We start from the raw sequence: 243,793 nt of genomic DNA, 5'->3' as shown, positions 1-243,793 counted from the left end.
TTGTTCTTTGGTCTATTAACAACGTACAAGGTTTAATGGCTTTGTGCTTCTTCGCAAATTGCATTCTAATTGCATACTTTAAATGGCTTTTATTTAAAAAAAAGGAAATTGAAAAAAAAGAACAATTTAGAAATATAAAAGGCCCAATTTCCTCTATTTCTGGAAGTGATGATTTCACCCAAAACAACGAATGAAAGAGGCAATTAACAATAATACTAAAGTGTCTAATGATTCTAAGAAGACCTTATTTTATGCAATTACCTGAAGGGTATTCTACAATACACATCACCGACAGCTTGAATGAAGATGCACGCATCCTCTCTATTCTGTTTCCTAATTGTCTTTTAAAAAAATGAAAAGAAAACAATTTTCTTTACTTTTCTTATTGGTCTTATTTGATATGTGCATAATATCAATTATCAAACAGGAACCTGGCTTGAGTGGCACAAGTGGTTAGCATAGCTTCCTTTGCCACTCTGAGGCCTTGGGTTCAATTCCTGGGGAGTAGAGTTTGTACGTTATCCGTGTTCATTTGGGCTTCCTCCCACAGTCTAAAGGCATGCTGGTAGGTTATCTGTCTTCTGTATAATAGGCCCTGGTTTGTGTACCCTGCAATGGACTGGCAGCCCATCCAGGATGTTTCCTGTCTTGCACCCAGTGCCTCCTGGAAGAGGCTCTGGGCCACCATGACCCTCAATTGGAAAAGCAACATTTTCACCCATAAAGGCATGCAGTTTGAGCATTATATTTCTGATAAAAAATATAAAATGTTCAAAACAATGTGTATAAATAATTTGTAATTTAACAAATAGGTACTGTACATCACTTAAATGGAGTGGACACTTTTGAAAGGCACTGTATAGCACTTTACATATACTGTAGGAGGAGACCCCTTTTCACCCAACTGTGAAGTGCAGCACCCACCTGGATTGCAGCAATCCTGTACCCTACAACACAGCAGTAAAGGCGGAGAAGTGAGAAATTGCTTCAGCAATCTAAACGAGGGGGAACTTTATTCCAGATTTTGCTAGTCCAGAGTGAAATTTAGAAAGGGAACCACAGTTAACACCACTACTCTTTTAAACAGTGCTGTGGCAGCTTTTATCTGAGCTACTGTAGCATCGATTCATATATTCAAACTAAAACATCAATATGCATACCACTTGTAGAATAATTTATTTAATCACAGTTACATTGTTGCAAAGGTTTAGTCATAGGGGTGAGAAAACTTAAAGACGATTCTGAATTTTGTACTACTGTGTGTTTATTATAAAAATATCTGCTTCTGTGACTTGTTCAAAAGTAATACATACTGTATCTTTATCACATTACAGCACAATCGCCCGAAATCAATTTCACATCAGGACACTACAGAATATTCAGCATAAAGTTGGAAACTTATTTAAAGAGAGAGTGACGATGGCAAGAGTTAAACAAGAAGGACAGGTTATAGTAGAAATGTCAAAGCATTTATGGATTTTGAAGTCTTGGCATGCACCTTAAGGAACCATTTTCTGGGACTTGTTATTATTGAGGCCTCAAAACAAATAAAATTTTAACCTACCATTTTAGATTATAAGTTAAAATATGCAATTTTATGATGCAGGATTTCATAAGCGTGTTTAAGCATGCTTTGGTGGGTAATGTAAATAGCTTGTGGAAAGGAAAACAGCATCTTGAGCCCTACAGGGATGTTTCTTAAAGAGTCACAGCCGTTTTTCGTAATATAAAAATACCTTCAGGGTAATTAAGAAAGTTCCATGTATCTGTAAGCTATACTTTTCCCTCCTTAATGAAGTTTAAACTTGTTTGGGAGAAGTATCACATTCCTAAACAGGCAGCTGTGGAAAATTTAATTTCCTGGATAGGATTTTTCTACTGAAATGCATTAGTTTCTTTATCCTGCTTCTTAAATGTGGCTGATTCTTATTGGCTGAGAGGAAACAGAATTATTTCACAATACATTATTTACCAAAGGATGTTACAATCTCATATACAGTATACATACCTTGGTTAACCATTAAGCTTCACAATTTGATATACTGTAAAGAAAGCATTTTTATGTATTATTTTAGTATAAAGTAATAAAGTGGTGTTATCAAGAGAGATCAAGGGGAGTTAGCTAGAGAGAAATTTGATTTTGAAGCTTAAAAGGACTAATTTACCTTCTGTGTTAAGAAACTAGAATTATATATAACAAGTTGGAAGATAATTGGCAAAAGAGTTTTGAAACAGGAGCAGTTCCATTGCTAGCTGTGTTTGCCAAGCAGCTGATAAACTGATATGGCTGTGAAAATTCCGAAAACTGTTGCAACGTTTTAGGTACTAATGTGATGTAGCTTTTGTTGTTGGTGAAATCTGCAAATTTCAATTAAACTTGTGCAGCTCTTTCCATGAAAACAAAATTGAAAAGGTATTCAAACACGCGGGTATAAGCTGGCACAGAACACAAGTTTTGGACCACTAATGAAATGTCTAATCTGTCCCAGTTTACCTGCTTTGTATGTATTTAGGTCTGAACCCAACCAATTTCAAAAGTGGAGAAAAAAATCATTGCATGTGTTAGGCAGAAAATGATGTCAATAATAAGTAAACAAGTTTGCAAAGCTATAAAAAATGCCAATAAAATCTTTGACTAACTGAACTGACAGGACTGTCTTTCACAATTATGCTTTTAGAAAAAAAAACAAGGCAAAAATGGTTTAACAATTAATAACATTTTAACTGTATCGTGTTTTCTTCTGCAATGTGAGGTGGATTTACACTACTTTAAGTCACTGCACAACAATTCACACCACCTGCAAGCTATAAGACTATAAGAAATATCTCCATTGCTGAAATAGTGTCTCCATACCTCAAAATCAGATGTACACCCCAGTTGTAAGGATGACATTATTAAAAATATTTAAAGTCCCAGAAGAAGGTTTAGAAGGTTAAATAATATAACGATATTCTCAAGGTCTGCAATCACATACAAATCCTATCAAATACCTTTGTTTATATCAAATTAGTATGCATTTTTAACTGTACAACACCTTGTAAAAGTTTAAAGACACTTATAAATAAATAGTATTCTATTATATGAACAATTTTGAATTGGTTTGTGGAATAGTGTTTATCAATAGCAAATACAGTCAATTAAATTCAAATGTTTATTATGTTGTGAAGTGGCAGGTAAAACTTTCAGTGGAAGCATTTTCAAAATGAAATTACTTAGGTCTATGTAGTGTTACAGGCATAAATTAAGAATATGACAATTGTTTTACATTTTCACACTATTTACCAGGAAACATTTTAAATTAATCAATTAAACAGAATAATTCTTCATAATTAAACAAAAACATTTTTGTCACTGGAGAGATCTGAATTGAAATTGTATTTTTATGATAGGATGCAATATCAGCCAAGAAAAGAAAGAGAAATGGAATTGAAATAAAAAATTACAAAACCTCTTTATAGCCATTTTACTGTATCTTATTAAATTTAACCTATTCAGTGTTCGCAACAATAAATTAATCAAAAAACTAAAAACTACTGCCATAAAAAGAAAATTATTTCAGAAAAGGAGTGTTTAGTTTCATACTACACATTCAAATGTAAAGAATAAGATTTCCATGGTAAGCAGGTTCAAAGTGTCTACTGACATAGTACAAAATTAAATTTAGACCATAAAAATTAAAGAAGGCCTAAGGTTCAATTCAGAAGAAATGGAAATAAATAAAACATGTCTTTTATCATTTTAAAAATAAGTCTTTCCACACTAACCCCGTATATAATTTTCTAGTGTCCCAAAGAACTTAAATTGAAAGTTAAAAATAAAATAATTGGACACACATTTCTTTAAATATCTGCTATCTGTACATATGCTTCAACTTTATGTCTTAAGGAAACAAAAATCACAATATTCCAAAAGTCATTAAATCACCTTGTTAACCATCATACAAACCTCTGCAATTCATCTCGTTTAATATACTTTTCAATTACTTCCAAATTAAACATTTGCTGCAGTGTTTACACAGATGTATCCTATACAGTCTTTGCAATTGGATTAAATGCACAGTGACATCACTCAAGGCATGGCTCATTTGTACTTAAAGACCAGGAAATGCATAGAAGAGGCTTAGGGACTATTCTAGGCACCAAACCTTTACACACAGTATGGAGGCAAGGTATTTGAAATTCAGTGAAGAAAACATTAACCAAGAAAGTACTGTTGCCTTGAACATTTTTAGGAATGCTCTTTAACCAGATTTATACATATAATGTATCAATATATTATTTATTTTATTTGTGTAAAAATGCAAAATCAGGGACATTTGTGATTAAACAACTGCATAGCAACTCTAACAGGTACCACTACCGTGTTTGCTCCCATTCTGTTTTGCTTAGAAAGCCATTTCTTCTCATGATTATCCACATGAGATGGGACTCTTGCATAATAATGATACTATTTGCATTTGCAAAGCTGCACGATTCCCACCTATGAGTGTAACTGCAACGCAGTAAAATGTTTTTTTTTTAAATGAAATGAAGTTAAGAAGAGTATTGTAATACAATATATGTATTATAACACTTATTCCACAACCACCTCTTTGTCCATTAGATACTCGGCACATGCAGGTCAGTTTGTATCTAGCATCCAGCTTTCATGAGAGGGGAATAAGGAGGATGCTTGATATATACTCCTCTTTAATTCCCAAATACATGAGAAAAAAAGATCTGCTACTCTTGCAGGAAAAATTCAGGGTCCTGTGATATTTGGTCCACTGCTACGACGGTGAAAAAGTGAGAATCATCCAGCTGATGACAAAGTAAAACAGGAACACAGGGTACACCACAAGAGCTTTGCGATTTGGAGGCTGGCTGTCAGCCAGGAAGGCTGTAGATGCTGAAAAACAAACCCACTAAGCATTAGTTTCTCAACGTATTGGGTTTCTTACTGATAATGTCTACAAAGCATTTTAGTGCATACAAATACTTCATAAATGTACATCTTGATACTTCTATCTTTCTCTTTGATTTTAAAAGAAATAAGGCATTAAGGTTCTGCAACTAACCCAATGGAATGTGTTATGAATGATTCTGTTGAGTACAGCACCATCTGCTGGGAAGACTTTGAATATTACAAATATTCAGCACTAACACTACTGTATCTTATGAAATGCATGCTTTTTGAGTCTAAAATAATGATAGAACAATACATTTTTATCCCTGAAAATAATCAAATAACCTACTTACCAAATGTTGACCAGCCAAATGAAGCAAAGACTACTATGAACCGAACTATAAAACCAATGTTGCCAGAATTCCCAAGTAACACCAGCCTGCAGACAATCATGGCAACCGTCAGAGGCATAATACAATACCCAAGCACACACAAACTCTGGAAGAAGGAACTATGGAGGAAAAGAAAGAAAAAATGTACAGATGCAGGTCAGCTGTTATGGGCATTCATTTACCGTGCTGAGATACTAATTATAAAACTAATAGTTTACCTGATGAAACAAATGACAAAACATGAAACTCTTTCAACACTTATTCTCAAATGATGAAATGTTCAATATCCATGTGTGAAAATGTAGGTGAACCTTAGATTCAGTAACTTGTGGCGTCTCCTTGAGCAGCAATGTATGCAACTAAACTCTAACGATTGATTAGTCTCTCATCTGTTCAGAGGAATTTTGGCCAATTCCTCCTTACAAAACCCCATCAACAGGCTCTGAGGACTGCCAAAGATTTTCTCAGCTCATGGCATGACTTGTTTCCACACACTTGTTTGATGAAGGCTAAACTCATAACATTGCAGATCTTTATATGGGGTGGGGCTTTCCAAACTCAGACTTTAAGGTTTACCTAATTATTGAAACACCTGATTTTAATTACTGTATTCTCTTAATTTAGCTAATGAAGAAGGCTATCGTGGTAAAATAATGAAATAATGAAATTTCCCCGTAAGTTTTTTATGGGGTTCACCGACATTTTCTTGGCACTGTACTTACTCTTATTAAATGTCCTGCTTTTCATGCACACATAGAGAGATGGAATGTGTAAATACTGAATGTGAATTACAACACTTGGTACTTACATGGTACCTCCTAGTAGCTTAGAATTTAGTGTAATAATAACAGATCCAAACCAGATGATGACAAACACTTCTGCAAACTGGGGCCCTCCATCATCTTTACTGTCTGCAGACCCTCCCTGCAACATACTGTACACACAAAGGTGAAATTATATTTTACAGTTTCTATATTGTGCTCTTTGCCAATGAAATGGCACAACACAGAAGGTTAACCCTTTTAGTTCTTACTGAAAAAGTAATAATAGTGACACACTATTACATTAAAATTATCCTGACCCATATCTAAATTTTACATTTGGTGTAAAAACAAATTGAGAAATCAGGCCTGGATTCTTACTTATGTTCCAGGTGAAAATGACTAACTTATCAGTTCAGAACTTTTAAAACAGTATTCATTGTCTGCTTGGAAAAAAATAGGAATTGTTTAATATAAAAATAATAATAAGACAATAATAAACTGTTATTGACTTACAGAGCAAGTGTGACGCACAGCAGCAAAGGACCCCATAAATCCCCTGAAAGCAAAAGGGGAAAATGTATGCAAATTTCATTACATGCTGAATGTTAAGATATTTATTTGCAATGAAATATAATTCTACATGTTTTAAAAAACTGATTCAAAATGCTAGTCAGGCATATTCTACTTATCAGTACTAATACATATGGAGCCATAAAACACCACATAAATCAAGCTGTTACAGAGGTTCTGGCCACACACAGACGTTCCAGATGAAAGCACTATAAAAATGATGCCTGTGCTCAAAACTCCAGAATCTGCCTGGGTACCAGGAAGATAGTGAACAGATACTTACTGAATGACTTTTCCTGTAGTCCTGTTTCAGTATGTATTAGTGCTTAATAATTTTTTATCTATCTTTTTAATATTCACATCACATATGCTAAAGATTTTGAAATGAGGAATGGAGCTACACAAGGCTAAGAATATGTCCTTTATGCTTTATGATTTAATACATCCTTCATTTAATGTAATTATGGTGGAAATATACTACAGGCCAGTTAAAAACCAAAGACGAAAGTTCCAACAACTCTCATATTTGTGACAGTAAAAACCATCAGCAAATTATAAATCATAAATTGTTCATCTTTATCTTTAAATTCAATGAACCGTTTTTGATTTTGGGACAAATACAAATTGTGTTTGTCTTAATACTCACAGGCACATGAATTAGACAATTCACTCAAAAAATTATACTTACAGTCTCTAAGTAATGCAGAGCTTTTTTTAGGATACAACACATGAACAAACTTCTTCCCAACTGCCTTCAAATCTCTCATCTGTACAAATAAAGAAATATTTTACTTTAACAAAGACTAACTTAACAGTCACTAAGCATAATATTACATTAAATCTAAAGCATGTTTTCAGAGGCAAGTAATGGATAACTGCCTTCAGAAGCTCAACAAATTTCTGTTACCTTCCCTGGCCAGGAAACATCTCTCATCACAGATAAAATCATACAAGACAACTAAGACCAGACAGCAAATATTCCAAAACAGGGTGGAGTACATATCACATTGTGTTCAGGCTGTTCATGGTCTTTCAGGTGACCAACATAATATTTGATAGAGGTTCTTCAATATTTTATACAGTGAATGCAATTGATTAAACACATACAATTCATACGTATTATGTCAGGAATTGCATTTCTTCAATTTGTACAATCCACAAGAGCTGTTCCCACAAATAAATAGGTAGGTTTCAAAATAATTGCAAACTGACATTTTAAAGCAGTGCAACTGATTTGCCAGCAATTAGTATATCTGATGGATTAAGCTTCATCCATACTGGACAAAGATATGTGAAAAGGGTCTACACTAGACATGACTTGGAAACAATCCATATAAAAATATTGCAATTAACTGCAGCACTGCTCATGCATTCATATGCTACAGGAGATAGGCTACTCCAACAACTGTTTGCACAACTACCACTGTAATGCAAACAAACTGTATTTTACTGGAAGAACATGCATTACACTATGTAAGTATTTGAACCACTTGCTCAATTATATTACAGTACCATTTAACAGACTTCGCTTTAACGGATTTCAGATGTGATGCACAAAATTGCTTGTTTGGTATGCTTTAGCAAATCTTATACAGTATATTTATTACATAAAATAAAGATAGCTTGCACATTCATGATAAAAACGGTCAATGATCAATTCTAACTGCCTGTGCTGATCGTTATTTTTAAAACAGTAAGTCAAAAGATCCAAAAATATATTTCTCATATAATAGTGTTTTGGGGCTGAAAAATGTCACTCCTGATTTAATGAACATTTGGCAATAAGAGACACCCAATCACTTCTATTAGTGTGTTAAACTGAGCATTTACTGTTTCCATGTATGCAGACATACATGCTATCAGTAGTATTAATAATACTGTGATGATAAAAACTACTGTTATAGTTTCAATAAACTTAACTACTGTAAAATTACAACTAAGGAGAGAGATGTTCTAATTTTATACAAGAAAATAAGAAAAGCTGCAAACAGCGGGATTCTATTTAGGTAAAATTACTTGGGAAGCTAAACTAAAACAAAGCCAAATTTGATGGCTGGGCCATGGCAGATGCCTGCCAGATGGTCAGATCCCTAAGGATGTCATATATGGAATGCTACATACTGAGAAGGAGTCCCTGGAAAATCAATAACTTTCCTTCAAGGACATGTGAAAGTGGAATACAAGAGTGTGATAAAAAGAGCTACCCTTTCTATACTGAAAACCATAAGTCTTGATGAAGACATTATAACCTGAAAGCACGCCATAAGAAGCACCAGAAAGCAGAAGAAATACGATAGAAAAAATAACAGTTGCAGATTGACAGATTTTACATGCTCTTACTACAACATTGACTGCTACTCTCATATTACTCAACCACCAGTGCTGCTCCAGCATTTAGACCCTAAGCACATACTGTTGTCTTCACAGGCTTGGGGATACCAATGGTCATAACAGGATACACAAAATTAAAGAATTTTGAAGAGTTAATGAGCTGTGTGCACGCCTTTTATTATGATACAATAACTTACAATGGTTTCTTTAACAGGCTCATCAAGTGTGGAGTACTCATCATCTTGTATTGGGGAGCCAACTGGAACTGTGATCTCTCCCTCCACAGGAATGTCTTCTGAGATCGATACATCTGAAAGCCCTGCAAACTGCAACATGTGCCCATAGAGGTCCATCAGTAGGATCATTCTATGTCATATCAACCACATTTCAGTTCTGGGTGACAATCAGCACAACAACAATAACAAGTAGATAGTTTTAATTTCATTAGTTTATCATAAAAATTTGGGGAAACTTTAAACTGAAAACTTCTAAAAGCTGTTTGGATATGATAATAAAAAGCCAGTACAGCACTGCTAGTAAACTTTTACACCCAGGGAGATTTTTAGTCACGGAACACAAAAAACAACACAAGTTGACAAAATATCGTCTACTTTTCATAGTTAAATCGCAGCTGTCATCAAGGGATCTTTTTAGAAATGTCAGATTGGTAATAACATGTCACATGTAATACATAAGAACAGATAAAAAAATAAAACATTTGGGGATCTTTATTCCTTAAATATATTTAGGAAAGATTCCATCCATATACTTCAGAGAGATTGCATTTTTAAGGATATTCTAGCCCAATTAGGAGAAAGGAAGCAATTCACATATGAAAAGAAAAAAATGTATAAGTGTTTAAATAGAATACTGTATCTTGGAGTGACGATGACACCCCCTGCCATACGCAGAAAAACGCCCTCCTTTCCCAAGAAGACATGCTTTAAAACTTTTCAATCTATTTTCGTAGGCAATATAGACTTATTGCATTTTGCCCCCATTTCGAAAGGCAAACCTACAATATTCCCCAATTCTTATTAGACCGGTTCAATATATGTATTTAACTGATCATTACTTATAGATCTTTAACTGCGCAACGCTTTTCTTCCAAAGAGAATTGCAAATATTCCCAACAGGTGTACTAACAAATACTTGCATTTGGTACATTTGAATATATTACTCTGAACCCAGTCTCTAGAAGATTAATTAAAACAATTAAAATATCTTAATTATTATTCTTTGGTTAAATAGACAGTCTGCACAGAATAAAATATATGGGAAAAAGAGCCTTCATAACAACCGAACTAAAAACAATTCTATAAAGGCCTGTCTCTGAAAACAAACAGTAAAGCCTAATGTTACAGTCCATGGCGCTTACACTTTCAGACACTGTTAGAAAACAGTGGTGCCCACCTTTCATGTATAAATTTGTTAGATAATGATGTAAAAATGCTTCGTTTCTTACCAGAGGTTTGTTAGATTCATTCACTTCCGCCATTTTTGCTCATCTAAGCTACGTGGAGACAAACATGTTGCGTCATCAGAAGCGACACTTTGTGCGCCTTCTTTTAAAAACGTCACGTGAAAAAGATCAAATGGCGCAATGTGCATATACAACCACGGGATGGCGTGTTTTTACCAAAATAAACCACGTTTCTTAGGAACAATGCTCGGATTTAAATATTCAAGATGTCAACACTTACCTTACCGATGCGCTATGGCATGCAAGTAAGACATATAATTCAAAGACTTATGATTTAGTTTATATTCGTTTTTCTCTAAAGAAAATCTTCTAGAAACCCTCTTCCTTTTCAGGTTTTTGAAAAAAAAAACGTAAATATAATATTTTAACTTTCTAGGTCTTTAAGCATCTCAAATGATCAATGCTTGTGTAACTTATTTGCTCAGATGTTATTATTGATAAACATATAAAACGTTAAATTCATTTAAAAATGATTTTGATAAAATCTTAAATACGAGTTTGTAAAAACCATGCATTGATGAAATTAATTAAACATAATTCAGCTTCAGCAGTAAGATACTTGTCTTATGAAGAGCACTAGTATTTAAATCTGTACAGAACATCCCCTGACAGCTAACCCTCATTATAGTCTTCATTGCAACTTAAGATGGTTACTGTATTTATGTGGAATTATCTTTACTAAACTCATTGGCAGAACACTAAAATAAAGCACGGAGGTACTTTATTCTACTATTGTAAATTGGTCATGGCATAATTATTTCCTGATAATCAAGAAAGAATCAATACAGTATCAATCGTGATGCAGTAAGCCAGTCGGTATAGCCGTTATATTTTGCTAATGGGAAAGTCATTTGTAATGGGACAAGTCATCTGTTTGTAGTCCAAAGAATACTATACACCACAAGTCTTGCATTTTTTTAAAATTAACATTCTAAAAAGTGTGATCAGCATTTTAAAAAAAAAACTTCCAAAAGTGTATAGTTTAAGCACCAAGGTTTTAATATGGAACTGGCACAATTCCATGTCCGGGCCTTAGAGAGGGTTGTCTTCGGGAGTCCTCCAGCTCCAGGATAAGAGACTCCCCCGTTTAGGAAAGCTTTCCTTTCTAGGAAAAGTCGTTGCTATCGCTTTAAGGCAGGGCTGCGGATGTGAGATGGGGAGGATCGTTGCTCTGCCCTGCCTAGATCGTATTTTCTTCATTTACTGTACCAAATCCCAGAACAAGGAAATCCTCATGAAACACGGGAATTCTCTCAGAAGGCGTTTAATCCGAAAAGTGGAATCTTAACATCATACAAGCCTACCCTATGAGAACTATATTGGTCTAAGCGTTGCTGCTTAGCCACATTTAGTAAACCATATCTGACATGTGTTCACGGCAGAGAAGGGGAGTAGATCTGTTACAAAACTGGGAAAATGACTGGATGCACTTGGGAAGCTAGAAGAATGTACAGACGCACATTGCTTGCATCGACCTTTGGTGGGAGAGATAGTATGTGATACATTCGCAGAAGAACTGCAAACCGGTCGGGAGCACACCCGACTCCAGTTTTTTCAACTCTTTAAATCTGGGAAGCCATCTGGAGAACATTGTTATTATTTTGAGAGAAAAAAAAACTTTTACTTGCAACTGCAGACTGAGTTGGCGGGGTTGGATTTTGATTAATAATAAAACAATTTTTTCATTAACTGCAACAATGGGGCATCCTCCCTTGGAGTTCAGTGACTGCTACTTGGACAGTCCGGATTTTAGGGAGAGGTTAAAATGTTACGAGGCGGAACTCGAAAGAACCAGCAAATTTCTTAAGGACGTAATAAAAGATGGCAATAACGTTATCAGTTCAATCAAGAGTAAGTATTCAATGATATTGTCTATTAATATAGTACGCCATTGTTGGTCTAGCTTATCAAAAAACTATTTGCTTGATTTTTCTCAGGATTTTATTTTATTTTTACGTTTTACGATATCACATACGTCTTCTGATTATTGTGGTCAAATAATAATAACAACGATTAACACAATGCTGGTCTTTTTCTGCATAATTTCCAGTTAGTCCGCAGCAGGGATGATGCGCCAGCTGTCTCTGTTTGCCTATTGTTTTGGTCTGCAGGGACATTGATTTTAGAAGCTTTTATTATCAAAGCGCAGTTTTTGTTACAGAACAAATTTAGTTAGAATCGTTAATACAAGTCAGCAAGAGTGACCTTTACAGAACCCTTGACGTGTTTTGTTTGTGCGAACAGAAAACTAAAGATTCTAAAAACAGCCTTCATCCAGTGCGTAAAGGTACCACCGACCTGCGCAGTGATGTAGAAATGTTGATTACAAAAAGTAGTTGCTGCAATTCATTGGGATGAGCACAAATGGCACTGACTATCCCACCGATAATCATAATGTATTTGAATAAAAGACTATTATGGACAATATAACAAATCTGAATCATTTTCAAAATGCCTCTTACTCCTCTTACTCCTTTGTCCAAAACACCGTTTCTATGAATGAAACGTTATTTCCAAGGTGAAAAATTAATATATAAATTAGATTCTGCATTGTCTATTTGTATTATAATATAAAGTTTTAAAGATTGCTATGCTTCCATAATAAGCAGACCTTTTGCATTTTGTATTTGCACAGTTGTATAACCACAGACCAATAACCCTCTATTATTAACATTTTGTGGTCTAGAAATATATCTAGGTTTGCAGGATACTAATGAAGACGTATAAGCCACTGTAACAAGGAGTTGAATGCTCCTTGACTTAAGTTTAAACAATGAATCATATTTGGATACTGTAATTAGATTTTTTTTTAAACTGCAGGTATCTCTTGGGTAAGTTAAAGGCCTCTCTAAATTTAGCTGAAAAGTTGGAGTAAGAGTACAGTTTGCTTTTAAGTACTGGTTTCAAAAGTGGTACAGTATATTCTTAAACTAGAATGTGTGTATTATGAATACTCTGGGTTAGATTTTCTAAAAGTCCCTGAAAGCAGTAAAAATGAATTTATACTACTGTACATTACGTTGTAAGCAAGGCAATGGCAATTAGGAGAAGAGAAAGGTTGTTGGAATCATCTGCTGTTTGTGCATGACATTTTAAAAGTGGTCTTATTCATGTAATCAAAAAAAAAACTTCAAATCCTTTCTGACATTGTTGCTCTGGACACAGAACTTAGTACATGCAGTTCTGCTAATTTACTGTTTCAAATAATTGATCTTTTAACAGGCAGGGAAAGATTATTTTGTGTGAAAGGGTACAGAACTATGATTAACAGACAAATGAAACTGGTTTGATATGACAAAGTACATCACAGTAATCACACTCTTGGATTCAAGGGACATTAGTATTTGGTTGTGTAAGTGCAAGACAACAAATAAATGCTTGCTAGCTTGCTTCCCCACCACAGCAAAAGAAAAAGTAAAACTGAAGTTTTCTTTTGGACAGTCATTCTATATGTGGTCTCTGTCGGAGGCAGGTAGTTACAGTATGTGAATGGCTGATTGATCAAATACCACATTCTTCAACCTCCCCAATCCATGGAGTCAGTTAGATTTTCACTGAACAAATATGAATGAAAACAGACCTCAGTTAAGCCTTGGATTTACATTGATCTGCATGCTAAATGTCTCAGAATATAACAAAGTGTGTCTTTAAAATGTCCTGATATTGACACTGTGTGAATTTTCCACAGTATCTTGATGTAAATGAAGTAGATGTGCTACTAGTCTAGTGAGAACACTTCATTATTGGAGAATCACAAACAGCACTAATGCAATGTTCAATGTTGAACTAATACTTTGTTCTGCTACCCTCTACCTATTAAATGGTACAGCATCTGTTTAATGGAGGCTCAGGAACTGGATTACCGGGTTATATCCTTTGCAGGAATTGAGTGAGGATCCTCATGTATATGTGCATTACACAAAGAAATATCAACAGTAACTGTTGTTACAGTGGCTTTAAGTCCAGACTTTATAAAATAATAGAGTCACATCACGAGCCACGAGTATGGCTTTTTCACATTATTATTGCTTTGTCTTTGTCTTGTCTGAGTCTAAGAAAGAAATGTGTTAGTTGGTTAGTGCACAATCTTAAGCTAGTGTTCACTGTGGTTTGTTGTTATTGCTGGCTTTGTAGCTGTGAAGACTGTATTTCATAGAATTGCACAGACCTGATAACAGACAAATAATTACTACTTTATTGAAAAGCAGTGTTTTACAGTGACAAAACACACCCATAATATGTACATTTCTTTCATCTGTAAGAAGCTCTAGCAAAATATTCAAACTTTGTGTAATTGACTAATGTCCTTTAAACTTTAAAAAGAGGGTGCTATATTCCATTTTGTCAGTTTCATCAGATGCTAATAAAGTTGAATTTACATTTATTTTCCTGTCATAATGTACCATAAATTAATGAGCCTCTTAGGGTTTGTGCTTTTTTCGATTTCTTATTTTCTATACCTCCTTAGCACAGAGCTGTGATGAGCAGTTGCTCAACAGCAGGTAGTTCTGGGGAGCCTCATTCCATCCAGTTTTATGTGTCTTCTTTCAATGGCTTATTATAATGTTAATGTGAACTACTGTAAGTCAGTCAGTAGTTGGCCCGATCAAGTAATTGCAAGCATAGGTATAAACCTAAACCCCCAACATCAGAACATGTGGGCTGTCTGGCCTATTTGGCAAAGTATTGAGACTTCTGCTATACAGTAGTACTGTAGAACCTGAATCATAAAAGGCAAAGACAAGCTATCCTACAGTAATTCCTGTAATTACTGTAACTCATTTCAAAATGCACTTTGGACATAAGCTTTTTTTGTTTGTCTTTTATGTGCCCGGAGATTACAGTGTGTTATCCAGTTTTAACTATTTCATATTAACCTGAAAGTGATTCACACTTTCCACACAGAATTCATTTTCTATGCCACTCTGATCATGAACTCTTTTCTTCTGCTCTGCCTATCAAGTAATAAAATTCTGCGGTACTCAAGAAAGATTTATGATGTGTTCATATTTTCATGTAAAATTTTAAATCACTGGTGGTACTGTAGCTATATTCTAAAAATAAATGATATTGAGAATTGCTGAATTGCTTTTTCTTATCTTATTTTGTCAGAGGAAGTAATGCAATTACCTTGCTTTTTAACCAAATACACCTGGAGAATGCTGCAGCTTTTGTTCTTGACTAAGTACACAAAAAGCAGAAAGCTGCAGCCAACAATTACAGGATGTGCTGGAGCCACTGTAATAGTGTTTTCAATATATATATATACAAACATTTGTAAATGGTCAGCTACACGATGACTCTTCATTATTATTGAACTGGGGTAGTTGATACTTTTCTGCAAAATCTTTTATTAAAGTATGCTGTAGGAATATGTGCAATGTTAGAATGAACAGAAAGTTGAACTAGTCTTCTTTCTGTTCATTTCAAGTGTTGTGCATCCTTGAACATATTACTAAATTTATGCTGTCACTTTTAGGATCATTATGGATGCCACAATACTATATATACGATTAATATTTTAACATATAACTGTATGACTTTGTTAAATTGATCAATTTTTGCACATATTAGTTTTGTTGATCTAAAATTTTGACTTTTTTAAACATGCACTTATTGTTTTGAGCAGGTACTTTCACAGAAATATCGATATTAATTTAATAATATTAATACATTCACGTACAAAACATGTGTGAAACATTATTCAAAAGCCATTGGGTTATCTGAGTTAAAACCAAAACAATTTAAAGAAATTGACAGTGCTTTGCAAAATGATTCAGACCATTCCAAAAGTTTTACATTTTGTTGCCTTAAAGCTTTCTTTAAAGTCATGACTATTTGAAATAGCAATTATTTCCAAATACGTACACCTCCCTCTTAAAAGTCCGTCAGTCAGGTAGTGAATTCCAAGCCAAGATTCAACCATGAAGATCAAGGAGCTTAAGCTCAGAACAACTCAGGGATTAAACTGTGTAAAGGAACAGAACAGGAGAAAAAGTATTCCAGAGTTCAAATGTCTGAAATGGGAGAAAATGTCAACAATATCCCAGTCACCCCACAATGAAGGCTTGTATGGAACTGTAAAACTCATATCTTGCATGGGATTTTCAGCAAAGTACCTACAGTAAATTATATTGCAGGCATGTGGCAAAAGATTTTGTGTTCATACAAAACAAAGTTGGAACATTCTAATCTAAATAAAAGCATTACATCTAACTCAAACCCAGCATAGTTCATCTCTGTCAGATGTAGACCTGCTTGTCATTAGCAGGGATTGAGAAGGATCCCAAGGGAAAAATGGATGGAGCAAACTGCTGACTAATCTTGGAGGAAAACCTGTTTTGGTCTGCTAAAGACCTAAAACTTGGATGCAAATTATTATTAAGTAGGAGAATGACCCAAAGCTTAAAGCAAGGCCAAAGGTACACTGCAGTGTCTTAAAAATAGGAAAATACATGTCCCTGAGTATTTCAATGTCTTGACTTGAATACTACTGAGACTCTATGGAAAAACTTGAAAATAGCTATCCATAAGAGATCCTTGAGAGAGAAGCTTGAACTAATCTACCAGAAGAGTGGGCAACGCTTGCACTAAGATGGTGTGCAAAGTTGGCAGGGATTTAACCAAGATGTTATTTCTCTTTAGTTTTGGCTGATATTAACTATACCTTTAGATTGAGCATTCAGGCTTTGAATGTACAGCCATATTAAGTTTGTAATTTCACAAAAATATACATTTCTGTAATTTTACAAAATTGAACTCCACAGGAAGAATTTGAATACTTTTGCAAAGCACTGTGCAAATTGTTTATTCTATGATATTGACTTTCAATAATTGCAGACACATTTTGATTTTGATTTCAATGGTTTTGAGATGTTTCATTTCTGCTTTTTTTAGTCATTTGAGATGATCTAACCTTTGCCATGAATACTTCTTTTTTTTCAGTATATGCCAGCTGTGGAGGGACTCTTCTTTTATCTTTTTGCTGTTAGTTGCCAGATTGTTGTTATTTTAACAAAAATATGGTAAATAATGTCTTTGAACAAAAGAGATTGATTTTTAATTACTGTATATGTGACTAGAATTTAAAATATTCTGCTATTGAATTAAGTAAATATTAAGTAAAAATAGTTAGCATAAGTATCAACACAAAAGTATAAAAAACTATTATTACTGTATATGTTTGTGCTCAGTGCTTTTTTCTCTTTTACAGTATTAATTTTTCTTTCAGTTGATAGCTGCCTTTGGTTATCTTTGTTATCAAAACTTGGCAAGATAATCATTTGAGGAAAACTGCAAATTGTGAATATATTTTTCCATTTGTAAATTCCACTAATAAATGTGAGAATACATCAGAGTTTATGGAAACAAGAAGATGTATACAACTCAAAAAAACATAAAGTCTATTATTATACATTATTACTATTATTCTATATATACATGCAATGTCTGGGAGTGGTTTTCCGCTGGAATATTTTAATTGACATTTTCCAAAATACCATTTACAATCATGGAACAACATCACAGTAATCGTGATATTATTTAGGTGTAGAAGAAACAAACAAGAAAACAGTGTTCTGAAAATTAAAATTGCAAGCAGAATAATGGAAAGATGCTATACTCTCTGAATGCTGTCTTTTGGTTTCATTAAGTAGAATTTCTCTCATTCTGTACTAAAAGTATTTGAAATGTTTGTGGTCAAGAAATTTCAAAGGAAGAAAATTGTCACCATAAAAATAATGGCACCATCTGATCCTGTTCTCCGTGAAACTTGATTTTATAGAATCCATGTATTAGTAGGGGTACTTGGCTTAGCTGATGCTGGCCTTTTGCCTTCAACAAAATATCACAGAGAGCAATTGAGAGGGAGTGGAGTTTGGTTTTGAAACACATACAGACGTCCTTTGATGATGAAGCATTTTGTTTCAGATCCTGTAAGATTTAAAACAGATGTTCTATGCATCCCGCAGTAGCATATACACAGCGATTTACTAGTTAGGAGTCTGTTCTGTGCTAAGTAGAACAGTGACTACTCTGCATCAAGGAGTCATTCGGTTTCCTACCGCGGACATACTTCATATTCTAATTTACCTTGTAAGCAAAATAGCAGGCATTGTAATTATTAGTATTTTATGTTGCTCAAAAAGATCACCTGGCAAATTCAAATGTATAAAATGCCTTTTAATTGAAAAGTCTATACAGTATAAGAAAGATAAGATGTCTGAGAAAGAAGTGATTGGATTTATTGGATTCTGGGGATTACTTACTGTACTGTACTTTTCTGAAGGAACACTGGAAGACCATACAAACTCCACACAGAACGTGACCCAGTGCAGAATCAAACCCAGGACCCACAGCTTGTGAGGCAGCTGTGCTAACTGCCACACCACCATACCACTCATATTCTCTTTATATGTATTTCCAGGAAATGTGGCAAGCAGATGTATTTGAACATAGTTTAAGTTTGTTACTCTCCAGATGTTTTCTAAGCCAATCAATTAAGGATATACATAAACAGTTGGGAATCACTCACATTAATTGCATTATTGGTGATGTATAGACTCTGTGGTTAAATGCCACCTGGTCATTTAAACAGTAGCCTAAGGAGGAATTTCTAAACCTGGCATCTGGCATAGGTACTTTAGAACCCCATCCTACCATTTAAGAGTTGAAATTGTTTAGATAAATTCTGAGGGGTTCAATAAGTATGATTAATAAAGAGCTATATACTAGAATGAAAACCAAACATTGACACAGTGGTACTCCAGGACTGCAATTGCGAAAAGCGTTTCACATGATGGTAACATGCTAAACTGTCTAATGAGACCCACTACTGTATGTGAACTGGAATATTGTGGACTTTCATGTTTTTCTTTTTCTCGCAAGGTAGCATTACTAGGTTCATCATCTACTGCCAGCTGCAGGGATGGGTTTATGAATAAAGGACTGCCAAACCACTGTGGTTATATGCAGGCAGTTATTGAAGGATGTTTCTGAATTAGTGTACATATAAATCTAACTCCTGACTATTGTCGTATCTAATAAACCCCACAGTCTTTTAAATTACTGCAAGGATATGGATTAGTTTTGGCTCTTTGTGTGACGTATGGGATTGTCATGTCATTTCGTTTACCAAACCGCTTTATACCCCATGGTGTTGCAGGAAGCCGGAGCCTACCCGGCAGGCAACGAGCGCAAGGCAGGGTACACCCGGGACAGGGTACCAGGCCATCACAGGGCAAGTGTAAGCCAGTCATACATGGGGACAATTTGGAGGCCATGGTAAAGGCCAAGGGGGGACATTTGGCCCAGACACCAGGATAACTCCCTACTCTTGCCCGGGAATCTTTAATGACCACTGAGAGTTAGGACCTTGGTTTAATGTCTCATCCAGAAGTCAGCGCCCACTACAGTATAGTGTCCCTGCCACTATAACGGGGCATTAGGACCCACACAGACTACAGGGTGGTCCCACTAACACCACTTCCAGCAGCAACTATAGCTTCCCAGGAAGTCTCTCATCCAGGTACTGACCAGGCTCAACCCTGCTTAGCTTCAGTGACTACCAAGTTGAGAGCTGCAGGGTGATATAGCTGTTGGCCTATGGGATTGTTTTGTTTTCAAATCACAGAAGGGTTAAGTAGACCACTATATGTATTCTTTTATGCTTTCAGTAAAATTACAAATAAAAAGATGTATTCTATCAAATCAGTATACCACCAGATTGTGAAAAAAGTTTTAAATATTTTCTTGGCTGTTTTGAAAACCAAAGATGTTAGGTGGGAGCCATTGTAAGATAATAATAATAATAATAATAATAATAATAATAATAATATTAAACTTTATTTTATAAGATAGGACACAATTACAATTACAACAATACAACAATAACAATAGAGGAGACCGTGGAAGGTGGTACTAAGAAGTGCAGAGGGGTACAGAATGGAACCAGTTAAGTAAAGGCTTTTCTGAAGAAGAAGGTTTTGAGTCTGGATTTGAAGGAGTTTAGAGAAGGTGACTCTCTGATATCCTTGGGCAAGGAGTTCCAGAGCTTGGGGGCATAGCAGGCGAAGGCCCTGTTGCCCATACAATGTAGAAGGGCTTGGGGGACAGTAAGGAGGGCAGAATTTGAAGAGCAGAGGTTGCAAGGTGGGGAGTAGGGCGATAAAAGTTCAAACAGGTATTGAGGTGCCAAGCCATGTAAAGCCTTATAGGTGAGCATGAGGATTTTAAAGTCTACGCGGAATTTGACCGGAAGCCAGTGCAAGGACTCCAGGATAGGAGTAATGTGAACACTTGCACTAGACCTGGTCAGGATTTTGGCTGCTGAATTTTGGACATACTGCTGTTTGTTCAGAGTAGATTTAGATACCCCAGCGAGTAGAGCATTGCAGTAGTCAATTCGAGAGAATACAAGTATGTTGATCAGCTATTCAACCACAGTTAATGATAGCATAGGGCGTAGTCTTGCGATATTTCTAAGGTGAAAAAAATATGTTTTCACAGTATGCTGTACATGTGGGTCGAATGTTAAGCCAGAATCGAATATAACCCCAAGGTTTTTCAATTTTGATTGAAGCTCAAGTACAGAGCTATCTACAGATAGGGTTACAGGACTGGCTTTACGAAGTTGATGGGGGGTACCAATAAGCATGACTTCAGTCTTGTCACAGTTAAGATGAAGGAAGTTTTGAGTCATCCCAATTTTTAAGTCAGAGATGCAATTAGATAGAATAGAGACAGCCATATCAGTGTCAGGTTTGGTATGGATGTATATTTGAGTATCGTCAGCATAAAAATGAAAGCTGAGGCCATGTGATCTTAAAAGCTGACCAGGTGGGAACATGTAAATGCTGAAGTGCAAGGGGCCCAGTATTGAGATGTTGTATATGAAGGCAGCTAAATTAAACTTTTCAAAACATTGATTTTAAGCATTTTCCAATGTGAATTTGTAAGTCTTTTAAAATTGTTTCATGGGCTAATAAATTGAAGATCACATTGTTTTAGATAAGTGCTTTTTTGACACTAACAGTAAGTAAGCTTTTAAAATTATCATGACTTATACTAAAGGTAAAATTATTAGGCAAACGTTTCATCTTTCAGCTCCACTGTTTGTCAGAGAGATGGGTTTGGGGAGAAATTAATATTATATACGCATGTTATATCACTTCTTGTGGTCTTAATTATAGTTTGTTTTATGCCATCATCTCGACTTCTTTGATTAGATTGCATCAATTATCCCTCACTGTTGGGGTTTAGTAAAGACTGAGCCTGTGCAAATGTATTTGAATACAAGAATAAGTCCCCACTTCCCCCTAGTTTCAGTAATCATATCTTTTTTCCAGGAAGTAGGAAAGCCTGCTGAAATGTGTAATAAAAGTGCCAATTCCTTTTTTTGGAAATGTTCATTGAGTCATCATTTCCTGTGGTTTTTCATTTTTCACAACCCCCCTTCTTATAATCATTACAGTGGTTGAATATTGCAAGTTATCAACTGTCCCACAAAATGCACTAAGTTGATTTGTTTACTCTATTCAAATTCATTGAAAGAAAAATGAACAGCCTTAAGAGCCTTGGTGTTTTTAAAATGTCCACTATTTTCTTCCTATACTGCAGTTCTTGAGACTTTTAAAATGATGTATTTATATGTAACATTTTGTTTGCTTATACTTAACATTGTCAGGGGAACCATTTTGAAATCCATGTGCTAGTGAGAAGTCTGCTTTTAGTGAAGAGAAAATGGTTTAAGGATACACACCAGGCTGTGGACTAATGCTAGAGATTTTCACATTCATTACATAAATACAGTACACGAGGAAATGTTTAATTGGATCTCTTTTTCTTTGAGAAAGGTTGTGAGAATTATGCTTCCTGCAACCTAAAAGGCTTACCAACACCCAGAAAGAAGTAAATAAAGAAAAATCATGGATGGATATAATCTCTTCAGGGAGTGTACATTTTAATTGAGCCTAATTTGTAGTGCATTCAACTGATGTAGGTTTTGTTTTGTTTCTTCCATGCTTTTTCAAAGTGCAAACTTTACACATTCATTTTCTGGGATTCAGCTTATGTCCATTGCATTCTGTAGGCTAGTCCGCCTCCTTTTTCATATATCAAAAATGATGAAACAGTATTGTCCTTGTTTGCCGTCATCCAGCAGAGATTCCATTCCATAACTCATTTTTTTTCCCTTTTCATTAGTGTCAAGTTGCAACCCTGGAAACAATATATTTCATTGTATCTGAAACTAAAAGAGATGTATAAGACATTCATCTAACAGCCTCTAAGTTGCAGTTTCTGATACTTTTTGCTTGATTAACTAGGAAGAATCATGCATCTTAACTGATGCTGAAATCACAGATCATTTTTGATCAGAAATGTTATGGTAATTTCCTTTAAATATATTATGGAAAGGAAATGAAAGTTTAAGTAACCTGTTTAAAGTATAATCACTCACACTACTGCAGCAAACTTTTTATGCTGTATACACATATCCACTTTCACTTGCACTTATAATACTTTAGGCTAATACTGTGAAAGGTATGCTGCTTTCTCGCAAACTTATAGTTTTTATTGAAATTTTAATGTCCCTCAAATGTAATTATTACTTTGCCTATAAATGTGCAGATAGCTTTGGATTACATCTGAAGGTGCCTCTCTCTGCATCCCAGAAATTCAATAACACAAATCTGAAGTGGGGAGAGAACCTAAACGTGACCTTTCGATCCATACAATCCACAGTTTTAAAGGGGTCCAATGGGATTAGTGTTAGAGTTCAGTGCTGAGAATAGTGTATAGAATGCCATGGCAACGGTTTAGTTTCTTGTCTATAGAAATATATTGCGTCATAAACAAAACATATTTCTGTGCAGTCTCACTGATGTTTATATTTGTTTCTTTGGCTTTTGGAATGAGTTTGGCTTACCAGTTGTCTCTTGAAATGCTCCTTAGTGGGAGAGGAAGTAGATGATGTCATTAGTGCACTGTAGGATGTTTTCATACTTGGTCTACAAGAGCGGTAGAGCAGGTGCGGGAATGCAGTGCTCTTTGTTTGTGTTATTGAAACTTTAACTAAGATACAGGAGTCACTTTGGGGGTTGAATGTGAAACCATAATAAAAAGCCAACTGAAATGCCCAGCCGAAAAAGGATTGATAAGAATAAATGAAAATATAAAAACTCTGGATCTCTTCTGAATCTGACTAGAAAGAAATGTTCTGGTCTGCAAGTTGTCTCTGATATTTTGAAAATTTATATTCCGGTGTGTTTCGGAAACAGCATACAGGAGGAGAATCTTTCACATCTGTCTGTTTCATTATTGATTCTCTGAAATATATTTCAGGAAAAAAAGCACAAATCACTGAATGGTTTTTAATCTGATACATGTTTGTTGAAGTAAGATCCAAGTGATTAATGTTTTAAATCTCTACATTTTTATTTTCAAATAGGCACTCTACTTCTGTTCAACAGATCAGATATCTTTTTATTAAATATATATACTGTGTATTTTATCTTTAGCTTTTATGTTTGCAAAGAGACACGTTGCAGATGAAGACTTGGTATGTGACAATTTAAAGCATCCTTTTGAAAAACAAATTCCATTCTGACAGCTAGCCTAATTCCACAATGATAAAAACAGTTTAAATTTGTTCCTTTGCTATGAACATTTGCTGTCCAGATACACTATAGAGTGAAAGCATGTGCTGTGCATGACTGGAATAAGATGAATAAAACTCCTAATAGAATAAAAACTGTACAAGCTGTAATCAGTTTTTGTTTTAAATTATGCTTTGTTATCATAGGGCTGCATATTTAATAGAGACATAACAGATATATCAGTAAATTGGTCCTGAAACACTAAGGAGCTATCAGATCAAACAGTGCTCAGAACTTCAATGAAAAGATAGCAACTAAGAAGAAATAGTTTTTATTTAAATCCTTAACCTCCTTATCAGTTTAGTATAAATGACACTTTACTGTTACTAAATTGTGCATTGTTTATGTTATTGTAAATTGATTATTACATGGTGACTGATGAATTTAAAAAAAGAATGATGACTGATGAATTAAAAATGTGGGTTTACTGTTGGCTGAGACTATATGTGTAAACCCAGGCTGTGTTCAGATTATTGCCTTGTGCACTTCATTACCACTATCAGACAGATGTGAGATTAAGAACAAGCAAATTCTTCAGAAAAACAGTGCTTAATTTTAGGTTCATGCAGTTATCGGGCAACATTTCTTAAATACATTTTATGATGCAAAATCAAATGCACAGGAACTATGACTCTACCTTGTAGCATGTTATGACACTGGAATAAAGGGAGTTTCACTCTTACATAATGTGAGCCACCCTATTGAATACTTTTTCAAGTTTGTAATGTTCTTGGTATGGGACTTAGACTTACAGCAGCAATTAAATGTCTTTTAGCAAGCACTGACAGAATTAGCACAATGCTTAAGGCTTTTTAGGCTGTGCCTTTCTATATTTTGTATATTGCATCCCAGGCTGAGAACAATCAGAGGTGTTCCAGGAACTCAGATTTGTATTTCAAAGTTCTGTAATTTACATAATTGGGCTACTAAAGCTAGGAAGTCTGCAATAATCAGAGAGCACAGGAGTAGAGAAACCAGCATTCTGTAATTTATGCTTAGTTATCTACCGTTTTGGAGAAATTCCTCTAATGTCCATTTGGGATGTGTTTCAGTACAGTGCTTTCAATGATAAATTGACTTCATCCTTATGCCAAAATGAGCAGATGGATAGGGTGGGACTTTGAATCCTTTTGGCCTGTCACAACTTATAAGACATTGCTGCCTTTCTATTTCAAGTTGCCATTACAGTTCGTGTTAATCCTTCATTCTGCTCTGACAAAATCAACATCTTACACATTAAGTTACCCTTGAATCCACGGTGGAATAAATTTATGACATTGAAAGCAAAATCCTTTTTTCACCACTTTTATTTCTCATGTGTTCATAAAAATGTGTTTATCTATGCATTCATAAAGAAGCAAACTTTGTTAACTTGGATGTTTTCAGTTAGGATGTGTGGCTGTGACTCCACTGCAGAATCCTCTTATATTTGCCTGAATGAATGACAGAAAACCTTCATTTCGGTTTAACTTTCTCTGTTCCCTGGCTTGATTGCATTGTAATAATATCATCAAGACTGGCTTGAATTAACTGAGCAGTTTTTTTGCGACAGCCTGGTGCCTTATATGAAATAACTGGGCACGGTGGTAGATTCTTTGGGGCTCTCTGTTGGTATTAACAGTGGAGACAAATAATCTTTTCCATTGTCTCTGCTTAAAATTGTTCAACACAGACAGGGGCTTTGGAATATATCCAAATCCCAGCATGTTCTGATTGTATATTACTGCTTTTATGACTTGCTTCTCCTAACACTGTTAGAGAGCAGTCAGTATTACAATTTAAAAGAGAGTTTTTTGTCCTAAAAAACAGTTTATCTATCACTTCGTTGTACATTTTGGCATGTGAAAGCTACTTAAGATTGGTCCAAGGCCTTCATTTGTTTTATATTGCTTTTGTTAAACATTCGCTCAAACTGGGGCCTAGTAAGGGGTTCTCTGTCGTGAAGCCAGGGACTTGCTTTGCAGCTGCATCATGGCCTGTAGGCAGATCAATTCAAATAACGGCTGCACCCCTACTCTCAACCCAGCACATACCTCCCTTTTTATTTTGAAGCACCAGTTTGTGGTGTACTGAATGGTTGATTTGAGAAAATAACCATATTATTTTTTTACTCTGACTGTTTTGGGGTTTAGTTTGCATAGCTTTACAGTTTCAGATGTACGTACCTGTACTGTTGCATCCCTGTTTACAAACCATAGTGTAGCAGAGCTATGGATAAAAACTATACCACATGGAGATTTTCTGAGAGAAACTTGATCAGTGCAAGAGGGAAATTTAGAACTAATTTAAATGTGCTTATGTCTATCAAACAATTTGAAGGAACATCTCCAAAACAAATTATTATGCCATTGTGACAATAGGTCAAAGAGAGCACTGTTTCATCAAAAACATGTAATACAGCTGACTGTACCAGTGTTATCTAGAAAATGTATTCAGTTCTTTATGATGGAATTGTAGTGCAGAAAGTGTAGCCAGATATTTGGGATTAGTACAGAACTACAAGACATACTTTCACTAGTATTTTAATGCTACTGTTGCAATAATCTATTTAATCAATGTCAATTTTAATGTACTCTGCAAATTAACATTCTGTATCTCTTTTTTAGATTATTCGTTGGCTGTTCAGAAGTTCTCTCATACCCTACAATCCTTCCAGTTTGACTTCATCGGTGATTCACTGACTGATGATGAGATCAATATTGGTAGGCTAAAACACCAACTGTGCCCAGCACTGTAGCTTGAGTGTGTAAAGGGATAGTGTATAAAGCTTTATACATATTGAACACTGGCAAAGTCATGTTTTCTAACTGCATTATTCCAAATTTATAGCACTTAAAAAAGGCAAAAAAGAATAACTTTTGTGAAACTGTTTTTTTAATTGCCTGTGTGCTTAAGAAATGTGAAACACATTCAATTGTTAAACGTTTCCATACATACAAAATACCTTTACCTTCACCTTTGCCTTCTCTTTGTGTATCAATACCTTGTTGTGGTATAAACCTTTATAACAGTTCAATTTTAAGAGGTTGTAGCTCTGATCCTTTTAATGTATTTATTTGGATAGACCAGTGGAATAACTGCTGCTTTAATTCATGTGCCTTTTGGATCCTGATAGGAAACTTCCTTTTATGTTGTAAGATTGATATAATGTTTGGCAACACTAGTCTCATATATTAATAATGGCTCAGGAATTCCTGCAACAACATTTGAGTATAAATGTAGATCAAAAGAAGGAATTAAGTGTTTTTTCTTCATATTGTTACTTCTTATTAACGTATCTAGACATAATATAGGTGGGTCTAAGGTTACCAATTTACAATCTAAGATTATCAGAAAACACAGATGTTTTTTCTTTGAAATTTAACACCAATTTGAGAACCCTCAGATCACCTTGACTACACCACATAGGCACTTTGAAACTAGATTTCTTTTTTTGCCCTTTTGGAACCCTTAATATAAAAAGTTGTTTTAAAGTATTTAACCATGTTATGATAAGCTTTAAATGCCACAGTTTTTGCTTCATTGCATTGTTTTAATGATTTTAAATGTAAGGTGTAGCATACAGTATATTTAATGATATACTGTTTGTAGTGGTGACTATAACTATTCCTAGCAGGAACTAATCCTAAACTATTTGTTCACGGATGACCTTCCTTTAAATATTTTAGAATGTAAGAAATAGTATCATTAATGTAAAATAAACATATAATTTGGTCTCTTTCCCAGCGGAGTCTTTCAAGGAATTTTCTGGGCTTTTGCAGGAAGTTGAAGATGAAAGGATGATGCTGGTAAGGCTTCATGAGTGACAGAGAAACTGTCGAATCTGTGAAGACTGTGAATCCTACATACTTTTCATTACTACAGTATGTTGACAGTAGAGAAGCCTTTTTCTTAAAGTGTTAGAACACTCAAGTAAGTAGGTCTTAAAATAAAATGTTAGATAAATAATGAATGCTAAAAAAAGTTAAGTAATTAGTAAAGTACCTCAAGATTCTGTACTAGGACCACTGTTCATCCTTATCTATATCAATGATCTAGATTCCAAATCTATATTTCTGGAAAACTACTCAATTTTGCAGAATGTGCTAAATTAGGAAGATTGGCAAACTGTTATACAGTATATACCGTAATATAGTTTAATATAGTACATATTTTAGAATAAATATGTACAATTTTGGCCAAAATGTTATAGAAAAGATATTGCTCTGGAATCAGTCCAGAGAAGAGCAACCAGATAATTCCTTGTCTTAAAGGAATATCCTAAACTGACAGGCTGAAGGAACTGGATCTTTTCAGCCTTGAACAGTGAAGATTGTGTGGGGACATCATACAAGTATTCATAACTTCAAGAGTATTGAAAGTCTCCCAACCAGTTTCTTCAGAATGAAACACAGCCCAGAGGACACAACTGGAAATTACATGAAAGTGCATTTAATACTGAGAACACAAGGCATTTCTTTACCAACAGGGTCTTGGGAGTATAGAACAGGCTTTTCAAGTTATTTTTCAAGAGTGGTTAGACAGGATACTTGGATCAATTAGCTGCTCACTACCAAACAGGCTAGGTGAATGGTCTCCTCTTGTTTGTAACTATTCTTATGTACTTATTTGTGTGCAACTGTTTATAGATACGTCCATTTAAAAAGGCTGTCTAAAACTCTTCCGAGACAAGTTCATTCAGTTTTGCAAATTAGCAGTCTGAGATACACACAGTATGATAATATTTATCTGGCAACATTTTCTTCAATCACAGTGGAGTTCTTAAATAAACCTGAGGGTTTTTTTTAGACCAGTAACACTTTGAAGACAATTGTGGAATTGTCCACATCTATCCTTTTTAGAATTTCGAATTTTAGTGCCTTCATACTTGCTTTTGTCTTTTTGTCTTGAGAGTTTAATGTTTGGAGAAAGCCATTGTAATTTTTTTTTTTGCTTTAAGCTAAGAAATGAATGGAGCAGAATAAGATCATTCTTGCTGCCAAATAGGACTTTTTTTAAATTGTAAAGGGAAGCATATGGTACTTGATGCTGTTTTATTAGTGGTGAAATGACACTTAAAACATGGGTTTATAATTTAATATTTTAGATTATAATTCTCACCATTGTGGCCAGTGAAGCATTGTCTGTGAAATAACTTTGTTTCATGTAGTTTTATTGAAAGGATTATGCAGACATTAATCTCTGACTTTGGCCAGACAAGGAAAGTAAGATATTCAAGAAGCACTACATTACTTTAAACTATATTTCCAGACATTGTACAGTTAGATATCAGTAGAAATATGCATCTTTGCAAGCCTTCCTACATTAGAATATTCAAGCCCCTGCTGCCTGGGTAGTTCCTTCAAAATCGCAAATATCATGAACTACAATAATGTGATATTCTGCCAGTTGGTGTGACTCATACCATGTGGTAAATTCATGCTATCTTTGCTTTTTTCTACCAATTTCATTCTGGGCTGTGGTCCATGTGATTCAGTCTTTCTGTTTTCTACTCTGTTGTGTTGCTGTGCTCAGAAATTCCACAATCTCTCAGAAGATGAACAGGGCACAGACGAAAGTGGTCTCCAATGTTTTGCTTGCTTTGCTTTTATCACATCTATCTTCTTTGCATAAAACGCAGTCATCACTACCCCCCAAACACCTTCCCTGCACACACACACACAAATTAAAAAACAGCTGCCTCCTGGAGAAAGAGTGTTAAATGTCTGGGCATGGAACTCACATTACCAAGGTAACCATTTATGTTGAGCTGTTATTACTCAACCTTGTTCTTGATTTATACAGCCTTCTTTTTCCTTCTAGCAGACTTTCTTTCACATATTCTTAGCACTTACTCCCACACACACCTGTCAAAGTCAGCATATGATGACATTTTCCCTTTCCAAAAAATAAAGGGCAGAGTTTCATCGCAGCTTACGTAGACTGAATGTAAATAGAACAAGTAAATTTGCATTTATCTTAACAAGTGGTAGATTATACAACAAGCTGCAGCTGTGCTGTCAAGAATATCATTCCAAATTAGGTATTTATGGAATCTGAACTTTAAGTAGTCCATTAAATATAGAAAGCAGCAATTGTGCCACACAAATAGAATTCATAGGGGAAGTTTTTTCTGATGTTGAGAAACAATGACTAGTGTGACCAATTGAAGTACAAACAGATGTACAACCACCAGATGTAAATAAAATCTGGTGGTTTTATATACTGTAGCAGTATCTAAGTTAAACATAGTAGTATAGACGTTTTGAAATGAATGGGGTACAATCCTGTGAATGTAAAAATATTACTGACACAAAAAACGTTTTGCTGTCATTAAGCTCTAGAAGAACTGCATTGTTTAATACTTTGTGTTATTTTTCCTATTTCATTTGAAGGTGCAGAACGCTTGTGATTTGCTGATTAAGCCCTTGGAAAAATTCCGCAAAGAACAAATTGGAGTCACAAAGGTAAGTTAGTCTTGTCAGCTGCACACCTAATATTTAAATTAAATATAAATGGCAGTTATGAGGAAATTATTACCGGTTACAGAAACACACTATAACAAATCATTTTTTAAAATCTTTATGTAAAAAATGTTTTTGAATGAGATATAGCCAGTGATAATTGAATGAAGTCTTAATGCACAGTGTTAAGAAAGAAAAGTTTCAGATGATGATTTTACAATAACCTAAGAACTAATCTTTTTTTAAATGAAAGTGCAGCACATTCTCTGCATGACATGTAGGTGTGATGACTAACTTCCCTATAATGTAAAATGCATTGTAAACTTAAACATCAAATTCATTGTTTTAAACCGGTAACACGAGTTGGCTGCCGAAGTACAGTAAGTATGAAGCAAACATTTGCACAATAATAGGGATTGTCTCATTACCAGGAAAAATTATGAATGTGACTAGGCTATATTCAGCCTGTTAATATCATTTATACTAATTTCATTAAAACATCTTACTTATTAAATATCAGCTCTAAACAGATATAATATTGATATAATATTATTTCTCTCATTGATCCAAATGTAGGCAAAAATGCAAATATTCCTCTAAGTACATTTAACTTTGAGTCAAATTGACATGCACAAATTTTCTTCGAGTTAATTTTCAAATCAGTATAAGTGTGTATTCATCATAAATGTTTAAATAGGCCTACTTCTGAAAATTAAATAATATAAATACTCCTGTACTGATTATGAGGAAAACAGTGAAACATGAAAGGCTGAAGTATCCAAAGGCTGCAAAAACTGTGGTACAAATTTTAAGGTCAAGGTTGCCATAGAGGCTGAAGCATCCTTCAATTATATGATTGAAATATTTGTTGTTGCCAAAAGCAATTTTGGCTTGTGGTGGAAAAAGTGCTTCTGAATGACCACTCTTGGAGGAAATTGTTTTTTGGTCATTTTGAAGAAAAAGGGTAACAGGTTGTAGAACATATAATAAAACACAAATTCATTTGTTTATTGAGATTCCAATCGTAGTGAACGGAAGCCAAATACCACAACAGTAAAGATGTTAAGGAGATGTGAAAAAACAAATAAGCTGAACATAAAGTACCAGAATATCTATCAAAAGTTAGCCTTAGACCGTGGTGTGAAAGATGATATGGTGAAAGAGCTGCTGTGATATACTGTATAAGGGTTTCAATTATTAAAATTGAAGGTTAAATGAGAAATTCACAATTGTGTAATAAGTTATTTTGTCAGTTGTGAAATTTGAAGTTTACATTGTGTAAGTTATAATGTACTTACAAAATGGTTTCATGGTGGTTTATGTAAAATTGTACATCTCATCTCTTAATTTCACTTTTCATTAAAATGTGTGATTTGAATAGAAGCGAAAGAGCATAAAGAAAACATTGTTATACTGTATGAAAATGTAGAACTTGTTTGATGTGAGGGTTAATTTGATTAAGACAATTCTTAAGAAAAGCAGAATTCCAGCAGTATAAAGGCTTTACTCCCAAGAAGACGGATGAAATCAATCTTTGCGAACTTTTGTGTAGCTCTTTCCCATTTTCCTGTTTTCACCTTTAAAAAGAAATGCAAAGGATCATCTATTTTCTAGTGCAAAATGTTTGTAAAATTAATCCAGCAAAGTGTCCGAAAGTATAAAAACCTTTAAATACGCTGGATTAGTAAAGAAACATTAGTAATAATACAGTATGTGCCTTGAGTCTTGTGTGTTCACATTATTTTGGTACACACTTTGCTTTACTGCTAAGTGCTATACTAGAATAAATTCATATTTAGAATGTATTGTATGAATAGTAAAAAGCTACATAATCAAAAAGGTTAGTATTTTTCAGCAATTTTGGTTATTTTCTGGTGCAATTGTGTTTTGTCTAGGTTTTTATATAATTTGTAAGCTGTCAGTACTAATTGTACATACGTATGTACAGTTACTATGGATTGTTGGGGGTTTTGGTGCTGAAGGCTTCATTTCATCTAAATTAAATAATAGAAAGAATAAAATTAGGCCTTCATACATATTTTACTTTTACAATCTTTTTATGTTTCGTTGTATGTTTGGTTGATCTAAAATAAACTACTTCTTTGACACACCCTGTTGAAGAGTGTGATAAACATAAACTTTGATAGGCAAGTGTTGGTAAAACAAGCACACAAAACAGCCATAACTTAGAGATAGTTCTCTTTTTACAGTGTGACAAGAAAAAAACAACAAAAAAAGCCTAAGCTCCTTCTTCACACCCCTTCTATAGTGCCGTAGGGCAGCTTAGCTGCTTATTGGCTACAAAATACAAAACTCACAAAAGCTCCATCACTCAGTCAAGTCAAGTTACTTTGCACATCAGAGGACGCCCTCTGTCTCCAGAAGGCAGAGGTTGACTGACTGTGGAACCAACTAGTTGATCTGGTGACTGAGGACAGCAGGCCATTTGCTACAGTTTTCTGAGGAACATGGTTCAGACATGAGTTTTCATCTTGTCTTGTCAAAATGATCATAATGGAAAACTCTGAAATTTTTCTGATTCTCAAATCAAATCTTGATTTGAGCTATGGAGACTTGTACTGAGAAACAATTAAATGCCTTTTCTTTTTCATTTGTTAAAAATAATTTTAACATTTTAACATTTAAAACTGGTGGTAGATTTTTTTTAATTATTCTACTTTCAAGATAATGGTAATATAAAAATGTACTGATAGTATTACTCTTGGAACATTTCTCTGAAAGATATTGGACATCCTTTTAGACTCTTGTTTAATCTGTGTGGATCTACTCTAATATGAAGGTGCTGAAAGGATTCCAAGCCATCGGGAAAGTAATTGAAAATGAAATGAAAAACCTTGAGAATGTTTAGTCCTTATTCTTGTAGCGTTTTTGTGTATTACGTTGTGTTTCATAATCTCTTTTTTCTTTTCTCTACTTATAACTCACAACTTCACATGATAGTATGATGTAATTCTATTCATATAATCATTAATTGAATGATTAACTGAGAATGAAAGTGCTCAACAGTTATTGGGCAATGCTGTTACTGCATGTTACCAGTTCAATGGAGTGACCCTCTGACAAAATGAAACAAGGCTCAGTTGAATGCTTATTATCTCCATCTGGAAGCAGTTTAGCTTGGTTAAAAACTGGAGAAAATGACAAAGTACGATGCAGTGAAACATGGTGTATAGCTTTATTACTGTCAGCTGTTTTTTTAGAATAATGTTCATCTCTTGCTTTGTCTTGTTTTCTTACTGTTCTGAATTACTGCACCCCTAGTAGTGACTGTCAACCTTTCCTCTTTTTGCTCTTAAATTAATCACACCAACATTCTGTGTACAAATCGTGCCAGAGAAATAATTAAACTAGTGACTTTACCATAGTCATAGTTTTGCTGGCTTTGAGAAAAAGTAATAGATACCTTACAAGGATTATAGCCTTATATTTTGGTACCTAACTGGCAAGAGCAATGGGAAATTACTGCAACGATTAATTCCAGGGAGAATGAAACCTTATATGATTTATTATTCTAAATTGTGGAAAACATGGGAAACAACTAGTTGCCATGGAAACTTCCGGCATCCCGGTATTGGTATTCAAACTGTTGTACAGAAAATAGTTTGATTAGATCCCTCTACAGAGTGCTCCTGCCTGAACCTTAAAATAGATTGATTGTCATATAAAGTCTATATATTGTATAATATACTGTATAGTCTCACAATTAGTTCAAAGGTGAAGAACACCTGTTTCTGTCCTTGAATGTTTGTTCCATTTCAGGATGTTGACTTTTGATATACACATCTCCGCAGCAGTGTGGCAACATTTTATGAATAAAGTGGTGTGTCATCAGTTGATATTAGCATTGATAAGTATGTTTAGCTTCAAAGGTTGTTTTCTATCTTGGGGAAGTGAGACCATAATAAAATTAAATCTATTTTAGTTCAGAAAAATAGAAAGAGAATGGGTATTCAGCATGATATAGACTGTTTCCGTGTAGCAAATATTGCTAAGATCTATTGCTGTCTGTCTGTTTCTTATAAAACTCATAATTTTAGAAAAAATTATAAATGGTTTGTCTGCCATTATTGCATTTTTGTATCTTTGACTTTGAAAAAACACCAAATGCATTTAAACATCTTTACTTCCTGTATACATTAAGGATACTGCAGAAGCTACACATTGATAACAGCTTACTTCCTCCCTGCCTGTCTACCCTGTTTTCGCTCAACCCCTCTGCTGTTTGCAGTCTGGAAAATGGCTTCATGCCATTCTCTCCTCTAGCAGAGGACTCATTAAAAAAGCTCTAAACCTGCACTTCTCCCTTCATTATTTGAAGATTAAAAACCCACAGGCAGCTAGGCTGCCATTTTGGGGGTTTTCTGGGATATAGATGAACTTGTTTTTGTGGCCTGAAGAATTTCCTTGCTAAGTGAGGGCAGGACAAGTGGAAGGAAAAATTTTAAATTTAAGCTTAATAAATAAACATAATTCTGTGTGACCAGCAGCCTTAACATTGCCTTAACATTGAGTTTCAGTTAACTCCTAATGAAAGTCCTTTAGTTTTTTTAGTGTGAAGAAAACACACAAAAATCAATGTTGTTTTAAGTCTTGAAATATGCAGTTTTTGGTTGTGTTGCCTACAAATGTTGTGAGGTTTTATGTTTTAAGTATTTCCTTGTATTTTCTTTTAACTGAGCTCTTAAATGATCCTTTATTGATGTAAAAGCTAGCTATTAAATCTTATTAAATTATTTTTATTTCCAAATAGTGTGGAGATGACAAATTACCAACATGTTTATTTATTAAAATTTAGTCTTCATAAAGACAATCCATAACCTGAAAAAATATTATTTCAGTTAAGGTTGTAATTAAGTAACTAAGAGAACACAAAATAAAAAACCTTAATGCTTGGATGTATCAGGATCAGAGCTCAATTGTCATTCAGTAACAGAGTATGCACAATATTTTATCTGCTTTGCAGTACACTTTGCTGAAAAACCTTAAATTCCTTTTAGTTCTTGGCAAAAAACCTACTGGGAGTTTCACAATAATCTGGAGGAGAATTTTGAGTTAATCTAGGTTGTGTTCCATTGTACAATAATACTGTTGTTCTCTCCAAGCCCTGTGAGTCCTGTTTAGTAACCTCTGCACTAAAATCCTCTGCTTTGCCTAAAAAGCCTCTCCTAGGTGTGGTATCAGCTCAAGCAGTGTGTAACAACAAAAGCATCACATGCAAATGATCTTGTTCACAGTATAAGAAAAATTCCTAAATTTCAAATGTATTGATTTTCTTTGCAGCAAATTACTGTGTAAATTATTAACCTTTTAAGACTTTGAAAGTTCTTATAGTTTGCTGTTCTGGTAACCTAAAAGTCTACACAAAATGGGAAGTGTTTTGAGGTTTGTGTCAGCTTTTCTCTGATAAAACGGTAGAGTTTAAACACTTACTGCCAACAATGCTTCTACATTCTGCAGGACATGCCTCTCTGTGAGTTACTCAGGTTATCTCTGTCACTTTGCAACATTAAATTTCTTAAGAATCCATGTTAAATCTTTACAGAATAATATTAACAGTTCTTTTACTCCAGTTACGAATTTGTTACTTTTGTCCTTTTGAAAATGCTACTGTAAAAGTTGCCAGTATTTTGTTTTGCAGGTGCTTTTTCAGGAAAGGTGTGCCAGTAGTAAATATGTAATCAAGGCACTCTCATCAGGTACTGCAACAGGGAATGCAAAAAAGCCAGAAGAACAGTCAGAGGTTGTCTTTTTTGAAGACACTACTGTTTGTAGAAAGGGAAGTATATGTGACTGTAAAAAATAGGTCATAGACAGAGAAAGGGATAGAGCATTTCCCATGGATTTTCTGCGCCAGGCCTCCTCTTGGGTTTGGGAGGCTATGGGCTCATTCCAAAGGGAGCTGAGGCTGCTGTGTGTTAATCAGCTGCAGATTATGTGCACATAACTGCTGGAAATAGTCAAGACATGACTGCAACACTGTCCAAAATCATCAGCAGAACTAAATAAAAGCCAGCTTTGAATGCTTTTAGGAGCTGCTACAAAAATTAGGGAAAGAAACTGAAGGATTTTAACCATTTCTTGAAAAATTCTGCCACAAAACTAAATATTAAATAATAAATAATAATAAGTTACGGCAAACAAAAATCTTATTCTTTGCCCTTTTCACCGCAGGATTATAAACTTTAATTATGCATTTGAGTTATTTGGTTTGGTCAAAAATAGAAAAAATACTGTACATCTGTCTCTCTGAGCACAGGTTGAAGACATCTACAGACAATACTGAGACAAATTCTAAGACTCGCTTCCTAGACATCCATTTTAAAATTATTTGGCTGTCTTTTTTCTGTAAGAAATTTATATTCTGAGGTCTGTGTGGAACAGCTATGTGGAATCGCTAAGAAAGGAGTGTGGCAGCAAGAAAATGCTTCAGAATGCTTTATGATTTCCTACTATTTCTTCCTTTAAGAAAAAGAAAGTTGTTATGGTTAATGACTAAGAGTGGAGGAATGCTCTTTCTTCCTTGCTGGCCTCTGCTGCTCAGTCCACTCCAACAGCAGTGTCTGTTTATACACGTGGAGCTGTTGGCCTGGGCTCGCAGATCAGATGATTTGCCTGTGAATCCCTGTCAATAACAGGCCAATTTCTCTGAACCTGCCAGATACAGCAGCAGGAAAGGGAAAAATGTGGCTCTTTTCATGGAGACTTCTTGAGCCAGGCTGCGGGCTCCATGGAAAGCATATTTAAATAAGAAGAATTCTGTCAAATGAAAGCATTATTATGCTTGAACATCCATTTTTGAATGTTTACCGAATCTGGAAATTTTGGCTGCACCTGCATCTCTTGTTGCCCATATACATTTATAGACTCAGTTTAATGTTTTCTCAAGGATTCTGTTAGCATCACCTTTTCTTTTCAGAAAGTCAGCGGATTCCATTAAGCTCTTGCCACGTTTTACATTTAAAGAATTAGGTTTCACACTAGATGAACAGACAAGCTGCTATCTAAACAGCTAAGCCTAAACTATTTCTGAAAGGCCTCCATCTGTCCACTTTAGAGTTTTGAATTATGCCATGGAATGGGAGGAGACTCAGATTCTGTTTAAGACAATTGGTGTATAAATAATTCAACCCAATACCCCCCCTCTTTTGTAACTGTAAATACAAAAAAATGTATTAATGTAATAGAAATTATTTCTTACAGCCCAAATGTCTTTTTAATTACAACACTGAAGAGCCTTTTCTTCTCATCTTGTATTTTCCTTAAAATGTACCTTTTATTCAATTGTTAAGAGGAGCTGTTCCTTTGCTTAACCACACGTAAACTGTGAGTTTTTGATTCATGGTGTTTTTTTATGTAACACTACAGGTAAAAAAACACCCAAATAGCTAGATGTTTCTATACTTATAAAAATGGCTTCATTTACTTAGGTAGGTAAATAACAGTAACAGTGTTATGTTAAATAGTACTGAAGCATTTTTTCTGTCAATTTGTTTTTTACACACTGTATTTTGGTTTTCAAAAGATATGTTCTGAAAAAAACACATATCTTCATAGTATAGTTAGACCTAGGGGTGTTTATTGTAGCCCTATGTGTTGAAGCATATCCTTTCCTCTTCAACAAAGAGTGAAAATATAATATACGTACAGTACATTACACACATAAACATTAAGATACATTCAGTAGAACACTGTAAATCGAACATTAAAAATAAATACATAAGTGTGATTTAGGATATACTGTAGGCACTGTTGTTTTAATGTACCAAAGTGGCTACAACACAAAATGTCAGCAGGTGTAAAATTCTGATACCAACTAGATTTTATTTCAGAGTTGTATAATGGAAAAAACGTAAACAAGTTTAACTTTTGGTGATATTTGTCTCTTTGCAGGTGTTATGTTATTTTGTAGCTGTTATCCTCATTAGATAAATAGGACATTTGTAATCAGTAGTTTTCACTGAAGTATTTAGAAATTGTTTTATTTTGTTAATGTCTTGAATTGTTCCTCTTTTATCACTGGGTGTTAGATGTGTTGTAATAAAGAAGCTCTGATGTTCCCTTTAAATGCTTTGGTTAAAGACAAAGCCACAAAAAGGTTTGAGGTTATTTTAAAGCACGCATATTTCCAGTTTTATGTTTTTAAATATTTCATAATGTACATTTTTGTATCTCTACAGGTTATAATAATACGGTTATAACAATGGCATCAATTTTAACATGTAAAATCCCATAATGTTCTCCAAGTATACGTAGTGTTTTCTAAGTGTGAAATTCCAATCGTGGTCAGATTAATAATTTCACAATACTTTAAGATATTGTTGTCATATCTAACAGGATTGATGTTGTGATAACACAATGCAAGTTTTAATTGTTATATCTAATAGAATTGTTTACAGAGATAATTCAAAAGATCCTATGCATCACAGCCAACAGAACAAAAAGGCACTTTTCAAATTACAGTGCAAATGTATCAAGAAAGTGGTAATTCAGCTAGACTATATCTAATATTGCTATTTTGTGATATCCAGTTTTTCTGTTACTCGTATATCTGTAGTTTGTACAATAGATTATCCTTTGGTCAATATTTGTTTAAAATTATTGCAAAGGACAATACGCATACATTCAAAATGCACTTAAAGTATTACACTTTAATGTAGAGTATCCCAGTGGTTTGGGAGTTTGATCTGGATTTAATTTCACAATGGCATGCCTTCATGCAGGGATCCATTTATACTCTATTTGTTTTGGAGCTTTACCAGGATGTGCCAGTTTCATCCCACCTATCATTGCTGACTATGTTAATTGGTATTTCCAAATTGTCACTGTGTGCTTGTGTGAATCCTGCCATGGACAGCCTTCAACTCTCTGTGAACTTCTATTGGAATGAAGCAAACTTGAGTGACGGATAGATTTAATACTAAAATATATAGTTTGATTGACAATAAGAATGTGTACTTCATTTTAAATGCATTGGCAACCTGTAAAAAGTGAACAAAAATGGACACAATTAAACTAGAGAGTTTGGCTTTGTATTTCAGGAACGAAAAAAGAAGTTTGACAAAGAAAGTGAGAAATATTATTCTCAACTGGAAAAACATTTAAACCTGTCTTCAAAGAAAAAGGAATCTCATCTACAGGATGTAAGTATAAACATTTGCTAATACCTCCAGTACATACAGCATTATGTGTGTATTTTGATTAACAGGTTTTATGCTGAATGCAGAATATTGTGTAAAGAAGCCATTAAATCACTAATTTAATGAATTTCACTTTTTATCATCAATAATTGCTTCATTTGATAGTTTATGAACCCCATATTTACTTATCGCAATGAGATAACAATATTAAGTATGTTATGCAGCCTTTGAATAGGTTCTTAAACTTTTCATGAGATGTATTGAACTACTATATTCCTCCTCCTCTGCTTGTGATCTGGCCTTTTAATCTAATACTATTAATGTTCTATTAGAGACTGCGATGACCAATTCATAATGCTGTTTTAGGTTTTGCATTCTTAAACATTTGGTTGTTGAGCATGTCTGAGTAAGACTTGATATGTTATCCTGTTGTAAAGTCCATTTGTGACTAGGCTTAAGTTTCTTGAATAATCCGTTCCTAAATTCTAACTTAGTACATTAAGATGGAAGACATAAAACACAGAAAACAACCCTTAAGCAGAATGTTTAAAAGATGACATTCTTTCAAACATAAACTTCTTTCTGTGCTTATCATACTTCATCTGAGCCTGCTCTGAAAATGGTTTGTGTTTCATCTTTCATCACACCATGGGATACCATTGGAATTGGGAGTCAGTTATTTGCTATTTGGCAAGCTCAATTTTCCTTTTCACTCTGCCACAAAAAGCACTGCCATGGACCTCGGATTTATGAGGACAACTTTGATTGATACTCTTGGAGACATTGTACCTCTTGGGTGTGAGATACAGCTATGACCACTTACCAAAACCACTTTTCTGACCACACATTTGGGTAAAACATTCTTAAGTCTTCTTCTGAGTGAGTTAGCAGCCACCCTTTTAGCTTTGAAAGTCTTGGTAAAGTTTAAACTAAGATGCTTTATACATTATACAGCCATGAGTAGACTAGTTGATGTCAATACTCTTCCATAGATCATCAGACAGTTCTGTGATTTTCCTCATGATGACATGGCACTGTGTGCTTTGCTTCAGTTTTCACTCTCCTTTAATATCCATTGGCAATCAGCGTATTTTGAAAAGCTTCTATAACCTTCCTGAAGCATACTTGTCAAAAGAATATAAAAGAGGTCATTCAGTATGTCAAGTCTGTCAGTCAGTCTTAGTTATTGAATGCATCAGTATTCACCCCCTTGCTTTGACACACCAAAATTACCTCTGAAGTAACCAACTCTCTTTTCCAAGTCACATAATTACTTGACTGGAGTCCACCTGTGTACAGTTGAAGTGTTTCACGTGATTTCAGAATAAATACACCTGTGTCTGGGAGCTTCCCCACCTAGTTAGTGCATTTCCGAGGAAACACTACATCATGAAGACCAAGGAACATTCCAAACAGATCTGAGACAAGGTTCTTGAAAAATACCAGTCAGGGCTCCATGACAGAGATGGGAGAAACTGTGCATGAGACAACAAAAACACGCACACTTCATAAATTTGGCTTGTACAGAAGGGTGGCAAGAAGAAAGCTTTTGTTGAAAAAACTCATATCACATCTCGGCTGGAGTTTGCCCAAAGGCATGTGAGAGACTCAACAATTTGTACGAAGATTCTAAGGTTCGATGAGACCAAAATTGAACTTTATGTTTGGTGAAAACCTAACACAGTACATCACACTGAGAACACATTCACTACAGTGAAACATGGTGGTGGCGTCATTATGTTTTTGGGATGCTTCTCTGCGGCAGGGACTGGAAAACCATTAAAGATAGAAGGAAAAATGGATGGAGCTAAGTACAGAAAAATCCTGGAGGAAAACGTGCTGCAATCCGTAAGAGCACTGGGACTTGGAAGATTCATCTTCCAACAGGACAATAACCCAAAATTTACAGCAAAAGCCACACTGGAGTGGCTTTAAACCAAAAAGGTCCTATAGTGTCCCAGTCAAAGCCCAGACCTCAGTCAAATTGAGCATCTGTGGAATGACTTAAAAATTGCAGTTCACAAGGGGTCCCCATCCAACTTGATGGAGCTTGAGCAATTTTACCTAGAAGAATGGGCAAAAATTCCAGTGTCAAGATGTTCAACGCTGAAAGAGACTTACCCAAAGAGAATCACAGCTGTAATTGCTGCCAAAGGTGGTCTTACCAAGTATTAACTCTGGGGGGTAGGGGGGAGGTGAATACTTATGCATTCAATTATTTTCTGTTTTTTATTTTTAATTAATTTAGTTAAATGTTTTGATTATTTTTTACTTTGGCATATTAGAGTACTTTGTGTTGAGGAGTGGCAAAAATTCTCAGTTAAATACATCATGGCTCCATGCTGTAATACAATAAAATCTGAACAAATCCAGGGGGGTGTAGGCTTTCTATAGGCACTGTAATTATAATAATTGCTTACACTATATTTTCTGGACACACAAAGCGCTTTACAGGTAATGGGGACTCCACTCCACCACCACCAATGTGCAGCATCCACCTGATGTATTTGTACTGTATTTGATGTATTTTATCTGGATATATCCTTGTTTATAAATCTGTTTTTAACTGCAGGCAGATGTTCAGCTTGATAAAGAGAGGCTTAATTTTTATGAGTCTTCTGTGGAGTATGTATATCAAATTCAGCAGGTGCAGGACAGGAAGAAGTTTGATGTTGTGGAGCCCGTGAGTGCCTTCCTTTTGTTTTCAAAAAGCCATCCTGTTTACTTTTTATTTCCACTGGCCTAGCCTTGTCCCTGTGCGATGTGTAGCTGTCGCCTCTGTTACCAGCCTTACAACAGCTTACATGAGAAAAACAAACTCAGGGTGTTTGGAAGACAGTTCATTACAACAGCTTGCAGGAGGAAAAGAAGGTCAGGGTGTATACAAAAAATACATTTACAAAGGAGCTTCATAGTGCTAATTCAAACACACTCACTCAATTATATTTAAAACACAGTCTGAAAGCAGATCATAGAAAAGTAAAGTATGTTTGAGGATGTATGCTTAAAGTGTAAAAAAAAATACTTTTTATAATGCAGGGCTTAACCATTCTCTTTTGCTTCAGACTGTCAAGCTGTTGTTATTAGGCTAAGAATAAGAAGTATTTTTTTTAGCAAAATGAAACTACTTTTACAACAGACCTGGATTATCGAGCTATACTGTAGCTGCTTCAATGAAAGGTGTGTAAGTATATGTTGTTATATTTAAGATAAATGTTGTTATCCCTTACTTTCACTAGTGTATTTGCTAAAATTGTTTTATATTCTTGTAAGAATTTAATTTATTTATGCTACCAAAATTATGTTTTTGATTTTTATTCCGATGCAGGTGTTGGCTTTTCTTCAGAGTCTGTTTACATTGAATAACCTCACATTTGAAATGACTCAGGACTTCATGCCATACAAACAAGAACTTCAGTTAAGCTTGCAAAATGTGAGTGTTGGTAACAATTTTCTGGTAAATATCAACATTAAGTATCCAATCTTTTGTTTTGGAATCAAAAGGTCCTTCACTTTGGGTATGTAAAAATATAAGTGTAATTTTTGAATGGTGCTTAATTAATGATGGGTCGATTGAGTCGGTAAAAATATGTGTTTAACAAAGCTTGAAGCTTTGAGACATTGGAAAACCTTCTTGTTTCTAGACAAGAAATCGCTTTGAAAGCACACGGGAAGAGATGGAGGAGCTCATGAAAAGAAAGAAACAATCTCAGATGTGCCAAATTCCTGGCCAGCCAGCTGTCGAAGGATATCTCTTCACACAGGAGAAGTGTAAGTATGTGTTTCAAGAGTTAGAGACTAACCATGTGAAGGAAAAGGGGTGTTTTAAGGACAACTATACATGTATATGTACCCAGGAAAGCCAAACCAAAAAATGTTTAAAAATTAATTTAATGGACTGTAAAAATTCGTTAACCCTTTCTGATAATTTGAGCTGTTTTTAAATGTTTTGTTGAATCCCAATGGATTGTTGACTGATGATAAACTGATTATGAAATATAGCAAGCTGTGGATTTTGGTATATGTGAGGCTGGCAATTTTTCTTTGGCTCACAGCCCAACAGTGTCCCCTGGGATTTATAGGGAACCTGTGAGTTTGCAGTGTTGCCAGTGAGGACCAGATGGCTCCTACAAATGATGCTAACTGTTGTGAGCACTGAGGAGCTCTCAGTACAGCATGTAAAATGGCAGATGTCTATGATGATATGCATTTTGGAGAGGATTGAAATAGTGAGCCAATGTCATGAGCAATTAGCAATTTCAAAGCAGGCAGGGCTTAAGAAAAAAATACGGCCTCCTGTGTTTAATAAAAAAGAACAAATAATTATTCAAAGGTTGATTTCATATGCTGGTTAAGAGATGTTTTTTATCATGCTAAACTAGTTAAAGTAGCCCTAAATGAGTAGCAGGTGATGTATTGGTCTAGTTGTAATGCAATGTGAAGGATACTTGGACCTTGCTACAGTAAGTGAATTAGCTTTTTTCATGCAGTAGTGCGTGTGTGCTGCAGCGTAGGTGTTCAGAGCTTGAATCCCTGTGTGGGACTCAGACAACCAGCTTCCTTATGAATGGCACCAAAAAGTGATCCCTTTACTCAAAATATGCATTATGTTTTTCACCTTTTATTTGAACTGTATTTGAGCAAAGGATGCCCAGGTTCTGACACCATTAGTACGGATTCTGCTTGTCTCGCACAGGAAACTGATCTTTGGTCTCCTGAACTGAAATTCACGTGCACTTTTAATACACCCAAAGATCCAACGGACCTGTCAAAGCTGTAGTTACTTGCTATAATTACTTGCACATCTATTACAGAGGCATACAGCAGCTTATAAACTCTACAGGAAATAAATAATTGTTACACTGAATAATAATTCTGCAGTAATGTATTTTCATGACATTCCACAGTATTAATTCAGGGCAAAGTGATTTGTTTTGCTTGATTTATTTCCTAGGGGCCTTGGGAGTTACATGGGTAAAGTACTACTGCAAATATCACAAAGAAAACAAGGTGTTATCCATGATCCCTGTTGAGCAGAAACCCGCAACTAAGCAAGTAAGTAATGAAAGACTGAAATATGAGGATTGTATTGATCATAATATGTATTTCAAAAAATATTACAAGGGTGTGCATTATATACTTATAGTGTTGTCTTGTGTTACCCTTCATGCTTGTGCAATAATGTAAAACACACAAGGATTGTAATTGTCTGCTTACTAAACATCTGTTTACACACCCACAGAAAGGTATGTTTCAATGAAAGAGGACATCCTGTGTGAAACAGAAATCAAACAGTGCCTCATTATGGAGATTATTAGTGTATGTAATGACGTATTCTTAACTGTACCTTGGCATAATTATTTTTTATTTGTACCAGATTTACACCTTAATAATTAAAAGGCGGTGTGGTGGATGGTATTGCTAGGTTCAGTTATGCCCCAGAGTGTCTACCTTTATGAAATGTGCATTTTCCCCAATTATTTCACAGGTCTCTGGGCGTTCCTCACTAATGCTGAAAGACATGGTTTCTTGGACTGATAGAGTTCTCTGTCTTGTGACTTTCTCTCCACATTGAGTTTCCTGTGCTCTCGAGGCCTGCTTTGCACCCTGTACTTCAGGATAAGCTCTGGCCTGCTAATAGTTGCGACTCAAAAGTATCAAGATTAAGATCACGTCTTAAATTCAGTAGATTGGAGTTTAGGAGCACATCAGTTGAAAGCTCTGTCTCAAACTATTTTAATAGCATTTTGTTAAAAGCCGACCAGTTTCATTTCCTTTTGCAAACAATTGCAAACATGTAAAAGAAGTACTGTAGCTCATGGACATCAATTAGCCCTAGTATGTGAAGGACCCTAAACATCGTGGAAAAAGAAAATTTAAGAAAGTGAATTCTACTGACAAATGAATTTGAATGGTTTAGGAGGAACCTGACCACTTGGGGTATCAAGCACTGGTACCTTGTGGTGTTTTCTATCAGGTAATTTCTATGCATAGAAATGGAGATTTTAAGATTAAATATAATATATATTAACAAATGAAAAATTCCATATTCAAGCCACATTTACAATTCATTCATTGACATGTACTTATTGTGGTTCTAATAAGATCATTAACATGTCAAACAAAAGAAAGGTTTGAGTGTCTTAGATTTGATTTCATTTAGAGGTGGTCTCTTCTGCACTTGTTTTTAATACTAATGAGAATTCTGTGTTTTCTGTGTAAAATTGAGCCACAATTTCCCACCACAAATTTCTTAGCAGTGATTCCAGCACCATTGCCAAAATAAACCTCAGTAAATAAAGGGGAAAATACAAAAAAGTATTTTTGTGCATTTTCTGCATTAATGCTATATTTTAAATGTGCTTTCCTTGCAGGGACCAACAGAGCTAAAACTAAAATCCTGCATTAGACGGAAGACAGACTCTATAGACAAGAGGTTTTGTTTTGATATCGAAACCCATGAAAGGTGGGAAACCAGGCTGATATACTGTATTTTCCATTTTCTGACACTATAGCTTTCTTATCATTGAATGAAAAAAAAGGTAGAGTGCAGAAAGATATAATGTAATGTGGCGAAGGATTTTAAAAGATTCTACCCAAGATTGTAGGAGCCTGTTTCTTACTGACATTCCTCAACATTTTTTTTACAGTGAATACTTCTTTAAAGTATATCTTTTAATTACTGTGAAAGGGAACACCAGGAATGTCTCATGTTTAGTCAGAAGCTGATTTTATTTTCTATACTTTGCAGACAAACTTAATATTTGTCCAATGCTTTGCATCTGAAAATATTTTATTGCAGTTTGTTGTCAAAAGGGGGGTTTCAACAAAGTCTGGAAACAGACCACTGTTGTATTTTTGGCCAATTTATGAGCACATGAGACATCCTCTCCCCCAAAACCCACTAAAATATGTAACTAGTATCTGACATTATCTCTTCAGGTACAGTAACATATCCCTGAAGAGATAATGTAATGGAGATACTGGAACCCCATCAACATTCTGGAAATATTTTTGGAGATCATCCCCAAAAACAAAACCTAGTTCCAGCCCTGATTGAAGAACTGATAAAATGGCAAGTATACATCCATTCCTGTAACCCATGGTCTGATGTTTTCTTTGTTTTATTGTTTCTGTAGACCTGTACCTGTCACCCTGCAGGCCCTCTCGGAGTTTGACAGAAAGATATGGATGGAAGCAATGGATGGAAAAGAGCCTGTAGGTCACCGTCTTTTGTGATTCACTGCTGCCACCTTATGGTAGAACTACACTATGTGTAATAGGATCCTATCCAGTGTAGGTCATTTGCATGACAAAAGCAGGGCAAAGTACAGTAAAGCACTGTGATAAGAGTATGATAAAAGAGTTATAAAATTAAACTGTGGAAAACCTGGTAAAGAAAAATATGCATAAAAAGGATGAGAAAGCCAAGACAAAAACTGAAAATAGACTATACAAGTTAATTGTAGTAAATGTGAATAAGAGCATGAAATAACATGATGAATTATACAGCATCATTTGAAAAGTTTCCTTCAAGTACTTTGTAAATCTAGCATAAAGATCTCAAAATATACAGTAGGACTGTATATAAACTGTAAGGAATAGGAGGATTTAAATATATGGAGCTGACTGCTATAATTATTAATTATTGAAAGAAGGAAGAGGTAAACTAGTGTCCGAGACACCCAGGGACACTTATCTTCTGTGGGAGAATGTGGTTCAACATTAAACACACGCTGACAGAAGTGTAACTTACAGTTCAGGTGGTGATTGAAAGAACTCAACCCATAAAAGGCTCAAAAAAGGTTTCTACAGAAGAGACTTGGTCAGCTTCCAAATATGGGCTGTCCTTTTCTCAGTGACGCATTCTAATATATATACAGAGTCCTTGCCAATTAATCCAATTTGAAAACTCTCTGCATATTCAAACAACTCATATAACACATGAAACCATACATACACTATATATATGAAACGTTCAGTGTTTTGCGACAGTTCTTGGCAGCCTTTAGTGACAGTTACAGTACGTTACTACCACAATTTCCATTGTTTCTGCAACCATACTATTTCAAATTAATATAATAAGAGGGATGCAGTCCTCAGTCCTCAGTATGATCCGCAGTGAATAAAAGCCTTGAAACAGTACCAAGGTAGACCGGTTTTAGTGAACAGCTGCTTAAAATAAGCCATTAAGAGACCAAGGTGGGAAAAACAGAAGGATGACTAGGGGTTAATATCAGTGACATTTGTAATAGAAATAATTAAATTGAATATATTTTATGAGTTCTTTTAACACTAAAACACAGTGTGTTGCTTTTCTTACCAAATGTAATTTTTGTTTTGTTTTTATGCTACAGATTTACCATTCCCCAATACACAAGCAAGCAGAAAGTAGGTAACATTTTATTTATGTATTTTCACCTAAAAGTAAAAAGTGGTGAAGTACTTTCAAAAACAGTACTGTAAAAAGTACACTTGGTATGTGTGTGCAGACCAAACTCACATACATTTATCTCATATGTTTATGTCATTTGCAGTGGAGTTGAATGAAGTAGGATTCAAGTTTGTTCGGAAGTGCATCAATTATGTGGAGGCGAAAGGTGAGACACATCCCACCATAACAGAAGCACTGCTAAAAAGCCTTTTCTTTAAAGAATCTTCGTATTATATCTGTGATATCCATTTTTCTCCTGTGGAGGGCAGTGGTGTCTGCTTGTTCTAATTTAATGAGTCATGTCTAGTGGGTGCTTTCCTCATTGGACTGTGCTTTCTGAATAGGGGCCAGATGTAAACAAAAAAACAAGGCTCTGCGTCATCTGTGTACTTAAGAAGGAAATGGAATTTGGTGTGCATGGTCCTGTAACAACTTCCTCATTGTAAAAATGCACTACCGCAAAAGTGATGTAGTCATTGCTGTTGGCTCGGCATCACTCTGACTGTTATAATAAACAGTCTGTAAGATTTAAGCCGCCAGCAGTTGAAAACAGCCTTCACCACGCCGGCACAAGTACCTGATAATAATTTGTTTACAGGTATATCTAATTCAGCTTGAATGTTTCATAATGGAAGCTTTCTGCTTTCTTAACGTTTCCGTTCTGGTCTCGGTAATCCAGTGGTGCTTGTTAAGTAAAGAAGGGCTTCATCGTGTCTCATTATTTTTTTAGAGTATTGAGCACTATTCACACCGACATGATACAACAGCAACTTGTTAAGGCAGAAATTAAATTAATTATACTGTATATGTCTTGGCTAGAGTGCATTCAAAGTGCTGCAGGATTAATTAATATTGTTTTTTACTTAAAAGGTATAACCTACTTTTCTCTTCCAGGACTCACACAAGAAGGGGTTTACAGAACAGTTGGCAGCAACATCCAAGTACAAAAGCTTTTAAATGCCTTCTTTGGTGAGGATATTACCTTGGCAACAGCTGCATGCTCACCGTCAAACTTCACCTTCAGAGGAAAATCATAAACAATATTGTGCAGCATAGTAATCCATCCATCCATTTTCTAACCACCTCTTCCAATTCAGGGTTACGGGGCAGCCTATTCCAGCAAACAGTGGGCACAAGGCAAGCCCTTTGGGTACACCCTGGATGGGACGCCAGTCCATGATAGGGCAGACAGACACAAACACGGGTGTACATTCTCACACCAGGGCCAGTTCTCCTAGAGGTGAATTACCCTACCGGTATGTTTTTGGACTGTGGGAGGAAACTGCAGGAAACCCATATGAACACAGGGAGAACATACAGACTCCACACACATAGCACTCCAGGTTCAGAATTGACCCCAGCTCTGCAAGGCAACAGTTCTAACCACTGTGCCACCATGCTGTCAGGAACAGTTCTTTCTGGGCCCTATGCGGACGACACGATCAGGAAGGTGAAGAAACAATAGGGAAAAATAACATGCACGAGTGGGTCAGGAGACAGGGGGGCGTGTCCGAGGTGAGCAGGTGTCCAGGGTAAGTGAGTCTGGGGCAAACAATCCAAGCATAAATCTAAAAGGGAAATCCAAAACGGGAGGCAAAGTCCAAGACCAGGGTATCCATCCAAAGTAATTAAAAACCAGATCCGGGTCGGGACCGGCGGAACAAGGAATCAGGAACAGGAACAGGAACAGGAAACTAAAACCATAACGGAGCCAGACGCAGCAGGACCCCGGGCTCTCACGAAACGGGATTCAATGAGAAGCTCCGGGCAAACGCCTGCATCTGGCTTTAAAGGTGGAACGAAAGAGGGGCTGAAATAAGGAACAGGTGTGGGGAATGGGACAGAACGAGGAAGGGCTGGAGCGCCCTTAAAAGGAGGAGTAACAATCGTGACACATGCTTTCCAAGGATAATCTAATCAATGAGTATTGGTAAAATATTTAAACCAGAAAGATTACAACCCATTCAAAGGGATTTTATCAATCTTCCCATTTCAATTGTAAACTGACTTAATTGAAATAATAATTTATTTTAAAACTAATAGTCAGAAGAACATACATTATGTAGTGGTTTTAATACCATTTTCCTTTTCTGATGCATGCTGAATGAAAAACAGAAAGAGAGAACCAGCAGAAGTGTCACTAAAAAATTTAAAGAGTGGTAGAAAGTGTTCTGTTTTCTTAGCTATGTTTATGCTACTGTGTACAGTAGTACATAGGTAGTATTTGTGAGAAATCACACTTTAAGTCTCAAAAACAAATATTTCCATTATTATGAATTTGAATAACTCATATATTTACTGTATACTGTGGGAAAGTGATAGATCACCATAGAATTTTAGATGTAATCCCAAATCACATTTCGGTCTCATTGAACAAACACATCTTATTATTGAATAGGTTATATACAGTATATTTAACAGATAGTTGTTGTCTTTGTCTTTGCCATAGAACACTAAAATAATGTATTTTATTCATTTAAAAACAATTTTCCGGAGCTCAGACGGCAAGGGTGTCTAGCTCCTGACCGGAAGGTCCCGGGTTCAATCCCAGGTAGGGACAAGAGATGTAGCTTGCTCTAATTCCTTCCAGACGGCTCAGTCAGCTTTCCTAATGATTACCGGGGGTTAATCCTTTCAGGGGTAATAGGTTGGCTGGAGTGTGATGGTGACCACATCACCTCCACCTCCAGTGTTGGATGGTCGAGAAAAATGGTGGTCTTTGCCCCCTATTCCCCCTATGGGCCTTTATGGCCTGAAAAGGGACCTAGAAGAGAAGAGAGAGAAAGACAATTTTCCAAATCAAAGAGAAACTGTACCAAAACCAAATACAACTGGAAACAGCTGGTATAATGGGAACAATTGTGGATCTTTTGTGGATGGATTTTTCAGTTGGCTACTCATGAGGGGTTTTGATTGTTGTTACAGTTTGTTAAAATTAATCCCAGTTTTGATGAGGTTTGACAGTCACTTGTTATGGCTCATTCTGATTTTTGCTGATCTTGGCAGGGTTTCTATTGGGCTAGTTTCACATCAGGGAAAAATAAATATTATTACTGGGAACCTACAGTAACACTATGTTAACCTCTTAGCTGTCACCCATAAAAGCGGGGATCAGTGACACTGAGTAGTGGATTTCCTATGTTTGACAGATCTAGGTAAGGGTTTGTCTCTTCACTGTCCACTTCATAAGGTGTTTAAAATATTAAAAGTAGAAATGAATAGAAAAAAAAATTATAATTATATTATATAATTATATGCATCATTCCTTGCAGATCCCAAATGTCCAGGGGATGTCGATTTTTATAACAGCGACTGGGATATTAAAACCATCACTAGTTCAATGAAATTCTACCTCAGGTATGTACAATTTTTATTTAACTAATACATGTACGGTAGTACAACAAAAAGCAGTCAACAGCATCTTAGAGCTACAGTAGATTGTTTTTAGTAAAGACTTTAATCTCTGCAGAAGATGCTATGTCCTCTTCATCGCTTCATTTTGAATTCAGGAACATTTTCTCATGTGTAAGCATTCTTTTTAAGTAAAGAGGCATTGCGTTGTGGTGGTTACAGAGCACAGCTAGAGAAATATTCAAACAAGTGAACTGAATCACAAGTCTTGCTACATTTTTGTGAAGATGAGCAACATTAAAATAATACAGGAAAGAAATATTTTTGTGGAACCATGTCTCTTGCACTCAAAAGAACACAAAAGCAGTCTGTGTTCAAGGATGTTGAAAGAGTAAATCTGAGAATTATGAAACTATGTGAATATCAATGTAATCTGATTGTTGTTCTGCTTGATTTACCACAACTATTTTTTTTCTTTTACAAAGTGATTGACTGCCTGATAAATGTGTCGCAATTTGGATGGAGTTTGTGTAGTTGCCAGTTATTATTTTTTTCAATAATATAACCAGCAAATCTGGACACACAAGGATTTGTCTTTAATACCATGGCTCACACCAAAGGGGAGATTAAGGTTGGGCTCATAGATTGTCCTCCAACCTGCCCACCCCGGGAGCAGTCAATTCTACAGTAGGAAGCTCAGTGCTCACTGGAGGCCAGGAATTGGCACTTCTCTCACTGATGTCACCACGAGCCTTAAGGCGCCCAAGATTTTTCTGTTTCACAGGGAATCAAGACTGGCTTGCCCTTACTGGCGCTGAGCTAATTGTGTGCCGCCTCTTGGGGAACGTGATGTCCCATCTTGCCCATGGCATGGCGCCCGTATGCCAGGGCCAGTTCAACATTTCTTTCTGCTGTTAGTGCTTGTGAGATTAGATGGCAGCAGCCCCTTTACCATGGCTAGGATTTCATCTGCCTTTCAACTGTCATTCCAAACACTCTTTATGCCAAGACTTGTTAGAACTGTTTGCCTGAATGACACAACCTAAAGATGCTGTGCAATAGTGATATCTTTACAAATATTTGAACTCTCTAACCTCTTGTATGGAACACTAATATCTGCCAGGATTACAAAGGGATAATGCAGGTGGTTCAAAATGTGAATTTAATAAGTACAGTTGGAGAGAGTAGTGTTTGCTTTTGAACAAAATAACACAAAACACGCAGTTCAGTAAAGGTCAAAATCAAATGATTATATTAAAAAAGAAGTGCACTACAAAAAAGTAAAGTAAAACACTTTGTATGGTATTTAATAAACTGCAGAGGAAATAAAGTTATCGTGTATGGACATTCGCATTCACACCATTATATGTTATAGCTTGGCAAACATTTATATAATTACTACTGTTTTTTCCTGTTGCAATTCATTGTGCTCAAATATCCTAACTCACGATATTACTATAGTATACGTTGATAATTTATTTTTTATTCCACATAAGTATTTTCTTTTAGATTATTGGAGCATTATTGAAGTCTACTTCTGTAAAGCCTGATAATCCCATCAGAAAGCAATGCTTTGCCAGAAAATCTGACAGTTCTAATGCACTAATTTTTCTTTTTAAAAATCTTCAGATTGTGTATATACATTTGTCCTTGAAAGATGTGTGCTGTAATTGTCATCTGGAAACTACTGTATGTACTGTATCATATTATATTTTTACTTCTATATTGTTGTGTAATAATTAAAATGTGATTTTAATTGTATTGCTCAGTTTTCACAGTTCATCCAGAAAGGAAAATTCTTACATAACACAAGTAAGAATAGCAGATTTTACATTTTGTGTTTCTTTTTTGCAGGAGTCTTTCTGAGCCATTGATGACCTACAAACTAAACAGGGAACTTATCTTAGCTGCCAGTAAGCTTGATATTTCTTGTTGACTGAAGTGCATATACAATCTTATGTATTTGGAAAAGATTATGTACTGTATAGTTTTCATATCATTTCACAAAAATGATTTTATTAAATCGTACCACAGTAAATAATTTATAGAACACTTGTCTTAGAGTGCTTATTGCATAAACTATCTAAAATAATTCTATTTCCATGAAAAACATTCTATACTTCTTAATATATTTTGTACGTGCTTGGATCAAAAGTTCTTTTTAAATTTGAGAACATGATCCATTTGGATAGATTAGTTAAACGCTTTGAGCAAATTGCAGTTGGGGCTGTAGTTAAGGATTATGTTTCTGACTGGTACTTTGCCAGGAAAAAACAGATGGTAAGTTAGAACTCAAAAGGGGATCATAATTATTAGATAGCAAAAACAATGTTTTATTTCTTTCAAACACATTGATGAACCTGAAACATTGTGTTTTCAACTGAAACTTTAAAGAATTAGCTGCCAGGCTTTATGCCATTATTCCTGCTAGGCTTTATTCCTGCTAGGAGCAATTTTGAATGTAGCTAAATTACTAGCTTTGGTAAATCAGTGAGGCACAGGTGTTTATATTTTCATTTCTGAGTGCATCAGCCAGTGAATGTTGTGAATTCTGAGAATTCTTTGACTTAATCAGTATGTACAATATGCTTTGCCGTTAAAAGGAAGTTCAAAGGTTTCTTACGCAAACTAGGTTAACTGGCTGAACTACAATTGCAGCATTTGTACATTTAATTTTTCATTATGCTATTACATTGCAGACAAATTGCCTATTTCTTATTTTTAAGGTTCATTTGGCAAGGGAAGTAACTGAGTTCAAGCTGTATGAAGAATGTATTAAATTCCTCTAATGAAGAGAAAGTATTTTCATTAATGCTGAAAATGGCATATTAACCTAAGAGAATAGTGGGAAAATCTAAATTTGTATTTGTTTTCATATTGCTCTTGTCTGTCCAAGGTGTGTGGAAGTTATTTTTTTAAGAGCATTTCACAATGAAATGTATTTGATCCTAAGACATAATGAGAGATATACAATGCAACAGATTTCATTTTGTGAAACTTTGATAAGTAATATTCCATTTGACTCTGGTAATCCATAGTCAAAGACCAAAGTATTTCATTTTACATTCTGACTGTGACTGGGATTTCTGTAGCAGAAGTGCATAACTGGCTCAGCACTGTCAGGGTAGAGTTGAGATTAGTCAGCATGGTCAACTTTCAGGTCACCTGTAAGCTTGTGTTGACATCAGTGAAGGATGTGCTGCTGTTCGAATTGGCACTGAAACTTCTGGAATTCGCAACAGAGCTTGAAATGTGTCAAAACACAAATGGCTAAGATAGTGGGCGCGCCAGAGGAGCCTGTTCGCACTTTCTTATTTGTCTCCATACGGACACAGAGGTCATTGCTGTGAGCCCCAGACCTAATGATTTAATTGAGAATTCGAAATTGGATGGATATTTAATATAACAGAATAGGTGCTTTTAAAATAAAAAAAATGACTAAAATACCTGCCTTCCAGTACAATTTGTAAAATCTATGGACTACTGTAAACGTGGAAATACATAGAGTATTGTAATAGAGAGGCAACTGAAGACATGTTGAGGGTTCTTGTCTGAACGACATTCTCCAGAAGGCAAAAGCTACTGAAGGCTTTTGTTTTTTTTTTATTTGGTGTGTATCCCCACACTGTAAATAAAAAACATTATTTAGCTCATGGTTACAAAGTGTGCCTGTGTTTTACTTAGACCCACCTACTTAAATCATGGCACTGTGCCCTCTACTATGTCCTTAGGCTTATTATAGAATGCTGTGGATTCTAGTATCACATTTCATGTACATGATACATTCAATTATATGTAATGTATCATCAATTTATTATTTCATTGCTGTATTTTCTTTAAATACAGATGTATTACTTGTCAAGGCCAGTATTACTTAATTGACATTTTACACACAGGAGGATGGATTCTACATTTTTGTTTAAAAGACAGAATTTGTTTAAATCCTAGTGGATATAAGATTCATCTTGTTATTTCTTTCATGGTATCACATAGTCAAATTGAACCTTGTTCATTCCTATTTTCACTTCCTAACTTTTTTACCACTCTGTCAATGTTATGCTTCACCAGAGGGTGGTACTAGTTGTCAGAATATAAATGCTGTTCCTGAAATACTTAAATACTCAAATGGTTAGGAAAAAAAAACAGGGAAGAATAGAAAAACCATTTGCCATTTGTGGCACGTTAAGGTAAAGCCACTTTCCATTTTTAATTAAATATTTACAGTAACTTTTTAAAATGTTTCACAACTTGGAAGCCATGCCTTTCCGGTATGTACAAAGTACTGTATAGCAGCAACTGGTACTTGAAAGAAACGCATTCCAAGTGATATTGAACTTCTCTGCTTTTAGAGTCTGATAATCTGGACTACAGACTGGGTGCCATCCATTCCCTTGTTTACAAACTCCCAGAGAAGAACAGGGAGATGCTCAACCTGCTGACCAGACATTTAGTCAAGTAAGAACCAGCTTTTCAAGGAACAGTTGTTTCATTAGTTTCCTAACTCTCCTTTCATATAATTTTTTTGTGTGAGTGATATCCACGTAATTATACCTGGGTTTGGCGGTTTTTGTTTCTGTAAAATGGGATGGTCCATTATATCAGATTAATTAAAGTATTGACTGAAGTAAACTGTTGCAACTACATGCGTAAGTCATACAGCCAGTGAAAACCTGTTTTTCCTTTGATGGGGCAATACTTAACTATACATTTTTTGTAAACAAACTTATGTTATTTTTCAGAAACAACAAACTGGAATACAAAAATAAAAATGATCATTCTCTGCTCCACACAAATTCCCTTCACCTGTACTTCACTCCTCCCTGTGGTATTTCCCTCCAGATTTCTGTTTAAGGGCCCCTCAGAAAATACATCCATACCTTTTTCTATCTGGGAGCCGTAGCCAGGGTATAGCCAGTCCATTGCAGGGCTGACAGACACAGACACACACACTCACAAAACCGCCAATTTTCCCAGAAGCCAATTAACCTACATGTATGACTTTGGACTGTGGAAGGAAACTGGAGCACCTGGAGGAAACCCACACAACCATAGGGAGAACACACAAACTCTACTCAGATAGCACGTATCCAGAAATGAAACTAGGGCCGTAAAACTGTGAGGTTTCAATGCTAACCACTGCTATACCATCCACTGACCCCTATAATATGGTCTGTAATCATCATTTTCTAGCAGAGTGTTCCATAAGACAAATTCCTCTAAACCATAAAACATGGAATTCTCTATGTGTTTTAAGTTAAATTCCACCAGGTCCTTTTTCACAATTGGAGATCCGCCATTGACATTTCTTCAATTTTAGAAACACAGACAATGGCCTTGAATATGTTTGCTTTTCGCAAGTTACCCAGGTGGTCATGTAAGTTAATTGAAATGCAAATCTTGTTTAGGAAAGGGAGACATGACTGTCAGGGATTTGTCATACTGCTTTGTGTTTTAATACAAATCTTTGTGTTTTAATACTTGGCAAAGAAAGTATCAAAACACAAAGTTCTTGAATGACAGTTAATGTTTTGCCACACATTATGATCATTATTTAAAATGGCACACACCACTATTTATGACCATGGAGATTAAATATTTGCATAATGTTAGAAGGTAATTATAAATAATAAGGTATTCAAATAGAAGCAAATGTATTTTTGTGACTTTGCCATTTTATCTGATCATTAAATTGAGCTAAGTGGATGTCCATTATACATTTGTGGTTTCAGTACGGGTAAAGTAAAATTAAATCTCTAGAATGAAGATGTATTTTGCAGGCTGTTTTAATACAAAAATAATAGAAAAATACATTGTTTTATTCTTACACATTAGATATTCCGTGACAGCTTTTCTTTGTGAGGGCAACGCACAGTTTTGACTCAAGCATTCAAAATAAAATAAAACTGCTGCATACCAACTTGGCTTTAAAAAAGCAAAGCTTTTTTTATAGGATATCACAAAAGTAGAATCTGTCATAAAGTTTCACATATGAAATTCAGCAAAGCACTTTACATTATTTGTTTGCTGTTCATTTGAATTTCCTTGAAAACATCTTGGTTTTTAAATGTGTTGTGGCTTAGCTGTTATTACTCACTTCAGTATGTTTCATAACTACATACTGTAAAACTACTTATTTGTTCTTTTGGTACTCATTGCTTCAAGTCTCAGTTAAAGATGAACTTTGTAACACAAGAAAGTTCTTGAAGACTAGTGAATAAATGCACTGAAGGAGACTAACACCAAGGATCCAGCTGGATCACCTGCAGTATGATGACTTAAGGAATCTCCTGATACATGCCTGCCAGGAGAGTATTGTTTAAGGCCTCTATTTCATAGTAGTTGCATTCAAAGGTCATTCTGATTTCAAATAATATTGAGTGGAAGATATAAGCTTATTGAAGTGGTGACATTAGTTTTACCTTCTAGGATCCTGTTATTGTATATATAATTCTGTCAAGATTTGCTTACGATGTACAGTATATCGAAACGTTATTCACAGAACTGAATTTATTTTTCTCCACTGTTTCTCAGTCAATCCTAATATGGTATCCTGATGAAAAGAATTTAAGAGAAAAACATTTGGACAAGACAAATATTGTTGTATGCTTGGTCTTTCCAAATTGCATGCTTGGTCTTTCCAAAACATCAGTGGATATTTAGAGTTCAGGGAAAATAAATTGAATCTATATACTGTATGTTATTATTTCACCACAGCCTTTTTGTTATATTATACAGTATGTACATGTACGTACATTGTTTGCTATGTGATACAAGTGAAAACTATGATGGAAGATGCAATGAAAAATGAGAACAGGAAGTACTTCTTTACACAAGCCACTGTGGTGGTCTGAGCAACTTATTGTACCTAGCCATCTTGTTGTAGCTGATACGTTGACTTCTTTAAAAAAAAAGGCTGGATGAGATACTTGGATAGCTACTTACAACCAAAAAATACCTATCTGCCTGAATGGGATGGGTCACACGACTCACGTTTGTACACTTTGTGCTTTTTTTCTCGTCTTGGTAACACTAGAAATTCCTGCACTTCAATCCAACCTCTGCTCTGACAAAGCATTTAAATGTGATGTGTAAAGTATTAGACTTCCTTTGGGTACAGCAATTTTGAACAGAAGCAGGCAGTGACATGTGTTCTGCCCTTCAGTTATTACTCTGGAGGCCTAGTGATTTGGCAGCAGACAGAAGATAGGGGTTTGAAACCTCTTGTTTGGTACTCTTCCCAGTCTTTCCTTCCAGCCTCGGTAAGTTGCCAGTGAGAGTCTTCTTTCTCAGTTTGATTTTGTGGTTGGGGTATGTGCTTGAGGCATCTGCTGTTTCTGATTAAAACAAAAACAGTTGCTGTTGTTCACCAAGCAGACCTTATCCCTTTCTAATGTAAACTAAAGCCCCCCCTTTGTGTGTGTCTACATGCATTTCACAGTGTGTGCAATCACAGTGAAGAGAATCTTATGACCCCTTCCAACATGGGAGTGATCTTCGGGCCAACGCTAATGAGAGCCGAGGAAGAGACTGTGGCAGCAATGCTCAATATCAAGTTTCAGAACATTGTCATTGAGATTCTTATACAAGACTATCAGAAGGTAATGCCAGTCACAACTCTGACACGTTTAAAATAAGCAGTTCAAATGTAACCAAACACATATTGGAACAGACACAAAAACATTCATATAAGATATGTAGCTTGGCCTTGTGTACCATGGAGAGGATTAGGAAGACAATCACGCAGAAGACCGATTTGTTTTGCTGGCCACAGAATTTTCAAGGGAAATCTGGACAACACCACAACACCGATATTTGTTTGTTTGTTTTTTTTGGGGGGGTGAGGTTAATTTTAATATGAAATTGTATTTGTATTTAGAAAACAAGAAGCTGAGTTTAGGATAAATGGAAATTCACCAATGTAAAATAGCAATCCTCAATTTAACAACTGCATACAGTAGGTCACCTACACAAAACGCATCTAGGTTTTTAATTATTGTTCTTTGGCAATAATTAAGTAATTTAATTAATTTCAAGTCCAAAGAAAAAATAAAAGGACAATTCAAAATTCATTAACACTAAAATATTTTGGTGTCATTCACTACAATAAACACATCTCGCTATTCTGTGGTCTCGAATGTAATCATTTTGAAAATAAGGTAAAATGACTAAAAAGCTAATGACTAAAGCTAAAACTATAAATGGCATTATAGTTTCTTGATCTAATCCTTTCAGTGATTTACATTGGACTGAAATACATTTAGAAGTGAACTGTCAAAGTACCTTTTAAGCAAAAATCTTTAATTTTCTTCTGTTTCTTTATTCCAGCCTCTGATACCTTTCAACCTTATATCACGTGCTTCTGTATTTTGGCAAGTTGATAAATACTTTTATCTGTGTGTTCAATAAAATAATCTGTGTTCCTACTAGTTCTTTTAAATGACTTTTGCTGCTACATGTTGAATTCCAGCGAACCAGTTTGGCTGGTTGGTTTTTATTCTTGCTCACAAGAACCATTTAACCTGCAGATCTTTAGTGCCGCACCAGAGGAAAGCACAGCTCCTCCTATTCCCCCGCCCAGAGTAAACCCAAGGAAACGGCAGCCAATCACCATCTCCAAACGTCCACCTCGCCCTCGGCCTGTTCTCAACCACTGCCAGTTTGAGAATGCTGATGGTAGGTGCATTGTTATGTCATAGACATTCATCCCTTGATATCTAGCTAACATACAGTCTTAAAGGAAGACTAACCATTGAGAGCTTTTCCTTATCTAATATGTGTAGCTTCAACATTTCATATGCATGGGGCCAAATCCATCTGAATATAAGCAATGTCTGTAAAAGTCAAAGTAATATTAATATTGATCATGAATGGCTACATGATTTTCTTCAGAACGTCTTGTTTGTAGAGGTAGAATATTTGATTCTCCTTTGCAGAGAAGAAGTCTGAGTAAGGCTTTTGTGTTTGTTATATAGTGCCTGTTCATTTTGAAGAGGTTCCTTCTTTACAATTGGCATTGCTAAGCCTTTCAGTTTATCCAACACCTCCTGTATTGTTTATCCTCCCAGTCCCAAGGGGTCAGAAGGAAACATAAACCTGTTATTGTTGGTACTGTTAGCTGTTGTTATTGGTACATTAATTGAACTGGAAGGACATTTAGCCGTAATTTGGTTTTCATCTTCGTGTGTCAAACATAAATGCCATTAACATTTGTTACTGTTTTTTTTCTTGTACGCAATGAAATTTTTCATAATCACATTTTCAGATGAAAGACCAGTTAACATATTTTGCATTGCTAAAAGCTTTGTTCATAGGTCACTTAAATAGAATTAAGGGGATTCAATTCAGTTTTAATCATACACTGTGATAACTGCTTGTATTTTGTTGAACACCCTTAGACAAATAGCAACATTTTTGCTTTGTGCCATGAGATGTTTATTGATCTGCTATCGATCTTTCAGTGTCCTTTCCCCCTGTTATTTAAAATGACTATGGTTGTATACATGTTCAGTGTCAGATCTATAGAATTAGTCACAAAGCATGTTTCAGAGTGCAATTTAAATGATACTTCTTTGATCAAACCATGAATTAGTTGGCACATTTGGCATTGAATGGCACAGTTAGAAAAATGAAAGCTATCAACCAAACAGTATATTATTCATTTTCATTCAAATATTGCTTTGTTTTCTTAGACTTTGTACTATGTGCCTGAGCTATAGCAAGATACTGACATTAAATACTGACACTGCAACAGACTCTATGAAAATCATCAAAGCATTGACTCTACCCTTTACGTTATTAAGTACTTCCATGCCCATGACCTATATGATATGAATTATGCTTGTCGGTCTAATTAAGATCATAGTGAAGCATGAAATAGCCTAACTATTAAAAAAGAATTAAAATAGAATAACTGCCATTGAATGGGAATTTTATCTATTACTTTATTGATCTCAAGTCCCTATTAAATACTTATGTATTTTTAGCTCAATCTATACCATAGATAAGAAAGGCAATCTTATAAGAATAATTCAAACTTCTATTTTGACATCAGTTTCTCCTGTGTCTGTTCTCTACTGAAAACTAGATCATCATATGATTTATCTCCCATTTAAAGTTAATAGACACAGATCTACAAACAGACTTCTTCCCCCATTTTTTGTCTTTTTGTAAATGGTTTAAGGCCACTGATGGCATAATTAAAAAAATATATAAATTTAATCAAAGGAAGCTGTTTTACACAAACTTTAAAAGGGGCTCCTAAGGCTTACCAAGTAAAGATACTCAGAAATAATGTTGAGCAGTATATTCCTGCCATCATCCACCTTGGCAAAGTCATTAGCCAACTATGGCTTCCCAAGTCATAGTTGGCTAATAATACAATTTCAAAATTATCGTTGTCTTGTTATTAAATATCAGCTGCAGGGACTTGCCAAATTCACAATTCGTTCCAATATTATCAGAGAGAGTTACATCACAACTCTGATAGATGTTTACTGACCTTTAAAGCATTTTAGAGTTTGCAGTGTGTGAAATGATGGATGACTCTGACAGGTGGTCATGTCATAGGAGTACATGCATAGAATATATTCATTCTGTACTATACAGGGATATCAGTGTAAAGCCAAGTTGCCTAACAAATTATTATTCCCAATTGGGAAAGCATAAAAGTACAAAGGGAATTGAAAAACATATTAGCATTCAACAAATAATATCAGCTATTTGGATGTGATTAAATATTACAGCCATTTATTTTAATTAATTTCAGAATTTCATCTGGTTTATTTCACACAACTAAATTAATCAAGACCTTACTGTATCGGTTACCTCCGGAAAAACAAACAAACATGTGATACAATCAGGTGTACAAATACAGGATCAATTGCTGTATTTATATGGAGCTTAATTCTAAATGAAAATGCGTCTTACAAAACAACGAAAATGTATAGCAGTCCACTTCCAAACATTAATACTCTTTCACTCTTTCAAATATACTGTAGGTTTTTCAGACTGCTGTTATTACTGTAGTTGTTATCTGACGAATTTTGGAATATTCCTCAAAAATATTTAAATAACTGAGAAAGATAGGAAATTCATAGATTTATGAAGTAAGTACAGTTTTTTACACTGCTGTTTTTCATGGTAAAGTGGTGTTTTTGGACACAAAATGTATTGTGCTGGTATATTTGAACGAGCTTTTGTTTTGTTTTTGTTTCAGATTTTTCTTTAGATGTTAAAAAAAGCTCTTCAAGAATCTGGCAAATTAAGGAGCATATGTACAGTATACAGCAGTGTTGAAACTTGCCTACACTAGAGCAATTATAGAAGATTGTTAACTTTGAGGGATCTGCTCAATTTAAAATTTGTTTTATTTCTAATGTTCTGTGCAAGTTTTTGTGCCTTCTTAACTGACAGCTTAACAGCTGACTTAATGAAACCTCTTATGTAATGTTTATGGGAGATATGAACGATATTGTTAGTTTTCACCAGACCCATACTTGGGACTCAGGACTCCCCTCAGTAAGGGAAAGTTTAAAAGTCTGTTTTAGCTATGGCGAATGTGTTCTGTTTGATCTGACATAATGATGTGTGTTCTGTTTGATCTGATATAATGCTGAGGCCAAATAATGAGCTTGTAAGCTCTCTTTGGGGGTAGGGAGAGAGGAGGAAAAGTCCTGAGTGGTTTCAAACTGTTTTTTTTTGCTTTATGCTCTTTAACAGTTGACTCCAACATTGATGCTGAAAATGGCGGCAGGTCAGATGGAACTGAAACAGACGACACCTCTCAAGCCAGCCCTGTTCCACTCCAGCGGACAAAATTAGCAAACTATGTTCCCCATGTCAATGTCAAGGAGTCTGGACAAAAACAGGCCTTGGTGCCTAAGGTGGCCCATCGTCCTGAAAGACACTCTGACTCTGACGTTGCGAAATTGGTGGCTAGGCTGCAGGATGGGGGACAGAAACCTGATAATGCAACGGCCAATGGGGAGACAAGCATCAATGTGACCAGAGCATCTTCTTTTCAGAATCGAAAACCTCCCCCTCGCAGCACAGCTTCTGGTAAAGAGGGAAAACGCGTTTTTCCATCCCAAAGCAAGGCTTCCCCTGTTCTTGACATTTAGATTTTTGCCATGCACAAAAGACAGTAAGAAGTCGCTCACATTTTTAAGTTGCTTTATTTATGACATTGAACACAATTTGAGGTGCCTCTCCAATTATATTATGAGTGTGTATGAGAGAATGAATGGGAAAATTAAAGCTGTCATGAATCACCGAATTTACTCAGAGAGGGAGAGACACATCTATTGTCTTTGACAAGGAGGGAGTGGGTATAAGCACTTATTGTTTATTTTCAATTATTAATGTACAGTGGTGGTATCTTTCATTTTAAAAGCAAAATAATACATTTCCGAAGTGTTTAATCACAATGTTAAGAAGGAGCAATTCTAGGCAGAACATAAGATATATATTGTTTTTACTAAAAGTATCTTTTTTGGCTTGCTTTTTAAATCATTCAGATTAAACATATTGTAGTTTTAGTGGGTAGAAAGTTACATTCACAATACCTATTCAGCCTAATTTAGGGTGTATAGTCATTTCCAGTTCTTTTTAGGTGAGCAAGTGAAATATGTGTATTGATATTAAACAGTGAATTTCTCTTTTTAACAGTGTTCCGTTATGTCAGATTTGACTGCAGGTTGAATTCTATGATATGAGCATTGAGATGAAATCTTTGTGATCCTTGCCTTGCAGGGGATGGGGACAGTGTATTAAAAGTGAAATCACCATCAGAGAAGCACATGATCACCAGGCCTCCAATGAGACCTCCTGACCCACCTACTAGATGTCCAGCACCGGCAAAACCACCAAATTTAGGTGCCACAGAGGAAACCACTGTATCTTAGTGAGTAAAATCTATCCTGTGTTATACGGTATATATGACTTTTAAATTGAAATAACAAAGATTCAATATAAAACATATTTGGAAGTGTTTTTGCCTGGGAATTAAACATTCACTTCTCACAGTATTTTTTTTAAATAGTGGTGCTTAACTGCATTCAGAATATTTGACAAGGTTGTTATTAGCATTTGGGGATTTCTGCACTGATACACTTTAATTAGTTTTTAAGAGTATTGTACATAAATGTCTTTCATAGGCAACATACAGCATAACATAACTTGTGAACTTTTAATTTGTAGGTTTCCTTATGTTAATACAAAAATTACATGTCATTTCATACAGTATAGGTAAATGTTTTTATTAATAACAGGAGTCACAATTTGTGATAATATACAGTACATTGGCTTGGGCTTCATGTTTCGTAATTATTATTTCACATCCTAAGTGTTAATTTTTTTGCCACGTGTCATCCCTTCACATTTTTGCCAAATCTGTTTCCCTGCTAATTACAAGTTAAGATACTTTACACTCAGAGGCGTGGTGTTTTGCTTCACCAATCTCTAAAGCAGTTTTTACAGGTGATGCTGATCACTTTCAGCAGTTCAGTGATGCGGTTTATTAATTGATTTATGTGTGTAAAGTTGAGCATTTGTTTATTTTGATTTCTGAATGAGATATTTGACAATCTTGATTAACAGAACTGACATTTCTGTAGTATTAACTAATCACAGCAATGTTTTTTTTAAATAATTATGGCTTCAGATGAAAAAAGCCCATCCTGCAATCAATCATAGCAACCAGTATATTTTGATAAATAGGATCTAGTAAAAACGGTAAGAATTTTTAAAGGGAGGTCATAAAAAGCCTTTAAAAATGAGGAACACTATTCACACTTTAGTGATGTCAGACACATACAGCTGTTTTGAATAGTCTTTATTTCAAACTCTGTATTTTGCTTTATTCTAGAATTATACAATGTAAATATTTTCATTTTATAACACTATATTTTTTAATAACACAACAATGTCTGTGATTTTGGGAAAACAACATATTGGAAATGGAGTATCCTTTGATGAAAAAAAGTCTTCCGTCCTAAGAAAAATGCACATTCTGTATTCTGCATATGAGGTATTTAGCATTTGTTCTAAAATAGATATCTCACGGTTGGAACATGCTCAGCAACTGAATTTTGCCCTCTGGGAACAGGACTGGGAGTGGGAGGTTAAAGCCAAAATAAGATGCAGAAACTCATTATTAATTTCTGGCGACAGGTTACTAAACTGAAAGTGCAAGACAAGAAAGGGGGTGATCACAGAGCATGTCGAGCTTTTTGTTTCTCTTTTGCGGGGAGGGTGGAATTTAATTTCTGAAGTAAAAAAATGCAGCATACTGTATATCAAAATAATAGGGGTCATTATTAAAATATACCTCTGACCTGTTAACAAATGTCAGATTCATGCTGTTGTCAACCATTCTGGGCTATTTGCTATTTAAGACTTGAAATGTTTATAAAGATGTTATCAGGAATTATGTATCTCTACCTCATTGAGCAGATTTCTGCTCAGTCGACCGATAATCAATGGTACACTTCCAGACATTCTGTGTCTGTGCCACACAACATTTAGGTCAGTGTTTCTCAGCCTTTCCCTGCCTGGGGAAACTTGCTTTTAAAACTGCAGAGTGACATGCCAACATCCCTTCCCCCACTTATGAGCATTTAATCAAAATGTTGAGGGAGTGTGTTTCAATGGAGTCAGTGTTTCATTACACTAGGCCCAACAAACAGCACTGCCAAATGAACATACTATATACTGTTTATATTCAAAAAATGAAAACCAAGAGATTTATGCTCTATTTCACAATTAAAGACACCCAAAAAAATGAAGCTGCAAAGGCTAAAGAAAACTATGTTTTTTTTAATTACCTTACACAAACCACATCTTGTATCTTGTTCTTTGTTGGCAGAATCCCTGGTTTAATTAATCATTACAGAGAATATGTCTGTTAAACATACTTTTTCCACACTTTTATGCAAGACTCTTGCCTCAAAACTGTATTTAATTTCTGGTATTGTGCATCTATTTTTTATTTAATTTTCAAAGACAGAAATTAAACTATTCTATTCTTAACAATAACCAAATTAAAATCACCAAAAGTAAAAAGAAAATCTAATAAAGGTTCACAACATAGAAAAAATGTTATTTAAAGGGGTTACAGACACTTTTTCTATGAGCAATAGTCCACAAAGCACAGTTGACACCTACTGTAAATTTGACTGTTTTGAGATGTGTTTTATTTATTTGTTAAAATGCCAAACCTAGTTTCTGTTGCTGTTATGTAAATGCAGCAGGTATTGGGTTTCCTCTAACTCCTTTTGACAACTTTTCTAGCACTGGTTGAATACTGCCAGGTCACATACAACATAAGGAAATGCACTTTGTCTTTTTTTATTTTACTGAGTGCTTGCAAAAAATTGAGACTATGAAAGCACAGAATTTGTGCATGTAAAAGTTATTGAATGAACAGTCATTTATTATCATCATTAATTGATCATTTTTTCAGACACTGAATCTTAGTGTCTGAGAGCACTTTTGAGAATAGGCAATTAAAACAAAATGCAATACCATGTTCTAAATAATTGAATTGAGCTACTGTATTTCACTTCACTGAAGGTTTACTTTATATCCACTCTATATCACTTAATATGACCTATTATATTTCAGATTGAGTGTTTCTCCTAAGCTAAAATTCTAATCCCGTAAGAAGTGTTGTCAGTACCAAGTAAATTTACTTTCGAACTGGTCTATAGTAAAGGATGTACATAAAATTTACAGTCATTTCATTAGTTTCCCTTTTTGTCCTTTTTTGGTCAAAGGAGTTAATTGAACTCAGGGGTGGGCAAATAAATCGAAGGTAATGCTCTCTCTCAAACTGTCAGTTGTATATTTGTTGTTATTGGACTGGATAGCTTTTCATCTGAGTCTGACTGGCAATAAAGATATTTATCGCTGATCGTCTGAAAGGGTTTCCTGTTTTTATTTCCCTAGTGTTGCTTCCAAAGCCAAGTTTTTCGAGAATGCCTCAAGACAAATCGTGAGGTAAGTGTTTTTTTTTCTTCATCGCTATTAAGAAATGTCTTAGAAAAGAAAATGGTTGTTTTTTTTGTTGCCAACATCCATTAGGATTGTACAACTGGTGCAGTATCTGGGGCACAGCTGTATGTCTTTTAGATGATGAGTTTTCAAATGAAACCTTATTTTTATCATTATTTTCTCTGCAGTAAATGAAGCTGAAGTACTGTGTGTGCTTGGCGGTGGGGTTCTGAAAAGGAAAGGGTTCTGTTCTCATCCTTCACACTTTGCATGCTGATTTCCAAGTGGAAATGGTTAAGGTCCTCCAAATTCTTGATTGATAATCATGAAAACATAAGTAGTGACCAACTGTGACATCAGGATTCCCATTTTTAAATTTGGGTTCAAGTGGACAGCTGTCCTCTGTTAGTGTAACAAATGAGCAATAGTTCCCTATTAAACAAGTAGATTTGTGATCTAGTGTGCCTTTACAGCTCTTAAACGAGCTCTTTATTTTTCTGGTTTTGGCAGATTTTAGCATCAGACAAATTACTACTGTCCTTTGACCTTACCTGATATTGGATAGTGTTTTGTATCAACCTTAGGTTTCTTTAGATCCTATATAAGTGAATCTTGCTTGTGATTACTCTTCGTGCATATGGTGATGTAGAAGATGGTCATAGTGGTGATGCTGACAAAAAACATCTCATCTTATAGTCAGCATGTCACCTTTAACATTTATGCATATAAGTGATCTGTCATCAAGTTTAGCAGACAGAATCAAGATTTTGCAGTGTTCCCCTTTCAGATAAGCCTGCACAGTCCACTGCTCAGTTCTTTTCACAGAGGTGTACAACAAGTCACTGAGTTGCTAGTTGTAAGCCCTCTCCCACTTTTCGATAAGTGGATGTTAGGAAAACTGGAAAGAAAGAATTCCTGGTGAGCTTAACTTGGCTTAACCCTTTACACCCAGTCTTCTGGCTTTGTGTAAGGTGTATATTGACAGGTTGCTGTATGCAGTATAATTATGAAGCAGCTGCATTTTTAGTCTTTCATGGTTTTTGAATATGCATTATACTCTAAGACCTAATGTTATTTGATCTATAAACATATGGACCTCAGTTTAGTCTGAAGAACCAAAATCCTGGCTATTTGTTCATAATATCTCTGAATTGATCGAACAAATACAGGAGTGACATACTTACTCAAGCACGTGTCTGCTCTTGTTTTCCCTTTATACCTGAGCAAAAGGAAATGAGTAATTTAAACTGAATGCTTAGTTTGGCTGTTTTAAGAGCCTTAACCTTGGCAGGTTAGATCAGTGTAGAAGTTGCTTATTATATTGTGCTTTTGTCTTTTTAATTGCTGTACATGAATGTAATTTTAGATTAAGTTTAAAACAGGTCACCACTGAGTTCTCAACCTAAAGAATGAATAAACAACACAAACTTCAGGTAGAAGCCATGTTTAATGAACAGAAAATGATTACCTTAAAGCAAAACAATGAGAACTGTTATGTAAAAAGGCGGATTTTGCTTGGCAGCAGCACTCATTAAAAATCAAGGGAGATGAACACACTTTTGCTCCAGATCACATAGACAGGTGATACACGTGCATACCAAAAACCACTTATGCAAGCTAACTGACAGGGAAATTGCTAATTGGGGAAGAACCCCTGCCAAGAAAATGCCCTCTGAAAGAATTTTTGGTTCATTGAAATTGGTCTTGGGCCACCATGAAATTGATTATGAGATGAAGTGCACATACATTAGATTTTTCAATGTGTCACTATTAATTTGTGCATTTAAGGGTGAATTTTAAGTACAAAATTATTTAGCAGAAATCCTCTTGACAAACAAATGACCAAGGAACTGCCCTTTGCACTAGTACCCAGCCATGCTAATCCAAAATAACTCCAGCCAGATCAAGATATCTGGTTGCCTTTAACCCTTCAATAGTTCAGAATTTAAATTTGTTATGCTTAAAGAGGCCTGTAGATGCTGTATATCTTTTTTTACATCTGTTGTTAAACTGTACATGTAACCTTATGCATTAAAATTGATTTGAGTATTTTTAGATAATAAATTAGATACAGTACATTGAATGTTTAGTTTCATGACTGTCAATAATTGGACTGTGGAGGTGTATGGATTCCTAACTGAAAATGCACATACTTTCTAACCACTAAATGAATCACTTTCAATGTGTCAAAAAATTCAAGAATAAAGCAGAATTCTACTGGTGTCACATTTTAGAAATTCAGACTTCCGGGAAAAAAAATGAAATGTCTGCAGACAGCAGTTTTTTTTCAAATATAATGGTATTGTGACTTGTTATTTATTACTTGCCATTTCACCAATAAAGTTTAAGGATCATTGCAGAAACAAAACACAGCTCCTTGTAAATACTACTGAGATCTTTATATATCAAACCATATTGTTCAGGCTGTACAGTCTGTTAGGAAAAGGCTTACATGCTAATGCAGAAAACCAAGAAGAAAATATCTTTTTAAGTCATGTTAAAGGGTTTTCTGAAAAATCTTTTTTTTCAACTTTTCCTTTGTCACTCGGATAATATAGAATATACTTGGCACATAAATGTTTCCTTTCCATGTGTTCAGTTCCTCTATCTGGATTTTACATTTTGAAAAGGGGTAATGATGAATGCAGATTTTTCTTTTGTGAAAAGAAAACAGGAAAGTTAAGTGCCACAAATAGACACAACAGATCTAAAAATTAATAAATCTAATTTTAAAATGTTCAAAAGATAGTTTTCTTTTTCAGTTTCTCCTTTAATAGTGTTATCATGATTTAGAAAGTATTTTACAAATATAATTGTTCCCAGAGCAAAAGCTCACCAGATATCAGTTTTACCATGAGTTCGTTGTTTGGATACAGAAAGAAAGAAAAAAACATTAAAATATTTAACCACACACAGAATCTCTTTTTATATAATTATCATGAAGGTCGCCATTCCTTAGCGACTGGAAAACCAAGTATATTATTCCTATACTCGCCTCTGATGCAGAGCAGGAACCATTAAAGTTTTCAGATGGAATAGACACATTCATAGTGCATTGAGACCAAAATCAATAACCATTTTGTGCTTGGCTGAAAGTGTTATCTTACTTTAATTCTTTAAACTGATTTAACATTATTGTGCTTGTTTCTTCTTGACCTATATTTATATTTTTGCCCATTAAATGATAAAAAACAGTGACCATTTTTATATGGAATGAAAGTATATTTTAAAACAATCCAGGCAATCCCCACTTTAAATACTCAGTTCGCATAGATTCAGAAGCATGCAAGGTTACGAACATGACAAGAACATTTCCTTTTTCCTCCCTGTGCAGGAATTAGCTCAAACTAACTGATTGTTCTGATAAAGGGATATATTAGGTAATTAAGTCAGGTGCTGTAGTATCAGTAAGAGTGCGTATGAACTGGGTGTGTCTGCAGTACAGAACAAGTATCACGTAGATAGACTGTTGTTATTCTCTTCACATATTTCTAATCAAGTCAACAAATTGGTGTAACAATAAAGTATTCTCTTAACTTGTATCATTTTAACCTTTTACAAGTTACATAATAGTAACCCTATTCATTGCTGGTTTAAATTTTCAAGTAGTACCTGTATAAAAGTGTGTGCTGTTACATCCATACATTCTGACATACATGCCAGTAGTTTTCATACTAAAGCTGCTTTTCAATGCTATTTTGAAATAATGCTTTACTTTTGTACATCTCTATAATTATTCTGAATCCATCTTTTATTTCTTTGTAGTTCATCTCCAGCTTCTGCTGTGCTAAATGTGAAAGAAGAGGTAGAGTATTTGTTTTGTTTATTAATAGGAATGATCAATTAATTCAGCTTACAGAAGGCATGTAATAAAAAAGGTACAGATGGTCATGCCTTTGCTCATTGAATTTTCCCTCCCAATCAGTGTGTTTGACAGGATGTCAAAGCCCAAAAAGTAAACAGAAAAAAAAAGTTTAAATGTTGTTGTAACACTTAAAGACATTTATTTAAAAACTGTAAGTGTATGCTTTTAGTTCTCTGTTGTGTGATACGCATTTTAATTTTTATGTATTACAAAATAGTTGGGAATGTCAAATTTATGAGTTACCATAGCAGTAGCGCTAATTTTAAATCTAATTTTAAAACATTTCTTTTGCTCAGTTGGTGATAAAATGTGTTCGGGGTATTCCAAGCCTTGCAAAAATATTCACCCCTTTCTAATAATGTCCCATTTTGTTGAATTACAAATGATGTACAGTATACACATTTTAATTGATTATTTTTAATGTTTCAACTGAACACTTTTATGAATGAGTCATTAAAGTCAGAATTTTAAGTTGGCAAAACTTTAAGTCATATTACCCTGCAACTTACAACTGGCAACACACTGAAGCTAAGCAGGTGTGAGCCTGACCAGTACCTGGATGGGAGTCCTCCTGGGAAAAGTTAAGGTTGCTGCTGGAAGAGGTGTTAATGGGGCCAATAGGGGATGCTCACCCTAATGCTCCAGTATAGTGATGGGGGCACTATACTGTAAAAAAAAAACAGAACTTCCAGTCCCTGCTGATGAGAAGCAGCCCCACAACATAATGTTGCCACCACCATGCCTGAAAGTAGGGAACAGTGGGTGATGCACCATACAGGGTTTGCATTTTAAAATTTTCCATTTTGACCTAAAAAGTTTTTTTTTTTCTAATTTGACCACAAAACCCTTGGCATGTCTTTAGAGCTCCGTTAAAAGCTTTGTTGCAGTCTCCATGACTTGAGATGGTTTTGCCAATCTGACATTCAGGCCAGGTTTTTGTTTTTGTGTGTTGTGATGACTCATTGGACATTTTCTCCTAAGTCACTGAACACCTTTGAAGATTGTCTCTGGCTTCCCTGTGGCAACCCTAACCAGTTTCCTCCTTGTCTAGCTGTGCAGTTTTAGAGGAACATCCTGATCCACATAATATTGGCATTGTATAATATACCTTTTTCTTCATAACCAGTTTCACCATGCTCAAGGAGATACTGCATTCAAGTGTCTTTTAATTTTGTATACCCCGTTCCTGTTTTATGGTTTTCTGCAGTTTTACCTGTGAGTTGTTTTGAAAAGTTTGGTCTCCATAGATCAGTTTTTGCTTGAAATTCACTACCTGACTGAGGGACTGTACAGAGACAAGGGCATTTTTTTCTGAAATCATGTGAATCACGATTGTTGCAGACAGACAACACTCAACTGAGTAACTTGACAATTTTGTGCTCTTGGGTCAATTTAAGTTTACCAAGAGTAAATACTTATGTAATCATTTTAATGTATAATTCTCTGCAGTTTTTGCTAACATTTAATTTATTTAATCTATTAAAAGAACAGATTGAGGATTCAAGGTTTGGTTGACAATATTTGTTAAAAAACATGATATATCATTTCTAATTCTGCAATTTGGGACATTATTGGAAGTAGGTGAATACTTTTGCGACACATCTTTTTCTGCGTATTATTAATTTAACCTTTTGCACTTTGTCATTTTTTCTCTTTAGAGTTCAAAATGATCAACTCCTGGCAGAATCCAGGTCACACATTCTGAGATTGGAGCTGTGTTCTAGGGATCATATTCCTTTGACATGAACCAGGATATAGGTTCTGCTTGGGATCAATTAGTGTGAACTGAGTGCTGAATGTATTGTACAAATGTGTTATGGCATGATGCTCAAAATGAATTGCCCGGTTCTCGTTTTCTGTTTCTATATTTTAATGGGTTATGTTAAATGTATTGTTTTTCAGTGAGTCTATCAATGTACATGCCTTAATATGATGTTATAATGTTTCTGTATTTTCAAGTGGTGGTGCTCTCTATGTGAGCTTCGTGTTATAATCATGACACCATGTCCAGCCACTACTTTTCTGATTGGACCATTAAAGGTTGCATTTCGTTTTCTTTTTGCTGAAATGAAAATAAAAAACAAAGAAATAAACTTTATTAGTCAAACTGGGAACCTTTACAACTTTTCATCTGTTTAAGCTTCACATTATATTTTTTACCCAATTAAAATGGGGTCGATACAGTAAACATATATTCCTGGACAACCACTATGTAAAAATATTCCATAAAAGGTTTTCGTCTTTTAAACTTTTACATCCATCTACTACACAACACAAATATGTTGTCATAAAAAAATAGACTGAATTTGACAAAAGAAACTCTGTATTTCTGTACTGAGGCATTTTTTCTTCAAGGCATGATTTGACCCTGGCAGGATTTTATCATGCTCAATACTTTGGACAACTATATCCATGTAAGGAAAATTATATGTAGCTACAGATTCTGATTGCTGACACTCTTGAAAATAAAAATGATAGGTAAGAAGTCTCTTCCCCTGACAAAGCAAACACAAAAGCTGCACAAATTCTAAGTATTCTGTTTTTGTGTGTGTATTATACTTTGTTGGCAGCATTTTGTTCCTTAATTATCTCCTCTTTAAACCCAAGCCTTTCATCTTATTTACTTCCTGTCTGTCACTGGATTGTTACCTTCACAGAACTTTACCATTCATCATGCTTGTATTAAAAACATGTGAATATTGAATGTGAAAGAAACAGCCCTTAAAGTCATCTGATAACAGTTTAGAGAAAATCTCCTTTCGTTGAGACCTATTTGCTCTACATTGCAAATTGAAAAAAACCCAACTGATTTGATTAGCTGAGGAAAAGGTGAACTTTTATTTTATTATAGCCATTTTTACCTTTGAAACAACTTTTATGTAAAAGAGTGATGATTTAAAACAGACATTTGGCTTACCTTCTGCGTGTGTCTGTGATGTAAAGCCAATTTCAATTCACAGTTTTTTAAAATAATTCTGCTGGGTCTATTCCTCATATAAAATGTCTCCAATGTGATCTCACTGTCTATGTGCTAGTGTCTAGTACTGTATCCTACTCCCACACTGCAAAACATGCTTCAAGCTAAATTGATTTTCTGGGAACATCTCATCATTCCTTTTAGTCTTCTTGTAAAGAAATTCTCTAATTGTCTTAATTAGTGTTTTTGAACTTTGTGTACTCTTAATGTATTATTTTGAGCCAAATATGTAGGATCGTATTGATTATTTTCAGAGTATGCAGATTAGATTGGAATATCTATATATTTGATCATAAATGCATGAGCAAAGTTGCTACTGTAGGTACTGTAGGCACTGACAGTGATGCAATTGCAAAAATGTGCTTAATTCAACCTATGCCTAAAATTTATGTGAAAATGGCTGCAATACGTTTCTGTAAAACAGATTATATTCCCAAAGTCACCACCTTGTCTCTTAACTATAACAGCTACTGTATGTAATGGCATGATTCCTGTTTAACTAAAGATTTACTTACATAAGTAACACACTTACAGTATGTGTCAAATTAAGTCAACATTGCTGCCATCACAAAGAAAGAAATCTGGTTGTTTTCTTGCTTTTTTGGCAATGACAGTTACCATTCTTGTAGCCCACAGCTTTAACTGCATGATAAATCAGGAAACAGTCAAATGGAACACATTGTGCCATTTTTCTAACGTGATTTTACCATCTTACATTTTTCGTGAATATTCTAAAATTTGTTAAATGCATGATCTCGAATTGTAAAATATGCCTGCTATAAGAAACATTCTGATTAAAGCATTCTTAGCATTCCAGGTTAGCTATAGAAAATGTAAACCATTCTTTAAATGAAGTGTATCACAAAATAGTGTGTACCATCTGTGTTTTTCCATGATTGGAGTTCTTACTTGTTAGGAAATTAGGTAAAATGAGGTCATGCACAGTGCTGCACCATAACATTTACCAATATCTTGGACGTGCTCATTCAGTGCTATTCCATGCAGCAAGGTTTTAAGAGTTTTATTTAGAGTAGTTTGATTGAATAGTTAACCTGTTAAATTGATAGCATAGCAGGTACAAAACATAAGACAGGGTCATACAAATAGATGTCGCATACAGTATACTAGAAAAAATGAAAATGCAGAGACATTCTTATAATCTCATTATTAAATCTGATTGACTATCTTGTCCTCATTATTCTTCATTGTACAAATATAGCTATACAGTATACAGTTATAGAAATAAGCTAATCTTGTGGCTCAGGAAGTTCTTAGAAAAGACCTAGTGGGTCAATAACAGTAATGATAATGAAGACAATGCTTGTTCTTAAATAGTTCACTGCTTTAATACTAATTTATTGAAGGTATTCAACTCTGAGTGCTGAAGACTTTAGCATTTTTAACACCCGCTCCCATATCGTTCCTTTTTATTTGCTCACTGACTTTATATAAAATAAAATAAAAAAATTAAGGTGCCCATGGAAACATTTTCACATTTACTCTTACTGGTGACATTTAAAACTTATAAATTTTGGCAAATTAATTTTAAGTTAAGGGTGCAATATAAAATTATAATTACTTTACATAAAATAAATCCTAGAGGAATTCAGCTGAATGATTAAAACCTCTAAGATATGATTAAAATGACATTTGTTATTTTTCACATTTCAAAGCTGTTTCTGGCATGTGAAGCTTTTATTATTGTGTATTTTTTCTGTGTTGTTTATCTTCACACCTGTATTATTCATTGTAAAGTCTCAGATGTTAGAAACTGGAATCTCTGGTCTTTCTTAAGCTACAAGGTGTTTATTCCACCACCTAAAGTTGTATGTGTTTTCTTTGTAGTCACTAATGCTATTTTTCTTATGTGAAATACCCCATCTTGGCTTTCTTGTTTGCTGTATCTCTGTAAACCTGTTGACATTTGAATGTTTGTGGATCTGTTTTATATAGTATGTAATGAAGTTTTGTGTTTATATTCACATATTAAATGTCCAGTTCTCTTAGTTTTATCCATTAGGCAAGTGTGGTCCACCTTTTCAGGGACAAATGCATTTAAAGAATACATGAAAGATGATATATTGGCAGTGATCTTCAAGCGAACAGACAAATACATTTCTTATAAGCTGCAATCTTAACTGTCATAACAGACAGAGCTGTTTATAAATACACAGTCAACTACATCAAATATCTATAGAGCATACTTCTCTGCACACTCAAACATACAACCTTTTTTCTGTAATGTTATAGTGTTAGCAATATAGTTTTTTCTCAATACATTATTGGTAGTGTACAATTTTTGAAGGTTGTCCTAAAGTAAACACTTATCACTGTAAAGAATGTGTTTTTAAGGTGTTCAAATATAAATTTTTGTACCCTCAGAATGCAAAATTGGGTAAACAGAACTTTTCCAAAAAACAAAACTGAGACTAAAATGTGCCACATTTAGTCCAGCTCTTTAATGAAGACATTCTGTATATATCAACACACAATTTTATTATAAAGCCGAGAGCTGTGTTTTAGAAGCAGTATTAAATTACAGTATGCTTTTATGTCTGTTTTGGCAATTTTGGTTTGTTTTCCATTAAGAGTTGGATTTGAAGCACCTTCAAAATGCAATTTTAAACTTTCAGTATAAATCTGAAGGAATTTGATGATGAAAAGGTGAATTATACAGTTTGTGCAATAACACTGACATTACAGTATATCTGCTATAACTTATATATGCTTATATGCTTAAAGGAATATCTTTAATTTAATATTTATGTTAATAATTAATGCAATACCACACTTTTACCGAAGGCAGGTATGACTAAAAAGAGGGATAGCTTCCCATGTGGGATACCTTTACAGAAATAACTGGGATATGGGAAGCCAAAACCTTAGACTCTGGTTTCCTAGAGGTCTTACAGTTTACTAGTTATCAATAAACAACACCTTACAACACAGGAGAAAAAGGCTATTGTGAAAAATATACAACTAAATGAAGTTATATTAACCATTTAGTAAAATTAGCAGGGAATTAAGATCTAGTCTGGAAGCACAGATACATATTGTTAATATTCAGAACAGAAAAAATTATAGTCCTTTTGGTCAAGGGACCAAACAATACAGTATTTTTAGGATCCGTGTCCTTTATGTAGCTGGAGTATCACAGCAATATAGCCAACTATGTTTACATTTTAGGGTATTCTGAGGAGCAATATATGGATCATAATGTTGCTGAGGGGAAGGAGAACATGTTCATATATAATTCTGTCATTATATGTTAATACTATTGTGTCATTATTTTGGGACATGTGTTATATTTACAATATGCATGGTACTGTGTATTGAGTGAAGTATGACATATGGTTATTAATTTCCACCTCAGGGTATAAAATCATCTGCTTGGAGTCTGACATTACAATTTTGGAGACCCAGAACCTAATTTGAAATCCCTGTGTCTCCAGGGACAGCATGAGAGTCAGATCTGCTATGTCTGAGCATGTGTACGTGTGTGTATGTCTCTTAATTCCAGAGCTGCTAGATGTCATCCAAAACTAAGAGCCAGACACATTCCCAAGTTACATGCATCAGCAAACTTAAAATGCTTCATGGGCAGTGGGATAAAACTTTCTTTGGCAATGTCAACAGGCTTGTCAACAAGGTCAGACTTTGCATAAAACAAACATAGGGAGCTTATCTCAGGATTCATGTAGCAAAGTACAAAGCCACTTTCAATTTTTATTTAAAATTGAACACGATTGTAGGATTGGGTAGTTTTATGCCTATAATAGCTGAAGACATGCAGTCTTGTAGTTAATTTAAGCACTGGGATTTAAAAGATTCTGGTTTCAATTAAGATCTCAGAGAATCAAATCTGCTTGTGTACCTTTTCCAAGCCAGCATTTCGTCCAACAAAAGGATCTGTTTACTGTCCACTAGCACAACACTGTTACTAAACTTTGGACTTGTGCTTGGAATGTTTCATCTAGTTGTTTGTCATTTGGTGAAAAAATACCATGAGATTCAGGTTGGGTTTTTGCTGAGGCTATTTCCTTTTTTCACTGACACCTCAAGTGGCTCAAAGTTTTAAGTAGTGTAGGATACATTCAGGAAAACACATTAAATATAACGAGAAAAAATCTAAATGTAACGAAAGTGCCAAGTCAACCTTGTACAGCGTTTGATTTAGGCTGAAAAATCCCTGTGTTTTCCCAGCCCTTCATACGTTTTCCCTTCCTTACAGATTGTTTTAACTACCTGTCTAGGGTAGACGTTCATCATTGATCTAAAGAAAACCAGAGAACAAAAGCACAGCAGGGAAATGTTTGCAGGTAAGGGGAATGTAGAGAGTGCAAAAAAGAGTAGCTGTACATCACCATATGGGCTAAGTTATTGCAACTCGCCAAGCATCCCTTCACATATAATTTTCAGAGAATCAATCGAGCAGTTGTGAACTTTGTAAATCCAACTTGTAAGCTTGAATCCACATACCTTTTAATAGCTGCCTCTTGGTAGCAACAACAGATAAATCCAGTTTGGGGGTTTCTACTGTATGTTTCAGACCTTTTAATGTCCTAAATTGGGGATGAGATGATTTTATATAGCATGGTCATAAAAGTAAAAAGCGTATATATAAAAATGATAAAATAATAACACTAAGTAACTTAAAGTAACATATTATAGAGGACATATATTTAAATAATGATTGCATGGAAATGGGCTATAGGTAATTTTCTGATAACCCAGTCTTCAAATTGGAATGTGGCCAACTTTATTTTTATTATTAGAATTATTTTATTCCAGGTTAGCTATAGAAAGTAATGAAAAATGTGTACAAGAAACAAACGCAAAAATGCTGCATGTGTAATAACTATATTCTTAATCGGTATTGTTTTGTCAATGCAGAATGACTGCAAGAAGGGAATTTCTGTTTCTCCTGCCTAACGCAAAGCTGAAAAGGGTATATTCTGAGTTAAAGTACAATTGTGAGTGATTCAAATCAGGGTTCAAGCCACCTTACATTAGAATGAAACTAATATAACATTGCCATGGTAACAAAATTGAACTCTGTATTTGTGCACAAGCTACTGAAGGGGTTGGAGAGCATCATCTGCTGTCTACTTTAATTCCCTGTGTTCATCTTACCTTATCTTTGTATAATGCATAAAGGTAAGCAAACAACCACATTTTTTTGAATTGACGAAAGTCTAAAAGAGAAATGACATCTTCTGTTTTTGCAATTTATTTGAAGGTTCTGTAAATGGCACTGAATCAAATGACCAATAGTGAGACATCCAATCCTATCTGATTAAGATACATATGTGATATGTTATGTGTTATGCTCACCCTGCAGTCCATGTGGGTCCTAATGCCCCAGTATAGTGACGGGGACACTAAACTGTAAACAGGCGCCGTCCTTCGGATGAGATGAAAACCCAGGTCCTGACTCTCTGAGGTCATTAAAAATCCTAGGGTTTCTTGAAAAGAGTAGGGGTGTAACCCCGGCGTCCTGGCCAAATTTCCCATTGGCCCTTACCAATCATGGCCTCCTAATAATCCCCCTCTATGAATTGGCTACATTACTCTGCTCTCCTCCCCACTGATATCTGATGTGTGGTGAGCGTTCTGGCGCACTATGACTGCCGTCACATCATCCAGGTGGATGCTGCACATTGGTGGTGGTAAAGGTGAGTCCCCATTACCTGTAAAGCGCTTTGAGTGGAGTGTCCAGAAAAGCGCTATATAAGTGTAAGCGATTATTATTATTATTATTATTATTATTATTATTATTAATTATTATTATATTTAAAAACCACAGGAACAGTAAGTTTTATGAATCCTTTGACTGATGAAGTTTCAAGTAGCAGATGAATTGCAAGTGCAGCAGGATATGAAGAAATTTCTTTTGAAGTGAGGCCATGAATATATGTATATACAGTAGTATGCATACAGTGTTCACATTCCACAAGTTATGATGTTTTAAAAAACAAAGGAACACATACAGTTTGTAGTCACATTAGCAGTTAGAAGTAGCAAACCTCCTAAACATAAAAGTAATAGTTATCATCTATAGTCTCTGCTAACTTGTGTTTTAAAGCCACTTTATCCACTCAAATTTCAAAACTCTAATGTGAATGTTGTTCAGTGTGATTTACAGTACTTTGATTCTGTGCAATGTTGAAACACTATGATCTAACCAAAGCACATTAAACTGGTGGGCTCACACATTTTTGCCTAAAGTCTGATTTATTGTAGCTGTGAGAACCATTTCCATCTGATAATTATGTACTCTGATTTCTCATTTTATACAGCAATGAAACCAAGCCAACCATCTTTGGCTTAATATATCTGACTGAAGGACATGCCTGCTACATATTAATGGCTATGAATTTGTTTTGTGTTTTTTTTAAAAGAGAAAATTACTTGAGAAATAGTGTAAAAATAAAAACATTTCCTCTTGACATTTACAGTTTGCAAACTTATTTTCAAACTTTTTTATGTTTTAGGCATACAGAACAAGCTTGCAAATAATTTAATTTGTGTTGCCAAAATCTGGAGATATATACATTTTTAACATAACTGGCTCTGACTTGCTAATTTTTGTGTCAATTTGTTTAGACAGTCTTACCACAAGTAGACCTACCACAATTCACAGATTTTCAGGGAAGAAAAGGGACAAACACCCCTTAAAGGCAGGCTGGCATTCTCTAAGTTGAGTTTACCACCATATCTTGTAGCAAGCATACTGTACTGTATATAGAACAGTTTTGACCACAAAGTACAAGAGCCCATAGCTACATAATGCTTTTATTTTAGACCAAGGATCACTGTCAAACAATAGAGCCATCCAAGTCATGGCTAAAGAGCAGAACAAAATGATGTGGACATAAGCACTACAAAATGTTGCCTTTTAAGGTAACAGAATTCCTGGTTTTATATAAATGTGTCATGGATGTTGGATGTTGGTCAACCTGGATGGCGGGTCTCAGGACATCCGAACGTCAATGCTGAGCGCAGTAGAATAAGTGACCCAGAAATATATAGCCCCAGAGAGAGAGACACCAGAAGGAGAGCAAAGTACAGGAAACAAGGGACAGGACAGAGTAGGAACACCCTCTGGCTGCAGGGAGCGTGACAGATAGGTTAAAAATAATATTATAATTTTGCCATTTGCAATATTAAAATTAGAAAAGCTCAAAACCTTTAAGAACCTGGGAAATTATAAACCATAGGATAATATACTATAGCAATCTAACGTGTTAAAAAAAGTATTTAATGTGATCTTCTATTGTACATCTGAGTGTTTTGATACCATGGCACACGTTTTGATTTTGCCATCCACAATAAAGCTGTGGATGTAATAGATCACTAAAGGCACACACACAAACACATTAACATACACATTAAAAAGTAATTTGCTCTTTCCTTTGCTATTCTGTTCATAATTAAGCAAAATACTATAATTAAAATGATGGAAATTATGAAAGCATTAGTTTACACATGACTATCTTACAATCTTGTCTGTCGGATCCAAAATATATTTCTCTATTTCTGCAAAGCATACTGTAGTTAGCTGCCCTCTATGTACCAATAACAGCAGCTATTAATGGATAATTAATATTAATACATATTAAAGAGAATTAATTAGCATTTTGTTCTGCACCTCAAGCTGATGTAAGTACAGTATTGCTTCTAGGCTTTCTGCTTTGATCAGTAACACACTCCACAGAGTTAGGCATTATTTGACAGTGTTTAATCAAATGCAGAGAAACAAGTAAACAACAAAACCAATCATGTGAAACAGTGTTTACAGTATACATGAAATTAAAATATTCCAGCTGAAGACAGAAGCAGTAAATTTACAATTTTGATAATGGGTGTTTAACATAGAACTCCAAAATTACACAGTTTTGCACAAAATTATTTTTACACACAAAATATTCTGAATAATTTTTTTACTAAGTAGGTAGCAAATTTCATTTAGGTAGGTAGGCTTTCTGCCCATATACTGTATCTGGAATCATTTTTTTTTTCAAATTTATCATTGCAACAATAAGAAAAAAAATCTCTGTATATAAAATCTCTTCTTCAGTACCACAGTAGGTAGTTAAGAAAAAATGTCTTTATACATTTTCAGAATAGTTTTTAGCATTAAACAACAAAAATAAAAAATAAGTATATTTCTAATTGGTAACACATATACAAAGTCACTGATCCACTCAAAGAAACCAGGTAATTACAGACTACATATATCAATCAGTTGTGAACTTCAACAAAAAGATGCCTTTCAATTATTATTCATGGTCTGTTTTAATATATGTATTTTACTAACAACTGCTCGGAAGAAAAATTTAATTTACAGCATAAAAAGTCTTGATTGAAATTTTCTTTAGCTCTGGCAGGGTAAAATCAAAGCAAAGCTCAAGTTAAAAAAAGTCCTATTTCCCAATATATACCTAAAACAAAATCCTGCTTTTAAATCATGTATTATATTTAATTTTGTTTATTCTCTAAGAGAAGAGTTATAAAACTGGACACCATTTTTATTAAAATAATTAAACGAATGAAAATTTATAAACAGTTTACAAAGGATAAGAAATAAAATAAGGTTTCATAAAAAGTAGGTAGCAAATGGTATGAAATACTGTATTAAGCTGTACTGAGTACTGAGTATAATGACACAATTTTCAGTACCTTGCTAAATTTGTTACAATTTGTCATTTGTTAAAAGTCTAATGTGTGCTTACATGTATATCATTAAAATATTGAAAAAATCAAATTCATAAACTTAATTACACTTAAACCCCTTTATTGCTGCTTTTTCAAGACAAATGTAAGAATAGTTATTTTAAAGACTCCACTTTGTATTATCATGCAATTTTATAATGATTTCCACTTTTTTATTAAAAAGAAAAAGTGACAAAAATGAGAGATTCAGTCCAAGCAAATGCAAGTTTTTGCTTGTCTCAATCTTATTTTTTTTATATTATTTGTTTTGCCATGCTACAACACATGCAGATTGCACTGAACATAACATATCATATTTCAGGTCACTTTAATTTTGACTACATGTACTGTATAATTTTTCTCCAATTTTATAAAAGCCTATTTTGTTCCTGCCTTTTCATGCACGAATGGAGAACCAAAACTTTCAGAATTTCAAGTCCACATTATAGATAGTGGTATTAATCACAGATTTCAGCTGATAATGTTGTCAAAAAGGTTAAGCTTTCATTCCTTGGCATAGGTGCTGTATTTTCTAATTACTTTTTTCATTCTACAGAAGTCTAATTTTGCATAGTTTAACATTTTTAGAGTTAGAATAGAGGTCTATTTAGTGATAAAAGGGGCAATTTTGTTTATTTTGCTATAAAAAAATGTTTTTAAGCTTACACCGAACATAAAAGTAAAGCGTTCGAATCAAGCCACTATTGAGATGTTAACAAATACTGTAGGTAAACAACTGCAACAATGATTGCAGTTGCTTATAGCCAAGTTAGTTTGACAACCCATTCTTTCTTGTAACAAATTTGATGTCATTGATTGGGAAAAAAGAAAAAGACAACATAAGTAACAGCACAGGGAATAGCAAAATCTTATTCTAACAACTTTGCCTCTCCCTTCCCTTCCCCCCAGTCTGCCATCCAAGAAACCTCCTCTATCCTTGACTCCCCACAGAACTCTCGTATCCCCATCAGATAACTGTAGCAGGAGTGAACTGGAGGAGATTTACACCAAAATATATAAATATCTGAACACTTCCAAATCATATGGAAATAGGTTCCTGTTGCTCCCTGAAAGCAAAGAACATACCTCATTGTGTCAATAATTTCCATTGGGGAAACATCTACAAGTAGTTAAGTCATTTCTATGGATACAATTAAAATGGATCATCTGAAGGTCAGGATTTGGAGAAAGATCCTCAAATTATTCCAGTTTCCAACAAATGTCTTCATCTACAAGAGCCATACTGCACTCCTGGAAAACGTAAAAGTCACATTTATCCACAGATAGACAAAGAGGGCCAGAGGGTGGAGGGCCAGACAGCTACTGTACATGAAAGAAAGTCCTGTGTGTGTGTGCAAGACATATATTTGTAGGTGTGTGGATGAGTGTGAGATTAGGATCTCACCTTCCTCCTGAACTAACTTTTAACGAATGGTTATTGTGCTCCACAAAAATCTGAATGCAAACACATAAGAAAATGGACAATCCAGCATACCAATGATCCAAATCACATATCCAATTCAACCAAGAAATGGATAATTATACAGAAAATAAATGTTCTTGACTCTCCATCTCAATCTCCAGAGCTCTATTTTATGAGCTCAAACATTTGTGGTTTGAAGTCAATGAGGCAGTTCACAAACAAAAACCAAATAGTTTGAAAGCCCTATAGCAATTCTAGCAGGTTGAAAACATTAAATTTCATTAAAAAAAAATAATTTAGGTTGTGTTAGAACTTCATACCACATATATGAGACATCTTACTATCTAATCCAGAAGAGCATTTACAAAATATGTGCAAATAAATGCGACCTTCATGTTTTCTTGATTTAAATTATACATTAAAAATATGACCTTGCTCTGTACCATGTTATTAACAGCATGCAGCATGACAGGTCTTGCATTTTTAACTAGAATACAATAGCCAATCTGTGGATCTTTCTGTTGTTTTATGTTTTTTTCTTTCTATTTAGTCAAAAGTATAAGAATAATTCTGGAGGGCACTCCAGGTAGCATTGATCCCTTTTGGTTTATATCATTATCTCAATAAATGAGTTGGCCAGTCTCAATGTGTCTCTGTCACTTAACATCCTGTATTTTACATAAGGGGTATAAGTGATGCACTTTGCTCCTGGGAACCCTATAAAACACACATTGCAGAGTAAAGGCATAAATAAAAATGAACTACCCTGTAATTCATAGCATCATTGGAGGTCCAGGAATGTACAAAGGTAGTTGTCTTTTGTGACATCTACCAGAGAGTTTACTCCCAGATCAGATCACTGGAGGGAAAGAGAAGTGACAACTGCCAGATAAAAGGACAGCATTATGAAAAATAGGTGAATGCAAATACCACTGCTTTCCAATTTTAGTGTGCTTTTCCAGCAATTGCCATACTGTGATCAAATACAAAAACAGTCATTTGCATTTTTGCTTGAGCAAACTACATGTTGTAATTTGTAAGAAAAGACATTTATTTCTAGTTGTCGCCACAATGCCACTTTTGAAAACCCATTCTTAATAACTACCTACTTAGTCTGTCAGGTTTCATCTGTGGTGTACCGTATTATTATGAATAAACCCTGTCTTTGCTTTTCTTTTTTTGGTCAGAGTATCTTTCTCCAAATACAATCTCTAATCAAGAAGTCATTAATTTGCAAGAAAATAATAACATTAAATATAGTAAGCATTGTCATTGCTTTATGGATGCAAAATATTTTCTTTTGCTGCTATTTGTATTAATTAATACAATGAAAACTATGTTGACTGGAATGCTGGTCATTCGTCTGCTTATACAAACCAATTAGAATAAATACATTATGAGAATTTGTTAGTTTTGTATGCTGAAAGGTTAACTAGAAAAAAAAGTCTTAAAAGTCATCTCTATCCAAAAGGTTAAGTGAAGCTATTTTGTATAAAATTAAAACATGTAATTACAAATGCAGCTTGAAGAGATGTTTTGCAGTTGTGAATTAGATCAGCTTTTGGATTCAACGTTTGTGAATGTGCAGTGCAAAAGATCACAAGTAAGAGAGTCTGTTAGCCTTTTAAGAGAGCAACTGAAAGCACAGTGATCATTAAAAAATTTAAGAGACTTAAGCACACAGATGAATTCTGTCAAAACTAAACCAACAAAGGTGAATCTTTTCTGTCTGTACTTCAGAGTAAAAACAGCTCGCTCACAAAAGACATTAGTACTAACAATTAACATCAATGAAGCAATATTATGCTTCACTGTAAATTACATATATATAGAAATTGTTTTAAATATAAAACTTGTAAAGATTTGATTGTTTTTGCGCTTAAGCAAGCTAAATTAAACTGAACAGAATTACACACACTGCACTAGTAAGCAAGCACTTACTGTATATTTAGCGCAGATCAACCTTGAACATTGAACACCGAAACCTGTTTTTGCAGTATGTAAAAAAATCTTATCAAGCATTTATTGCTGGTGCAGAGAGAGAAAGCTATGCCTCTTTGGCATGATTATATGTCATTATGTGTTTTTTCACTGATAAAAAAGCACTGGACACTTAAAATGCTTAGTATTAGATAGCTGTGTTAGGGAGATCTACTTGATCATTTGCAATCAGTGTTTCTGAGGACAATGTGGACATTGTAAGCCCTGAAACACCATTAAAACTGTTTAAGATACAAAACTGCTGGAAACAAGTATTCTTTTTCTAGCTTATTTACAAAACAAATTACAGGCTGTAGTGGATGGTTGATTAATGATTTTTTAACTGTCAGAAATTCACCATAAACAAATGACTCAGCACTAGACACATTTTTATGAATATTGAGATATTAGATCTTGCACAATAATCATTAAGTAGTTTATAAAACTGACAAATATTTGTTTTTTGCATGCATATCTGTAAATAATATATTTGAACTTGAGGAATATCTACAAAGTCTTGGCTGCAGATGTTTCTATTATTATTCAAAGTACAATCACAAAAACAAGAGTTTTCAGCATTGAATTTATGCTTGATAAAAATGGATTAAAAACAATGATGACTGAAAATAGCTGCTTCCAAAATATATTATGTTGTATTTTTAATAGTTTTCATCATTTGTGTTTCTTGAATTGTGTGGGATTATTGTGTGAAGAAATAACATTAATTAGTTTTAACCAGTTTATCATTGGTTATAATTTATCACTTTAAAACATTTAAAAAAGCTACAGTTTTACTTTAGTTTTTACTGTTTCTGCAAAGCCTTCCAGTTTTTCTTTCTCCAGACTGGTTTATGCAGTGGTTTTGAATTTATATTGTAAAGAGATGTGAACCAAAGTCTCAAGATACACAATTTGTGTTTTAGCAGACTATCCTTCTCCAAATAAAATTTCCAATCAACAATTAAAATTTCAACAACAATAATACACAATTTCAGTATTTTGACATAACGGCAAGGCTGACAACCTTCACTTCAAGGTTTAAGCCAGGGAGCCTGCTGCAAGCTGCAAGGGTGAAGGTGGGTTGGAGGGGTGGGCTTGAGAAAAGATATGAGGAAAGGGAGTTTAGCAGTTGAAATATATAAATGCAAGAGAGCAGAAGCGTGAGATTACAACTGACCTATTGTAGGCCTTCTTCATTTCAGTAGTTTGGTCCTATTCTAATTACTAGAACGAAATAATGGATAAATAATGGTGTCCTTAATATTTCATTGTTTGGTGTCACCTCGCCTGGCTAATACTGCAAGTCAAGGTTCAGAAGATTCCCAATAAACATTTAAAGAGCCCAAAAACACAGATGCAGAATCTTCGATGATGGAGCTATTGTTGTATGTGCTTTGTTTCAGCGAGTTGCTTGATTATGCAAGGTTTTGGAGGAACAGCAATTTTAGAATGTATGCTATAGCGTCTTGTGAATGAGAATTGTGTTAAAATGCAGGAGATAGAACAAAATTCAATGCACAAGTGGCAGCAGAACTACCAAGCCTTAGACTGGTAGAGACAGGAATTCTGTGGTGGGTTGCGGAAGACTCTACATCCACCTGGAAAGAGTGCCTGAGGTCATCTGAACTGACAGGGAAGCAAAATAGTAACTGGTAGTGAGCAACCACTTACTGATGTCTGTTGGTGACCAGGTGGAATGGCTGACTGAGAAAAGTATGGAGAGAAGAATAAAGCAACACATAAGCTTAATAAGGAAATCAAGCTTGATTAAATGAATGTGGATGCTTTGAGCTAGTCCATTTGATCCAGTTGAATAGATGAAGATGGATTCCACATGGAGCTCCAAAAGACATCAGCTAGAGCAAAGTTCTCAAAGTGATGGGTCTGAAGAAAAAAGCAACTAAATGACGGTCCTGAGAGCAGACAGGAGTCTTGAGAAGCTGGGGTTAGAAGCTTGTGGGGTGGTGGGGAGGGATTGGGGAAGGTTGAGGGCCGACACTGTATCAGTTGGACACCAGCAAGAAAGAGGGTTGAGAAACTTATCAGCCAGGGCTTGTGACTGACATGAGCACTGGGAGCCAGCGAGGGGTGAGGACAAGGAGCTTGGGCCCAATGCAGACTCACATTGTGTGTTCACACCCTTTGGGAAGAGTGAATATCAATGACTAATAAGGGGTCCTACAGGGACTGTGAAAAAGAAGAGATAAAACAAGGAATATAGGCAGGGGCCATAGGTACAGTAGGTTGGATGATCAACAGAGACAGTGAGAGAGGACTGTAGGAAAGAGGGGGGTTAAACAAAGGGGAAGAATGGGAGAGGAAATGGCCAAAGTTGTGCCAGAGTTTCACAGAGGGGTGGCAACATAGGGAGAACTGGAAGAAAATAGCATACTGTATATTTTTGAATCATGCAGAGTTGATTGATTGAGATTGCAAGAAGAAGATTGCAGGAAACTCGTTTCCTGCTCTCAGAGGAGGTGAATGATGAGGGTGGCTTGTGAGACAAAGCCAGAAGTTACAAAATAAGGTCTAACATAGATGTCTGTCTCTGCCAAAACCAAAATATTGAATGTGAGAAAAGATGAACGTGAAGGAGTTCAGCAGGCAAAATATTTAAGTGTGAGAGTGAAAATGCAAGATTTAATTTGACCTCTTCCCAAACTTCTATTTAACAGCTCCATTTACAGAAAGTGTTTCATTACTTTGTAGAAAGCAAAATATTTTTTACTAATCTTTTTTAACAGATGAGAAATTATGCCCAGATAAACTGATTAAAATAAATAAGTTATTTTTTGTTTTAAATAACATACTTCTCAAAGATTATCTATCCTTCAACCTACTATAGTCTGAAAGCTTATCTACGAAAGAAAGTCTCAACAGTCATCTCTTCCCAACACGTAAAACAATTGCATTTTGAAAAAAAATAATATTGTTTAAAGTTTTAATTGGAAACACAATTGTTTTGAATTAAACCAGATTTGAATTTTAAATTTGTGAATTTGTAGTGCAAAAGAAAGTGAGTAAAAGAGTCGGTTTGCCTTTGTGCGAGTAACTGAAAGCACTGTGATCAATTGGAAAACTTTAATAGACTTAAAGCACAAAAATAGACTTAAAGCACAAAAACATATTCTGTCAAAAGCTTAACCAGTACAAGTGAATCTTTTGTCAGTATTTAAGAGTAAAAAAGAACAGCTTGTCCACTTAGGACATTAGTACCAGCAGTTAACTTCAGCGCAGCAATATTATATTTCACTGTAAATTACAGTATATTTTTAGAAATTGTCTAAATATAAAACATGTAAAGGTTTGATTGTTTGCTTAAGCAAGCTAAAATAAATTGAACATATTTACACACACAGCACTTTTAAGCTATCATTTATATTTAGATATTTATATTTTAACTTTTCAAAAAAGGAAACCTTTTGAACAGCAAAATTTTGCTTTTAATATTTCTTTCAAATCTGCTGAGTTTTTAAATAGGTTTATGTAATGCATTTTATTTTAAGTTTGAGTAAATTTAAAACTAGATCTCAAGATACTTATTACAGAATTACTCTGGATAATGGCTGCTCTCTAAATGCATTTCTGTGTCTGCTCTGCAGGTTTTTGCTAGTGACTAGGTAGTTAAGGTGTAATGTTATAGATCTTCTGCTCCTATGTATTGGTGCGATAAATCATCACATCTTTGTGCCTTCTATGAGCTCAGCAAAACCCATTTTTATCCCAACTATGCCCTGCCCTGAAAACATATAGTACAGTTTATGCTAAAAGTTTTCTGTTAACAGAGACTTGTTGGGATTCAGTTTAAGTGTTCTGGTAAATACAATTTACAGTTGCTACACCCTGCTTTTGTACCATGAAATACTTTTGTAGAAAAAATGTGAATGCTTTAACAGCTTTAGCAGGAAATGAAAGATTTTTCATACAGGTAAAATAAGAAATATCCATTGTTATCTTATTTGGTTAACATCAACAGCAATTTCAGTTGAGCAAGCATAAATGCAATTTTAAAACAACTTCACTTTGGAAGTATTTGCATGAACCACATGATATGCATAGATATGTACTGTACACCTGTAGTTATCCTGCAAGCATCCTTTTTACGGAGTCAGTAAAAAGGACTGTACTTCTGTCTTCCTTGCATTTTATTTTCCTCAATATCTGTCGGGGCATTTCATGAGAGAATACTTGGAAATGCAGAAGTACTGTACCAAGATGACCCCTATAGCTTCCGATCAACTCTAAAACCCCAGCTGCTTGAGAAAATGATCTAAATTGTGTCTGACAAGCAGCCAAACTACTGTAATAATATAATGGTTTTGTACAGTACATTGAGCCATTAGACAAGCAAAAACTGAAAATTTACTGGACACTGGCATCTTGAAAGTGCTCTCCTCCAGAAATATTTTACCAGCAGAAACAGAAGGTAGTTAACTGATGGTGTTGCGCACTGTTGCTATTTGTGAAACAAGATTGGCTTCACCATTCCAGCCAACATCTTTGGCACCTGCACTGAGATAATCTCTGACATCATCTCTGGAAAGTTGACCTTTGTTGGGTATGACTGGGCCTGGACAAACAGCTCGAAGGTAAACTGGTGGAGCATCCTCACAATCTTAGAAAGCAAAGAAAAAAAGTCATAATGAGTCAAAATATACCTATAATATAATTATAATCCTGAAAGGGTTTAAGGGTGATGCCAGGATATAGTTAAAGTGATCTGTGGTCAAAACTCTGTCTTATGGATATGAGCTTTAGCAGCAGCAAATAAGATGAGTTAAGTTAGATGAGTTAAGAGTGTTGTTAACCTGAATGTTTGCACCCACTATCAGATTAGCACTTTGTCATCCTTAACATTCTGTACATTGCACTGAAATGTATATAAATTAAAAATAAAGAGTGCAAATAGGTCGGGACCTAGAAGAACAAGAAGCACAAATGTGAAAATGAGATGTTAAGATTTTGCCTTGAGTAATTTACACATCCCTACATCCTGCAAACATTCGCAGAACCAAGTAAAATGTAAGCAAACGTTCAGAGAGCATTAATTTGTCTTCGAATGGCAAACGTTGTATATTACTGTTTATTTTTACTGTTTTACTTTTTTTACTGTTTTACAAAAAAAATACTATGGTTATGGTTAATTTGAATTGCATCTTAATGACTTGCCACAATACATAGGCAGAGTGCACTCAGAGACAACTGGAAGCCTTGGTGATTTTTTTTCATTAGTGTCTGAACTTTATAAATGGTATTATCCATGTTATAAATTGACGAAACCGAGAATGACACCTCAGTAAATTATTTTGCCGCCTGTTCTCCTGGGACATAAAGTGCTGAGAATCTTCCTGCCTCCCGCCCAAAGGAACATGCCTCAGGAAAAAAAGCCCCTGGCTATGCCACAAGATGGCAGCTCCAATATCGAGACCACCCAGCACTACTGCAAATGAATTATTACTTGTCTGTTCACGTGGTGGTAGCTTTGATGGTGATAACGGCCTTTCTCCTATTCCTTATACATGCCTGTGCTTTACTGCCAGTTTTGCACTTCATTATTGGGCTGTGAAAGCAGACACTGGATACCCTGATGCTCATGGTGATCCACGGTATTTTATATTACAGCACCTTGAGAAGATGTACCATGAAAGGTGCTATATAAAACAAAGGTTTTTGTTATAATTAGAGTATTTCCAGCTCATAAACTGTGAATACTGAGTAATTTGCATACTGTAGCTATTAAGCTGACAGGGGTCGCAATGCAAACTTACTGCCTCACCTTGAGGCAATTTTGTTTTTGCAGTTACATTTTTATACTATGCATATCTTGGCATCACCCACTTAATTTGGTGACCTAATGTAACTTGATTTCACACTAAAGTTAAACCTTTCTCTCAGTGTTTTAAATAATCTCTGAATTTTTAAAAAGAGAAGGTTAGCTGGCATAGACAAGAAGCCATTTCTTTGTAACCACGAGGGATTTATGAAGCACAGTACATTATGTAGGTAAAACACAATAAATAATATAAATGGAATAAGAAGAATGTTCCCAAATTAGTTTTAGATTTTGTTGAAATTACTGTATATGTATCCAGCAATATGCAACAAACCCTACAAATGAATGTATCCTGAATAGAAATGTAATTATCCCCAATATATTTCATTATTTCTTTTTCTGAATAATGAAGTAAACTAGTTCTCACCGGTTGAAGAGAATCCATGAGCTGCGTTAGCTGGAAGAACCTCTGAGAATAGTTTGACGAGGTTTTCCTGCCAGAGCTGACTAGTCTGTCCAGTTCATGAATGTAGTTTGTCCGCAGCTCATCAAAATACGTCTGACTTTTCAGGCCCTCCACTGGAACTAGGGCATAACATAACAGTGAAAAATTATAAAGAAAATTTAGATCAAGAGTGAAATAACATACAATTAGTATTCTGGAAGCTCTAGTAATTGTTAAATGGTAGTTCATAACTGAAGTTTGGGAGGTCGATGACACCAAGTTGCTTTTGTCCCAGTTGTTATATATCATAAACATTCCCAATGTCATCTTCTGAAAACTATGCATATCATTCACAAATCTTTCTCTTCCTGTCTTGTTTCATATCCCTCCTCCAACCCTTTGTTGCTTTTGCAGCTATCCTTGCTCACTCCTCATCCTTAAAGGGGGTCCTACTCTCCTCACCCTATGACAAGGGAGCTAGGCCTCAGACAAGCAGGTATAAAATCCCAAATCTCATAAGATAAGATAAGATCACTTTATTGGCCATATACAATTTCTTGCATTAGGAATTTGTCTTTTCGCACACCCCAGCTTGCTCTCCATGAGACACACAGGCAGGGAGAGAGAGAGAAGCTTGGGGTCAGAGTGCAGGGTCAGCCAGTTATACAGCACCCCTAGAGCAGCTGAGGTAAACAGGGAACCAATTGAGTAGGATTCTTCCGCCAGCTGCGGGATTTGAACAGGCAACCTTCCAGTCACAGGTGCAGATCCTTAGCCACTGCTCTGCCCCTGATACTTACAGTAAGTACTTAGCAAATATCCTCAAACATTTAATTCTTATTTCATTATTTAATTCTTGGGTGTCATTATTCCTCATTAACATGTTTTTTTAATTCAATTAATCAAAAAAAAAACATTCATGAAAGGCCCTATCAGAATCATATAAAACATTAAAAACTCTTTTTTTTTCAAGACAATACTCATCATGAGATTACAGATTTCATTAAAAGCAGTTCCTCAGAATACAGCCGAGCCTCTTCACTTGAAGAAAGATCTTGTATATATAGGTATGAGAAGACAATTCAAGACGTTTTCTCGTGTTGAGCTTTTTAATTTGTTCAATGTTGACACTTCAGACATTATAATTACAGTATGCTTTATTTATTTTCTTATAGAGTGCTAATTCTTATTAGTACTTTTCCCTTCACAAATTTCAATATTTTATGTATACAGTAGCTTTATGTACCTAAAAACTTCCTTATTATTTTTAAAAATATGCACATTCTGTAACTGTGTTTTAAAAATCTCAGAAAAAGAAAGACTTACTGATGCTGAAGAGGAGCAATGCTTTCATACATAGGTATTCTTCCTGTGTGATCTGAAGCCAGGCAAACTCCTGAGCAAGGCGCTTCATTCTAATACAGTGGTCATACATGCTTGAGATATGCATCCGGTGGCTATAAAGTGATAGAGATGAAGAGTTCATGTTATAAGACTATGAATTAAACATAAAAAAGTCCTTTAATCTTTATTCTCAAGCTTTTGTGCCTCAGTCTTTGGATCTAAATCAACAAGGGAGTTTCAAAGCATGTTCTAATTTTATTTGAGTGATTCGGCTTTAGCCAACATGACTGAATACAGTAGCTACATTTTCATTGATTCAAGCTTTCTTTAAATGGGGAACACCCACTTTTCACATATGAGAATCTTTCCAGGAAATGCAAGCCATCACTCAGTGTGAGCCTCTTTCTAGGAAATGCAAGGCATCATTCAGTGTGAGCCTGTTAAAAGGATGTAACCCTCTGGAGCTTGAAAGGTGCTGCAAACCCTAAGGATCACAGTCAAAAAATGACAATTTTTTGGCTCACACAATTTGTCTACCTGCCTGTGCACTGTGTCATTCCAGGGAGGCTGGGAGATGCATACTAAAGGATGAATTCACACTGCACATGGAAAACATAGTCAAGTTTCTTCTTATGAGTGAAACTGCTAATGGACAGTGTTAAGATGATATAGTGGACTCATTTGCAAGTAAAAGTATATATTTTGACGACATTAAAAAAATAACATTTGGCTATTGCTTACTGTCTTACTACCGAACTCATATACTGTACAGTAAAGATCTTTTTATTGTTTTTAAAAGTACCTTTTTAACCCTTGTCTAAACATTACATTTTTTGTATGATTTAGGGCTGCAATTGTTTGCATACATACAGTATAACCACTTAAAACCACAGATCACAACCAGGGGTTGCGAATGGTAATCAACAAAAACTAAGGAGAGAAAAATTAGGGCATTTTAAACAGTTTGTGAGTGCATTGGTAAAAAAACTGCTACGTACATACTGTAGATTCTCCAATGTCAAAGCATGACATGGGTCCAGAATATAGCTAGCTACCAAATAAGCAGGAGATCATTTGTTTGCTTCTTATCCTACAGGCATAGACTCTTTCCAATAAAACTACAGTACTTATGCTTAAGACAAAAGATTTTATATAAATACAGACACAGTTGATGATAAATGTAATGTATGCATGAACAGCTGTATTAAAAATTATACTAGCTTTTTGAGAGTAAGGTGTAAATTACTGAACCAGGACAATTTAAATATTTTGCTGCTGTTTTGTTAAATAGTATAGTTCATTACCCCTAGAATGTCAAGTGAATGACACTGGAAAAATGGTTAGCCAGAACAGAAATAATGAAAGTGATTCTTTGTCACACAACATCCAAGCCTTACTATCTCCGCATGACCACACATCATTGTATCAACAGAACATTTTCAATTTGCACATGTTTATAATTCTGCAAACAGTTTTTCACGTGTTAGTCAATTTCTTGATAAATAATAATTAATACACAAATAGGTAAAATCTACAGTAAAATAGAAACACGGGAACTAATTTGTCCTAGAAGTTAGAATCAAAATATAATGAATAATTTTGACCAATTTATTTTATATCCATACAGGCACTTTATATTTTCTGTCCTATTGCATTTTTAGTTTTTACAGTTGTCTCTCTTTTATCCAGAGTGCTAGATAGCAAAAGAAAGATAATGCAAAATGCAATATTCAAATCTGGGTTAGAATCAAATGACATTATGTCTGAGCTCCCCAGAGAACTTACAATGTATTAGATGATTCTTATTAGTGAATCTTGCTAGGTAAAAAAAACAGTTTTATTTTAGCTAATGTTGAGTTTTGAGCACTAAAACATTTTTCTTTTGTCACAAAATTGAAAAATATCATTAAATGCACTAGAGTAAACCTCAGAGAAAATAAAAAGGAGGACAACATCCTGGCACATATCCTAGAAACGTAAGTTATTTCAGCTATGCAAAATCCCCATTACTTGGAAAATTGGACCTCACAGATGTACAGTACTTACTCATTGAATACAAGGTCAGGAGCAAAGTACAGCATTCTGGCATTAACGTTTTTATAGGACCTCCAACCCAAGGCAAACACCATAACCCCCATCCACGCGTGCTGAATAACAGTCATTTGGTCATCCACATGCAAACTGCGAAAACCTGCAGAAGATTCCATGAAGAAAACAAAAAGAGGAATATTAGGAGCAAATGGCGATACGGCTCTTACGCGTCAAGAACATTAACATCATAAAACATTCAATGTGAAAACAATGTTCTCTTCCCTGGGAGATTTGCTAAACTGACTTTACAAAAAAAAGTGTTAGTGAAAAGAAATGCTACATCTGTGATGGCAGTTAATGAGCCTGAAAATACAAAGCCAAAAGTCTGTGACTCAATTCACACTGTAAAATGCATTGAACATGCATTAATTACGGTCCAAAATGACATTTTGTTTACAAGATGCTTTCTCAGGCACTTCTATGAGTTTGCACTATGTTGTCTTAATCTTTGGGGCATTGTTAATACCAACTCCCCTTTGTCTAAATCCAAAATAAAAAGCAGACTTTCTTACTGTGCTGATCCTGATATTTCAAAAGAAAAGCAGGGAGTATTGTACAGAGAAGAGGTATAAAACCATGACAACCACTGATTCTTCCATCTCTACACAAAAAAAAACTCAGACTACAGAAAGACTATAGAACTTTGTGACACTCTGCAAAGTCACCAGAATGTTGCTTACATTTGTAGCTTGTTTAAGATAATACCTAGAAACTATATTTGTGTATACAACATTGTAGGTTGTTTCATGGTTAAATATCACTGCAAATTGAGAAGTGATACCGCTTGTTCTCACCTCCATTCTCTTTGTCCTTTAAGGAAAGCCTGCAAGCTAAATGTTTAAGTACTGTACACACATCCAAAGAAAACAAGTGGGTTATAAAAATAGAACTAAAATGAGCTCTTATTTATCCAAACTTCAAAATGTTTATATTAAAATTTTAATATACCTAGTATGTCACTAATAAACATTATACTCTTATGTACTACACTATTTAATAGACAACTGAACAGGTTATTTCAAAATTACATTCCTTTCGTTATGCATGCACAGGTTAATTGTCAGTAACTTGGAAATTGGACAAGCATTTATCCTTTAGTTTGCTTTTATCACAGGTTGTGAGTATGTTGGCTCTATGTTTCTGTGCTGGTTTTGATACTTATTTCTCTCTAGTGGCTTAATCCTATGTATCATTGAACTGATAAAAAAATAACAATTACCTTTCATTTTCACATTTTTGCAGCGCTCTACTTGACATACAGTACTCTATATAGTTAAAGTGAACTGAATTTCCTATTACTATTGGGCTTTATCATCAGTTGAACAGCATGAGAACATAGTATAGTATGTGGTCAGCCTAAATAAAAACAAAAGCTTTCAAGAGAGGCATTCATCCATTTTCTAAACTAAGTCAAGTGAGACATGCTATTCAAAACTGATAAATTCTAGCGCAACTCTCCTCTCAGTTGTGAAATGACTCTGAAGATTGTTGCTTGGATGCAAAATATATTCTAAGAAAATTCCAGACATGTGAGAGATTAGGCAACATCATGGGCCAGTTTATCTATGAGGAAGTCCTTCAGCTCTAAGGAATCAAAATGTCAGCTTTCCCATGGAGAGTATTTCTGTCCATTAGAACTAATACTGCACAGCTGCAGTAAACATCCAAGTTTGGAACTGATATTGTCTTAATAAACAGATCTATAAACTCCAGGGCCTAAAGTCTGAAAAAATGAGTTGCAATAATTTCTGCAAATTCCTTCTTCAAGAGAAGTGTTGTTTATATTAAACAGTGGCTTTTATGATACCCCAATGTTGTTTAGCAGCACTTCTCATAGTAAAATTTCATGTTTTATTTGCATAAAAGACATTTACATTAGGTTTGCATAAAATAGTTTAAAAACAACAGAACAGGATATGCTACTTTTTATTATGGGGGAAAAAAGGATGATCCAACTTTATGCAATGCCAAGTATTCAGCTACCCAGTTTACATTGTTCTTAGAAACATTAAACTTAAGAACTTTTATACTTCACACTATACAAGCTCCCTTTGAACTTTAAGTGGTCTTTACCTGGCAACCCTTTTGCCCACTTCACAACCTTCACCAGTTGTCGTTCTCCCAGTTCATTCAAGCTGGTGAGCAGACAAGCTGCTGAATCAGGCTGGGCATTGTCATGGCCTGCATTCACCACCTCTGGCTCGATGGACTCCAATATATTCAGGAACACTGGCTGGGTGTGGGTAGTGATGCTGGGCTTTGGAGACATGCACTGGACTGTCTCAATGGGGTTTTGGTTCCCAGCTTCTTCTAGACCTTTCAGCTGTCCAATCTTCTTCAACTTCCGAGCTTCAGAAGAAAGAGACAGGCAAGATCATTTTATATTTAATACATTTTAGTAAACATAGAAGGACATGTTCATTTTATGTCATGCCACAGGCACAGAAATACAGATTCTACCAAAGGTATAAATAATTTTTAACAAGGTCCTTTCTAACAAGTACCAATTTCTGAGGACTAACGTAACCCATCTGCAGTGCCAAGAAGAAGTTTCTGAACCCACTGCGTTGATACAAACTGCTGCATTATAGGCCTAAAATGTAAAATTCTTCATGCATTTATTACGTTAAAAACTATATATTCTAAAAATAAACGTTTTGTTTATTTAAGAGGAGGTAGGTTTTAATTAAACAAGGGTATCATTGTTAAGAATTGGAATTCCTATAATTATATGGGTTCACAAGCTCTCTTTCAATCCTGTGCTGTTTACTAAGAGCAAAGACTCTGTGCTGCGTTCAATAATCTGGAATTTTTACGCTGTCACTGGATGATGTGCAGTGTTTTGGGGACATACATCTTCACACAGTGTGAAAGAGTAATGTGTGAAAACATCTATATATTTACCAAGATACCATTATATAGCCCCTAGAAAAATAAATATGATCTTTGTAGACAAGCTATTATTATTTCGTTATTTTGGTTACATACTGTAATCCTGGTAAGTGTCATGCCAACCCAGAGCTTAACCTGGAAACTAAGAGAACAAGGCAGGACCATGAATGGAACTCTAGTCTACTGTAGGACATACACACAGACCAGAAAACAGAAACAATTTACAGACACTAATTAATCAAGGTAAGTTATCTTTGGAATGTGGGACAACCCACAGCACCTGGCGAAAACCCATGTGAACAACAGGAGGACTTGAAGGCTATAAACTGAAGATGCCTGAGTCTAGGAATGACCCCAGCACCCAAGACCTGTAAGGCAACAGTGCTTTCATAAACTTCTGGCATTTTCAGAATGAGATCTGCTAACCCTGTTTCACAGGTAGAGAGATGGCCATAATACAAAGAAGTACAACAGTTACATAATACAGAGTATTCATGTATTGTATGCATTCAATTGAAATATTAAAAGAGTCGCAAACAAAATTCATAATGTACATTATGTGAAAAAGCAGCAGCTGGTATGCAGTATCTTCTGGGAACAATTCAGATTTTATTTTTCACAGCACCCACCTGCAGATACAGTTTCAAATAATTTGGCCAATTCAAAACCAGGCACCGATTCGGAAAGACTAACAAAGGAGATTTTACAGTTTATTTTTGGAGGGTTCATGCAGCAAAAACTAGACAGTTTCAGCACATTTGTTAAATATGTGTCTGAGATCTGTGCGACTATTGTCATAAGGATTGATGGCGCGTAGAGATGTGATGTCCATGACGGAGATTAAACATTCTGGGCCCTGAAACCAAAAGCTGTCAAACTGCTGCAAAACATGGTTAGTGTTCTTAATTTATCAAGGAAGATCCTCACAAAATGGTCTTATTAAACTGTAAAAGAGAACAGAATTGGTGAGTAGTTGGACAGTTATAGGAAGACAGGATGATGTGTCCTGGCTTGTTGATCTTGGCATGGAAGTAAACACCTAAAATCAGGTGGTTAACCTCAGGAAGCAGTTCTTCAATAATAACTTTCATTTGTCAGCAGCTTTTCCAAACTGGATTCAGAAAATGTGCTTTTCTGAGATGGATAGCTAGATGGATATCTAGATTGCTTTTTGCTTGTATAAAGACCGTGTCATCACCACAATTTTATTCTGGACAGGAAATTATGGATTTACCTAATATATATTTCTTATTTATTAATTTCTCTTAATTCATAGTGTCATGACAATATCTACTAACATCTACACATTTGTGTGTAACCTGGATCATTCTAATTCAAGGCTAATTCTAAATTTCAGAAAAAAATATTAGAAAACCAGAAATAATTATTTAATCAAGTTTATCCAACCTGTTGTTTTGGATTTTGAACTTTTTTAGCTTTTATCATGTAATGTTGTTTCTTGTGTATAGTAGCTCCAAACTGATGTTTTATTATCTGATGTCTTTCAAGGGTTTGCTTTGAAAAATGTATGTGTATGATAAAGTTGTATATAACTTTAAATTATATATATAGCTAAATTTTATGTACAGTACATGTACAAGATACAGTATATAGGACTATGTTTGAGAAATATTTACATTCTTAAATTATCTGTAAATGTTGATTTCTGGAAGAATGTTAATTTTTATTTCAAGATTACACGATTATTATTTTATTTCAAATTAGCCATGAAAATAAATGTGAAGCACTTCTATCTACATACAGTACCTTTGAAAGAAATCCATGAGCTATCATCCTGTCATCCATATAAATACAATTGCTGAAATGCTCTACAGTTTCTGTCCAATTTAGTTGAATTGAAAACCAATTCAAGAGGTTTTCTTACGATTTTAAGGCATTTTCTGTTAGAATATTTCCTGCACAGGCTGATTTTCAATTACATTTTGCCCCTTACTGTTTGGTGCTCATCCACACACATTCCACACTAGTTTGCAAAATAATTTAACTTCATGCAGCAAAAATATATGAAAAACATATGCTAATACACCCAACAAAGAATGCAGTATTTAACATATTATTTATACACCTACTTATTCTACTAGCCAGTAATAGGGTTGGGTTTCACTTTCATTTTTTCTGTTTTGAATAAATGAATGAAGTATTGAATAAAGCAAGTTATCATATTAATTATAATAACAGAACAAGAGGAGCTCTTGATATACTGTAAATGTTGTTGTTAATATTGTTGTTGTTATAAATATACTAATGCATATTTCTGGTATGCATTAGCAGAATTCCCATGATCAATGTCACAGGCATTTTACAATTAATAGTGAGTAAATGCAGATACAGCTTTTGTCTTTACCAGTCACAGCTCTAACTTGAATTTAGTTGAACATTTATTTGCTCTTCTGAGAGGATAATTCTTTCAAGAAATCTGCTCATCAGCACCTCCAAACACATCAAAGCTTGCCATTTTCTCCCAGGAAAAGAGAAAACTGCACAAAGAATAGGCTACAAAAATATTAATTATTATTATCCAGCCTTTTAAAATATATTTTGATGTGAAAACTTGTTTTGTTTTAAATCATCACACAATTAAACCTAACACTTATTGCAGTCAGTATTAATATGTTCTTGAATGCAAAAATTCAATTAAGCAACCAATAAAAAGCATCTTATTCTAATTAAAACAGTGATTTAAAGTAAATTAATAACAGCATACAGCCTTTTGAATCAGATTTAAAATGTTTTAATGAGCAAATGCCATTCTTCTTCTATCTTAGGAACAGTTTTGACTATAAAGGGATTTTATGAACACCTGATGAACTTCAAACAGCATTGCTGGATCTATAAAGGCCTTCTGCACGGGCAGTTAATGATAATTTTTTCAGTGTGCTCATAGAGCATTTTTCCAACATTAATGTCTATTCTCAGTATTGCAAGCACAATACATAACCTAGACCCTGTGGTAGCAACAGTATGTTTTCTTCATGAAGCTGAGGTGGGATTGTATTGTCCAAATCATAGATTGGCTTCTAGTAAAAAAAAAGGAAAAGACACTGTTGTTCTTTATGTTGAGACAAACACTGGCATAAACAGCACCCTATATGCAGAAAACAAATTCAAAGATTTTAGAAATAAACTGAAGAGCAGAATCAGTTCTTGTGGAGCCTGCCTGCACTAGGATACAATGGACTGCAGTGTTAATCTGTAAGTACAGCTCAGTATGGTTGAGAATCAGGTGTGTTAAAGAAGGCTTAAACTTTATCGGTCACTGGAAACATCTCTAAGGCACAGGCCATTTGTATGGCCAAGACAGACTACATATGAACTGGACAAGAACTTCATATTCTAAAATATCTAAACTAAAATGGAAGAGGGCAGAAGGTCTTAAGAAAATATGCAAGGGGAAAATATAAGGGACAAACAACCTCAAAGGACCAGGTAATATTAATGAATTCCAAACGTATCAGGAGCAAGAAACAGAAGTTCCTGCATTTACATCTGATTATGGTGTAATTGTTGAATACAGGATTAATGGTCAATGAACTCGATAGCCTGCACAGCAAGAAATATATGCAAATATATGTAAAAGTATTGTATATGAATATGTAAACATGTTGAAAAACAGGTTTACAATGACAAATGTTTATTTTTATCTCTAATCTTCCTGTGGACACTTTAAAGAATATCTTTAGAAAACCAACACATTGCCAAAGGTCTTTCCAATAACCAGCTCACACGTGTATAGCACTACATATAAATAAGACATTGTAACTCCTATGGAATATCATTTTTATTCACTTTCAATACACCCCCCGAACAGATCACTGTTACTGCTACCAGGTATATTTTTACACGAAGCTAACCACTAAAGGCACATTTGTTTGCTTTTTAACAATAAATACATTTTTTATGGCGTGACTGCCAGCAATTAATTGCAATAGAGGGCACTGTGTAGGTGTAGCACAAGTGAAACATTGCGTGAGAATTGGTATGGTAGGCTACCATGTGCCTATTTTAAATGACCTGAGGGTTGTTAGAGCTTAGGGTTGGGCTTTGAGATGATTCACATGGTTTTGATATGAGGCATCACATAATTACAAGTTTGGATAGTTGGCAGATAGTTGTGTTTTTCACTCTACTTCTCCCAAAGCTCATCTTGTCTTAATTGGAGGAGAAAGAGGCCACCCTACTTGTTCCACTGTTTAAAACAAAAGAAAAGGCTTGGTTTTTGATGTCCAAATCACATGGTAGATCTTCTCTCATGGCATTTTTCCCCTGCGGACAGTTTATTGTAAGGTGAATCATCACCTGGAAAAACCGATAAACTGTCATCGTACTGTAGTTCTTACAGTACATTGCTTAGTAAGATCTTTTTCAGTCTTCTTTCACGAGCATGGTATACAAAAAAGACAAATTAAAGATTTTCTGTGCATAGCCACATTAATTTTCCAGCAGTCAGGGTTTTTGAGTTTTCCTAATTGCCTGGAAGTATAGTGTGCTACTCAGTCAGGAGAGGCTAAATCTAACATGGTAGCAAAGGATTTGCCCTTTGGTAGGTTCGCTGGGAGGGAAAAAGTGCCGTGGGGAAGACTTATCACATGGCACCACCATAATAAGCTTCAAATGATCTAGGTTTAGTCTGAAAAAGCCCAATGTAGAGCCCTCTCCCTTTACTTATGAAATCTCTCTTTTCTTCTTAACTTGGAACAAAAACAGCAGTTGTAATATTTCCATTATGTCAACTGTAAAACATGCACCTGTAAGCAGAAGATGTTTTAATTTGGGTACTTTTAAAATATACTTGAGCTTGCCCACTCTATGTATTGTACTCCAGTGACTATCAGTAGATCTATCAAAAATTACAAAGGACAGAAAGGAAAGAAAGTGCTTGATCATACTCATTTTCACTAATCACCCTATCACACTGAAATTGAATAGCAAATGTTATCCCACCAGATGATAAATATCATCAACTTGCTCACTATTTTAAAATAACATAACACAAAACTATGTTTTCTGCTCTGAAAAGCCAGAACCAGTGTCAGTTTTGGTTCTGAGACTAAGTTGGCTTTGCAGTGTGTTACAACTAGAACATATTTTAATAAATTCACACCATGAATAAAAGAGATTTAAAAAGTTACCATTTTTACATTATTTTCAGGTTACAGTGTTAATTGTACTTTTAAACTATTTTATAGAGCTAAAACAGAAAAATATCAGAGAATGAAAAAAATGGAAACCATTTAAAATAACACACAAAAAGTATTTGTTAGGGTTTTTTTCTCTGTACAGTTTAAGGTTTTTTCTAATTGACAAAATTGTACAAGTACTGCCAATTGAATTTCACAAGGCTTGATTGATATGTATACATTTGATATGTATATGTATATGTATATGTATATGAATATGTATATATAGAATGCTTTGAGTTCCATATTTCTGTTCTGTGAATGTAATCAGCTTCATACTTGATATTGATTATAAAAATGGTGCAAAATTTGTTAGCCTTACTGAGTTTAGATAGTTAGCCATTTTTTTCTTTCCACTGACCAGGTGTAAAAAACATTGATTTTCTTTTTCTGCTTTCAATCATACAAGGTTTTTTTATCAAATGCAAAACAATACAGCATACAGCGGTGGTTGTCGGCAATGACATGCTTTTTCTGCAAGCTTGCAAGGAGAGATAGGACAGAAGTTGTTAGAATTAAGGTTATAATAATAATAATAATAAACTTTATTTTATATAGCGCCTTTAAAGGTGGATTCTCAAAGCGCTTTACAGGATGACAATGACAATAAATAAGAAGACTACACAAGATAAGACACAATCTCAATTACAGCGATACAACAATAACAATAGAGGAGACCGTGGAAGGTGGTACTAAGAAGAGCAGAGGGGTGAAGAAGGGAACCAGTTAAGTAAAGGATTTTCTGAAGAAGAAGGTTTTGAGTCTGGATGTGAAGAAAGTTAGAGAAGGTGACTCTCTGATATCCTTGGGCAAAGAGTTCCAGAGCTTGGGGGCATAGCAGGAGAAGGCCCTGTCGCCCATACAATGTAGATGGGCTTGGGGGACAGTAAGGAGGGCAGAATTTGAAGAGCTGAGGTTGTGAGGTGGGGAGTAGGGCGATAAAAGTTCAGACAGGTATTGAGGTGCCAAGCCATGTAGAGCCTTATAGGTGAGCATGAGGATTTTAAAGTCTACGCAGAATTTGACCGGAAGCCAGTGCAAGGACTCCAGGATAGGAGTAATGTGAACACTTGCACTAGACTTGGTCAGGATTCTGGCTGCTGAATTTTGGACATACTGCAGTTTGTTCAGAGTAGATTTAGATACCCCAGCGAGTAGAGCATTGCAGTAGTCAATTCGAGAGAATACAAATAGGTTTATGCAATGAATAACATAAGGAGATATGGTAGAGATAGGAGGTGTCAGGGAAAGGAAGAAAAAAAATGCAGGTGCACTTTATCAGTTTCAAGTGGACTGACTATTCATCAGTGGTCATTTGGGTAGTTACTCGTGGCTGCCGCGAGGTAATTTGAAAGTGCTGTTCAATTTTTTTTTTAATTACAACAGTACATTGATTGATTCTTTCCCACTTTTTGTGCCAACACATAAATGTGAGCTCCAATTAAGTAAATAACGTACTTGCTGCTGACTACATCTTAGAGTATTTCAGTTAAAACTCCACTGCACAAAGCAAAACAGGTCCAGATGGCACATACAGAGAGCTGACAGTGTTGTTGTTGTATACACAGGGTCAGTTCTGTTTAGTAAAATACCTGTATATTTTAGTCTCCTTCTAAAACAGCATTGGAGCAGTGCTCATCATACCTTTTCCTTTGTATCCTTTAACTAACAAAATGTAGTACAGCATTTCATCAAGTGCTGTCCATGACAAATCTGTCCATTGTTTAGAAAACGTTATGTGTGGATTTCAAAGATCTAAGAAAAAAAAACACAAGAATAAATAAAATGCGCTTAAAAACAAAATGAGGAGAAAATTCCTATTTTGCGTTGAGCTAATGGAGATGCAAATAAAATGACCTGTAGTTCTGCACTTGAAACTCAAGACAGAATCTCAAATCGCCTAAGAGTCAAAGACCTGCGTGTATATTGCTAGTAAAGTAGAGTGTCAGGCGAAAACATTTTACTCTCCAAAGATAGCTCTTCAATTCAAATCTTCATTGCATCCTAATAAAAAAAAATCTTTCAATACAATCTTTTCTGGCATAATAGTTTTGTTACATATTGAGCTGCAGATTTGGGTTTACGAAGGCAAAACACTGGAAAAAACACCACAATGCATTTGTTCAATACTCTTCACTCAAATATATCTCAGGGCAAGGAACATTTTGCAAGAGTTTTCTAGTGTTAAATAAGTATAATCTGACTAGCCTTAGATCCACATATAGTATCTGAACAGTTTTGCTAACAAAAACAAAACACCTACAATAAAAATAGTTATAAATAGCGAATTTGGCTGCAGGACAAAGGAAACTTTCACTGCTCTGTAAGCCAAGAAGAAAAAAAAAGATTGCGCTTTGGAGGGAGCTCTTGGACAAATTGACCTAAATACTTCTGCCAAAGTTATTTTTTGGCAAAGTTAGCTTTTTATCAGCCACAATAAAGATGATCAAATACTGCCTGCAGTTCCTGAAGATGTGTGCCCCTAACAAACAGAAAATGAAAAAAACAATTCTTAGATACAAGGGACAAATATTTCTAATACATTACTTTGACGTTGACATGATAATTCATTCTGCTGCAGTTTTCCAAAAAGGTTCTCAATAAGTGTACTACAGAATGTATTGGAAATGGAAAATAACTTTTAAAAAATACAAAAATCATACGGACTAAATGCCTTAAAATAAAACCATACAATTAAGCTACAGTCTACCTGGAATGTGCAGTAAAAGTGGACCAGAAAATGCTTTATTAAGAATAAATCTTTTTTGCAATGTCCACCTGTAAAAGCAGACCCCAACAGTACGGTTTAAAGTTAATTTGCTATTAATTTATTAGTCGATAAATTACACACACATTTAGTGCTCATTCCTACTGAATAATGGATATACATGAACACAGAAGCTTGGTATTGCATAGATATCCTAATGCTGGCATTAAAGTTTTTGGTGGGCTTACACAGCAAACAGAAAGGAGCTTAAAAAAAATCTTAGTCACACATTAACATGGAAAATATACAGTTTTATTCCAAATTAAGATTGGTGCTTTTTACACGCACAGACAGAATAAACAAAAAATAATTTTGCAGTTTTTGGCAGAAGGTTAGATTTGCCTAATGAAAAGCTCCTTCCATAAGGAAGCAGATTTCAAAGTGAGTTTAGCCAGACTAGTTAAAAACAGTAGTAACTGAGAAAAAGTCCTTGGCTAAAAAATGTAAAACTTTATTGTACTTATTGTAATACGTAATGGGGGCATCACACTATTAAATTATGTTGTTGCAAGCACTACATGTTCAATTAATAATCAATTGTGCGCTATTCATAAACTAGTAAAAATGATATCACCATACTGCCCATACTGTACATTACTTATTTTCTATACTGTATGATAAATCTGAGCTTGTGCTGTGCTTTGGGTTCCCGTACACTTTACTGTTGTGCATTTGTGTGAAAATGCACAGAACCTACACTTCATAGATTTTAATGTCCTTTTGAACAGATCTTTTTTTGCGCTTAACACTGTAATTATAGTAACATACCACAATTTACCCCTAAACTCTAACTGTACAATGAAAGATGAGCTATTTTGGAACAGCACTGAAAAAGCTTTAGTGTTGATCAGATATAAACTCTATACAGATCATTGTTGACAGCAACAGATCTGCATGATTGTATAATTGTGGAGTATCCTCTGAAATAGGCATTAAGAGAAGAAACACATTTACATGTTTCAAAAGAAGTAAAAACAAATGCTTAGAGTTATTTTATGTTCCTAGATTAAGCACTTGTACTAAGCTCACACAAAATCACATTTCAGTTTAGCTGAGCAATTCTTAACATGTTTAGTCTTCTTTAGGGTTTTTTTCCCTTACAACACTGGAACCCCTTATGAACTTCTAAATATTTGTGAAGAACCATCAAGTGAAGAGGCTACCTACATTAAGCAAGAAGCACTTTCTTTATAATTTTGGTTGTCAGGTTCAGTATGTCTCAAAGAAAAGCAAGCGATATTATAATAAAATGGTTCCACATCTTTTTAGACAAAAGATCTTCTCATGAAGTTCAAGGATCAATATAAAGCATGCTGGATAATCAAATACGAGTTTAACTAAGGTCTAGGTCAGGATTTATAAATATAAAAATAAAGCAAAATTTTACCATGTATCAGCAGACATGGTATTAAGACGTCTTGAAACACGATCTTTATACAGCTTTTAACTGAAATTTTAACTGAAAAATAGAAGACTGAAAATCCCATTTCAATCTTCCTTGTCATACTTTTGGTTTAAGCCAGAAATGCCTAAAATCAAAGCATTCATATCTATTTTGATTTGGAATGCAAGATCAATGAGCGTGGAAGTCTCAAATTCAAATTTTCCACAATAGTTCCACAATGCTGCCCCTCATGCCGGCATAACCGATAGTTTTGGCCTGTCCAAAAGCATCCAATGATGCTTTCTAGTAAACTAAATATGATCCACAGAGTACCTTTAGATATCTCTGTTAAATGTTTTGAAATTCTATAGTGATACCTGTACTGTTTGTCTAACTTAATTAACATAGATATTCTATATACACATACATATAATTGCGGTTTATTTTATACACGGTATATTGTAATACAGAGTTATCTATTTCACATTCAACCCCCTCTTTAGCCCAAACATTATTGCTAAATCATATACTATAATTAAATCTCCAATGTAAATATTTTAGCAGTTGTCCTCACTACTGAGGCCCCTTCAACTTCCGTCCAGAGAAGAGTAACTAGATACTGTACATTCTGGGGCTTAAGGGAATGTCCTGCACTGACAGGCTGAATGAACCTTTTTAAACTTGAACAGAGAAAACTACAAGTGCTCATACAAGCATTCAAAATCTTCAACGGCATTGACAAACCCAGCTGATTCCTTCAGAATGAACAGTAAAACAAGAACCAGAGGACACAGTTGCAAATTGCATGGAAGTACATATAAAACCAAAAAGAGGCGGCACTTATTTACCCAAAGGGTTGTGTAAGAATGGAACAAGCTACTAAGACATGTTGTTGAAGCCAATACCCTGACGTCTTTCCAGAAACGTCTGGGTGAGATCCCTGAATCAGTTATCTACTAACTATGAAGGGGCTAAAACTAGGACCCAGTGCCCTCCTCTCAGTTGTAACCTTTCTTACTACACCACATAATTTCAAATCTTCAATGTTGGCAGTATAACCAGAAATATTCACTGCTATGTTCATGTGATATAATGGAAGTGGTTGGAGGTTATGTATGGTATGCTTTTGTTTTACTTTGCTTTGAAATGCTTTAAGTTTTTTGTTAGCTTAGTTCTCATTGTGAGCTCAGACACTCTTCTGGGAAAAAATCTCAGAGTGCCTAGATTCAGCAGGTCATAGCCCTGAAGCACAGTGCTTAACTGTACCAATCTACCATTGTTGCAAATGCATTAATGCCTTTTAGGAGCTTCTGCAGAAGGGTAATATTAAATACCGGACTGGCAGCTAATACTTCTTCTTTATGCACACTCAATACATTAATTAACTTTTAAATGTATGAAGGTTAGGAAGGTTCAGCAAAACAGAAGCAAGTGCTTAGATGCTATTAGAAGCGAAAGCCAAGAATAAATACCATAAACCCCTCAGATATTCACTGCAATATCTGTTTTCATCCTTTTCTATTTTTAATCCAACATTGACTTTTCAGAGAAATCTTATTAATCTAGGACAAAATCTAAGAAAGGTGTGCAAAGCTTTGCAAGCGCTGCTTTAGTGACAGTCATTTGGTATTTTCTGGGGTAATTTTTGGGAACTTTTCAACATCCAAAACCTATTTGCAAGCTATAAAGTTCACAAAAGGTTAGTCTGTGTCACTCTAGGAATGAGGTCATGCTGTGGTTTGTCCTTTCCTGTGGCCTTGCTATAATCAAATCAGTAATTTGTTCAAAGTATAATTTTAATTTCATTCATCTGATGTGCTTGAATCTGTTCAGGAACATGATATGAAGAATAACCTCACTATGACCCAAATCAAATACAAAATTCAATACCTGCCAAAATTGCAAATTACACATCCATTCCATGTTGGCAGGTGTTAAGTGTGAGAAGTAAAAAACCTTTTGTTTTATCAGAAATCTCCAAACATGAAATTTGTAAATAACTGGTGGATAAATGTTTGGTTAAACCTTGGCCAAATATAAATCAAAATACAGTACAAGAGCTGTATTTATTTTTTTCAAGATTCACAAAACTTAATATCTGTATGCAAGACAGAATCATTAATGTGAAGGAGACTACTAACATCTACTTGTTTCTTTGCTGTATATTTAATCTTGTCTAATGTTTACCTTTTTACTGGTATCTAAAGTGTTATCTCTGTGAATTATGTATAATATATAAACTGTTTAAATATGAAAACATTACATCATTTTTAACTGTTTTCTGTAGTAGAACATACAGTCCATTCTATAATAAACTGTGCACTTCTTTACATTCTGGCTGAAATAATAATTTGGTAGATAAATATCTATAACCATGAAATATATCATACTAATTTAAGCTACATTAAAATGTCATATCTTCCTTCTTTAATAACCATAATATTATCTTATGTGAAAAACTTCCCCATTTAGTGTGAAAAATGTGTATGTGGGTTTCTTTGGGGGACAGAAAGGTTATCAAAATATTATTTTAATAATTATACAGATGTTCCATAGTTCTAAATCTATTCAATGAGTAAAACACAACCATTCTATGTTATGTATTGATTGTGTTGAGTGTATATATACAGTACAGTTCTAAGAAAAATAAATACTAACCAATGTACTGTAAAGATAATCCTTACTCAAATCCATACACAGGGCAGAGAGGCACAACAAGCACTTCTGTCAGACCAATGAAAAGAGGCAGAGAGATCAGCACAATCTCCCTTAATAGAACTAGACAGGGAATGCACCCTAGATTTCAGTATTATTAGCAGTGTGCTCCAATTCAGACACCCAGTCCCTAGCACTTCATCACCACTATTAAAATTGTTAAAGTTCCTTCGAAATGTCTTATGCTTGGATTTTCAGATGAGAGGAATGCAAACATCTTACTTTGGCACTGCTCAATGGAGACACACTGCATACAGCATACAATAAATAGGTCAGGGTGAACTGTTCTGTCTTTCTCCACCCCTCTGAACTGACGCCAGCACAAATAAAGAAAAAGCATCCAATATTTTTTTTTCTTCCTGACAGTGCTGAGAGACTTTTTATCAGCCAATAAAAACTCCAACAGTTTGGCAATCTATCAATTTTTGTTAAATGTCAGGCGAGAGCTCATAAGTCATATAAATCATGTGTAAAATAAGAACATTCCACACTGTCAGGCCCAGAAAACACACACAAGGTGGTCAGGTAAGAATCCTGTAAGAAAATTAGGTTCAATCAATTTTCTAAGGCCAGAAATCTGTTGCAACAATCACGGTAAGATAATCTTTTGGTATCTAAGTGCCTGCTCATCCATAATGAGTTATGTGTCAACAGATAAACGTTTGTTGTTTATCTGTCAAATATTATGAAAACATCATGAACTGATTGCATTGAAAACCTGTATTGCCAGTTTACATAATGCCCATATTGCTTCTTCAAGTTCCTTGATATCACCAATTATATCAATGTTGAGAAGGAATATGGACATACTGTAATTTTTTACCAAAGCCACATACAGTATAACATACAAATGTTTGATATCCAGCTTCTTTAAACTATTTCATTTATCTACTGTTAGGGTTCCAAGTCCGACCATATGGTAGCAATGTGGAGTAGTGGAGAGGGCTCTAGGCATGCAACTGGAAAGCTGTGGCTTCGAATCCCAAGTGGAACACAGCGATGGTACCATTGAGCCAAGACTAGCAGTCAGATCGCTCTGGTACAATGTTCCACAGATAAATCAATTCAATTAAGGCAATTTGGACAGAAGTGATAGCCAAATAAATTAGTACTACCACATACAGTATGAATAGTGTGGGAACAAGATGGGTTTTTTTGCTTATGTATAAAAATACTAAAAATCACAATACGAGACGCTTATCTACCATTTCTAATATTATAGTCAGAATAACTTAATTAAATCAGTCTTATTTATTTAACTATACTGTATCTTTAAGACAGGTAGCTTGAGGAGTTACAGTAAGTGTCCTAATGCTTTTTGGTGCATTTTTACATTTTATTAGGAACATAAACTTCCAATTTCCCATGATGAACTCCGGGCAGGCCTTGTTGAAATCATAACTCTAACTACATGACTGCATACTTCCTTTCATTTAATTTTAACCACCTCAGTTTTTTATCTGACATTTTTATTGCCCTTTTAATATTACTTGTTGATACGTATCAGAAAGCTAAGTGTTTTACAGGGAACCTGAGCTGTGTTGGACATAATGATTCTTTATACTTTCCATCTTGCAAACACTATCAAAACAGTACCTTACAATGTGTAGTAACCAAACGTAATAACATTAATAATAACTATTAACTGTATTATTACGAAAAAATAATGAGCAAAGGCTTACATATGACCATTTGACTACTGCAATTTTTAGTATTACCCTTTTTCTGAACTGGTAATTCTCCATTTCAATGACTTGCAGAACCTGTACTCTTATCCATTAAACATTAAAACTAAAATCTGCTCTCTTTCAAAGCTATAAATGTGAAACTGTACTCAGTAGTCTGATCAAAAGAGCAGCTAGCATGACCAAAAGATGACTCTGTTATTATATAGTAATTTGCCTCTTAGCTCGTCTTTCGTACAAGCAGTAATGTAGCAAGAATCCCTGCCATTTGCAATAAAAAGGTGAAAAATGTAAAAATGCATTACCGCACATTTTCTCTGTGTGACTGCCTGTGGTTGGTCCTGAATTATGAACATTTTAGAGTCTTTAATTCACATGTCTCCTGTCACTTCGGTGTCTCTTACAATTGTCGGTATTAATAGAATAAGAAAATTGAATAAAAAAAAAATGAAAATTGACCACAGTACTGAAATTAGTCAGAGATGCTGTAATCCTAGGGACCAACATGACAAACAACTGCTATTTGATTGGGATGAAAGTATATGGAATAGGTACAAATGATGCTGCAGGATAGTTAGAGAATTGATTAGCTTCAGCACAAATGCTTCTCGGTTGTAATTTAAGAGATATTTGGGATGGTGATGGGATAAGGCAAAAGCCATTCATACAAAATGAGTGCCTTGATTCAACCAACTGCCAGTAAAGCAGTTACACCTTGGCTGACTACTAGGCAAAATGCTTCTTTATGTGTTTAGTACTCAAAAGTGGCCCTTTGGTTTCGCATAACTGTGTAACCATTAAAAAGTTTTAAAAAGTACCTTAAAATTCTGAACTTCTGCTTAATGTTCTACCAGATCAGTAAAGTAATGGCAAACCCACAGCTTTCTAAATTACAGCCATTCAAACATTTATGTTACATTATATACTGACAGACTACTGTATTTAGATGTAAGCTTACAAGCCTAGCATCAATGTCTTTCAAAACAGAGTGACAGACAAGGAGAGGGAGATTCAGAGATGGGTACTCATGGTGATGGGTGTCACAATGACAGGAAATATATGAGGAGCATGAGGTAGGCTTGCTTTTTCTTCTTAGGAAAGGGTTAAAAGCTGAAATATAATAATCCACTGAGGCCAAAAACAACAAAAAAAAGTTAATTAAATAATTATAATCCACTCAAGATCATGGAATGATAAGTGTTCCCTCTATATTCTATTGACACTGAGGCACGCAAACTGCAAGCCTGTTAAAATGAATATAAACATAAAGGATCTGTACATATTTGTTACTCTGAAAAAGACAATATGTATTAAAGACAGACACATCATTACAAATTTCTACTTTTGGGCTATGTTGCTTTTCCTAAATTTCCAGTGAGGTTCCATCAACTGTAAGATCTGAAACCCATCTGTGATGAGCACTACAGAACACTTCCGCGTAAGCAAAAAACAAAATAAAAAACGGTTAGGACAGAATCTACAAAACTACTTACTACTTACAACTGTTATCATAAGCAGTCACCCAAAGAGCTCAATTTACAATTGTGCGGGCTCCTTGAGGACAATTCAACATCCCTGGTGATGTACAGTATCACCTTTTCCCAATGTGCAACCGAACAATGAAGGTTACTGGTCCAAATCCTTACCAGACATACTACTGAAATGTACTGTACCTCAGTTAATCTCTTCCAGTACTTCAGGAGACCAAATCCAGTTTTACTAATCGCTGAAAGGAATTTATGAGAAACCTCTTTGTTTTTCCATAACCACTCCTGCTCTGCCATGGTGTATTATATTATACCAGTGCCATAATTCCATGCAGATTGTGTTTAACTCCTACTTTACTTTTGTTCTACAAGACTGTTTGTGTCTGAAGGCTTAAAATATGCAGCTTGCCTTAGGGAGATATGCTAAGCTACCACATCTGAAGTTGGCCTGCTCAAGACAATGAATATTTTGAAAGGAATTCATCTCAGCAACGAGATAATTGAAATTGGATTTTATGTTTAATCTTGTCTTAAATTGTGCATTCCGGCACATTATATAACAAAAGTATATTAGGAACCTCCTTTTACAATTCTGTATGAGCTGTTTAAGCTTTCTTGTAAATATATTTGTCAATACATATTTTGGCCACACAGTGTAAACATTTTTTTTTTTTACCTCCCAGGGTCATTCCAGCTTCAAAACATTTCCTGAGGCGGCAGGAAGGACAATTCTTTCTTCTCAGCTTGTCGATGGTACAATCATTTCTGCTGGCACACAGGTACTTCTGTTTTCCTTGAAACACAACCAGCACAAAACAAAGTTCTTTAATACAAGTTAGCAAGAAGCACAAACATTACTAGTGATGGTTTAAAACATGCAATCAGCTGAATGAATGAGGTATCTGAAAGTTGTCAGGAAGAGAGTGCACTGAATAAAAGAATTACAAAACACATATTTAAATATGAATTGAACTTGTAAGACCTACAAAACCATTCTTTCTCTACTGTTTGCTTTTTGGAAGGTAACAAAATACTTGGTTTCTTTTCATTCAGTGGGTTTATGTTTTCAAACCTATAATGGACTGCTGTATACAAGTTTTAGACATCTTAGGCATAAGCAGGAGTTAGGATACATGTGATCTTTGAACAAGAGAAATTTACTCTAAGTCTCTGTAATTAGTACAGTTAAGTTTGGGTGAGAAAAAAAGCATGACAGCAATTTTTAAATCACATTGATCAAAATCCTCAAACACCTGTTAATAACAACTCAATGTAAATTTTGCATGAGCTGCCTACATGAATCACTGTAGTACCTAATCCACAACATTTCAAATCTAATTCTCATTCCTCTCTACACATCCATAACATTAAAAGCTCAAGAGAACCTAGAACTAAGAGGTACTTCAACTCTTGACCGTAACAACTCATGTATAGACTGTAATGGCTCCCAAGGCAGGAAAGCCAAGGGCAGAGCTTCTCCCTGAGGAGTATATATCTTTAAGTGACTGCAGGTGTAGAAGCATGTGATTCAATGAGCTTCTCTAAGGTGGTTAAAGCCAAATGGGAATGACTGAGAGAGGGAATTCCTCTGGTACTGCTCAAAAGGGACTAGTGTTAAAGGTTCATATCCTGCTGCCCTAAGTCTGTGACTTAAGGGCTAGGGACATGGGCTGCAACGAGCCTGTAAGATTGAGAGGTGTGACAAAATAGAAAAGGTTAACGTAAGGAGTAAACGTGGTGTAGCCCAGGGTGGTGTCATCTAGCATATGGTTCACTGTGCCTGGCATACTGCGAGCAAAGGGCTTGGTGATCCTGTGTTCACTATCGCTCAGACGCGGTGAAAAGCAGAAATTGATAAAGAGGTTTTCCGACAGAGCTGTGGGCATATTTCACCTTGTGTCCTAAACTGTCTCTGAAAAGAGTACTGAGGAGAATACTGAGAAAAGAAGGTGCAAAAACTTTCCAACGGGCGGTGATGTCTGTCATCATGGGCTGTCCAATGTGGCATCATTACAAGATATAAATAATAACTGTCTAAGTAAGAGGATTCCCAAAATACAAAACACACATGAAATATCAGAGACTTCCAAATCATCAAATCACCAAGTCTGACATGTTGTCCATATTTTTCTTGCTTTCATTATTACTTGTCTGACAAGTAAGATCTAACTTTTGACTCCACATTTATTATTTTAATCTCAATTGATCTACTGTATGTGATGCCGCAAAGGATGCAGTTTCTGAGGGATGGTACTTTCTCCAAAACAATATACGACTCACTGATGCTTTTGTCCATACCATGATGGCCACTAATGGAAACCTTTTACAAAATGGCATCTGCAGACAGTTACTGGAACAGGGAACAGCTGTGGGCCCTGTTCCAGCCTATATAAGTCAATCATCAAGCTGCTAGATTGCTGATGCCAAGCAGAGAGGGGGAAAGAAGAACGAAGCATGGAAGAAGATACTGTGAGAGTGTTTTGGAAACATAAATAATGGAGAGAAGAAATTCACTTGAGGAAAAGAAACATTCTTAGAAAAAAAACGGAGAGTGAGTGTGAAAAGCCATTTTGCTTGTTTGTTAAAAAAACAGTGAAGCTGCCCAGTGTTAAGCTAAGGAAATTCAAAGCTTAGGCAGGAGCTCAAACAGGATTTATTTTAGTTGTTGTTTTTTTATTGCTTTTGTCTAAAATATAAAGCACACTGTCATAAACTACCAGTCTGTCTCAGGGTGTGACTATGTTTACTTGCCTATCTTGTGTGCCCTGTGGACACGATGCCCCCTGAGGCATCATAAGTAGTATAAGGCAAAGTAAAAACTATTATATGCCATAGTCCTACGGTAGTTTCTTGTCTTTGAAATGTTTTATTAAACAAAAATATATATGGTTGAGTAGACTTACCCATTCCCTAGCAAAGGGAACAAAAATTTAAACTACAATGTGAAGATAAAAAACTAAGAAGACAGCCCATTAATTAACCATGGTGTCTTCTGAAAGTATTCACCCCCCATGGATTTTTAACAATTTGGTTACATTAAATAGAAACACGTTTTTATGGAACTTTTTGTCATTGATCTACACAAATTACTTAAAGTAGAAATGTTTATAATTTATAATAAGAGCTTTGAGTGGAGTGTCCAGAAAAGCGCTATATAAGTGTAAGCAATTATTATTATTATTATTATTATTATTATTATTATTATTATTATAATTATAATAGAATAAAAAAACAGACGTGTCTTTTCTTGATTTGACAAGTTTCACCACCCTTACTCTCCAAACTGAGCTCAGGTGCACATGTGAAATCTATCTAAAACTTAAAAGGAGTCCATGTGTGGTCATTTCATTGGTGGACTTGATTTCAGAAGAAATACATCTGTATAATGTCCTTAAGTTGACAGTGCATGTCAGAGCAAAAACTCAGACTCTACCATGAAAACTATGGAGCTGTCCATATACATAGCTGTCCACTACAGAATTAGGACGAGGTACAGATCTGGTAAAAGGTAAAAGAGATAGATCTCAGACTTGGGTGAAGATTCACCTTAAAAAAGGTATAACAGCCCCAAGCATGCTGCCAAAGAAACACTGGTGTGGCTTCAGAACAAGAAGGTCAACATCCTTTAGTGGTCCAGTCAAAACCAGACTTGAATCCCATTAAGAATCTGTGGAAGGACTTGAAGACTACAGTTCACAGATGCTTCCCATCCAACTTAACAAAGCTTGTGCAAATCTGCAAGGAACAATCAGCAAAAATCACAAAATCCAGATATACAAAGCTGTTACAGACATACCCAAGAAGACTAGAAGAAGTTGCTTCCACAAAGTACCGACTCAGCTGGATGAACACTTTAGTAAACAATATATTATATAAATTTAATTCCAATTTTACTTTGAGAATCTAATATAACTAAAGGGATAGCTTAGGAGATACCTTAATAGGAATTTTTCAAAAGTGCTTCTTAGAACACTGAATAGCATTCACTCCTGCCATGATAGAAGTTGTTCACTTCAGGACTCACCTTCAGCTGCTCTTTTGAAGAACACTTTACAGCTGCCGCATGTGAGTGCTCCATAGTGACAACCAGAGGCCTCATCTCCACAAATCAGACACGTCCTCTGAGGCGGAAAAAAGTACTCCATCGGGAACAAATTTTCTCTTCCACTCTCAAATCTTAAATGAGAAAAACAAAGGTGGGGTGATTACACAAATCTGAAACCAAACTGAGATCTTCCCATTCAAATTACAGAACAATCAGAAAAATGTAGGTTAAAAACCAGGAGAAGACGGTCATTTAGCCTTTTTAGCTCACTTGGTTACAAGTTTGAAACCAATCTATTTTTGAAAGATGTCACAGTACCAACTGACCATAATGATACATTTTGAATAACTGACAGATGATTCCAGATTTTTCTGGCCTTAGTGTGAAACAGGGTCTCCTCTTCTTTATATTTTAAGATATACAGTGCCTTGCGAAAGTATTCGGCCCCCTTGAACTTTTCAACCTTTTGCCACATTTCAGGCTTCAAACATAAAGATATAAATTTTTTATTTTATGTGAAGAATCACCAACAAGTGGGACACAATTGTGAAGTGGAACGAAATCTATTGGATTTTTGAAACTTTTTTAACTAATAAAAGAATGAAAAGTGGGGCGTGCAAAATTATTCGGCCCCTTTACTTTCAGTGCAGCAAACTCACTCCAGAAGTTCAGAGAGGATCTCTGAATGATCCAATGTTGTCCTAAATGACTGATGGTGATAAATAGAATCCACCTGTGTGTAATCAAGTCTCTGTATAAATGCACCTGCTCTGTGATAGTCTCAAGGTTCTGTTGAAAGCGCAGAGAGCATCATGAAGACCAAGGAACACACCAGGCAGGTCCGTAATACTGTTGTGGAGAAGTTTAAAGCCGGATTTGGATACAAAAAGATTTCCCAAGCTTCAAACATCCCAAGGAGCACTGTGCAAGCGATCATCTTGAAATGGAAGGAGTATCAGACAACTGCAAATCTACCAAGACCTGGCCGTCCCTCTAAACTTTCAGCTCAGACAAGGAGAAGACTGATCAGAGATGCAGCCAAGAGGCCCATGATCACTCTGGATGAACTGCAGAGAACTACAGCTGAGGTGGGAGAGTCTGTCCATAGGACAACAATCAGTCTTACACTGCACAAATCTGGCCTTTATGGAAGAGTGGCAAGAAGAAAGCCATTTCTCAAAGATATCCATAAAAAGTCTCGTCTAAAGTTTGCCACAAGCCACCTGGGAGACACCCCAAATGTGGAAGAAGGTGCTCTGGTCAGATGAAACCAAAATCGAACTTTTTGGCCACAATGCAAAACAATATGTTTGGCGTAAAAGCAACACAGCTCATCACCCTCAACACACCATCCCCACTGTCAAACATGGTGGTGGCAGCATCATGGTTTGGGCCTGCTTTTCTTCAGCAGGGACAGGGAAGATGGTTAAAATTGAGGGGAAGATGGATGCAGCCAAATACAGGACCATTCTGGATGAAAACCTGTTGGAGTCTGCAAAAGACCTGAAACTGGGACAGAGATTTATCTTCCAACAAGACAATGATCCCAAACATACAGCAAAATCTACAAAGGAATGGTTCACAAATAAATGTATCCAGGTGTTTGAATGGCCAGGTCAAAGTCCAGATCTGAATCCAATCGAGAATCTGTGGAAAGAGCTGAAAACTGCTGTTCACAAACGCTCTCCGTCCAACCTCACTGAGCTCGAGCTGTTTTGCAAGGAAGAATGGGCAAGAATTTCAGTCTCTCGATGTGCAAAACTGATAGAGACATACCCCAAGCGACTTGCAGCTGTAATCGCAGCAAAAGGTGGCTCTACAAAGTATTAACGCAAGGGGGCCGAATAATTTTGCATGCCCCACTTTTCATTTTTTTATTAGTTAAAAAAGTTTCAAAAATCAAATAGATTTCGTTCCACTTCACAATTGTGTCCCACTTGTTGGTGATTCTTCACATAAAATAAAAAATTTATATCTTTATGTTTGAAGCCTGAAATGTGGCAAAAGGTTGAAAAGTTCAAGGGGGCCGAATACTTTCGCAATGCACTGTACTTCATCACAATTTATACTTACAGTATGTCCACTAGGTTGACTTTACCAATGTCTTTGAAGATTTTGAATACTTGAATTAACTACAGTACCTAGTAGTCTTCTCTATGTAAGACTAAAAAAGTGATGGTCATTTTATTTTGACCTTATCTGTGAATTTGACCTTACTATGTATTGTACTATGTATTATAACTATGTATAACTACTAACGAATGTATTGTTAAAAAGTCTAATGATCCTAATACAAATCTCTCACAACCAAATCTGAGTAGTCACCCCTCATATAATTATTTTTATTTATCATGATTAGTCCAAATACTGTATATGCATTATCCTGAATTCCCGTAACTCTAACTTCTACTCAGTAAATTGTGATGTGTCCAAAGTTCTGCAGCTAGATTTATAACTCACACCAGACCCTGGCAGCATATCACACTTACACAGCAGAGTAGCTATAAAACAAAGAAGAAAAGCAAAGATCCAGTAACATCAAATAGCATCAGAATCACTGTCCCTTATATATTAACATAGCTAAGATCTGCACACAGATTAGGTTTAGGATAAGCCACTTGGAAATCATATGTGGGAAAGTCTGTTCCATCAAACAGGTTCTGTGTCCAAATGGATAAGAGGTGTTGTTAAAATTCTGAACTGTCACTGTTTTTTTCCTAGAGTTCTTCTATGCCTGGCAATGCAGTTAAACAAAATGTGTGAAAATAGTTACAATGTTACAGAGCCTATCCTGGCAAGCAACAGGCATAAGGCAAGGATACACCCTGTACACCCTGGATCCCAGTCCAGCACAGGGCAGACTCACAATGGGGCCAAGTTTCCTAGATGTCAATTAACCTTCCAGTATGTTGTGGACTGTGGGAGGAAATTGGAGAACAAAGAATACTCCACACAGATAGCACCCCAGCTCAGGAAAGTGAACCCAGGGCTCCAGAACTACAAAGCAGCAATGTTAACCACTGAGCCACTGTGCCACCAAGCATAAAAGTCATCATTATACATTTACAAAGGTGTAGCTACACAATGCATTTCCAGTTCCGAAACTTATTGCACCTGGGCACCAGATCAGTCAAGTTACTGGAGCAAGTCAGCTTGAAAGCAAACCTTGATCTGTTAAGTGTTTCCATGTCATGAAAGAATTATAAAATGGAGTTTGGTAATAACAAACAGCCACAGCAATGTTATGGAAATAGTCTGGAAAACATTGCAAACAATAAAATAATTAGAAATCTGTTTACAATGAACCCCACTAATGTCTGTCACAAAATGAATGACAAAGTCCATTTAAAGGAAGCTTTCAGAAGTTAAATTATATGAATACAAAAAAACTATTTCCAAATGTATTTTTTTCTTGAAAATCATACATGATTTTATACAATATTTAATTAAATTTGCATTAAATTATATTTTGCAATTTATTTTCTAGTGATGTGATATGAAATGGTCATCTAGGAAAAAGAATTGAGATGCAGACCTAATTTCATTAGTAATAAAAAAGGGTTTGTTGTGTTTTATTTTCCCTTTCACAAATTTAATTGAATTGCTGGAGTGGATGCCAGTTCTTTTCTATCTTGGCAAATATGGAATTGGCAGTAATCCCCTGTGAATAATGGTTAAAGGCAGTGCAGATATAAAGATTTCAGATCATAAAATACAGCAAAAAAATCCACAATGTTCTACTGTTTATCAAATGATTCAAGATAGTAAAGTTAAGAATACAAATGCTATTTACATCCCTGTAGAAGTGAAACAATATAATGGTTGATCGACTAAATACAATGCTTTTGAAATGAGGCAAAGAAGGAACCATCAGGATTGTTTCCCACAGGTGTGCAATGTACTTTAAGAGAAACAAAAAAACCCTGGTTTCTCCATAGTGTGACAACATTCTTTTAAATGAATTCAAAACTGAAGGTATCAAATCAACACTTACATCTAGGCATAAGATAAACTTTATCTTTCTCAGGCATTCAGAACATTATGTCAGCATGTTATCAAGTTGCAGAAGGCAGAAATTAAGAAAAACTTGTCCCTCTCTGCGTATGTCATTGTCCCTTGTCTTTCAAGTGTTCTGGCCTAGAGGCATTCTGTGGCTTTGCATCATGAAACAAATTTGATATGCTTTGTTTGCAAACTTACAGAGTGGCTTAAAATACTATAAAATTTTAAAATGCCAATTTGCAAAATAGGCCAATTGCTTAACGTGCTCCACAGGCATGCTGCAAGCTATTTTGTAACTGGATGATACAATTCATGAAGCTCAATGGAGAACAGTGACTTTAAAGTCTTTGTACTGCTCAAGAGGTGATACTTTATATATGTTTGTGTGTTACAGTTTCCTAGAGCTTTTTGATCCAGAAAAAAATGGATTACCTGCAGTTTTGCAAAAGCTGTAAGGTTCACGTCAAGCAAGTTACAATGTCATTTTGTAATAAGCAAATTTTGCAGTAATGGCTCCTATGATTTAGGCTATATTGCATGTTAAAATAACACTGATAACTCTTTATTCCATGCTGAAAAGAGAAGAAAAGAAACACAACTTTTGTGTTTCTTTTCTTCTCTTTCCAGCATGGAATAAACCTTTACTTGTTCCTTTGGAGCCTACGCATGCTGACGCAGCTACTGCTTCTTGAACTAATATTCATAACTCTTTATGACCAGTTGAAGTCTTCATAATAATTGAACAACTACAGCCCTATATTGGCCATATAAAAAGTTCTAAACCTTAAACATATCATAAGATGCACCATGGCAATCGTTATAAACATTTATGCATCAGTTATGTCTTTCAGAATAAAAGGCATAAAGAGTTATGAAGGTTGTTATAGTACAGTATATTCTACAGTATATATAGGATATAATGTATTCTCATCTACGCTGCAAGAAGGTATACTACTGTAGGTGAAGTGCAACACCTTTTATTTAAGGTACAGGTTTGGAGCACTAGCTTGATGTTTGCTAAAGGCTTTAAAAGTTCTCTTTATAATTAAATATTTAGAGCTGTTTTTGTCCTTTCTTTACATGACCCTCAATAGGAATCCCATTATAGTCTCATATAATGACAAAATGTAACAGAGCCTTCCTTCTGGTTTTGCTCTGAAATCATAAATTTAAAGTTTGAAAAAAAAAAATATGGTACAATGTATTGCTTTTACTTACTGTAAGTTAAATGTGTTGATCAGACAGAAAAACAAAAGTTTAAATTTGTAAATAGTACTTCTTCCCAATATCTTGTTATGAAATCTCTATATTGTACTGCCCAAGTCATATAAAAAGACTCAGTATACAGTATATATACAGTATGCTACCTAAAAATAGATTAAAGTATTTTTAACTATTACTACACTTAGTCAATTATGGTCTTATTCACAGTAGCTTCTTCTGTGAATAGGAACACCTTAAAAACAGACTTATCATTGAATAAAGCACACCTGCCTGCCTTTTCATTAAAAGGGGGATCTGGGTGTCTTTTGATCTTTTCTGCTTGCGTTTGATTAATCAAAAAAGGACACACTCCATCTCACTGTGTGTAGAGAAAACCCCAGAGAAAAATATGTTCCAGCCTTAATTGAAAAAGCTCACATTGATATACAGTATTAACTTGATGAATTATGGCACTTGTGTGCCTTGTTTAAGTGTTCCTGAAGTGTTTAGAAACTTTTCCACTCATGTGGGCTGACTGGTCAGGTAAGATACAGTAGGACAAAATTTGCAGTTTTAATTTGCCTCCAAAACATGCTGGTCTATACAAAAAGAAAAACAAATATGTACCGTATAAACTAGGACATAAGAGTTTGGAACTGTGATGCACACTAACAACATTCTAAATTCCACTTCAAACATAATGACGTCTGCTCGTGGTCTAAATTCAATGCAGCCAGCCTTCATACAGTGCTACAAGCTCTAAGCACGCAACATGCAAATACAAAATCCTGAATTTTGGTTTTAACCCCTCCATATGTAATCACTTCTGCCAGAGTTTGTTAGGGTTACAGTACATGGGCTTTTGATAGTACAACTGCTATACATAGGACTAACCTTCCTCAGTTCCAGGTAGATTTGAGCTCTTTGAAAGATTTTCATTAACTCCAGGCTAGAAAAGAACTAAGAACTAGAACTACAGAAAATGTGTGAGGAAGGTGTGAAGTTTCTTGGCAGGACAGAAAAAAGTTCTGCTGCCTGAGGACTTACTGATTGGACTATGTGTACAGACATAACTATACCATGATGACCTACTCCATAGATGCCAAGGTTTTCATAAGCATAACAAACCCAAGGACAAAACTGGTAACCAAGCGTAATGGCTCTCTAATCGTACTCAAAACATCTTCAATTCTTGGCAGAGAGTCAAAACTGAAATGCACGTCTATGCAGCATGTACTGGAAAGTATTCACCAAATACAACTTACAATTAGACTTACTGTACTACAGTACAGTATATTGAGTTCAGCATGTGGCTTAACCCATTATAGTAATAATAAACAAACTGCTTTCTTGTTCCCACTTACTATGTTGATATGAATTGATTTTTTATCCCTATTTCTGAAACTGCATGCAGTATCTCAGAGTTCATGCTTTCAACTGGAATAACTTGGAAGGCTCCATTAGTATATCATTGTACAAATACCGTGAATATAAAAGAATACATGCTTAAGGGCACTGCTTTCATCAAATGCACTAGTTTTGCATCCTAAATCCTTAAAGCATAAGCTTTTTCCTCTAAAGCCCCCAGGACATCTCTCCAGACTATCTGATGTTCAAATTCAGAACTGCTATTGAAATAAGTGCAAAAAATGTTATCTGTCAATGTTTTATTACACTGTGTAAATAATCAAATCGTTTTGTTTAAAAGCAGTTCATTTTTATATACATATATTTATATGTATAAAATCATTTAGGTTTAACTGAAATTGTTCATTGAGTGTTTTACTATTTGTCTAATTAGTCCTATTGCTATGACTGACATTCATGATTGGTTTCTTCCAACATGCTTTTCATTATTTCCTTTTATTTTGTGGACTAAAACGTTCAGCTTCAAAATTATTTCCCTATTTTTACAGAAAAATAAAACAGGTTTTTCTAAAAATGATTAATCTTACCCAAAGTCTACTGAAGCACTGGCTTCACTTACAGTATATGTTTTCCATTTTAGTTCAAAGTCCCTGTTCCCACTACGATAACCCAAGAATATAGATCCTCCTATAAAGAGTAAGAACAATTGGATAAGATAGACGATTCATCTGCTCACTTACAAAAGGAGATAATTTAATTGAACCAAAAATTTTTTCAGTTTATTTTTGTCCTAATGTAGACCAGATCATGCTGTAAAAAACAGTTTGTTGTGTAGATAACACATGCATTCTTCATGTAACCAAAAAAGCCTCCTCTTAGTCAAATGTGCTTTACAGTCCCTTTACATCTGTTAAGTGTAAAAGAAAAATCAAAGCCAAGTTGTTGACTTTGTCATACTTGAGATGTCCGACACATTTTGTTAAACATTTTCTCCTAGTGGTTATTCACTAATGATTTCAAAAGCAAGTGAAAGAGATGATAATGTCATGGCACCTGTATAATCATGTTTTAATGTGATTCATTTTATGAATAAATAAAATATCAGTGTAAAATTTATATTCAGGTCTTCTGACCGGGAAAGACTTTAAGATCAGGGGTGGCTGTGTTGATAAGACTTTTGATCAGACAGTCCGGCTTGAAAGAACCATGCCCTCCCCAATAGGTTATTACAGTATGTTAAAATCTTTGCACATATGAACTGTGTGTCTGCTTCTTCCAGCTGGGTTGTTGCAGCAGCAGTGTGCAAGAGTAGTTAGGGTTCTGGACTCACAGCTAGTATGTTATGGGTCCAGCTCCCAGGTTTAACACTATTGTAGTCTTCAGCAATACACCTTAAATTGGGTGCCATTTTTTTTCACATCTTGGATCACATCTACGAATAACACAGGGTAGAAAGAGGAAGTGTAGGCAGATACCTTTGACCCGCCCATTTTGGAATGTGCAGTTTTTAAACAAATCACAGATATAGGAAGTTCTGTGCCAATTGGAGAAGGCAACATCACCACTTGTAATCACATGTTAGTATGAGCTGAAAAGGCTCTGGGCAACAAAGTGTTTTTACCAGCTAAATGAATCTGAAGGATCCTCATTTTGGCCTTCTTAAAGTTGTGTCACACACCAAATTGTATACATTCCATGAAATGGCTATTAAATTTATTAAATTGTACATAATTGACATGAGGAAGTTATACATAAACTGTGTTTCTTTTTAACACTAACTTTCCCCAATACTGTGGATTTTGCTTTATGTTTGTGTAATGTGGAGCAAATAAGGTTAAAAAGAAAAACTAAACAATATACAAGCTACTCCAGCCTGCTACAAATCTGTTTAGATGAGGTTGTCACAATCTGGTGGCAGAGTGGGATTACTAGTGGTTTTAAACCATCCCTGGTGGATTAAAGAATGGAAAACTAAACCAAAACATGGATGATGTAGTAAAAACTCTGAACACTTGATGCAGCGATAGGCACAAGAGACATTACAAGCCCAGATAATGGCCCAAAGGGAGTCAGCGGTGTCACTACTTGAAAAAGACCCTGACATTACTATTCTCAGAGATCAGGCTAGGAAATAGATACTACTTTTCCAGCCATGGGATGTCATCCCCGGGAACTGTTTTTAGTTTTCAATTAGGCAAATTGGGCCACAGAGTCCCACACATTTTTTAAAACAATGCTCTCATAAAAGATGAACATTTCATCTGTTACAGTAACATACTGTACATTGGAAGGGAGATCAGAACTAATCCAGGAAATCGCTAATCTCAATGCAAAATTGGTCTAAGCCTTGATATACTGCACAGTGCCATCACCCTAATGTTGCCTATATGCTCAGAACAAGACTGCTAAATAATTTACTACAAACAAAATCTAAACTAAAACTACCTCGCTTTTCTTTTCAGATCTACTGATCATAGAGCATTATTCTGTCCAAAAATTCAACACCCATGACAACGGGTCATAATTTATTCACATAAAAAGAAACTATGTATTATGGGCAATAGACTGAATTAATTAAAGACTGCAAAATATTCATAACAGTAATTGTAAATGTGATCAATGTACAGTATGTCATGTTAAAGGCAATTAATGTTTAATATACAGTGGTACCTCCTTCTGTCTGATTTCTTAAGCTCTCAAAAGCTAAACAAGGTTGAGCTTTGTCAGTACTGAGATGGGATGCCTCTAGTGAAAACCAGGATGCTTCTGTAAAATGGTGTTGGTGGACCAGTAGGTGGCACTCTTACTTTGCACAGTATAATGCCTGGCGACACTGTATTGTACAAGGTACTGTCTTTAAAATTAGACATTGAAACAAGGTCCTGACTACTTTATGACTCATTAATGATTTGATGGCATGGGGCATGGAAGTTTAAAAGCAGGGGAGTTAACCATGTTGTTCTACATAAATGCCACTCTGGGACTGCACTACCTGGCTCTTCCAAAGTTCATTCTTAATTCAGCTGCTGAAGCAGTTCCTCAGTTCTCTACTTTATCTGTTGTATGTTACAGCTGCTAGTGTATAATGGGTGCCATTCATTACATTATTCGTTATTCATTTTTTTCAATGGTAGATATAGTGGGTCTTATCCTATGTGTGATGCATTTTGGTATACTTTGAGATGAAAAGTGTTACGAAATGTGAAGAGAATGTCAAGATTTCCACAGATGGAGGAAATCTCTTAAATCTTCTTACACAAAGATTATTGGATGACTACATTACATATACTGTAGTATGTTAGAATGATTTGGACTTTGTTAGGAATTAGATACAGTATATCCTTTAATATACATTTCATTTTAATGACCCCAGTTAACTATTTTATTGACTACCTTTTGATTTATAGCTTGATGTTGCTGTTTTGTGTTTAATTATTGATTGCTGTGTCTGTTACTTATTTTTTGCCAATTAGAAATTGATCAACTGAAACTAGTAATTAACAACCTTAATTCTTTAAAGAATACTATGTGTTCCTTCTCTGATGTTTTTGCTTTTGCGCTAATGAAGATCTATAAGTCAGAACATGTCAGTTTAAAGCATTACGTTTCTAAAGGACATAGATTTTATTTAAACAAGAGTTGCTATCTTTCTACCCCGGCCCAAAAAAGAATTTATCAAATTCAATCAAAGTCCATCAAAAAAAGGACCAAATTTATTAAGAACACTCTCAGCTAAATAATGCTAAGCTGTGTGTTTTATGGTAAATTGTTAAATATGTTGTTACATATTTTTTATTACACACATATACTGTATGTACATTTTATCAAAATCTCACACACACCTGAAGAAGGCTCAATAGCCAAAACATTGTGCTTTTTCTTTCTACATTTCAGCATGGAAATTAACCTTTAGTTGTTCCTTTGCTGTCCAAAGAAACTCCCCACATGAACTTCAAGTAGTACAGTATATAAGGTTTAGACATAAGTAACAATAATCACGGTGTCTCACAGATGAATTCAGCAGTTCTGACTACTAAGCCAATAAAATGATAGCACTATGAGGACAGCCAGTTCTCATGAAATGAATGAATTGCATTATGCTTAATCTTAATGAAAGGGTCTAGTTTCAGGGGTTCATCCCCAAACCCCAAAATCAGAGGAAGACGTTCAAGCCTCCATCGCATGGTGATGGAATATTGTGATACTATATGGAAAATACAACTATAAAAAGTGACACTGGAGGGATGAGTGAGAACATCACCATAAGAGCACACAAACACACTAAGGCTGGATATAGTTCTGGATATAATTTTGGTGGTACTACATGAGTAAAACATCACAGCAATGGCACAAGTACATAAGAAATGACTTAGAATGATTTATTTACTTCTTAATTTCAGAGATGCATTCTGACATCTTCATAAATCAAGAGCCATTAATAAATGCAAGGCTATAAGAGAAACCTTCAATTGTTTCTGTGTGTACATTTAGTCTATAATTTTTAAACATACTACTGATGCTGAATGTTTACTGTGCTGGTAAAATAAGAAACCATTAAGTCCTTTAAAAATTCTAGCCCAATGTTGACTGAGACAAACACTATGAAAGCACAAATTTGATTGACTTAATACTAGTGCCATGATCGGCATTCCTCCTCTTAAGGGTGCTCTGACCCTTTCGCATTTTAGTTTATTACGTGCACCTGCCCCGTTAAGCCTGCCGCTTCCACTGTTCCTCGCTCAGCATTGGAAGATGGATGCCACAAGCCTTTCCTATTCCACGGGCTAGCGGGTAGGACGAATGTGTCTTCCCAGTTGTCCTTTTCTAGTTACTTCCAGATTATACCGTCTGCATAGGGTCTTAAACTACACACTTCACGGGAGCCTGGACTGGCACCCGTGACAACTAGCTCCAAATCCAATAACACTGCCGGTGGCAAACAACAAGAGATACTTGAAATAACATTTATTTCTAATTACAAACTCCAAAATACCAAAGATAAAAATAATTAAAATGATATAATGGCCATATCAATTCACTAACTGTAATTATATACTGTAAGCATGATACTTCGGCTCTATGGGAAACTATATATTCTCATAAACTCCCTCATAATAACCATTCATGAACTACTGTACATACATAAAGAGCATTTGCAGGTAACAATTCAGGATTAATGCTTTTTGCAAAATTAAAATGCAGTTTTACATTTATACTTTACAAGTAGGTCAAATTCTTGCTGAAGTACTGGCAGAAGTGGAACAGAGCAGAATCTGATCACTTCAAGGAGAGAAGGTAACTCCTAGGGTAATTCCTAGTGACATTTTAAACTGACTTCATGCACATAAATAGCACCCGTATGACCTTCTTGTTAAAGAAATACACACATTATACGTTATTATAAAAATATATACAACATTTGCAAATACGTTGATTTGGAAAACAGGGATGTCAAAGAAAGACAAACCAGAACTGTGTCGAAAAGTCAAATAATCTTAATTTTAATAAATCCATGTGGGTACTGAAATTTCGTCATTCATTGTCTCTTGCCAAACTGTACAAAAGCCACCGGCCATAGATTGCTATCTTAGCAGACGTCAGTGACCTTTGTTTATTTTATAATTCTCTTGAGAAATAAGAAATTAGTGACAAGTTTCAGACACAATATTGCATTCTGCTCTATTGTAAAGATGGGTAGATAGGCTGTGATAGCTCATGCAGGAGCAAAATAAAAACAAATGTTTGGGGAATAATCACATGGCAGCTAAACAGGAAATAAAACAAATATTTCATTAGAGAGTAAATCTAAAAGTTAATTTTCAAACAAATGAACATACATTGGGTTTATGTGTAACCTTCAGGTTTTAGCGCATTAAAGAAAGCAAAAGGATAAAGAAAAAAGTACTTTGATAGAATTTCTATTATTATTAACTGAGTGACTGTTTATTACTTTGTTATCTACTTTGAAAAGCACAACTTTTAGCTCCTACAGACTACCCTCTTGCCTATTTCTTTTGCAGCCTAAAAATACAGGACCTTCCCAAGGATCTGTAACTTTTCAATTTTGCATCATGTCTATGTCCCCGCTGGTGTGAAGGGCAAATACTGCCGCCAAACTATCATTTCACTTTGCTAGAATCACATCATATTTGCCAAGACGTAAGCCTTAATGTACTGTCCCCATTAATGCAAGAAGATCAGGAGAAGAAAATGCAGCAAAATCAGCTGTTAGGATCTTCACAGTATCTAATACACCCTGCTTTTTATAATTAGATAAGAATTTTGTTTTTGTACAGTACCTGTAAATATACAGGTATAATGCAGAAAGGGGCTGAATAATTTTCAGCATAGTAACACAGTATGGAAAGACATTATACATTATTTAATTTAACACAATTATAGGAAACGGTTTTACTTGAGGAACAATTTTTTTAGTTTCCACAGCATTCTTTAAGCTGGTGGACATTGCCTAAATTGTTAAAGTAATAAAATTCCCCTTTGGAGTATCCACAGGTTTTTAAAACAAAGTATCATTCTTTGCTTGTACACAAATTACTAACAAAACAATACAAAAGAACTTAAAGATCTTTTTCCATCAAAGAAAAAGCTAAAACTGACAAGACAGATATGAAACGTACCAAAGCAACAGAAATATAGCTATGGACTGACCTCTGCAAACTGCCATTTGTAAAAAGGCTTTTTCTAACCAAAATCATTTATTTTGGATTTGTAAATCTATACTCCCTTAAATTAATTTTATATTTAATGTTTATGAATTCAAAGTCACCAGTGATAATGGCCTACAGTGGCATATACAGTATGCAGTAATTAGGACACAACACACAATGACAAGACATAAAATAAACAACTAAATATAACTAAAGAACTATTGTTTAATTTTCAACGAGATAAGGCCAGCATTGCCTTATTTTCAATCAGAATCTACTAACGTAAAACACCCCACAGACATTCACTTTTCATTCATAATTATGTTGCCAAACGTACGGCCTAATTAGTGGTTCAGCTGTTGAAGAATAACTAAACTTTGCGAAAACATTTTCAGTGAGTTCATTTTAGCTGTCGTGAAAAAATTCGTAGACTAACATTGCACAAGAAGAATTTATTGCTTGTCGATTCAGATTTCAAATAGTTCATCATTAATTAAAAGCTAAAAGCTAATTCCCATATTTGCCAAAGACTTGGAAAACTTTGCCAGAGAATTGGTAGTCATGTTTTTGATCTGACCACACCCAGAAAGCAAGCACTACGTATACAAAATATTTTAACAAAGAGAATATGAACTTCACTCAATGAAAAGTCTGAGGACCATTCTGACTAAAATATATATTCCAAATGTTTAAAAAAATAAATGTCACACCCTTAAATATGCATTTGGAAAACACTGTGGTCTGGTTTAAAACACTACTTGCAACAACACATTAATCATGTAACAAACCAGTTCTTGATGGAGTTTCCATCAGATAAAACCAAAACGTCTACAGGGAACAAAACAACATGTTGAAGTACTAGGATTTCAATCTGCACCTAGCAGATTGTCGATTCAGATTTCAAATAGTTCATCATTAATTAAAAGCTAAAAGCTAATTCCCATATTTGCCAAAGACTTGGAAAACTTTGCCAGAGAATTGGTAGTCATGTTTTTGATCTGACCACACCCAGAAAGCAAGCACTACGTATACAAAATATTTTAACAAAGAGAATATGAACTTCACTCAATGAAAAGTCTGAGGACCATTCTGACTAAAATATATATTCCAAATGTTTAAAAAAATAAATGTCACACCCTTAAATATGCATTTGGAAAACACTGTGGTCTGGTTTAAAACACTACTTGCAACAACACATTAATCATGTAACAAACCAGTTCTTGATGGAGTTTCCATCAGATAAAACCAAAACGTCTACAGGGAACAAAACAACATGTTGAAGTACTAGGATTTCAATCTGCACCTAGCAGATGGAAAGATGTTTTCATACAAAGCAACTTGTATTTTTAGTATTCATGTCAAACAAAATAAAATGATAATCCTTTCTCTTTTAAAGAACTATATAAACAAACCTTTTTGACCCAAGATAACCAGATCTGGTATTAATATGTTCAAAAACACTTCCATAATCTAATACTCTTAATATATGGTGATGAATGCAAAATAAATCACAAGGTTCTTTATCACATACTTTATAAAACACTGTGCAAACAACATTTCTACATGCATTAGCATATATCAATTATTTTTCTACAGGGACAGTGGGAAATCGATATATTTCAATGCCTGGGAAGTGAATAAGCAGCTGTGAAGTTCAATTTCATCAGACGCTACCATTTAGCATAAAAACGTATGCTGTAAAACTTTGACAAATATTTTCCCAAAGGAATGAAAGTAAACAATAACATAGAGCAGTTGTGAGTTCTTAGTATTTGTTGAAACTTTGTACACATTATTATAAACATCTCTGGATATTCAATTGAAATTGTTTATTTTAAATGCTAGCTAAGGGAGTAAATGAAAACACTGTTAGAAGAATGGTAAGGCCTGCATACATTTCAAAAACAGAAAATGATATATTAACATATTAACAAAGTTCCAAGCTAATAATTAAGTGATAATAAAAATGTTTCTTAAAGTGTATGGAAATGGAGAAAGTGTTGAACACAAAATAATAAACATTTTCATAGAAATGCTATTAAAAATAGTTTCACAAATCAATCAAGATTTTTATCATGTCTCCTAGCTTTTTATCTCATTCATTTTCATATTCAAACATGTATGCTGCTTGTATATTTTACAGGATGTTTTATTTCCTATTTCCTGAAACTGTTTTATAGTTTCAACTGTTTTTTGAAAAAAATGCAGAATTTCTAGAAAGCTTATTTATGAAGTATTCCAAGGAAGAGACTTTTATCGTAGACTGAAATGAAGATAATGCACTTAACTCTTTTAATTTAAATTATACAGAAATTAAAACTTTTATGTTGTGATGGTACTGTAGGTATACTGCACATACATTATAGATAAGTTAAATTAACAAAGGGTGGTGGAAATTTGCAACAGAAAATACAGCCATGTTGTTGAAGCCGATAGCCAAGACTCCTTTATGAAATGGTTGGATGAGATTCTCGGATCCTTTAGATCAAAGACGTAGCTTAATGGACAAACAGGCACTTCTCATTTTTAACCTTTTTATATTCTTAAGTCATTTAAAGGTTCACATACTGTTCAATTTATAGATCATATAACCTCTATGTACTGAGAAAAAAAACACTGGTAAAAAGTAACAATTTAACTATAAAATGGCTTTTATCACTAGGTGGGCAAGTCTAATACACTACACAAAGCTTAAGGAAGAGTCCTATGGAAAACTAATTGTTGGTATAATTTATACAATCATGTTTACATTCCAGATGAATAGGTTTTATTATTGTATTTTATTTTAAGGGAATTTAATATTTTTTATTGGACTTATTGAGTTTTTCTGCATATCTACTGTATGTTGCGCGTATTTACACATTCAGCCACTTAGTACAGTGCAGTACGTATAAGAGTTTTACAAACTTTGATATGTTTAACTTTGGTTTCAAAATAAAGTCTCTTTTTAACATGAGACTTATGTGAACTCATGAACGCAATATTTTGAAACAAAGTTATGCTTAGAAGAAATCTATATCAGTTATAAACTATTTAATATGGATGACAACATTATAATGACCTTGAATTAATTTGTTCAAGTTTACTCTGAAGAAAATCAAAACAGCAGTTATTAAATGTACTGGCTACTACTTTGAACAAGTCTAGCTGATGTTATCATAAAGAAATGAGAAACTTTTTAAAGTTAGTTTTAAAAAATATTCCTTGTTACAATATTTTAGACAATACAACTTTTAGACTGGAATGCCAAGCTATTTTCATTAACTTGTCAGTTACTGTAGAAATAACTGCATCTCTTGCAAAATGTGTGCACGCATACAAAAATGTGTGCAAGTGGAAATTAAAGACTCTATCATAAATCATACATCGTACTTACTTTTCAAAAGATATTTGAGGTAAGAAAAAATGGTGTTAAAACAGACTTGCATGTATACTAAATGAACGAAAAGAGGCTTATTACATGCTGAACAGTAAACAAATAAAGAAGATAAAACATTTTTTTGTGAAATCTTCTTTAGGTGTGTGGGAGAATCACTGAGAGATCAGAAATACAACGGTTAAAAGAACAAAAGAAAGATGTTGTGAGAACTAGTAGGAGGAAATAATAATTATTCAAGTAATTTCTTTCTAAATCTCTGAATTTATTTGAAGGTTTCTGCCATCCACTCTGCCCCTGGAATTTATCTTCCAATTTTCTATCTCTTTGCAACCATTTTCTCACCTCCCCCTCGTCTACTTCTCACAGTCTTCCCTTTGTCCTCCTTTCCTTCATACTGCTGCTCCCTTCCACTTTCCCCCACATTCAGTACCAAAAAATGGCTCCATAGGTAAAACGTATTTTTCTTCTTTTAACTTTTTACCATAAAATTAACCTCTGTTCCTTGCAACATACAGACTGACTCAGATCCCCACTATAAAGTCTTCAAACACATGTATTAAGACATACAGTTCATATTTACAGCACATACTGTGACATATACTGTATGCATACTGCACACGCAAAAATAAACAAGTGGAATATAACAAGGTTTCAAAGTTTGGAAATATCTCACTACTTAAAAATACAACTGAGAAAAATATAATGAAAAATATGTTCTGTAACTGTCTTTGTGATGTGATGGGAAATTTTTGTACTGTATTTATGGTGTGTTATAGCGTTCATATACGTTTTGCTTTCAATCATGTGGGGATATTGTTTTAACTCATCATTTAATGTTACCTTTCGCAATTAGAAGTAACTTCTGGCAGTACATTCAGAAAATTTAATCTGGACAAGTGATGTGCAATAGAAAAGGGAGGGAAACAGCAAAACTGTGGGTCAGTTACTGTAATAATATATAGCAGAAAGATTTTCGTAAAATTAGCTTTTGTTTAAAAGAAAGTGGAAATAAACTCTTCAAATGAGACATAAAGATAATGTGAAGATTGTTTTTAAAACAAGTGTTGGAGATGTTGGTTTGATGTTCTTCCTTGCAAGACTGTTATGGGTCTGAAACGTTTATTTTTTACAGCAGCTTTTTTTTGTATTGTATGTATGCAGTATAATTGTTATCTTTAAAATTATTAGCAATACTATTAACAAATGTCCTTTATTGTGAATGCACACTAAGTTTGACTTTGAAGTTTCATAATCCAAAAAACTTCATTTAAAATGACACTTCTTATTTTAATAGCATAAACCATAAATACAATTTTAATATATTGTATTTTTTTTATTCCCAACTGCAAAAGCATACTGCATGTTGGTGCCTACTGAAGAGCGCTATGCTGAGAATACAAAGCACTTCATTCTCCACGGTTACTGGCCAGTAGTAACCTAATAATCTCTTCTCTCTTTATTGTACAGTCCCTTAGGAACGTAGTATACTGTACATACAGTACAGTAAATAACTGTAGATCCAAAGACATATACAGTATATTTGCTCCACTTTAGTATTAAGAAGCAACTGCAAATGCTGCTCTAATATTTTAACAGTTGTTTTCTTTCAGGATGAAAATAGTAAAGTAAACCTCAGCATTGCAATCTCACCAGCTCTTGGCTCCAAGGTGTGTTTCTGGGCTGTGTCATATTCTGTGTGGAGTTTGCATGTTCTTATGGGTTTTCTCCCGGGTACTTAAGCAATGCCTCTAAACCGTCCATGCGTTTGTCCATCTGTGTCTGTGCACAATGCAATAGGCTGGCTTTCTAAACAGGGTTTGATCCTGCCTTACAACGCTTGTTCTTTGGCAACGCTCCAGATTGCCCCGACCTTAAACGGCAACAGTAGGATTTCTGGTAATGGATGTACTGTATATTTGTCTTCTTCTTAATGCATCTGTGGTATTCACGTTTTCCTGCCTTTTAGTTTCGCTTTCATCTGACCAAATCAACAAATTAGGCACCATGAGCCACTGTGTATACTCGTTCACCATCTCTCCTCAGAACAACATAGGCACCACGACGATCTGGATTTGAAACTAGTTGTGGCAGAAGTCATAATAAACTTTGTAAAGTTTTTTTTTTTTTTACAGCACCTTTAAAAGCAATCTTCTCAATGCGTTTTACAGCACATAAGGAACACATACTGTATCGGTAATTTACAAATAACTTAGATGAAAACAGGACAAATACAAAAAAACAACCACAAAAGCACATCTTAGAATTTAAGTTTTTAGGCTAGATTGTACAACACTCAATGTGAGTAACTACCCAGCGTGTCTGTGCACGGTGGGAGAAACCAGAGCACACGGAGATAACCCGCATTAACATGCAGACAACTAGGCGCGCATTGTATTTCAATAACGCAGTACAGGGGGCTACCAAACTGTTAGAATTATCACTATACTGTTACTGTACCCATGGAATCCTTGGTCTGAATAATAAATACAACACAGTTTTCCGATTCCTGACTTGTTTTATCAAGGGTGTGTCCATTTGCAATATTGCTATAATTTCAGCATTTGCCCTGAACATGAAATAAAATAAGTTAAGGAGACAGAATAATTCGAGGAAAACGTTATGTTTAAGTATTGCTGAGCTCCTTGTGAATTTTTAGCTTTTACATACACTAATATGTACCTGGGTTTAAACATGCCGAGACCCCAAAAGAACAAGAGAACTGAAAAAGCGAGAACATTTTAAAACATCAGAAAGAAAATGCTACTTGGCCTAATAAAAGATGACACTTATTGAATTTATCCTAATTACATAATAGAACTGCCGGACTATTGCAGTATATAAAGTACACTAGGACGTTTATCATGTTTGTTAAAAAGCTGAGCTGTCAATATTACGCCAATATAAAGTATGTGGAGACTGAAAGCACGAGGGAGCAGATATTCAAAAGGGTCCAGAGAATATAAAACCCATAATGTGCTCATATAAACTGTACCTACTACATATTAGAGTACCGTGTTAAAGTTCTGAATGCAGTTTAAGAGCCCATTTTAAACAGTCAATGTATTAACGCATTAAAAGCAAAATGTTTACATTAGTACACCGAAAGCTTACGACTTAAAATATAAATATAAAATGTAAATATAAACTAAATTAGGTTCCAAATTCTACATCACAAAATTGTTTAAAAAATCACCTTTTTGTTTATTCTTTTAATTATGAGATACTAATGGCAAAAAGCTGTTGTTAGTCTGTTACATATTATTTTTTCTACCTACTGTGTGTACTGTTGAATATTTCATGTAACTACAACAGTATTTTATGAAATACAAGTATAAAACATTGACAGTTTACTTAAATAAAAACTAAAGTCTGTAACTTGCTTTTATGTTCTATTCTTCAACACATGTGGTGTACTGTACATTTAACGCAGGCAACTATACACATTCATATTGAACAATAAAATGTGTAGCATTTATAGCAGCAACATGAAAAACTCGGCAATGTCTGATTTGTGGGAACATAATGAATCTGACAAACTTTAATTTATGTTTTAACTAGTCCTAATTAAAAAAAATGCTTACCTGATGTCCGTGTAAGGTACTTCCATCCAGTCACCCATCTCGTTTTTCAAACATGAAGAACTGGTATATGGCACCCTGCCCACCATTCCACCTGAGTACCATTGTTCTGGTGAAACTCCATCCTCTGCAACCAGACCACAGCTTCTTCCGTATCCATAAGCATTACAAGCAAAAGAACTACCGGTACCTTGGCCGGTATTCTGAGGATGAGTAAATTGTCTAATGAGTCCGTAAGGTGTATTACCATTATCACTGTATCTGTACTGGACAGGCCATACGTCCGCATGTTCGTTGCTTACTTCTTTCTTAATCCTGACTCTATACTCTGGCGGGTAAGCAGCGACTTCTTCTGAGTTCTCTTCGGATGCATTAGGAAAAGCTTCACATTTGTACAAGCCATGAGACGCAACGTTGCCTTGCTCCACTGACAATGGGTCGTTTTGACCATAGGCTGCTGGGTTCGGTCGCACCGATTGGTCAAACTGGCAAAAGACAGTGTGTCCTCCATCCATATTCATGTGGTTTTCGGAGTCCTCGCAAGTTGCGTTACTCAGCTCTGCATTCAACCTTGACTCGTGTCCATCCTGTTTAGAATGCGCAGCACTAATATGCTGCGAAGGGACTACCTCAGGCGTCGTGTTTGCGTGGACTCTCTTTAACATCCGAATATTCTCATGACTTTGCACTGATGGTCCATCATTTGCAATGGGGCATTTGTAGTCTGTTACCGTGACACCTGTTCCGTTTGCAGAACGGTCTGCTAAATGCATCTGAAAGAGATAGTTTTCTTGACTTCGGTCACTAACAAGAGATGGATCGTGACTTGTTCCCAGGTCATTCATCTCATTTGGGTCCATGTTCAAACCCAAAGATACTGAAACGGCTTTGCAGAGCTCCCGTGCAGTTTCTGATATGGTAGTAGAAGCAATATCGCTATTACTACTCTCTACGAGGGCGTCACCGTGAGTTTTAGTCTCCTTTCTGTGATGGGGCGGAATAGGTATGGAAGATTTTTGTTCCGTGTTGCCTTGCAAGCCAGGGAGAAAGCCGTAAGCTCCCTCCTCCACATCATCTGCCTTTGTCACAGATGAGAACTCACTTCTGCTGCCCAGTAATCTTTTCGCAAAATGGCTAGATCTGGCTAAAACATCGGTCTGTCTGGGAAAGCTAATACTCTGGACTTCCTTTACGCCGGTGTCAGAAATATGCGACGTTCCAATGCATAGTCCTCTGTGGGGCAACTGCCGGTTAGTTTGGCGCATTTCCCAGGGGTCCGAATTCTGCAAAACACTGTACTTTGAACCTGGAAAGTCTAGGGTGTCGCAGAGTGCGCTGTTACTCTGAAACGCAGTTCGCACGCTATAGAAGACGTTTTGGAAAGCTCCACGAAACACAGTGTTCGGGGAGTCACAAACTCCTCCTAACCCAACCGGAATCTCCATAGCCCACAGTCAGCGTCTTTCAGGCACTGCGATAGGTTGTACGGTTATTTGTAAAGCCTCTCTGGTGTACACGCAATTGAATAATTCCATTAACTACAGAAAAAAAGTTTCTTTCAAAAACTTTTATAATTATTTCGAGCGATAAAATGACTTGGATACCAACAGCCCAGAATTGAATAGGAATGAAACTTATCTAGACATTGCTAGGAATAAGAAGGCGGCAGAACTGGTTTTATATAAAACAAATAAAAGACATATCAGTTATTTTAGTTCGGTTCGGAGACTAGCATTCAAAAGGTATACATGCGATATTTTCCACAGAATTGTATAGCTAAAGATAAAAAGCTCAGCGCATTAATTTAAAACCGATATACAGAACGAAAGCTGCACCCAATACACCAGTAGCAGTAAAACTACAGCCAACAAAATCCTAATTTAGTAACAGATAAAAAGAGAAGATGGATCCAAGAGGCCACAATGTTCAAAACCCAGACACAATAAAATGCATCTCTTCAACAATTCGAATAATAAAAAAGTTTTAGCTATTCTCTCGGACGTTTGTCCTGTGAAGGCTGTATTCTTCTGAGCCCTTTTCTCTGCCAATAAACGATGACAACATGGATTTCTTTAGAGGAAATGTATTTAAAAGATGTTGTCGCTAGATCGGTGTGCTTCGGTCCAGGCTACTTTCACCATACGCAGTCGAAGCTTTCTTACACTTTTGACCGTCGAAAGCATTAGCAGTCCTGGCTAAGAATATTTATTTTCCATCTGCTTGTGACCTACCGGCACGGCTCTCTGTTCCAATGTTAAAAGCTTGTGTTTTCGCAATGACTGCCTGTTTTGCTGCAAGTTTACGTAAAGCAACAATGCTATCTTCCAAAGTCCTTGCGCTACTGCGCGTCTTTTCGCTGTCTGCCAGTGAGTTTGGCATCCAGCCCTGCTGGCTGAAAAATATGAAATTTCCTGGGTTACGGCCAGTCTGCAGTGTCAATCAAAACAAAGTTTAAAAATATAACCAAGAGGAGTAATGATCAACTTGTTTCACCGTTAAATAATGGTTAGAAGTAACTATGAACACAAAATGTATTTTATAGTTACTTTGAGATAAGATTCCGGGATTTTTTAACCACTGCGTGGGTTTGCAATGAACATGCTTCGTAGTAGTAGTAATAATAATAATAATAATAATAATAATAATAATAATAATAATAATAATAATAATAATAATAATAATAATAATAATAATAATAAGTGTTGTTATTGTTATTATTCAGAGCAATAATCTGGAAGGTTTCTTAAATTCCATAGATGATATTAACTGTGTCTTAAATGTAACTTGTAAATATTTCTTAATAGTCCTAGATAAATGCTCTGGAATGAGAACCGCTTAAGAATTTAAAATTCTACAGTGAATTACATTTAGTCTGTAACTCTTTTCTGCCTTCCCCCAGGACATTTCGGGATGAGACGGCTGGCTGAGTTTTGGGAGTGTACTCTGAGGTTACGGGAGGTAAAACAGTGGGACAATTGGGACTTCACCATGTACAGATCGAATCAATTGCTCCAAAGCGACTGGAACAGTCACAGACTGATTTGCTTCGTGCAAGATGTGCACGCAACGTTAGGCTTATTATTGGGATCTGAGCTAACCAACGCGAAGAAACTTAAGTTTCTGCGGTAAAGCGCAATTGCGATATTTTTCATACAGTATACAGTATGTAAATAATGCTTTCGTCGTCGTACTGTATATGTGGTCAAAAAGTTTGTTAAAAAAAATCAGTACTTGTTTTTGATAACCTCTGACCTATGCATGCATCATGTGTGATGGATAAACAATAAATGTTTTGTTAGGTCTATCTGCGGAGATCTACAGTAGCTAGCGTTTTTGGTGATTTGCAGTTTAACCAATCAGAATAGCTCATCTAGCAGAATTTAAAGTAATGCGATTGAATAACATAACTGGATAATTACGTCACCCGCACTTCTTTTTGTAAAGATAGGTTCCATATTTTCTGTCTTGAATGTCCTTTATGTAAAGGTAAAATTATGATTTCATTAACACATAGGCTAATCAGTAATCTTTGTAACCTTTCCCTTCAAAGTTATGTATTGTCTCTATCACAATGATACTATACTTGATATTGACAGTTTACAGTCTACAGTTATGTATTTACACAGGGTGATAGGCATCCATGCACTCACTGGAAGGCTTCTTGAAATCATAAGAATTTTCAGTTTATTTTGTTGTTAGTGAACAAAAAAAACTTTTCTGAATTTCTTTCTGCATTCTTGAAATAAAGGCATACCAAATTTGCAAAACCACCTGTCAGTATTTTCTTGCTGAATTCAAAGATAAAAGTATGACTTGATGACAGCCTAAACTCTCAGCAATAGAAAAGGTAAGGACAGAATTTTTTGGCAAGAACCCAAAACGTTTTTTTTCCCTTTTTTGGGTGTTTTTTTTAGACAGATATACTATTGAAAGGCCATTGCATTGCAAATTGCAACCCTTACGTACACATCTATACCAAAAACAATAAAAATAAAGGCTGTTTTATCCTTGTCTGGAATTAAGAAAAACTTAAAATCTTGATTATGCTTATAGATAATTTGTCCCAAAAAGAATCAAATTGGAAAATAAATAGAACAATTCATTACACAACTTGGGGAAATCTAAAGTTCTTTATCTGGTTAAGTAAAATACATTTTTGGATTTGTTTTTTTTATCACAAAACAGTAGTATCTACACTTATGTGGGAAAAAACTGCAGATGGTTAGATACAGTACTTTAGCAGGAGAAAAATAACTATTCAAAAGCTTGTTTTTGGTATAAAATAAACGTCATACAAAACTCTTTTCGTAACCTGTCTTCACTGTTTTTTATTATCCTTGGTATTTTCAATAGTTGTAACTGCAGAAGTACAACAGTGTCTCGCACAAAATGCATTTCTACTTCAAAAACTATTTATCCTAAGATATTACTTAATTTAGATGTCTATTATTCATAATGTATTATGACGTAACTAAGGACTGATAATTCTATAGTTAGTTCTGAAATCTTAAATCTTAAATGTGACCTTAACTAACCTTTCCAGTTATTTACTTGTAAGCTTTATTACTAGGCTGCAATTACTCTCTATTACTGTTTAAGATACTGTTAAAAAGAAACTTGTGGATGTCATTGAGTGCTGAAGTTTCACCTAAAAGGTTTCAGTTCTCCTACTAGTGAAAAACATTTTTTCAACTTTCATTTGGCACACAAATTAACTTTATGAAAGTTTCACTTACGATTGTGTATTCTATAAAATTATGATATGAGTGATTCTTCAGTTCAGCTGACTTAAGTATCTGCATATGAAAAGGGCAGTACTACAGCTGGCTTGGCAATGTCTTTATAATCTTTTCAACTACTGAAAGGATGTGTTTTGGAAAACTTGGCTGGTATACTTTAATAGGGCCACTTGGATAAATACACATTATTGATACCTCTGTTGTACCCTTTTTTGACTAAGTAAAGCTTTGTAAACTCTAGTGCCACAAATGTAATACCTGTTCTAAGTACCCAAATCTCCCTGTCTTCAGTTCTAAAACAGAAAAGGACTCATGTAAGCCACAAGACATAACTCACTGAATACAAAACACTCACTGTTTGATTTTGGTCCATACTAGACAGGATTCAGCAACATCTGTTTCTCACAGAATACATGACTTTTTACTGGCAAAACAGCTTGAAATTTACAGTGTGAGGTAATTGTTGTTATTTTTTGCTTAATATACTGTAGAATGTAAGTGAAGAATGTCATTAGTATGGAATATAGCTTTCATGTTTTCTTTAATTTAATGACATACTGCAACATCAACACACATATATTTCTTCAACATGAAAATAGTATTAAGAAGAAAACAGTTATATGTGTAAAAAGATTACAAATAAATAATTTAAAAATGGTTGACTAGTGTACCTGTCATACAGTTTTACATAAGTAATGGCCCCATACACTGAATTAGATGGGCAGAAAGCCATCCCTTTTACTTCTTTGATTTTTCTCCCTTATAATTAAGAATTAATACTGCATCCATCCATTTTGGTGACCTGCAGACTATGGGGACTTTGCTAAAGCTTTAGTATTATTAAAATAAGGAAGGTCTCCTTCTAGATTTCAGAGATAGAGATAAAAGAACAACTGTAATCCCTTGATTCCCCTTCCTAATGTATATATAGAAAGTCTGCTGCTCAGTCCAAATGCTGAAAGAAAGCATGCTGTCCAGAAGAAAAGAGAAATTAAATACTAAATACCACAATTCTGAAATATCTTGGAGCAATCTATACCTGGCAGGGAATCAGTATATTCATATGAAATTTAGATGAAGTATCCATTTGGTAATGGAGAACATGTCCATTATAGTTTCTGAACATTAGTAGCAATGGAGCAATTATGTATTTTCCATATGCATACAACACCCAAAAATACAATATATTCTCAATATAGTTACCTCATTCATACCTATTATATAATATAAAGGTGAATATCCTAGAAAAACTGTGAACTGCACAGTGCCATTATTTTTACACATGTAATGAAAGGCTCTTGCTGTAATGTATTGTTTTCAATGTTTGCCCGAGTGCAGCGGCCCTCCATTTAGTCACTGGCATGTCTCTATAATAAAAATAATTGCTCACATAACAATAGATAAGACAACAAGTAGACCTGGTTCATCTATTCAAAATCTTCAAAGGCTCTGACAAGATCAGACCTATGGATGTCTTTTCCACAAAAGTGGAAACTGGGTTGTTCGCTGTTAAAATGTGAAGTGGAAGCACCTTTATTACATTAATTAAGGGTAAGAATCTAGACGAAACAAGTCAACTGTCACGACCACTAACCTGCCCAGACCAGCCCCCAAGAGGACTAATCAGTACCAGCAGCAGGGTGATAATTACAAACGCCGCCGCACGTGTTAATTTCTCATCAGATGCCTTACCGTGCGGCACGCTGCATTATTCAAGCCTCCCTTACCCGCATATCGCTGCTCGGTATTGAGTTCACTTCTTGTAAGCTCTACCTAGCGTTTCTTTAACTTTTGCCTTCCTTGGATTCTGACTATACCTTTTGCCTTCGGACTTCGGATCTCATCTCGCCCCTTGGATTGTTTGCTATCTGTGTCTATTTCGGATTTGACCCTGCCACTCTCTTTTCGACCTTGATTCTGTCTCACATCTTGGATTGTTCGCCACCAGTGTCTTTACCGGATCTTGACCTACCTTACACCTTCGGACTACGATTCAGCTCCTGGTTTCGGTCTGTTCGCTTACTTACCTCCCAACGACTCCTGCATCTGCATCGGATCCTTTTCACCTCTTCAGAGTCGCGTTACACCAGCTTGCTCTCCATGAGACACACAGGCACATAAATGAGGAGAGAGAAGCTTGAGGTCAGAACACAGGGTCAGCCATTTATAGGGCACCCCTGGAGCAGCTGAGGTTAAGGGCCTTGCTCAGGGGTACAATGGTGTAGGATTCCTCTGCCAGCTGCAGGACTTGAACTAGCAACTTTCCAGCCACAGGGGCAGATCCTTAGCCACAGAGCCACCGCACCACCCCTGGTCTCCACATGAGAAAAGTTTTTGCATAGCAGTTTCCAGAGATGGAAAGGACCAACTTCATCCACTACTGAAGTGATGTGCTATCGCCATTAGAAAAATTACTTTATCTGTTCAATTAAGAGGGAAATTTTGGGAGACCACTTTCTTCAAGAGCAAAGTGGGGCTAAAACACCTGATTCTTACGAACCGTGACGCAGAAACATTAATGACCATGTAGTCAAAACCTCAATTACACTTTTCATCTGAAAGACAGTACCTCCCATAGTCATTCTACTGGGGCATTGGTTTGGGGAAGAGTGCCACTTACTGGTCCACCAGTAGCTTACAGCAGCTGCTTGGTTCTCATGTAGGCAATACTTCTGCCATATGCCAAAAGGGGAGAGTGGTATTTAAAACTGCCTGACTGTCCCAGAGGAATGTTAGCAAAATAGTATAAGCTTTTTGCAGTATATTTTTAAGTAAATAAAACAAATAATATTACAAAGAAAGAAGTTTATAGTTAAAATATTAACAACCCAAAGCATCATATTCTGTTACAGGCAATGTAGATTTTTTTTTTTAATTTGCAAACCCATCTAATTTTTAATTTAACTTTGACCCACCAATCGTATGGGTCATCTGGTTGTCAAACGTAAAATGTTTAATTAAAATTATGAGCTTTTGTCCATATTATGTTTGATTTGTCAGCCATAATGGTGACAAACAGGGAAAATGAAAACAATTAAATGTATACAAAAGCTAATGGAAGTCTTTGTGCATGTTTGAACAGTGCAGGGGTTATATTAGGTCAGCAAGATAACAGTGCTACTGTTCTGTTTTATGTTTTTTAAATGACATACTGTATGCTTTTCTGGCAAACACTTGTTGTCCAGATGACCTTGTGGTCGCAACCAAATTCTTATACAACTATTTTTACAGTATTTAGTTTAATGTACAGTACAGTGTGTTATTTTATTGTTTTATGGGTACACTTGGGGAGTTTTCTGCAGTTAAAAACATTATGTTAAGTAAATAATACAGATGATATTACAAAGAAATAAGTTTAGTAGTTAAAATATTGATATCCTAATGAAGCATATTCCGTTACATTACAGGAAATATAAACATTTTAATTTGCACACTGCTCTTCACAGATCCTTTTTCAGTTCAGATGTGAGAATCAGTTATTTTTTGTTTTTGCCTGAAAAAAAACTATAGCTGATTAGCGTACTACTCTGACAATGATGATTATTCTGTTCTATTCATGTAAGGATTTCAAACCTTACATTAAATTTGATTTCAGGGAACCAAACATGATTATTCTGGAGCATTGTAAACACCCAACCTGCATCGAAAGAACAAAAATGAGTTCGGAGATGTCAGATCATAAATTTACCAGCATCGTGTGTTTCAGTTTGGAAGCATAACCACATTTAGGCTATGTTGGCCAAAATGAGAAAACAATCTGAAAGTTTTTGGCAAAGCGCTGGCTCATAGAGTGTACTAACAGAATTCACATTTTCCATTTAAAATATATATTTTTAGGAAAATTAAACATTTTGTATTTTTTGGTTCTGTTTAGATTTTGTTTTGCCAGTGATCCTTACTACATTATTAATCTGCTTCTGAGAAATATTCAGTATTGAAAATCAGTGGAAACAGAGCTCTGCGAAGTCTAGTTTCAAGTTTTAATTTTGCCCAAATAATTTGTTGACATGGTGAACAACATAATCACTTCTAACAGAAAAAAAATAATATGAGAAGATAAGCAAAGAAGTAAGATCTTGCAGGAAACTACAGAAGAGTAAAAGAAAATTAAGCCTCACTTAAAGGATACCTTTGAAGGAAGCTGGACACTAAAGCACAAAAGGTATAATATTCCACCAGAGATCTTTCAAAAACTAGATCTGTAGAAGTGCCTGTAATGGAGTTCAAAACAAAGCCAGTTTCAACTGTAGTAATGCTTAATCTAACACTCAGTTTAGTTCCACAACCTTTGAAAATATAGCATAAATGACATTCATTTCTTTTAAGAGAATGAGAATTTATAATGTAAACTGCGTTTGAACAAATGCAGAAGGTTCATCTCAAATTCAGTGGCCAATATTTCAAATGGCAAAGATTCAGGTATAATGACTGTCCTTACTATAGCACAAAATTGTCATTGTGTGATGTTAATGGTAGAATCCGCAGCAGTAAAAGTTCATAGGCTTCTAAAACTGACACTTCCATCCACATTCTTTTAATCCCCATTTTGGATTTTGGTTTCTTTATGAAAAATTGAATACAAAAGATAATAAACAACCCTGAGGTTTTGAAGGCTTATGAAATATGCACCACCTAGAGTTTATTTAGCAATTAGGATCCTTGGTACATTTTAAAGTCTCTTCTTCCATTGTTGAAGAGATCTGTAAAAAAGGCCTGTGAAGGTTCATAAAAATGTGACCTTAAGAGGTAATGTATTGTGATCTACATTTTAACCATAAATATTTAAACTGCATTAAATTACTGGTATGTTTTTTTTTTGCTTTTGTCTAAAGTTTGTATCCCTCTCATTTTTACTCTGTTCTCATACCTGATTAGATTGTATATTTAGCAGCCAGCAAATCTGTTGTCAGTAGTGCAATTATATTGCGTAAAAAAGCCTAAGTGCATTAGGTAATTACTATCAAGGACTGGCACTTCCATAAAATTCATCACTCCATTCATTCCATATCATTATCACTTAAACGCCAAGGAATTGGCCAAAACGATACAAATATATTTAAAAAAATTGTAATCCAGGGTAATGATAAGGAGTATTTTCTTGTTCTTTTTATTTTATTTTTCTTGTTATCTATTATATTATATATTACATTAGGAAAGCTGTAAAATAACAGTATTATACTACAGTAGTTACTACTATACATTGGATGAAAAGGGGAGAGTACTCCAAGGCCTTAGTCGATATGGCTGCCTTGAAAAAGGAGTATGAAGAAGTACAAGCTGACTTTATGGATGGTGAGAATGACCTATGTCATATCATGTTACAGAAATGACCACTGTCAGGACCTCGGTTTATCGTCTCATACGAAAAACGACACCCAGTACACTATAGTGTCCCCGCCACTATACTGGGGCATTAGGACCCACACAGAGCAGGGTGGGTGCTCCCCACTGGCCTCACTAACACCACATCTAGTAGCAACCATAGCTTCCCAGGAGGTCTCCAATCCAGATACTGACCAGGCTCAGCCCTGCTTAGCTTTAGTGGACAGCCAGTTGAGAGCTGCAGGGTAATATAGCTGTTGTGAAATGAACTATGTATAATAATGAAACATGTAATGAAATATGTATACAAACTGCTTTCAGTTGTAATTCTTAAACTTCTTAAGCTCTAGTGCTGGAAACGTCTACACCAATGAACTACACAATGAACCCCAGAAATTGTCCACTGCAATGTGGCCCAATAAATTACAATAAACTACAATATATACATGTAGCTCAAAACTACATTTCAATTACATTTCTTAAATTAAGATGCATTCCAAAAACTGAGAATTTGAATGATTTGAATATAACGGCAGTTTACTGTGAACTTTTACTTTTCAATGTCACCTACATTCTGATATAATAATCATTCTTAATTTATCCATAAGCACAAGAAATTACAATGGGAAACCTGCCCAGCATGCGAGTTGCAAGTTGAGGTTAATTCCACACTGAAAAGTAAAAAGAAGAGAAACAACTGAAAACATTGTTTTTTAAGGGTGGAATATTGGACTGGAATTAACTCCTGCTTGTTTATCGAGCACAACATCATAAAAGATATTATACAAAATTTTAAATATTAAGACTAACCTTAGTTATATTGATACCTTCACCACTTGTTTTTTGTTTTTCGCATTCCATAATGCAACTTGTTATTCATTAAAACACAAGCGAGGAAAAGGCACATTATGGTTGATTCCTATCATAGAGTGTTTTTTGATCAAAGTGGCAATACTTTCAGGACTTTACAAGCAGCATGTTAACCCTTTGTTAGATCGAGCAGTGGGAAAAGGTGGATTTGTCTCTGGACCACAGGTCTGAACTGCAATGCACAGTGTCTTCACAATAATGTCACACTGGGAAAAGTGTGGATTAGTGGCATGCTTGAACTTTTCTTCCTTAATCTTTGGACTTTTATATGAAAAACTATTGTCCAGAATGTGAAAATTAGACAAATTTCAGCATCCGTTGTACAGTACTTTTCAATTGGTATCAAAAAAGGAAAGAGAACTATTAGAATTAATGTTTAAACTTATACTTGGTAACCCTTCAATCATACTAAGATGATTCACTTTTTTAACTTAATGAAAGATAACATTATGGATAAAAAAATGACCCATAGCAGTAATGAAAGCTATAGGTACACAGCAAGCACATGAAACAATATGTATGTTTAATGGAACCCCAAGATTGGTTGGTGAACATTTCCTCCCATTCAATCAGCAATTCAGTAATTCAGAATCGGTTGAGGAAATGCAGTGTCTGTGGCACACTGAGTTGTCTCAAATCATTTAACTTTCAACCTACAAATCACATTGGTGATCTGGGCTTCAAACATAAAAAGTTCTTGAATCCTAAAAAATTAAACTTATGAGCCTTTTTCCATGTTATGTTTGATTTGTCAGCCATGTAGTTGAACAAACATTGATTTCAAATTTAATTACTAGGGAAAATACCTCGTGTATTGAGGAAAATACTATTGACAAAGAGATCAATGCACTTTATAAAACAATAAAAAACAGAAGGTTGACTCAATTTTACATAAAACCCCATCGTATAATGCTTGTCTAGGTCAAAATAAAGCTGCAATGAAAGAAAACCTTGAAAAGCACATTGTACTTACAAATGGTTTTATTCAAGGTAGTCTGTAAATTTAGCAAGGTCGGCTGTGTCATGTAACAAACATGGAAAAGAAGACAAACAGTCACAACCACAATAAGATTCGTATCTTTGGAAACCGCTAGAGATATTGTGAAATTAATATTTAATTTAAGGTTTCGTAAAACGTTTGAAATGTGGATGCCCACTCAGAAATAACCACAAAAACTGGCAGTAGTTGATCTTGATGATAATTTAAATGTGAACATTAACAACTTACATACTTAAGTACAGTACATACTGTACATTCAAAAAATGAATGTAATGACATGAATACAGAGGTGAAAGCTCTAATACTCTATAAGGACTATGACATGTGATTGTGTGAATATAAGTGAAGCGTAGTTCAGGACCCTATGCAGATGGTATGATCCGGACGTAAGTGGAGAAGGACAACAGGGAGGAGACATAGAGGATCAGGACGGGTTGACAAACAAGGGGACGTGACGGTGGTGATCTGGTGCTCGGAGGCATGGCAAAGGCAAATAGATCCAGACAGTCCAAAGGGAGAATCCGGGGCGCAGTCCAAACTCCAAAACTGGGGGATCCAACCAAGACGAGACAAACAAGGTTAAAATCCAGAATGGAATCCGGAACAGGGACAGGAAATGAAACCAGGATGACGAGACCAGGCACTCTGAGCCCTGGACTCAGATGGTCAGGACGCCGTGATGAAGCCTGTGCCGTCGGGTCTCCCCTGGACCCGCTTGTAGGCAGGCTTCTGGGTGTCCATCTCCCAGTGCTGAGCCAGGAATAGTGAGATCGCCAGGCTTAAATAGTGGGACAAAACAAGAGGCAGGTGCACATAATCAACTAAGATCTGAAAGGGTCAGAGCGCCCTTTAAGAAGAGGGATGCCGATAGTGACAATTAGACGACAATACGCAGAATACGGCTGATGCATTAGGTCTATTCACACACTCAGGACCTTAGGACCTTTGAAGAAGTGGATACAATCTTTTAACAATTCTACACAGTAAACAAAGACTGCCATCAGACAAACTATATAGACAAAATGGAACAGCTGGCACTTGAACACTTGAAGGCTTTAGAGAATATCCATTCATCAACCCCACCTGAGGGCATATGTCACAGACCAAACTGCTGCAGGCAGAAACCTGCACTCTCTACCCAGAAAAGACCACGCTACCACTGGAAGGACTTTGAGAAGACCAAGGACTCCATTTTCCTGCCCAGGTCACGATGGAGCTCCTCCAGCAACCCAGAGCAAGCTACCATAATCTGCAACAGCATGTTTTTAATCATGGCAGACACATTGTGCAGGCCATAGGCATCTTGCCACCTGATAAGGTTTTCCATAGACACTGTAATGTACCTGGTCCGTAGCCCAGGGAAATGTCCATTCTACCTGAAGTGGGCCCATGAATCCATGTCCCTTGTCATTCTTCTATGCTATACATACCTTACCATTCTGAGAGAAGAGCTGGGTATCCTAGCAACAGGCAACATTCAAAAAATAAAAATACAGTCAGAGCTGGTGCAGAGAGCTGGCCACTCCAAAGTGGCCCAATTCAGGGATCTCATATGCGACCCAGTATGCTGTCTTCTCCAGCAACCATGGGACTACAGTTTGACAGTGGTCCTCAGCTAAAGATAATCCCAAAATGCCACTTTTTTTTATTTGCACTTTACTGGGGAGATAACTCTGCCACCTAGCGCTGTGCACAATGGCTCTGGGCTGGTGTGTGCACAATGGTCACAGTGCTTGCTGTCCTCCACTTCAAACAAGCCCCCAGCTCAGTCTACTGCTGCTTCACAGAATAGCCCATGGGGTGGCCTGGGGATGAGGCTGGATACATTCCACAAGTGGTCTCAGAGGAATCTGTGTGGCTCCTACAGTACTTATGCTAGATCTCCCCCATCAGTTTCCACGCACAAAGGTCATTTTAGCAATACTTTGTTTCTGCATAATTTTATATACGAGACAGACTTTATGTTAATGGCTTCACAAAAGGGGATTAAAATTAAAAAATGCCACAAAAAATATGCCAGAAGAGAAATGTCTGGTGTAATTTCCAGTTTAATGCAGTTACTGTACCTATGTAATAAAATCAGGGAATACTTTATTTTTAGATTATTTTCAGTGTTTAGATTCTTAATATGTCAAATAACCTAAGAAGAAAATTAATTAAGTTTAAAGCCTTGTAAAAAACAATGCAATGCATCATTATCTAAATTAGTGTTTCTCACTTCTAGTCCTGGAGTGCTCCTATGTCCATTGGTTTTGTTTCAGTTGGACCCCGAAACACCAGTGCTAATTGCTGCTAGTATTTGATTTGTTTGTTTAGGCTTTTTTATATATCCTAGTACTCAGTCCAGGTCTTGTGTAATTCCTATGTCTTCTGGTTTTGAGCCAATCAAGTTATTAATCACTGGCATCTTCAATTTTAAAATGTTCCTTTCTCCTCTTTAAAGGAAATTTGTAGTTAGTATTAACCCTATGTTAGTTTCAAGACCACCATCGTTAAGATGTGCTACCTGAAACTGACATTTAAAACCAATTGGGTTTTTGGTTTAGAAAAACTCCAAATCACTGTAGGAGCTGTCTGATGCCACTCTTACCTGTGTCTGTTCATCATAAATTGATTGCCTATCAAGAGGTCTATGTTATAAAATCTAGTCATAAATAAAGGAGAATAAACCTATTTAGCCTGTCATGGAGAGACTGCATTACATTCTGTGTATTGGAGTTGTTGGAAATAATGCACTTTAACTAGGGTAGTTTTGAAACCAATGACTTAGCGCAAAAATACAAGTCCAAGTCTGCAAGCAGTGCAGTTACAGGCATCTATTTGTACTAGTGCTTAAGGGCCAGGTGGAACAGAAACCAGCAGCCACAGGTACTGTAGGACAAGGATAGAATACCATTGATATGAATAACACTATAAATCACAATAAGTTTGTTTGAATGAGACAGCAATTTCAAGCATTTTTTTACATATCTTTTACCTTCTAAATTTGAAAATCATTCAGTTTTATACTGTAGTGTATTATATTGTAGATAATGTTAATCAAAACTCTTTGGAAGTAGGGAAAGATTAATCAAGTATTGTTGTTTTTTTCTTGATTAGTGCATTTAATTTCTAAAACATTTAGAAATAAATACACAGTATCCGTTCTTATTTTTCACAAAATAATTGTACAGCATAGGTTTGAAAACAGAGAGATCAGTTTCACACAGAAAGGTCACAGGTATGCTGTACATGACAAGTAATTCTAAACAGTATGTCTGTTCTGCTTCCTGTTGAAAGCAAATGCATACTCACTTCAAGGTTGTCACCCTTGTAGATATGAGAAACTGTCCTGTTTGGTACATTTGTATTCACTTGGGGCCAATTGATGATAATATTGTTAGCTTGTGCTGATTAAGCATCACAGAAGTTAAGACAGTTCCCCAAAACATGTTTTGGCTAAATTTTTCTTTCTTAGAAAAACAATTCCTTTAAATCTTTGGACATGGAAAACATGCAAACTGGAGATAACTCTGAATTTATATAGTAAATTTCATGCTGAATGAGCCATACTCTGAAACCACCAACTGGAAAAGAACAATTGCCTAGGTACCAGACTTTAGTTATTGAGTTTGTATTTTAAAGTTCATGATTCACCAAGTGCAATTAGATGAAACATATTTTGCACTGCCATGGTAATTTACCCTCTACAGGCATGACTTTGAGGGTCTGCAGTGGTCAGTCAAAAGTGCTCATGCAATCAGTTCACCTTGATATTTTCTAGCATGTAGAATATCAGTCTTTCAAAACTGTTGTGATACCAGGTTACTGTAAAACCTAATATCATTTGGAATTTAAGTACATATACTGTATATCTCAAAATATTAAACATTGTTCCCTGTTGTTTTGGTATAATAATGAACCGTATGCTAAATAAAATAAGTTACACATTTATAAGTTCCAGCCAAGCCATATACACTTTATTATAGCAGCTGCCACAACAGAGTCTCTGCTTCGCAGAGCAGTTACTAAGACACAAGGCAATTTACATGCCTGAATTGTTAAACATCTCCTCAGAACTTTAATACTTAATCGGATTTCAGTTTGTACTTTGAATACGTTTTTAATATCCATGTGTGTAAACTTCATATGCAGGTGTGCACACACACACACAAATGAGTCATTCATGGTTGATTTAATTAACTAAAAGACAGTATATTTTGTAAATAAGATTGTGATTTATTTTCTATTTTATACCATTTTCTGATCTGAGAAAAAGATATGTGTGTGTGTGAAGCATTTTTATTTATTGAGTGTTAGGTTTATTAAGAATAGTGGAGTATTACTATTTCCAGTGTATCTTATATATGCTGAGATTCTGAAGACAAATACTATAATCTCAGTTTGTACTATTTAATACTAAATCTGAAGTTAAAGCTGATTTGTGGGATCAATCATGTATTAGACAAAACAGATCACTACAATAAATTATGCTAAGATGCTAATAGGGCATCTGGCAGATCAGAAATCCCTGTTCCTTAGTAATTGGTGTACAGTACATTACACTTATAATCATTAGTAAATTGTAGTTCTTCACCGTGGTATGTAGCTGTTCTAAGAAATTTTAAATATACTGGTTATGAAGTTTAGTTTTACGTTCTTCAAAATTTGTAAAAAGACACAATGTGCAATCCAACATAAAAAAGAAAAAAATAATAATGTCATGGAAAGTTGCTCATCTATGTGCACTATATTTCCTTAGAATTATATTCCAAATCCTGCAGGTGTACATTCCAGACATCACTGTTTCCTTAAACAAATACTTTCTGGCAATATTCCTGTCGAAGTGAAAGATTCACTAAGCTTCAACTTTCTCCATGAGTAAGTAAAAAATAGCTAGTTAATATTCGTTTGTACTGTCTGTGTGTTTGTGTATATTTGGTGATTTGAATACATCAGTACACAGAGTACTCATAATAAGTAATGGAAAGACAAAGTCAAAGGATTTCTTATGGAAGTCTTACAAGGACAGCTACACTTTACTTTTAATAGTTGACTTCTGACGTATTTTTTCATTGATGCCGTGTCCTACCTCATGAACAAGTAAATTAATTAACATTGACCACGTTAGGAACAGTCCAACAAACAGCAACCAACAGCAACAAACAATAGGAACAGTCTGTTTCAGACAGGCATGTCTTATTCTTACTGTGTTCATTCATTAACTTACACATATGTAAATAAAAAGCTGCTCACTTTAAGTGGATAAAGAAATACAAAATAAAACGCTGAAAAATGCAATAGACCTCTAATCTCCATAGATCTATAATCCACATCATAAATGAATCTGGCATTGCACTTTGACAAGTTTCTAAAAGAAAGAATGTTCCTCTCTGCACTCACTAAGATAACTTTTAGACTGACGCAAAACAACATAATGACACTGCATTTGAAATGTTGGAAGGCAACTAACTAATTGCTCTGATTCAATCTAGTGTGTCACAGCTGTCACAAACTCAACATAGACCTCTCATTTTGTTTACATGTACAGTATCTATAAAGCACTTGTTGATTTTTTCAATCTGTGTATTTTTTTAATTCTGGAACTGCTGTCAAACCTGGTTAATAAATGGATGTGTCAGCTGGGACATTATTTTTTTTCTTTGGCAATCCCTTTCGATACACAAACTCACCCACATCCATACAATAGTATGTCAATACTTTAATATCTCTTCTGTATCTCAAGTCGTATCTTTATAGTGAATTTCACACATCTGATAAGATGTGAGTAACCTGTGACATGGTACAACAGCCTCTAAGGTTTTAATTGTAGCTTTCACTATAAACCGAAAACTGATTTACTGTATAATAAATACTATATACTTTGAGATGAATACATATATTGTTATAATAACCGTATTGCCTGTTTTAAGGATCATAGATTTAATGCAAATTATTTTTATGGGCTCCCAAATTAGTATAATTTTCACCACCTATTAAAAGTACAGCTTTTTGAAAGTTTTGAAAAACATTAATGGTTTTCTTTACACTTTCAGAAGCAGACAGAATCTCCTTTTTAAGATGAAGGAATATTGAGCTTGCTTTAACAATTTCATGGAGGATGACTAATTCAATTCAACAGTCCATATACAGTTTTTATGAAAAGCCAAAGCCATTAGCAAACACCTGTAAAAAAGCATTCACATATAAAATTCAGTATTTGTTCTAAAAAATATGCAGTAGTTCTTTAAATACAACATGGTCACTTTTAAAGGTTAGGTACAGAAAATGTTCAGGCTCTCAGCAAAGTAAGCTAGGTGTAAATTCAGGATGAAATACTGTCAGAGAAGGCCCTTGTGTAAAACAAACAGGCAGACCTGTCAGTGTTTGATATGTATTCCTGTCAAAACTATTGATCTTATCTTTAAACATAGTTTATATTAAAATAATTGATTAGCTTTGACAGCAATAGTGGACCTCTTTTCTCTCTGCACCTAAAAGGATTGCTGACCTGTGCCCTAACAGGTAGATTTTCTCTGACTCATCCCATTTCTCTTTAAATAGTAGCCTTTTTAATCCAAACGTATAATTAACCTTTTTAGTTGCAGCTGTTCCATTTCTACATTTTTAGTTACTTGTCAAGATGAACAATTGGCACAACTCCAGACAATGTTTATGTTTTAGAAGAAGGTTTGATTCACCATCCTTACTCCAACTTCAAAAATAATCCATTGTTCATAGTTAACACAGGTAGAATAAGTGAAATAAGGAAATTATAATAAAACATTTGGCAAAAATAAAAATAGATCCTGATTTGCGTGTGATTATCATAAACTCCTAAATAAATCATGCCTTATTTTGTGTGTGAATACACTGGATTTACAGACTCATAAGGTGTTACTCTCTCCTGTCATTTAAAGTAAAGAGATCTGTGTTCTCTAAGCAATCTATACCTTCATAAAACAGCATAGTTCATCAACATGAAATAAATCTAAACAGATATAAAGGGAAACAGAGATGGTGCAAATAAGAGCACAGAATTGGAGAACGAAAGTAATTGTATCCTCCCAAGGGCCTGGGGCAACATTACAATTGTTTCTCAGTTTTGTACCATCCCAAAATGTGTGTACAGTGTGTGACTTTGTTCCAGGTTACTATATAGGTTGCCACGCAACACACATACAAAAACAAAAAGTAGATGAAGATTTGTGCCATGATTTAGTTTTGTGCTATTACTTGTCAAATTAGTGTTTTGGAAAGTGTATACATTTCACAAGTGAAAGAAATTTGGACGATCCCTGTTGGACTTGGATGTTTCTCATAACGAAGATTTTGCAATGTGTTTTCTGGTGCATTCGCATTGCACTTGTTAATGTTTTGTTTTGTACAAGTTTAATTTGTTTTCCAAGAAAGCTCAGTGCACTGTAGTTTTTACCACGTCTTCGGGCTTCCTCATGCAATTCAAAGTTGAAGAGTTCCTTCTCTTTTCACCTTTGAACATTAACCTGTTAGGGATCAAAACAGACACCTTAACAAGGTACAGTATACTATACAGTACCTTACTTTTGAATTCTCTTCGACAAGAACAAACTTGAAAAAAGTTTGTTCTTGTGTTTATTGGGAGAAAACGTTCAATGCTGAAAAGTTTTGCTCAATAGCACCTCAAAAAAGAATAAAAAAAAAACAATTTGAGATACAAACAGGGTAGGAATGTATACAATATTTGGAAGTAGGAATGATACAGTACAGCCAATCATACCTATGGTGCCATACAAAGCTTTCAGACCCTTGCACTTTTCACATTTTGTTTCTTTAAAGGTCGCAGTCATGAAACATTTAAGTATCAATAATATTTTATATGTTCTGTACACAGTATACTCCACACATTCAAAGCAATAAACAAAAAGAAGTAAATAGATCATTAGCATGGAAGAAATATATGCAGTAAACACCTTGATTGCATAAGGATTATCCAATTATTTGCTGTGGCAAACCTAAATTAATTTACGTGAATAAAACAACTATAATGAGCCACACTAGTTGATTTGCTTCTGTGCACAATAATAGTGCTTCACGTGTGATTTCAGAATACACCTCTCTCTGTAAGGTCCCCCATTTAGTGAGGTTCACGCCATCTACACATTTCAAAGACCCTTAATATCTCTTTAAGTAAGCCGGTCATTAAGAATTGAAAGGCACATAAACACTGTCTCGATCTTGCTCTCCGTCCAAACTGGGAAAAGTGGAAACTTGTTACGGATGACACCGTGAAGCTAAAAGGAACAGATTAACAATATCCTGGTCACTTAAAAGGAGGCTTGTATGGAGCAAATCTGCCAAGAAGAATGATAGAAAATGTCAATTAGCCTACTGTATGCTCAAGGATGGGGGAGTCATAAAAAAAACTGCAGCTAAAATTGCTGCCACAGTGCTTCCAGCACAGACTGTTTTCACAGGTCTGAATACTTATACAATCAACGTATTTACATTTTTTTTGTTCAGATTGCTTACATTTACTGTAAAATATCTTACCCTCTGAAGTCTTCAGTTTGAGTCTTCAGATTTTGAAAAAAAAACATTTCAAGTTTCAAAAAATGTACTGTATGTATATTATTTTGTAATTTAAAAAACTAAATCACGGGAAGGGTCAGAATTCTTTTGCAAGACATTGTAATGTTACGTGTCATGCAACTCAAATAAGTAAGAATGCCAATCTGCACACCAAGGTGCACACTGTCTTCAAATTTATTATCAAATTTGCACATAACAAATAAGTAAGATAATTATAAGGAATTAGTTTCATAGAACTACTATGGTTTTGTTTTTTTCTTTTTGAGAAGCATTCAAGCCTTTCATGCATGCTTTTTCCATTACATATGAACATATGTCCTTTTAGGAAACAACAGTGAGGATAATGTTAGTGTATTACTCATTATGTACAATCTTTAGGTAATTATGATGTGGCAGCAAACCACAGTGAAGATAATGTTACTGTATTGCTCACAAACTTTAGGTAAGTATATAAGAAGTTTTAAAGTGAAGTAATACAGTATTCACACTGTATGTGATAAATAATGATAATGTCAGAAATCATGTACTATTTTAGATACTGTGTGTTTTATATGGAGATAACAGCATAATGTAATAAAACTGTTTGCAGTCTTTATATTACTTTGTGTACAGGATGACCATGGTGTCATGAGAGGTTAACTGGTTCAAGCATACTCATTGGAGAGCAGGCATGGATATTGATCTTGGACTAAAATAAATGGCATCATGCTACAAGATACAAGTTTTGGATCAGTTATTGTAAGATATATCATAATATATCATGCACTTACATCTGAAAACAGGCAAAACAGGTTTGCAGGAACAAGATGAGTAAGGACAGACAATGACACAGGATCAGGGAACCTTAACGACTTCCTGTATTGAGTAAATCATTTGTGTGTGCAATAGGTTGTCTTTGTTGGTGTATTTAAACTTGTGATTTAAAGGCCATTTTTTAATTAAATGCCATTGTATTTAAGTATTGAACAAGGAAAAATATTCCATGTGTTTTACAGTTGTAATTGACAAGATCAATGTAACTGCAAAAGATGAAAATAGAGAAAGTATCTCTATTTTTGGTGTACTTTTATATATTAACCAATATCATAAAATATATAACATACATACTTATCTGCATATCATTAATTTAATATGTAAAGTAGAATAAGACACTAAAGGCTTCTGAGTTGGGATAATATTCCCCTCTCTCCAGCACTCTTGTGATCATCCTGTTTTCTATCCCACATTTGAAAGATCTGTACTTATTCAGTAAGACCTGATCAGAAAAAATACTTTTATGTATTGGTAACATCAATAAATGATTTTTCAAATTGATATACACTGTATATATACTGTACAGTAGATTAATTCCTGTCTTGTGCCTGCTGCTTGTTGGGATAGGCTCCAACTCCCCTGTGACCTGAATTAGAAGAAGTGGATAGAAAATGGATGGATGGACATAGATTACTTTATTAATCCTCTACCTCCTAATAAATAATTCTGACCGTACTGTCAGTGTTAAGTCCAGATCTCATAAGAACACCAAGACATCCCAAGAATCCCAAGACATGTCAACATTTCTTACAGTATTAACCAAATGAATTAGTCCTAGCAGTTTTTTAAAGAAGTTTTAAAAAAAAGAAAATTTAAAAAAGAATTATTACGAAAATAGTAAACATATTATGAGATTGGACTGAAGGAGGTCAATAGAAAAGACTTGAGGTCAAAGATGGTAGTTGCTCTTGGAAGGTTCAAGTTCAAAGAACTGTATCTTAAGGTGCAAAATGGCACAATGAATGAACTGCAATAAATGATCCAGACATGGAAGAGATTCCTAATTAAAAATCTGTAAATTAACTTAAACCAGTGAAACTTTAATCTAGTATGCAGAGCAGGGCAATCAAAAAATTAAGAGACAGTGAGTATGACAGGAGGTGGCAGTGATTCATTTCATGGCAGAAAATTATAAGACTTAAAGTTTCTCAACTGCAGATTTCCAGGGGTCATTCTAGACTTCCATAGTCCCAAGATGGGGACAGATTTGTATGATTGTGTATAAATGTAGCCATTACATAAAACCATACTGTAAGTTTATTTAAAAATATATATTTTAAGTCTGCTTCTTTGTTCATTTGTGATATGTATGGAACCTGGAAGATGCTGTCAGTATTTTCAATCTTTTCCCATTTTCCAATTCTTAATAATTCATTGCTGATTATATGATGCATCACCTAAGAAGGGAGTGATTGGAATTTTACAAGTACTGTAATGTTTTTTATTTATTTAACTTGCTTTATTCTTACTTATTGTATAATGAAGGCAGTCAACTCTCAGCTGATTTAATTGTTCCTTCCCAGTTATTATTGTGTCTAACTGCAAATTGCAAACGTCTACGGGGGAAATAAGACATTCTTCATCTTCTTTTTTATCTTCTTCTAATTTAATTTAAAGTGAACACTACTGTATAACATTAAAGTTCTGTATTCTCTCTGCCACATTTACGTAAAATATGTCATTCAAAAAATTCCAAAACAAGTTAAAACTAAAACAAAAAATAACACCACTAGTTATTAAACAACACTGTGGGTGAATGATACAAAGATTACAAAACAGCCATTCCTATCACAACATGCAGGTGAAAACAATTCAAAGCAATGGAATACTGAGTAGTGGTGCAGCATACAGTATCTTGGTCAATACAAAACTTAAGCCAAAGTAACCAGAAATACTAGAGGTTAAATACTGTATAAGGCATGTTTTGTATCTTTTCATACAACCACATAAACAACAATAACATGCATGTTTTTAATATGCTTAGAAAGATAATATTCATACTACGATGTGAAAACAAAATACCAAGAAGGCTCAGCACTTCTCAGGTTTTATGTGGGGATTCCTTGTTATGGTAGACAAGACTAAAATAAACTATGGCTCACACAGAAAATGGCATGCAGTGGAGCTCTGGAGCTCTGAAAGAACAGCACAGAGGTGCAGCTCTAAAATTCAACCATACTGGAGAGGTTTCAGTTTGCCTTGTTTCGGATGCATAATCCAATTACTAAGGACAACAATTCTTGACATTTTGTCGAGATCTCTTTCCAAAAAATTAGGTACCCTATTTTTTTTTAAAGCAAAAATGAAAAGAAATGTACACTTTACAGTAAGTAATTCTACTATTATTTAAAAAATAAAGACTATGTACTATTTCCTTTTAGGAATTGTCAAAACATTTCTAATCTGCGAGAGATACAGATTATCTGCAAACTGATTTTAAACACAAATAGACCTTGAAAGAAAAGGTCCCTTTTTTCTGGAGAAAGCCTGGAGAGCCTCAAGAAATTATAGGTCCCTAATCACGTAGTCAAGAGCAACCAACCGAGGATAAAATGGGATTCACAAAGATCACAGAGAAGCCCCAATATATTTGCTTACAGTTGTTCCAAAAAAGAACCAGGGCATTCAAGAGACTATCGCCTTACAAGAGACAAGGATATTCAATCTCAGTGCCTAGCCAAGAGAGTTGTCAAGGTAACTCAAGGAGACCTAACCAGTACTAAGGTCACAAAATAAATGTTTTGTAACTGTCAGGTGTATGAATAAATTTTATTTTCTGCGATGCCCATAAAACCCTTTTGGTTGCATGTAGATACATATTGAGGATTTGACTGATTAAGACAAATAATCTTGTAAAAATGCAACTAAATTTAAAGGAATCTTATATGCAGCAGATCTTGAATAAATGGAGGATTAAGTCATGATAGCTAGTTGAATGTTTTCATTGACAAAATAAAATCTGCATTTTTAAAATATGTTCCACTAAGCCCATCTGCTCCTCTGAGCAAATGTTAATCTGCCTCAGCAGTATGTGGCCCAAATTAGTGTGGCTCTCTCACTCACACAGCATGTTTGCTTTCTACTCTTTAAGCTCTAAATGGAGAGATCTCAGTCATGAATTAGTCTAATTGTCCATCAGCCAGATATTGCCTTATACATTGTTAATTTCTGAAACAGAAAAATGAAACACAGAAACTGCTTTTACAGCTAACCAACATGCCCACCTGGAGAGAAGGTACTCTATCTAAACACCACACTGAATTAATTTGTTAATAACCAGTGATGTTTGAGAATTTAATGAAGGAGACACCATAATAACTATTCCCAATACAGATATCTCTGTTCATTAAACAGCTTCATGCATCTGAGAAGATTTAAAACTGGTACAAATCTGGATTAATAAAATACAGTAAATATACAGAAATTTATATAGAGAGAGGTCCCGGGTTCATATTCTGGATGAGTACTGGTGGGTGGAGTGGTGGCACTGTGGCTAAGGATCTGTACCTGTGGCTAGAAGGTTGCTGGTTCAAATCCTGCAGCTGGCAGAGGAATCCTACTCTGTTGGGTCCCTGAAAAAGGCCCTTAACCCCAGCTGCTCCAGGGGTGCTGTACAATGGCTGACCCTGTGCTCTGACTCCAAGCTTCTCTCCCTGTCTGTGTATCATGGGGAGAAAGGTAGGGTATGCAAAAAGACAAATTCCTAATGCAAGACATTGTATATGGCTAATAAAGTGATATAGTGAGACTCACACCTGAAGAAGGCTCCATGGCCAAAATGTTGTGTTTTCTTTCTTTTCTTTTCAGCATGGAATGAACCTATAATTTGTTCCTATTGTTCCTTGTTCCTATTATATAATACAGCATATCAGATATACAGATATCTATTTTAATACACATGCACGCTCTTATAGAGTGTATATGTACAATAGTACATGGAATAATTACAGAAACAAAAGAAAATGTAAGCAGACAATTCAAATTACACATTGTAGAGTAGTCATTTAAAGCAAAAAATTAAATGTTGCCTATTGAGGTATTATATTGATCTGCTACTATGTGATTTTTTTTCTAACGCAGGCCATATGAAAGTGCCAAACCAACTTAACGACTAAATATAATGGACACTGTGACTTCGGTAAGGGAATTTCAAATGGCAAGAGCACAGAAATCAAAGTAGCGAATAAAGGCAAATCCTGTCAATAGATTTTAATTCAACGTCATGGTTCACCCACTGACCCAAGGCCTACAGTATGTACTGTCTAATCAATACATACTGTACTGTACATTTTGATATATATATACATGTATGCTGAATATGTCTTCAATCTTCTCAAAATACAAGTGAAGTGAAAATATGTATGAATACTACAGTATGTAATACAAAGGACATTCTATAATTCTGTTTTTATATAATTATAAATTAAGATCAACATTTAAGATTTCTTTATTTTCTTTGTATATGCCTTTTGTAAGGTGCTATTGGCCCTATTTTCCCAAAATAGGATTGATGAGATGAACTTAAATAAAACAGCTTTTTGTAATGGGTGAATGACTAGACATTACAACACATGCTAAATGAAAAAATCTACATCTGAAACTAAGAGATACGATGAACTTTTAGGGTTATAAAAGGTCACTGCCATGGGAACAGTATAGTTTTACTGTTGTGTATTCAAATATCCGGTTTAAGGTTACAGCACTTATCTACTCAGATCTTCAGTGTACTTCTGACAAAACTAAATCGTGAGGCCATCAGCAGCCCAGAAGCAGGACCAGAAAACGTTGATGTGTGTTTCAGGAGTTTGATTTTTTAAATGCACTTCTGATCTCGTACAGATTAAGATAAGAGGCTCTGAAAAAAATTGTAAGCCTGTATAGAAACAAAGTGTGTACAGTACTTTATCTCTAAATTAGCAATGTCTTTGACAAATGTAGAAAAAATTCAGTGTGCTGTTTTTGAGGAGACATTCTTAGGGTTGTGGGACATACAAGTTGTATGTATTCTTTATTTTTATGCTGCTGATTGTGTTGATATTTGTAAAAACATGCAAATTATTATATATGTGCAATTTGCTTTAATCTTAAGTAGTTTATGCAATAATTTTACACATATTATGTGTTTGTAATAATAATATTTCCAATTGAGGAGTTGCTGAAAATGATGCTGTGATGTTTATGTCCACTGCCTTAATGCATTCCACCCATATATTTAATCATATGTGCTTAAGGTAGATAATAGTAGGGACACAAAGAAATATTAGGTCTTTTTGTTGCAAGATGCTTGAAGATATAATAAGTAGCAACTCAATGGTCAAAAGAACAAAATACCACAGGAAATCACTGACAAAATGACCATATGACACCATCACCTCTGAATATTAATTATGTCTGGTTAAAAAAGAAATCATTAAGTAAAGAGAAAAGAAGCCTGATGAGGTACTTTGAAAGTTTAAAGACCATCATTAAAAGGGAGACATTAACCTTAAAAGAAGCTTTGAAACTTAGAAGAAACTCTCCTGGGACAAAAACACTAGCCAAGAACCACACTTTGTGTGATCCTTAGTTAGAACTAAGGGAATTAGAAAACATGAAATCCTAGCTGGAAGTCAGGGTTCTCTTATGTTTTGGGGACATGTTGGTCATCATCCCCCACTTCCGCCATATAATGGGCAAAACACTACTGCAACCCAGTCATGGCAAATCATCAAGAGTAAAACTTCAAACCATTAAGTCACAGATGTTAGTCTTCCTCCCACTTTAATGATGCCATTCAAATTAAGGACAATTGAATCCAGATTATGTGTGTTTTGGGAATACCAGTCCAGGTCATAAAGATTGAAGTTCTAACTCAAATTTACAACTGCGGGTTAATGGAGGTGAATCATGTACAGCACAAAGCCTCAATAAACATAAACAACAAAAATATGAGGGGTTTTAAATGATTGAAGTATAGGTTCCATTAGCATATAAGTCTTATCATTGTCTCATTAGTTAAAGCATTATCTGTATTCTTATTACAAAACCATTATCCACATATAGGTTTCTGACATACAATATTTGGAAAAAAAAGTTAAGGCTAAAAACCTAAAAACGTCTCAGTTACTCTTGTATAAAAGCTCTTTCTACCTCCCATTAACCACTTGCTATTCAACACTTAACATAACATATATAATTCTGCCAGTTCCAACTAATGTAGTACCCAGTTGTCTACATCTGTTTTTACTTTGGGATTTTGGTCCTTATTTAAACATGAAAGTGCTACAAGAATGCAAGAAGCTCAAAGAGTTGAGGCTGCAGTAACACTAGAGTTATTCTGTTTACTGTAGTGTTAAATTAACGAGAATATGTGTTACCCTGGACTGAATGCTAATCTATCACAGGTTAACACCCTACCTCCAGCCATACTGATACTTATTACAGCTGGGTTGCTTGGACCAAATGTTCTCAAGCACAGCACTGATATCCAGATTGAATCGGTGAATCTCTAATAATGGGCCTAGAGACCCAAAAACAACTCTGTATTGATCCCTTCTGTTTTTAATACAACAAACACTTATAAAGTGGTACAAATAATGTGACTATTGATACAGCTCCACTGGGCTTTAATCAGTTTGTCTGTGTGTATCTGTAGTGACTGTTCTGAGTTATGTGCACACTTCACATGCACAGCCAGTACTCTTCAGGCACTCAGTTATTCTCACACAATGCACACAATGATGTACGCATACAACCTGCAAACTTAAAAATAGGTGTTTCAAAAAAGAAAATGACAAAAGTATTTTGGTTTGCCACAACCTGGAAATGTTTAAAACATTTACAATGACTTTAATTCTTCCAGTTGCTATTTTCAGTCTAAAGTCAGAGTGCCTACAAACATTTCCAGTTGGGCCTGCTTTAAGCCAGTGAAAGGTTAATTCAGCTTCAATTTCTGTTCTATTATTGGCTTTCTCTCTTGAGAGCTCCTTTTTAAAATGGCCTTTATGGTGCTCCATTGTTAATTAATAGTCAAAGCAAGAATCAGAACCACTGCATGCTTGAAACTCTTTGGAAGAATGTGATATTGTTGGCTATTTAAATTTGATTTGTGGCTGTTGATTGGATATAAAGTCTGATCAATTATGATACACATATTACAATTAGGATACAAAATATCTGTGCAGCTTAGGATACACTCTGAGAAAATGTAGCTTTGCAACAATACCACTGAATGACATTTTTCGTCAGGCTGTAGATGCAAAGATGGAGATCTTTCAATGTTAAAGTGAAACTACATTGACATAGGCTCAGAAGATGCAGTGCAAAGATTCAGAGATATAAATATATCCTGAATCATATTTGTTTTGCATTAAAATTATCTGATGTGATTATCTACGTATGTGATTATTTCAAGACAGGAACAAATGTTTCACTTATGCTAGTTCAACACCCGGATCCCTATTAAAGATATCAAAAGGCTTACTGCACTCTCGTAATGTTGCACTGGTCTTTTAGACCAAAGACTTGCCTCTTAGTATGTAATTTTCCAAAATGAAAGTCAAGGTTCATGGGAATCTGCTTTTGTAGTTTGTTTTTTTAATTTGTAGCAGGCGTAAATCTGTGAGTGAGGGAGGGGAAGAGAATAAATGTGTGTGTGATAGAAGAGGTGGGGTGTTTTCATTATTGCATAGTTTTCCAAGAGGAAAAGGTCAAGGACAAAAAGCAAGTGAACCAATTATTAAAGTATAAAATGAAAGTGTAGGAACACAGTGAATATTTTTTCCATCTATGGTTTTAAGTTAATGAAACAAGGAGAAGCCCTTAAGTTTTGGCTAGTGGCTACCCAAAATTCTGCCTTTGATAGCAAAAAGTTTTTTTCTGACACTACTAGAGACTTTCTGTAAAAATATATTTTGGAAAATAAGATGATAACCAGGCATGATAGACAAGCAAGCAACTCCAGAAATGAAATTGAGCATTAAATACAGCATTAAGGCAACATTGTGTCATTGTGTCAAGAGACATTGCCCCTGAAACAAAGTACTTTGGGGTACTTTGGGATCCTTTGGGAGAAAACAAGATCTATAGAAATCATTTTTAAGTTTCAGCACTTTTATTTTTATATATTAAAAAGTCAGTCTTAGTTTTAAAAACAGCATACCCTGTCATATTTATTTATTTTTATTAGCATAATCAGAAAGAATTGGTTTTAACCATATAATAATAAAATACATTATTTTACGACCAAATTAAATTATATTATTTAAGTAGACAGTAACTATGTACATGAAAAGGAGAGTGGCTTCTTCAGCCTAACACATGGCTTAGGTTTTAATAGAGCCCATGTGCTTAGTCATTTTCAAACCATGTCACTAGGCTTTCAGGCCAACAAAACTAACATCTGTGTTTGTGACATAAAGTCATAAATCTTCCTCTGGTCATGCAAGATGCCACTATATGTTCTGAAATGAAACAGAATACTTTTCAGATATAATGTCGCATTTGGGAATTCTGTAAAAAGGATTTAATAAGAGAAAAGGTTTCCCTTTCCTTGCAGCGTTTAAACAAGGGTGGTGTCACAGATGTTTTTTGTTACATTTTACACAGTTTTCTCCTTTATTTTTTTCTCTAGCACAGATATATTTTAGAAATGTAATGGGTATGTGATTGGTTTGCTGGTACTTTCAGTTACTGTCCAGCAGCTAAGGTTAGATTATTTTTATTTCATGTTGTTTCAGTGGGTTATCAATGTTTTCAGTTCAAAACAGGTTCTGAGTGATTCTCTGGTGTAGGTCCAGACACTGTGAAATTAGCGAAAAAACTCAGCACTAGCTGAGATGCAATGAAAGCCTGTTCAGGACAGTGGCAACAGATGTCATAAGGGGTACCTTATCATGAGAACCAAATAGCAAGACTCTTGCCAGCAGAGACATTGTCATCTACCTCCACACAAAAGAATTCCTAGTGACATCCGGTACAGGTCACAACACAAACAATAACCAGTGACCCAAACTCTCATTGTTCTATTGCTCCTGGCTTGGGCACACAACCAGTACAATTTATTGTAGCTAAACAGCAAAAACGTCTTGTTTTTTCTATTTTTGAAAAAAATAGTTTTTACTTCATTATAGTTTTTTATGTGGGCTTGACTAGTAATGAATGCGTTAAACTCCCTGAAGAGCAGGCCCTTATGGCCTGTGCAATGTTTATATGCAGCACGCTGTGATTGCTGTGAATGTACTGTAGCAATCCTCCCCTTTTAACACTAACCACTTTTTCATGTAATGGTAGCAAAAAGCCTCTTTGTCTTTTAGCAAACAACTACTGATTAAACATAAAAAACTCCATAATTACCACCCACCACATGAAAAGAAAGTATTATATTACCATATTTCGGAAGATCTTTGCCAAATTTCATGAAGTGTGAAGCATTGCAAGGAAAGTGAAAATCCTTGACCTTTCCTGTAGAAACTCTTTGACTTTTTCTGTTGTTTATTTCACCAGGGGGTGGGGTGAAAAGAAGGGAAAGATCATACCAGGTGGCACAGCCAAAGGATATTCTTGCATTTTCTGTGCATCAAGCCTTTAATTTATGATCCCAAAATCATTTAGTATGCAGTTTCGCATGTACAGTAATTAATAAAACCTCAGTAGCAGATTGACATTATTGTCTTTTTAAATTTCCGTAAATGTGAAGGGCAGCACAACGAATATTGTTACACATAAGAAGGCTCCACAGCCAAAAAGTTGTGTCTCCTTTCTTCTCTTTTCAGCACGGAATAATCCATTACTTGTTCCTTCGCAACCTATGCATGCTGACACAGCTACCTACTGTTCTTGAATATTGTTAAATGCCTTTCATGTTAGTACATGGCTAAATTATTTAGATTTTTCACAACAAAGAATACAAAGAAAATTAGATTGTTATTTATTTTATTATATTGGATCGGTTCTAGCAAAGCTACCCCTATAATTTCCCAAAGATTTGGTAGCTTTCTTCTTGAGGGTTACTTAAACTGCCATGGCATTATTTGTTGTTGTATTTTTAAAATTATGTGTTCTGTATGAATCCAGTGATCAGTACCCACACGTAAGACTCCAGTCATTACATATTATAGCATATCACAACATCATCATATACAGTAAGATATTTAACCAATTTACTTATCCAGAGGTGTTATGTCCCAGTGTGTGGTCTCTGTGTGTTTTTGTTATGTTCCACACTTCTGACTTTGATTGTTCTCCCTCCCCCATTGGTCCACCATTACACCATCGTTTCCATATTATATCATCTTCAATTAACTCTTGACCAATCAGAACTCATCTTATTCAGTATATAACATGAAGGTTTTCAGAAGGAAGAGGCCTTTTGTATGACTTTGGTCCCGCTTTGTTTCTGCTTTGTCTGTCTGTCTGTCTGTCTGTCTGTCTGTCTGTCTGTCTGTCTGTCTGTCTGTCTGTCTGTCTGTCTGTCTGTCTGTCTGTCTGTCTTTAGCTTCGTTTCTTTTTGTTGGTTTCTGTTAGTCTCTTTGTACTTTTATATGTTTGTGTTATCCTTATTTTGCCATTACCTTGCCCAAACTTGTTATTGTATCAATCTCTGTGTTCTTTTGTACCCTGTTACTTGTCTACTCTTGTTTGTATTCGTAGTTCACTTGTGTATTTGTGTGAACTTTTGTGTATAGAGTTAGTTCAGGTTGTTGGGTACATTTTGCACACACATAGTTGATTCTTGTATTAGTCACACTAGTTTAGTATGGGTGAGTGCCATTTGTCTTGTATGGTTTTGGGTAGTCAGTGAAGGTTAGCTAGAAAACCGAAGACCGTGTGTTTCGGGTTTTCTTTTGTAGTCAGGTTAGCTTACCCTCACTTTCTTAGCCAGCTCCATTTTGTTTCTTTTCTTTTCTTTGGCACCACTCTGGTTCTCTTACCCTTTGTGTTATCATGTCCAATTACAAACCAGTCACTTATTCAGCTTAAAATCATAACTTTTGCTCTGACCCTTGTAATCACGCTTCCCAAGCTCCTCACCAGAACTCACCTGCTTCCAAAAATTATCCTAAATGTTACACCCCTTTACCCCTAGACACTTGGGGTCGTAATAAGAGGTAATCATGTAATTTTATTTTTTAGTTTACCAAGACATAATACAGTTTACAATTATTAAGAAGGCACTTCTAATGTATTAAATCATTTGTTGGATTCATTTAGGTTATTTTTCTTTAACTTGCAATATGCCTTGTGCAGAAAGAAAACAATGAATATCCAATATGTTAAACACCCTCTAGGTAGCTTGACCACACTTAATATTATTATGCTTTGGTGAAATTGTTTGTGTAAAACCTTTTTATTGGTCCTATATTGAACTTTGTGTTTTCTTATCAATTACCTACTTATGGCTCTTCATTGACAAATGACCAATGGCAAGATTCTTCAAGCCACAGTTTCAGGAAAGGAAACACAGAAATTCATAAGAGTTGCTCATGACATACAGTAGTTTATACTCAGTCAATGAGCTTCCGAACATTGTGCAATTTCAGTTTGCTTCCCTTCACACTTTCTTATGAGTTTTCAAAGGTCTTTTTGGAAGATTGTTTTGCTGATAGCATAGTCATTGAAAACAATCTACAGGGAAATACAAACAACTAGGACTCAGGCAGAGGTCAATAGTTACGCTCAACAATAAAACATGAAATGATGGCAAATCAAAAAAGAATATGTACATACAACTAGTAATTAATTTCCCACAGCACAAGGTTATTTTTTATCATAGAATGTCTACATCAAAATGGTATTCTAAATAAACATTGCAAATGTAAGGTCTCATCAAATTATTATTGGAAGACAATATCTAGGACAATATCTTGTAGCAGTTCTATTGAAACTCATGATGCTGTGTTTGCATTCAAGAGGAATGACACTATAGAGGATTTTCTTTGACTGGCTGGTACAAAAATATGTATCAGAACCTATAAGTTGTGGGAATCGAAAGGGATGAAGCCTGTCATTACAGAAAAGGCTGTCAGGAGAGTGATGATGAAAATCTAAAAAAAAAAAGAAAGAAAATTGGACAGGTTTGTAAAGTTCAACAAATTTCAAATTTTGCTCCAGGCGATAAAGTCTTTTTATATTGGGGAAATTGGGCCATAACCTGGGTTAAAACAACCAAAAGAAACATGCAGTATGGTTAGAGGGAATCATTACCTGAATATGCCTTCTTGAGCTATAGAGTTGACATGTTAGAGAATACTGGGCCCTTTCATTAGTCTACACAGACAACATTAGCCGTATGGTATGAAAAACTCCTTCTACCTCTGTTTTGGTTCTCCGTGTCATAATGTCCTATTTTATGATGAAAAATGAACGGAAATTAATCTTTTCAGAAGTGACTAGTCAATAATACATAATTCTAGGGGAATACAATAAAGTCAGCAGGGAGATAGTCAACCACGAGTCCCCTAATTTCAGAATTATATTCTTTTTAAAAAGAGACATTGCTTTAAGTTTCCCTTTCTTTGGTTGCAGGTGTTAAATATCTCAGTCCCTTCCTTATCTGAAATATTTCAGTGTCTGTCTGGCAGTGATCTGGCAACTTTTCATGGCCTTCAGCAGAACAGCTCCCACCAGAACTTGAATCAATCCTTGAAATATACAGTACAACAATGGGTGAAAGACCAGTGGACCTGCTTAAATGAACACTATCAGAAGTCTTTACCCAAGAAGTCTCATACTCTTTTGGTTCTCAGATAATGTGCAAAATGTACATCACATTGTTCTCTGGGTTTATTTTACAAAGACAAATATTTGCCTTTGCTAATATTTTTCCTTCTGCTCAATAAATAATGTTGGGTGAAAAAAATAAAATGTCAACGTATAGAGAAAATATTGCAAGTTTAACTAGCTTAAAGATGGACTTAACATGAAGCGGTTTCCCCCAATTTGTTCGATATAGTGTAATAATGATTCTATCTGACTTTAAAGTTTTAAGGAAGAGTCTTTCCTTAACCGCACAAGGTTATGAAAACATTATAGAGAGCCAAAGTAAGTCTGAACATAATATTTGCCTAAGAAAAGGTAAATAAGTGGGGAAAATAAATATTATTTAATGTAACACAGACTCATAAATATTATAACTGGAAAACTGGGAGCTACAAAATCTGATTAAGTTTGACCTTATGTTTTTTTATGGCATGTTGTGCAGAAAAACAGACAACTCATAGTGTGAACAGTAGCAACTGCCACCATGATAGCCTATGTAAAATCCCTGGGTAATGAAACATACTTTTTACACTAGTAATAGCAGAGCTGTACAGTGTTCTGCCGTATGTATTTGGTAGTGCGTCAAGAAAGCCTTTAGACCCGTTTAATGTACACATTCTTCTAGAACAGACTGATTTTCATAACATAAATAGGTTAAGCTAACTAAACGTTTTTTAAATATACATTTCCTGCTGTCATTAGTTGCATGTTATTTAAGAACATTAGACTACTCAGCTTTCCTGTATGTCAAACACAAATTCAAATTCATGTGTGTGAGCTATTACTTAAACATCAGGCTTCACCTGCTCTGAAGAAATGCTTTTATAACCGGCTCCTAGTGAATAAAATCCAATTTAGAACTTTTTTTTCTGGCTGTATTTACTAAGCAATCAAATCTCAGACAGTTATGAATATTACATTTAAGGCTGATTGACTTAATATACTGTAGATTAAGAGTGTGTGGAGTCTTGCACTTTGCAATCACCAAAAAATGTTTTTTTTTGTAGTCTGACCATGCCAACTGAAAACTCAAAAAAAAAATCATGAGCCACATTTAACAACTTGTAAATTGTAATTCACAGAGGTTAACAAATTAAAAACAAAAAAACTTTCAAATAGAACTTGTACTTTAGTTGCCAAATGTGCTGTCCATATGGAAAAACCACATCTTTTGGCCACATTCCTTGTCCCTACAGTATCTACAGTATTCTTTTTTCTTAGGATACACAAACTCACACATTTTTGCTTATACAGTATACTGAGAGAGCAACAGATACAGTAAGTATTAGAACCAAAAATGTTTGTTGCATTTTTAAAGACTCCCTGTAACTGTACAGTATATACAGTATATTTCACTATGTATTTCAGAGTATTATTCTATTAGGAAAAAAAAACTGTACATAGTCCTTTGTCACAATTATGGTAGTTAATAGTAGCAATCTGTGGAAAAATAGATATGTTAAAGCTTAAGTATGACTAGAAAGCACATTAATAAAAATATAAATATGTATAAAAATATGTCTGCATATAAGTATTTTTATACTCACTGACACAAGGAGAAGAGTAAAGGAAAATTAAGCTGTTGAAAAGGAGACTTTTTCCAGACAAACTAGTAGCAGCTTCAAAATGACAAGGTGACATGCTTAGTGTTAAATATATCAGGGTTTTCAAAATTAATATAACTGAAGTGTATCTAAGAGGAGAGCTCACACAGGGTAATATTTGTACATGTGAATTAAAGAACAGGATATTTTTTAAAAAATACAGATGAGTACAAAAGACAGCAGGGCTAGATGTGACATTTCAAAAATGGATTATCATTGATAAACACACATCAAAACATGGGTAATTAAGGGTTGAATGATACTGAATATGGAACAGGAAACTGGATATTCAAAGAACAGGTGACAATTTTATCAGAAAAATAATAAAGTTGATGTTAAGAGACTAAAATTAAATGAAAATATGTGAAACAAACATAAAACACCCTTTTAACTAATGCATGTTACTTGAGTGACTGTCATGCTCACTTTACAAGAAAAAAGGTTGGTTGGAGGTATAAATATTTTGAGTGAGATATTCTGAAGTTCAAAAAAATAACTTTATATGCCCAGACATCTTTTTGGTCTGTGGTATGAAGATTTTTGTTTATGTTTACTCGTAGTTGTTTTGATCTCTCCAAGTGCAATAACATCTGTCTGAGTGTTAAACCACACATCCAGAACTTGAAAACAATGATTTGATTCCCATAATTTTTTCACCAAGGTTTGTCTGTAAACAGAAAACATATCCAAGTGTAGGTTTAGGTTTGTTCAAGTAATTAAGATAAGAAGCTTTGTAAACAAAGGAATTTAGCCTCCTTAAAATTCAAAGAGAACAGTTAAATTTATTGCACAAAATTGTATTTTTCATGTATTAATTAAATTAAGCTTTATTAACCCCTGGGGAAAACTGTTATATGGTGGAGTCCAACACAACTATATGACAAAAACAAACATCACCTACAAAGTGTTCATGACAACAGTATTTCAGAAGATAAGAGAGTTATTTTACATTGTTTGAGAATGGGATTGCAGAGGGAAGGAAAGATTTCGTAAGTCTATTTACCTTACATCTAGAGTCACAGATGGGAGTAGTGTACATTCACAGTGGAGGGGGTGGTCCACACACCTGATAATGCTCTTAGCTTTCTTTACAACCCTATGATTGAATTAACTACATTTATTAGAAATAAAATGCCATGTGTTTAACACTGAAAGAGAGCGAGAGAAAAAAGATAAAATGACAAGATGGGATCTGTTATACTGCATCAGATGTTTGTGTATATTTCTCATATACCTGTACTTCAGAATACAAACAACAGAACTTACTTATTTTGATAAGTGTTCCTGTTATTGAATACACTGCCTTGAGAAAATACTCAAACATTTTAAAACAAGATTTAGTTCCAAACCCAAATGCTCAAACTGCAGACTACTGGCAAGATAAATTACAGTCAATGTACTGTAAGCAAAATCTAAAGGAAAAAAAATTGACATACTATATGTTGATAGTATGAGTATTCAGTGTAGCTTTGACCATGTACTGTACTTTGGATCATTGTCCTGCTGAAATGTGAAATGTGATGCAGGATTTCCTCCTGTAGTTTTCCAGTACATTTCTCTTTCTATGTTCCCCTCAGTCTTGATAAACTCCCCAGCCTCTGCTGCTGAGAAGAAGAACTTTAACATAATGGTGCCACCTTCATGCATTGCAGTAGGGATAGTGTTGACTGAGTTGTGCAAAATGTTGGATTTGTGTCAGAAACACTTGAACTTACAGCAGGTGCTCTGTTTCAAAGCCCATGCTGTGTTTCTATATGTTTGATAGATAGATACTTTATTGATCCCGTGAGATAAATTGCAGTGCAACAGCAGCTTAACACAGACAACACAGCCACAGTGTAACGAATGATACAATAATAATAATAATAATAATAATAATAATAATAATAATAATACAATACATACAATACAATCAGTACAGTGAGAGGTGCACTAAAAGAGTTATTCACATCCAGGACACACAGAGAACATACTAGAACAGAACAGTACGCAGAAAAATCGTATTGCACATATTAATATGAATATAGATGTAAATATAGATATAAATATAAATATAAATGTATTGCACCGGTCCCTGGCATATCTTGCACAAAAAACGGTTGTAAACGGGAAAAGAAAAAGAACAGATGTAGCAGTAGATGTGTAGATGTGAAATATTTCATGCCCTTCTCCTAAACTGTGCCTTTACACAACTTTACCCCTGAGTAGTTTTGGTCGTTTGATTGTGTGCTTGAAATTCACTATTTAAGGACCTTTCAGAATTAGGGTACATGTATTCTGCGATTATGTGAATTACACAAACAATTTAGTCTTGCTACAGTATAGGGTTTTAAATACTTATGCAATCTATAATTTTCCATTTTTCTTTCATAATTGTATAATTAAATTTCACAGTAATTTGCTTCTTTCTGTTTTCTTTGAATATGTAGAGTATATATAACGAATACTAATTGCTGTTTGTAAAAGCCATGGCTGCAAGCTTTAAAGCAACAAAGTCTGAGAGCTGTGCAAGGTGCACTGGACTATAATTAACATTGTATTTAGACCTGCAACGTTAAAGTTATAACCTTCTCCAGCCACATGGATCTACACAAATATCAAAATACATGAACATCATTATAATTTATTAGATTATATTCCCTTTGTATAAGAAATGTACCATATTAATTTTACAGATTTGGAAAAAAGCTTATTTAAAGAGGATTGCTCTCCCTGTATGCGAAAACTAGTGATAAATCCTGTTGCAAGGTACACTTTCATTAAATCTTAAGACTCAACCAATTTTCACAGGCATGAGTTACCTTGGTTACCCTACATTTCCAGGAGCTTTTCACTAATGTTCGGCATGTACCATATTACAAATACATATTTCAAGTAGTATTAGTAATTTGTAGGAAAAAAAATATTTATTTCTATGTTTTCATTCTAAAATATAAATGAAAAAGGATATTTTCTAATAATAATGCATGTACTGTATCTCCAATTAATAGAAATGTGTTGACTAAGAGATACTAAAGTAATACTGATGAGGACTGAGTGGAGAGCTGTGTCAATGTGCGAGTTGTAAAGGAACAAACAGAGGTGAATTACGCACTGAACATTGAAAATAAAGGAGAAAAAAATCAACTTCATGAAATGAGATTGCTAAACAAATGTGCTGCTTTTTGGATGATCTTGAAAGTGACAGAAGACCATGTACATGGATGTTCCAACAGACATGCCTGTCATGCATCGTGCCTGTAGTTGGTAAGGGAAATGTTGACAAGAGGTCTGCGTATATTAGGTGGTTGTATGAGATATTTAGTGGGTCTTAAAAAAGGTTCTAACTGAAGGGGCATTCTGTAAGTTTATTTGTTATAATGAAAGGGAAGAACAAGTGGAATGGGCTTCGGGTGCCAGAATTCCTTGTGGCGTTGATATTGCCAGGGCTGATTTTGGCCTGGGTAAGGGCCCTGTCAATGCTGTGTGATGGACATCCCTATCAATGAAAACATTTTAGTGCTAGGTTTTAGACATCAGTCTCACGATGTGAAAATATTCAGATATTTTACATAAATAAGTAGAAATGAATAGACGCCTTACAGATCTCAACATATCAAGTTTTAACAATCAAGATATATGTTATCAAGAAATACAAGGTAAATAAAACATCCAACTCTTCCAGCTCATTGCCAGTGTTGTGTTTATGCTCAAGAAAATCATACCCAGTACAGCCTTCGACAATGTTCCATGTTTCATACTGAAAATCTGTCATGATTCTTTGTACTTTTTGTTTGCATTATGATGCCACACAGAGGTAGTGGCTGCCACTTTAGGTATGCACAGGTGTGTCCAACGCTCCTGACACGTCCCTCTCATTTTTTTCCCCATTATACACTCCCCTCAATGTCAATAGCTCCATTTGAGCAACCTAGAGCTTTCTGCACCCATACTCATTCCAGCCTTCTCAAACAGTACACATGAAGCCCCCTGCTCCTTTATTCAATGATGGTTACGGAGTCTCTCATCTCCAGTCATGCCCGGGCCATCAAGGTCTGCCTTCAGCCTCTGACATCCTCACCAGACGCCAGGAGGCTGGACCTTACAGACTCACGGACTCTTACGGTAACAATCCGAGCCTCATATCGCACTACCTCATAAACTTGCACACATACCCACACACAACCATTCACTCTACTTTACGGGGTTTAGCTGCAGTTGTCACTGCCCTGTCTCTCGCACCTGTAAGGTACTGTAGATACGCTCACCTAACAGAGCCTAAACCAGCAGCATCTCACTCCCACTGCTGTGGTGCTTCGGCCTGGCTGTCTCGCCCCCATGCCTCCACGTATGGGAGAACCGATCTTCCACATCCGCTTACCCTCCCACAGCTAACTCAAGACTGAGGTCCTACACTCAAGACTCAAAGCCTCAAGACGTAGCTGAGGTTCATGACCACTCCTTCCTCTCAGTTGTGGTTATGAACGCAACTCATTGCTCTCTATCAGGAGCTCTGCATCACAGCCGAGTACTGCCCTCAGGAAACCATGATGATAGAACATTTTCTGTGATTGTGTTTATATCTGAATCTATCAAAACTGAAAATTGCTTTTGCTTGCACACTATTTCACAATAGTCTTTAAAGTTTGTTTCTTTTTAAAGCTAGTTTTGTAAAGCTTTAAATGGCCAGCTTCTTAGATGCATAGCTGCCCCTGTTGTAGTTTTTGTCACCTCTCATTTTTTTTAACTTCCCCCTTTACTGTACATTAAAAAAAATGCTAAAATGCTAAAAAAAGAAGACATCAATCCCAATTCTTAAAGGCCTTGCAAAAGGTTATACATCTCATGGGCATAGGCAGTACTAAAATATTCCACTTGTTCTCATCAACCTGAATATGAAAAGGCCAACAGCAAGTCAAAACTTTTTCTTTGCCTAATTCCATAGTGCAATAGAGTGTCTGCCTTAAAGTAATTTCCATTTACATCTCTCTCCTAGGCATAGAAAAGAATTACAAAAGGGGCCAGATGTACAGTATTCAGAAAGTGTCATACATTGCCAAGAGTAAACATTTTTTAATTAAGAATAACCTCCAGATTAGCTAATGAAGTTATTAGTATGCCTTTGCATGGTTGCAATCCACAATAATATAGTAGTTTGCGTATAATGTCAGAAATAATTACATAAACAAAGATAAAAGGGGGCATATAATGCAAATTACACATACTAGATTACAATGTAGCAATGTTGTTGGTTTGTCAGGCAACACATTAGAAAGTGCCACACCACCAAGACAGTGAGATACACATTAGCAGAAAATGGTCTCACTGGGTGTGTAGCTGGAGGGAAACCTTTGCTTCATCCTTTTTGTTTTGTTTCCCTTCATAAGTAAATGTTACTGAGCAATTACAAACACTTAGGAACTTAGCAGCTTTTACAAATAGTTTGAGTTTTCTTCCTTTGAACAGTATCTTATTCACAAACCTCTCTCAGTCTTACATGTGATACTGGGTGAAACTAAGTTGGGCTGGAACATGTTGACAGAAAAAGATTTCATTAACTTAGATGTCTAGACATCTCAGGAGAAACAGCGTTCATTACACTTTTAAAACTCTACAATGGTATCACTGCCAGTGCTTATGTAGGGCCTCAAATTGTGTAGCATGTTGTAATGGGTTGACCAACAGTGTTGCAATATTGTAGCATTATTTTTTACACAAAAAAAACTATTCAATTGCATTATTTGCCCACTTTTTACATAATTATTTCCAATATGTTATATCATTTTCAGAGCTGTATTCTTGCAAGGTTGCTCTCAGGGTCGTCTGAAGCTGCAACTGGCCTGGAGCCTAAGCACAGAGTTCTTTCTCAAGGTGGTGAAGTAAGCTGAAACTCTTTCATCTGGAAAAATACAAGCCGAAAGGTGAGGGTTAAATGATTTTAGATTTTATACGAAGACTGCATTTCACAGTTGTGCATTACATAACACATTGTTGGGAAATCAGTTGTAGGAGATTTCTGCATTTGCAACTGAACAGCACATGCCTTTTTATTTTTTGCCACAGATAAGCCTACAGACAGAAAAAAGACTGTCTGCTGTAGCATGTTGCTGCATCAAAAGTCTCTAAAAATGGGCAGGTGTTCAAGAAGCTCAAAGGTTCTTTGAGGCTGCGTATGTTTGTCCCCGGTGAAGATACAGCAAGCAGCAAGGTCTGTTACTGCACAGAAGATCATGGCAGATTGTGCCGCCCAGTGGTTATAATGGCTTCTCCAGATGCATATTGTAACTTCCGTTGTTTTATACAAACAGCAGAAGTCATTCAGAAAAGGATCTCATTTTTGTTTAAAAAAAACAATATGTTTACATAGCCAATAAATTAAGAAAAAAAAACCCTGAAAAACACTGATCCTTTTTGTGGATTAAATTCATTCATACTTTACATGTAAGGGCCATCCTGAAAGACTTTTTATCCCTATATTATTACAGTATTATCCAGAGGGAGTACATAAATCTGCTTTTTCGCAGTTCAGAAATGAAATATGAAATATGCTCCAAATTGCTAATCTCAAAATAAAAAAAAAACCTCACAGATGCCTACCTGACAAACCACTTTCACAAATGCAATGTGAGTACAGTGTCATAGTGTGAGGTCATTTGTACCTAGCAATGAAGTAAAAGTCACTTGTCAAAATTTAGGTTCCTGACTCATGCTGTTTGAATGATTATGGTTGCTTGTCAGAGCTTTGTGTTGGAACGAGTATGTTTTTCTAGTTAATTTTATATTAACTGCAATCTAAAAGCTTGCATTATTTCAAACTGTTTATGATTCAGTTACATTAGCTGTTTTTAAGAAATGAAACAAATGATTCAAAGAAATACAGACCACATTTTCCAAATGATATTTGATCATACAACTGATTGGTCAAATTAACTAGCACTGCCATTATGTGTAGTAACAACTCCAAGAGTTTTTTTCTTCTGTATTCTACATATACTTTTATACAGCTATTCAGTTTTTGGAGTAGGGATCACTAAGCTAATTTCAGAATTTAATTTTAAATAACTACCTTATTAATTCATTCTAAAGAGTTCAAGACCTCAATCTGAAATACAATATGTTGTGCTGAAACTGAAAAACAAAACATGAAACATACAGTATAGCCTACTGTATCTCATTAAGCCCTGAAATGAATCTTCTTAGTCTTTCCCAGACTTTCTCTTCTGGATCCCCTTTGTAATCTGGCGGCAATGACTGGAACATATCTTGATTTGTATCATACATTCTTTGCTATGCAGCCAAACGTTTTGTGTGGTTTATTATTCTCGGAAAATGGCTGTCTCTGGAGCACGGTTTGAATTTCTACAGTACTGTACCTATCCAGTTATTACTTTAGTTAGTGTTTGTCCTCAACTTTTAAGTTTGGTTCATAGATACAGAAATATTAATTTGATCTTATTGGCTCCCTCTATTGGGATCTCTGTGGTTTCCTTGGACACAGAACACAATTTAACACTGTAGGGTCCATTGCAATGTCTATTGCTGTGCTGAGGGGTCTACGTGCTATGAGCACCCTGAGACTCTAGATTACTTGATTACTTGGAGGATAAGTTCCTACTGAATATAGAGTGATGCTTATACTGTATATGTCTATCAAGGAACTGAAAGCATAACAACTATTAAAAGGATAGGAAACCGAGAGTACTTTATACATACTGTAGGTGTGAATTCTCCAATTGGAGTGACAATTAGTAAGGTATGAACAAATATGAAGGTTATACATTTGTAATAAGTGCACAATACATAATATGTTACATTTACATATTTGACATGCATTACATTAAAATCAGTTTCGTAAACACATCATCATTTCCAGTGAAGACTTAATTTTGTTAAATTTATATACTGCAGATTTGTGATCAAATACTGAGTTCTTCATAATCAGTGTGTAACTTTAAACATTTTTTCCTCCTTAACAAATAGCATTAATTGCGTGAATAAAAGTGGAACATACTGCTCATATCCCGCTATCTAACGTTCACCTCCCACATTAATCCCCCTCGAGGCACACGTTTGAAATATTATGAGGAACGCTTTTAAGATAAAAATGGATTTAATAAGTAATCCACACGGGATTTTTTATTCACCACTTCTATAGGCGCATTAACTCAACATTAAACGAGTATTCTCGGATTCCCTTCCCACATAAATAGCATCTATATTCTTATTTGACAACTCAGCTGCCTTAATAACTCAATGGTCTGAGCAAATCAATTCAAAAAGACCGCTTTTGGAAGTGTACGAATGCCCCGCGAACACTCCTTGCTCGGACTGGTGTTTCTAGTGGATTGGGGGACTTGGGTGCCGAGCATTAGGCATTGAGAAAGATGACTCCCACACACTACGCCGACTAGTGAAAGATTGCTTCAAAATTGCACGGTGTTGCATCAACATACCCTAACACTAGTTTAAGTATAATTTGCTTACCGAATGACCCGTGCGCTCGTTCCACTACCGCCAGTAAAAAATAATCAGACACCGCGACCTTACCAGGTAATAACAACACTAAGTTCTTTTGCGTGAAGTTGAAAGTTAAGTGTAAAATTTAAGCGCGTTATCTACTCAATAAGAAGCAGCAAAGGAACATTAGTATAATCTTAAATATTTAAGAAGAAACGAGTAATTGATTATCGACAACCCACCTGAACTATTTCATTTGTTTATATTTATGTATTTGTTCTCGATGCGATATACTGTATCTCCTAGGAAGCACTTTGTATAGGATTATTACAGCTTGAAAGTGATGCTCTGTAAGTGCTGAGGGCAAGTCGGGGCATGTACAATGAGCGCTTCGTGATGGAATATAGCAGAATTTGGGCTCCACGCTAGTGTTTTTGATTGGAGACAAGAAAGGGTTCTTTTTAAAAATTGTGGAACAAATGAATGCAGGTACAGTACTGAGATTTGCTTTTCAAAGAAAACGAGTTGGCAATTATTGTGTTTGGCAGAAGGAAGGATCTGTCGGAATGATGACTCACTCCCTCTAGTACCGAGTTCAAGTGAAATAAGCATTGTTGCGGTTTATCAGCTTTGAAGGTAAAAAAAAAAGTTATTATAATCCAATGCTGTTCGTTACAACTAACCAATTACAGAATTATGGGAATCAAAACTGTGTGTATATATATAAAAACAAACTTTAATGCTAAGCAAGTTGGGTTTTTTTTCCACAATGCAGTGAGCGAGCATGTACAGTAGTGTAGTTGCGGTGCTGTTTATTGGGATGGAATTGTAAAAGATGCAGAGAGAAACTTTCATAATGGGAAAGGGAAAGGCGTAAAAACAATAGAAACCATTTCGTATGTTTCGTATAAGCACACGTTTTGATAAGAGTCATGATTTTGGTTTTGTTCAAGGAATGGGATATAACGTAGCAGATGATGTTAGTAGCGGACTATGGATACTGTATTTCTACTAATAATTTTTCATATTAATAAATAATAAAGTAATAAATAAATGACATGACTGTTTATACGGTGTTTCAGTCTCTGAACTACATTTGCATCAACTTTCTGATGTAAAACAGTACTCATTTCTTTTTTGTCCTTGCAGATCTCTGACAAATTGTTTTTTTCTGTAGTATGACCTCATCTACTTCATGTATTATGGATTGCTCAGAAATGGAGTACTTTGACAATGGCAAATGTATTCTTTGCTTGAAATGTGGACCAGGAGAGGAGCTTTCTCAGGTGAGATAGGAAACCTTCATCCCTATTATAGTATTTTCATCTTTATGTTATCAATGCCAAGTGATCCCTGTATTATTATAATTATGGGATTTGTATATGCGCTGTATATACGTATAAACATAAGATCACTATCAATATTTGCTGCATTTTAGTAAAAACTGTATAAAAAGAGTTAAAAACCTATATCCAAAACACAAGACAAAACAAAGATAAAACATAAGAAGGATAGTGGTACAATCAATACAGATACAAGGAGATCATGCCCCCAGGTAAAATTAGAGCTCTCCAGTACAAACACAAATGAAAGAGTACAACTAGGATTTCAGATTACTGTATGATGGAACAGGGTTCATTCTGACTATGGCAATCTCATATGAAAAGAATTTTGCCAGCAAAAAAAGCTTTGTTTCGAGTCCATACAAGTACTATACACTTGGCAGATGTGCCCTCATTCTACACATTTGCTGTGAATAGTGAGTGTTTTGTCAAAGAAGGTTTACTTATGAACTAAAGCTACTTCTTTTGGTCAGAGGATATGTGCAGATTCCATTCTCTCTTCTACTGTGAATCTTTTGTTGATTAGGATAAAGATGAATAAAGTTTAGATTGTATCTAGCTAGATGAAAATGATGAAACTGCTGATTTTTCAGTACTTCTATGCAGCCAAATGGAAGAAATTAGATTTACCATAAGATAAGATTTAATCAATCTTTAATTATGTAGATCCTTATGAAAGAAAATTATAATATCAGATTGAATATGTCCAAACATTTCCTTGTGTAATGAGGAAATTATATAATGTATTTCTCATTATGTAACGAGAAATCCATATTTCTCTTGTTAATACTGGAGATTATTTCAAACTTAAATTTCTGTCCTTTCTGCTGTCCTCTATTCTCGCCTGGGATGATTAAAGAGAAAGATTTTCTGTTTTAAGTCTTTTTAGTTTTGCCCCAATGCTTAGTTTGTCTCTGGTTTAACATGTCAACAGGAGTGTGGCTTTGGAAGTGGAGGAGAAGCACACTGCTTAAAATGTAAGCCTAGGCATTATAAAGATGACTGGGGGCATCATGACTGCAAACCCTGTTTATCCTGTAAACTATTGAATCGATACCAGAAGGCTAACTGCACGGCCGGCAGCAATGCAGTATGTGGGGATTGTTTACCTGGGTAAGTCAACATACTGTATGTATCATAGGTGTGTGTGACGTGTACATGCTTGTCTCCAGATAGAATTCTATCACTGTTTTTAGATATTTTCCTAGTCATGTCACAATGCTCCTACCCCACCTCAGCAGCAGTGAAGTCAGCTAAACTGAGCAGCTGTTTATTGTCCTTAGGAGGGGGTAATAAGGGGTCATGTCACTGTAACAGGTTTATCTTACATAAATTCTGCACAGAGATGGGAGTCCCAGCTGAATGCATATTTGGCTTGCTTAATCTGAGTTGAATTTCACATATAATGACTTTGGTGCAATTCTAATTGCTCACTTCTTCACCTGCACTACAGTGTATTGGGGTTTCTGGTGCAGAATAGATGTTGCCCAAATGGATTCTGAACTTCAGTGACGTGAATCCTCCCATTTGGGATGAAAACTCCTACAGAAGTGCAAGGGATTATTTTTATTAAAACAGTGTCATAAAAAACATTAAGATGACTCTGTGATACTGAAGCAGGACTGTTTGCATGGGATAATATAAACTGCAGATGTTTGACATTGACAGGAGTAAAGCATTATACTTAACATAAGCCCTGTTGTCTACAGATGCAGACATTAATTTACCCATAAAGATACATGAAAGGTTGCAAACAACAGGAGGACATTCAGCCAATCCACAGTAGTTTGTTTGGCTAATTGATCAGAAGGTCTCATCCAGAAATTTCTTGAAAGAATCCCGGGTATACACTGAACATAATTGTTGGGTACTTTGTTCCAGAGGGCCACAATTCCTTCCATGCAAAAGTGTTTTGTTGGTCTCAAGTTTCACCTGTATCCTCTGATTTGACTGATGAGCTCAGTTCATTTACCTAATTTCCTAATTTAAGGAAATGAAAGCCATTTTGTACGCTGTGACATAAAATCCAAAGAGCCAGATTAATTAATTTTACATTGAATTTTAAACTGCTTTCTTTTATTACTTTCAGATATTACAGGAAAATCCGTATTGATGGTTTGCATGATATGGAGTGCATGCCTTGTAGTCACTCATCCTCCAGTGATCCTCAATGCTCTAGTAAGTTATTGAATTACATGAGGCATGCTATAGAATAAGCAACAATACTTGACGGACATTTTTAAAAGGAACATAATTTAAAATGTAAAAATAACTCTGAAAGGTTAATGTGGTTACCATATTGAAAATTGGAGTTAGTTAAGTGACGGTTTAAGGCAGAGCTTTTCATAATAATAGAGCTTCTAAAACGTGACTGTCAAAATAATCAAATTCAGGATGAATAGAGTTTGTATGTTACACAAAGGAAGTTTTAAGAACATTAATATTTGTCAGCAGAGTTCCTAAATCCAGTTATTTTGAGGTTAATGCTCAAGCTAACATGTCTGATTCTGGTAACTTTGTTCTCACAAATATCCCAACTTTATAAAACCAGTAGTTTAGCAGAACCTTCTATAAATTTCTGTTTTAAAGCTTGTCAATGAGGGAAAAAAAACACATTTTGCACTCTCCCTAGGTCTGATATTAAAAATCATACTTAGTAAAGTGTAGTTATCCACACCAATTCCAACATGTTTCGGTATCAAAAAATGTCAAAGCTGATGTGTGGTATTAAGTCCCAAATTGAGCAGGTTACATTTCAAAGATCATCTTCAATTTTCTACAACAGCATCAAATTGTATTATTATTGCTTTGCAGGTAGCAGTGGAATTGGTGTAGTAAAAGTCTGGAGCTCTAAAACCCCACCTCAGGATGCTGCTATTGCTTCTGTCATTTGTGCCGCCTTTGTCACCATGGTGATTGCTTTGTCACTCCTGTGTTATGTGTACCGTCGACGTACCTTTATTAGGAACCTTGGTCAAGGTATTGTTTTAAGCAATAGTATACTGTAAATGTTGAAGTATTATGAGATACAGTTTGTGTTACAAACATTTCATTAGCTCACAATGAAAATAGTGTTTTGTTAAAAAAATCTTATCATATTATAGGATTTTAATAGGTGATCAGTGCTCAACAATTGTATAACAGGCTTCTTTTCCAACTAATTAAACCTTATTTTAGGGCCTTTATCTTTAAACTGGCTTACTTACAAAAATATAATTTACAAATAAGAATAATTTATATTAAATTGTAAATGCAGCAAAGCCCAGTGAATAACCAGCTTTTCTTATTTAATAAAATGTGTTCTAGAATATTTATGGAAATCAAATATAATCATCTTACTATTTTGTTGAAAAATAAAATTCAGTTCAATTTAAAAAGAAGGAGTACACACTAATATAGTTGTTTTGTTTTATTTTTTGGTTAAAAACTGATTTGAAATCTACATTTATTTTATCTTTAAAAATATTGCATTTTTCCCAAAAGGGTGTTTTGGATCCCAAAATATTGATCAGACTGAGGTGGGGTATTCTGCAAATACTGTTGAAAATACAAGAACTCCAAGCCCAAAAACACAGGATAAAGACAAGGCTGAAGGTCAGTGCCATGAATAATCTTAGAAATTATAACTTGCAACAATGAAACAACAGTTTCTATTTATAATGACTCTCTTTATAATTGGAAATCATTGGAAATCAATAGTCTTTCCTTTTGGACACATTTGGACTAATGCACGTGTCCCTCTGCATTCTGCCCCCTTTATAATGCAACTACCAGTTATTGCTGATGTCAAATTCTATATTAACTGTGGTTTCTCTGGTACAGGGCACTGTACGTACTTAAGAATAACAACAATAACTGTAGAAAGAGTGAGCTGAATCTGTATTATCAAATTGTAATGTATCTCTTTGTAAAATTGCTTGTTCTACCAATTTTGATAGCCAGTGCTTATCAAGTTTTTCTCTACTTTTTCTAATTCATTTTCTAATTCTGCAGGTCGTTCTGACTCGTTGGCTACAGACGATTCTCCCGCTAGCTTGAGATCTTTTGTTCAGGCCCATACATTCCCAGGAACAGTGGTGAAACACCCCGTGCTGAAACCTCAGCATGTGAGCAGCTCGTCAGAAACCCAACCTTTGATGAGAGATTCAACCTGCAGCAACTGCTCTTCTGGATGCCAATCCCAAAGATCCTCGAGCTTCAGACATAGTGCTGAATACCCCTCAGAGTCTGCTTGTATTCAGCCAGTGGTTACAGCAGTGCCGGCTAACCAATACTGTGCATCAGACCAGCATGAAAGGCATCAGCATGCTCCAGTAGAATGTACAGAGTTAGATTTTAATAGCCCTGCTGGTTTGGAGAACAGTGGACTTGATGCTGAGATTATAGGACCAGCAGAAACTAGTATAAGGTGTATGGATAATGTGTCTGTGGAGCAAAATAATGTACTGTTTGCCAGTTGTACACAAAACATTGACAGCTGCGCGAAAGCTAATCAACAATCCTGCATCAACAACTGCAGTAATTTGGTAATTGCCTTTATTTCAATTTACAGAATATTCAGAAAAAAACTCAGAAAGGATTATTATACTGAGAGACATTAAAAATCTAACAACGACCCTTGGTTATAACACTCATTTGCTATGTTTTTAGTGTCTCTCAGTATTATTCTAATTTTTGTTAATCTTTATTGTTATTTTGTAAATCTTACTTTTAAAATATAAATTGTATAATGTATACATATAATGCTTGTTTTTGAATAACAATTCAAACAAAGGAAGGATAATGTTCACATTGACATGACATTTTTGAATTACTGAATATTCTATGATAGAACAATTTTTTCCCCACAAAACCAGGAGAGAAAACTAAAATGTATTGATTCTATACATACAAAGGAGTAAAAAACAACAAAAAAGGCAGTCTGGATTTAATGCAATCCAGTAAAAGGTCACAGACCTTTGTCTGTCTGTTTTATGTACAGTATTAGAAGAATTTCTCAGAAAAAAACTATTTAGCAATCACTTGAGCATAATTACTGTACGTCTTCCACATACAGTACTTGACATTATTGTAAGCCTTATCTTCCTTATGAAGAAATTTCACTGAATATTCCTTAAATTTAACTCGGCAGATGCAAATTTAAATTTTACAGATGCAGATGAACAGTAGTATTATTTATTAATTTTTGGTTCACTAACATAGTGTCCCTGATTTTTCCAATATTGTTTTTTTCCAGGATTCTGTTCAAAACATAGTAAAGAGGAGTTGTGATCTCATGCATGGTGAGTACAGTTTTCAGTTAAATTAGATTGTAATGCTAACAGCATATTCTTAATCAATCTAGATTAATGAAGAATTAATCAAAGCTTATGACTCTCTTGTCCAACCAAGTTTCTTTTTAGAGATTAGGTGACTAATCTGTTTCTAATGGTACAGTTATTATTATCTATCTTAGAAAATATCTTACTGTCAAATATCCAAACTAAAAAACACTAAGCTTTCTGAGAATTTGGAACATGTCACAATAGTAAAAAGTTTTGCAACCAGATTTTAAAAGCGTGTATTTGCATTTTAAATATTTGTAAAAGTTTTAACGATGTATTGGTAGAAATTATTTATTCAAACGAATAAATTACATATGCCACTTACTGAACAAAATAATAATGAGGCTGATTCAGATTAATCGACGACTTTCTAAAAATGCAATACCATTGGGTTTTTACATTATGATTAATATACTGATTAGGCATGTGCCTAAATTATGCTCTTTTTGCACTCACAAAACTGAATGCAAATACAATCATTGGAAAATACTTATAAAGCATTCCTAACATTTCTGAAGTATACTTATTTACCACTGTGTTTGAAATCTTAACAGAACTTCATTCTTTTGTACTATGATAAGTAATCCAGTAGTTAAGTAATTTTAACTGTTAAAATCTTAATTTTCTATATGAATGGTTTAATGCTTTAATTCAGGTTATTCTACAAAAGCTGCCTGCTTCAGAAACTTTTTGAGCTAGTGTAGGAGGCTGGATTTAGAAAACCTGTTTCCCACTATGCACTGATGTGTCCCAAAACTATCCTTTATCTTGGCTAAGAAATATAGTTAAACCTACAATACTTTACTGTTTGGGAGGCTGCAGGGAAAAAAGAGACAATTCTGCCAAGAGAGCAAACAGCATACTTGGAAACACATACTTTTTTCTCTAGCCTTATTAATGGCTGAGGAGAATGAGATATGCCTTTCCTTAAAGCAGAAACATTCACTGGATGCTAGTATAATAATTTGAGCCTCTTATTTTAATGTGACTCCTCCTGATTTAGAATCTGGTTCAAATTTGAAGTTTCTGATTGGAAATCCAGCTTCTTAGCTGTCAAGTCTGAAATATAACAGAAGTACTTAATGGCAGCTGATACAAATATGTAATAGCAGTAATTTGTAGCCCTCATATTTTAAGATGAACTGTTTTTAATAAAAAAAAACAATTTTGTTACTAGAACAAAAATGTCAGACTACTTTCCTTTGGGAGCTTCGTTTTTATAGAAGACAATTTGAAGAGGGTACATCTAACAGGTCCTTAAAGTCTGAATAACCACACATGAGCAAATTTTCAAGGACTTGTTTCTTTGTTGTGTTGCAAGACATCACAAGAGCATTTGCTGTGTGATTAATTTTTAGTGATAAAAATAAGTGGTAAAGTTTAACCACACTGACATTAAGATGTAGAGAGCTTTGTGTGTGAATATTTCATATGGAAGCTTGTAAACTTGAATATCCTTTAATCACACCACCGTTGTCATCTTTAGGAGTCCGTTTGTGGAGTCTCCCGAAAGCTCTTGTTCAGTCTCTGTCTCTGAAGCTGGATCCATCATTCCCTGGAGTGAAAAATTATAGGCAAGTGGGCCTGGAGCTGGGAGTGCCAGAGGAAGTGATAAACAATATTGCGGGGTTTGAGAATGTATTTAACTACCTCTCCTCCTGCACTTTGAACACAGTCCCTGACCTTGTAAAAACTTTACATTACGTGCAGAGGTTCGATGCCCTATTTATGCTATGTGAATATGCAACTCAAAGCCAGTCTGGTGTCTGTTAGCTGTCAAAAACAAAAATGCAATCTCTGTGGTCCTGGTGAGCACAAATTAAGCCATTAAATGTGGGAATGTGGGAGAAAGGCATTACCATATAACTGGCAGGGAAATAAAATGCAGGCCGCTGATTTTTTTAAAATGTCTGTGAAGACACACTGCCAGGAATCAGATGTGTGTTTGACACTTATACATACTGTATATATAATTTTAATTGTCCATTGTTTTAATGTTTGCTTTGTTAAAAGCTAACACTACAGAGCTACAGTATTGGAAGATGTGGTGCTGGAGGGATGATAGTTTATATGTAGTACAATGTAAGAATTGTGTATTGTGTTTTTGTATACTTGTGCACAGTTTTTGTGCTGGTTGTATATCTTCACTGTATTTCTTTACAGCATTCCTCTGTGTTCAAGGAACGGATTTATTTTACAATCTGATAATCTGATGTCTCTTTATTCTGTTTCCAGAATAAAAAATAAAACAGAATTATGGCATGGTGATTAAATTTATCAAATAAAAGCTATTGTGGCATGACAGTTCCTAATCTAGTGGGAGTACTAAAACCTAATTACGTAATTCAGCATTAACATTTTTTTGGTGGAAAGAAAAGTTGAAAAGTAAAATTAAAATCTTTTAGAAGCTCTTGTCAAAAATGAGTTACAGTACACATTCCAGAATATTTTAAAAGCTCTGGCACAAGAGTTAAATGATCAATGTGCATTATAACTACTTTGGTTCCTTATTTTCACGAAGATGTATTTATTTCTTCTACATTTAAATTGTGTTTTAGTTTGTTGTCAGAATTGTTCCCCCTTTCAAATTGAAATTGTGGTCTTGTTTACTTTGAAAAACCTGACCTGCAGCATAGAATAATCCAATTGCAATTCTTTAAAATCCTAAACGAAAATCTTACAGTTAAAGGTTGTGTAAAAATCAGAGGCTAAAGAAAACGGCCTTAACTAAGTAAGGTTTGTGTAATACATGTTTAACTTGATATATTTCCCTTTTCTGTAGTTCTGGAGACCACATTAAGATAGAAGAAGGTTTTGTGGCTTAAATATATTTGCTTGAAAAATGTTGTAATTGTGGGTGATCACATTTCAGAACATAAGCACAACTGAGTGCCACAGAGATACAGTTACCTAAGAATAACTTTTTTTGTCAAGCAAAAATATTGTTTCTTGAAATAGTAGAGCAGTGCAGAGAGACCTCTGTGCATTAGTGAAGAATGCTTTGTAAGCATTAAATTTATGTTGATGTTTAATGTTTCAGGTCATTCTGGAATTTGATGTGTCAGTATTATGAAATGGTCCTAAATATAATGTTGTGTTCAAATAGATTTACAGATCATTTCTTATCCCAACTGTAATACTGCCTGATACCTGTAAATTTTACATTTTAAAATTATTTTTTAATCGTTTGTTAGGTCATAAAATGTGTTTTCCTGGTGCTGTTATAAAGATAATTCTTCTTTTTATTTTTATTATATTAAAAGCTTATAAGTCTTTGTTAGGTTGTATTTATTGCTTGATTTATTGCTGTCCCCACTTGTGTAATAGTCAGAACTGATAAACACAGTTCTGACAAACGTATAGCAAAATCCAATCAACTGAGATGATAATCGACAAAGCCCTAGAGATGCAGAGTCAGGAATTTGTCCTGCTTGCTCATGGCTCCAGGGTCCTAAGATTTATTGCATCCTCAGGTATTTGTGTACAGTAGTTTTCTTTTTATCCTAGTGTTACTGTAGGTTTTTGTTGGTTATTTCAGTTTTCCTAAACCTCCCTTAAAACAGACTTCTGTACATTTGATTAGCTATTCAAAATTGTACCTTTCTCAATGACCTTACAATGGACTGGAAAATTAGTTTCTGTTTTTATCCTATACTTCCAGTATAGACTTGACTTTCTGTGACCATCATCAGCATAAGTGCTTTTCTGCTAATACAGAAGTTAGGAACTCAACTAATCTCACACTTCTGTTTTTTTTAAGGTACTGTACAGTACATATGCCTGCTCTGCTCTCCTTCTAGCACATTTTCTAGCACAAGGTTTTCAGGTCTCGCTGGGAGACAAACATCGCACGTCAAGCACTTGGCATTGCTAGACCTTACCTTTTGTCACTCCTGCGTCTCTCCCACCTTGTCATATATTTGACGCTTGCCAGCCTTTCTAGCTAGCTCTGTGCTAGCAAGGTGGGAGAGACTGCCGTTCAGCTCATCCAAGACAAATGTTCTTGAACAAGCAGCTCAATAGAAAACAGTTGGGATACTTGCATTTGCCACAATATTAACGAATATCTACAGTAGTTCCCCTGATGTTACTCTTCCATGTGTGCTTCCCTTTTTTCTCTTGCCCCTCTTTTTTTCTGAATCACTGCTCTCTCCTTCTCCCCTTCCTTTTCACTCTGTTTCTGAATTAGCTTCAGACCCACTGTACCTGTCTCTAGCCTAACTCCTCATTCCCCAGTCTTTTACTTGTCCCTGGAGGAGCTTGTCTGGTCATTGAAGCCCACTTTCCCCAAGGGTACGAGTGCATGGTATCAGTGTGCTCTGGGTCAGGGCTTCTCCTTCACTGCCCTCACCATTCCTGATGTTTACCCTCTGCCTTTAACCCCCTCCTCTGCTGATGATCAAATGGAGCAGTGGCAGCCCTCTTTCACTTCAAGCCACCTACTCTTGGGTGCACTGGATTCCTGTTAGTTTTCAGGACCTTTGCTTTTTCTGGTATTTTTCTTCAGATTCATCACTTCAAGAACATCACTTTAGCCGATGTGTTTTTTAGGGATTTCACACAGAATCCATCATCATCTGTCATCAGAAAATCATAGCTGTACCAAATAAGAGCAGGTAATAACTCACTACCAGTTAATATTCTGCTTTTGTCTCTGTGCAGATGACCTCAGGCTACTCTTTCCAGGTTGGCACAGTGTTTTCCACTACCCACCACAGAATTCCAGTCCAGCCTATCAATAGCTGAAGAATGTACCTGAAGAAGTTTGTCAGTGTTTTGAGGTTCCTTTAATCCTTTTTGGAAATTATAGCAGCCTTAACCTTGTGGCCAGGGTCTAGTAATGCTTATAATTTTAAGTACGCTATTTAGTTTCAATGTGGCATCGTTTTAATTAGAATTTGACAAACTACTGAAAAGTTTTTAGTATGCTACTTCTTTATATTTGTCATAGTATCACATAAATTAGAATTTGGCTAAATTACTGAAATACTGTTAACCCATATCATACTAACTGTGGACTTCAAAGCTTTTTCCAACCTATGTTAAAAGGTTTTTTTCCCAAAAAATAAAGATTTGTTTACACAGGAACTTAGAAGGATAGTTTCACTATGAAGAAAACTCAGATGAAAACATGTTTTAATAGTTTAACATGGCAAGTGTAAGTGTATTTTCTGTAAAAGTATTATAGCTCAGTTTCAAGAATGTTGGCTTTCATACCCTGATACTTCAATCATTTTCAACAGGAGCTGCTCCTCTGGATCTAGTTAAAGTCAATCAAAGTAAAATCAAACTTCTACCTACATTCTTATCAAATAGCCCTTTAATGTCATCTGCAAAAATGAAGGAGTTGGAGGTTATGCTTGTGCTGGACTTCAACAGATCTGCACATTGTGTATACTGCTACTGTATATGCTCATAAATGAGATCATGCAAACACCATAACAGCTTTCCAGGATTAAAATTTACCATAGATAAATAATTTAATAAACCTTATTTTGTATGTTTAAAATATTTGAAGTAGTTTTTCAGACAGAAATTGCCAGCATCAATGCCTGCAATTTCTTTTTATTCAAATATGCTTTTCAGGGTGTTTATTATTTGTTTAGTTTGCATTTACTGTAACTTTAGAAATTCTGCTGTGATTTTTGTAATAATAATTGCTTACACTTATATAATGCTTTTCTGGACACTCCTTTCAAAGTGCTTTACAGGTAATGGGGACTCCCCTGCAGCACCACCAATGTGCAGCATCCACCTGGATGGTGCGACGGCAGCCATAGTGCGCCAGAACGCTCACCACACACCAGCTATCAGTGGGGAGAGCAGAGTAATGTAGCCAATTCATAGATAGGGATTATTAGGATGCCATGATTGGTAAGGGCCAAATTGGAAATTTGGCCAGGACACCGGGGTTACACCCCTACTCTTTTCGAGATTTTTAATGACCACAGAGAGTCAGTACCTCGGTTTTACGTCTCATCCAAAGGACGGCGCCTGTTTACAGTATAGTGTCCCCGTCACTATACTGGGGCATTAGGACCCACATGGACCGCAGGGTGAGCACCCCCTGCTGGCCCCATTAACACTTCTTCCAGCAGCAACCTTAGTTTTTCCCAGGAGGTCTGACATCCAGGTACTGATCAGGCTCACACCTGCTTAGCTTCAGTGGGTTGCCAGTTGTGAGTTTCAGGGTGATATGGGTGATATGACAGAGGAAGTTCACCTCAATTTCTCATGACAGAGAGAATCCCATTCTTCTGAGTCTGTCATTATTTGAGGTGTTGAAAAACCTTAAGGTATGTGAAACTTTGTGCTGTGGCCGGATTATGATTTCAAGTTTAAAAGAGAAGGAAATAGCTAATATGGTCATCTGGAAAGTCTGGTAATTTAATATCCATTATCTATATTCTGCTGGCACAATCTAGAGAGCACCTTTACTAGATGCTAAAATTAATATTCTTATCAATCATGTTATGTTACTATTACTCTACAGACATTAAAACACTCTTGGGTCAATTTAATAATTCAGTTAATGTAACTTAGGTCAACATGTAATCTTCCATGAAATTACATCCAATGAGATAAGACAATTATGTTCTCAAGGTTATTTGTCATTTGTGAAACTCAAAAGACTTTGGTTTCAGCCTATTGTCACTTTAGAAATATTATTTTAAAGGATTTAGACTGATGCATAACAATTATTAATATTACTAATGGGAAGGTATGTCTATAGCTTGAGATAAGTGTTGATTAAATACTGCCAACAAATGCATTTGCACCTGCCAAAAATAATTAATACTCTTGAGGACCATTCAAAGAGGGAAAAAAATCTGCATATATTATAGAAATTAAAGGCTTACAGAAGAATAGGAAATGTAAACCGCTCTTGTGTATTTTAGAAGAAATTAAACACAGTTAATAGTCCAAAACTCAAGGACACCAAATTTGTCTGGAGTATGTCTTAAAAAAATAAAGTAACTAATGTTAGGTTCAGATGCAGTTTTGGAAGGAAAGAAGTTAAATAACAGAACTCATTTCAACTCTTTGCTACAAGAGTGGAAATTTCCAGGAAGGCATTGCCACAAAAAGTATTACCCAAGATCATCCCAGTGACAGTCAGTGAAGATGGGATCAGGTGACTTCAGATGAAATCTAATGTTTTCTGAATCTACAAAGTAGTTTTCAACTTGCATGACACAGTGAGGATGAGAAGTACTGTATTGTCCATTAAAATAACAGCTGGACAAAATGTCTGCAGTTGCTGGCATAACAGAGGTTTTTTTCCCCCGTTTGATATAAAGCGTTTCTGTAGCACACAAGAACTTAAGTGGCACTATGCTTGACAACACATTTTCCATCTATTTTGATACCTTTGTTTTAAGCATCTATTAAACAGAAAAGAGCTCTAGGATAGAGCTGTACATACACCCATTGCAAATCCTTATTCATTGCGCACCGATGACACATCAAGGAAATGAAGAATGTGTGACTACATGGAAAGTTCAATTCTTCAGTCAGGCTGAAAACTGTAAGGCCATTCGTGAATACTTCATCTTACACGCTGTATATAATGCACATTCTTGTACATTTTCATATGTAAATGGAGTGCTCAAGACAGATCAAATAATTGCATTTTGAACATCTTATGGATCTTAAAGTAATCGCTACTTTATACACAGTTGATTTTGATCGAAATAGGACCATGACTTATCTGATGTTACCAGATAGAAAGATGAAGTCTCAGTATATGCAGTTTGATTTAAACTGATAATCAAAGAACTCACTGATACCCGATTAGTACAGGAATGTTATAGGAACATGTAATAGCATAACAGCTGATATTATAACAACAAAGGTTATTTCTTAGTTTAGTTTTTTCCCCAAAACAAAATTAATTGTATAGATTTAAAATAAAAACTACCTGAAATCTATCTCCACAATCCCATTTTGGAATATTGCGTGCTCAAAACATGCAGTGCCAAGAATGGAAATTGTTTTTTTTTCACAAAGCACACCATCATCAATCTTTTTAATTACAGTTATGTCACAAATCACCTTTATTATATACATTTCCTTCCTCATACAAATGTGCCTTCCTAAATTATTAATAAGATTGCCTCTACCAATATGCCTGCATTTTTAATAGATCAGGTACTGTAGGTGATCATCATTTAAGGAACGCTCCTCTCAGGATCACTGTGAAAAAATGACAAGTTACAGTTAATGTCAGCCTGACCTTATTTTACTGCTTGTGCAATTAGAGTTGTGGTTACTATGCTTTTAAATACACTAGTTTGATGCCAGTAATTACAGCCACACTTGCACATGAGTCTTAACTGTTTCATACTGTACATCACTGCTCCCTTTCTTGTTCTAAGTTTCCTAGGGTTGTTGTATTCATTTCCTCTTTATTCTTTCAAAAAAGACATTATAAAATATTTCGATTCAAAGATTCACAATATATTAGATACAAAGTTAAAGGTATTATTTCAAATATGTCTTCCTTTGTGAGTGTGTCACATTAGCAGAAACTGGAAGCTATGTTAACTCGTAAAATATACCGTAGTACAACCGTGAAACTAGTGATTCAATGAGACAAAGCTCTTGAAATTAATAGTATTTAAAAGAAATGTGTAACTAAGCTCCTTGGTGCCCTCTAATGTCTTCTGTGCAACCATGTCTTTGAACCAAATCTGGGAACCACAGAAGAATATGTACAGATTACATCAATGAATATGGAATTATTGTATGTGAAATACTGTACATTTCCATGATTTCAGATGACAGTTAAGTTGTGGTTTGATGCCTGAAAGCTTGGCTTCTACTCACTCCTTTAAGATAACATCTGTAAACTGCATTTTTATTGTAGCAGAGGTGGTGTCCATTTCTTGAAAGCCATAGTGACTGAACTACATATTTGTAGATACACCAAAGTATTTTTGTTTTATCTTGGTACTATTTTACTTTAAAAGTCCCATTGTTTTATTTAAGCATACAGAAAATTATTAAAAGCTTTAAATATCCTCTTGATGCATATAATGTTCAAATTACCTACAATTAAAATGTAATGGCTTTACCCTAGTGGTAGTTTAATGTTTTCTCTAAATTTTCTGTTTGCTAATCACTTTTTAATATACATTGGAAACAAAATTTTAATTTTCCAAAGATATTAAAATAGGTTGCCAAGTTTAATTCATCAGACAGATTAGCTTTTGTTGTTTAAAAAAAGATTTACGCAGAAAATACAAAATTCTGCTACATTCTAAATTCTGGTTAAATTTAAGGTGTCCATGCTCTTTTGTTCTTTAAATCCTTGCATAGTTATCTAAATCTGTATAAAAGTTTTCTAGTATTATTTTAAGTTATGTATGATATTTTGTCTTTGTGAAGATTACTCCAAATTGTATTTACTTGGTGGTGGTGAAATGTGGAAAAATGGAAACAAATGAAACCAATGAAAGATACTGCACTAAACAATTAATAGGACTACATGGACTAAGTTTAAGCAGTATTGTACATTAATAATTTATTTAACATTTGAAGCTCTTCTTCTAATCATCATGTTAAGTGTCTAAAGATTAAAAAACACTTGAAACTATAAGACTTTCTATATTTATAATACAACATACACTTAAACAATTTGAAATAGGGACTTAGTATTTTATTTATTAGAATCAGGACTTTAAAGATAAAATCCACTAGATGTCACCAAAGCAAAAGGCACTCATTTGAAAACCCCACCCACTGTAATTTAGTTTTATATGCACAAAATAAATGGAAAAAATATGTATTAATTATTTTTGTTACCATTGTTTTCAGGGAGACTATCAATATAAAGGGGTTTTAGCAGAAACAACAGAATGTTTCTTTTTTTACAGTTTGATTAAATACCATTGTCTATTTTGGGGTTTTCAAATTTCTCATCTACAGTATTTATCATCTGTATTTTCATTCATTCCTTACAACTAAGGTAGGGAAATAGATACCCCCGATTGTATGAATGTTGTGTCTTCTCTGGGTTAACATTTTTAACTCTAGACACATGAAAAATAAAAGGTATTTACTGTATATTAATAAGATCTCAGCACCATTTATTTTCTATGAACTGAGTACTTTCCCACTCAGGCATAATCTTTGAAGTAGTAAAAAATGAATGAAGCATTTAGCTTAAGAAACAAATGCACTGCTCTATGATGCATGAAAATTTGAAAAAAAAAACAATACTTGGTATTATTCATAATAGGTATTGGAACTCAGGTGTTCAAGCATTTATGAATGATGTTTTATTCAGATCAGATGCCTTAAATTATTTTGATGAAGTGTAGCCTCTGATCACTTACAGTAAATCTGCTTTAGGTTTTGTAACATCCCAGAAATAAAAAACCCAATGCAATATTAGGATATACTGTATATTTGATCATTTCCCACAAAAAAATGCATCCTGAAGGGTAATATTAAAGATCTATAAAGGTTAACACATTTCTTTCATTTCAGATGCTAAAGGCAATTGCTCCTCCCGAAAGAACCAAATATGGCATTGAAAAAACCTTATGGCCTCCAGCACATATGTGACAGATTGTTTTATACAACCATTCAGAGAAATATACATGCTCAGTATTGAAAACTAGCAACAACAAAAGAGTACTGATCTCATAACTAGAAAGACTGTGATATTGTACATTGCTTTCTTTCTTGATGTCTTCTACATCAAGGACACATCTACACATTTAGTCCTTTAGGAAGAGCTGATAGTCCTTGAAATAATTTAAAAATTGACTCACTTAAAAAATTGTCCTCTAGAATACAAACCCTTCAGAAATGATTAAATAATCTAAAATTGATTGGGAATCCTGACAGGTGCAAAATGTAACATTGCAATAACGTGTTCATATAAACCATTTACAGGTATTGAAAGATATAGATGTTTTGACGAGCAGATTTTTTATTTCGCGGGGGACTTTAAATTGATAGGATTTCTGAAGATTTGTCATGGGTGAAAGATTTGGAAATTTCGTTTTATGGATGCGTGCACTCTGACTTTTTCTCATAGTACATTACCAACATGGGCATCCCCAAAGTGCATGCTTAATTCTAGGAGTAAGGGGAAAATAAGAATAAGTATGATTGAATAACAATGAATGAATAATCACTTCTCCCACTGTTATTCTAATCAGCAACATTCACATGTCTTAGCTGGATTAAGCTCTAATCTCCCTTACTCTGATAAAATCTATTGTATTTGAAACCTCTGGTGGTAGTAAATAGAAGAAAAAATCTATGCACATACTGTACAGTACAATGAACAGAGCTGAAGAGTGTTATACTTACAGATTTCCATGATTTGATGGATTACCATTTTGCTTATGATCTAATGTATTTTACTATGACAAACAAATAAATCTGTCCATCTTTAATATACATAACTGCCATATTAGAATACTTAAATTAATGACTTAGAGTAAAATTTTAAACCATAACAATACTTAATGTTCTTATTCACAAATGTCATTGTTTACATTTAAGTACATTAAGTACTGCAAAACATTTGGATGGAAATTATTCTTAAAATGAATAATTGTATCATCCAAAGATCACACTGAGTTTCTTAAAAAAAAGGTCTTAAAGGCAGGAATACATTTTCTCGATTATTGTGAAGTTCCCTTTTCTCCATACTGTATCTATATCTTGTTTGGATAATTAAACAGTATTGTCACTGTTATTCTTACTATGTGCGACATTGGAACATATTTATCATGTTTGCCTAAATTGAATCTATTTCTTGTTTTTATTTTAAATTGTCCATAAAATATCTTTTTTTACATTTTTGTATTAATTCTGACAAATTTACAATAATTAGCCATGTCAGTAAATGCAATGCAATGTCCGATATTGATTTTGTGTGCATTCCTGCACTTAAATCTGTCATTATATTGGCACTTTAAAAGTTTTTTCTGCTTTATATCATTATGCTTTAATCCATTTCCAAGCCACAATCTCTGAAAAATTTTTTCCCCCCAAGACATTGATAGACACTTCTGTGTCTAGGCACCTACTGTAGACTGTGCTATGGAATGTCTTCATATCTTGCCTCAAAAGCCATTTATAAGAGTCCTTCGATAATACTTGTTTTTTTCTATTTTTTTATTTCAGTGTTTTTAGAAATCACTTTATAAAATAAAGATGTCAACAACTGTTACAGTAATCTTAAAAATATTCACAACATTTTCTCCTCTGTTTCATCACATACTGTATATAAAATAACTAAATCCTGTAAAACCAGTGTTTTCTGTATGACAATGCATATGACACTTCTTTGCTATGATCATATTCATATTATATAAATGGAAGGGTATTCTTTAAATGAGATCTCTGCATAAATAGTTTTAATATTTTTTCAATGAGTCACAATATTGCCATTTACCTCGTTTCTGCAAAGCACTTTAAATGATAAAGGTACTAATCCAGTTTAAAAAAAAGACTGCACTGAATTGAAAGTACAGGTAAAAAAAGGATATTATAAAGACCAAGAGAGAAATAAAAAAAAGTAATATTAGCACAGCAGAATCAGAAGTGGTAATACTAGAAGCACTTCAGATACACAAATCTCCTGGGCCTGATGGTATTCTTCAAATTGTACTTAAGAAAACAAGAGGTTTTTTATTGACTATAAACAAAACCCTTCCAGCAAGACAAGAGTAATACCAATCAACTGAAAAAGTGCTAATATGGCACAATAAAAAGGCTGAGAACACTGAAGAACATAATTATAGACCCATAAATCTTACTTCTATTACATCTAAATTTAATTAAATGATCATTAAAACTAAAGTAGAGGATTGTCTACATGAAAATGGGATTCAAGGGGATACTGAACACATTTTTAGTAAAGGCAGGTCTTGAATAAGCCACAGCAATACATAGAAAACAAAACATACAATATAGTATACTTAGATGTTCAGGAGATTTTTTATTTGAAGATTCCTCATAAAATATACAGTACATGCTTCAATTGCAGGCAGTAGACATTGAAGATAATGAAGTTTCCTGGATTGAGAACTGGTTTATAAATTAAAAACAGAAACTTTTGAAGAAAAATGCTATTTGTAATTTAAATCAATAAGCTGTCGTTGTAAACAGACTAGTTGATTTTTTATATTCCAAAAATGGGAGAAGTAGCAAACATTCAAAACAAGGCAAAAACAAAATTCAAGACTGGCCAAACACTTGGCAAATTATATTTTACGGTAGACAAGAGCAGAGTATAAAATGCACACATCAGAAAAACTAATATGTGAAACGCTGAGCTACCAATGAAAAATAAATTGCATTTATCCAGTTACTAACATACTGTATATTGCCTCTTTTTGGTTAATATCTGTCAGTTTGAACAATGTTTAAAGGGGGATTATTTAAAAACCTTCGAATCCATGCCCATTCGATAGCCATTCTATGTCATTGTGCATGTGTAGCAGTTCCTGTTCCCTTTCTCAGAGACAGTGTATTAATTATCCTACTGTATATGATCTTGAGTCAGTTTTTGTACACAGGCTACTGATTTGTACTATAAATCAGTTGCTGTCTTGAACACAAGACCCTTACAGAGAATAAAGCACTCACCTGAAACACTCAAAATATGGAATTACTGTATATTTCCATTTAAAACTCTTTCTTCCCCTTAAAATAGAATTTAATTTATGGAAGAGCATAGACTACCATGGCAACCAAAAAGGTATTTCTGCAGACAGCACTTTCAATAGTAGATCTCCTGCTTTGACAAGAATAAAATACAGCATGCTTGTGAGATATTTTCTATTCAAAAAGCTACTTCAATAGGTACTTAAAGGATACCCTTCCTGCAAAGATTAATGTGAATTCTTGTCCCATCTGAACTTGAATATTCTGTATTGTCTGTACCATCTAATTTCATAACATGGACTGATTTTAGTCATTAAGGGAAAAATGTACAATATATATCAGAAATGTGTTATAATTAAATTAATAAAATTCATGAGAAAAAAAAACTTATCTTAAGAAGTCAGTAATTTAAGAAGTTAAGAATCTTTAATCATACCGAGACCTTTACTTTTTGACATACATCAGACTGGAAATTAAAACAGGTGAAACCATATCACCATCTGTGTTCAACCTATCAGAATGACGTATTGTAGAATAAATAATAATAAAGTGAAAACAATCCAAATTCAAGTTTTTCCACACTCTAATCTTCATTTCACTATGCAATACTAAGGGCACAAAGAGAAACTTTGTTCACAAAATGTTTCTCACATGGCCAGTTACCTGCAACAGAAGCACACTTTTTATTGCAGGTCAAAAATAAATATGCTACATCTCAAACATCTATGGTTCTAAGTGGCAAGTGAAAGGCAAACTGATGTAAACTAGGGTGATACGTTTGACCGTCTTCTGCTTGCTTGCACAGCACTGTGCTGGACGGGGTGTTCTTGTCATTTTTGTTTGAAGCAAAGTTAGGATTAAATAAAGCCAAGATTCAGATGACATTACATCTAAGACTTACATCCCTGTGTAGCGGAAAGTTCCTCCACTCTCCAAGAGAGTTTTCTTTAATCTTTTTGGTATAGCGGAATTCACCACTGTCTGAAAAGTTGCTCTGTGACTAGGATCTGGGAGGTTCTTAAAAGACTGTGATTAAATCCCAGCAGGGTCAGAGTTACATATGGAATGTACAGTAAGTAATGGGAAATTTTATCAAGGGTAAAAATGATGAGTCATTTCAGTCACTTAACGAGTAGAGAAAATTGTAAATTAACTGTGGTTAGATTTAACAATATAGCATTAAGATATTTATAATGAAGGTTAATGCAGAATGAGACTTTGAGCTACAGCATTCAATAATATCAGAAATGCATTGTTGTGTATGGCAATTATAATGACTTATTTAATAAACCTCCATCCTACTTGGTAATATTTTGGCCTTTGTACAAAACATACATTTAGTTTTGCCCAGAGTTATATTTTGTTTTATTTTAAAAAGAGCGGGCTTTCAAATTTACAAAGAGAGCAAAGATTAAAGTTTGATTGAACCCTTATTTTCCACAGTGACACAGCATGATTTATTGTATGAATTCAGTTAAATGGTTATGGAGTATGCAAATAAAACCCAATAACTATTTTTTTATTAAGCAATAAATAAATTCCATATCTATAGAATGAAAACAAACAGAGCCAGTCAAATACATTGTTAATGCTTTTGTTTGAGGTGTAAACTTTAAAGCCTGTAGTAATATTTTATGACTAACATAATACTTAGCACATTATCAACAATATCTAATGGTTTTGTTAGTAAAAGTAATCACTTGTAATGAGAGTAGAAAGTAACCTGTCCCATTGTCCTCAACATTATACATGAATCCTTGAGCACTGGCACTGTACCAATGGTCCTCAAAACTGCTGCCATTACCTCTGTGCCACAAAAGCCTAACATGGCTCTCGACAACCTTAATTTTCCCCCATCTCCAACTTACCTGTTCTTGCAAAAATTCTAGAACGTGCTGTCACACTTCAGTTACATAACCACCTTGTGACAAACAACCTTTTTGAACCCCTCCAATCTGGCTTCTGTCAACTTCACAGCACAGAAACTACCCTGATCAAAGTCACTAACGATCTTCTAATAGCTTCTGATTCTGGTTCTCTTTCCATACTCATCCTTCTTGATCTCAGTGCTGCTTTTGTTGACTGTTGACCATAACATCTTACTTTCTCATCTTGAGATTGTGTTTGGAGTTTCTGACATTGCTCTCAAGTGGTTCAAATCTTACCTCACTGATCGCTGTCACTTTGTCTCTCTTAATGGGTATAGGTCTGAAATTGGACTTAAGTCTGGGGTTCCTCAGGGCTCAATACTGGGCTCCTTGCTCTTCAGCATTTACAGTACATGTTTCCAGATCACATAATTTCAGCTATTATTTCTACACTGAAGATACTCAAATATACATCCATACCAAACCTAACACTGATGTGGCTGTCTCTATTCTAATTGCATTTGTGACATAAATGTAACCTGTAACCCTATCTGTAGATAGTTCTGTACTTGAGCTTCAATCTAAAAATATTTGATTCTGGCTCAACATTCGACCTACATGTGCAGCATATTGTTAAAACATCTTTTTTTCACCTCAGAAATATCGCTAGACTACATCCTATGCTATCACTAACTGTGGCTGAAAAGCTGACACATTTGTGTTCTCTCGAATTGACTACTGTAATGCTCTACTCACTGGGGTATCTAAATCTACTATAAACAAATTGCAGTATGTCCAAAATTCAGCAGCCAGAATCCTGACTAGGTCTAGTGCAAATGATGACATTACTCGTATCCTGGAGTTCTTGCACTGGCTTCCTGTCAAATTTCATGTGGACCTCATGTTCACCTACAGTCCAAGGCTCTGCATGGCTTGGCACCTCAGTACCCATCTGAACTATTATCGCCCTACTCCCCACCTCGCAACCTTCGCTCCTCTAATTCTGGTTTCCTAACTGTCCCACAAGCCTGTCTACACTCTATGGGTGACAGGGCCTTCTCCTGTTATGCCCCCAAGCTCTGGAACTCTCTGCCCAAGGATATCAGAGAGTCACCTTCTCTAAACTCCTTCAAATCCAGACTCAAAACCTTCTTCTTTAGAAAAGCCTTTACTTAACTGGTTCCATTCTTCACCCCTCTGCTTTTCACAGTACCACCATCCACAGTGTCCTCTGCATATTGTAATTGTGTTTTATCTTGTGTATTCTTTTTATATATTGCTGTTATTCTGTAAAGCTCTTTGAGAAACCACCTTTAAAGGCGCTATATAAAATAAAGTTTATTACTTGCAAAACATGCATTAGACACCACATTTACTCCAAGCTATGTTTATATTAAGACAAATATCTATACTAAGTAGAATTTTAAAACTAGTTTAATAATATTCTGAAAGATTGCTTGATTCATTCATTATTTTCATTTTTTGACTTTGTAAAGATTCTGAGTGGGTGTTATAAATGAGGAAAACACTGAACATGTATTCAGAAAAATGCTGAACAATGCCATCATTATCTAGCAGTCATTGACAAGAAATACAGAAGATTTTAGACTTTTTCAAAACACCTAATGAAATATTAATAAAGATGATCATATCAAACAAAAATAAATAATCTGTGCTGAAATATTTGTTTCTGCTTACCACATTTAGAGGAAGCATTAAGATAACATCATATGCCAAAACCTTTCTGCTGTCTAATGAAAACCAATTTCAAATTGTAATTGCAGCTAAATGCCACTTAAATGTTTTATACAGCATTACTCTGCCTCAATTATAATGTTTTAAAGGTTCCCCTTTAGGAACCATTGAATTTAAAGTATGCTTGTGAAGAATTCAGTAATTTAACAATCATCTTAAAAAAGCCATGTCATTTGCTTCTACTTTATATCTCCAAAGTTAAGCTGCTTTCCATTTCATTTTAATATAAATTGTCTATTTCTTACTAAGTTGTACTTGTTTACAAGTAACCCATTTATCCTCTGACCGTTTGATTAAAAAAAATATCACAGAAAATAAAACAGTAGGACAGCAGTCCTGAAGCCAGGTCACTCTGTATTCATATCAAGCCATATCACTTTGATAAAAAATAAAGGCATACTGAACAATTCTGATTGTTAGTAATATGCACGCATATAATTGTCATTAAGAAAATTAGGACCCACATTTTGAGGCAAGACTTTATTTTTATTTTTTTAATTGTACCATACAACGTTGGCCTCTCAAAATTCATGTTATCTTAACTACTTTAATTGTAAATATCAGTGCATTTTTGCCTTGAAAGCATCACAGATATTGGGAATCTTATTGGTTTAACATACATTGTTCAATGTAAATCACAATGATTTCCATTTCCTTTACATATTTTCCTTATTTAATAACCTAATGTTGATTTATGATTGATATCCATCTTCAGTGATCTGTAGTACACTAGTAACACCATGTCTTTTGAATGTCTTTATAAATGTAACCCATGTAGATTCTGATTCAAGTTCTAATGTACAGCGCCTCATCTCCATCTCTCCCATCTTTCAGAATGCTGTATATCCACTAATGCGGCATTTGTCACCATCACTCTCTACTAACTATGCTTCTGTGATTTCAACTCAAATAGAATTTTCTAATAATGTAGTAGCATCTATCTCATGTATTTAATTTTCACGATTGTTTGAAGCACTTCATTACCTGGTCCATTTGTTGTTTTTCCCTTGTGTTTTCTTGGATAGAGTTTTAATACCAGGCTATTAATGGGCTTTGCTCATCTGAAAAACATTATCCACAGTAATCTATACTGTATATTTTAATCATGGTATTTTGATATTTTACAGTCAATTCAATATGTAATGGCAAAATACCTATTTTAGGAATTAGCTCCTTGATAATACTAATTTATTGAATTAATATTGTCAAAGAGCCATCTGGTCTTAAATTGAATATGCAATGATCAAACAGAGTTCACACTAAAACCTGTAAAAATCTGATTCAGTTTTATTGATATTGTGTAATTGGCAGCATAAATCACAGCTGTCATTGCTGTGCTGTTCTTCAAAAAAAGTCTCTTGAACAAAAGACATGTATATTGATATTTAATCTTTGGAAGTGGGTTTACAAATGCATTTTCATCAGGAAATGATTGATAATCATAAAAATAAATCCTTATAATTATTAATAACTTTTAAAAAGCTTTAACATTTCTTATTGCTCTCTAGTAATCCGATTCAACAGTGTGAATGAGCAGATAACTCGTTAGATAAAAACATGTTTAGTTCTAACGTCTTTATCATCTTTTTGTTTCCAGGTTCTTGTTTTATTGTTGATCATAAAGCAATCAAGTAGGTTGACTATTTCAGTTACTTTTAGGATTTAATTTTTTTTACATGTATTGATGTTTTCCAATTTTGGTGGAATTGTAATTGTCCTAAGACAAGACAGCAAGGACTCCTGACCTCACAAAAAGTGAGCAACATGAACTCTCAGCTCTTGATTTGCGCCTGTGGCTGGAATGTTGCTGGTTCAAATCCCGTGGCTGACAGAGGAATCCTACTCTGCTGGGCCCCTAGGCAAACCCTTATTTTTATTCTTATAAAATAGACTTTATTCCAAAAAAAAAAACATCTCAAAAGGAAACATCTCACATTAACACTCCACATAATTAAAACAACGGCGGAACGGCGGTGATTGTCCGTTATCAATCCTTGCAAGTGTGGGCGGATTTGCGCTATTATGAGAGTCCCTCCAAACCCTACCACTTGCTGTTAACCATTAATCCCTGTACAGAGTCCATAGTCCTTTCCAGCGCTCCTTTGCCGTGGGGAAACCCCATTTGGTAACGTCGCGCTTCATCCTCCTCCTGAGGTCCGCCAGAATCCTCTCCTCCAGCTCTCTCGCGCCCCACTCAATGTTGTGCCGGATGAGATTGTTCCTCGCGTCCCACAGGCCTTTTTTTGTGAGGGACAGCAGCAGCCACATCAGGAACTGCGTCCCCTTGTCCAATCCGATAGGTGCCAGCCCCAGCAGAATGTACTGGTAACTGAGCACCGCACCCATCCCCAGGAGTTGCATGGTGTTGTCCATTCTGCCCCACACCGCCTTGGCGAAGGGGCAGCTCCAGAACACGTGCTCCTGAGTCTCCTCGACGAAACACGTGTCCCGGGGGCAATGCGGGTTCCTGGTAAGCAAGTGTCTGTAGAGGACCTCTCTGGTGGCCAGTCTCTTGTGTACGGCCATCCAGTTGAGGTCCCTCAGTTGATTGTCCAGTTCTTTAGGCTGCGTCCTTTCCCAGACTTGTCTTTTTCTTTCCAGTGTTTGACCACTGGACCAACTGCCTCATCGGGACGGAGAGACACAGCCTGACAAAGTACTGGTACTTGTGGCCGATGGGCTCCTGGAGCGCCCGACAGAGGTTGCAGTGGAAGATGCAGTCGAGTTTCAGGGGGAAATGTGGGACATCTCGACCCCCTTCCTCGACCGGCTGACATATCCGGTTTCTCGTGATGTACTCGTACTTGCCGCCCCAGACGAAGCCAAAGATCATCCCGTGCAGCGCTCGTCTGAGTCTGGCCGGCAGCGTTTACACCAACGCCAGGTAACCCAAAGCTGGCAGGACGTCTGCTTTCAACTTCAACACCATCACTTTCCCTGTGTAAGACATCGACCGCGTTTTCCACAGACCCAGCTTCGCGTTCACCCTGCCGATCCTCTCGGTCCAGTTGTTTGTCTCGTTGTCCTGGCTCTGGAAGGAAACCCCCAGTATTCTGAGGGGCTCCGTGCAGAGCTCGAGACCCTCCGGCGCCTTCGTCCTGTGCTTCCAGGGCCCGAAGAACTTCAGTTTGCTCTTTCGGCGGTTGAGCTTCGACCCCGAGGCTCTGCAGTATTGCTCCATGACCTGCAGGGACCTCCTCAACCCCCTGTCCGACCTCAGAAACAGTGTTGTGTCGTCGGCGTACTGGGAGATCTTCAGGGTTTTCCCCACGCCCCCCGGTATTTCCAGGCCATCGATGACAGGGTCCCGTCTCACCGCCTCTGCTAAGGGCTTTGTGAAGAGAACATAGAGAAGGGGTGAAAGGGGGCAGCCCTGTCGTACTCCGGATTCCTGGGGAATGAAATCCCGCAGGTTTCTGTTCACGTTCACTCTGCTGCCCACGTCAGAGTACAGAATCTGAATCCAGTGGCTGAAACTCTCTTCGAAACAGAAGCGTTCCAGCACCCTGAACAGATAGCTGTGGTTCACTCTGTCGAAGGCTTTTTCCTGGTCCAGACTGACCACCATCATGGGCACGTTCCGGTCCTCGGCCCAAATATGGCGTCTCTGGTCAGCTGGAGGTTCCAGCTGACGGATCGCTCCTCCACCCCACACGTCTGGTCGCTGTGGATGATGTGGGGGAGGGCGGTTCTCAGTCTGCCGGTCAGGAGCTTGGACAGGATCTTTATGTCCACGCAGAGCATCCTGATCAGCCTCCAGTTTTTGAGGTCAGCGGCGTCTCCTCCCTTTGAAGAGCAGGGAGATGACGCCCTCCCTCATGGTGTCTCCGAGTCTCCCCCGGCAGAAGATCTCCTGCGCCACTTCCACCAGATCTGCCGCCAGGGTGTCCCAAAAGCAGGTGTAGAATTCCTTGGGGAGTCTGTCCGGCCCCGGCACCTTGCCATTCTCCATGGACAAGAGTGCCACCTTCAGCTCCTCGGCCGTGATCGGACCCTCCAAGTCCTCCCTCACCTCCTCCGGTACTCGTGCCTTCAGCCCCTCCAGAAAAGCATCGCCTGCCTCCACCTCCGTCTGCTTTTCTGAAAAGAGCTCCGTGTAGAAAGCGGTGGCTGCTTCTACTTTGTGGCTCTCGTCCAGCACTTCCTCTCCATCTCCCCGTCTCCCCGTCTGAGGAGTCTCAGGCTGTGGTTCACCCTCTTTTTCTGGGCTCCTCGGACCTGATTGAAGAAATAGGAGGAACAGGTTTCATTATTTTCATAATGCTCCCTTTGTGCCTTGACCAGGAAAGCCTTGGCTTTCTCGGTGTGTAGTTTGCGGAGCCTCTCCTTCAGGTCCCGTGCCGAATTGAAGGCTCCTCCCCCGTTAGCCGAGCTGTACTCCTCCTCAAGTTGTCTCTGGAGTCGTGCAACTTCCTTCCTCTTCCTGGCCGCCTTCCGTCTGCAGTACGTCTGCGCCAGGGTTCGGGTCCTGTCCTTCACCGACACCCACCATTCCACCACGGAGCTGTAGCCGTCTCTCAGATCGACCCAGCTCGCGTAGTCTTTCCGGAACAGTGCCCTGAAGTAGTCTTCCTCCAGTATCTCCCGGTTCAGCTTCCAGTACCCACGACCGAATGCCGGCAGGCTGGTGTTAGCCACCACCGTCAAGCGCTCGTGGTCGGAATACCACGCCGGGGACACCGTTGCCGACTCCAGGGAGCAGGTCGTGTGCAGGAAGACGTAGTCCAGGCAGCTGCACACTCCCCGGGACTTTTTCCAAGTCGTTCCGGCGTTGTTAGGGCGGCACCGTCTGAAGCCGTCTACCAGGGAGAACTGCTTGAGTAGCCACTCCGGCTCTGCCGAGCTAGCGTCGCTCCCCTTCTCCAGGTCGACGTTGAAGTCCCCGCCGAGCACCACCTGTCTGTTGGTGGTGCAGCAGCTGGCCAGGTCAGCAAACACTTCCTTCTGGGTAGAGGGTTCCGTCGGAGCATAGACGTTAATTGCGCTCAACTTCTGCCCCCTCCAGTCGATGTCTGCGACCAGGATCTGGCCCTGCACCACCGAGAAAGAGGAAGCCAGCGTCATCTCTGGGTTTCCGAGGAGGATTCCCACTCCGGAAGAGTGGACCCCTCCTACGCTCCAGCATGATTCTCCCTTCGTCCATTCCCTGGTGAATGTCAGCTTGTCGCTTTCATCCTTCAGGTGGACCTCCTGTAAGAAACAAACTGACTTTGAGGCCAGATCATGAAAGACTCCCCGTCTTTTCACCTGGTCTCTCAGCCCTCTCACGTTAGTTGTTAGGAAGGCAAGTTTCACAGTCATGATTAAACTAGTGAAAGTTAAACCTCCTCTCTGTGCTTACAGTAGAAACTTGGGAGTCTACATCTGGGCACTGTTTAGCCTAGATGTAACTCCTCTCGTTCGGGTCCTGGGGGGAATATGCTGGGCTCCCCCTCCAGGTCTCGCTGGGGACTGAAAGGTAAACATGCTGGACAGGTCCAGCCCTACCATCAGTCCCGGCTCCAGGGCGGCTTCGAAGTAATCCTCGTCTTCCTCAAGGATACTCTCCGCCACCGCTTCGGGAAGGCTCCTTTCTTCCCTTTCTCCGGGAGTTTCGGGGACCTCCAGTTGCTCCTGGGCCCCGGGGGAGGGGGGCTCCATTTCCTGGGCTGCCTCTTCCTGTTGTTCCTGGGCCTCGGGGGAGCGGGGTTCCGTTTCCTGGGTTGTTACTTGTCGTCTTTGGGCCTCGGGGGGGAGGGTTGTTCCTGGGCCTCGAGGGAAAAAAGTTGTCCTGGAGGAAACCGTTCTCCCTTACCATTCTTTTTTTCTGTCCTTCCGAAGGTGGATCCGCCCTGCCTCTCTTCTCCCGCTTTCGCTTTCCTTTCTTGCTGGGAGTTATCCAGGGCCCTTCCTCCGGTCGGCCATTTTGTCCATCTTCCTGGCGGCCATCTTGTGGCACCGGTGCGGCTGGGGGTGTGGCCTCGGCAGTTTCGGTTCTCTGCGGGGAAGGTGCGGGTTCTTTGTTCTCACCTCTCTCCCTTTGTCTTGAGACCGGTTTCTGTCGGCCGGCTTCCACCACCTGTGCAAACGAAGGTTTGCTTACCTTGCATTGGCGAAGGAGGTGTCCCTCGGCTCCGCATCCGTCGCACTTTTTGGCTGCCCGGCAGGTTTTTGCCAGGTGCCCGTCTTCGTTGCAGTTGTGACATCTGACGATGTCACACGTGTTTGCCTTGTGGCCGGACTGTCTGCACTTGAGGGAAAGTGAGAGAGCAAAAGGAGCTAAAGGAGCAGCGAGGGAGCCCTGGCCTTTGTCCTTGTGGGCAAAGCCCAGCTAGGTGCAGGCGCAGGAGGAGAGAGAGGAGAGCGGAAAGTGCTTCCGGGTCTCGAGGAAGAAAGCAAGCACCACGGGCAGGCCATGTGTACCTGCTCCCAGCCAAGGAGGCAGAGAGAGAGGCAGAGAGAGAGTCTCCGAGTCTCGAGGTGGAAAGCAAGCACCGCGGGCAGGCCACGTGTACCTGCTCCCAGCCAAGAGGCCAAGGAGGCGGAGCAAGAGAAAGGGGGAGAGGAGAGAGCAGAGAGAGAGAACGTTGCTGCTGGATCCCACCCAGCTCAGCTGCTGCTTGGCCTTAACCCCCTAGGCTCAACCTAGAGCAATACCAGCTCAAGCACTCTTCAGGATCTTCAATCGCCTTCTAGACCTTTGGAAAGACAAGAACTGTGGGTATGCCACTTGAACTTGATCTTAGCCAAAAGGCCGAGAAGCGATAGGCAGAGGCAAAGCCCTTAAGGGAAAGCCCTTAGGCAAAGCCCTTAACCCCAACTACTCAAGGGGTGCACAGTACAATGGCTGACCCTGTGCTCTGACTCCAAGCTTCTCTCCCTGTCGGTGTATCATGTAGAGCAAGCTAGGGTATGCGAAAAGGCGAATTCCTAATGCAAGAAATTGTATATGGCTAAAGTGATCTCTCTCTCAGCTCTCCTACTTCCCAGGTCAGAAATTACACAGACTGAAACTTCTTTCCTCCTAGCTCTTATTAACCTCTTAATTAGGCCAGAGGAGTGGCAAATTTTTTCACAGGGAGTATTTAACGCTTACTTTTCCTCACATGAAATTGCACCTCTCTAAGTACTAACCATTGAATCAAACTAGGTGTGTCTAATTCTACAGAATTACATTACTACATTACATTACTCTGTTACTAAGCCACCTCGCACTACTTCACAGAAGGGTATTTTATTTTGTTTGAGGGATCTGTGAAAGCAATTCACTGCCTGGAGAATCATGCAGTGAATTTGATTTCATGAAATAATTTACCTAAATTAGTACTGTACAAGCAATTATTACATACAATAATAACAGAGAAAACTGGCTTGCAAATCTTAAATCTGGCAGGAGACAAGGTCACCACTCAATTTCCTATTAAAATGTTGGTTGCTTCCTAAGATATATTGGAAAAGTACATTAGAACAATTTACTTTTACCAATAAAATACTTATTCAATCCTTATTCAACAGTATATTGTACACAGGCAATATTGATGTCAAACCCAAATTAGCCATCACCTTGAGTTTTTTATATGAATAACATATCTCCTGCTGATATTACAGCTTTGTCATAAATTCTTCCATATTCCATATACTGTATGGAATTTATTCTTTAAATGTACATGCATTCCTAGGCCAAAAGCCTTTTGAACTCCAATCTATAATACAGTATAGAAACAAACCACATTATTCCCATTTATCTGTGAACACGACATTGAAAAGAAGAGGAACAGAATATGACAATAATACTTGGGAATCACAAAACGAATTCCCTTTGCAAGTGTAGAAAATAATACGCTTGTTACAAATTTTTTCTATAAACTGCTTCCATAATTGACATTAAATGACTTCACAACTTTTAGTTGTTAAAAAAGTTTAGAAATGGGTTTACAGCTTACAAATACTTTCATGAGTTCTGAAAAACTACAGCATAAGGCAGAATTTGAATTTGCCAAGGTCAGCATTAGTTCACAGCTCTACCTTGGAGCAGTTCACTAAGGCTTGAAGACATTCTCAAACAGTCCGATTAAATTTACTCCACTCTTTATAATTCCCCAAGACAATTCAGACTATAGACTGCACAACAAAGATTTAAAGAGTATAAATATGCAGAACTGTAGCACTGACAGAAAATCTCAGCAGGAACAGACAATAAAACAGAAACAGGAACATTAAGAACAGATTATTCACAGACTGGGCTGCCTTCATGTCTGCAAGTCCAAACCCCTATTGTTAGGGGAACTGCAGCTATTAAACCCTGCAGGTGGATGCTGCACATTGGTGGTGGTGGAGGGGAATCCCCATTACCTGTAAAGCGCTTTGAGTGGAGCGTCCAGAAAAGCGCTATATAAGTGCAAGCTATTATTATTATTATTATTAACCCATCCACTCATTTTCTAAATCCTTTATCTAATACAGGGGTAGACCTGTATAGGGCACAGGGGCACGTACAAACATTCCCACCAGGAGCACTTTTTCATTGCATTATTTTTATCCATTTAACCTTTTCTTTGACAAAACAATGTTCCATATTGATAAGTTAGAAAATAATAGGTTTATGATCACCAGTTAAGATGCTTGTATTTGGAACATCCTCAAAATGTTCCAAAGTGAGCAGCTACTGGACTCTCTATGTTTGTCTAAGTATTTCCAGTCGAGATCAGAGGGCTCAGGCAAATCAGGAACACAAAAGCTCCGGATACCAATACAAAAAGTTATACAAAATTAATAAATTAAAGCATACATACAAAAATAAAAATAGATTTTAATTCATATTAACTGCACAGTTGTGTTTGCATTTTTCCAATGCAAAAAAAGGACTCTTGTTTGTTAATAAGACACAGAATCTCCAATCTAGAAGACATGGAGTTATCCTCATACCCAGAAATCCCACAGCTCATATACAGTAATTGGTTTGTAATAGTCAATGATCTTGACAACAGAGTGATTGTATACTTTGGATGTTAGGAAGATTTTAAAAGGTGCACTTCAGCTTATTCACGAATCAGGATAAGGATTCAGAAGGTTCAGAGAAGATGATGTCCTTGTCTGGACAAAATACCACAGGTAGCTGTGGGGAGTGAGCTGCTGCCCTCAGTCACCTTAACAGTTGCTGGAAGACAGGTGGTCAGGTGACAGTTTGACAGCAGAAGGCTGGGGAAGTCTGTTGTCTGAGGGACAGATGACAAATTCTGTTTCTGCAGCTTCGCAACAGGGAGAAATAAGTGGTTGTCGAGGTGGAAATTTCAGAGTAACTTATTTTAAAAGGGGTTTTGCGAATGTCTTAGAGAGACTTTTGTTTTGAAGCCCAAAAGCAGCTTATCTGACTGGTTAATGTTAGTTGGGGATTTGGAATAAGTCAGCTAGCAGCTCAAAAGTGAGCTTAGACTTCCATTTTGTTTTGGAGAATGTTCATTTGCCCTGCATTGTACAGTACATAAAAGAGCAGTGGACTGTACCTTATGGCAGCATTTGCGCGTCAGTTTTCCTAGGCCCATCTAGTTTTAAAGATCCCATTATGACACCCTCAATCCCAGGGATCACAACCGGTAAATAAAAATAATCAAACAGAATACCACTACAGTATGCAGCTGTCAATTGGGCTGTTGTCTGGTTTGTGTTATAATTTGTTTCAACATTCCTGGAACTTATGAATTACAGGAATGTTTAAAACACTTGCATGGACAGAGGTATGACTGCATAACCTCATGTTTTATGTGGATGGAGAAACCTGAATTTAAAAATAAGTACTGCTCCAGACGTTTATTACCGAAGAACAGTAAAATAAAAAAAACTGTCGTTTACCACATCTGTCTTAGTTTGTCTTTACCTTGATATTTTGGAAACCAGACTTTTATGTTTTTACATTTTTTTTTTGCATTTGACAATATTGCCTAATCACATTAAAATTTCATGACAATCTAGATCTTTTTTCAAAAAGCTCTTTTTAAGTCTTCTCAAAGTGCACTGTGCACCACAGATGAATCTGTGCTGCCGTATTCAATCTTCTAAGCAGGAAGACAATTTAAATATTTTCCTACCTGTAATTATACTGAAATAGCTTCTGGTATATGGCACGAGGAAGGGAAAAACATGCAGCCATCACCCATATAACAACAATGCTGAGTACACCCTGAGTAACAGACATCCTGGGTTTTTAGTGGATTCAGGAAAACCTGAAGATTAAGGAAATCAATTTCTGATTTATTCACAAACATTTAAATTTCTAGAAAATGTGGTAAAACCCAAAAGGACAAATAAAACAATTGATCTCAATCAGTACTTTTTTTCTATTAAAATCCAGGTGAATGGATGTTATACAATAACTTTACTTCATTTAATATAATGACCAAACAGCATTGCTTTTTTCAACCCCATACAACTTGCTGATGATTAAAAGCTTATGCTGTTGAAAACCCATGAACAAAACACACACAAAATCCTTCCTAATATAGCATTTTATGTATTGTTTGTTACAATACATGTAACGTTTGTTGTAGTAGTGTTCATGCATCTTGCTGCTAGAAATGTTTAGAACTTAAATGTTTAGAAGCCAGATAGCTGAAGTGGTGTGACAGAAAGAAATGGAGACTTCATTTCCCTATCAATTTTCAAAAACAGTATTAAAAACCTTTAACCTTAAACCTTTTAAGCCTATTTTCAATCATAACTGGTGATACTGTATGACTAATTTACAATATGACATTACTCCAAGACAGATATGAAACTGCCACCACTGCCAGACTTAATACAGTGCAGCCCCAGCACAGAGTTGAAGAGCACTTACAGTTTAAATTGCTGTATTACAAATGTTATATACTATTGTACATAATGCACTGAGTGTTTACAGAACACAGCCTTTAACTTTCTAACTTTCTCTTCTTTAACAAGGGGATGTCACCTCCAGTGTTTCAATAATTAAAGATAATTACTACTGTATTGATTTTCATTTAATTTTGGGTTTAATTAGTAGAGCAGCATTGAAAATTAAATGTTTGTTTTTCCTCAAACATTCTTCACCCTTTGTCACAAGCTTCTGAGTCAACACAGCAGGATGCACAATATCAAGCTACCACACACTGTTGTGTTTATGTTTAGTCCCTTATGTGGATCACATTATGCCAGATATACATCTCGAATCAAATTCTGTGAGTGCATATGCCTACTGCAAGATCAAACTGCTTGTTTGGAAAGCAAGACTACTTGGGGGATGGGGGATGCCAATACATGTGTTGGTGAACTTCTACCACGGCACCATCGAGACCGTCCTCACCAACGGGATCACCGTGTGGTATGGCGACACCTCTTCGCGAGAAAGAAAGGCACTGCAGAGAATGGTCAATATGGCCCAGAAGATCATCGGCTGCGGTCTCACCGAGATTAAACTGCTCTATGAGGACCACTGCCGTGGTAGAATTCTGGCCATCACAGAGGACAGTCACCACCCTGGGCATGAGCTCTTCACCCCTCTACCCTCAGGCAAGAGATATAAGAGCATACAGACACTTACCACTAGATTCTTCAACAGCTTCTATCCACAAGCAGTGAGACTGGCGAACACTTTTAGCCATCCCCCTCGGACCACACCTACACCATCACCATCTACCTCTTTATGATTTCTTATCTATTGCACATCTCCAGTCATTGTTTACACGTCTGTATTGTTTACATTCAAACTGTCTACATGTTTACTTGCACATTGTCTATTGTTTGTTTGTACATTGTCTTGATGCACTGTTTGCTCTTTGTCTTGTTTTTTTACACTTGTTTTACAATCGAGAGACTTTCTGCTTATTTCCTTGGGGATCAATTTAGTGTAATTAAGGCCGTAATAAATCCTTTAGTAAAACCCATAGGATTTACTAATCACTAAGCTGCAAAAACACTGCTGCTACAGGCATGGTTTGTAATCCCACTGTTACAGTATATCCGTACCGTCACATTGGTGTGTTTCAGTGCAGGTTTTAAACCCAATTTCTTCTTTGCCCAGTATGTGGATGACACTTTACAATAAGGTATCCATTGCTTTTATTTTTGGCTTAAATTTAGGAGACCACTTGGAGAATAATGAGTATCGAGAAAATTCCCAGTACCCATTAATGATACCCAATACCCATTCAGCAATAACACAATGTTAAGAAAATGGCTGGCCTGAGTTATACAAGCCTGGTCTTAATAATCCTTTATGAAATGTTAAATTCACAGCAGTATAACCTTCAAACTGGGCACATCATAAAGCATTTAATGTACCCCACCTCCTCTTTCACTAAATAAAGGCTTGCAAGGAAAGGTTACCACATAGCATGTAAATCCTGGTTTCTTTGATGTGAAGTTGTGCACTTTGAGGTAGAAATGAATGTCATTTGGTGTGCAGCATTTTTTGAGATATCAATAAAATACTCCTCACCTCTAACTTACACTCATATTTTAATCAAGAAACTTCCCTTCTGGCCCATATTGTTCTCTCTGCAATATGTTAATTGTATTGTACGCTTTAATTAACATGAGCTGGATACTTAAGCTCCTTATAAATTGTGGTACTGTAGCTTGGCTCTTTCTGCTGGGTAGTAATACTTCAAAGAGAGTGAGACAAATGACTTCAGGAATAATTCGAATATCTAATCTCAATAAACAGAGCAAATCTGCAGGGACAAAGTGATAATTGTATTAGAACCATCTCACATATCAACTACTGCGGCAGTAATAGCTCATTGAAAAAAAATGCTTTATACTGAACTAAACCTTCAATTCCATTTTTATTTTTCATATTAGTAATTGTAGGTGCATGTTTAACAATGGAGATGTTTTGTTTATTCCATAATTTAGTGGTCTGTTTATAAACTATCAATCAATTTTCAGAATGCTAGCATTAGGCCTTTTAAAGAGATGTACTAAAAATTTAAAGAGCAACTTTTTTTTAAGAACAAAGACTGTTGCCCTTTAATGGAGGATTTCTACCATGAATACAAATTTGCCAGACCAAATGAGGATTATCTTGTGCCTGCTCCTCATAACTAATTAGTCAAATGGGGAGGCAGAGAGAAGAGTTAATGGTTTTGACCTTGGAAAGCAAGGGTATGATAGGGGGAAAAAAACAACATTTTAAGCAACTGGCTCAAAGTGAATAGAAGTGGTTAGTTTAAAGAACATGTGTACTTATATCAATCCCACCACACCACATTTGCATTGAATATTTACAGTATTGTGATACTGAAATGTAGTGTTTTTTCTATGAAATTTTGTTTTCCCATCATTGTTCTTGAAAATGCTTCTTTCCATAGCTACATTACACATAATCCTCCCCACTGATAGCTGATGTGTGGTGAGCGTTCTGGCGCACTATGGCTGCCGTCGCATCATCCAGGTGGATGCTGCACATTGGTGGTGGTGGAGGGGAGTCCCCATTACCTGTAAAGCGCTTTGAGTGGAGTGTCCAGAAAAGCGCTATATAAGTGTAAGCAATTATTATTATTATTATTACATACTGTATACATTTTGTGTCTATTTGCAAATCACATTGGAAAACTTAGAAAAGTATTTCAAATACTTATGTACAAAGTAAACTTAACTATTTTCCCCAAGGGCAATAGAGCCTATGTTCTAGTTTGTATTATTTCAATCACTGCAATATAAATATATTTTTGCTAGAAGTTGTCATTATAATGGTCTTCACATGTATTATAAAAATAAACCTTAATGCAAAAATACTTACATGGATGTAACCCAACTCTAAAATTACTTTCAATCATACTCCCTTCCCTAATCAAGCTCAGGGAAAAATAACAGTATTCATTATACATTACTGTTACAATACTTCGGATATCTAACTAACCAAGTCAAAATTGTGAAGATGAGGGTTCACTGCTTTTCCATAGTATCCTTCACCCTTACAGCCAGCGCAGGAATGATTTTATTCACGGCAAGAAAACATTCTTTGCTTTTAAGGCTTTGCTAAGATTGTTTACTAAACTGGTTTAAAAAAATACTCGTCTCCTTGTCCAACTAATTTTTTAGTGCAGAAGGTTCCATGTAGAAATTATACAGATGTCTTTCTGGAATAACAGTGTTTTGTACCTAGGTCTCAATCTCTTAATCATGCCTCAATTTCTTGCAAAAGTAAAAAAAAAAAAAAAAAAAGCCAGTCAATTCTAATAATATCGTTATTGCACACACTAGAGGACTGCAGATAGAGTGTAGTAGTAGTTCTCATTTATGTGCTCTTAATTTGCATGTTTTTTTGTTTAACACACCCCAAGAATGCAGCCCAGTTGCAGTTGAGGTATTTATGTGCACATGCACTTTCCAAAATGTTCATTAACCGCTTAGAACAAATTTTGCTTGATATTTACATGGAATTATTACCAAGTTCAAGCATATTATGAATAAATGAGATTTTTGGGGGAGTTCAAGCCTCAAGAGGGAGCATACCCCTTTATTTACAGTACATGCATTCTTATGGTAAATTTAAGCAGCATTTCTTAGGACCACATCTACTGTGTAAATTGAGAACTGCATGTATTTTTATTAAAATTCCAGGCAAATCAGTTTGAATACAAAGTGAGAAAGAAAAATTTCAAAAAAGGTTCTTGATAGAACATTGCTTTCATTGAACACAACTCTAGCAAGTTAAGGCATCTCTTGACTTGATGTTTAATTTAATGAAATCAGTGTTTTCAAAATATTATGGTTAATTTGAACACATTTAGTGTAGCATCATTTAAAAACCAAGCCATGCTTTTCATTTTTATCTCAGTGCTGATAAACGTATCAAACATAAGACAATTGCTTATCTAATCTCTACCAGAGTTCCAGTAGGCATAAGTCTACTCAGCAAAAAATAGGATTAGTTTGTGTTTTTTATATTGGCAGTATTATACAGTATAAAACTAACAAACATTAGAAAGAAGAATGGAAATGAAAGACAGGCTCTGTCAAAACAAAAATAACAGAGAAAATCACCTTCATGTTTTACACTACCTTTGAAGTTTTCCGATGCAATCAACCTACAGTACACAGCTCTCATCAGATGGCAGAGCATTAGAGGTTACACAAATAAACGGTCTCAGTTCTAGAAAGCAAATGAATGTTTTTCACATTGTGCATTAAAGTGAAAAACTTTTCTCTAGTCTTAAAAAAATATTAAAAAGTGTCTAAGTGACTCAAGCAAAGTTGATCTCTCAAAACTAAGACTGAGCTCAGTAACCTAGACCAGTCACTCCTAACCCTGGTCTTGACAGACCAAGCTGTGGCATAAAATTGATCGAGTACTGCTACACTACTCTTATTTGCAAATAAGAGACATTTACAAGAATTGTCCAGAAAGCAGTGAAATGCCTATTTGCAGTGCAGAAAAGACAAGCCAATACAAACTCAGTTTTGGGTAACAGGTACATTTGAGAGCACAAATCTCTGCATGCTCACATTTCCAGATCTTACAGTGATCTGACTCAGCCAATCAGTACATTCCACTTAAACTGCACTTTCTATATAGTCCATAGACTCTTTCAGGTAAAAATATTCCAAATAATATTGATAAAAAGCAGATGGGCACATGTAAAAACACAGGAAGTGAAGTTTTTATGAAATCGTAAAACACATCCACACAGCATTCTGTAACAAGTTTACAAGTCTGTGGTGGGCATCGGATGTTTATCATACACCTGCACTTTTCCAAGAATTACAATTGATGCAAAGGACTGAAAGAAATAAACAGATGCAATGTTGAGTGTTATGTGTTTGCTAAAATACATGTACTCTAAATCAGGCACACAAATGGCAAAGCTGAAAAATGTTACAAATGGATATAAACACCAGGCACTAGAGAGCAATAATACTTGTTGCCTGCAGGATTCTCTTTATATTTCTGTTTTTCCAAACACTTAAAATCAAGTTAAATCACTATCAATATGTTGTTACTGCCAGGAAACGATTTATCAATACAGTCATGTGAACAAGTCAGCTGGTCTTTTTGGTTATAATAATAATAGCTTACACTTATATAGCACTTTTCTGGACATTCCACTCAAAGCACTTTACAGGTAATGGGGACTCCCCTCCACCACCACCAATGTGCAGCATCCACCTGGATGATGCGACGGCAGCCATAGTGCGTCAGAACGCTCACCACACAGGAGAGCAGAGTAATGAAGCCAATACATAGAGGGGGATTATTAGGAGGCCATGATTGGTAAGGGCCAATTGGAAATTTGGCCAGGACACCGGGGTTACACCCCTACTCTTTTTGAGAAGCACCCTGGGATTTTTAATGACCACAGAGAGTCAGGACCTCGGTTTTAGGTCTCATCCGAAGGACGGCGCCTGTTTACAGTATAGTGTCCCCATCACTGTACTGGGGCATTAAGACCCACATGGACTGCAGGGTGAGCGCCCCCTGCTGGCCCGACTAACACCTCTTCCAGCAGCAACCTTAGTTTTTCCCAGAAGGTCTCCCATCCAGGTACTGACCAGGCTCACACCTGCTTAGCCTCAGTGGGTTGCCAGTTGTGCCAGTTGTTTTCTGTGCAGGGTGATATGGCTGCTGATAATGTTATGTTGGGTGCATATGCCTCAAATGAAAGGAAAGAAATTAATATATTCTGATTTATACACAATAAGGATTGAACAAAAATATACTGACTAATGAGCATCTACTAATAAGAGTGTGGCAATTATGAATTAACTGACTCAGACAGGTGCTGTAAACATCTGTCGCTATGTTTATTTCTCTACGACAATCTGTTTAAAGTTGGCTTAGGCTAATTAGTCCTATTAGGCTTTTATATAATTTATGGTAACTAATCTTTGAATTGCAAAAGTTTTATTTTTGATTTGGTTAATCTCTCTGGGATGTCTTATGAAAGATGATGTGCAAGAAAAAAAATGTACTGTATTATTGCATTTTGTAATTGTCTCATTAAGCCTTTTAATACTGCATGCCTCAATTAATAATATTACATGTCAGTACAAATTAAAGAGAATTAGAAGTCACATTGTAGAAACAACTCCATAACAGTATTATGACTAGAAATATAATTAATTTTCTCCACAAAAATTAAATCTGACTTACAGTATTAGCTGACAAAGAGGACTCTTGATCGTGCTGTACTTTGTTACTATTAGCATTCCTTAGGTTCAGAAACAACTCTAGAGGATTTGCATATATTAAAACAGTGAATTCAATAGTCCCTTTTAAAATTATTTTATTAATATATAATACAAGATTCTTGTACAGTGTGTAATGCATTTGAATGAGAGGTCATCTTACCTAATACTCTGAAGGAAAGAACAAAGAATTCTATGGCCTCATTCAAATAAGTACTTTATACAAAAAAAAAATTAAATACTGTATACATTTTATATAGTTACAATATGTAAGTAATAGGGCAACATGGTAGCATAGTGGTTAGCTTTGCTACCTCTCAGCCTTAGGGCCCTGCAATTGATTCCTGGGGTGCTATCTATGCGGGCATTTGTTTGTGTGCATTTCCTAACATACTGTAGCCCAAAGACATTCAGGTACATTATGTTAATTATTTCATGAAAAAAGTGGCCCTGCTGTGGGTATGTACAGTATGCATGCATTTATGTCTGTAAGCGCCCTGTGATGTGTGCCCGTTGCTTGCTGGGATAGGCTCTGGCTCCTAATGACTCTGTATTGGATAAAGTTGTTAGCAAATGGGTGGCTCAATATAAATAATACATTACCATAATGTTGATGTATTACAAAAGTACATGCTATACACTGACAACAGTATCTGGGAGTGGCTGCTGACAAACAGTGGAGTGTAGTATAGATGCAGGACATACTGTATATACCCTTTAGTTGGGATCAGATTATCCTATTTGTAACACTCTACAACATGATCTACAAGTGTTACCCTTTTTTACTATTTAGTACCAGAGCTGACCTTTCAAGATTTAACTTTTTAGAAAATAATTGCTTTTTCTTTGTTTATGAATGGATCTTTGAATTCCTTCCTCATTAAGATGCTATGCTGTAGGTGTACCCAGACATTCCATTAGCCTCCTGAAATGGCTAAGTGATCATAAATACCTGTCAACTGTGACGTTATTATTTTCTGGGGTTTTTTTTTTAAGTTTAATCAGAAAATTAACTGCTTGATTTACTTCTCATTAAACAAGCCACTAAATCAAATGGCACTAACTACCACTGCTCATTTACACAGCTGTGATAGCAGTAGGTTGCCTCAGTCCTGAAGTGATTTTTCAGAAATTGAGTAAGAAAGTGTTGAGTGGCTGGATAAACAGTGCCCCTCTCTGTTGGAAGGTGATTAAAGCAACTCTGTCAGGTCTAAAGCCTGGGAATCCATAATTCAGATCCAACCTAACTATTTATTGTATATAATTATTCACAATTCTTTATTCTGCATTCTGTCAAGCTAAATGAGGCATACATTTCAATTTGCCATGTCTGCAACTAAGCAGGAAGATTTAAACTGCGATTATCACTGTTGACCGAGTTGTTGCAATTTCCTAGTGTAAATATGTAAAAGTCATATTTACTGTATATGGTGAGTGAAGTTCAGCTGCATTATAATGTACTTTAAGTTATCAGCACACAGAGGGGGGGTATTCAAACAAATTAATGTAAGGCAAATAAAAGTGTCATTTTTCATTTTTGAGTGGGAGGAAACTGAACTTCTGTCTGAAGAATCAAACTCATTTATTCCCAGCCTTTGATCCTGAAGGATCTTAAAATACTTTGCACTTTAGATGAAGAAAGCTTTGGCAGATGGTTAACATATATGGAGCAACTGTTGTCTCCTTAAATGAAGTCAAGTTTTGTTTGTTGGTCAACATTCCTTCTTCAATCATCATTATTTCCTTTGCAGCAAAACTCAGTCTTTTTCATATATATATAGTTACAGTTCCACCTCAAACACTGGTTGCTGGTCCAGCTGTGCAGAGGAGGCACAGCCCATGCAGATGGCTACATTAAGTCTTAGCCAATCACAGACTGACCAGTGAATCTAGGACTCCACGCCTCCCTTCTTCAGCTCCATATATCCAGTGGACTCATTCATTTCAATGTTTAGTTTTGTAACCTCTGGTTTGAGCTCTGGCCTCTTATCTGATTTTCTTGATTCAAGTGTCCCATTTCTTGCCTTATTCCAGCTCTTTCTTCAATCTTTTCTGCTGGTTCCTGTGTTTCCATTCCTCTGGTTTTTGTGATGTCTTTCTTCTGATTGCCTTCCTGGTGTCTGAATTTGGCTTGCTCATCATTGGCTTTGTCTGTGCATTTACTCTTTTGGCGTTACTACTAGTTGTTACTGTAGTCTGTTGGTACCTGCAAAGTGCCCACTTTCCTGATCATTTGGCTGTTTAAGCAGCCCTTGCAGTATATTGTAGGCTTCAAATGTCTCCTCTATGTAAGGATGTCATTTTAAACCTAAAGTGAGAGTGCAGGGGGTACAGTATAGTTTTTTTTAAAAAACTATTATAGGTGGTACCAACATCACCAGAGAAAGCCTGGAGATATACTGAACAGTATATTTGTTTTACCCAAACATAAGAAACCAGAATTCCTGGGCAACAAAGCATTAGCCTAAGAAGGTCAGGTAAGAAATGTATATCATTTGCATAGAACCTGCATTTTGTGGCCATTGAGATATGGTAGCTTCAATGCTTTGTAAGGTTTGGAGGTAGTTTTCTGGGTAGTAATGTCCACAAGTGAAGCATGGAGGGTGAAAACCAGGAAAAATGCCTGCACAGTAATTGCAATTAATTCAAATAAAGATTATCCATATTCCAGTGTCCTAAGAGCTATCATCCTAATTACCAAACATATGCCTGTAATCTTTCAATAAGCCTCTAACAATGCATGACTTTGTATCTCCCAAGATTTCCCAATAGGCTTACCTGCTAATATACAGTATGTTTTTAGCAGAAAATCAATAGCATGCTTAAAGAATGTACCTGTTCTTTTCCATTGCTGTTTATGAAGGACTTTGATTCTAATAAAATGGAAATGCATTTCTCCAGTCTGTACACACCATTTGAGTTATAACTTTACTATTTTTTTGTATTAACAATATGCTATATGATTAATGCTACAGGAATAACAGTATATTGATTGTTTCATAGTAACAATTCCTTTTCCTTATGGTTAGCATAGCCTAAATACAAAATCAGACATCAATAGACTGATGCAGTATATTGCGTCAAGTCAAATCACATAGACAGGTACATTTTTTCTATGGATTTTATTTGACAGAAGTCTAAAACTTCTATCACTGAAAAAATTCTAATATTTAGATGCAAAATATTCACAACTGCATTCTAAAGCCCAAAAATCTAGAATCTTACTCACTAAATTATCTGATGCTGCTTTTACCAACTACACACATGGGGGCAGCAAAATGTAAATGATGGGAATTTGTGTAGCTAAAGCAGGGAATCAAAACATACAAGTCAATGGGAGAGGGTGATGAAGTTTGGAAATGAAAGAGCTTTCTAGAAGAACACATGTAGACAATTCAAGTTAGTTGTAATAAAAAATGCTTTTTGTGTCTCACAAAAGTACAATATTCAGACCCTTGCACAATTTTCACATTTGGTTGTTTTAAAGCTTGCAGTCATGAAGGTTTGGAGCAGCAATTATCATTTGCTTTTAACATACACACAACCTTTCCCCACAGCTTCAAAGCACAAGGTAAAAATATAATTGTTATAAAACAAAAACAGAACAAACCAGTGCTATAGCAAACCTTAGTTAATTTAGGTGCAGAAAATCACCTTAATGAGTCACAATTCATTGAGAGGCCTCTGTCTGTGCACAAAAATCATGGCTGGGATGGTTTCAAAATACATACCATACATCAGTCACAGTAAGGCCTCCAGAGAGGGATGTTGCATTTAACCATGAAAACCAAGGAAGTTTCAAAAGCCAAGGATAAAATTATAGAGTTACAAATCAGAGGACTACAAAATTTTTTGAAAGACTATCTCCTTTCTGTTGGGTGAATTTGATCACTATGAAGTGAAAGAGGTTTTGTACCATTATGATGTAATGTGAATCAGGGTGGCTCTCCTAAACACAGGTGGCCTGGAGAAAATTGCCTAGGGATGCAATACCAATTTCCAAAAAGCTACACAGACAAGTCAGTCATTCCACAAATACAGCCTGCAAGGTAAAATGACACACCCATTTCAAGCCTTACATGGAGTTTGCAACAAAGCCTTTAGAGTAATAAATAATTAATAATCCTTATACCCATCTAGCTCTTTTCAGGACTCTCCACTTAAAGTATTTTACAGGTACAGGACTCCCCTCCATCTCCACCAGTGTCCAGCACCCAACACCAGGATGATGCAACACACCTCCACCACCATGCTTGATACTGTATGAAGTTCTTATAGTAATATGCAGTGTGTTTTTTTTCCCCAAAAAATGTCATTCTACATAATTGCCTAACAACTCCACTTTGGTTTCATCCATATACAGTAGAGGTCATTGTTCTAAATGCCTCATGATTTATTCAGATGCTGTTTTGTAAGCCTAAGCCATGCAGAAGTGTTTTTTGGAGAGAGGTTTTAAGCCTTTACCTAATGGTAGAATAATGAACTATAATATTTACCATCTTACCAGAAGCCTGTAGATCCACAGGTGTAGCTTTTGAGTTCTAGGAGTATCACATGGCCTAATATTAAGATGAGTTTGCTGGGACACACACTCCTGGGTAGATTGGTGAGCAGCAATGATCCTCTCTAAAACTGTCACAGATCTCTTTTTAACCTAACCATACCATACTACAAACCCAAATACCTCCCACCCAAACACCCACAGGTTCTGATTTTATATACAGGTGGAAAACACTTTCTGATGATGAACTAATCATGTGCACTTGTTTAGCAACACATGATTCTAATTACCTTCTTAACCGATAATGAAGCAGTAATGATGCACTTAGTTTTTTACAAGGCTTTTGAATGTTGGCTGATTTCGTTTGTTTAATAAATAATGACAAAGTAAAATGTGTGTGTATTTGTCATTTGATTGATCTATTGTTAGGATTTGGTGTTAACTACTGTAGGTGAAGGTCAGATATACCTTTATATGTAAAACCACAGAATCTTAAGGGTGTTACTTTCTTTTTCACATCACTGTTCAATGCCTTTTAAATGTTAAGCCTGAATATGTAATGTAATATTGCACATAAATAAGTATTTATGTTATTATAGTTATTAAAATTAGTACACACAATATAAAATATATTATGTGTTAAAATTCTGACAAGCTGAAGGACTTGGGAAAACATTGAAAAGAAATACCAATAAAATAAAACGATTTAAGTGGACTGTTCAGGTATGATTGATCAAGAAACCAAAATGGCACATTTTATTTTATTTTGCCACAAACTTTGTAGGAAAATAAAGCAGTCTGATGGGTATTATGCACTCATTGACAGACTTGTACTAATTTGTTTACATCACAAAACATAACCCACAACCCAAATCATTGTTTAGAAATAATTACTCAAAAAAGCTGCAATTAAGTACAAACAATTTTAATTAGAATTTGAATGATCTCTACAACTAGAAACCTTACTCTTTTCATGTACTAGCATAAAAGGTTTTTAAGAAGCAGCCAGTTACTCTTTAATACCCTGTAGTAAAGCCAACGTCAGATGTAGACAGCAGACAAAGGTGGAATGAGCTTCTTTTCAAAATGAAAATGAATATAGTCAGAAAAATCCATAATTTTCAGCATCTTGCTAGTAATGAAGTCATTTGATAATTAAAGGATGACCTTTAATGAATTTAATTAGACTTACATTGAAAATCATGCAGTACTTGATTTTACAGATGGAATCGTGATGACTCAGACACCTTAGGATGGTATTGACTGCTTGTTTCAGAGGAAACATGCAAATTATTATTTTTTCTTTTGTGGCTGGTCAATTATTTACAGGCTTCAAATACTTGCAAAAGGCATCTGTTTTTAAAAGCATGTTTGTGAGAGAAACGTGATGTGCAAGACAATTGTGTGACTCTATTTGTGGATAACTTTTACTTTTGTTTTGTGTTACCATTTGATCTGGATTTAATTACATCTGCATGTACAGTATTTACATGAAAATGTGATGAACAACATTAATCAGCAAGAATATGCAGTAGTATCTAGATAGTAATAATTATTATAAATATCATAATATCATACATTAAACACTTTGGTTTTCAAAATATCACTTCAGACACCACAGTTTGAAGTACTGTATGTAAAAAGACGGTATTAAAATTGATTAACACTTTTTATATACCAGAAAATACATCAAGAAGGTTTCATAAACTCTGAAGACAGACATTTGACATCAATATTACAATTAGATTTTACAGTAATTTGCAACTCATAGTCTTCCTATAGAGCATGAACTGTTGCAAATTAATTTTCTCCAAAGAGTTCAATATTTTAGATGTATTGTATATACTAATACAGCAAATATTCATTAGTATACAGTTGTTATTAGTAATATATTTGAATAGGATCCACATTATTTATAGAAAACCTTATTTGTAGAAATTGTATTGTCAACATGACAGCCTTTTTTGTTAAAAGAAATTAAGTCACTAGATAAAGGGTGTTTCCGTTAAGGCCAATATACCACAGATTTCATCACGTCTATCATCTCATTATACAGTACATACTATATTAACACAAAGGGCTTCAATTAGGTTGCACGGAGTGTGTTTAATCTGTAATACTGTACATGTATGTGTATGAAAAAACACAAATACAGCTATATTATGATGATCTCTTGCCTTTACATTTTGCTTTCAATATAAATCATAACTACAAATAATTCATTGTAAATCGCAATCTTGTGTTTTTAAAATGTAAACGTTTGCCATCCGGTGAGATTATTTCATTTAATTTGAAATCGCCAATTACTATTATTATAACGCAACTGATTAGCATTTATGAAATGGAAATGACCAATTACATTGTTACATCTTACGTTTATAGCGATGGCCCCTGTGTTCACATAGAGAGAATAAGGGTGTACAAACAGACTGCTCTCACTCTCGTTCCCTTCCAGTCATTCACCTTTAGCTACACATTCTGAAATAACAGGTTCAGAGGAAAGCGGCCCCTCCCTCTTGGGCTTATGCCATAAACCAGGCTCAAATTTGTGACGTCTTTTTTTCCAGTGGAATCACCTGGGATATGTAAGATTATGTATTTTGTGCATCAGTTATTAGAATTACATTTGAACATCACATGTATAAGGGAGGGCAGTGGCTACTCAGGCACTCAGTTCACTATGAGAAAAATTAGATCAATTAATTCTCATATATTATCTTCTGCACTTTTCTTTTTCGTGCCTGTGTTCCATGCACACATAAGCCAAGACTATAATGAATATTTGACTGTTTAAACTCTAGGTCACAGCTACAATCGGCTCCACAATGGAAATGTCTGTTCTCCCAGAGTGCATTTTGGAGGTGGACTTTGTGCTTGGATTGATGAGTTTACTGCTTCTGCAGTTTCCACGTTCAACCCATGCATTCCTAAAGGGGGGTGAAATTGAGGGCATGACATGGGTGTTTGTAGGTTGCTGCCTTCTGCAGATGCATAACAAAGATTTCAGTTCAGAGCGAAAGCTTTCATTCAGCCAGCAGTATATGAAGGGATTGTAGCAGGTGCTGCTCATAGCAAACCAGTGGAATGCAAAGTATAGTGCATTGTTGGTAATGATGGCTTTGCTAGAGACCAGGACTACATAGCAGTTCAGTGGAAACCAGCAAACTGCAAAGACAACCACCACAAGCATTAGCATCTTCAGGGTCATCTTCTTCTTGCGGCGATGAGCAAAGTACTGTTCCATTGTAACATCACCAATGGCATTCCTCATCCAGAGCTTCTTTGCCACAATAATGTAAGCCACTGAGATGATACACAAGGGTAGGACATAGAGTAAGACAAAAGTGGCCAAATCCAAATACTTCCAAAAGAGGTCAGCAGGCTGAGGAAAGCTATGAAGGCACACCATCCGGACCTTTTTATAACTTCAATACAAAGAAAAAAATAATATTCTTTTTTATTAATCAACAGTTATATGACATTACATATATCACAGTGTTTTTTTAAAGAAAAAAAAACATAAACAGCTCTCATTTTCCATAAAAACAAATCTACTGTTTTGCTCTTGCAAACATTCTGAGATTATTACTGAGACTTTTATGATTGTGGCAACAATGAAAAAAAATGTAAATGTTAAAGACAGTACACTGGCTATAGTATGGCTTTAAAACTGGCTTTTTGATTAATAGATCAATACAATAATAAACTCTTAGTTTATTGTTTGGGAGATCAGGCCATGTAATATTAGAAAATGTATTTTTATCTCACCCAAATTCAAAGCGGAAAAGATTCTGATAGATGGCATGGGGCAAAGAGAAACAGGTTGCCATCACCCAGATCACAGCAATACAGATCACTCCTCTCACTGTTGACATGCGGGGCTTAAGAGGATGCATGATCACCTAAAAAAACACAATATACACGTATTTCTATAGATTTATTCCAATCTCTTTAAATAAAAACACATGCATTGTGCACAATATTCCACCTTATAATACGTTAATAATGAATATACAGGATGCAGGTCTTAGCAAACTTTTAAAGAATCTTCTTCAAAACACTATTTTACATTTAGAATTAGTGTGGTAGCAAATGAAATAAACATATTACTGTATGAAGCTTTAAACTTAGTACTGCATCTGTAACATGTAGTCACATTAACCTAACCACGCTATACTTTGTACTACACAATATGAGGTATTAACATCAAATCCTTTACATTTTGAACATCAAATTAATTAATATTGCAGATGGCTAGCTAGGATGTCCTTGAAAAAATCTCTAATAAACATTTCTTTACGAAAATCTATATTTTGAAAAATGTATACTGAATAAATATTTTGTTTTTAAGATGGGATCAGAATTTTTTACAAGACAAGAGAGTGTTTCTTTTGCTCTTCTGAGCAAAAGGTACAGTATTTTTGCACATACCTGGTGTCGGTCAAGAGCAATCGCAGTAAGGGTTAACACTGAGACATGAACTGAGCAGTATTGTGCGAAACGACTGACATGGCACATCGCTTTCCCGAATACCCAAGAGCTGTTAACAAACCTCACCTGAAAAAAACATAAATCCGCAGAAGCAACAGTAAACATGACAGTGCTACTTTAAGCAATGTATCTTTTCATAAGCAGAATATGCAGAATGATTTCTGTAGCAACATTTGCTGGTATTCAAATAATCCGGACTACAGTGTTTTGAATGACTGTACAATGTAGGGCTTTTCAGATGAAACCCAAACAAGGTGGACAAATTGGTTTCAAAGCTTTTTACTATCTGAGGTGTTAAAAAGATATCGCACTGAGAAGAAAATACCAAAATGTTAATTTCTGTGTAAAATATAAAAACTGAATTTGTCAGACAGGCTAATATCCTTTCATAAGAGCTTTCTTTATATCATACGTAACTCAATAATGTATTTGCAGCTATGCACGTTTTAACATCAAATAAATCGGAATACAGTACATTGTTAATGATTATTAATTTAAATTAGACCTTGTAATGGTTCTTGCTGTGCAAACCATGGATTCAGTAACAAGGCTGTTTTGGTTGCCCAGAATGTTACAAACTTACATTATTCTTATTAAGGTTCTATTTTACAAAATATGAAAGGATAGAGGCACTTTTTATAAAAAGACCCACTTAATAATAAATAATAAAATACCACACCGCATCTGTATGTATCTTTCTAACAAAAGCCAAACTAATCTACATTACATTACGATCATTAATCAGCGCATCAGTGAGAGGCAAAGGAATCAAGACAACTTACCAAGGTAAACGGTGTATTAAGCAGGGTAATCATTATGTCAGCAATAGCCAAGTTGGCTATGAACAAGCTGGTAGCAGAATGCATTCTCTTGTTTTTTATTACAACATGACACACCAAGATGTTTCCAAACAGAGAAATAACGATGATAACCGAATAAGCAACTATAAGAAGAGCCTTTACAGTCGGATTCTGTGATTCAGTTTCATATTTGGTTCCGTTGTCATAAATTCCTTCATCGAGCGTAAAATTCCAGTTGAAAAACCAAGAGCTGTTAGGAAACCCGTAGAAAGCTGAGAACAAGTCCGATAAATTGGTCCCATCAGACTTTTGAAATGATTTAGAGACATATGGCAAGGACAGCCACATGTACCTCGTCATTTTCGGATTTGCTATTTGTTTTTATGCGTCGTGAAGGTATTGAATATGACACTGCATTTTAAGTATGATTTTCTTACGTACAAATGATTTGTTCTGTTAAAGGTACTGTATATAGCGCAGTTCCTTAGACACTTTTTATTCACTATTTACAAGTTTCTTATCCACGGCAGCGAACCTCTTACTTTTTCCCAGCCAATAGTAGAGTATATCACAAAACGCCAGCTCATTTCAGATGAAACATCTACTGTACACAAGAAGACGAATACTTGAAGCAAGTCTGCAGACGCAGTCCAAAGTATTAACAACCATCTAAATAATTCCTCGTTTGGACAATGCCTCGGTTATATAAAGCTGCTTTGATGTGTGATGTCTCCACGAAACAACCAATAAAGCTTCAGCAGCTAAGCGGAGTCGCCTGTGTGTCAACTACTGGCAGTAGTACTGGACCGTCTCAAGTACATCACCAAATACAGTATAGTCGTCTTCTGGGGAATACAAACTGTGACTGGGGGGGATGCTCTCCTGCGAAGACCTCTAAACGGACGTGTGAGAAGACAGCTAAACCCAATGTTCAAATCAGATTTACAGCTGACAGTTTGCTGAAGAAACATTAGAGAGTAAACACCGTGGACCACGATCTGTATTTTTACAGAATTAAGTAAAATGAATCAGAAGACTGGGAATTGTAACTAATCAAATGCTCAGCTATCTAATTTGTTTCAATATTACGTTTTCTGTAGCCGCACAGTATATAATTCAATTAAACTATTTTTGAAAATTGTTCGCTGCTTTTTTTATTTCTATTGAAGCTCGGTTGCACTGAAATTTGCAGGAATCATGATAGATTATTCTATTTACATTTGGATCTTGGCTAGCCTCGTCCCAAGCTTTTTCATTAAAATGACCGTTTCAGACCGTTGCTGGCCTAGAAATGAACTCGTTATACACAATATTTCTGTTGCACTAAAGGAATATCAAGGCTGGATGGAAGTTTAATTCAAAATAAATATTATCTATATATTGAAGAAGCTAACACTCCCTAATGTATTTTCAGCAGGGTGCATAAATTCCTAGGCTAGGTGGTAGCATTTACCATTTCTATTGTCTGTACTTATAAGAGCAGCAACAGGACTAATAATATTTTTTTAAAATGTAACCACTTCTTTGATTATATATACATATGGGCACATTTTGTCTTGAAATCAATTTCAGAACTCTGTAAAATACTGTTTTCTAATACCACAAATGGTCAATAATAATAGACAATTATTAAAAGCTCACAATAATGTACTTGTAAAAAATTCAGAGAAAACTTCCGAGATTTTGGAGGAGAGCGTTGAATAAGAGAACACAAACTTCTAGGGATTTTGCATTCCTTTGATAATTTTTTTTATGCATCTCTGCATACATTTTCGCTAGGTTACATCCTATGCTCAGTGATATTGATATTGACTGTGTCATGTATCCTTCAGGTCACACTATTTTGAAAATAAGTATATTGTATATACTTTCACAAAAAAAGCAATACCTACTCAGATATACACTACAGTTCTTACTTAACAATTAGCTTTTACAGTTTTATTTCCATATGTGTTAATTATACATTTCTTTTTAATGGTTTTTACTGTAAGTGTACTTATCAAAACTCGTCATTTATACAGTATATTCACAAAGTCAATATCTGTTTGTTGCTGGTTGAAGCCGTTGCATTATTGTAAATATGGTGTGATTTATGGGAAGCAAGATGTTGTTTGATCTGAGTTTGGCAATGGTTTTAATTTATGAGGTTTACAGTTTCCATCATCTTACTACCGCCTAGTATTAAAGCTCATGATAAGTGAGAAGGGCCACTCAAGTCTGTAGTAGATCTTCCATGGCATAAAAAAGCTGTTGTTACGTTATGAAATTGTGGTGCGGGATTGCTGTCATGTCATGATAAGCCTGCTGGAATGGCAGCAGAGAAGATCCTGGGACTTTAAGGATGTAGACTGTCAATGTAGTGCCATGCAGTCAGGTTGTTATGAATCTCTTCAAGTGAATTCCCTACCAATCAGATCTTCACTCTTGGACCTCCCCATCAATCGATGTAACACATATTCAACAATTAGGGTATTGTTCTGCATAGCTGCACAACACTCACTGACATCCATCAGGTACTGCAAACTTGACTTGTCAAGAGGACTTGGCTCACTTGCTGACATGTCTACTGTTGCTTGACCTCAGCATTGATACACTTGAACTTGAACTTGAACTTTATTGCCATATGTAACCGGTACTGGTACAATGGAATTCTTACTTACAGAAAGTCTCTCGATTGTAAAACAAGTGTAAAAACAAAACAAAGTGCAAACAGTGCATCAAGACAATGTGCAAACAATAGACAATGTGCAAGTAAACATGCAGGCAGTTTGAATGTAAACAATACAGACATGTAAACAATGACTGGAGACGTACAATAAATAAATTACAATGAGGTAGATGGTGATGGTGTGGTTGTGGTCCGAGGGGGATGGCTAAATGTGTTCACCAGTCTCACTGCTTGTGGATAGAAGCTATTGAAGAATCTAGTGGTAAGTGTCCGTATGCTCTTATATCTCTTGCCTGAGGGCAGTGGGGTGAAGAGCTCATGCCCGGGGTGGTGACTGTCCTCTGTGATGGCCAGAATTCTACCACAGCAGCGGTCCTCGTAGAGCTGTTTAATCTCGGTGAGACCGCAGCCAATGATCTTCTGGGCCATATTGACCATTCTCTGCAGTGCCTTTCTTTCTCGCGAAGAGGTGTTGCCATACCACACGGTGATCCCGTTGGTGAGGACGCTCTCGATAGTGCAGCGGTAGAAGTTCACCAACACATGTATTGGCATCCCCCATCGCTTGAGGCACCTTAAGAAATAAAGGCGCTGCTGAGCCTTCTTCATGATAGAGTCAGTGTTCACAGTCCAGGTTAGATCTTTAGAGATGTGAATTCCCAAAAACCTAAAGCTGGTGACTGTTTCCACTTCCACTGTTTCCACAACAAAGGTGTTGTTTTCATTATAATAAAAAAGGAATTGGAATACCATCATGGGTGGTCATGACAAAACAACAAAATAACAAAAAAACAGTTAAACTCCTAACATTATATTTCTAAAATCAAGTACAATTAGAGTTAACTTACTTTTGACGAACTTCCATTGAATTTCAAAACTACACAACAGAAAACACATACAGTTCTGAACTAAAGAAACTTCGTGATAGACACCAGTGTTCCCTTCAATGTGGTTTTATAATTATGTGTGGAATTGACAAGAAATACTGGAAGAAAATGTAGCTGGAATGCCTCACATATCCTATAAGGTTTTAATGGAATTATAAGAAAGTTATAAAATAAATTCATGAGGAAGGTTAGAGACCAATTTTGCACTTCCTTTCACCTGCGTGTACAGTATAAGTCTCGCACGTGGGACTTCCTGTAGTGAGATTCGTTTGTCACCTTCCTGGCACCTCATGTGCACCCATGAGCAATTCCCTGGAGCAATCCCCTCAAAACAGAGAGGGTGGGGTCAGAGTTGTCTCATTTGTTGATGTGAATTCACTTTCACATTTTTAGGGGATAACATAACTGCTGAATTTCATGTATTGTTATTCGTATTAACAAGGCAAAGAACAAAGGGTGTTGAAGAGCAATGTTGGAGGATGTTGCACCACTGCTAAGAATTCTGAGAACATTATGCAATTTTTTTCCCACAATGAAAATTGCATGATGTGTCAAAACATTTGACAATGCTGCACAGAGAAAGGGCACATTTCTTTTATCTGGACTACAAGGTGAATCTTCTAGTCATTCAGGGCTTTCAATGTTTTATGAAAAAAAAACAAGTTTTGAAGAAGCATGAAAGAGAACTGTATTTAACTTCTGTTTAAAACATATAAAACACAAATAAAAGTACAATATAAAATATAACAAAAATCTACAGTATATTTTATTGATTCCTCCTTTCTTAGCCAAGACCATTTGTAAAGCATATAACAGAGGATAAAGATTGTGAAAATTTGGTTAGGTTGAGCTGGCTTGCTTGATTATTTACTTATATATTTTCATGATTTCAAACAAAACACTTCATAAGAAATAAAAATCTATTAGTATTTGCAGGGCTTGATGTGCAAAAAATGTACTTGCCAGTTGGGGATTATTTGGGGGAAAAGCTAACAGGAGTCATGGCTGTTACTTCCATATTAACTTTTGAGAGTAACAATGGAACATCTGACATAAAATTGATCTAAGGCTTTTCAGAATATAAGGCAGGTCTTACAATAATAAAAAATAAATCAATAATAAGAGCTTTGCAGCATTACTGTACAGTGCCTTGCGAAAGTATTCGGCCCCCTTGAACTTTTCAACCTTTTGCCACATTTCAGGCTTCAAACATAAAGATATAAATTTTTTATTTTATGTGAAGAATCACCAACAAGTGGGACACAATTGTGAAGTGGAACGAAATCTATTGGATTTTTGAAACTTTTTTAACTAATAAAAAAATGAAAAGTGGGGCGTGCAAAATTATTCGGCCCCCTTGCATTAATACTTTGTAGAGCCACCTTTTGCTGCGATTACAGCTGCAAGTCGCTTGGGGTATGTCTCTATCAGTTTTGCACATCGAGAGACTGAAATTCTTGCCCATTCTTCCTTGCAAAACAGCTCGAGCTCAATGAGGTTGGATGGAGAGCGTTTGTGAACAGCAGTTTTCAGCTCTTTCCACAGATTCTCGATTGGATTCAGGTCTGGACTTTGACTTGGCCATTCAAACACCTGGATACGTTTATTTGTGAACCATTCCTTTGTAGATTTTGCTGTATGTTTGGGATCATTGTCTTGTTGGAAGATAAATCTCCGTCCCAGTTTCAGGTCTTTTGCAGACTCCAACAGGTTTTCATCCAGAATGGTCCTGTATTTGGCTGCATCCATCTTCCCCTCAATTTTAACCATCTTCCCTGTCCCTGCTGAAGAAAAGCAGGCCCAAACCATGATGCTGCCACCACCATGTTTGACAGTGGGGATGGTGTGTTGAGGGTGATGAGCTGTGTTGCTTTTAAGCCAAACATATCGTTTTGCATTGTGGCCAAAAAGTTCGATTTTGGTTTCATCTGACCAGAGCACCTTCTTCCACATGTTTGGGGTGTCTCCCAGGTGGCTTGTGGCAAACTTTAGACGAGACTTTTTATGGATATCTTTGAGAAATGGCTTTCTTCTTGCCACTCTTCCATAAAGGCCAGATTTGTGCAGTGTAAGACTGATTGTTGTCCTATGGACAGACTCTCCCACCTCAGCTGTAGTTCTCTGCAGTTCATCCAGAGTGATCATGGGCCTCTTGGCTGCATCTCTGATCAGTCTTCTCCTTGTCTGAGCTGAAAGTTTAGAGGGACGGCCAGGTCTTGGTAGATTTGCAGTGGTCTGATACTCCTTCCATTTCAAGATGATCGCTTACACAGTGCTCCTTGGTATGTTTGAAGCTTGGGAAATCTTTTTGTATCCAAATCCGGCTTTAAACTTCTCCACAACAGTATTACGGACCTGCCTGGTGTGTTCCTTGGTCTTCATGATGCTCTCTGCGCTTTCAACAGAACCTTGAGACTATCACAGAGCAGGTGCATTTATACAGAGACTTGATTACACACAGGTGGATTCTATTTATCACCATCAGTCATTTAGGACAACATTGGATCATTCAGAGATCCTCGCTGAACTTCTGGAGTGAGTTTGCTGCACTGAAAGTAAAGGGGCCGAATAATTTTGCACGCCCCACTTTTCATTTTTTTATTAGTTAAAAAAGTTTCAAAAATCCAATAGATTTCGTTCCACTTCACAATTGTGTCCCACTTGTTGGTGATTCTTCACATAAAATAAAAAATTTATATCTTTATGTTTGAAGCCTGAAATGTGGCAAAAGGTTGAAAAGTTCAAGGGGGCCGAATACTTTCGCAAGGCACTGTATATGTCGAAGTAGTCTTTATGGCCATTTGTTCATACCAAATGGATCCGTCAGCAGTGCTTGTTGAAAGGTTGACTCAGAAAAGTATAAAATGGCATTGGGGAATTGAATTATGGTTGATCATGAATAAAAATATTTAAAAAGTTCCAGAGTAATTTTACCAATTGGATACCAATTGGTATTTGTATTTCTAGACGAGCTATTGTGAGGTTCCACACAATATCATAAATAACTCTCTTAAATGTCAGATGCTATACATAAAACGGATATACTGGTTAGGCCACTAATTTGCACCTATTGTGCATGCAGCTACAGTATATGTAACAACTAGATTTCTTTTATAAAATATGTGGCTTTGCCATATACAGCTTTTTTATTAGTACAGTATTATGTATCTTTTGGTGTTAAAAGTTCAGAGTCTAGTACAGAAATACTAGAGTCCATCAGATATTACAGTAAGTTCACTCTATAAATACTGTATATTCTGTACACATTCTAAGAAATAACAAGATCTTTTTCTTTTAGTGTTGATCTGTGCTGAAATGCTGTCACTTTGGCATATTCGTGATATACAGTACAAACTGACTAAGAGCAAAACAGACTGAAGAGACCTTTTCTTGTTAGTCTCATAGCTAATAATCTTAAGTGGGGAGTCGCAAAAATTATTTGTAAATAATGCAATGATGCACAAGGCTTGCAGCAGCCTGAGAAATAAAAAAGCCAGACCACGAATTTGCAGCTGACTTAACTAGATCATGTGGCCTGCCCATTTTAGAAGATGCCTGAAATGAAACAAGTCAAGGCATTATCCCAGTTATGAATTTGTTTACTTGGAAGCACAGTGCATTTGAAAATGACACCCACTAAAGAGGCAGTCATGAATCTATTAGTTTTTGGTTACATGTATTTGGCTGGATGGAAGGCAGAACTAATTCCCACAAGTCAGTAATACTACAGCATCCAGTATGTGCAAATTGGACGTTATTCTGGTAAGAAACACCACTTATTTGTGTATTTTCAAAAAGAAAAAAAATATGTTGCACATTGGAATGATCAAGATTGTGGCAGTACCTGCAGTACTGCCACAAGTTCTTGAATGCATTCTGCGTGGAACAGACCATGGGATAACATGGTAAACGTTGGCTTCCGTTCTTTACCACTTGAAAGGCAGTGTGTTTTACAGGACAGAGAAATATACTGTATAATACCAGCACTATAAATTAACTGTAGTCATTTGGTAGTCCTGTAATACAATAAAATTAATTAAATAAAATAAAAAATCAGTTCAGTTGTCTATGCATTTGATTTGTATGTAAGTTTATTTTATGTAATTATGAAGAAAGGTCATATGAATCAAAACAGTGATCAGTGTTGCAGAAGTGGGTTTGTTAGCATCAATGTGTACTGATGATGGTAATCCAGTGCCAATGGCAGTAATGAATGCAGGGAGATGACTAAGATATTACAGAAACAGTGTAAATGACGCTTTCCTGAAAAAAAAAGTCTATTTTTCTGAGAAGAACAGTTATAGCAAGGACAAACACTAAGATACTTGCGCATGAAACACAAACACCCAACAGAAAGAAGGGCATGTTCAGACCTCAGGATTGACTTAAAATGGAGAAGCATTTGCATAGAACATTTAATGTCTTTCACTGAATTTTCCTTTCTGCTGTGACATAGACAACCTCAGAATTATTTGAATGCAGGACCAGATTTTATATTGTTGGATTTTCTTTTCAGCCAATCTAAAAGAAAACATTTTCTTGTATCATTGTGATCATGAATGTTTCGCCGTGGGAACAAATAAGCTTGATTGAAAGAGGTGACTCACAAAGGTTATTGCAACTGATTTTATAAAAGGTTGAAATATTTAACACTGTATGTAATTGTAATACCTGCAATAATGTGACATATACATTACTGCACATTAGTAGCAGGGTACTCCCCTTAATGATATCTGGGGGTAATATCAATGTCTTGTTGGACTATATAGACAATAACAAGATATATACAGGACAGGCTCAGAAAGAGGTTTGTTTCACACTTTGATCGCTTGTCCTGTTCTTTGATGTGTTACTACTTCTTGTCCTGTTTGTGAGTGTTTGTCCTCTCCATTGACATTCAACATAAGCTGGTTTCACACTTCAATGTTCACACTTTGACCTGTTCTACAGTATGATATGTGATATTGACTTAATACTTAATACTTTGTAGAAAGAAACTGCTGCTCTTAAAGCAAAAGCTTTAACATATACGTTTTGATAAAGCCTTTTTGATAAAGGCTGAATGAACAGACCCTAGCAATCACTCAAATACCTCCCATTATTTAAGCAATAAGATTGTAGTGGTGCATACAGTAGGTGCAATACACATGTAAGTTCCCCTTTGGTCTCAAAGTGTGAAACCAAATTCTGCTTGCCCTGCTCTTAGATACTGTATGTGATTATTTCTACTTTCAAACAGCTTTATGTAATTTTCCATAAACATCTGTCAGTATTTAAAGTATGCTTATTTAGCTTTAACATGCAAAGAATACATTCATATTTCGTTCTGCCAAGAGGTGTTCTTCTTGTTTCTTCTCTTATGATCTAAGATACTAGATACTAGGTCCATTCATGCATGCATCATAAGAACATCTTTACCTGTCCTTCAACTCCATGATATACAGTACTAGAGATATGGAGGCACTGTGATACACCTGGTGGCAGGGTGCCATAGAGGGTATCATTATGTTAGTCTCCAGAAATTGACACACAAGCACAGTTTCAAGGTAAAAAATAGTAGTGCACTTTTATTCTCAGTGTTACTACATATTAAAACAGACAAACCAAGCATAGAAACCTAGCTCTCTCTGAGCTCTAACATCTTATGTTCATTTTATATCAGTACACAGGCAGATAAGCTGCTTATCATAAGTCGTTCCAAATGGAACTCACAGTGTGATCATTGGATCATTTTTGAGTTGCACCCTTGCTCCCTTTCTAGAGAGCAGTGATGGCTAGCTCAAACCTTAAATGTCACTCAACTAATTGTGTCCTACCATTTTCTCAGGGGACTGTGAATGGCAGTTCTCTTTTACCTGACAACACAGACTGTGCTCTTGATACATACTGTACAGTAGGATGTTCCATGCAGACCTAATAAATTGTTTATAAAGAATAAAATATACTACATTAAAAAAATCAAGTCAGTTTCATTTTAATCATTTGAGGGGTACCAGACTGAAAAGATAAATATGTTCCTTGTGTGTGACATTAGTTCTTCATTCAGAGATACATCTCATATGATCTTTTAACAATTTGGTTAAAATTTGAACGCTGGTTTTTTGTATTAAGTGTACGTGTACAGTAGGTATTCGGGTTACAAATACATTTTTAATGAATTGTTATGCTATCCTTCTTAAAATGTCTAGAGGCAGAAAAACAAAAGGGAAAAGCTGAAAAATATGGTACTGATGAGTCATGCACAGAATATTAAAGATTATATCCTGACTACCACATGGGAGCCCTTTATATTTGCAAGTGCAGTCAACAAGAAAAATATTTGCTTTTTCTATTGAAAACTTTTTAAAAAATAGAGGCTTAGTTTATCCCAGTCTTTTAGTCAGATGATTCCAAATATAAATTCTTGTTTGACTCAGATGTGAGAAAGCTGGTGTAGAGTAACTCGTCAGAAAAATTGAAAGCAGCTTTTTTGTGAAACCTGGAAGATGAACATTTTCAAATGGCATTTTTGGGTGCTGTAAATCTTTACTCAGAGAAAACAAAATGTAGGGAGAATCATATGGAGAAGTCCGAAGTTTGCTATGCATTATGATGCAAGACAAGTTCTGTCCCCAAAAGCAAAACTTCTATTCTACTGAAAGAATTGATGGTTCTGCCCTGTAAGGCACAGTGGTGCAGTGATAAGCATTGTTTTCTTGCAGTGCTAGGGCACTGCGTTCAATGCGAGATATGGGGTGCTATCTATGTAGAGTTATTTATGTATTCTATATGTTCGCGTGGGTTTCCTCTCACAGTCTAAAGGCCTACACTGTAGGTAGGTTAATTACTGTAGCTTTTGGGTGTGCATGTTTGTGTCTGAGTGTGCCCTGCAATAGACTGTACTAT

General features: G+C 35.6%; 5 protein-coding genes across 6 annotated transcripts; 2 read left to right on the top strand and 3 right to left on the bottom strand.

The window, feature by feature from the left end:
- Positions 1-1,239: 1,239 nt before the first annotated feature.
- yipf6 (Yip1 domain family, member 6) lies at positions 1,240-10,508 on the bottom strand. The gene is made up of 7 exons (XM_006632764.3): positions 10,408-10,508; positions 9,140-9,268; positions 7,300-7,378; positions 6,555-6,597; positions 6,086-6,211; positions 5,239-5,396; positions 1,240-4,888 (listed from the first exon to the last, which is right to left on the bottom strand). The coding sequence occupies exons 1-7, from the start codon at positions 10,438-10,440 to the stop codon at positions 4,770-4,772; spliced, it is 687 nt and encodes a 228-aa protein (XP_006632827.1). The 5' UTR covers positions 10,441-10,508; the 3' UTR covers positions 1,240-4,769.
- Positions 10,509-11,532: 1,024 nt separating this feature from the next.
- ophn1 (oligophrenin 1) lies at positions 11,533-76,317 on the top strand. Its single transcript, XM_015351465.2, has 24 exons — positions 11,533-12,276; positions 26,687-26,782; positions 27,807-27,868; positions 30,455-30,526; positions 39,583-39,684; positions 42,254-42,364; positions 43,010-43,114; positions 43,326-43,452; positions 44,636-44,736; positions 46,056-46,147; positions 46,821-46,899; positions 48,039-48,072; positions 48,219-48,281; positions 49,010-49,084; positions 51,388-51,472; positions 53,321-53,379; positions 55,816-55,921; positions 58,905-59,064; positions 59,992-60,139; positions 63,185-63,523; positions 64,217-64,367; positions 67,412-67,462; positions 71,222-71,261; positions 72,980-76,317. Exons 1-24 carry the CDS (start codon positions 12,123-12,125, stop codon positions 72,989-72,991), a joined length of 2,424 nt encoding a protein of 807 aa, XP_015206951.2. The 5' UTR covers positions 11,533-12,122; the 3' UTR covers positions 72,992-76,317.
- A 5,705-nt stretch (positions 76,318-82,022) lies between these two features.
- On the bottom strand, positions 82,023-140,820 carry ar (androgen receptor). Its single transcript, XM_006632763.3, has 8 exons — positions 138,444-140,820; positions 118,222-118,373; positions 114,874-114,990; positions 98,143-98,418; positions 96,025-96,169; positions 93,961-94,091; positions 92,617-92,774; positions 82,023-91,031 (listed from the first exon to the last, which is right to left on the bottom strand). The coding sequence occupies exons 1-8, from the start codon at positions 139,883-139,885 to the stop codon at positions 90,873-90,875; spliced, it is 2,580 nt and encodes an 859-aa protein (XP_006632826.1). The 5' UTR covers positions 139,886-140,820; the 3' UTR covers positions 82,023-90,872.
- Positions 140,821-182,394: 41,574 nt separating this feature from the next.
- Positions 182,395-192,459, top strand: eda2r (ectodysplasin A2 receptor). 2 transcript variants are annotated; one of them, XM_015351316.2, is made up of 10 exons: positions 182,395-182,605; positions 183,061-183,148; positions 183,690-183,798; positions 184,790-184,968; positions 185,945-186,033; positions 186,670-186,834; positions 187,339-187,449; positions 187,849-188,381; positions 189,092-189,137; positions 190,666-192,459. In XM_015351316.2, exons 3-10 carry the CDS (start codon positions 183,691-183,693, stop codon positions 190,950-190,952), a joined length of 1,518 nt encoding a protein of 505 aa, XP_015206802.1. In that variant the 5' UTR covers positions 182,395-182,605; positions 183,061-183,148; position 183,690; the 3' UTR covers positions 190,953-192,459. The 2 variants fall into 2 exon arrangements, with proteins under 2 accessions (XP_015206802.1, XP_015206801.1); XM_015351315.2 differs by having other exon boundaries at positions 183,662-183,798.
- A 36,324-nt stretch (positions 192,460-228,783) lies between these two features.
- On the bottom strand, positions 228,784-234,247 carry gpr83 (G protein-coupled receptor 83). The gene is made up of 4 exons (XM_015351310.2): positions 233,336-234,247; positions 232,494-232,619; positions 231,831-231,964; positions 228,784-231,487 (listed from the first exon to the last, which is right to left on the bottom strand). Exons 1-4 carry the CDS (start codon positions 233,711-233,713, stop codon positions 230,860-230,862), a joined length of 1,266 nt encoding a protein of 421 aa, XP_015206796.1. The 5' UTR covers positions 233,714-234,247; the 3' UTR covers positions 228,784-230,859.
- Positions 234,248-243,793: the final 9,546 nt, after the last annotated feature.

The sequence above is a fragment of the Lepisosteus oculatus genome, chromosome 8 (genome assembly GCF_040954835.1).
Source record: "Lepisosteus oculatus isolate fLepOcu1 chromosome 8, fLepOcu1.hap2, whole genome shotgun sequence".
Taxonomy (NCBI): domain Eukaryota; kingdom Metazoa; phylum Chordata; class Actinopteri; order Semionotiformes; family Lepisosteidae; genus Lepisosteus; species Lepisosteus oculatus.
This window is presented reverse-complemented; position numbering and strand designations above follow the sequence as displayed.

Coding starts and splice junctions, on each gene's coding strand:
- gpr83 (XM_015351310.2), bottom strand. CDS start 233,713: ATGACGAGGTACATGTGGCTGTCCTTGCCATATGTCTCTAAATCATTT. Junction 232,620..233,335: donor TTAATACACCGTTTACCTTG/GTAAGTTGTCTT, acceptor TGTTTTTTTCAG/GTGAGGTTTGTTAACAGCTC. Junction 231,965..232,493: donor TTGCTCTTGACCGACACCAG/GTATGTGCAAAA, acceptor GTGTTTTTTTAG/GTGATCATGCATCCTCTTAA.
- yipf6 (XM_006632764.3), bottom strand. CDS start 10,440: ATGGCGGAAGTGAATGAATCTAACAAACCTCTG. Junction 6,598..7,299: donor CTCTGCATTACTTAGAGACT/GTAAGTATAATT, acceptor TTTTGCTTTCAG/GGGATTTATGGGGTCCTTTG. Junction 6,212..6,554: donor CTGTGCGTCACACTTGCTCT/GTAAGTCAATAA, acceptor TTGTGTGTACAG/TATGTTGCAGGGAGGGTCTG.
- ophn1 (XM_015351465.2), top strand. CDS start 12,123: ATGGGGCATCCTCCCTTGGAGTTCAGTGACTGCTACTTGGACAGTCCG. Junction 43,453..44,635: donor TCTCTTCACACAGGAGAAGT/GTAAGTATGTGT, acceptor TTTATTTCCTAG/GGGCCTTGGGAGTTACATGG. Junction 48,073..48,218: donor AATACACAAGCAAGCAGAAA/GTAGGTAACATT, acceptor TGTCATTTGCAG/TGGAGTTGAATGAAGTAGGA.
- ar (XM_006632763.3), bottom strand. CDS start 139,885: ATGGAGATTCCGGTTGGGTTAGGAGGAGTTTGTGACTCCCCGAACACT. Junction 118,374..138,443: donor GTACCTTACACGGACATCAG/GTAAGCATTTTT, acceptor TTCTCATTTAAG/ATTTGAGAGTGGAAGAGAAA. Junction 98,419..114,873: donor AGCTGGAATGACCCTGGGAG/GTAAAAAAAAAA, acceptor TTTCTTCTGAAG/CTCGGAAGTTGAAGAAGATT.
- eda2r (XM_015351316.2), top strand. CDS start 183,691: ATGACCTCATCTACTTCATGTATTATGGATTGCTCAGAAATGGAGTAC. Junction 183,799..184,789: donor CAGGAGAGGAGCTTTCTCAG/GTGAGATAGGAA, acceptor ACATGTCAACAG/GAGTGTGGCTTTGGAAGTGG. Junction 187,450..187,848: donor GGATAAAGACAAGGCTGAAG/GTCAGTGCCATG, acceptor CTAATTCTGCAG/GTCGTTCTGACTCGTTGGCT.